Source organism: Strix uralensis, chromosome 5 (genome assembly GCF_047716275.1).
Source record: "Strix uralensis isolate ZFMK-TIS-50842 chromosome 5, bStrUra1, whole genome shotgun sequence".
Lineage (NCBI taxonomy): Eukaryota > Metazoa > Chordata > Aves > Strigiformes > Strigidae > Strix > Strix uralensis.
This window is the reverse complement of record NC_133976.1, coordinates 84,156,715-84,445,072: the sequence shown is the minus strand read 5'-3', so window position 1 is coordinate 84,445,072 and position 288,358 is coordinate 84,156,715. Positions and strand designations below refer to the sequence as shown.

The following is a 288,358-nucleotide window of genomic DNA, read 5'->3' as shown; positions in this document are numbered from 1 at the left end:
CCCACCTCAGCAAGAAATCAACACCTGAATGGAGCAGGGCAGGCATTCATTCCTGCACCAGAGATGGGATAAAGGTGAAGGTATCCAAGACCCCGTTGAGAGTCTTGCAGAGACTATGAGGCACAACCCCAAACAGTACAGAGAGCGATCTGACAACGCCCCAGTGCAGTGGGGTAACAGCGGTTGGATGTGAGTACCCTGCAAAGATGATGGGCCTTGGGAGGTCACGTTGGTTTGGGGAGAATCACTAATGAGGGAGGAGGAGGTGCAGGGAAAGGGGATCCTTGAAGTGGTGAGAGACAAAGAGAAGAGGTAAAAAAGGAGCAGGGTGAGTGGAGTCATCAGGATGGCAAACGGCATCTTTGGGGTGTTAAGAGACTTATCTGGGTGCTGGCTTGGTAGTTAATTGGGCATCCGGAGCACCTGCCCAAACCAGAAAGAAGATAACTTTATCCTTGTTCTGTTCTGAGAAAGCATAGTACAACGTATTCTAGAGTTATTATGAGTCATTATTTGCACTTCATTAGTCACTGCTGGCTGTAGCCTGTAAGATCCTAGGCTACACAAGACCTTATAGGGTTTGTTTCCCTCACCTTCTGTCCCTTGACAGAAGCCAAACATCTAGGTCTAATATCCACCGACATAGCTGTGACAAGCTAACCTGTAAACAACTTTTTGGTCTTTGTTTCTTTATTCTCTCAGATGCTTTGAGGACTGCAACTCACCTGTCCCAGGAGATGTGACAATTTCAGAACAGACAGAAGACTCTCACTGTGACAAACGCACTGCGAGCACAGAACAAGGATGTGGTCCCTACCTCAGCCAGTTTACAATCTATGCCTCCAGTGCAATGTAGCAAGGTTTTTTTTCTAAGGTAAAAAAACCCCACCCTTTTTATAGGGTCATTCTGCTTTTATGTTTTCCTTGCAGTGTTATTCTTGTGCCATTCTTAATTAAATGCAAAGAAAACTAAAAATATCACACAGCGTGAATCATAAAAAAGGCCCTTTTTGTGTGTTTAGGACAAAAGCTTACTTCATGAGAAATGTGTGCCCTTGCTCATGTGAAACAATTCTGCTTCAGTCTGCCCTTCCAACAATAGCACCGTAGCTCCAGACAAACAATACTTCCTCACCCTGTGTGGATGGTCATATTTTTCTGCAAGCTCACATCCATCTTTACAACCCATCATAGGGGGAAGGTTTCACTTCCCATGACTGAGGGGAAGGAGGGACATGGGGAATCCTCTCCCGGTATAAAATGGGAGGTGATTTCAGGAACATGTTCTCATTTTTCTAGTAATAAATTTGTGACCCATTATAGGATTCATGTTAAGTTTAGGGTCTTGGAAAACCACCATGGGTGGCCTAGCTGTGTTTTGGTCTTGTGCTACCATGGGCCAGAAGAGAATCTGCATTTTCAAGACCTAACAAGGTCACTGATATTAAGGATCAGAAACTAGGTGAGAGTTGGATTTCAATAAGGGTTTGGTCCCGCAGAAGATATTTGGGACCAGGGCTGTGATCTCCAGGTAAACCCTGCCAAGTTGCATTATCCTGGGCCAACACAGTGCAGGTGTTTTGGAGAACCACAGCACTAATCTTGTTGCAATTTCTGGAGTAGAGTGAGGGTTCATTGATGTACGGTTAGGATTGGATGTTGAGGATGGCAGGATTGGGTGGGACATAAAGGGCCAACCTTGGCCTTGCTTTTGCAGGGTAGGGGAGGAAGAGGGATCAGGCAAAGCCCAGAGGAGAGGGGTTTCTCCTGCTGCTGTCAGGAATGGGAGAAATAACTGTTGCGCTACAGGAGAGGGTACCCCAGGCAGTAGGATTTGCTTCCCGTGCCCAACAACTCCTCTCAGTCAGGGCAAAGACTGGGGACTGTTTCTTTGGGCTAAAGCTGATCTCCACCATCCACTGATCCGGAGCAAGCAGCCGGTCTGCAGCCCCACACATTTCCCTGCTGATGTGAGCCAGTTTGACCCGCGTGCCTTGAGCTGAACGAGGGGCTCTCGTTTCCCTCTGTAGCTAAAATAACAGAGATTTTATTTTAAAAAGCTGAAACTGTACTAAAACAGTAGATTTTTCTTGAACACTCTCACAGAAAGCCTTAGTAGTAATGCAGTGCAACTGCTTGCCCGAGCCTAACAAAAAATATCTGAGGGAGGAAAAGGTAATTTGATATTTAAACCTGCTGGTGTGATGCTGTACAGACTTCACCCACGTACAGGAGCATGTATAACAGTATGGTATTTGTGTTAATGTTATCTCACCTGGATGCAGCCAGGAGACCAGGTTTTGTCCGGAAAGCTTCCCAACAGAGGGCACTACTTTATTATATATAAAGGCTGGGAGATCGTCACCCCAAGGACTCCTCTCATGCAAAGACACGGAATGTGGAGGAAGGCAAATTTCAGCTTCGTTTGTCCTCCTCTGCAGAAACTATGAAAAATTATTGCGTTTATCTCATTAAAAGTTATGCTATTATGCGTAATTATACCCACCAAAAAAACCCAAACAAAACTCCCAAACCCAACATGCAGGTCTCAGGGAGAATTCTGAATTTCTGAACTTTTAAGTGCTTGATTTCACAGCCATTCAAGAGTCTCTTAGCACAAGCCAGGGACTTTTGTGTGCAATCTGTTAATTAACAGAGAATCATCTTTATTGGTGCATGGGACAGATTAATTTGTTTGTGGGCTGGATTTTGTGTGTAGCCAACAAGAGGAAGGAAAGTGAAGGGCTGGTCTGAGTCACTGCTACTGACCTCAGATGGACGTTATCGTGTGAGGATCTCAGCTAGGAAGAAGCAGCTTACCTAGCACAGTGGTTTCTGAGTGAGGAGGGACAGGCAGGATGGGGTCGGGGCAGAGGCAGTGCTGCTGTTTTGAGCAGAGGGGAGGGCTTCTGAATTTCATCCTCCCACCTGTGCTGCACGTGCTAAGGTGCTGCAGCCGCCTGCATGGGTAAAAACCTGCACAAGTGCATGTGCAATGTATCCAGCCCCTACACAGCAAATTCCTCTTTTCCAGGTCGAACCAGAGGGCTATTTGGCAAGCTCCTCACAGGCAGCATGCTTCTCCTTTCATTTTTGCTCTCCATGCTGGACTTTTCTGGGGTCCTAACTATAGTTTGCTGTTTGAGCAGCTCTGGACTAGAACAAGATTGCCTGCAGTGCTGTGACTTTGTCCGTATTCCACCTTTGCCTTAAAGTAATTTATTTCTAGAGCTCACAGTTGAGCAGAAAGCCTGAAGAAATGGCCACAGGATAACTGGCCTACCTGAATCTGAAGAGAGCAGAAAGGAGGAATCAAGTTTCCTAGTTGTTCTGGTAGCAAATTGATTTCTTTATCGTCAGCGCCCTTTCTACAGAGGGCTCTGAGTGTCATACACCTAACAAGTTATTGCCGTGAACACCCATATATGTGAGAAAAATATGAGAGGAAGACTCTGCTTAAGTTCTTGCCTTGGCAAATGGAGTGGATGTATTTTAAGAGTCGCAGTAGCCTTCTCCCAGACTTCTCAAAGGATGCTGGGGGAAAAGAAAGAGAGAAAATAGCCATTGTCACTGATCCTTTCTGTTTGACTCCTAAGGAAGGAGGGGAAACATCCGTGTGTGAGATCCAGGTAAAGGGCAAGGCTGTTAGAGACCCCAATCCAGCATGTGTATGTAAAAGAGACGTGTGTGGAGCGGGCTGGGAAACAATTTACTGCACCAAGACATAGCATTAGGACTCTGATTCATGTTTGCACGAGGACTTAGCTGGGTCTAATTCAAGCATTTATCTGCTGCGCAGCTGCCCTCCCTGCCCCTCTGGTGCCACCCCACAGGAAGGACGGCCGGACACCACACTGGCAAATTCCCATTTGCCTGTTGGCTGATGCTGATCTCCACTGACTTCCTCCATCCCAAGAGGCCAAGTTCACAGGCCATCCACTCCACCAGTCTGCAGGGAGAATTTGATTCTTAAATGTCTGTAAGATCAAGAGTCCTGCAGAAGTAAAGAGAGGAAACGATAAAGTATCGACGCTGTGAGTTACAGCCACGTAGCCTCAGCTCTGGAAGGAGCCCCAGAAGAAAACGAGCAAAACTGTTATCAAATTAGTCTCCTGTTCAAGGGATAAAACACTCAAGAGGGGGCTCTTAAGAACTGGACCCCAGTCAGACAGCTGCAGAGGCACCGTGGCAGCCTCACTGCCTGGACCAGACACTGAAATATCCTCTGGAAGCTGCTGCTCCCCTGCACTGCAGCCCACAATGTTCTCAGCCGTTCTCGCAGATCTTTAATTTGTGAGGGCACCAAAGGATTTGGGGAAAAAAATAGTTTTTTGTATTCCTCCTGCAGTGTTCAGAACCACAAACGCAGAAATCAAGAGTGCTGCAGGAAAGAGAGAGCTGCCTCCTAAAGCCTCCCTGGGAGCTCTCTCTGTGAGAGGCACCTGCCAGGAATAAGCGATACCCGGAGTATCCTTTGCACGTAGCATCTCAGTGGGGAGAAAGCATAAGCTCAAAGATTTCCTTAAAATTGTAACTGAGCTAGAAATTGCCTCTGTCAATTGGCGTAAAAGAACAGCTGTTTGGAAATGTTTGCATAACCAGCTTTCTTTAAGATTTTTCAAAATTTGTGGTATTTCTGGATAGTTAAGACCAATATTGCATATTAGGGGAGGTTCAGACTGGACATTAGGAAAAAATTTTCCACAGAAAGAGTGGTCAGACAGTGGAATAGGCTGCCCAGGGAGGGGGTGGAGTCACCATCCCTGGGTGTGTTTAAGGGTTGTTTGGATGAGCTGTTGGGGGATGTGGTGTAGGGGAGAACTTTGTAGAGTCGGGCTGAGGGTTGGACTCGATGATCCCAAGGGTCTTTTCCAACCTGAATGATTCTATGATTCTATTCTGGATTACCTCAGATTAACACTTTTGATGATGGAGTAGAGGCAAAGCCCATTAAAAGCTTTCCTTTCTCCTTGTCTGACGGCTCATTCACCAATACAATTTTTTTTTTCTCTATAATGTGTTTTTGTCCTTTAGGAGGCATCTCAATAATATGTAGCACCATTTTTTAACTTGTTTTTGTTTTCAGTGTTTTATTTCTAGTTACCTTTTGTAGATTCTCTTCAGGCAGCCTATGGACCTCCTGATATGTCTGGACAACAGGCCAGAAATTACTACAATAGCCTTACTCAGTGAAAGACACCTATACCTAGACATTCAGCACAAAGTACCAGGGAATGCCTTCACTGCTGTTCTCGGTCATAAACCATCTTTTCCCTGCACTAGTTCAAGCTTTACATTTTGGGAAAAAAAGTATATCTCAAGCTCATGTTATTGAGCTGCAGGGACACTTCCATATAGATCTCCATATATTAATTGGGTGGGAATAAGGCTAGAAAAGCCATATATATTCAACAGAAAGGAGTGTGATGTCATATTGCATCAGGTATATCAAATCTAATTTTTGCAATTTTGGCTGAGGAAAATCTTCCTAAAAATGTAAAAGTTTACTACTATTTCACCAAAATTTCAGTCACTGACTTGACAGATACTATTGGTGAGCTGGAAACAGGTTGCTTTGACCACAGTATGTATCGTTAAAGGTTGGCTAACTGCATCAGAGAATATACCCCATTTAGTTATAGCTCCTTTTTTCCCCCAATGTTTATTCAAAGGAGCTTCATTGCTTGTGCAAGAAGTCCATATTTTATTAATCTTGAATAAGAATAAGAAAAGGATGTTTAACTGAATTGGACTAGGCTTTAAGCTATTCCTTTCTGTCTTTTAAAACAGTATATAAGGAAATAGATGTGAACTTTTGGGTTGTATTTTGCTGTAGCTAATCACATGAAATCCTGTGTAGGAGATACGCTGTGGGGATTTTTTTTCTTCTTCTTTCTTTCTTCATTCTTTGGTTTGTACCTAATGCTATGAGCTGTTCACCGTAGTTTGTCTTGCCTTCTGCTCAGCTGACAATATTTGCACCCTCAGGAAAAAAAAAACCAAACATCTGAGACTATTTTGCCTGCTTTTGCTCTTGGAGACTGGCCATTCCTAGCTCCAATTCAAGCAAATTCAGGAAAGGTCAAGGAAACCAGCGTTGGCACGTGTGAAGCTCACACCTTTCTGAAGCCCTGGCACGAGCAGTCATTTTCCTTGACACCAGTCTGGATTGCAGTGAAAGCTGCAGCTGTGATTGTGCTGGGAAAGCCCATCAGCCTCCGCCAGGCTCACGTACACAAAGTAAGAACCACCTTCTTGACTATTTAAACAGGCAGTAGCTTATAATCACGTGAATTGTTGGGCAATGTCAGAGCTAAATGGATGTATGCAAATAAAAATATGCTTTTGCCACGTTATGCAGCTGACAGGCAGGGACTCTGCAGACAAACCCTCTAAGAGCAGCTTTTGTCTCTGTCACTGTGAAGTCTTGTCCATTTGTTTAAATTTTCCTGGCAGCACCTGTAGGAAAGTGGGGTTTCGCAAGCAATCCATTTAGGAGAATGGCCCAATTTACACATCAGGCAAGACCGCTGCTATTATTTTGGAAGAAATTTGTACAACGTGCTAAATGGGCCATTCATTCTTAATCCATCCTGCCAATGTAGACCTTCATAGTAACTAGTACATAGTTCATCACGACATAAAACTACCACTCCACGGCACATATGTAGGTATCCATTTGGACAAAGAGCCCTTACTGCTTTTTGTATTTAAAAAAAATGCATGAGGTCAGATAAGGATTATAAAGATAATTTAAGTGGATTATTTTTCTCCTGGTTTTAGTCTGTAAGAGCAGTGTTGTGTCTAGGCCGCTTGTTGGCTGCAGGCTAGTTGGGATTCCCAGGAGAGAAAGCACGTGGGAATGAAATGGGGGAAGCCTGTTTCAGTCTGTGACTGCTCTTCTCAGGATGTACATGCTCTTTGACAATACAGGTCATTGTCTCAGGACTTTTGTTATTAACTCAGATTGTGTCAGCAACACAGTTTTATAACTAGTTTCACATAGGAAAGCATCCCTAGCTATATCACGTGAAGGACTTTCCCAGTTCTGCATTTTCCTAATCCTTTCTGTCATGGCCACATATGCTGGAACAGATTTCAGGAGATTCCAGAAATCAGTCTCTGTGAAGTCCATAGGCTCTCAAAGGCCTGGGATAAGTGACAGCTCCCAAACAGTAGGAGTTCACCATCATAACTGCATCCACAACTGTCACTGAAGCAGATTCTCAGACTAAGACAGGCCCAAGCTCACTTCCACAAATGAAGAACTACTATAAATAAAGAAACAAAAGCTAAAAATACTGCTCCTTCGCAGCTGTGGGGAAATCAGAGCATGAGATACACCTTAATCTGAACTGGGGAGGCCCAAACTAGTGTTTGCATGCTGAAACAGCTTAATATTCCACTGCATCCTTTCTGCCCCACCAGACTGAACCCAAAGGGATGGTTATAGCAATATATAACCCCGTCAATAATAAGGCTGTATTCAAGATGAAAACAAAAAACGTGAGTGAACTGTGCAGATCTGACATTTTTTCTTTTACTCCAGCATCTGCTGTAGCTCAGCAAGGCACCAGCACCTACAAATCCAACGAGAGGACAAGGCCTGTGGCACCAAAGCTGCGCTGAGGTCTGGGAGGCTCTGCCCTGCTCTCCGTGTGCCTGTGGAAATGCCGTGCTGGCTGCTGGGACTCCGCTAACTGCCGAGAGTAAGCTGTAAAAAAGGGGCAGGGAAGAAGGTGACTGACTTTCAGAAGGACCGTTACCACTGGATGTTCACAGCAAGCTTTCAAGGAAATGAAGGAAACAGCCAGGACCTGACTCACTGGCGATGGATGTTTTACTTGCTGCTTGTATAAGCTTACTTTGGTTCAGCTTCCAAGCTCAGTTTTCCATTTCTTTCCATTCTTACAAGGGCTTTTCTTGCCATATACACAGACTTGCATCTACTTGGAGGAAGGTATAGCCACTAAACACACCCAGGGAATTTATTTGGTATTCCAAGGAACGAGGGCTCAAGCAGATGATTTTAGTTAATTTTTAAAGACCCCCCCCCCAGCACTTCTGACATGTCAGCAGTTTAACTAAGAGTTACTAAAACTGCCAGGTTCTATTCTATCCTGCTGTCTGCCTGGCTTTTTACATTTACAGCCGTGTGCTTTGCATATAGAAGTTAAACCCAGAATAATGTCTGCTCTGGAGCGGCGGGGATGGGACAACACAGGACTTTAGCAGGAGGATGTCTGAGAGGGACGTTAGTGTCCGAACTGCCTCAGCCCGCTGAGGTCACGGCGTGCTCAGATAGTACAGGGCACTGCGGGAGCAGGAGCACATCAGGGTACAGGACCCTGCTCTCAGTGCTGCTGGGCCTCTTTGGAGAATCAGTGTTTGCTTGGAGGGAAAGGGACACGCCAGGTACTCGGTGCAGCCCAGCGTTTGGTGGGCTGAGACAGGAGGTGATGCAGCCCAGGCCACCTGGGACACCTCTGTGCTGCTCTGTCCTGCTTCCCACTAACGCTGGCTCTCGACTTGCTGGGAGAGGACCCCTAAATGAGGTGGAGGGATTATTCCCCCTATGGGACAGCACCTCTCTTGCTCACACTGTGCAGCGCTCCAGATGTGTGGATATTCCAAGCATAACAAAATCCTTTCTTTCACTGTGCGGGTGGTTACGCTGGCCCAGGCTGCCCAGAGAGATTGTCAAGTCTCCATCCACGGAGATATTAAAAACCTGACTGGACACGGTCCTGTGCAGCCTGCGCCAGCTGACCCCGCTCTGAGCCAGGCCTGGGCTACATGATCTCCAGAGGTGCCGGCCAACCTCAGCGATTCTGTAGCACACCTATTCTTCAGTGACCTTTCCTCCATGTCACTGGCAGAAGAAGTACCTGAATAGCACTGCAGTAATTTTGCATGGGTCCACACAGAAGTCAGGAGCCCTGTTCCCACCAAGTTAGGGAAGGAGAGCTTGGCCCACAGAAGGATATAGATATTGTGCTGCCGAGAGCTGCATGTTATCACTTTTAAGGCACTTCTTCAGCCTATGTAATACATGAAGTCAGGCACTCAAACTCCCTGTGCAACGGGCAGGGAAAGCAAGGTACCTCAGGATATGATTCACAAAAGCAAATAGAAAACTGCTACTGCAGCTGCTTGACATGCCGAAGAGAGGGGTAAAGGTTAAGCCCTTCTCAAGACAATGGGTTATCCATTTCTGGATGACAGAGGTGCCATTTTCCAGTCAAGATGCCCAACTCCAGCCCACTGCCAGCTGCTAGGAACTTCTTATAAAATGCAGTAGGAAAAGGCATCACCTATTTATGTAATGTCCCAGAGGTTTGAGCACCAACCCAAAAGAGACATGATCCAGAGCTGGTTTCCCAGTCTCTTGGCTTGTGGGAATTTGAAGCATCCCTTTCCTCTCTGTTGACTGTAAACGCAGTGATGTGGAATAGGAATCTCAACTGCAGAAGCTGATCCGCTACGGTGAAATAATTCATCCACACAAATGAATTAAAGCATTAATTGAATCAGAAAGCAGTAGCAAGCATGAGTACAATTTTGTCACTGGCTGGGTAGAGCTTTCAGCATCCCACTTCTGGGGGGAGTTTTCCTGCCTGGGAGACCCCGCACGGGTCACACAGGGAAGGGAGTGTTGAGTATTGCCTGGCTGTGGGGCACAGGATTTCTTCGGTGGTCGGGACAAGCTTCCCCTTCTCTTTTGCTGAACTCATTTGGAGCACGTCCTGGAAGACAGACACCGGCAAGCCTCATGAAATGATTAGAGAAAAAAAAAAAAAGACTCAGCAAAGAGATGGCACTGGATATCAATTTGAGGCGACAGAAAATATAATAAAGGTAATGCCTTCCTCAGTCACCTGTCTAGCATAATTGTTTGGTCACCTTGCATTCTTTGTGAGCAAAGATCTATACTGCAGTAAAGTGCATTCTCACATAAATCCTGTACTTCTTGAAGCAAATCCAGGCATCTATGCCACAAATACTAAAATTGGGGCAGTGGAGAACCAAGCAACCTACTCTGTTTATTTTGCCTTTGAATAAAAACCCCAAAATTTCTGAATTTGCCACTTCATACCCTTCATTTGCCCCTATGATCACAATAATCAGCTGTGTCAGGGTTTGCCTTTGCCCTGCTACTCCCAGACATGTTGTCTTGTATCTAGACATCCTCCCCTTTTCTTCTTTCCCTTTACATATGCCTCTTCTCTGCAAAGCTCTGTCCCACCCTCCTACGTGGGGGAAGTCTCCCTACAGACTGTATTCCCCTACCACTACAGTCAAGCTGGCAGACAGGGACAGAATTTCCTTTATTGGGAACAGATATGCTGCGCCCTTTCAGCCCACAGCCGAGCACAGCAACCAGAGAAAGCTTCGATGCAGGTAGGGCTCCTCAGGATCTTCACCTGTGTGCCTAGGAGAGGCAGGATGCCTGAAAATGGTACCTGTGGCTTCAGATTTTTAGTACAACCTACAGAGTTCTTCCACCCGCATCCCGCTCAACTTCTGAATCCAGGTGTTTAATTCATTTACATTTATTTGACCATCTCGGATGTAATTTTGGGATCTCTGAGGTCAGCTGCTGCAGAGGCAAAGACCCGGCATGCGTTGCGAGGATGAGTCTCCCTTAAACACCATTTTTCCTTGAACTCCTGCTTTTCCTTAAAACCCCGTTTTTCCTTAAACACCCCCCCACCCCCACCCCTTTTCCTTAAGATCCTGACTGCCTGTTGGGGAGAAGAAATAATACAAAGCAGGAGGGTTCACGCACGCAAAGTTAAGGAGTGACCTCGAGGAGCGGGAGAATGAGAGACTTAGGTAATGAAGTAAAATTTAAAACTAAGTAGATAAATAAATAAACAAGTAGCCCCTCTGTTTCTAATGAAGAAAAATTTAAAAACTAAATAAACAAATAGCCCCTCTGTTTCTAATAAAGAAAAATTTAAAAACTAACTAAATAGATAAATAAATAGCCCCTCTGTTTCTAATGAAAAAAAATTTAAAACTAAATAAATAATTAGTCCCTCTGTTTCTAATGAAGAAAAATTTAAAGTAAATAAATAAACAAATAGCCCCTGTGTTTCTAATGAAGAAAAATATAAAACTAAATAAATAGCTGGTTTCTAATGGAGAAAAAATTAAAACTAACTAAATAAATCGATAAATAGATAATTAGCTGGTTTCTAATAAAAAAAAATTAAAACTAAACAAATAGATAAATAAACAAATAGCCCCTGTGTTTCTAAAGAAGAAAAATTTAAAACTAACTAAATAAACAAATAAATAGCCCCTCTGTTTTTAATGAAGAAAAATTTTAAAATAAACAAACAAATAAAAAGCTCCTCTGTTTCTTGAGCCGGTCTGGGTCCCTGGGATCAGCGGGTCAGGTGTACCCGCTCTGTTTTTACTGCGGAGGCAACGCAACCGAGCGCTAAACGCCTCGTTCTTCCCGTGCAACCCGGGGGAGACGCAGTTATTGCCCCCGTTAACAATTAAAGAAAAAAAAAAAAAAGGCAAAATAGCAAAATACCTTCCGCTCGAACGGAATGTTGGGGGGGTGGAGGGCTGTGCCTGGCCGGAGACGGGGGGACTGGGTCCCGCGTTGTCCCTTCGGCGGCGGCTGCGGCCGGGCCGTTCCGTGCCGGGCCGTGCTGTGCCGAGCCGGGCCGTTCCGTGCCGTCCCCGCGGCGGCCGGGCTCTCCCCGCACGCCAATCAGGGCGTCCCGCCTGCCTTCCTGTAGGTGTGCCCGGCTCACCTGGGAGCCTCGGCACTCATGACATACCTGCGGCCCCGCGGGCGGCGGGGAGACGGCGGCCGGCTGCCCAGGGCGGGGGGCCGCGGCGCGGGAGGAGGAGGAGGAGGAGGAGGAGGCGGCAGCGGCGCCGGGGAGGGAAGGGGCAGCGCTGGCCCCGGCCCTGCGATGCGAGGCCGGCGCAGGTAAGGGCGGCCCGGCGGGGGCGGCGCGGCCCGGCCCGGCGGGAGCGGCGTTGCCGTCTTCCCGGGAGAGGCGGGCCTCGCGCCGGATCCCTGCGGAGCCCGGGCCGGAGGGGCGGCTGCCCGCCACCGCCACTCACCCCCCCACCCCGGGCGCCTTCTCCCCGGGGCCGAGGCGGCGCGGGAGGGCGGCCCACCATTTTAGGACCCGAGGGGGCGCGGGAGGAGGGATCTCCGGGGAAGGCCCGCCGGGCCCGCAGGTGTGGGTGGGAGCGCGGGGGGAGGAGGGGGGCGGCCGGCGGGACCCGCAACCCCGGGGAGCTGGTGCCGGTGAAGGGGCAACCTCTCCGCAGGCCCCGGGAGGTTGGGGCGCGCGGGCGGGTGTGTGTGTGTGTGTGTGTGTGTGCAGCCTTCGCAGCGGCCTGTGCGGGACGGCGAGGCTCCGCGCCCCGCCAGCACCCCCCCGGCTCCCCCCTCCCCACCACCGCCGGCTCCCCGCTCCTCCCCCGCTGCCGGCAGCAGGTAGGGCCCGCAGCACAGGCCCGGTCCCAGGCTCCGGTGCCAGCAGCCGGAGCCTGTTCCCGCAGAAATGGTGCCTCCCACGCAGGAGCCAGATCCCACGGTGGCGGCTGGGTTTGCTGCCCGTGGCCGGGGCCCGGGAGTCTCGGGGCCGCGCTTGAACTCTGGACACCTCGTTGTTTTCCTCCTTGCTCTGCTGGCGGCCGCCTCGTGACTTTTATGGCCTGTCACGGAGGGAAAGGCAGAAAGGCGAGGTACCTGCCTGCTGCTGCCTTCCCCTCTCCTTCCCGCAGCCGCTTCGCCAGCCCCAGACACTGCGGCCGCTCTGATGGCAACCCCAGCCCCCCAAACAACCTGCCGGGGGGCTTCTGAGCTCCCACAGCTCTGGCCTGACCCATCCTGCCCCCAGCACCCGTCTTATCCTTGCGCTCGATGCCTCGCTTATTGCCAGCGGTTGGGTAAGACCTGGATCGAACCTAGTGGGGAATACAGGGTCAGGGAAGGAGATCCGGGCTCAGCTCATCTGTGTTGGCTCGTTGCAGACTTTACTAAGGAGCCTCTGGATGCAGATGCCGTTGGCTTCTCCTTGAGCTGCGTGGCCGTTCCTCTCTGACCAAGCCGCATCTATAACGCGTTGTTGAAGTTTTGTGACCTGATTCTCTGGTGTTTTGGAGTTTCTCATAACCTAAATGGCTTGTTGGAGATGGCTCGGATAAGGGCAGAGTCCTTTTAAAGGGTTGCATGGGAGGGAGGTGGCTTGGTTTGGAGCAATAATGTATGGGTGACCCAGATTTCAGAACTGCAACTGAACTGGGCGAGGAGGAGACATCTGTAAATGAGGCTCAGAGTTGTACCAAATCCAGATTCTTCTCAATTCTCGGTTACTGTCAATACTTAGAAAGCTCAGCTGGCTTCCGTGTAGAACAACATCTTGCCAACTCATGATCGAGGGTAGCTTTTGTACCGTGCTGTCCGTGCAGCGGCCTGGTGATCTCAGTAAATCTGTGAGTGGGGTTTTATGGTGTCGTTGCTCGTGATAACAGGTGACTAGGCTTGAGCTTGGTGCTCTTGCTGAAGCCCCCTGTTCCTGCTCTCTGAAACAGTGGGACTCAAATGCTTCGTCTGGGAACCTCTTGTGCATCCTGGTAGATTTTGCTGGTAAGACTCTGTTCCCTGGGACTCTTATTTCATCCTGTTAACTTTAGATAGATGTTCTTTCTCCTGCTCTATTGAGTCTTCTCCTTTATTACAGTTCACTTGTTTCAAGTGCTTTCTACAAGTAAAGAGCCAAATTTTGCTATAGTGGTGGGGTTTTTTTAACATACTCTGGAGTCCAGTTTGAAGTGAGCTGTTTTATTTAATTAATTTGTATTCATGCAAATTATGTTCACTCTTCGTGGTTATTCCAGGCAAAATTTAAGAAACAACCTGCAAATGATTTCAAATTCATAATAGGAATCAATTTTTTTCCCCCGTGAATATTTGGTTCTAAGAATTATGCTTTCTGTCATCTGGTATCTTTCCAGTTTGATGTTGACTACATAGTTACAGTTTAGCTAAATTGTACATGGCTAGTTTATTTCAATAGTCATGCCTGGTAAGTTTTGTAATTCCTTTCAGCTTTGTAGCTCTCCACTGAACTCCTGTTGTATCTTTTAATGAAGTCCTTAGAAGTGTCTTCAGTGCAAGTGTAGTTGTGCTCTGTTGTTTCGGCACTTGGGCTGTGCAGAGAGAAATTGTTTCCCCCTTCTGTGAGGAGATCGTACAGTTGATGGTCCTGGTATCAGCCATTTGGGGACAGATGCCTTATTCTGACCCCTGGCAGGTATTTACATTCCCAGCTGGTTATCGCTGCATCAAATCCAAAATTCTATTAGAAAAGTACCCAGTCTTGATTTCAAGATATCAAGTGATAGACTGCACTGGTTCCCCAGGTAAATTATTCCAACGGTTGATTACACTCGCTAATTTCTTATCTCAATCTGTCCAGCCTGGTTCCTAACCACAAAGTCTTGTTACAAATTTTCATGCCAGATTACAGAGCCTGTTGCCGCCAGGATGACACATTCCAGCAAAAAGATGGCCTATTGTACCGCAAGTTTACAGCTGTTATCCGTATCTTGCTTCTGGGAAGAGGCAATCGTGGAGCTGTAGTCACAGGGTGACTGGTGTGATTTAGAGCAGCGGCTGAGTGTGCCTGGCTGTGGTGTCTGTGCGTAGACAGGGCTTTTGGAGAAATGTAATTGAATAACTTGTGTTGCTTGGAGTACGGCTTCGTGTAATGGTTAATCCAGCGTAACTACAGGCTGCTGCTGAAGGAACAATCTGGTTCTCATCCAGTCCTGACTGCAAGCTCCTGCTGCTTCCCTTGGATTGGATCTAGTGACCAAGTGGCCTCAAATCACTGCTCCAACTGAAAATAAACCCCTTTCCCTAAACAAAAAATACAACTTTTGATCTGGAAGTTGGATCACCCTGCTCTGTTGCCAGATAGTGCTAGGTCTGATGCAGAAGGGTTGCATGCTACCGGGGCACTGCTGTTGAAAGAAGCTATTGTGCTTACCTGTTGTCATTCCCTGCCGTGGTTCGTTGTGAGACCACACGCATGCCTATACCACCAGAAGAGAAATGACAGTGTGAGGATGGGAATAAGGAAGGCAGAGGGTAGGACTCCTTTTGGCAAGCCAAAGAGCTTGTGAAACTAAGGCTTGACATACAGGAATTGCCACAAGCACACCTCACTTTAAGTCTTAATGGAAGCTAATGTGTTTTTTCACCTTCCCTTTGCAGCAGACATGTGAGAATAGCTGCCCTGATTTGCTCGGTAGCCCAGGTTAACTCCGTTGCATGACTTGGGAGAACCGGGTTTAACCAAGACCGAGTTTAGTTCAGCTGCAGTTATGTCTTTGGTCAAGAAGTGTGTGTTGGAGTTAGACTTCATGTGGGAAAGAGCATTTAATGTACAAAGAAGAAAGTCTGTGCCTTGGCTGTGACATGCTGATACCTATGAAAGGTTCATCAGTGCAGAAGAGTTGCAAGCTAATGTATTTGTGCGTTCTAGATGTGAGGTTCTCAGTGGTTTTCGGTGCCTGAGCGAGGTGGGGTTCCCTTTTGGGAAAGCTTCGTTAATCTTGTCTCTTCCATTAACAAGTGACTCCAGCTTTCTTGCTCTTGTAGTGGGATTAGTTTGCTGGGACAAAATCCATTCCCCATCTATTGTTTTAAATGCCGTTCCTTTAGGTGCAACGCTGAACACCACAAGGGACATGGAACTGAGCCTGTGCTGGAGACTCATTTTGAGCTCACGCTTTGGGGGCTGGATTACAGCTAGATGAAGTCAAAGAATAATTTCCCATAACTTTAGTACAAGTTCGGTGCAAGGTCAGGGGGAGGGCTATTGCTTTTGATAGTGGGAAAAATTTAGAAGGGGGGAAGGTGATTGCTGTGACATGTGTACAAATGTATGTGTGTAAATAGACACACATATGTAAATGTATACAAAATAAAGGGCATTCTGATGCTAGAAGAGGTTGAGGAGGAGTGGCTACAGAAACTGGAATTGGGTAGTATACAAGAAGTGAACTGAGGAAGGTCATGAGCCTGCTGCTTGGAGAATATCGCGTGGAAGCAGAGCTGGCCATAAATTAGCTTCCTGGGAACATATTCTATTTGTTGTAAGTCACGTAGAAGAGTGTGACACTCAGACATCAGACTACCTCTTTGTAGTCTCAAATTGAACAACTGGCTGCACGCAGGTGTGCAGTGTGTGAGGTCCACTGCCCGTGGCCTTGCTGGTGCTCAGAGTGCATTCAGCACTGAAGTTCCTGGCGCTGGTTGTACACAAAACTTCCCAAATCCTTATGTGGGTCAGGCTGAGGTGCCCAGTGGGATCCACAAGCTTGATGGTGCCCTGCATGTGCCACCCGTGGGCAGAGCAGAGTCACAGGCTGGTGAGCAGACCCAGCCTTGCGCAGGGTGTGATTGGAGGAGGAACTGGAGGAGCAACGGATCCAACAGTAGAATTTATGGATCCAAAATAGAGGGGAGGGGATTGGCATCCTGGTCATGGCAGGGCACGATTCCTCCAGATGGCAGAAGCCCCGAGATAATTGGGGGACATGTGGCACAAGGCAGGAGTCTGGGTTACGCGCAGACCTGTAACCTGTGGGACGTGGTGATTGTTCACAGCTGCCACAAGGTGGCTGCAATGGCTACACTTCCATATTCACTTCATAGAGAAATAGATGTCCAGATCAGTGTTAAACTAACGCATACACCGCTGGTGGGAGGGGGGGTGGCAAGAAAAAGGTGCTCTTCCACAGTGTTGCTGGGCAGCCACAAAAAATAAGCATGTGTAAGCTTTATGGTATGTATGCTTTATACTCACAAAAATTTACAGGTGTAATGATCAAAAGTGCCTACATATATTCTTTGAATAGCATAAATCTTAACTGGGCCCTTATGTCTTTACTACAGATTCCTGTCCTGCGAGGAGGTGCTAGTGGAAACTTTGTAAGAGTCTACCAGTAAGAGTATAGCTCTGCTGGTATACTTCACTTCAAAGGAGAAGGATGCCATAGCTGTACCAGTGCTGAGCGAAACTCTGATGCTGTAGCTGTGTCTTTAGTGGCTCTAGTCTCTAGGCAAAATCGTTGTGGCATGGATTAAGCCTGAGCTTCTGTTTAAATGCAGAAATTTTGCTGTAGGCATTCCATAGTGCAGGCATCCGAGGGTAACTCTAGACCTATGAAATGTAATCTAGCTGCAACATTTGAGTCGACCTCCTTTCTAAAATAATCTGAGATCACTGTCTGTTTTTACAGGTGAGGACTGTCAGGTTGCATAGCAGTGAAGTTGAGAAGGTGCAGTGTGTATCTCTTTCCCCTCTGTTGCTGGATTTATAGGAGAAGAGATGTTCCGAGTGTGCTGCCAGCCCTTCAGGACAGGGATGGTGTCTCACTGCACAATATTTAGAATGGTGAGGATTCGGTCTTGATTGCTGGTGTTGCAGTTGGCTCAAATAACTCTTCCCGTTGTTTGTTGCTTCTCTGCATCTCTCTTTTTCTATAACTCACTGTGCATGGAGATATTTCAGGCTTGAGTCTGAGTACAATATAGCTGATGGATCTTAGGGGTGGCTTTAGAATGATACACTTCTCTCTTCCCGTCTCTGTCCATCCCCAGAAAGGTGTTTTCTCCTGGAAAGGTGTGTTTCAAGTATAGGCAAGAAGAGGCTCAGGATGGATGGTGTGGGTAGTACTGAGAAGGCTGCACTACAGCACACAACCTTGTCAAGACTATACTCTAACAAACCTCGAGGTGCAGAGAGAGGATGCTGTGGCAGACAGGCAAAGAGAAGTGGGAGTACCTCTGTTTTTATAACGAATTATGGGTCATAGTGTGCCTTCCTAAATGCACAAGCGATTGAGAGAAGGGGGGGTTCACCCCTCACGTTGCCCGATAACTTCTTGACACCATCTAGTGCTGCATTGAAGGATGGAAAATACATTAATGCATAGTCACTCTCTTCTTCATCCCTTGGAACCACCGGGAAGAGGGGACGACCTCCTAGTGCATGTGGCAGTGATTGAAAAGGAAGCTGTAAGGTGTTCCTGTAAGCACAGGGTCAACGCTGCTCATTTCGGTCAGAGTCCTGTGCCATCTGGGAAGGCAGTCTTCTCTGGACATTGCCTGTGCAGTCCACCTTATATTCCTGCCCCTACCCAACGAGTAAAATGAGCTGTTTCATTTCAGAGAGGTGAAGAGAAAGGAAGATGAGCAATTTGGATGTGTGCTAGAGCAATGAAATGTGCCTTATCCTGGAAGAGCGAGCTAGTTAGGTCATTGTAGCGTGTGTTCTGACCAGTTTCAACAGAGGGTCAGGGCCGTAAAAAGCAGCCTAAAATGGTGACTGTGTGTATAGAAGAATCACGCCAGCTGAGTTGCCCAGTGGGTGTTATCAGACGCACCAGAGCCATTTTTCCTTCATTTTGTACACAGCATCATTTTTACCTATTCAGCTGCTGAGTGTGTAATGATAGTGATATCAAAGGCATGAAAATAGGTATCTTGAGTGTAAAAGGGGAAAAATGGATTGACTCTGATAGTCATAGAAAAATTACTTTAAAAAAAGAACAAGAAAAGATGAGATGTGCTGCATTGCATGTGCGATGAAAACTGGCATGAACAGAAATCTCAAGTTCAGCAAGGTAATATGAAGAAAATCTACCCTGAAATGTATTATGTTTTACTAGAATGTTGCCTTTGAAAAGTTAATTTAAAAGATGGCATTGTAGAAGGTTTGGTTGTGACAAAGGAAAAGAGTGAACAAAGCCCATTTAAAGGAAAAAAAAAAGTACTAACAGTTGCAGGAGCCGCATACAGAAGTGTTGAGGTAAGCATGTGCAAAACCACCGACTTGGTTCTAAAGAATGGCTTGAGAGATACAGTTTGTGCTTGGAGGTAGCAAGAAATATTTGGTGCTGTAGGTCCTAAGCTCATAAAATTGATGGAATTTCAGAAAGGGTCTCACCTGAATGTGGACACAGTGAGAAATAGGCAACTGTGAATATCTGACATGTGTGAGGTTATGGGGCAGGGGCTTTCATTGACTGGGCAGTGAGATCCCTACAGTGCAAGAAGTATGATACCAAAGTAACTGAGCTGAAACAACTGATTACAGACACTGCTTTGTGTGAAATACATGTCTTTTATTTGTACTAACCAAATCTGCAGCACAAAAGGAAAATAGTAACCTGGTTTGTATCTCAAAGAGCTTGGAGGCAAAAGACACGGAAGGAAGGAACAGAATGGGCAGTCAGTATATTTTTGTTGGTGAAGGGATTGCTTAAATAAGACTTTGCTTATGGTTGTAATCAGATACAGAGTTTATAACAGGGCTTTGCATATTCAGTGCACTGTGCAGCCACTCCCTGACTAATCCTCAGAGTATGTCTGTGAGGTAGGAGGGGTTAGCATTACCTCAGCTGCACAGATGACCCTCAGACGGGCAGAAACTGCTGGAAACTGCCAGAATTAGGTGATTCTGCTGGATGATGTCGGAATGATGGCACAGTTCTTGGTTGCCTTGAAAAAAACCAGTTATAATCTAAGCCTTCTGTAGATCCTTCTTTTAATGAATGACTGCAGCAGGGAATTGAAGGAAGGAGAGCTCCTAGCATCCTAACATGCCTGTTCCCATTTCAGCCTGTATTATGTTACTGATAACAGTTATCCTTTGTGGACCCACTAGCTTGAAATGTCTGGGTGACCGCAACTGTGTTTAACTGCTCATAAGCTGTAGCTGTTAGTAGAGGCAAGACTTGAAACAGCAGTCCTGTGAGTGCATCTTCATCACCTTCTGTTAGGGTAAATAGTAGCAGAGCAGGAATAGCCAAAAGTTCAGAGTGCTGGGTGTTTCCCATGTGTGCGACAACGGCGGTATTGCTGATACCTCCTGCTGTGGGTATAGCTGTAATTGCACCTTCGTTAATGGGATTGCTTCTTGGGAGCTGGTCTACTGTGATCTGTGTCATACCTCCTGTGTAAAGAGCTGCCAAGGGTGACAGAGTAGATTTGTCACGTCAAGGCGTGTGTCGCTGTTCTTCACTTCAACAGCCTCGTGGCAGGGAGTCATCGCCAGGTACAACTGTCAGCACTGCGGGATCTGCCACCGAGGCAGTTGCCCATAAAACGCCGTTGCTCGTAAAACGGTGCCTGGACTCTGGTGGTTAAAGCCTCCAACTTTGCTGCCCATCCTAGGCAAGGACCACTGCCTCAGCCTTTCGCTCAGCCTGCTGCAAGGGCAGGGCCTTGCTTGTCTTGTCCTCGGCTCTCCGCCTCACTTGCAGTTTTTCTGTCCTGTTGAGCTGGGGACTTATAAAAGTCACTCTGTGCCCCTGCCTGTCCGCTAACATGCTGGCCAGCTGGCTGCCACACATGGAAGAGGCGAGGTGCTGGGTTCAGTAATAGTCAGCAAACGTTTATGCTGAAAGCTGGATTCCTTAAGTGCATCAATCTGGCAGAAGTAAGACTGAAAACCCATCTTCCATACAGGAGGGTGTTTGGGAAGGAGAATCTAAGAAGGAGAGCTCTGACTCTTCCTTTCCTCCTGGGCATGGTCCACTGACAACCCCACCCCCTTTCCTGGTACCCTCCCAATCCTCCCCCCTTCGAGCACCTCTTTTGTTCTTAGCTTCCCTGAACTACAGCGATCATACCAGATTGTACTCTTTGCTGTTGCCTGTAGTGATTTTCTTTAAGCGCAGCGAAGCATTTTGCCGTGTGCCAAGTCCGATAAACCTGTTTAGGTGAGTTTGATGGGCAGTGTCAGAAATTACAGCTGAGAGCCACCTATGAGGCTGAACTGCAGGAACTCTGCTGTATCTCATTGAACTTGGGAGAGATGGGATGTTTATGTGTTTATTTATGCCCCACTGATCAAAGCGTGTTGCAGGTAATGGGAAAGACGGCGAGCCGAGTCTTAGATTTCATTTAACTGGTGCCTGTAGCTTCCCAGGGGAAGTTTCTCATTCATGCTAAAGTATGCACAACTTCAATTAAAATATAGCGTGCACGCTTGCGTAGGTCGGTGGATGCAAGTGTACTGAGGACTTTGCATTCCTGAGCCAGAGCTGGCATTATTTTGTGATCATGTCATAAAAGAGGTAAAGGAAATTGTATCGGGTCTGTATTACACTATTAGTCACGGTGACTGTTAGGAGTTAAACTGCCTCATGTTCTAATTTCTCTCTAGCACACCAAAGTCATGCGCTTGGGGTGAATTTAAGGCACACAGACCTTATTTTACTCCTCTGCATCGCCATCTAATAGAGTGGGACTTGGGAGGGAAAAGAGAGAGGTAGTTTTACATGCCCCAGGGTTGAGGAAAAGAAAGCCGTAGGCCAGTCAGGAGTCGGAGTCGATGTCTTCAAAGACTGCCAAAGGGCAGTCTCAGGATTTTAATTGCTCAGCTAATACCTGAAGAGCCATGGAGCCATCAAGGAGTACTATTTTAGGAAATCTTGAAGGGTGGTGGTGGGAAGCAGACTCTGCCCCCTCATTCATATGCAGAAAAATGAAAATGGAGGGAGGAAGGATTAAAATATCTGTAATTATTCCTTATTGAAACTCATTTAATTATTAAAATGGGAAAAATATTGTAATTAGTACATCACAGAAATGCTAGTGATATTTTGAAGCTGTTATGAAATCTATGCTTTAAATTAATACAGACTTGGAGCTGTACTGCACAGGAAAGTATGTGGGCATAATTTTTGCCCATTGACCAATAAGGGGATATATGGCTGAAACAGAGAATGTCAATATTGTTGATCTGGCTGTGCTATTTCTTAATTTTTGTGTAAGGTTTTACCTGTAGGGCTCTCCTTTTTTTTTTTTTTTAAATTTTTATAATATGCTGTGTTAATTACGGTATTAGGAACTAATGCTAAATCTTAACTACAACATGTGTGAGCTGTAATTACTCTATAAACTTTGAAATAAGATAGTGGTAATTGGTGAAGCTGGTTATAAAAAGCATTTCATAAGATTGATGTATATCAGTTACACCATTTAAAACCCTGATTTATACAACTTTTCACTGCTCGTTCTGAAAGACAAGGTCACAAAAATGCCTTCCCCTCCCCTTCCGTTTGGAATACTTCCATGCTAGACTTTGCAGAGGGTTTGAGGAGGTTTCCAGGCTTTCCCTAGCATCTCCTTCATGTTGCTACTTGTTTTTAGAGTTGCTCACAGTGGGCTGGCTCCTTCAAGTTCATCTGGCTGCCATGAAATGTCCTCTTAGACCCAGTCCTTCGCTGAGGGGAGAAAGCTGCGTTTGGGTTCACGGGAATGGTAGAGTCAGTGACAATAATGAGAGAAGGAAACATTAAACCATAAAATAATGGCTTCTTTGGAAATGGTTGTAAATCCAATTAGAATATCCCACTTCCCATGGTGCCTGCTTCTAATGTGGAAGGGTAACAAACTTTACTAGCAGAGGGCCTGTCCCAAAAATGTAAAATTTCTCTGCTGCTTCTGTTCTTTGTGGGCTGGTGAGGATGCATCTGTTTCTGCGTTGGAAACACTTGGCAGTCCCACGTGGCAAGACACCTACGCCAGAGTGTCAGGGACTTGCTTGTAGATCCTGGGTGTGGTTTCACCATAACTTAGGTCTAAGTCCAGGTTTCTGCTTTCCCGCTCACCAGCCCATTGCCCAGCCTCTTGTTCCTGCCCATTCCTTGCAGTTGCTGCTACGGCTTTTACAGCTGCACGTACAGCTACTGCAGAGAGCTGTCATATTTACCTTTATTTTTTTTTTGTTTTGTTTTTCCTCCTGGGTCACACCTTTATGGCTGCTCACACCACTCTGCTTCTGGGTTGGTTTTTTGGCTCAAAAACTCCCTGGGCTGGCTCATGTATGGTCACGTGCGTACCAGCACGTGGGAGCAGATGGCAGCAACCTGTATACGTGTTGCCTTAATCTGTTCTGGATTTCAGGGCATCACGTCAAGTCTTAATCAAAATTTATTAGGACCTGTTTCCGGGTGCTGTTGGCTTGTACAGTCAGCAGTGGCAGAAGGAATTGAAGGAGCTCTGCACCTTTTTAGGACTGGACCATAAACAGACGAACTTTGCAGAATATCTGCGAATACATAAATTGGGCCTGATGAACTTGATTATTCATCTTTGTTAACCCAGTTATACCGCGGCATATTTCTCTGCCAGTCTTTCAGTTTCTGGTAGCTCGTGTAGCTCACTGGATCAGGTCTAAATACTCTGCAACCAAGTTCAATGTCATCAGTCCCAACTGCTGAAAAACAGTAACCGGGTGGAGGGGAGAGGGGGAGTTGCCCTCTTGTTAGTCATAAGTTTAAATTTAACAATTTGCCTTAAAAAATTAAGATAAACCTAGGCAGCCAGATCTAATTTTTGAGCCGTACTTTGTTTTTCAGGCCTTTTCCACACCCATTAAAGGCCAGACATGCATTTTTCTTAATTGTAAGCCAAAATTCTCACATAACCACATGATTCTAGGAAGTGGGACTATATGAAAAACAGAAAATATTTGATGCACACAATAAACCTATGCCAGTTGGCCATGCAGGCGTTACACCGTGAGTAACAACAAGTTTTCCATGTGTTTGCATTAGTACCTTCCTATTCAGCACCCACACAATTCCTGTGGCTTTGGGTGTGTGAAGCTATTTTTCCACGGGGAGAGGGAAGGGGTCCTCACTGGTGCTTTCCCACATTTACATTTCTTATAACATTTTATTTATATCTAATACTTTTTGCTCCCAATAGCAAACATGTCTCATTGTGCTTGTTAACTTCTTCAATCTAAGTACACCAATTAAAATTCCAAGAAAGTATGGTTTGTTCCCTGAAAAGCTGGGTTAGGGAAGGGTTGTACCAAAATCTGTTTTCCCCACACACATCCCTACATCCCTTTTGGATGGACTTTTTTTCCTTCAGCTGCAGTTTTCAGTCCAAAGCTGCATCACTGTTACGGTATCGCCAAGTATTTTTTATTACGATGCAAGTCTCGTAACTTTTTTTTTTTCCCCACATTTTTTTATAAATCTCATTACTGGAGTCATCAGGTAACTAAAAGTGCTGTGGGGAGCTGAAAACATGCATTCAAAAAACACAAAATGAGGACTAACATGTTCAAGGTTTTTATTTTTCCTGTTGTTGTTGCTATCTCATGGTATGTTGATTCCAACAATTTTTTATTGTTACCTGCAGCTGATAGTACTGACAATATTGAAGCCAGATATGTGGTACAGGTTTCTGCTGTAGGTACAGCTGTTAGGGCTGATGAAGTTGTGCTGGTAGAAGTCATTAGCATGGTGTGACATACAAATGCAGTTTTGTTGGTATTTTGGGAATTGCTTTGGTTGCACAGGATATGCTTTACCTACTGATACAAAAGCAGCATTTTGACAGTATATTTACGGCTGGGTATATTTTGCTGTACAAGCTTATCAGTCATCCCATACTGCTAAAATCTTCCAACTTTGCCTCATCTGTCCTGTAGGGCTCTGACAATTGTCAGTAATGGCAGCAAGAAATCTTACAGTTTTCAAGGTGGAACTTGATCTGGCTGTGAAAGAGGTTATATTACATGTTTGATGAGAACATCAGACAGGATAACTTCAGAGGCCCCTTCTGCAGGGGAGGACAGTTTGTCCCAGTTCAGTGTGCTGAATGTTGTTCATCCTTATCTGTCCATAGCTTAACTGTGCTCAGGACTGGTACAGGTAACGTGACAACAACTGTGCTCAGCAATGGTTCCACTGTGCAGACTGGGCAAGGCCAAGCTTTCAAGTGTGTTTCCAAGCCCTTTGATGTTTTAATGGCATTTGCATCTGTCAAAATGGTTTGGTGCAAACATTAGCATTCTTTAATCTGAGACTTAAAAACAGCAGCGTGGGATTCTGGCTCATGCTGCTGTAGCATTGTAAGAGACTACAAAATTTCTGCTGTTAACTGGAGAATCTCTCCCATCTAGGTCCTGAATCACTCTGTTCAAAGAGAAAGTGGGAACTCCTCTGGTTTATAGCAAAACTGCTGTCTAGGAATGTGTATAGCGTGCTGCTAGCAGCATGAAAAATCATAGCGTACATCTCGGAAGTCCTTGCCTCCTTTTGTACCCTAGATGTTTCTGTCAGTCATTTCTCCATCCCCAGTTTGGAGAGAGACCTGTATGGAGGAACTTGCAGTGACTCTGTGTGTTGCTTTCCCTGTGGGAATTCTTCCTCTGTCTGCTCAGTAGTGTCAATAATCTTTCTACTAAGCTACAGCAGTGAGAACCATACACCATTCCTTTTGTTCCTGTACTAGAAGACTGCAGAATGTCAAAGGCTTACCCATTGCTTTTAGGAATATAAAACTTAAGCTCTGCTTAAAGTGAACCGAGTTTTTTTGACATAGAGGTGACCCCGTTTTATCTTAAGACTGAATTGTTTTTATTGCATCGCTGGGAAGTGCAATGTACAATCCAAGCCACGGTCTTCACTCCTTGTTTGGCCAACACTCAGTAGCAATTTCCAAGGTGAAATTTTGTTCTACCTGAAACAATGTTTCTTTGGCACTTTTCTTTTTCTTAGCATTAAGTATTATAATCTACTTAAATGGAAACAAATGTAGGAAAGCTATCTTTTTTTTTCTCAATTAGTGAATCATTAGATAATTAATAGGCTCAGTATATCTTGAGTGTGCCTACCATGAGCGAAAGCTAGTGAGATGCTCCTGGAAGTGTTAAAACTCAGGCAGACTGTCTGCACTGGTGTGACCAGGAGGTCTCATTCACTTCTCCGAAGCTTCAGTAGCAGCTCAGATGCATTTTCCAGGAGATTAGGTATTATTGACAGCTTTAGTATTTTCTCCCCTGCCTGGAACACTTGAGGTGGCTCCTAGTTCCCAGAATACTTACAGCACATAGACCGTTTAGCACAGCAGTAGACTGAATGTTATTTTGGCACCTATCTTTTTAGATTGCTTTTCTTATTTTATATATTCTTTCCTTCAGTAAGTTACATCTGCTCTTCATACCCTTAAAGCTGACTCCACGTAATATTGTTTCCCTCCTTCATTCTTATCTCTAGTGCCCTGTGTAATCTCCTCTTGAGCTCAAGAGTTTTGACCCCACTCCTTCACCTCTCTCCATGGGCTGTACAGTGATAGAGCAGCCCGGGGTGGTGGGTGAAGATTGGTAACTGTTTCTTTGCAGAGAAATACATACAGTGGGCATCCCTCATGTGGAGGAGGCATCCAGCTGAGAAAGCAGGCCTAAGCATGGCATGAGTAGCTATATGAAAATAAAAATTGAGACTTGCGGTAGCACAGGGTTTGTGGTTGCACCGACCCCTTTCCTGAGTGTCTCACTGAACTGAAAGACGTGGCCTCCCGGGAGAGATGTTAACTGGTGGCAGTTCTGCATGGTGAGCTCTGGATTTTGTATGAAGAAAGGCTGGCTCTGAGCTAGCCCCTACTGACCCAACTCCTTTTAAAGTGGATCTGAACTGTGGGATGGACTAAGCTGAGCTGAAATAGCAAGAAAGGACTCGGGGTGTCCTTGTTGCTCTTTGGGTGGGTGTTACAGCCTACATGGAGCTCTTTCCTGCTTGAGCTGTGGTGCTTACAGCTGGCTTTGGCATTTCTACACCAGCTGTGGCCACACCAGCGTGGATATGCCCAAGCCATGGACTGCTTGGGAAAGCCTTTGTTTTAATAACAAAATCAGTAGCCTTGTCCACGCTGCCCAAAGACTGTTGTGAACGGCTTTCTCCTCTCGCAGCCAGAAGCTCTCGCTGCTGCTTCGGTGAAGAGGAGGAGAGCAGGGGAGAGGAGCCCCTGGCGCACCCAGTGGGCTGTGAAGAGACTCTGGCTGTGGGTGCAGCTCCGGCGGGGCAGCCAGGCCCAGCCCATCGTTGCAGGGCAGGGCTTTCTCTGCTGGGAGCATGTTTGCAGCAGCCCGGGCGTGTGGGCCGCCCCGGCGCCCGCGGCAGGGGAGTGGGATGGGGAGCACGGCCTGCTCTGCCGTGGGGGCCAGGGCCAGCTGGGAGGCACCCGGCACCACGCAGGGAGGGTGAAGGTGGCAGGCTGAAAGCTGGGTCTCTCCCTGATTTTGAAGGAGGAGGATCTCAGGGCTCCACTTAATTCTGTGTGGCCTTGTTTCCTGGCTAGCTGAAAGGCTTGTCTGTGCTTGATAGCACTTATTATTTCTCCTTTCTTGTTTGTTGGAGGAGGGGGGGAGGGAAGGTGAGGTACTTTCTATTTAAAACCAGAAGTGTTTGTCATCTCCATCCAGGTGAATTAACCCACACTGGAAGGAAGTATGACATGCCCATTGCCTTTTGTAATCTGGGAAAGCTGTGGATGGGTGCGTGCATCATCGCAGGAATTGCTTTGGCCACTAGTGCTTTCACCGCTGTCCTGTTTTGCTTCTCTGGCCACCCTCTGCACCCTTCCCCTCTCAAATTTTGCACTCCCTACTGCAGTATGACCAAGCATTGCCCCTTTGTTCTCATGCTGGCATGTGGCCAGCTGCACCCTCTCACGGTTCCAACTTGCAGAGTCTGTGCACCCAGAGTCACCTACGAGTTGGGTGCACATGAGCTGAAGTCCTGGGTTTCCAGGCCCTCTTGGGAGAAGAGCATGGTTAGCTTTATCTCAATGGGGGACATCAGATTGCCTTGTTTGACAAATAGAGCATACGAGGGAGTGATGGCAAGCTCAACATCTGATCCAGAGAAATGTGAGAGATCAGTAAGCCCTAGCAGTGGGAACGGTGAAGTTTCTGGGAGAGTTTGTGTAGCCTGCTAGAAGCTGGCAGTTGCCAGATAGGCTCCTGTGTGCTTGTCTGTCATGTTATTGGCCCTACTGCAAATGCTAATTGAAAGTTTGGTTTGGCTAGCCCAGCTCCTGGGGGTCTCCTGGGCTTTCCCTTGGTGGAGGACCAAGCTGACCTGCAGTGGGAGCATAACATGTCAGTTCTCCACCTGCAATCTCTTCCAGTAACTACTGGGCTCTTGTACGTAGCTCCTCTGTATGTGAAGGCTACAGGTGCAGTCAGTCTTATTTTATTATTTCCTCTCCCATCTCCATGAAATCCTTATTGCAGAGACATCTGCGTCTTTCACTACAGTGCACCAGACTTCAAGCAGGAGCTTAACTGTTTCCCTGACTAGATGATTAAGTCCTCCCCCACTGTCTCTGCAGAAAGTTTGCCTGTCCCTTCTCCTGCCTCACTTCCCAAAGCTTCTCTCTTGCTCTCCCTGAGGTGTGCAAAACACCTGGCAGTAATATGATGAGACAAATCTCACTTGGCAGCTTCCAGTGTTGATCTGGTGTGCACCTCCCTCTACCCTGTCTCCCAGTATCATCATGGAACTGCTCCAAATGCAGCTTCAAACTTGTCCCTTCACCTGTCCAAATCCCTTGCAACAGAGCCAGGGAAGTGGAAGCTGGGTCTCTGAGCTTAATAAGAGGAAATTCAGTGTTGCGTACATCTGTAATAGCACAGGGAGCAAGAGTTCTTCCTCCTCTTGCAGAGTGTGGGCTTGAGTTTGAGTATCTTGCTACACAAACCTTTATAGGCCATCCTGTCTTTAGTAGTAGTCAACCTTCCTTAGCCATCTGCTTGTGTCCAAGACCACCCGTCTCCCTGAACAGTCTTTCTGCTCCTGGGGAGCCTGTTTTTGAAAAGAAGTCTGCATTAGGTGAGAAAAGTAGTACTTTTCTAGTCATGTAGCAGGGGAGACTCAAGTTAGGTAGCCGGAAGGGCTAAGAGCAGCGTAGCACAAGAGTGATGCGATGTGATTGTGGAACTTTTGTTAAAGGATGGGTAGACATACCTGTCGGGGACAATGAGAGTAAAGTTGATCCTGCCTTGGATCAACTTGTGGCTGCTTATGAGTTTATGACCCTGCTACGTTCTGTGCGCCGCCAAACTCTCTCGTTCCTGTGCTGGAGCTTCTTCCTGACAGTCCTTCCCATGTGCAGCAGTTTCAAAGACAGTTTAGCAGCAGGGAAGTAGTTTCCTATTAGCTGACAGCACTAAGATGTGGCAGTAATCCTGTGGGAACTTTCTGAATGGACATATCTCTTTGAAACATACCGTTTGTTGAAATTGTAGCTAATTACAACTACTCGCTATGTGGCGGGGGAAACTCCAAACTGCTGAATAATCCCAGTTTTGGCCTGGTTTTGTAAGAAAGACTATCTTTTCAATATAAATAAAAATTAAAGATCACATGAGAAAAAATATGCAGGAACAAAGTGAACTGATGAGTTAACTCAATTAGTTAACTCAATTTTTTTCTCCCATTTTTTAAAAAGCTATAAGATGATAGCAGTCCCCGTGACTAAGGTGTATATAATGCTTCAGTTCAAACTCCAGAGCATGGGCTCATTGCTTTCAGAGCAGGTGTCCAGTTTCACTTGACTTAAGGGAAAATATAAGCTAAACCAGCTTTCAGGTCAGGCATGCCCTGGCCGTGGAGTTAACTGGGACAATTAGTCCAGATGTAATCATGCCCTTATTGCTTTTACTTTCTGTGTGGGATCAGAAAAATATTACTTGTGATTATAGAGGCACTCTAGTACAAGGAACACACCATTGATCTCAAAGATTTCTCCTTCCATGGAGAGGCTTTCCTTTTACTGTTTGTGAGTCCCCCAAGTTGAAATTGTCACACACACACACCCCTGACAGCAGTTGAAACTCTGGAAAAAACACTGTTCTTAAAATTGTGGGGAAATTAGGAATGGCAGAGAAAGAAAAAGTATATCAATTTGGTTGTCTGTTACGAGCGAGAAAAGGAATTTTTTTTTTTTTTTTGTATGAGCTTTGCAAATGCTCTAGAGCCAGGCTTTGGGGTTTTCTTGCCCCTAAACAGCTAGCGGGCTTTTACCTGAAGAAGTGGGGAATGGTTTCTCTGACCAAAAGATTCAGGACTATGCATTCGTGTCTGGAAACTTTGACATCTGTAAGACAGGATGAAGGAGGAGAACGCTGAAGGATTGTTCAGGGGAAAGTCTGACTGTGGCTGCACATTGCAGCAGATCCTTCAGGGCTAAAGTACAAGCTCTGGTATGACTGCAAGGGTACCCAGTGTATGTGAAGCAGCCTGAAGCAGCAATTTATAAGCCATTTCTGATAAACAGGGGATAGAGAATAGAGAAGACAGGCAGGAACACTAGAGAAAGTGTCCCAAAGGCAGAAGAAAAGGGAGGGGAGCCACTAGGGTTTGTCTCTTTTAAGGTAGGGATAGTGGGTCATGGGATAGGTAGAAGCCAGAAAGATAAAAGGAGTGAATCAGATTCTACCATCCTTTTCACAGACATTTCCCAAATGTACATTCCCTAGTGCTTTGTCATGTCTGAACTTCAAATGCAATAATGGATGGGAAATTCCACTATATCCTTTGGGAAACTGTCCAACAATCCTGAGATTACTTCCCCCCCCCCCCCCCCCTCCCTCCCTAAAAGAGTAGACTAAATGATGATATAGTTTCTTTCTGTAATCTGTAGATATGTCCACACAGAGGTACTTCTCTCAACCCGTGTGGTTTACAGCCTTCAAATATCTTGTGTTTTGTGTCATGTCCTAGTTATCTGTCAATCCAGTTCTTACATTCCTATGTCTTGCTAATCAATTCCTGTGATCAGTTGCAGGAGGGCCCTCTGTTGCACATACACAGAGCCATCAGCTCCAAAGTACAGGCCTTTCCCTGTTGAAATCAAGGAGGTCTTTGAGACTCAGCTAGCCACTAGAAGAGGTCATGAGTATTCGTCCACCATGCCAAAATTAATGGCGGTTTTAATGATTTTCTTGTTCTCTGAATCCCCTTTTGGGTTTGAGATCGCTAGGCATGGCCAACACTTTTCAGAAGTTGCACTGCAGCTGTTACAGCGAGATCAGCATCTCTGCTCTTTGACCAAAGTCACTTTCTGGATTTGCCTGTAAAACTAAGACACTGGCAGTTTTGTTTTGGCATTACTCTCATACTGCAAGCTTACATTGGGTGTTTGCCTACTCTCAGTCTTTGTATTTGTTTCCCAACTCTTATCACCCGCTAAGTATGTATTTTTGGGTTTTTTTCTCAGCTGCATTAGTACCTGTTTTTAAGAGTCTCTTGAGCCAATTAGATCCACTGTATCATTCTGTAGTAGTAACAGAAAAATGCATTTTTCTTTAGCAGGATGTGTCACTGATGGAGTCTGAAGAAACCAGTGAGGGAGGTAGCACTTCCCCAGAAGCCAGCAGCACCACTGAGGAACCTTGGGATTCTACAGCAGTTGAAAGAGAGCACCATGCCCCTCACACATCAGCCAAAATGAGCACTGGCCTACCTGACTCTGCAAAGGGAGCAGAGCTCAGCACTCCCAAGGACTGTCTGTCTGCTCCAGGGAAAGCAGCAGAGATGCTGGGCAGACCCTCTAACCCTGTGCAAAAAGTGCCAGCAGGACTGGAACAAGAGCAAGGTGATGCAGAACCTCAAAAGAAACTCTCAGAATTGGAAGGAGAAATGCTTTTAGAGGAGGGTGATCTGGATTGTTCTCTGAAACTTAGGCAAGTAGAGCTGGTTGACCTGGAAAGCAACCAGGACTCTTCCTCTCCCAGCACAGTCCAGGATGGGCCAGCCCCTGGCAGTGCCATCCTTCAGGCTGTGGACATCAGCACTGAATTTCTTCAGTGCCAGGCAGAACTGGCTCTTCATGGCTCGGACCCTCAGGCCCAGCACCCAAAATCTCCTTTGCTTGATGCTGTTCTCTCTCAGAGAGAGACACTTAAGTGCTTCTTGGTGTGTAAAACTGTTTCAGAGGGACATTATAAGGCTGAACCGTTTCTGGATAAGATCTCCACGGATTCTTTGCAGGAGGTTGATGCTGGTGCAGAGCAGAAGCAAAGCAGCAAAAAAGTGGCACCAGCAACTGATAGGCAGGCTGCTTCAGAGGAAGCAGTAGAGGACGTGGCTAAACCTTACACTTCTGAAGATGCTAAGGAAAGCATAAGAGCACTCCAAGGTTTGGAAGAGAATACAGAGTCTTCCTCTTCCCATCAATTGTCTTCCACCTTAACAGATGACAGCCAAATGATTTCACTACAAGCAGAAGGAAACATCTCAGCTGGTGAAACAACGAATAGTGGCGTGGTCAAAGACCAGGGAATAGCAATGGTTCTTAAAGAAAACTCATCCACTTCCAAAAGCCTTCATTTTGAAAGTGATCACAGAGAAACAGAGAGCAGACCTGCCTCTCCAGCAGATAGTGCCTTCCAAGTAAAGGACTCTGCTAAAAAAATGGAGGAAGTGAATACTTCACAGCATAAGGAACCTGCACAGGAGGAGGCAGTGTCTGAACTTCAGCAGGAAGAAGAGAAGAAAGAGTGCAAAGAGCAGAATCTGCCAGAAGAAGGAAAATCTTTGGAGCCCAAAGATCAGAGAAACAAGGAACGAAATGAGCAGGAACAACTGCAGAGGGAAGAGCTCAAACTGGAGGCTCTATCATCAGCTTTCAGGTCAGAGGTATCTTCTGTTCCCAGGCATAATGTGGACTTGTGTGGTCTGGAGAATGTTTTTTTGGCTGAGCAAACAGGATCAGCATTTCCTCCCGGGGAACCTGTCTCTGCGGATCATCACGCTGATGAGGATGTACTGCTGAAAGCTCATGTCACAGAAGCACATTCTGGATGTCAGCCTCACGCTGTCAGCCCTCTGTTCTCAAATAACCTGAACCCAGTGGGTGAAGCTCCGGTGGCACCTCCACACACGTGCCATATCTCTGACCAGGCAGAAGACCTGGAAGACTCCGGCCGCTTTTCTATCGGTGGTCAGGATATTGGAGAAGCTGACTGGGATGACAGGACAAGACTGGGCAGGGAGGATGTGCACAGTGATGGGCATGGAAAGGCTGTCCAGAGGTTTGATAAAAGGGATACACCACTCTGTGGAGGAGTGGCAGCACCTTCTAGCGCCGAAGACCCAGGGGCTTCTGTTCCAGCACACCCTTCTTCTAGTACCAAGAACTTGGAGCGACTTGATCCCATAGATCCTCATCCTGAGCTTCAGGAATTCATCCCAGCTTTACCCTCAGAGCTTACCTCTGTGGCTTCAACGTCTGTCCCACAGCAAGAGGGTGCTAGTGGAACAGCCTCTGTGACCCCTGAGGACTGTCCTGGCCCCAGCCTGAACAAACTGCTAGACTCTGTAGAGGAGCCAGCCAGCCAAGCTGCTCCTGTACAAGTGCAGGACCCAACATCAGGGGAAACTGCTACTGTAAGTACTGATCCAGGGGAGGCCAACACTTCCTGTGAGCTCCTTACTTCTGAGGAAGGCTTTCATGAAGACCTTAGCAGCTCGTCTTCTTTCTCTGTACTGTATAAGAGCTGTCTTCCTCTAGAGGAGAGTCTTCCTGAGGATAGGAGGACTGTGGCTATCATTGCCGGGCTTCTGGAACCACCCCAAACCCCAGGCAGGACTTCCACTCCCCTGAACCACCCAGAGACAATTCAGCAACCCCCCCCTGAAAAAAGTGCCATTAGCCAAGGAAAAGAAACAGGAGCAAATGTGGATCACGAAGCACAACAAATGCCTTTACTTGATCAGTCTGACTGCAGTTTAAACCAAAAAGAGCCTGGATCCAGAATCTCCAGTGTCCTGAGCACCCTAACTTGGCCCTCTGAAGAAGATACGGTCCTTGCTGTGAACCAGCAAGAAGAACCTCTGTCCCCTGTGTCCCCCTCAAGCCTACCTCTGGTGTCTGAGCCTGATGCCAAACAGCTTCCTCATCCTCCTGCCCGTGTCCAACGTGTCCAAAGCCCCAGTCAAGCTCAGGCCCCTACACTTAATGCAAATCACCTTGCTCAACCTCGATCCCTTGAAAGTCATCAGCCACTGGCCCCTGTACCCCACTCTAGGCCACATCTCAACTGTGGTATGGATGATAATAGGTTGCTAGCCATTCACCCTACTATAAGCCATCCTCTCCGGACTGCCACCTCCGTGTCTGATTCTAACACTGTGGCCTCTGCTTCTGATGGAGAAGATGTAGCAGAGAAAGATGACCTTGTTGCAGTAACTAGAGAGTGGGATCTCGGTGACTCAGGTACCCATGATACAGAGACTTCTGATGACTCAGGGGTCAGTTTGTTGGCCAAAAGCTTTTCTGCTGTTGGAAATGAGGCATTAGCTGGCTGCTCTGACACCAGCCCTGAAACAGCAGACCAGCACATGGATATACAGTGTGGAAAATCCTCACCTGACCACCCTTCTTGGCCCTCGCTGGAAGGCCTGATAACATCCACAGACTCCAAGAGCAGAGACTCTGCACAGCCACTTCCAATGTTAGCATTCACCAATCCAATCCACTTCCTCCAGCTCAGCCCTCCGTCACCACCGACCACCAGAAAGACCTGCCAAGAGAAGGAGGTCTCAGGGCAGCTGCGATGGGAACAACAGGCAGGTATCTTTGCTGTGGACACAAAGATCATCCAAGCTCCGTTGGCAATCACGGAGAAAACAGAAGGTGAGAGGAGGGTCAAGCAAAGACTGGAAGGAGAACACAACTTGGTAGTTCAACCAAAGGAGGAAATGCCCAAACATTTACCCTTGGAAAAATCATCAAGTTGGCCAGACAAAAAAACGATCAGGGTTGTTGCACAGGAGCCAGCAGCCAATCAAGAAAACCCAATTAAACGCCGAGTGAAAAGCAAGGACTGGCACCGTCAGGGCCTGAAGAGGACGTCGGTACCACCAGACATCTTGCAGGGTGAGTCCTCTCCTCCATTCCCCCCGCAAACTTATTGCAGATACCAAAACCATAGGATTAAATTAAATAGGCCATGTGGTAGAGAGGCATGAGAGCTGAGAGCTTGGCATTGCTCATGTGCCTTTCTGGTCATACTCCTGACTCCAGCCCTGTAGGCCCTTTGCTGTCCTGCCCCAAGCTCCCCCCACCCAGCTCTCCCCTAGATCCTCTCTGCTGCCCTGTAACTGGTGCATCCTGCTTGTTCTCTTGAGTAGGGCTGCACGCTGGGGCTCAGTCCCCTCTTTTCACACTAACACCTGCAGCAGAGAGTTTATCTCGCTTCACGGATCCCTCACCCCTCCACTTCTCATCCTTCTTGTCACTTCTCCATGTTTAATCATCTGTCACCTTTACTCAGTAACAAGGGCTCTTTTGGCCTGCCTGCAGGAACGAGTTTCGTGGTAAGGCTTAGTTCAGAACTTCTGCTCATCATCTCTGCTGCCATCACATGGCCGTTGCCTTTTGCTGCACTTGTAGCAGCCCATTTCCAAGCAGTCAGGAAGACACATGCACACACCCTCAGTAGCCCTTATCTGTTACCGCATGTTTGAGTTCCTTGTTTATTTGCTACCTCCCTTTATTTTGCAACTGACACCTTTAGGTTCCAGTTTGACCTTCTGAAAGAGATGATCTTCCTGAGAGCGTAGGATTTGAGATCACAGATAAGAACGCAGATTTGTCAAACCCAAGGTCCCAACTTGCATAGAAGCCAAATCACTGATGTCACGAATGGAAAACATGCATCTTCTGTAACGCAGCTCATTCAGACAGTGCTTATTGTCAAGATGCGTGTCTGTTCTTTATTATATCTTCTGTGATCTTTAGACATACTTGCTTCTTCTCAGCTCTTACTTACTTTTATTTTCCAAGCTCCACAACATGCTGGATTTTTGGCACAGAGGAAAAGGAGGGAAGCGTTGGAGGGATGTAAAAGGTTTGGCAGCACTTGAATCAAGATTTGTTCATGTGTTTGACCTGTAAATTCTTCGTTCCAAATTTTAAAACATTCAAGGCAACGGTACTGTCTTTCCTCTGACATATACTTGCAGCTCAGTCTTTGGGCCTTCTTCTTCCTCCTGCTTCCAATGAATTTTATATAGAATTTCTTCCCACCTTATTTAATTAAATCCCTCACAAAACAAAAGAAAAATCCACACTTTCCCCATTTTACGTAAACAGAAGGTGACTCAAGCAGCAGTTTGTGAATGCCCACATGGTACATAAATGTGAGAACTGGATTCCAGCATCCATTCTCAGGCTACATCCCTTCCAAGACTCTTCACAGGAGTGACTTTTTTAGATGTCCAGCGTTTCTGCCCCGGAAGTCACTGAGAGTTTTTTGTGGGGCTCAACATCCACGAAAGAAAGTTTAGAACTTTGGGTCTGTTGATCTTCTGATGCCTGGCCCAAGTTGCTGAAAGGGGAGAGGCGACACCAAACAGGGCCCATCAGCACTGTGTTTGCTTGGGCAACTGGAGAGGGAAGCTCTTAGAGTTACTGTCACTGCTGAAAGTGTCAGCCTTTATTCTTTGTATGAAAAGAAAATGTGTCTAAGTAACAGATGTAAAGTGTAAGTAGTGTCAAGGATTATTAAAACCAGAATGTTTCTGACCCAGAAATAAAGGTCAGGAGGGCACCTGTACTCCAACCCAAGACCACCACCTAGGTGGGGTATAGGTAAGTGGTATCTGTGTATCATTTGGATTGTAGCTTGACTCTAAAAACAGACTTATGTGTTTACTTTCTAATTGTCTTATATGCAGAAATTCCTTCTGTTCCTTCAGACGAAGAAGCTCACAAGGCACACAGGGAACCACCAGTCAGTTCAGAAACAGTTATATTGCGGTGAGTCTCTCAAAGGCCCCTTAGAATTTGCCCCCACCCCTGTGTAGCACAGACACCTGATGCTCTCCATTGCTCCTGAGGGACCAAAGATGATGATAAGGAGTAGAAAACTATAATAAAATTACTTAGGCCTGTGTTTCAGTCTATGCCCTCTGGGAGAGGACCCCACTGCAACAGAAGTATTTCTGTCTGTTTAGGACAGTGCTTCCATTAAGCCAAACTTTAAGTAAAGCAGGTGGAGGTTGAGCTTGTTGGAAAGAGAGGTCCTTGCTGTGACAGATCTGTCACTAAGATTTGGATAAGCCATCTCTGGCGCTGTGTTCTTCATTCACTCTTTGTTTCCAAATCCTTGTTCCCTGACAGAGAGAAGAAACCCGCAGACGCGATGGAGAACTTCAAACGCCGACACTCCAAACTGATCAACTCCTGTAAGTACCTTCTGCCCGGAGTGCTGGGGCAGACCCCTCTTCTCCATCATCTCTCACCCTTGGAGTAAGCATGAAGGAGAGGGGCTCCTGCCACATGGTAGCGAGGAGGGAGCGTTAGAGCGTGGTGTTGAAAGCAGAGTCCTGCAGTACACTTGGGCAGCTGGGGAGCTTTGCTTACAGCAGGTGCGTGAGGTGTAATGTGCTCAGTTATCCTAAAATGAGACAGCAACAGTGTTTTCTCCAGACTGAAGCAGAGGGTGAGAAGCTGCTATAGAAGGTATAAATGTATATGCCTCTCTTCACAGCAAGACTGCTGTATCAGGAGTACAGCGATGTGGTTCTGAACAAGGCCATTCAAAGCCAGAAGAGAGTGGATTCTTTCGCAGAGGATATAGAGTCGAGTTTCCCAAGCTCCCCGAGGCTACGGAGGAAAGTGCTGTCTCCCCAGGACTCGTATTTGCAACGCCTGTCAGTCTCATCGAACGCGTCCCTCTGGCAGGACATCCCCATGATACGGGGCAGCAGGATGCTGCTCAATATGTCCCGCGATGAGCAGAAGCTGCAAGAGGTAACGGACGGATGTAACAGGGTAGCTGGGTGGTCTGTAGTCAAGAAAGAGTCCCAGGAAGGGTGGTTAGAGTGGAGAGCAAAATTTCTGATGTGGGAGTGCAGGTGGTTGAATGCAGAGGTCACCTCTACCCACGTAAGCAGTGTGGGGGTGTGGTACCAGTGCTTGCGAAGAAGTACAGTGTTGAAGTTCAGAACTGAAAAGAAAAGGAAGGACAGACTGGCCCATATCAGTAACTTCTTGAAAAGAGACATGGGGAAATTGGAACGAGATAAAACAAGGAATTTTGAGCATGTTCAATGCAAAAGAGAGTATTAAAGTAGAAGACTTCCAGCATTCTCCCACACATAAGCTTATGAGAGATGCTAATAAAACCACAGTGAATTGTAGTTTCTGTGGTAGAGTGTGAGTTTACCAAATTGACCTGTGTGAGCTGCAGGAAGACGTTGGGTTCAGCAAAATGGTACATAGAGAAAGTAGGTAAGGAAAATGAGAAGTGGATGGGAGGACCCAGAGAAAGAGGCGAAAACAACAGCATGGGAAACATGATGGAGAAAAACGTGGGTGATGCAGATGCTGGAGAATTTATGGGAGCATGTAAAACAGGGAACCTAGTGAAAGTGGGGTGAGAGGGAATAAAAAGTAAAATGAGAGCAGGTAGCTATTTTTCTTTTAAGTCATACCACAAGTCTGTCTTCTAAAGAAAGAAAGACTATATATAATGGCATGCTTGCCCTTCATTCCTAAAGCCTCTCTTCTATAATTATGTGCTGCTTCATGTACTGGGAGGTTTTCTTGCTTTGCCTCCGTCTCCTCTCCGTAAGATTTCTCACAGACTTGCATAGCTACTGATGCTGTGCTCCCTTATTTCATCTCTTAAGGCCAAGTTTGAGTTGATAATGTCTGAGGCTTCGTACCTGCGCAGTTTAAACGTGGCAGTGGATCACTTCCAGCGATCAGCGGAGCTCCAGGCGATGCTCACCAATCAAGAGCGTCAGTGGCTTTTCTCCCGCCTGCACGACGTACGTGATGTCAGCGCCAGGTGAGATACGGCCCTTTGCTCCCAGGACTAACACACCCTCTGTGGAGCACAGACACAGCCCGTCGTTTCCATCAATAACATCTCTCGCTCCTCTTCTGCCTGTTGGCTGACCTTCAAGGTAGATACGCACACGTAGCCCATTGTGATTGCGGGCCAACACTGCCCTGAAAGGAGTATTCGCCTTTTTAGGTGACAGGACAATGTAAATCTTGGTGTTAAGTCCCAGATGTAATGGTGCAGTTGTGCACAGAGCTCATTGCAGGAGATCAGAATGATCAAAATGCTACTGTAGCCGTGTGCTATTAGCTTCAACTACAACTAAACTTGACTAACTAGACCTCAGCCCAAACCAAATACAGCTCCTGCCAAATACAAGACAAAAGAAGCAGCTGCACGAGCCCTGACCAAAAAAAAAAAAAAAAAAAGAAAAAAGAGGGGGTGGGGGGGAAGGAAAAGTAAGTTACAGCCATCACTTGACAGAACCTAATGTGAATCAATTGAGCATAAGTCATAAAATGTAGACATGACCCCACATGCAAGGAATCTTGTGTGTTGTAGGATTCTGTTCTGCTTTTCTCCTGCAAGGCTTGGCTACATATATTGCTAAGCTAGTAAGGTTTGCTGCTACCTTTTCTATTTCTACTAGTGGGATTATTCTCGTGATGTCTTAATTTTCAGTTGCTTCCTGACCATGCCTTTAGAAGTATGACCTCTCAAGAACCAGATGTCTTTTGCCTCTGCTTCTTCCTTGCTGATATCTAGCCCTAAATTGTCATTGTACAGGCATTATGCTCTCTCTAGAAATAAAGAGCTGTCTCGCGTTTATATGTGGGCTGTCAGGATTTTAGAGGACTGAGGCCATTCCTGCTTTACTAAATGACACTGGTATTTCCCTCTCCTTTTATGGCACCGCAACCATGTGCTGCAGTTTCCTCTTTGACTTGGAGGAAAAATTTGAGGAGGACATGTTCACCTTCCATGTGTGCGATGTGGCTCTGAAACACGCCCCCGAGTTCCGCAGGGTGTATCTACCATATGTAACAAACCAGACATACCAGGAGCAAACCTTCCAGCGGTTACTGTAAGTTTTCTCATTTGTTGCACCCTTCTCCTCCCTTACTTCCTTGCTGCACCTCGAGTATTCACTCTTTCAAACAATGGGGAATGCTACAGGTACAGGCTGTTGGCCAGTGCTCTCACTACATCCCCAGAAGAACAGCCTGGAACCACCTTCTTCAATTCAGTGGCATTTGGGACAGCAGGACAGAGCTGCTGCAGGCTCCTCTCTCATAGCATTGGAAAGGGAAAGAATAATTAATACCTGATTTTACTGCAGGCTATTCTCTCTGTCTACCCTCTACTGAAGAGAGCAAAAATGACTGTCCTGGATAATGGTTTTCAGTCTGTGGTTTCAGAATACTAAGAAATGGAAAGTGATAATTTCAAAGGAAACTTCCATCCTCAACCATTCTGTGATCAAGAAAAATATGGCTGCTGTCAGTAAGCTTAAACTGGCTATCCAGGAGTCTTTAAAATGGATTGAAAATCCTGGGGCCAACACCATCGGTCTCTCTTGCTTTGGATGGTGGAGTGGAACATCTCTTGCCCTCTTCTTCCATACCCTGTGGCACAACCAAGCATTAAGCAGGCATGGGCCCAGTCCTGAGCAAGGTTTCCTTGCCACTTCTGTGGTGCTTCCCTTTGTAACAGCCCAATTCCAGTGAAGCTACAGTGATTCCAGGAGAAGATGCTGTTCCCAACAGGCTATTCAGGTGCTGTCTCTCGGTGCTGCTGCCTGGGAGAGATCTAGTCTTGCAACTGATTTCCTTCAGGGAAGGCTCAGTTCCACGCAGAAAGGACCTCCAGGATGTTGTCTAGGGCAATATCTACTGGGGCAACAACCTTCTTCCCCATCTCTTCAAGGATATGGGATTGGCTATTCTGGTGGCCAGTGCCACTTGCGTACCATTAGCCTTTTATCTGCTACTGCCAAACATGGAAAACTGGATGGCAGTGGCTGTGTGAGAGAGACATTGCGGGGGAAGGCAGCTCCTCTCAGGATTAGCAAAAGAGGGGAGGCAGCTGTTTCCAGACCCTGAACACAGCCCCTGAATCTGGACTGTTCAGTGTAAGGAAAGAATACAAACCACCACTGTCCCAGTAAAAGGTGCCTACTGATAGAGGGGAATTGAAATATAGATGTTACTTCTGGCTTTTATTCCAGAGGGCTGTGGCAGAAGGAGGAAAGATATAATAACAGTTGTACTGCTGTCCTATAGCTGTTAGAAACCCATACTTGCTCTTCATCAGCAGAGTGGTGCAGTTTCTTGACATCTCTTGCCCTAGGGACAAAACCTGACTGTTGGGAGTACTCCAACACTCACTGAAATCTGAGACTAGGAAGACTATTTATTTGCTCTGATGCCTGGATGGCTTCTTTCTTTACTGCTCCCACAGAAATGGAAATGCAGGGTTCCAGCAAGTCCTGGAGAGACTGGAAAGTGATCCAGTATGCCAGCGCCTCTCACTTAAATCCTTCCTCATCCTCCCTTTCCAGCGCATCACTCGACTCAAACTCCTCCTACAGGTAACTGTTGATTCTCTGCTTTCCTACAGTTTCTCTCAAGCTGATCCTTCTTCGAGTCTGAAAGTCATATAAATCTGTCCTGGCTGGAAGAACTGCACAGAGCCCTTCGTGTTGCATTTGTGCTAAGTTTGGCAAGATGCTTTAAAGCCACTCTGTTGCATATATTGTGAATATGCCTTTGCAAAAACAAACCCGTTTGTCATCGTACAGATGTCTGCTGTGCGTTAGTCCAGCACCATGAGTTGGATTTGATAGCCTGTGTGAGGCAATGCAGTTTGTATACCGGTTAGGACTTTGTTGCAACACTGCTTCAATTGTACTCCAATAAATAATTCAGGGAGCCTTCTCAGAAGACATTGATTTACATTTTATTGAATATTTTGGCTTCCTGCTCGGAAAACAAAGCAAGGGTTCCTTGGCTGACCTCTGGAAGGCAGCCTGGCTCTGCTTTTTGCCCACAACACTGACTAATAGGAGCCTTCCGGACAGGGAACCAGCAGGTCCCTAATGAATTAATTTTGAGCTCTTTCTATGAAATTCTTCTTTTTGATTATTTGAGCCTTTTTTTTAACAGGAGAAAAGGAGTATGAGGCAAAGAACAATTCTGTGCATAAGGCCATTTGTGCTTGGATTAACGGTTGCTTCCTATGCCACGTGACAGTTAATACGATTTAGATTTTCCGGGATGCCAGCTTACCAGTGACATTCTGTATCTCAAATTTCTGGCCTTGTTACCTCCATATCTCATCACCTACCCCTGCTTTAGTTTCCCTTGAGGCTGGCATCTTGGTGTCTCCTTGTTTCTCCTGCCCTTCCCAGATACATATGTCCAGCTTTCCCTGTTTGCATTATGAAAAACATCTTTTCTCACACAGAATATCCTGAAGAGAACTCGGCCTGGCTCTGAGGAGGAAGTGCAAGCAACACAGGCCTACGATGCTCTTGAAAAGGTAAGGCCATCAACCCATTCTGCAGCCCTGCAGAAAGGGATCTGGGGCTTTTGGTTGATGGTACCCTCAACAGGAGTCAGCAAAGTGCCCTGGCAGCCAAAAGGGCCAAGTGCATCCTGGGGTGCATTAAGCACAGTTTAGCTAACTGGTTGATAAAAGTAATTGTCCCACTATACTCAGCATTGGTGTGGCCTCACCTCAAGTACTGTGTGCAGGTTTGGTCTCCACAGTAAGAGAAGGATGTGAAAATATTCGAATGCGTCCAAAGGAGGGCAACAAAGGTGGTGAAAGGACCAGAGGGCAAGACTTACGAGGAGTGGCTGAGAATACTGGGTTGGCTCAGCTTAGAGGAGACTGAGGGGTGACCTCATTGCTGTCTACAACTTCCTTATGAGGTGGAGCAGAGAGGGAGGTGCTGATCTCTCCTCTCTGGATGCAAGGGAATGGCTTAAAGCTGTGTCAGGGGAAGTTCAGATTGGATATTAGGAAAAAGCTCTTCACTGAGAGGGTGGTCAAGCACTGGAACAAACTCCTCAGGAATGTGGTCATGGCTCCAAGCCTGATGGTGTTCAAGAAGCGTTTGGACAACACTCTTGGATGTATGGTTTAACTTCTAGTTTGCCCTGTGTGGAGTCAGGAGTTGGACTCGATGAGCCTCACGGGTCCCTTCCGACTCAGGATATTCTGTGGTTCTCCACAGCCATGTTGCATCACACAGCTGCAGGGCACTGGCACAGCCCAGTGCTTTCCACTGATCCTCACCCTTGTCGAGGGCCTTTGTCACTGATCCTCACGAGTAAAAAATCAGTGTGTTCGTGCAACTCTCCTGCATGTGCAGTGGTAGCTGTGAGCAGAAAACACTAAAGCAGGAGCCAGCTGGGATGCGACTGAACCTGCACCAATCACATTGAGCTACTTTTTTCAGGACTCACTCTTTGTAGTGTCCTAAACACCATTCCCCCTTTGTGTTCCTTACCCTTGCTTCTAATTAGTGATCAACTCCCACCCTAGCCCCACAAGAAAATCTTGCTTTAAAAAAAAAAGAAAGGCATGGCAAGACAGTACTGTGTTGCATCCCTTCCTCTATCCTGCTTATTACAGAGAAAAGATTTAAAGTTTTCTGGGACAGCTTGTTATCTAAAATTTGTACAGCAGCGTCAGGTAGACTTGTTCCTAGCTAGCTCCTGTTCTGTCTAGTGATGATTTGACCTTCTTGGAGTGTCACTCCCTTCCTTACAATCTCTCCCCTATTCTCCACCACAAACCTAAAGACCAGTTCAACATGATGCCTACTTCCTTAAAGCTCTTAGGTCTGCACCTGAATGCTGCACAGCAACCAGAGCTCTGCAGTCTGAGGTGGGTGGGCAGGATGTCATACACTGAAATCCTTAGACTCCAGCTCTGTTCAAGCCAGGGTTATCTCCATAACACTGTTATGCAGCTGCCCTGTACCGCCTCAGGCGGCTGCATAGGCACCTTACAGGCTGAAGTACCTCTGTTTTGTTGCGCCCTGTCCTCACACGTGCTGGCAACAAGCTCTGAGTTGTGGAAAATTTGGGCTGATTTTTATCTAATCAGCCTCCTGTGTTTATGGTGGAGCTTCTAGTAAGAGCTGCTTCCAAATGACCAGCAATTCAACCTTTGTCACCTGAGAGATATCTCTGGTATCCCCCCCAGTATCCCAAAGTTAAAAAAAAATACTTATCACAGAGACTTCAACTAAAGAATACCTTCCTTAAGAAAGAATAATGATCATTATAGGTATGGAGAAGTTTAGTACACTCACCTGGAAAAATACTTTTGCAGGAGGGTGCCTAAGGAATTGTCACACTGACTCTTGAGGGGCTCCTGAGAGTAACACTGATCCCACCAGGCAGTTCTGCTCCCACCTCATTGATCATCTGTTTTCCTCTGCAGCTCATCAAGGATTGCAATGAAAATGTCCAGCGCATGAAGAGCACTGAAGAGCTGATCTACCTCAGCCAGAAGATTGAATTTGAGTGCAAGGTGAGTTCGTCCATTCTCTGGGCCTTGCTCTAGCCTAACATATTGTCTCTCTTTCCTCACAGAGTCACTTGCGCTACTTTTTGTTCTCCTCTCCAATATACACAAGAACCTTTGAACCAGAACACAGGTCAGCTCCTCATCACTGCTTTCCTTGCCCAATTGTTTGTGTCAGCCTTCAGCTGAAGGTGCCTACCATGACTTAATCCTGTCCAGCCGAAGAGATGAAAGCACACTTCCTCTAGAGAAAGGCAAAAATGCAAATCCGAAACTCATGGGTACAGATTTCCTTGTACATACTTGACGTAAATGTTCATTTCTGTCTTGCAGATATTCCCACTCATCTCACAGTCGAGGCGACTTGTGAAGTGTGGGGAGTTGACAGCACTGGACTTCAGCACCCTGAGTCCAAAATGGAAAGTCACCACCCGTCCCATCTACCTACATCTTTTCAATGACTGTCTGCTCCTGTCTCGGCCGAAGGAGTGAGTGCTTCAACACAATTCTTGCTGCCCCTTCTAAAATACCTGTCTCTTTCTGGGTCTGTGCTTTGGTGAAAGAGTCCTTTCCCTCTGCCTGCCAGCAAGTGGCAGCATTTGTCAAGTCACTCTCCTAACCCAACATTATGTGAGTATCATGCAAGTATGTGGAATCTGATAGTCCCAACTTAATTACAACGTATGATAATATAACAAGATATCTTCTGCTCCCTAGTGCAACACTTCTATCCTGCCTTTCCATGTCTATAATGTGAAACACTTTAATAACAACCATTTATTCTAGTTCTGCTTGGTAAATAATTTCTTCCTAAAGGATAGTGTGAAGATTAGTGAATGTGCAAATCACTGGTTTGTCAAGAAGCTAAGAGGTTTTTTTTTGGGGGGGGGGGGGGGGTTTAAGCTGTAAGCTATCAAATAAAATTCTGACAGGACATAGCTTAGTATTTCTACCCTTTTCATTAAGTCCACTCTCTCTTCTCTGGCCTTCTGAGACTTCTAGCAACAACAAAGCTTAAGGTGCCTGGAGCAGATGAAGACTCATTAAAAGCTTTTTGCTTTCCTGACATCAGAAAACAACACGGACTCACTTTGTAACCCTCATCACCTTAAAACTCACAACTTGTTTTGTTCCTCCTCTTTACCTGCAGGGGTGGACGTTTTGTTGTGTTTGATCATGCTGCTTTCTCGGATGTGCGTGGGGAGAAGTGCGAGATGAAACTACATGGAACAAACAAAAATGTTTTCCGTCTCTTTCTACTTCAGAATTACCAGGGAAAGAGAGTGGAGTTTTTGTTCCGTACAGAGACACAGTAAGAGCTCAAGGTTACCCTCAGTATATCCTGTTACCATAGCCAGACACCTCCCAGGAGCCTGATGGTTGTCCCTCAGCTACCTAAATGCTGAAATATCAAATGCAGCTGCTGAGCAGAGGACTTGAAACACATCCTCTTGCCATAACAAGCCCCTAATGAACCACCTTGCTGCTCTCTCATCATAGCTGCTTGTATGATACTACCGTGTTATGTCATACCATCAGCCTCCAAAAACGGGAGGTTTTGCCCTTTCCCATCCCCTTCTCCACTTCCACTTTCTCTGCTTCCCCTAAGTACCCCCTCCCAAACCCCTCCTGTTGTGGTTCAAACCCAGCCAGTGGCCAAACACCATGCAGCTGCTCACTCACCCTCCCCCAGCCCAGGGAAGGGGGGAGAGAGTTGGAGGGATAAGGGTAAGGAGACTCATAGGTTGAGATAAAAACAATTTAATAATTGAAATAAAATAAAATAATAATAATAGTAATAATAGAAGATACAAACAGGTAATGCACAGTGTGATTGCTCACCACCCACTGACCGATACCCAGCCCGTTCCCGGGTAGTGATCCCAGAGAAGAGAGAATCCTGAAACCACAATCCCAGAAGTGATAGTGAACTTCCTGGTCGACCCTCATCTATATACTGAGCATGATGTTATATGATGTGGAATATTGTTTTGGCTCTGCTCCCTCCCAGCTTCTTGTGTACCTGCACACTAGCAGGACATGGGAAGTTGAAGAGTCCTTGATTCCTTAGCAACAACTAAAACGAGTACATTATCAACATTCTTCTCATATCAAATCCCATACTGAATCAAAACACAGCACTATTCTAGCTACTAAGAAGGAAGAAAAAAAATTATCTCTATCCTGGCCGAAACCAGGACACCCTCCTGTGATCAAACCTGCATGCGCATGCCCCCATTCCCGTCATCAGACTGCTATCCCTCATAGTGAATCCTGACACCTCTCTGGTGATGTTTTCCAGCAGCGAGAAGCTGAGGTGGATCTCTGCTTTGGCTCCTCCACGAGGAGAGCTGGACCTCCTGGAATGCCCTGGTGAGACTGCTCTGCTGCTACAGCGATGGGGGTGGGCTGGCTCAGAGGAGTTGGAGTCACTGTGAGGTGGAACATCCTAGAATGATTCCAAGGCAGAATACTGGCCTTTTTGTAAATAAAGATACTCATGGGCTTTCAGTGCCAGGTTCTGCCAGTTACTTTACCTATTTTTACTCCTCGTATTAGGTAGAAGACCTGTAGTCTCCCTTCTAGTTCTCTGCTCTTTAGTGTTTGGGCAGTTCCTTATCCCCTGTCTCCTCAGGGGCCGGTGCACACAGGTTTACTGTTGCTTTTTTAGTATATCATTGTGATCTTTCCTCCCCTTTAGATGCACCACAGGTTCAATGCATAAAGACTTACAAGGCTCGGGAAAACGATGAGCTGGCTTTGGAGAAAGCAGATATCATCATGGTTATGCAGTACAGCAACGATGGTGAGCAGAACGAACAATGGCTATCTTAAATTATGGGTAGGGAGTTACTCTAGTAGTGTAAAGCTTTAACAACGCCGTCAGGCTTCAGCAGGAGCCTCTCATCCCTGATTGTTGGGTTGAGAGGATGAGGAGACTCTTCATCTTTGTTAAGACACTTTATTTGGAAGCTGAAAGGGGATCTTTTTTCTCTGATCTTAGGGCCTTGTTGGAGGGGGCTTTTCGGGAAGAATGAAAAAATGTTTGACTATTTGGCCTCATGCTGTGCTTTTCCCCGCACTGCAGGATGGATTGAAGGAGTCAAACTTTCAGACCGGGAGAGAGGCTGGTTCCCCTCAGAACACGTGGAACTCATCTCCAGCAAACATGCACGGCAGAAGAACCTGAAGGAGGAACAACGTGTGAAGAACGCCAAGCAGCAGGTCTTCTGCAAGAAATAAGACTCTTACTTTGTTTGGACCTGTACAGTCTCCCTGCCACGGGGAAACCATCTTTTTTCTATAGTGCCTCAGAAGAAAACGCCTCTGCAAAGAGCATAATACAGCACTTTGACAGAACCAGGTGCTTTTTGCCAAAGAAAGCGGGAATTCAATCAGGAAAAATCATTCATTTCCTCTGTGTCACCAGGACTACAGCAGCAGTAGGAGGAAAAAACAGTTGCATGTATTGCTTGCTTTGTGGTAGTAGGGAGGGACTTTAATCGGTCAGAGGTCTGGGATCTGGACTTCTGAAAATGTATTCCTGGTTTTGCCACTGACAAGTTGCAGGACGTTGGGCAAGTCACTTCAGAATTCTGCCTCAGTTTTCCCATCTGTGAAATGGGGGTAAGCTTACCTACCTCACTGGATATTGTGAGGCTAAATTCACTAGTATTAGCATACTAAGAGCTTTGAGTTCCTGAGAAGGAAGGTGCTAAGTGCAAAGCACAGTAGAGTTGAGGAGAGTTTTCCATTTGAATATCCTCTTGATGGTATTGATCTCCATAGTGTAATTTCCATTTAGAACAATTTATCTATTTGATCGTGCAAGTCTACTGGTTTTTAGATAGGCAAATATTTCATTGTACCTAAATCTAACTCAGTCTCTGCATACTCTTAAGGGTCCTTGACAGCATTCGAAAATCCACTGGAGTTAAGCAAAGTTTTCAGAAGCCACTGTGATGATTTCTCCCACCTTAAGAGGTATCAAGCTGAAGAATCTGTTTCACAAAGGTCACCTCTTTTCTGAACAAGTGTCCCAATAAGCCATCTTGCCTCCCACTCAAAGTAGAACAGTGACTTTGAGAAAGATTTTTATTACGTGTTGGTACATGCCCTGTACAAAATAACCATGACTAGGCATATGCAATGAAGTGGCACTTTCCTGCTGCTCTTAATCTGATAGCTGATGTGGTATTGCATGCACCATTTTGCACACTTATAGAAAACACTGAGATATTTAGCCACTGTAGATAAAGTCAAAATATGTACCAGGGACTTTGTTCTTTTTTAGAACTCTCTGGTTTCAAGTCCAGTTTACATGCAGTCCTGCTTTTGTGCAGAACCTGTCTATTTGAGGATATGCCTTCAACTGTAAAATACTGTTTCTGTGTTAAAGTGTTTGCGTTCAGTTCAGTCAATGCAAGATCAAGTATAAGAATCAATACACCAAAGAAAGCAATGTGTAGCCTTCTTGCATTTAATATATTTGAAGAATTAGTTATCTTCATTTCTCCAGCTTTCTGTCTCTGTAACGTTCTGCCTTTAATTCCCATTTATGTTGTACCTAGTATAGCTTATTACAGCCTATTTATATCAATAATTTTAGCTGGATTAAAAAAAAAAAAAAGTTGCTTTTAGTCCTAATAAACTCATGCACTTCTCCAGTTAAACAACTTTCTGCTTTCCTTGTTACTTAGGTTTTCGTCTCAGATGTAAGTAGCTTAATATTTACTGAATATATATTCGGTATCTTCATTATTTTCCATATAACTCTCCTTTCTGAGTGAATATTACTTAAGAGGCAGTGAAGAAGTCTTGCTTTACCAGCCCTACCTTAAGATTCTTCAGGGCGTTATCACCAGCTCTGAAGGGACAGCTGCTGCAGGTTCCATAGTGGTGTTAGTCATCAGTATCTCAAGGTGAGCTAAAGGGATGACCACAGAAGATGGGAGTCCAGTCCCCTATACCAGTAAGACAGGATCCAATTATTAGATTGTCTTTTAATCTGTGCTCCAGACTACAATCTGCCTACACCTTTTTTCCCCTAGAAGAACTGAAGCTGGTCCCTAGCTAAGAACAAAAGCAAAGCCCTACCTCAAACTAAAATAAGTGGCATAAGAAGAGATATAATCCTCAACAAGACCCATGAATGTTCAGAGATCCAAAATACCTGCTTGTCCCAGGCTGTCATGAATTTATGCAATACATAAGTCATCAGGATCACCAGTCTCTCAACCGGGATACAGAGCACTGCCATGGGATCAGTTCAGTACGTGCCCGTGTCAGGTTGTCTTACGCAGGTGCTCTGAGGCATCCCCTATCCAGATCAGCTTCATCCTTGCTACTCGTGTCACGAGGAGGCAGGCCATTCTGAATCAGAAGTCATGTTAAACATATTAAAAGTCAAGAATTCTTTACTCTTTTAACTTCTGCCCTCAAAAACATGCAGGCGTGTTGTTCATTAGAGTCTCCCAAGGTGGTTTCCATGTTAAATTCTGTACGTTCTTGTTAAAATTCTTGTTAAGATAGGAAACTTCCAGGGGCTGACAGGACTCCTACACTGTTTAACTAGTGGAATCAAAGGTTAACTTCTCCCTGTCACAGGTCCAGCCTTTATTTCCTGTTGTCAGGTTTTTGTATGTTAAGAAACATTTTAAAGGTCAGGTTCTAAGAATAAGTGCTTATACCCTGGGTTTACTTCAATTTCTTACATTTCAGATAGGCCTCACTATTCATTAGCCCCAGCACCATCCTGCCACCAAAATCCATAAACACATCTGCACTGATTACTTCATGGTTTTTGAAACTGATTAACATCATCTTGGTTTGTACAAACTTAATCAAACTAGTACCATATCATTTACTTCAGCACATTCAAGAGGCAGAAATCAAATTGACAGAACATCCACTGCATCCTATTACAGTCTTAATTATGAGTCAGGATCTTGCCCTACATTATCTAATGTGGATAACCTGACTTTCCAGAAAATCAGTATTAAACAAATAGAAATGCAGAGTTTGTCAGCCAAGTCCCTCTACTTTTCTAGTATGATCCCCAAAGAAGGTCCACAGAATAGGAACACTGTATGTGAGATGCCAGTGTATCTTAAAAGCCAGCTGTAAATTGAAGCGTGAAGAAACCATCATCTTCCACAGAAACCTGTAGAGACTGATACACAGTGTATCTGGACAAAAGAAATACAGTATTTCTACAAGTTATTAAGTAATTCTATGAGTTACACTATTTTGTTTTTTGGTAAGAACAGCAGTGAAATACAAGAATGAACTACATTTTAAAAGTTTTCTTGAGAATCTGAGAAATTCATGGTTTATGTCTGAAAATCAAATATTATGACTGCTGTCATTTCTTCATATAAAAAAGCATATATAAAAATATATATGTGGCTCTATAAAAAAGGTCAGAGTCCTGGCAACCTATGTTGGTCCCTCCTAAAGGAAAATAAATGAAAGAATTCTCCACAGTTCTTATTCCCTTTCACAATACTAGAAAAGTCTGACATTAGGACCAGAGTTCAGTAAATAAACACAACCTTGCTCAGAGAGAGGAACCTCTAAAGTACACAGTGATTTTTATCTAATATTGAAGAGGTCCCATCCCCTCTAAGATCGGAGTTGTGTTTTGTCAGCTGAATGCTGCTAACAAATTAAATGCCATTTTAGCCGCAATAGCATTCCAGCCAGCATGTCTTGCATTTGGTGGCTGAACCAGGTGCACTGTTAGACTAATTACAGTCTCCAAAATGTTGGCACACAAGTTTCAGGTTACATTCATTTAACATAATGAAACTGCTCTCAGGTGAAAGCCTCTGCAGAAGCAGGACATTGGATGCTGGAGCAAATCTTGAAACAAAGACAGGGCATATGGGGAAATGCAATGAGTTACTGAGCCAAAAAAACAAGATGAGGATGAAGGATGTTCTGTCTTGGTGCAGCAGACCGCAATTAAGCCAATGACATTCTTCAAGCAAGCACTGTCTTTGCTGTTTGCAGACACGCAAGTCGCTTTTACAGCTGGTGGTGCTTCACTTGGAGGTCAGAGAAGCTGTAGACAGGGGACACGAGAGCAGAGGGCTTGGTTTCTGGAACCATCATGACTGAAGTTGCAGCACAGGTCTCTCCATCAACTGTACGGGAGAAGAAGGAAGTCAGAAAAGCCAGGCTTGGTTCGCTCCTGCCCTTCCTCTTGCATAGAGACCTGCAATCACACAAAGCTGGTTTAAATGTTACCTGAGCAGATGACAACACTTGTAGTAGTGTGCCATCACTAACTGCCTGGTACCACTCTGTTAGGAGCCTTGTTTATTCTAAGCATTGTTAAGTATAGAAAGGACACAAAATTATAGCACCTGAAAGTCACGAAGTACCATTTATTTCTTGGAAACAGTAGTTTATGGAGAACCAGAAGCACTGCTAAACAACTGCAGCCAGAGCACGTTAAAAAAAAAAAAAAATGAATCTGTCTTCCTGCCAGCCCACAAGGAAAGATAATGAGGCTCCTCTCACGCATATTACACCATCCAGTTCTGTAACATCTGGGTTTCCAAGGTGTGCTATCAGCGACATCGCAGCCCGCTCCTGACGGGAGAGCTGCCGAAGCAGAGTCTTCCAGGTGCGCCAAGAACCCCTCTGAACCCTGCGTGAGGGGACCCGGCTTCTCCCCGCTCGGAGACCGGCTCCCTGGCTCCCCACAGCCGCGCTGCGAGGGACGACAGCCGCCTCCGGCCCGCGGGAGATGGCTCCCCGCCTGCCCGGGCGGCCGAGGTAGGTTGGTCAGGTAACCTCTGCCCGGGGAGGGGGGGGTGTCTCATGGCGGCCCAGGTGGCCTTGATGAGCCGGGCCGGGGCTGGCGGCCGCAGCCCGCACGGCGCCCGCCGCCGAGGCGGGGCATTAACCGGGCCGGGCCGGACGTGCCGCCGCTGAGCCGGCATGGACGGGGCGGGCACGGAGGAGCGGGAGCCCAAAGGGCTGGGTAAGGGCTGCGCCGGGGCGCCGGCTCTCATTAATGACCGGGGGGGAGGCACCCGGCAATGAGCCTAATGAGCAGCCCCGGTGGAGGATAACGACTCTGTCGCCTCCTCCAGGCTGTTATCCGCGCGGGCTGTGGCGGCGAGGGGAGGCAGGGGCTAATGGCCACCGGCCCTCGCTGCCTCGGGCAGGTGGGCCCGCGCTACCCTGGTCCTGAGGGGGAAGCCGCCATTTTGCCCGGAGCGCCTTAGGGGACTTGGGGCAAGGGGCTGGTGCTCGGCCCGGTGCCCTCATCTCACCTGGCTTGTGAAAGCGCCCAGCAAGCTGGCGTGAGGGTTAGGGGCAGGTGGTTTTCACTTTGTATCACACTGAGGGGTTCCCGCTGCCCCTGGGTTTCTAGGCTGCTGGCACTGACCACCTTCACCCACTGTCTGGTTTCCTATTCCTTCTCTGAGCTTGCCTGGGTGGACATGCGAAGCTGATGTTTCTCCCTGTACATGCGTTCAGGTTGCTTTGTACCAAACGCTCGAAGCAACCTTCAAAATCTTGCTGTTGCTGTGCAAGTGGTTGCCTTGTTCCCAGAAATGTCTAAGGAGGCAGTTGTGAGAAGAAAAGGAGGACTTTGCCTCTTGCTTGTGCACCTTCAGCAGCTCAGGTGTTCCAGACTCTATATGTATGATGTTCCTAGTCAGTTAAAATCCCTTCTGTTTAAGGTTATGTTTATCTAAAACTGGGACAAAGTGATGATCAATCTGGTCTCTTGTCATATGAACAATGGGAAGAAAGGACTGGGTTGTCAACTCCCTAATTGTTACTATGAAGGCCTGTCTTTCTCTCCAAACTTTATTTTCATTTCATGTCTTCTCTTTGTCAGTCCCAAGTTGTTGTCAGGCCTCTGCTATATGTTTTAAAAATAGACACCACCATCTAGGTTTTTCTTGGAGAAATATTCCTGTAGATGCTATAAACCCCAGGTGTCAATGTCTTTCTCTGCTGGAGGTACAAGGTATATGTATGCACTAGACTTTGAAATGTATTTTGTGACGTAAGCACATAACTGGTGTTTGCATGAAAGTAAGAATAAGTAAAAAGCCTTCTCAAATCAGAGTACTAAACTGAAAATCCTATTCTTGATTTGAGGCAGAGGGTGAGTGACAGAGGGGATGACACGTGAAAATATTAGCTTTTTCTCATGAGTGAGATGAGCTCAGAGGCATTGAGGAGAATGGTGGAAAAAGGAATTACATAGAACATAGCGAGCTTCTGCCTTGCTCAGTTCTTGACCCTCCCCATCAGGATATTTCATGTCATTTAACAGCAGTGGAAACTGTTGCAGCTTAACAAGATCAAGTTATTATAGTTACAGTTTCCTGCTTCTGTCTCTTTCCCCTGCAACAATTAGTTCTCTTAATCCTGTAAAAAGGCAAATTAGAAGGTCTTGGAAGCAGCCTGGTGTCCCCTTGTACCTCCATGAAGATTCTCCTATCTGACTGGTGGTGTAGAGTTCCTTCTTGATTAACAATTGTTTAAAAAACATTGAGGCAGAAAGCAAGTCCTTTATTTTGGCATTGCATTAACATATATCAAACGTAGGACAGAGTGAAATGAAATTATTTTAGATCTTTTTCCCCCTGAATTAACCACATTTCTCTGTAGGCTCATATAACTGAAATGCTGCCAACAGTATGCTCAAACTTTCCTCTTTCCAGACAGAGGCAGACACATGGTTTGGGTTTTATTATTCTACATTCTATCCTTAAGAAATACTCTTTTCTTCTTTTTGTTTTTTAAGTAGCAAAAAAATCACAGATTTGCACATTCTGAGACAATCAGTGGGTTTTCCTGGTTTGGAAATGTATATCTCAGCTGGGAAAATATAATGCTTCTTTATTATTCTGTTGCCTATTTTAATTATTTCTCTTGCTGTGTTCTTTCTGACCTGTCTTCTACTATTCAGTCTCTTAGTGTAATGCAGTTTGTGCTTTTTGTTAAACTTGGTCAGACCTCTTCACCTATTTTTGTCCTCAGCCAGCTACTTCATTACCTATCTTGTCTTTTATTCATACTTGTGGCTGAAGCTGCATAAAACTGCATTATTAGAAGGCAGTTATTAGAAGTTTGTACAATTCTTTTTTTTTTTTTTTTTTTTTTTTTTTGCTTGGTCAGCTTGAGTATGATAGAAACTTCTATAAATCAAAAAGTGATGTCATTTGTCAGATAATCACTGCTGACACAGTAGACCAGAATTTTGCTTGTGTTTGTCTTTTGCTCATTTTAATAAGGTGACACGTAGTGTCTTGATTTTTGTTTTAACTGATTTTTGTTCTGTTTCTTATTCCAAAGACTTTTGTTTTCCCCAGTGCTGCTTTCCCACTACTGTGTTTGTAATATGCAACCTTCCCTTTATTCTCTATCTGGATTTAATTCTTCCTGTAGTTTAGAGTTGATTGTTTTTGCAGGCTTCTTCACTCTCAAAATGAGACTTTTCTCATCTCAGATGTTTGAACATCCCCATATTGACTGTATTGCATTCTCTGCTGTTGCTTTCCTAGCAGCACCCTGTTCTGATGACAGTCTTTATTTTGAACTCTACTTCTTTCCACTCTGGGTTTCATTCTGTAGTGTTTTCCTTCTCCCACAACTGAAACTTCCTATCCAGGCACACCCTTTTTCCCCATGCCATCCAGGCATATCTGGCTTAGGCAGTGTGCATGTGAGGCGGGGGGGTGTTTTTCATTTTTCCCTTGTAGAGTGCAAGGACAAGAAGGAGGACGTGTTGCGGAATACCACGCACTTTGTGGTAGATGTTGAAGCCATTGGTGGGCACGGTACAGGGAGCAGTGTGCTATCTGCATTCCAAAGCACAGCTATAAAGGAAAATGTTGAAGATGCCTTGGGAACAGAAGACAGGATCAGCCGTGTAGAGAAGGAGGAGGAAGATGGAAGATACTGCACCCTGCAGGCAACGGGGTCGACTTCCCGAGACTCGGCAGCCCTTGATGGCCAGTTCGACCTTGCCTCAGTGTGCGGGCAGCTGTCAGATTTCCTCAGTGACATGAAGGCTCTGACCCCCCTTTCTGTGGTTGAATTTGCACGGGAGCCCGCGGGTCAGTCAGGGTCACATGAACAGTGTGAAGGTTATTACTCTGATGGGATTGAAAAGGAGGCAAAGAAGAAAAAAAGTACTGACAGAAGTGGGATGTGCGCTGAGAAAGCATCTAGTGGAATCCCTGGAGATCTCTGCAGGCAGGATGTGTGTGGCCCAGCTACTCGCCGATCATCCAAATGCGCCTCAACCAGCGCTGCCGCTCAGCAATCCTACAGAGTGTCTTCAGTCCTGGAATCTGGGAGTAGCCATGATGGGACCAAGGGGAAAAAAGAGTTTCTTGAGAATCCAGAAATTCTACAACCAGCCAGGAAGAAGTCGCGCACCTTCTATAGTGCAGGTAGATAATGGGGGACCCACTGGCAGACAGTGGCACTTGTAGTGCCAGTGGTGCTGATGTTTCCTTTACCATCCTGAAGGCACAGCATGGAGGTGCTGAACTGCTCTAACTGGCATTGCAATGCATTCTACACTATTAGATGTGTGAAAACTTCTTCAAATAAAGGTTGCCAAGTGCCTTGTATTTGAAGTATCGCTAGTGGTGTTGTTTGTTTTACTGTGGAAGGAGATTTTTATTTGTTTTTGTGGTTTACTTTTAAAAATAAAAATCTTTTATATTGTTCGTGTATTTCTAAGTATAGTAAAAAATGCTTTATTTTTCCCCTGTCTTGTTTCTTTTGGGTTATTTCGGTTTTGTTTTCTTGTCACATACCCTCCACCTCTTTCTCTTTGAACAATGCATGGTTTCTAGAGCAGTTAGAAGAGTTGGAGAAGATGTTCCAAGAAGACCGCTACCCAGACAGTGAGAAGAGGAAGGAGATCGCTGCTGTGATTGGTGTAACGCCGCAACGTATCATGGTAATGCCTGTGTGGGCAGCGGTGCTGACCGTGGGTTCTGTGCAGAAAAATGACAGGGAGAGGGTCCGGGCAGGGAGGGAGGAGCTTGAGTAGGAAGGAAAAAGGAGCTCGTGAGTAATGGGATAGAGCCTGCCCCTGGCACTGGTGACAAGAGAGCCCAGGGGGATGGACTCTGCACAACCAGCTACCCCACCCACGAGGGCAGTGGAGTCTGTGGTTGTGTGCTCCATCTCTTCCCATTTCCTAAGATGAGATGCTTAATGGGTAGGTGAAAGAGGCTAAGGAGATTGGAGTTAATCTCTTTATCTTGAAGATCGTGGGCAACAAACCAAACTGGTGTTTGGGGGTATCTTTCTGCTGTTATGATCTTTTTCTGGTTGTAATGAATCTTGAAGATTCTCAGGAACGAAGGCTTCTCGAGGTTCCTTTTTCTGGAAGAAAGGTTTCTGGCGTCACCTGGTGACGTGTGGAGACAGCCATTGCTGATTTGTTGCCTGTGTCCCCATGCGTAGATGGTTTCCTCTCTGAATATATCCTTTCTTTCCGTTTATCAGGTCTGGTTTCAGAATCGCAGGGCAAAGTGGCGAAAATCGGAGAAGATGAGTGTGAAAGGCAACAAAAAATATCCAACATCATCAGCTCTGTCAGTCCCCTTTGGGTCAGATGGTTATGGGTGAGGGACTTTGTCTTCTCATTTCTCCACGATACCTCATGCATTAAATCTTTCCCTTTGCCATTTCCCCTTTACATTTAAGCTATGGAGAGCTGACTGTTGAGTTGGACCTCGGTAGCCTGTCCTCTGTATTCTCCAGCCTGATGGATTTCTGGGCAAATTGTAGTGGGCCCACTTAAGAGCTCTTTTGATTAACCTGTAGCACTGTTTTAAATGAAATTGTTGAAATCCCTGTTGCTGAAGTTGTGTAGAGAGCAGGGGATGAGACAGAAAAGGTCTGTGGAATCACCCCTTCACTTTTAGTTTCTGTGAATGCATTGGCCAGGCACTTGGGAATTCTTTTATCTGAGTCCTCCCACCATCGCTTTCCATTTCCATGGATTTTCACTTGGTGATGGAAATGCTGCTTGTGTAGATCAGTTTTACAGAGTCACGGGCTTCTTTGAAGAAATACGAGCTAGCACCTTTCACAGGTGAGCAGGGGATGTTTCTTGGGGGGTGGAAGAAGGGAGTATGTGAGAGGATATGTGGCCTTTCAAGAGGGAGGGAGGGAAGAAGTCTCCACAGGGAGGTATTTATGGCAATTTGGAGAGAGGGTCTTCCCATGAAGAAAACAGAATGAAAAAAGAAAAATTTAAGTGAAAGATTAGAGACCACCTGCCTGATTTCTGCTCTAGTCACCTGGGGCCACTTCCCCATGTCCTGTTGATACAGCATCCCTTGCACTGTTCCTGCTTGCACTCACAAGTCAGCCAGCGCTTTCCCTTTCCACCCGCTAGTGATCTAGGGTTTTCCCATCGTAGGATAGTTAAAAGAGTGAGTATATTTTGCCGTAATGTCTCATGTTTTCCTCCGGTCTGTACTCATACCCTTTGTGTATACCTCCAGGGCACCTCTTCTGCCCATGCCTCCACTGCCTGACATTGCTCACGACCCGTCTGCCATGCTGAGAGTAGACACTACAGCTGGGAACTACTCCAGCCTGCTCAGTGGACATCCTGCACCGCTTGCCTCCTCCTCAGGTGAGACCCCCATCAGCACAAGTATTTTGCATAGCTGCAGCATTAGCTGGGGATGCTGGTAGGTTCCCAAACAATTCAGGGAATGTGATGTGAGAGCCCTATGCCATCAGTGCGAAAATTGACACCAGGTTTAACAGCTCTCTGCTAGCTGAGTATCTACCAGCTATGTACCAGCACGGTGATGCCTCTGTGCTAGTGCCAGAGACAAATTTGCAGTCCTTATTCACGTCCTGGTACAAGCCAGCAATATGACTTCATAAGGATATGTGATTGGGACATTCTTCTGTTATAGGTGTTTGACACTGCTCCTCTGAATGACGATGAAAATATTATTCTGGCTATTAAATACACACATCCCATATTCTGTTTTAGACTGTAACATTCTGGCTACAACCTGTAGTCCAGTGAGCTGTATGAGGCAGGTGCACTGTATAGCTCGGGGTGGTAGAGCCTTCCTCAGGTACTCCATGCCTTTCAGTCTCCAAAGGAGGTTCCTTTACTTCTCCAGCCAGTGCAATTTTCCATTTCGTGCAAGACCTTGAGGGAGTGAGACTAGTTGAGTTCTTAAGCATGCTGCTTAATTGCCGTTGCAGTGTTGTTGAAAGTCAGTGGGGTGTGCTCTTGGACCAGTGTTCTACCTGAGATGCACTTAGACTTTAAAGATTAATGGCAACCAAAAAGAGAGGATTTGTTCAACTGTGTATTCACGTGTGGAGTATCAGAGCATTCCCTAGAGTCAGGAATGTTCCCCGAAGCACTTCCTACATATGTTTACTTTTCCGAGTTGGCACAACTTGAAAATATTTCCAAAATGTTGAGGATTTCACCGCTTCCTTAAGGATGGATATCCCAAGCAATAGATGTGCTGACATGTGGTACTACTGTGCCTATTTTCCTGCTTCCCAGTGTAATTAATTCTTCTGAATTTTGTGCCATCATTTCTGCCCCATCATTGTATTCCAAATATATACAGGGTTATCAGTATCAAGGGCAGTTCTGTGCAAGTCATTTTCTAATAATGACCCAAAGCCTTTAACATATTTTTAATAGTGCTGACACCTTAAAAATATTTTGGCACTGTAGAAAGCAACTATGAGATTGTATCAATAAGTTTAGAATACTAATAAATAGATTTGTATACTTAAAGTACTTAATTGAGATACTTTCTTGATACTGTAATTAAGCACTTCTGTCATTCAGATTTGCCTGTCATAGTCTCAAGGCAAGGACTACGGTATCAATTCTATGAGCTGTTTAACCAATATGGCTGTAATTTAGTTCCAGTTTTTCCACTTCTTCTTGCAGCAGAGTAAATATGGTGAAAGTGTTTGAATGATTCTCTGCTTCCCAGAATGATGAAGTGGTGCAGTCTGTTGAGTCCTGTATTTAATTAAATAAAGACCAAGATTTTGCAAAATAATTCATTTAAAGGAACCAAAGCAAACATCCTCATATTTCTACACTTGTATTCAGAACTCTCCTGGTTTGTAAAGTACATCTGCAGACATGTTATTTAGTCAAGAGAGAGTATGGCTGTTAGAGAAATAGTTTCATTCAGGGATGTGATCTTTGTCATCTGTCTGTATTGAGCAATTTATTTCTGGGTAATCTGCACACTGGGATGCAATCTTTCTGATAGGAAAGAAATGTCCTGTCTGAATTCTTTGTGCAATGTGTAGGGAAGAAAAAGGGCAAATGAATTTCCCCGCGAGTGGACTGGGTATGTGAGAAAATGAGCGATAAAGATAGCTTGGTTTTTACTCCTTGAATCCTTTGAACTTGCTGCTGACCATTGCCTTTACTGTGTATGCATCTAGCTTTTATGAAACACATGCTTCCTCTGCTTGTCTGAAACCCCCATATCTTCAGTGTTAAGGACGTGTGAAGATGAGAATGTACTCCATTCTCTAGATCTGTGGGAGGGAACAAGCTTCCCCTTGTTCTCTTTAAGTCATGCTGGGCAAGAAGTAATGAAATCTATTTGTGTCATCTAAGACTGGTAAATACTTTCCAGATACAGATCTGTTGGGGGGAAAAAAGTACCTTTTCTAAATCACTTTTCAGAAAAGAGACGTGTTTTGCTAATGCACACAAGCTGTGAGATTTGGTGATTGATTTTTTAACCTGGTTTCCTGAGGGAAGGGAGGAATGTGGTCTGGGTAATGAGCCACACATTCTCTTTGTTTATGAAACCCATCCTGCCACCCAAATTTGTTTAATCAAATTTGACGTAAGGTGGAAGTCTTAAAAATTACGTTCCTACAAGTCATGGGAGAATTGGTGCCTGGGCAGAGTAGAGACCTAAGTCAGTACTCCCTCTGAGGGAAAAGACTTACTAGGTGTAGAGAGTCCTCACAGAAGACAGCTCTGCATGGCACAGTCTCACAAAAAGCTCCAGTCATAATTTTGCCTTACTAGATGTGGGATTACACAGCCATGGGGAATGCAACTTGCTTTTTTTGTTATCTAGCGTTGCATAGGCAGACTTGCCTCTCTAAGAATGAAAGCAGAAAATGAAACGGGGAAAAAAATGAAAGACAATGTGACTTTTAAATTCATTCATCCTCCTTGTTCAGAAAAAAAGCTTCAATAAATAGGGCCATCCAGGATCCACCTGTTTTCTTTTATTAGAATATCTCAGAAAATGAAGGAGATAAAACTTGGATAGGATAAAATCCAAAGTAACAGAAGCAAAATAAGAGGGAACAAAAGAATAAAAAGGTCATCAATTTACAAGGCAAAACTAATTGCTTAGTAAAAGGAGCCCTTGTGGAAACAGCTCATGGCAGGTTTCAGCAAAACAATCTGTGACCTGTGCACAGTGGTGCAGCTGCACCCAGAGCCTGTGGCCTCGTTGAGCAGCTACTCAGGTGCTTTCCTTGGTAGCAACGTGTTTGACCACTTTCAGCAGGACAAGTGAATGACTTAAAGTGCATGAGAACTGTACGATCTGTTACCTGACACCTTTAGAGAGTGTTCAGTGCCACCTTTTCCATTGCTTTTCCTTGCTCTAGCCAGTAGTTCTGACTGTCGGTTTGTTTGGGGGATTTTTATGTCCTACTCTTTTGTACGGTTCTCCAAACAAGCTGATTAAAAATTCCAGCAAGTTATGTTTGAGATGTTCTCTACCTTGCTGGCAGTTATGGCTTCTGATTTTGATATTAGCTACACAACTTGCCATAAGAGACTTCTGTGCTTCAGAAATTCAATCTTGAGCTTGCTTTGATCTTAGAATTATTTTTTTTTTTTTACTACTTTTCCTAGACAGGTAGCTTGCTTTAAATTAATGGAGGTTTTTTTTACATTTGCAGTTATTTGAAGTTTTTCTTTTTTTGTCTCACTTACAGACATATATATATATCTGTGATTCATTGACTTAAAACACTGGCTTACGTTTTCTTTAGCGTTGATCCTTTAGAAAGAAGTTACTTTCTATGCACCTGGCTTGCAGGAGGAGATTCTTCAGCCCCACTGGTGCTTCTGTAGGAAATAATTTTGTTTCATGTGGCTATTTTGCTGAGGACACCTGTCAGAAGCCCAGCCTATGCTGGTGTATCTTATGCAAATAGCAAGATGATTATTCAGTGGCAGAGGTGGGATTGAAATGGAAGTCCTGGGACCAATTGGTTGAAGTTAGGTGTGATCTGTCAAAGAGCGGTAAATGAATGACAAGCTCTAATGACTTCACTTACGGGATTCTGGCTTTTGAACAAATTACTTTAAAGCTGATGATGTGTAGCTGACACGGCAAGCAAGAGTCACACCTTTTAAACAAGTGGTAGGTTCTGGGCTACTGAAAATCCAGAAGAGGATCAGACTGACGCACTTCTCAAAGCAATGCAGTTAGAGACTGAAGTTGGTTTACTGATCTTCAGTCCATTAAATGAAGAATGCCGCTGCTCCTAAGCTTGGTTAATATTTTGTCTGCTTTCAAGATGTCATTTACAAGAGAAATGTATTTCTCATAATTTCAAGAAGAGGATGTATCTATGAAAGCTTTGTGATGACCCTTAATGTTCCAGTAAATGCTGCAATTACATAGGCATGTTTCATTAAAAGAAACTGGCTTGGATAGTGTATGATGTAGAGACTCATAATAATAGAGCCTTTTGCTGCACTCTTGATTTGATGCTTGAGAAAGCAGCCCTAGCAAGTAGACCATCTGAGGTTAGACTGGTTGTTCAGCATGTAAACAACATCAGCTGCGTCGTGCCCAACACTGGGCTTGTTCAACAGTTGCAATCACTGTCCCCGGCCTCCCAAACAGTCTGCGAGCAGATGCACAGTTAACTGCCAGAATCATCGCAGGCGTCTCATGCCAAGGCCTTTTGGAGTCAACACAACGAGTGCTTGACTAAGAAAGTCATGTGTGGCTGATGACAAGAGGAAGGGCTGCAATGGAGATAGGTGTCACTTGGGTAACAAATCTTGTGCACGTGACCTGGTCTGTTAACAGCAGTGAAAGCAGCTTCCTAGAACATAGTCTCACAGTTGAAACCGTACCCTCTTGTAAGCTGATGGGCACCTCTCTAGAATAGGCCTCAGCCTCCTTCAAGACTGGTGAAAGACGGAAGTCACAGTCATCCCGACAGAAATATGCACATCCATTCTTGTTAATTTAAGACTGTCCCATTCATTGGAAGCTATTTGCATTAAAGAATGGGTCTCTTAACTCTGATAGGATGTTGAGGAAGCAGCTACAGTGGGGGGAAGACAGTTGTCTAGCTGAAGACACAGAATAGCCATTCTTAAGTCAAGACAAGTGTAGTGCCAGGACTGGTTCAGAGATCTGAAGCTGCAAATTACTAAATTGCTCTCCAGAAATTCCCAAGGTTGTCTCATGGACTGAAAACCCAGAAATAATGGGTGTAATAAACAAAATTCCTATTGTTTCATTCCCGTGTTCACTAGAAAGCCTTCTGAGGTTATCTATCTCTCTACGTCAATGTCAGGAAGCGCAACAGAATTGTAAAATGTAAGTATTGTTTCAAATCAGTGATCAGAATTCATCATCGAACAAGATGCTGGAATGTCTCTAAATATAGTGTCAGATCTAGCAGATATTACTTCTTTGGGAATTGTTTGTTCTTACTGCATTTGTGACTTTATTCAGAAGATACAAATTCAGTGACTTTCGTTGAAAGGATAGAGAAGTAGAAGAAACTTTAGAAAAGGCTGAACCAGCTCTTTGGAGGCTGAGTATGCTGTCTTCATGATCTCATTGCCCGTGGGTCCTATTGCCCTGATCCAGAAAGATTATCTGCACTAAATGTTGCAAATATTTCAAAAAACAGAACTGAATTCTTAGTAGGTGTGAAAGTGGGTTTAGAAGTGATTTCCTGGGCTATGTTTTTAACACTGCTTGTATTCATCCTGGGCAAGACTAAGACCATCTGTAGACTAGCTAATCCTGCTGTCATTATTAAACTGAAGCTTTATCTGGATATAGACTGTTTTTCAGGTAAGTTGTGCCCCACGGGGCTGCTGTTGCATAATGTTTGTGTGAACTGCTACATTCTGGGGCAGAATGGTTAGGAGAACCAGTGCAAATGAAGGTTTAAAAAAAAACCCAAAACCCAGAAGAGATCTTCGGCTTCATTTCTGGCTAAGCCATTTTGACTTGTGAGGAAACTAAATGTTGTCCTGACTAATGCTTTGTTGTGTGGGACTAGATCTGTGCTGTGTCAAAAACCAGGAATGTGACTGCTGCATCATACATGCTGCCTGACATAGAGAAATAATGTGTTCAAATAGGAAAAATAAACCACTGAGAATTGCCTGGACACGTGAATGCTTTAGAGATGCCATCCTAGATCTTGCTATAGTTTTCTAAATGAGCCCAAAATCAGGGCTATTCAACTTTTCATTGAAATGTCATGACTCCCTCTCTCCATAGTTTCCACATTGGAAAAAAAAATTGATGTGGGAAGAAGATGCAGTAAAGGTAGATGCAATTGCACAGCACACTGGGGAGTCTGAGAAATGGTGCTGCAAGGCGTTGAAGTGAAATCTCCTTATCAGCTCTCTGGGCACGCGTTCAGAAATTCTCTAAAGGTTGCTCATGCTTGCTGTGGCAGCTTTATGTTTAGGTTTTTAAGCTTAAGGCCTTTGGTTCACACCTGGTGGAGTACATTTGGTGTTACTCTGTATGCCTGCAAGGGTGAAGTACAGCCGTAAAGTGTCCATGCTACTAGCTTTCCCTGAATGCTTTACAATGTGTGGGAGTAGAACGACTTTACCTGAACAGTCAGTGGTATTTTCTCATATCTGCCTCATCCTTGTGCTGGTTCAGCCTAGCTAGACTCGAAAAATCATTTCAGGTTGTGTCTTGCATACCTGATAGTTACACTTCTCAAGAGAGAAATAATTTGCTATTTGGCTTAATAGAAGAGAATCTTGTTCTCTTGCACCACGTGCAAACTTCTTGAACTTCTGTGTGTACTTGTTACTCTGGATCATCAACGTACGTGATTCTGACCTTTTCGTTTCCTATATTGTCCTCTTTCCACAGAGGCTGCTCTGTAGGAAACTGTTCCTTTCTCTTTTTCCAGCAATGACTGAGGAGACGGGTCATCAAACAAGATTCTAGCAACCAAAAGGTGTTGGTTTCCTTTTGCATCTCCCAGCTTCTTTTTCCCAAGACCCTTCAGCTGACATTTCTTTTTTAATTTTTTTTTTCATGACTCGTCAGAGGCCTAACCATGAGTGAAAATTTGGTTAAAAAATGGCCTAGAAATCTGATCTCTAAAGGCACATTTTTGTTTCTTTCAAAGCACAGTTTAATTTTTCAAAAGGGTAATCTGTGCAGCACACTCTTCCCGGAGGACAGTAGAGATGGAAGATGGCTGGGGGATTGTTCCTGGCTTTTTTCCAGGAAGTACTTTGCTTCATTTGGCTACCTTCTTGAGAGCTGAATAAATCCAGTATGCAGAGACTGAAATCATGAAGGTAATTTTATTTAACCAATAAACATCATCCTCTGTTCCAGAGAGCTTGCTATACTCCCTTTTGCTTCCCAGCAGCAGTGCTGGTACTTGTTTACTTTTATACCCATCAGTTAACCTCCGCTCTTTCACTGACATCTTGCTTTCCTGTTGTGCCACTCTTGTCATTCCCTCTGCTTCCCCCTTCTTATTTTCAGTATGACAGCACAGTGTGACAGTCTCTCTTTTTATTCACAGTCTCTTCAGTGGCAGGAATGGTGGCATCTTGTGAAGCAGTTCCGACAAAGGCGTTACCACCGCTCAGCTTCAGTTCCAGCAGGATGGAGCCCTTCCCTAGTCTCCCCAGCCCTCCACCCATCCGCAGGGCCAGCCTACCTCTCGGTCTGTCCTTCAACCCCCAGGCTCACATCGTTCCCTTGGTGCTGGACACTCCCGACAGTGAATGCAGCTTGTCCAGACAGGAAAATGGCTCCAGGGAAGCCTTCACTTACAGTATCCAGAATCAAGGGTAGGAATCGATGAGATTGTCTTTGAGGGAGATGAAAAAACTGAACCCTGGGAGAAACCTTGGGAGGGTGAAGGGGGGACACAGGGCAAGGAAATGGGTGGGAACATAAGTGAAAAAAGTTAGACAGGAGAGTGAGAATGTCCTTTAAATAGAGTGTGAAAAGGTGTATAATGTGCGTAGTAAGACTGGGCACCTGCTATCAGAAAAGTGATACCTTTAATCAGAGCGCTTTCAGAATTGCATGCCTGTCAAGCGACAGTGGGGTTCAGTGAAAAGGAATCCTTGAGAGAGGGATGTTTTAAGCATCGGGGTGTGCTTTGGAGAGCAGGAAGAACTAAAGGAACGGTAATCGCCACTAACGAGCATCGTTAAGGAATCCTGCTGTGAAAGCACTTGGCTCAAGTGGTTTCTGTTACCCTTGTCCAGTGCCTGGCGTTTGGGAGGAAGGTTTGGAGTCAGATCAGGGTTGAAGGAGCTGTCAAGGGGAAGATGTAACAGTTGTTTACTGTACAGGTTGCTGTAGCTGTGACCCTACTTTGATCTCTGAATCTCCCCTCGCTCTGCAGCTTGAGTTCACCAGTTTCCTGCAATTACCCTGAGCAGCTGGAGGCAGCAGGCAACCTAGAGACCATGTACTGTCAGTACAGCAGCCAGGGTGGAATCTACCAGCTGCCCCACTATCCCCAGCAGCACGAGCTCTCCCAGTTCCACCATCTGCCAGGCCACCTGGCCAGCAACGTCCTCTCCAGTGTCCGACTCACTCCCACGACGCCCCCCGAGTCCCAGCCCACTTTCCTCGCCGCCCCTGGTAACAGCGGAGTCGTGACCTACGAGGCGGCAGCAGCAGCAGCCACACAAGACCGTGCACAAAACCACATGGGGGGACAGCTCTTGTTACAACAGCCAAGTGGAAACTCGGGTAAATCTCTGAAAGCTTTTGGCACCCCAGACCTCTGAAGTAACTAAACAATACCCTGAAACATTCAGGATGATCAGCGGTTTTACCGAGGACTGTGACAGAAAGAAGGAACGTGCAGATACTTGCACAAATATATATATGCTGCCCATCTCTTTTTTAATTTCCTTGTTTTGGTTTGTTTGTTTTTTTTTTAAAGTGCTGAGCAACCCATTAATTTGAATCAAAAGTGACTATGTAGGCTGCATGTCGGAGTGTTACCACGTGAATATGTCAGGTGGTGCAATGGTTTTGTCTGAAATGGAGAGATAACTTTTTTTTTTTTTTTTTTTTAGGAGTGTAGTGTTGTGCAAACTAACATGCCTTTGGTGCGTGTGCAAAGTGAAAAAACTGCCCCAGCAGATGGAATAGTTGGAGACAGGAAGGAAAACAGGCTTGGAACTGCTGGGCTTCTGCAGAAACCACTTTGAAACAATGTTACATATCTTGGAGTAGCACAAAAAAAGAGAATTAGGGACAGGGGCCAACAGAAGTATAGCTTCTTTCTTTTTCTTCCTCTGACATGCATTTGCAACACCACTTTGATTAAAGCACTTCAGCATAATTTTCTAAAAAGTAACTAGGTAGAAATGACATTGTCAGCCTCCTTGTTTTGTGTCAGGGATTTGTATTTTGAAGTTGTTAAAGCCCAAGTACAACCAAAAGATAAACTATTGCAGTTTATTTGCTCAGACTGCCGGGTTTTTAATTTAAGTTAAATTAAATTAAAGAGTCTTCAGATCACAGATGCTGCTCCTGTTTTTGTACCGTTTTTGTGGACCTTGTCAGAGAGAGAAGCCTGACTCACAGGCTGAGGGGTGCAAGCTGGCTCATGTTCACACTGTTCATGGCTAACATTCTCCAAAACAGGTTGGCAGCACGCTCGGCCTGGCTCTCCTCTCTGGTTGCAAGGCACAATTATTATTTTCTGTGTTTTGTCAGTCTGAAGTGCCAGAAGTAATGAGAGGGCTGTGTCCCAGCGCACCAAATTAATGTTTTTATAACGTGATGCCAGAAGTGTGTGTTGCATGCCTTGGGGTATGTCGTGCGAGCGTAAAGGGATGTGTAAAGGTACAAGCCTTGTTAGGAATGATAAAGTTGGAGGATTGTTGAAGGAACAGAGGTAGAGTTGATGTTGTTTTATTCCATACTTCTGCCTGGAGCACAATCAGCAGCGCATGGCTCTTCTGTTCAAGGAGGGGATCCTGTGACTGTTCTAGTGTAGATGACCAGGGCCTGGGGTTCCAGCAGTGCAGTGGGGAGGGAACCAGCCTGTCAGTGTAGGCACACCCATAATTCCTCCTTCAGCATGTAAGCAAGTGAGCAGTTTAGCTGAATGATAGATATTAATTAAAAAACATTCCTACTTCCTGGGTTGCTGCTTTTATAAATGAAAGTGAAGATTAAGCAGCCAGCTTATGGTTTGCAGAAATAACTTGGAAAATAGGAATGGAGGAAAAAAAATTGGCAGTGTGTGTCTCTGATATCAATACACTCAGGATATGTGCTGAAGTGGCATCATGGTTTTTAGGTTATAACAATGCTATGAACTTCCTAAGTTTTTCCTCCTAATAACAATGTTTTGGATAAATAAACTGCAATGTAAACAACAGAGTTAACCTTCGTATATGTGCGATGTCTGCTCTGCTGAAGTAACCAGGTGTAACTGTAATACTGTATTTGCACTGAGCGTGCTCTCTTAAGCACAACGTACACATTTTTACACATACATGGCTTTAATCCTCCTTTCCTTATTTTCATGATTTTGTCCTTTCTTTGTTGCTTTTTCCTCAGCAGGCATCCCTGCCTATCAGGCTGTCCCCTGGAATGATTTCTACGTGCAGGGAGCTCCATTCTCGAATCAGCTGCTCTCACAAATGCCATTTTCTAGCACAGCAGGAGGACAGTACTTCACAGAGCAGATTTCCTACACTCAGCCGCCTTGCCTGCCCTCCTCTCCATGTTTTCTTCAAGTGCCCAATGGAACAACACTGGGATCCATGCCACATACTGGAAAACAAAAGGGAGTGACCCCACCAGACCAGAGTTCATACCAGAACCTCCAAACAGAGCCAGAGTTGACATCGTTTGCTGAAAGAGAGGAAGTAGAGGGCACCAGCAAGAAAGGAGAGACTATTGTTGGTAACTGAAAGGCCAGCTGATTTTTTTTTTTTTTTTTTTTTTTTTTTTGGAGAAGGGAGGGATAAGGAAAGAGTTCCAAGACAGCAGTAGCTCCTCTGAATGCAGGATCAAAACTGTGGCACGAATGGAACATTTTTTTTTCCCTGTGTTGCTGTCCAAGACTGGTCTCATTATCCTATATCTAGTTCTCAGATTCATATATTTTTAGAAACGGGGACTTACAGGTCAGTAAAATAGATGGCAAGGTTCTGTCCTCTGTCAGACATTGTCTGTTGTGAGCTGAATGGCTACCCAGGACCGATTATTTCTAAGATTTTCAGAGACATAGACACCTCTCTTCAAGGCAGAATTTCTTGAACAAGAAGAGGGGAAGGGGAAAGGGAAGGGAGAGCTTTCTGTTTGGATTTCCATTTTCAGACTTTTATTTTGGAAAAAAATTACCTTACTCTAGATTTGTTGAAAGGTGTCATATGCCTTCAATATTGGGGGAGGGGGGGAGTGTATGTCTCATTTTGAAATATAAAACAGTTGAAAAAATTCAAGGTATTCTGTGTCATGTGAGATCACATTTTTTTTATGAATCTGTTTTTTCTTCAGATATTCAAGAAGAAAATAATGACTGATGCTGCACTCTGAGGAAAAAACCTAAAGGAAGAGGAAACATTGCCATTTTAAACTCTGCAAAATAAGAAGAGACAGAGACAAGAATAATAATATTTGCAACAGAAGCACTCTTTTGGTGTGGGGTTTTTTGGGGGGTTGTATTTTTGTTTCTTTTTGCCATGATTATTTTCCTGCTGAGGGAAGAAGCAGGGAAATTTCAATCAATGAAAGCTTCTGGTCTGTGTTTTTTTCAAAACTCCTGACATTCTTCTTCTTAATGAATTCTAATCTTGAGGAGCACAGACAGGAAAGAGCTGATACAGGCACCAGAGTCCCCTGGGTAGGTGGAAATTCCAGATGGTGCAGGAGTCAGAAGGTGTGGCTGGCATCCTGGAATACGTGGGAAGAGAGCCCAGGAAGAATAAGACATTTGCAAAATGGGGAGGAACTCCAGAAACTTCACCTAATTTCAGGGACTCCAGACAGTGAAAGAAGTGTCGTCAGAAGTCCACCATTGGTTTGGTGTTTGCTAGCCTTGAAATACTTTTTTAAAAAATTATTTTCAACATAAAACTGTAACAATAAATGGCAGCAAAACTGTAACTATAAATGCTGGTAATGTAACCTGATCCCTATCAATTATTAATTGTTTAGCATCCCGTTTGAATTGTAGATAGGTTTGAATGTGTGAGGGTTGCGTTAAAATTTTTTTTACAAATTATTTGATAGCTTAAGTCTTTGGTGGGTACCACTTTCTTGAGTTACTTGGTCGTCACCTTCTGGGACTGACCCAAGAGTTTATTGCTGAGGTGGCACAGGTGCTTCAAAAGGGGTTAAGCTCTCTGCTGTCTTTTTCAGTTAACAGGAACTGTGGATGGCTTACAGGGGTACGCCTTGCATTCAGGGCTGCATCCTGTTCGGATGTGTTGCAGTTTAATCTGATGGGATGTTTCATAACTGTGGCTTTTTCCCTCGCATTCCTCAAATCTTACGGTGGGAATATCAGGCTGCAGCGTTAGCAGGAGTAGTTTAGTAGAGCAAGCGATCTTGGCTTGATAGTCTCAGCTTCTGCTTTACCTGGGACTGTCAGCCTGGGAAACAGATCACATATGTCTCTGAAATCAGTCATCAGCGGCAGTAGGGAGGACTCAGGCGAGGAGATCGTTCACTCTGGTGCATAAACAAATGGATGGAGTCCCTAGTGATGGGACTGTGGTTCCCAAGTGAGCTTTAACCACCTGGATGTGTGGGATACATAACGCGAGGGGCTAAAATGTACGTCAGGCTCTGGCCGTGTCCTTGCGACAAAGACCTTTGTGTTATAGGAAACTGGAGGTGCATTTCTTTTGATGCTTTCTATGTTTAACCCTGAGACTTTCCACTGCCTTTTGGACACAGGCAAGGACTGAATAATTTTTGTATTAACAGTGATCTGGGTGCCCCTCTTATATCTTGTGAAAGCGTTACCAGATCTTTTGTTTCAATTTCACCGTAGTCTATTCATAAAGAGCGTCTGGCAGGAGTTGAATGCTGCTGCTCCACTCTTTTTTTTTCTTTCTCCTGTGTCTTGTAAAACACTGTTTTATGTCAGTGCTGCTGACCAAAGACTGCTGAAGACTAAGCAGTACAGTCAGGGACAGATGTATATCTCAAATCTACTGATTTGTGTACACATTCTGGAATTTTCATTTCCTAGAGCAAAAGTTTTTATTCTTGTCTGTAACAAGCTGAGAATTGGTTGGGAATGTGCCTTAGTTCACACGTGTTTCACTCATCCGCAGCTGAACAGCCTAAACCAATATTTCCAAGAGGTGTGAATAGGAGTTTTCATTGCAATTACAAGTGCGGTCTGAGAGCTGTTAGTGGTGACGACAGCAGAATTCTTCAGAGCTAGGGCTGGCTGTGAATCTTGCCTGGGTCTAAAACCAGCCCCTCCAGAGGATGAAGAGGACAAAACCAACAACAAAACACCAGCTTGTCCACCCCTACCTGCCCGTTCTGTTACAGTAAAGAAAAGAAATAATATAGGGTGCTTTTTGAGAAACTTTTTATTTTCAGAAACACACCTTTTGGGTGTTGTCTGGTGGCAGAGTCCTGCAGTGAGCTTGCGTATTCTGCCCGTGACATTTCCCATAAAAATGTCATTTGGACTTTCAGGAACACTAACTGCTATGTGATAGAATCTCAAAAAATTGGGGGATTAAATGAGCACCGTCAAATTTTTTTAAAATGTAAAATCTTTCGCGTTCAAGCTTTTGGATAAAATGTATGTTTCTCTGGGAATGGTTTGATTCATTTCCATTCTTCTACCTCAAACTTGCCAGGTTCAATGGGGCTTGAAGTTTTGAACTGAGATTTCTTTCATATCGCTGCTACCAGCTGGAGGAAAGGGTGGGTACCTGCGGGTACACAGATGGCCAGATTCATCCCTTCTGTGGTTCCGCTGACTTTGTTGGAGCTAAACCAAGGTTAAGCTGCTCTGCAGGTACCCAAAACCTTTCTTTTTTGGCCTGTTGCTGCCAGTGTCAGAAGCAGTGACAGCCCTTGACCATGTGCCAGGTCGCCACCACAGTGAGGAGCCTTGCACAGCTGTGTGAACCTGCAATACACACTGCTCTCATACCTTGGAATCGCATCACTCCTTCGGCTCCTTGTGCTGTTCTCCCTGCTGCGACTTACTTCTAGTGGAATTAGGCACGTGTTGCACAGACACCTTGGGTTTAGGCCCCTGTGTGCTTTTATTAGGTATTTCCTTTGCACGTTAAGTCTCAAAAAGCCTCACTTCATTAGAGAGGCACGATCAAAATTCAAAATGCCATGGCTTTCTGACTGTGGCATCTCCTCGTTCGAAGTGAAGAATTGTTTTGCCTCTGCATCATAATTTTAACTGGAAGTACTACACCAAGTAGTCAGAATTTCAAAGCGAGTCAGCCTTGGCACAAACAGATATAGCTGTGTGCGTTAACAAGTATTACTGTGTGGTTTTTTTCTAATTAATGAAGAGATTTTTATGAGTGGGAAGCCAAATTGTGGATGTGTGTATTTGTACTGGGCTAATTCAGTGTCATTGGTGTAAGACTGGAAACGAGAGCGAGCGCGTTTCCACAGAAAGTGTCTGTAAGGTTTTGTCCGGTTACCCAAAGTGTTGCTGTTCAGCTGAACAGTTCACACACGCTCACATACATGTATCTATCCTCTATATTGCATATTTTAGCATAATTAAATCATTAACTTTCTGCTACTTCTAAATAGCTGATGTATAAACGGGTAAATTTGATATGTAACCTTTTCCTATGTGCCTTAGCCAGCGAATAGACATTATTTTCTACAAACAAGTCCTGTTTTATGTGGTGAGAGCACATAAACCTCACGGCCTAACTTCTCTTTTAGTCAAAAAAGGAAATCTTTTCTTACAAGCTTCTTCATTTCTGTAAAGCAGGATACATTTGAACGTGTCGACATTTATTCAGTTTAGCAGTTGAAATTCCCAAGGAATTTTTTGCATTGTTTATTATAAAGATTGCTACAAATCACAGGAGAAAATAATCTATTGCTGAATGGCAAATGTCGATTTTTCTTCACGTAGCTGTGCTAAGCACAAGAACAATGCATTAAAAAAAAAAAAAAAGACAAACCCAAAGCCAAATCCATTATCTGATAGTGCTGTGCATCTTCATAGCTAAATGCTGACAAGCATGGAAACACCTGGGATACCTCATTTAGCTTAATGACAATCATACCTTCAGAACTGATAATAAATCTGCCAGATGAGACCACACAGCATCAGATGCACAGCGTAAGTCATCAAAACCAACACTGAGGGACTCCGGGACACGTTGTTTAGTCTTCTTGTGTGTCCCACGTGCCCACGGCTGTGTGATCCCGTCAGACGAGTGTTGGTAAATCTTGAACGTGAAGCCAACAGCTTCATGGAGACCAGGGTCGTGACAGCAGCCTGCCAAGGGTTGTGCTGCAGAAATGAACTGTGGAAAAGTGTTTGATTTTACAACAAGGCAGTGTAAATAGCCAGGAGCTTAAAGGTTCCAGTTACATACAGTCATATAAGCATCCTCTTGGGATACTCCTTGTGCCCTCTCTGCTCGTTGTATATTTTTACAGCACCTAGAACAAGGGGGTGAAGCTCCTCCCTTGGTTTCTTTTCAGGAATTTTGAGCAAAGTGTGATTAAGAGGGAAAGCTGCAGCCTGTTCTACCTGCAAAGAGTAGGGTCCACCTCGGGGCAGAGGGGGGCCCAGCTCCTCCAGCACTCCCTGCTGCAACAGAGGGGCTGAGGCACAAGCCTCTGTGCAGTTTTTGGGGAGGGGAACTTGTCTCCCTTTCTTCGTCTGTGGGAAGGTGGTTCCATCTTGGCCTTTTTCCCTTACCTTTCATAGGGAAATCAGTTGGCTGCATCTCCTCAACCCAGCTGCTTGGGGAAGCTGGGTGGGGGGTTTTTTTGCTCTTTTTTTTTTTTTTTTTTTGAGGTGTATTCCCATGTGAAGTACCACCTGCCTGCCTGCCTGGGGGCTTGGGCAAAGGCTCATCACCTTCCGTTTGTGCCCAGGCTCTTCCTTGCGCCACACGTGATCTGTGGTGATCGGGGAGGAGGTGGGGGGAGAGCGTCTTGTATTAGAAATAGTGTGACCAGCAGAAGTAGGGAGGTGATAGTCCCCCTGTGCTCTGCACTGGTGAGGCCACACCTGGAGTATTGTGTCCAGTTTTGGGCACCTCAATACGAGAGAGATCTCGAGGTGCTGGAGCGAGTGCAGAGGAGGGCAACGAGGCTGGGGAAGGGCCTGGAGAATAAATCCTGTGAGGAGAGATTGAAGGAGCTGGGACTGTTTAGTGTGAGGAGGAGAAGGCTGAGGGGAGACCTCATCACTCTCTACAGCTCCCTGAAAGGACATTGTAGAGAGGTTGGTGCTGGTCTCTTCTCACAGGTGATTAGTGACAGAACAAGAGGGAATGGCTTTAAACTGCAACAGGGGAGGTTCACACTGGACATCAGGGAAAAATTTTTCCCAGAAAGAGTGGTCAGAGAGTGGAATAGGCTGCCCAGGGAGGGGGTGGAGTCACCATCCCTGGGTGTGTTTAAGGGTCGTTTGGGTGAGATGTTGGGGGATCTGGTGTAGGGGAGAACTTTGTAGAGTCGGGCTGATGGTTGGACTCGATGATCCCGAGGGGCTTTTCCAACCTGAATGATTCTGTGATTCTGTCTTGAGCTCCTGTAATCTCTGAGGAGTGCAGAAACACTGATGGGAGAAGGTCAGAGAAAAAACTGAGCACCAAGGAGAGAAAATAATAAGAAAGAGGGGGAGGAGAAACAGATGTGAAAAGACCTGTTGTGGACTGCGTTCAGGGCGGTGATGGGAACCCTGAGCTCATGAACAGCTCCGGTTCATTATAAATGTGTTTGTGTCCGTGCAACATCCCTGCTGCCGGTGCCGCTGCTGCCTGGCATCTCCTCCTGCCGTGCCCCTGTGGCTTTCGTTCCAGGAGTGACCTGTGGGCTCCGGGCTACCCGGCAGTCCTGCAGCCGTCTGTGCTGGCAGGAGGGCCAGTGGGGGACAGGAGGCTGCTGGCCACCTTTTTTAATCTCTCCTTTTTGGATTTTCACACTGGGTTCAGCATGCTGAGGTGTTACATACCCGTCCTCTGAGCTCACCTTCGCATTTCGCTGAGGAGCGCTTTGCTCTGAAGCCGCAGAGCCCTTCTTGTAAGCCAACAGGCTTCTGGGGACCTGCTTAATTTGAGCCTCTGTTGGGGAAGAAGGAGCTGGAATCAAGGTTATTTGGAGACCCTTATTGAGAGGGTGTCCCCACCCCGAGCCCAGGCTCTGTGCTCCAGTGTGGGGGTGCTGGGCTGGCTGGAGCACGGCCCCGGGGACCTCGCCAGGCTGTCAGGAGGAGCTGCACCCCAACGCCCACCAGCTTCACCTGCCAGGGCTCGTGTCCTCTCATCACTAGAGCACAAATGCTCCGTGAAAGCCAACAGCTCGCTCAGCCACTGCCGTGGCTTTGGGGGCTGCGCGAACGGGAGCTGGCGTGCGGGGAGGCTGCTGCTACCCGCCATCCCACACACGCTGTCAGCCTGTTTTGCCGGCTGGGTTGTTTACACTCTGTTTGCAGCAACAAAAGCTGAAAATATTTCCCGTAATTTCTGTTTTCTGTTTTCTGTAGAAGAGTCATGGTTTATTTTTACAACAACCTTCCATTTGGAAAAGCACCTCCCTGTTTGCGTACTGGTCCTGCTGTGGCAGAGGAATAGATGCCCTCCCAGTCTGCGCAGCGCAGGCGAGATGGGACTCTGGAGAACACTGCCCGACGCATCTGGAGGCAGCTCTCTGCTGATTCACTTAGTTAATGGCTCAGGAAGAAAAGCCCTTTGTGTACTGATGACTGAATAGCAGCCAATGTATCATAAAAGCAAAAATCATTGCCCTTTTATTTCCTTCTTTTTTTTTTTTTTTTTTTTTTTCTTTTTCCCAAACTAGGCTCCCCACCCTGCCAGAGCTGCTTTACTGAGTCATTCAACTGATTTAAAATACTGTTTTAAACTCTGTCGACACAAAGAGAGGCAATAAAAAGGGAATCCCCATCTCCCTGCCTCCCTATAGGGGAGGCTTGCCCTGCAGTGCCGGGCTGCTCCACGGGAGACCCTCTGCATGGGGGAAAGATTGAGTAATACTTGCAGGAATATGCATCTCTACTGCGGCTACGAATGAATAAGGGTGAAAAAGAGAGGGTGAAGTGGGAAGAGCAGAGGTGGGTGGCAGGAGGGGAGCCGGTGCTGCCTGGTCCAACACGTAGCAGGACATTGTGTGGGCAGGGGGAAAGGCTGGTGGGACCCCCGGGGTTGTGTTAGGGATGTCAGCACCCGCTGTGCAAGCCCAGCTGTGTCCCAGCACAGGACTTGTCCGGTAAAGGTGGCTACAAATCAGGAGCGCAGTGAGAAATGGGCTTAATTCCCCTGTGACTTAAATCACTGTGAAATGAAATAGTTTCTGCGCCAAGCCTGAGCCAGACTGGCTGGGTGGATGGGGCATGCAGCCTGGAGGTGTAGGTGTGGACTCCGTGGGAGATGCAGCAACGTCGTTCCTCTGCTAGAGGGTACTTGGCTATTTTAGAGGGTCCCCAGCAGCACTGCTGGCGCTTCGAGAGGAAGGTCCAAAAACCAAGAGGAGGGAGATGTCTCCCTCCAGCCCAGAGGAAGATGGCCAAGTCCTACGGGGATTTAAAGCATCTTTTTGCTGACTTTGGCGGTGGCCTGTTCAGCAGGCTTGGCTTTAGTGAAAGCTGTTTTTAGGAGCATTTGCTCTGGAGCCTGAGCAGGTTCCAGTCTGGTAGGCAAGACTCCTCCTGTAGGCAAAGCTCTTGGTTAATAAGTGTGCTGGACACGGTCTAGACCAACGCCCTCCCTCCGTCCTGCCCGGGCTGAGGGACTGGAAGCACATTAAAAAATTAAAAAAAAAAAAAGGAGGAGGAGGAGGAGAGGGAACTCCCTGTTCTACTCTGAAAAGTGATTGTATAAATGTGATGCTGCCAAATAAAATACTGAAATAGGAATTGTTTCTGTTTAAATTACTGGATCTGCAAAACCCAACCTAGCCAGGGGAAAAGGAGCGAGGCGCTCTGAGCCCACACATCATCAGCTAAATTAAGTTCCTGGTTCAGCCATACCTTTTGCCCTCAAAGGTATTTGCACAAAATTACCCACAACATAGTTTCACTAACATAAAAAGGAGCTGCTATCTGGAAAGGGTGCAGAGGCACGCGTGGAATTCTCTAGGACTTTTTTACTGGCAATTGCATACAAAATGGAAAATATCCTGTTTGAAACAGAGCTGGCAGGCAGGAAACAAAACCCAACTTAGAGACTTTACACAGAGCATAGCTGATGTGCAGCAGTAACAGGGCCTTGCGCAGTCACTTTTTAGGGGGTAGATCAGCACTTTAAAGAGCATAAACGCAGAAAAATGCAAAAAAAATGCAGAAAAATATTTCAGTTAATAGAGCTGAGCATTCAAAAATTAGGAAATACTGCTATGAAGGTGCAACTTTTATTCAACCTCTTTTGTGCCTATGCATACATGATCTTGTAATTAAAGACTATTTTTAGCTCAGAACCTCTGTCTCAGCCAGTAAGTAGGTAGGTAGTAATTTGGATTTTTTTTTTTTTTTAATTCTTTTCAGCCAGTGTGTGACTGAGGCCATATTTACTTCATGGTCTTTTAATTCCTCACTGAGTAGTTAATAATTTTCATGTGGCGTTTTGATGATGTTCATCAGTATTGTTTGTCAGTATTCCACAAACATGGAAGTATTCACACAATACCCTGCAGGAATAGTAGGAATTCTTCTATATCCTTGCTTTACAGCTTGGGAGCACAAAAATGTTTAAGCTCAGAAATAGGTAGTGGTAATGGACTGAGACAATAGAGGCATCATTCTTCGGGAGGTGTGATGTTTTGTAGCCCACGGCTCTTACAGACTTCAGCTGGTGCCATGTGGGCCCAGCACCTCAGCAAAACTAGAAATACTTTACCTACTAAACTCAAAAAATGAGAAATACAGAAAGAACCCAACTGTGCGATGTGCCCCGCATCACTTTGGGCCTGAAGCAGGACAACATCCGTGTATCTTCACCACAAGAGCATTCTTTCTCTTCCTTAAGCTCCTCGATTTGTTCATTAGAGCCTCCAATCTCCTGCCAAAAGGGAAGCACAGATCTTGCAGATCTATATCGCAGTGTATGTGCACATGTATTAGAGGTTTGCTCCATGCTCTTCACACTAGCATCACCTGAGATCGCAGTCTTAATTACATTTATTCTCTGCTCTTGGTTGTTCTTTCTTTTAGTTGTGCTTTGTTGGTTTTTTTTTTTTTTTGAATAAATGGCAAAAGCATCAGTTCATGGTGCCGGGGTCATACTGCCATACAATGATCATCAGAAGGTTGGAGTCTTCGATTTCATCATTTGAGCTTAAGAGCCAGCTGATAGACCCTTCCATAGTGCCAACATCTCAGGCTAGAAGAGTCCTTTGTATCTTTTAGTCTGATCTCCTCTATACCTGGGCCATTACTTTTTCTCCCAGATATTACTTGTTCCTGTCATTCCCTACAACTTGTTCTTGCTCATCTTTATCCTTATACCTATGCTCTGCATCTGCCTTCCCCACTCTGTTGCTAGCGCTGACCCTTTCCTCCATCCCTAGTTATTCTCCCTTCCCTGACTTTCCAGCCCCTCTCTGCAGCTTCGTTTCCCCTGATGCAAGTCTCACCGTGTTTTCTGCACTGCCCTCACCCTGCTCCAGGTCACAGTACAGGGAACCTGGGGGAAGCGTTCCATGCTGCTTCCAGCAAACACGAGGAATGGCTTATTGCTTTATTTTAAAATGGTTCCAGAAAGGGGAGTTGGGGTGGAAGGAGACTGTGGAGCCCTCAGCCCCTACTTGTCCACTTAGGGTGACAGTGGCTGGGCCCTCCCCCCCCAGGATTTTGGAGAAATGCCTCCAAAAAGAAGTGCCTCCAAAGTGCCTGGTAGCTTTGAGGATTGGCACAAAGAAAGAAGTCACTGGTTACCCTGGGATTTTTCATTTTTCCATTGAAACAAACCAAGGAAAATCAAAAAGGTCCTGAAGGGAGGAGCATAACCCTCCTTGTACCATTCTGGAGGTTCCGAGGCCTGGCTGTGCTAAGCATTTCCTTATAAAAGAGGTCATTGTGTAAAATGCACAGATGCTCTTGGAACTGCTACCTGTCTTCTCCCAGCCCCAAGAAGTGCCGCAACCCCTGGGCTGCAAAGTCACGCGCCTTGCCGAGCATCGAGCTGTCCTGAATATTGCAACACCGGGACAGCAATGAAGGTGTGGGCATGAGAAAACCTGCTCTGATAGCTGCAGCACAGCAAGACGTTTCTGCATCATCTGGCACGTTTTGCTGTTGTGTCCTGCGCAGTTTCTACAGGAACTTGGCAACACATCCAAGACAGCGGGTTTTTACAACGCGGCCCTGTGAAGTCCGCCCTGGAGTATTTAGTGTGAAGCTGAGAGAATTAATATGAACCAGTTAACCAGGAGGTCTGACTAGAGATAAAACTTCAAGGCTGCCTACCAGGGCACCCAAAACCAGATCAATAGGTTTTATGCAGCAGAAACATCTCCTGAAATGAATAGCTGGGCACTTGGGATACCAGTAAGGATCCGTCTTCTCTTGATGGCCCTGTAGCTCCAAAAGACCCCAGGGTCAGGGCAATGCCTGGGCACTGGGTGATTCCCAGCCAGGAGAGGCTGGGAGCACTGGGGAAGGTTAAGGCGGGTTAACCACCGACCAGGATTCCCTTTAATGTTTTCTTCACTTGCAACCTTATGTTCCCACGCTCCCCGTAAGGACAAGTTTTGCTAGATACATTCTGTTTGTGTTTCATTGGAAAGCCTCGGGGTGGCAGGGGAAAAGACCAGGCGAATCTGAATGAAACCAGCAAATTTGCAGGGTGTTGTCCCGCCAGAGGCAGCAAACTGGAGCAGAGGGCTATCTGCAGGTGTGTCTGAAAGCCTGGTACCCCAGGACACGTTTCAGTAGCCTGGGTGTTTCGTGGCAGCCTTCAGTTGGGCTGCGCCAGGTCTGATGCTTTCAGGTTTTAGCTCATCGTGGTTTCCCTCCAGAAGAGGATGTGTCCCCCTTGCACGAAGCTGATGGCAGAGGTGTGCTGTGAGCCTGGGTGAACCAGAGCCTCAAGAAGCCTGGGCTCCTCCCCCCAGTGTGCAACTGGTAGCACACGGAGAAGTAATTTGGGCACTCATCTGGGGAGATGGGTGGGGAAGATGGTGGGTTGCATTCCCTGGGCAGAGAAGGGGCTCCTGAGGGAGTCTGTTGTATAAAAGGACGCCTGCTGTATCCCTGAGAAAATTTGCCTCCAGAGTATTTACACGGCATCCCATCCTACAGGTGCACCATAGATGTCCGTAAGCATCTAGGAAAGCCCTTCCCACACAGGAGAGACCTTCCCAGGGAGGCAGGTGAGGCCATCTCCTCCTGGGGACAGCCCGAGGCAAGAGCTACCCAACTCAGCTCTGACCAGGCTGAGAAAATTTGGTTTGCATTATGGCACAGCTTTGTTCCCAGGAAAAGCCTGATGACTATCTACGGATTTTAGGTGCATGTGGGACTAAGCGTAGGCGAAGCTTTTGAGCTTTGCATTGTTAGTCCCAGGGACACGCTTAAGTGCTCAATTACTTCGGTGGCTTCGCCTCTAGGTCTAGCAGGACTATACAGCTGATGGTGTCTCCCAGAAACTTACACTTCGGTGCTCTTTTCCTTTCTAAAAAGCCCTAGGCATAGCTCTAACAAAAAGCAGAAACGATCCACAACTCTCAGGCGCTGCCTCCAAAACAGAAGCTGTACTTCAGTTAAATGGTTTCTAGACTTCTTTTTTTTAAAAAAAACATTGGCAAAACAACATTTTTTCCTCTCAGCTCATTGTTGGCAATAACCGAACCCTGTTTGCTGATATTTCAGTACATACACAAAACCCATTCAACTTGAGGCAGGCAGCATAGAAAGTTTTAGCCCAGACACTTGAACTCTGGCAACGATAAGGTGCTGATAACAGGGTCTGATCACAAAAAGCACGGAGGAATAACTAGTACCCGCTGCAGGGCTAATTTTACAGATAAATGTGACACGCTTTGTAAACCAAAATGCTTATAGAAGGGAAAACTGAACTTTTTCAATAGAAATCTTCCCCAGGAGTAAGATGGGCGCTTTGCCAGCAAGCCAGAGGGAGGAGAGCTCCTCTCAAGGGGTAACGAGATGCCCTCAGCACTAAGCAAGGGGCTTGCTGTTCTGGGAAGGGATGCAGTTGCTTGTGTCCACATAACTGGAAAAGCAGAGGAAGCAGCTCACGAGATATGCCAGCAGGCTCAGGAAGGGGAATTGATAGCAGCAAAAATCAGCTTTTACTAATTGCAGTGCCAAGTCAAGGATGGAGCCAAGCTAGCCCTCCCAAAGAGGAGAAGCTTACTCTTTCTAGTGGACCTTGGCATGTGGGATTAGCAGTCCTTGACGGGAACAACTTGCCAAGTGGCATGTTTACTGGTTGCTCAGCTTTCTGCCCCATTTCCACCTTCAGTTTTGCTTGGTTTTTCCACAATGAAGTCCTTGAGCATGGACATGTTATCTTCACAAACCCATAAAGTACCAAAGAAACTGCTTACTATTTTTTGTCAGCATAGTTCTTCTAACCTTGGCTACTAATGGGCCAGAGTGTCCCAAAGGAGAGCCAAAGGGCATGGACTTCCCAGAAAGCAGCAGAACAAAAGCCATGGTTATGATGACTTTTTTCGGGCAACTGCCCTACGTGGAAGACAAGTCTTGAAGATTTTCACAGGATGGTGATGAGGCATTTTCCCTACATTTAGTTTACTTGCTTCTGTCCGAAATGGACCTTCGGGTAGCCCACAACTGGGACAAGTTTTCAGGTGTGCAAAAAGAGACATTCATTTTAAAGGAGGCCAAAAATAATTGGAGCACTGCAGGTGTCTGCACAGAACTGTCCTGTTTAACATCCTTATCAATAATCTCAAGGAGGTGAGGGAGTGCAGGCTCCTCAGGTTTGCAGGTCAATACACTTGAGAGCAGGGTTGTCATCCAGAGAGCCAGACAGGCTGGAGGAATGGGCCAACAGAGACCTATGAAATTCAACACAGATTATTGCAAAGCCCTGCATCTGGGATGAAATAACCCCATGGCAACAGTACAGGTTGGGGACTGCCAGGCTAGGGAGCAGCTCTGCTGAAAAGACCCTTGGGGTAGAGTTGGGGTGGGGGCTGTGTAGACAGCAAGCTGAATATGAGCTGGGAGTGTACCCCAGCAATGATGAAGGCCAACAGCATCCTGGGCTGCATTAACGGATCTGGAGCACAAGACTTACGAGGAGCGGCTGAGGGAACTGGGGGGGTTTAGTCTGGAGAAGAGGAGGCTGAGGGGAGACCTCATTGCCATCTACAACTCCCTGAAAGGAGGGTGCAGAGAGGGGGGGGATGAATCTCTTTAATGAAGTAACAAGTGATAGGACAAGAGGGAATGGCCTTAAGCTGCACCAGGGAAGAGCTAGACTGAATATTAGGAAGTATTTCTTTCCAGAAGGTGTTGTTGGGCGTTGGAATGGGCTGCCCAGGGCAGGGGGGGAGTCCCCATCCCTGGAGGGGTTGAAGAGTTGGGTTGACCCAGCGCTGAGGGATCTGGTGGAGTTGAGAACGGTCAGTGTGAGGTTCATGGTTGGACTTGAGGATCTTCAAGGGCTTTTCCAACCGAGATGATTCTGTGATTAGGAGCATAACCAGTTATCAGAATCAAGGAAAGTGATTACTTCCAGCTTTTCAGCATTCACTAGACGGTATCCAAATCATTGTGTCCAGTTTTTGTCCCCCTCCAACATCAGAAAGGCATTGACAAACTGGGTTGAGCTTGGTGGAGGACAACCAAGATGGTGAGCAGGCTGGATGGAGCATGTGCCCTGTGAGAAGATGCTGGAGTTACAGGGCTTTTTTGACATGAAGAAGAGAAGATTTTGGTGGGGGGATAATGGCAGCCTTCAGGTATCTGTGACAATATGACCAAAAAGACAGAGCTAGGCCCCTCACTGTGGTGCGTGGTGAGACAGGCATAGGTTGAAACACAAGAAGTCCAAACTCATAAGGAAAAACTTTCTTGCCAGGACATCAGCCAAGCAGTGGCCAGGTGCCCTAAGAGACTACGCAGTTTCCATCCTTGGAGGTTTTTAAGATCAGGTTAGGTGAAGCCCTGAGTAACCCGGCCTGACCTGATGGCTCACCCTGCTTTGAACAGGAGGTTGGATCTCCTGAGGTCCCTTTCAAACTGAACTGTTCTGTGACCCTACGATCCTAATTCTCTTTAAGCTTTACTGTCCCCATGCCCTGGAGATTTTTACAGCCTCCGGTTTAAAAATTAAAGCATGCAGTGTGTCATCCTTTCTGCTTCTACAAGGAAAGGCCTCACTCATTCACCTCACATACTTGCCATTAAAGTGTGATTTGCACGATCTTGAGGGTGGGCCTTGACTCAGTCTTCCCTCTTCCATCTATTTACACCATATTTTCCACCCTAGTTTCGTTTCAAGAGCATTTTTGGTGTGCACACCACACAAAAACCTTCAGTTTGGTGCAGAGGACAAAGGCTGCATCCACAGACTGTGTGAGAGAGGGGAAAAAGTCCCTGTCTGTGCCACGTGTAAAAGCTGATTGCTTACATGGCTTCTAGGAAAACTTTAAAAAGAAGGAAAAAAAGACATGAAACGACAATGAAAATAATTTTGCTTGGTGATAATGGTTGAGGGTCTACAAATCACAATGCTCCCATGCTACATAGCAGCCACCCTGAAAGAGCAGAGGTTCCTGGGGGGCTGTCTCTTGCTACTCTGAAGTGGGATGAGAAGCTGCCCCCAGAACTCATGCTGCAAATAAAATTGTTTCTCATTAAAAACAGATACAATGATGGCTGCGGTAAGAGCGTGACTGGACACAGAAGGGCAGATGGGGTTTTCATCTTGGCTGGTGAAACATGAGATAGGTCCCTGCTCACCCTTTCGATATGAAATTTTTTGCAAATTCACTGTACTAATAAAGCCAGTCAAGGAAAGGCACAGGGCAGTGGCTAACATGGACTTTGGCCCTTCTCTCCTCTCCCTCCTACGCCTGGCAAAGGCAGCCACAGCGCTGTGGAGCAAACAACCTGCCCCACAGCACAGCAGGGCTGCGTGGCTTTAGGGGACCAGGCTCTATGCAAAACCAGAGACAGACCCCACTGGCAGCCCTGAACAATAAAGATTTTTCTGCCTTCACTCTCACGCAGAATAAGGTCACAGAGAACTGAACTGGAGTGGCTAGTCCCATACAAGAAGAGGCAAAACAGTAACTTTATTGAACGCCCACTGCCACTTTTAACATGTCTGCATTTACACTGTGCCCTGAATAGCCTGCGAGCAGACCAAGTCACGAATCATGACTTGCTGAACACTGGCCCCGTTGAGTTCCTGATGGTGGGATGTAACCTGAAATACCGAGATATCCACCACCCTCCTGGGAACTCGCTCTGCCCTGCGTCTCCGCTGTGAGGATAACCATGCACTGGTGTACCAAGGCAAGGAGAGGGACCAAGAAATTCCAGCAACAAAGAAGCGTCAAGGATATTTAAAGGTATTCTTTTAATTACAGACTTCAAGCTGAGGTGAGACTGTAGGTTTGGAAAGGGCTGCCGAGCACTCCCCCATCTTTCCACAAGCGGAGGCGGTGCCAGCATAAGCCGAAGGTGCAGTTTGCATCAGATTGCACCAGCATAAAGCTGAAAAACCTGTCCTGCGGTGCAACGTCCCCGACTCTCCTCCACTCTACTACTTCCTCATACACAGGCACGGAGCAGCATCTTGAGACGCAAACTCCTTTTATCCAGCAGGACCTGCCACGTTCGAGCTTCAAAGGGAGCGATTTCACTGGTGGGACGTAGCAGCAGAAGCGCAGTAGTCCAGTGTGTGGCAAGTTCAGGACTAAACACCAGCGTTAAGAACAAGGCATAAAAGGTCACTTCTCAGCCACAGTCTGAATATCTATTGAACACGAAATAGGCAGCTAGAGAAGAGAAGCATTCAACATGCCATGAATGGCTGCCTTGTAGATTCATTTTGTAGGAGCCACGCATGTGGAAGCCTGTGTCCAGCAGTGGAAAAATCTCACTAACCTATTTTTATCACTGCCAGCAAAGTCTGGCAACTGTCTACATGTTCTAGGTTCATTTAAAAGTGACTTTTGATAGGGTTCAAGGTCCTCACTGCTGGCAGTTCAAATTAGGTCGTTTCCTCAGAGCTGCCAACAGGCAGAAACTGAAGGGGTGGCTATTTTATAATCGTCATAATTACATGGTGGCCTTAGGCATAAACCACCCCCTAAACATAGAAACCCAACACAACCCAGCTTGGGCAGTGCTTGAGCAGCAACTCTCACCCAGGGAGAGCAGCCCCCCAGCCCTCCTGGGGCTGACGGGGTGTCCCTCAAGGGCAGCTGTGGCTGCACAGACTTTACTCCACAGCAAAGCACCCAGCTCCTGGCACAGCTTCCTGGGCTACACCACACACCCACGGCCTCCCAGGGTGCTCAGACCTTCGCCTGCCTTTGCCTTATCAGCCTTCCACCAGCAGCAGGCTGGCAGTGAAAAAGGAAGAAAATAGGACAAAAAAAGTTGCTGTGGTAAGTCAAGAGAGACACTGCCCTGCTTGTATTTCTGCCTGCAGCTGTGACATCACTCTGCAAAGGCTTGCAAGTGCCTGCCTTCAGAGCTTCTAAGAAAACAGGGCAGGGCTCAGCTTCCCCCATGGAAACTGCATCTGACTCACATTTAACACTGGGATTTTACTCCCAAACACTTTATTTTTTTTTCTCCTCCACCCTCAGAGCAATTACTGAGCCAATCTACCGCAAAGTTTGCTTGGACTTACAAATTCAGCTGAAAAACAATAGTGGAGACGTACAAGCAATTCTTAAGAACTGTTTGCAAACGCTTAATACTCTTTTCTGCTGAGGGGTGGAGAGGGTGAAGTATAGTCCTGACTGGGATAGCCTGTCAGAGTAAATCCAGGCTTTTCGGTCTACTGGAGCAATTCTTTTAGGAGCCCTTTTTGAAGTCACCCTGCAGGTAACCGCGTTCTCCCCTTCTGCAAATACATCTTCTCTACGCCCTGAGTAAGCCTATTAATTGCTGAAATGTAGTCAGAATGTGGCATGATGGATTTAAAATTTTAAGTGTCTGAGAGGATAGGATTTATTCCCCTCCCCGAAGTGTGTTAGGCTCACACCTCTCTTTCCACTGTTGCCAGCTTCTTCCCACATCCCACTCCCTTCCCACATTTCACAGACCTGCTGGCATTTTCCCTTGTACTCAATTACGGTGCTGATGTGCTAGGGCTCCTGTAAAATGACAACACGCTGTACCAGAGACTTTCCCAGCTCTACGGTTAAGGAGAAAGCTATTTTCCAGCAATAAACCCTGTCCTCAGAGAAAACCAGGGTCTCCCTGCTATGGTACACCATTTTCTGACACTGCTGACTGTGCATCTAGCCTGAGACTCTCTCCGTTCCTGAGGCAGGCTACCTCTCATTTTCTGCAGTCTAAAAATCTTGCTTCTGGCATAATTACCTTGTAGAGAGCCAAATCTAGCACTCCTTAGGAGTTTACATAAAAGTGCTTGCTCCTTAGTCAAACATTTATTTTCTTAAGCTTGCAACAGCAGATAATGCCATTTCCTGGTGCAAATTCCCATATTCTGCATGTGCTCTTATTGTTTTTCCCTACTGTCCTTGGCTAGCTTACAACATATAAACAGCCATATCCTTTAGCAGCTTGGCTTTATCTTCCCTTGTTTTCCTGACAGCAGCCTCAGAGCAATACGGTGCAGAGTCCACCAACATTTCCCCATCTACAGAAGTCAAAACCCAGCAGCAACCTATGCTCTGCCCCCTCACCACCCATTTCATCAGCTCAAACAATCTTTGCTTACCATTATCCATCTAACAGCGTTTCAAGGGTGTTTTGTGTTAGTGCCTACCATAGGATGTATTCCCATTACCAGTTATCATCTCTTCTACTATCCCAATCCAAGCAAGTATCCAGACTGCTCTCCCACAGCTCTTTGCTATCCACGAGCAATTCCCATAGATGCACAATGCAGAGTGTCATATTTGGCCACAACACAGCTACATTAGACAAATTTAAGTGCAGAGGATTAGCAGCACCTGGGTTTAATGAAGAAACCTGATTGTGTTTGGAAATAAAGCTACTTAAGCCCCTTTTCTTTCTGGAGTGGTTTCTCACATTCCAGGCAGGCTTTAAGGTCTTAACACAGTTACACCTTTCTGTTTACTGATGGGGAAGCTGGGATAGCAGAGAAAAGACAAAGAAGGATTTTACTTTTGTACGTTTTCCTTCATCCTATTTCTCCCAAAAGACATTACATCCCACCTCTAGGATAATTTTTTCCTACTCCTATTTTTTTCTAAGCATCAGTACTTGCACCTCTGCTGCCCCACCAAACCAGGACAGATCTCTTCCTAACAGGGATCCTTGCTGAGTCCTGACTCACTTCACTCTCCCTCCCCCTTCACAAGCATTACACCACCATTAGTCACTCCTGCCACAGCACATGCATGGAAAAAAAAAAATCTCACTGACATTGTCCTAAACACAATGTTTCCCTTCAGTATTGCAATTTCCCCATTCCTGCTTCCCAGAAAAATCTATTATCCCTTTTGTACACCTGAGCTTCTACATATTACTTCACAAATCATATTCGGCTCCAGCTTCCTTGTGACAATTCTGACCACATTTGAAGAGGGGAACTCACTCCCTGCTTGGACAGTCAGGGCTACACACACCAACTTCTAGTGCTGCCATTGCTTGGAACCAAATTCTTCAGGAAATTCAGTCACAAGTGCTACTTGAAAAGTAAAACTTCTCATCATATAACTCATCAATATTCATTACTGAGAAGTACTCATTCCAGACGAGCTTGCAGACTGCAACCAGGTTTTGCATCTGTAGTTCATGTTCTTGCTAAAAGGAAAGTAATATTGAAGTAATAAACAGTAGTTCTCTGACAAAAACAAATTTGCCCTTCTATTGATTACTCAGAAAACACCAACCTACACACCCAGAACATTCAAGAAGGGCCAAAGATTGGGCTGTAGGACTTAAAAAAATATGGGGGAAGGGAGGAGGCAGCAGAGGCATGAAGTGTTGCAGTAAACACCGTGGTTACAGCAGCAGCGTTGCAAGGTAAAAACTAACTCACAGGAAGGCCCCATCCAGCTTCTGTAGAAGATGGCAACGGTGGAAAGTACAAACTTAAGTCTTCTGGATATTCAGTTGACCTGGATGCCAGTTTTGAGAGCTTCCTCCATAGCTGTCACCCAAACTCATCTCCTGAGCTGAGGTGCTGAGCCTACAGCTTAGTCCTCAGTGCCCAAGTTACAACCCACAGCCTTCTCTCAGATGTTGACAAACCCTGCTAGTGCTGGACTACAGCCACGCTGGATGTTGGTAACCTGAACACATGCACCAACACGGACCAACAAAACCAAGGGCTGTTGTCAGCAGTAAACTTTCACTATGGTTGGCTAATTCAACCCAGTTCTTTCAGGTGCCAGGTTCTGTCTCATGCCCAGACAAAACGCTGACAAAAACGCTACATCTGTCCAGCAAGAGCTCAGGGAGGGGTAGGTCTCAAATTCCCATACGAGATTAAATTTTTCCCTCCAGGCTCTCTTGTATATCCAGGGAGGAAAGTTAGATCAACTCCTTTCTGGAGTCATTCCAATCTCTGTAAAACACACAAAAGCATGATAACCATTTGATTTTTTTTTTCAAATCCAGACTTTTTTTTTTTTAAAAAGGCCCCATTAACAGAATAGCACAAGGTGTTACAGAGAGATGTATGCTTTGTATAACTCCTTAGAGAAGTGACCATGGGTAACACAAAGGTGGGCAATACATTCGTGCATTAGTCCAGAGATACAGGCAGAGCCTGTCCCTCAACAGTTCTGATATTTGTCATAATAAATACCAATCTCCTTTCAAGAGAAAGGTGGGAACAAGTACTACTAAGAGACATTTGTAGTACTTAGAGGACAAAGACCAGAAGCTCCTAGGAACACAGCTGAGATACTACAGCAGGGGAACATCAGATACAGGTACAGCACATCAATTTGCTGGTAAGGATCCAAGTCCAGAGGTAGGTCCCACCAGAAGGTATTTTAGAGGAAAAAAAAACCCACTCAAAAAGCCATTTAGAGTAGTACAGGACAAATTGGTAATTCTTCAGGCTAAGGGTTCCACGCTAATCTTTCTGCTCTTTCCCATAAGCATTTTTAAACTGAAACAGGATAGCCACAACTCTAGCCGCTGCTGCAAGCAGCAACTGCAGAGCTCTACAGTAGTTTCACATGCTACTTGTTTTATTTTTTTTTCTCTCCCCTACTTGGAAACCTGAGATTTGGCACACATGCTGTAAGCCCTTGAGATTGTACTTCACTGGCTGTGGAGAAACAAAGCACAAAGCCAGCCACCGAGAAAAGTCCTGAGCATACACAATGGGAATCTGCTTTGTCAAGGAGCTGAGGCTGTGTCAGATGCCAGGGGATGGTTATGTCAGCAGACAGGCTGATATAAGAAAGCCCAGCTGGCTCCAGAGCAGAGCCCAGCCTGTTTGCATCAAAGTACCACTGCCCACCTACCACCAGTATGACAGTCATCCTCGGCCACCCTGGATGAAGATGACAGTAAAAGTGTTACAGCAGTAACATTTTAGAAATATAATTAAGAACTGCTTTTGTTCACACTGACATACTGACAGCTGTCTTCCTTCCTTGGGATTCCCTTCAAACATGGCATTGGCAGAGGAGTTATTTCCTGCTTTATACAAAGCCCTAGTGATTTAACACTTCACATGTTCTGCAAGTTCAACTCCACGCTACGCAACAAACAGTATGATTAATGAGCATAGTAAAATCTCCTCTCCCCCACAAACATACAATACATCTTACTCTTTATTAAGTATCAAATTGTCTCCAACATAAATTACATCCAAATTACGTAAGTTTCAAGAAAGTCAGATATTTTATGTACAATATTTGTCTCGAGTCAGATATACCTTTATAATTTTAACCTATAACAAAAAGCAAACCTACATCAGTACCAAATAAAGCATTAAAAAGGTAACAAATATATAACTTTTTAGAAATGCTTTCAGAACGCTAAGGTTAATGACAAAGATTTTTATAGTGCAGCAGTCTTGGGTTTTTAGCTCTTAGACCATTTCTCTGTTTTTGCGGATAGCACAGCAGAGAACCATACTGAATATCATGCCGAAAATCTGTAAAGAAAGCAAGTGCATTAGAAACTGGGGGACCAAAGCACATTCTTCTATCAACACAGGGACAAGCATAGCTGCTCTGCCCAGCCCAGAGGCCATATTAACACTTTACTCTGCAGGTCATGTCCCTGCCCCTCCCTTCCCCCACACCCCCCCACCCCCCCACCAAAGTTTCATGAATCTCCTTCACCCTCAATACTTCAAAACAGATCAGCTATAAACCCCTGCCATATCTCCTAAGAAATTGTTGATCATCCCAGCACATTTGCAGCCATGTCATCCTTTCCTTCAGAGAAGTTAAAAAAAGTGCAAGTGTTCTTACTAGCACTGTTCAGTTCTTCAGCAGAGTCTTTAACTGTTATAAAGGAAACAAAAGCAAGGATCCCCAAGAGATATTAAGTGGGCAGGCAACACGACCAATACATGTTGTCCCTATATATACATGCACTGCCAATACAACTTCACCACTGCTAAAGCTACAAGGAGGCAGATCCTAGTCCAAAGCAGAAGCAGGGAGGTCCAAGGCACCACCCTCTGCACTGCCTTGGGGCCCCACAGCACACACCCTGCTCCTGCCAGTAGTCGTCATTAGTGGAATGGGCTTCTAGAGTGCCATGCCAGGCACTGTTCAGACTGCTGCTGTAAAGTGTCCTTTGGCCATAAAACTACCCTCTAAATAATCTGGAAACTCACCATTATTACAGCAATGCCAAGGCCAACTGCTCCAATCACATTCAGTTTTGAATTGAAGACATCATCAATGGCAGCTGGGCATGACTGAAAAGAAACAGATGTTCATTAGTGTTTCATACATATCAAAGGTTTGTTTCTGCTTCCTTGTTTGAGATCAAGTCTGCTGATTGATGCTATACCTTTGACCAAGTTTACTTGCACTGGAGATGAAGACTCATCTTCTGAAAGCTGCTTTGAACTGGCCCTTATTTTCACATCTTTAAAGAGAGCCAGGGACATTCCAACACAAAAGTTGGTGGAGAAGTTTAAATCTACTCTTCAAGTATCTAAATCTCTTAACTGCACCTTGGCTACAGCCAGATTCCCTTCTCAACACCTGCAGTTGATCAGGTAGATCAGGACCAACAGCAGTCATACCAGCCTTGGCTTGTTACCAATGGCTGTCAGCATTTAAACTGCTGTATTGCTCAGCCCTTCTCAAAACAGATTTGAAGCCACTCTTGATATTCCCAATCGCTATTGTAATTTTGCAGACACCTTATGAACACATGGTGCCTGGGAATAGCAGGATTGCTTGAGCTGCACACATACATGGTAGGCTACAGGCAGAAGCATAGAGGTACCAGTTTGAAGCTCCCAGGACAATGAATTACCATTGCAGCTAAAGAAAAATCTAAATACAGTCCTTTCCCCAAAGACACATGGTAGACACTAAAAAGATTTATACCTCTGTAAAAGTTCTTGAAGAGCCTGGTAGAGGTCAAAGTCTCATCCTAGCTCCTGTCCTACTTATTCCAGCAGCAGACTACAGTGAGCTGCTGAAAACTACTTTTTCCTTATCCAGTCCAGAAAGACTGAATCAAGGATTAAAGGGATATACAGGCATGAATTAATCACTAAAATCAGAATACTAATACAGCACTGCTTCTTAGAGGCACACAGATCAGCCACACCATTATATCCTTTTAATCTTGCAGTCTATCTACTGTTTTTCTAGAGTTAGGACTAGGCCATAAACACATCACAAGACTAAGTCAACACATGAACTTAGAACACTTAGAATAAAAACAAACAATAAAACCTACATACTGTCTCAGCTACTCCCCTATAACTCATAGCAGATTGTACGGAGAGGACTAAAGATACAGTCTAAATAAAAACTGAAGTGTCTCATATGGTCAGATATTTAGAGGCACAAAATCATCTGTAGTGAAAGGAAGAGCACAGGTAATGTGAAAAACAAAATTCAAGTCATTAATTGAATACCTGCACCTTAAAAATGTTATTTTCTATGGGAAGATTCATACAGGCTGTCTTGGAGCATGAAGCAAGAACACAAGACAGTTATAAGAAAAAGAGGCAAAGGGGTAGTTAAGAACTATACAAGATGCCTCTCCTGTACCTGTGGCATACAGGTACCTCTGCAGCAGTATTTCAGCAGGGGAATCTGATTCAGAGAACTGGCTTCACAGTGACACACTCACCTGAACAGGCCACCAGGCATCACCCCCCTCTTCTTTTCCTCACTAAAATTTCAGACATACTCCCACCCCACGCTCTGCTCCTCCCTCACCAAGAGGTGAGGCAACAGCTCCCGTGCAGCACCAAGAAGGTGCTCTGGGGATTGGAGCAGCCAGGAGAACAGAACACTTTTTTTTAGGTGAAGTTTAGGCCTTACGCTGTCCATCACGCCAGCAAGTCTAGTGACACACAGCCCGCACATTTCCTGCTGACCCCGCCTGTTCTTTCCACAGTAACACTACGTTGATTTTCCACAACCAGACTGATTATAGAGATAGGTTGCTAAGGAAGCGTGACGTGGGAATTTCCCATGGACTGGAAGGGTTTATTCAGAAACATGTTTCTCGTTCTATGCATTGGGCAGAGCTGTCAGTGAATTCAGTCACGCTTTACCATTACAGTGAGCGACTCGAGCAGGGCCTTCTTTGGACAGGTGTCCATGAACTGCTGCTCAAGGAATCCTGTAAGACCACAGCAGTCTAGCTACAAGAGAAAACAGGAAAAAGAAAAGCAGGTTAAATAATCCTTATTTTTGCTCTGTATTTGGTAAAAAGAAGAAAGATTACATCAGGCTTTATTACAGACATTACGCAAATTTGCTTAGAAGTCCTGCCAATGCAACTGCTATAAACCTAATTTTTAAAAAGCCTTTATTGCATTAAAGGACAAGATTCTGAAAGGAAGAGCTAGATCTCATTAAGTATACACACATGAATTTGGGTGACAGCTTGTACTCCTTAGAGACAAGGATGAACTCCTCAGACATGCAGGTATGCATACCATGGTGCCTCTAGATCAATAACAGATCTAGAGTGTCCCAGCTTGCTTCTGAGTTTTAGGAAAACAAGAACTAGTTCTATGCATTTCAGAGGTTCAGACAGACAAAAAGGCATACTGAATACACTGATACTATACAAAAAGATCTTCTCTGCCATTTGTTACTAATACTCCTTCGGTTTCTTCTAGTTAGTAAGATACTACACTCATACAGGGGACTGGATGACGTGGAGAACAGTGTGAACAAGCTGTTCTAGTTAAGTATAACCATGTACTTACAGCTAACTGAAATGCTTTCAGGGTCTCTCTGGCAGGTGCTTGAGATCTCTTTTCATAGGTTTCCTTGTAGAAGTCCTTTAACTCTTCAATAACCTACAGGACAGCAAAGAGTTGTATTGTATTACTGTCTTATTATTGATTATGGAAAACTTGAGTCAGTCATTAAAAACTCTGCAACTTACAATACCCATCCTTCTGACATGTAGAAATAGAGGGTGGACAGCATTTCTCATGCTGAACAGGTGAGCCTAACTGGTACACTCACCTTAAAAGACACACCTAAACAGATAAGATTGTTTCCCTTCCAAAGCTCTGAGCTTCTAGGTGGAGTGAGAGAACCAAGTCTTTGCCCACTGGTTACACAAAAATACTCCCTATTCCCTTCTGTACCCCAGAAGTTGCTACATTTCCCTGTTGTATAATACAAGCAGAAAAGCAACCCTGGTCACAAAGCACCTTATTTTGAAACAAGACAGAATCTTGACTGCTTGTGAGGGGACAGCTCAGATAAGTCATGTTTTAGATGCGGAAACATTCAGCCCACAGCTGACCCAGCTCCTATCTAGAAGTGGTAAAGCTTCACTGATGGTCTGCTTTGCTTCACGGCTCAGCCAGGTACTGCCTGGAGTGCATCTCTAGCATGCAACAGCATCTTGGATTCTGGCTTCTCTGCTACAGTCTAATTTTTAAATATTAGTTTACTTTCTTGTATTTTGCCAGAATGCATCATCTTCCTCTCCCCCAAACTCCCCGGGTAATCAGGATTTGACTAGTATAGATTTCAGCAGACTGCTAGCTTTCTGTTGGCACAGTCATAGAATAACAGAATGGTTTGGGTCAGAAGGTTTGGACCTTTAAAGATCATCTAGTCCAGGCCTCCTGCCATAGGCAGGGACACCTTCCACTAGACCAGGTTGCTCAAAGCCCCGTCCAACCTGGCCTTGAACACTGCCAATGATGGGGCACCCACAACTTCTCCAGGCAACCTGTTCCAGCATCCCACCACTCTGGCAACTTTTAAAAGCAACCTACCTTTTCTTTATTTGCAAATCCCCAGATTGCAGCAGCAATTTCAAGGGCAAAAATCACAAAAAGGAAGAGGAAGAACTAAAAAAGAAAGACCACATCATTATTAAGACCACAGCACCACAAAACAGCTTCACACATATATACTGCAAGCTTGTCCAGTCCCCAGAGTCCAGCCTTGCTGGTACTGTCACTCAACCAGGTTCCAGCTGGAGGTCTGAAACACTGGTAAGACTAGGAAAGAGGACACATTGCACTGGGTCAGCACTTCTCAGGAGCATCGGAAAGCCCAGCAGTGTTTTCCAAGCAAAAGTCCTCCTTTTTGATCAGTGTTAATTAAAACCAATCATCTGTTAACTCAGTCTTTGAAGTGGCCCAGGTCACTCAGACACATCACAACAGCTGACACCAATTCTTTTCTCTGGTTTGTCACCCCTATTGCTTTAGGAGTCATTACTTAATACCTAGCTTGCCACCAGCTCCCAGAACACTAATATGGTCACTTCTTTGTTGTGTATCCCACAAAATAGAAATACAAGTGTCATCTCTGTGTCTGACTACCAGGTCCAAAACACCACTACTATTTAAAAGCACTTTAACAAAAGATGATCAGAATTAAAGGGCTAGAGGTATCATTTTGCAAGAAATATGAAATTAACTTCTTCCATGACACAGAAAGGGAATTGTTCTTTCACCAGCCTATAGTAGTAGTCTTTCATTAACTAAGTCTTCTGGTTATTTCAATAAGTAGTTCCACAAGTGTACAGATGTGCACGAACCCAGCAAGTTCTGCTGACCCCTCCAGTCTGAAAACAATGAGGTTGCTCTCCAATAATTGGCCGGCAGAGCAGTTATCAAGTAGCAGAACTCACCCTGTGATTATGAACAGTAGAGGCTTGTTCTTTCAAGGATCAAATACCACAGTTCTAGTCTCAAAAATTTAAGACTGCACAGCCTTCAGAGTTCAGGACAAACTGTTTAATAAATAGCATTACTCTTATCAAGAGTTTAGTTCTGGATTCACACATACTCCTGGTCTTGATACTTCAATGTCTGAATATGTCACCAACTCCTGAAGTCATCCTGTATTCAAATGCAACATGGACATTTGGATTTAGGGCCAGAAAGGGAAGTTACATAACATATCAGCATTATGTAGGTGACCATGAGTTTAAACATTGCGGAGCCAAAATAATCAGCATCTGCTGCCCTTTAACCGCACAGTAATATTTTTCCTTCCTTTCTCATCATGCTGCTAAAAATTTAAACGCTACTCTGAACACTTACCAAGCCAAGCATACATTGAGATTCCTGCAATGCTCCGCAGCATCCTAAGAAACCAACCAGCATCATAAGTGCACCAGCTCCAATAAGGATGTAAACTCCTAGGGAGGAGAAAAACAGAGACACGTGTACAGACTAGTTGAGACCTCAGCAGAGAGGTATAAAATTAGTTGCTCCACAAAGAGCATCTGTAGCTTTTGTCAAGGTTTCAGTTTCTTTACTGAGGTGTTCCAAGCAAAAGAAGGGCCACGCTTAATTTTCAAAGCAAACACATCTCAAAACTCGTGGGGAAATTGTGGATAAATTACAAGTTCAACTTCTAACAATTAATGTGTACCACTACTGCAGTTTCACAAGTTTTAGAAAATTGGCAAGATAAAGCCACTTAGGACAAACTGTAAGACACATTCTAAAACTGGCTCAGAGCCAGAGTTATCAACTTATCAGATGAAGAGTGTGTTGCAGTTAGAGACATCTGGAACTAGTGATTTACCAACATCTGAGAATTCCTGAAGTGTGCTACCTCTAGGAGAAGGGATATTAAAAAGCATCATGATCACCTGTCATAAGGCTTTAAATGCTTTCCTATCTTGCTTTTCCATCAGGAAACACTGAATTATTCCACTATGGAAATTCCACATGGTGGTACAAGTCTACACTTTAGCTGCCTGACAGTCTCTCTAGCTACAAGAAACTCAGAAGTATCTGCTTTTGCAGAAAATGCTTCAAACCCTATCAAGTGGCTGAGCCTGCAGACCATTCTGCCCAGAAATTAGGTAGCGAGTGTGTTGGAGCAGAGAGGGCAAATATTCCTGGGCTAAAAGACTCCATTTAGGCCCAATCCTTTCCTCCTAAACTTGGAAACTGCCAGTTTAAGCACTGCAGCTGCTAGCTGGTGAGAGCAGCAAGATGTAGCCAGCAAAACAACTCCCAAAGGATGGCGAGGAAGTACTGGGGTGGTGAAACATGAGACAAAGAATCAGCACAAAGCACGTAGAATTAGTATGACGTTTCTATCAATATAGACAAAAACACAGTTCTGGCCTTCAGAGACCCAATCAGTACTATTTAAAGCAAGCCATACGTAAGCATTTGTAAATGATATTTTCTAGATGCAAGCTGATAAGATTAGCTGCCAAAATAAAATATGCTTAATCAAGTAGAAGTGATTAAGCCTGACATTTCTTATCAGCAGGAAATTCCGGCACCCTTTTTTTTTACCCCAGCTTAAACTTTTCCCATTTTGAAATAAGAATCCATCAGAACATCTTATTTCAGTTTATTTTCAGTAGTGTAGGAAGCTTTTGAGGTAATTTGCTTTGTTACTAGGTGCAAATTGACAGATTCTTTCAATTTCCTATTAGAAACTGCAGTCAGTAACTACTCCCAGAAAAATATGTTAAAACAGTAATTTCTACTGAACTTTAAAAACTCAGCTTAACCTACAGAGGTTTCAAGTAGGTTTCACTGGCTGCATTCAGCCAGTAGCTTAAGTATCACATCATAAAACTTTTATGTTTTAGGAGGTGAAATAAGTGTTTTAGACTATCCAAAGTAAGACTTGTTAAATATTCAGCTCAACAGCAAAGTGTAGATTTCTGTTCACTTTCCAAGGTTCAGTTAAAAGCACCTGGAAATCTTCCTGGCAGCTGCAAGAACCCCCTAGTTTGCTACTACACCAGCATATCAAGGGTAAAACACAAGTTTTCTCACAGATAAGCTGTCTGCACTCCTGTGGCCTCTTTGCGAAGTCACACATAATTCCCAACTATGGTCTCTAACAAGCCTAACTCACCATCCCTAACAGTACCCCCTGTAGGCACAGGCTATTCTGGTGAGGCTACAAGGTGACTGGTACCTCCCAGTCAGCCTTGAATGGTCTTTAGAGACCCTTTAGAGACCAGCTGGGGTGCTGTGACAGGTTGGGTAGCTCACCACAGGAGCCAGTTTTCTTGGCAAGAGAAAGACCAACCTAACTACACCATGGATGGATAACAAGTGATGGTGTACAGGACACAGCAAATCCAGGTGCTACAGGGAAATATGTATAAGGATTGTCCAAATCAAAAGCGACATGTAGGTAAGAAAGGTACATATTTGAATTTGCTTTCTTCCCAGTTGTTAGAGGTCTTCAAACGCAGCTACTTGAATTTAAAAATGGTTTAAGCACTGACAGGTGACAACAACCAAAGCAGCATGTGTTCCTCTGCCCAAGCCTAAAAGTGACTGTAGAGATCAAAATGTTACAATTAGGATAAAATCCTATTCAGTTAGGAACTCCTGCAACATTAGAATAACAAACTGAAAACATGTGTGTTTGTCCCCTAATTGGTAATCTTGCAAAACAGACTATATCAAGGAATAACTTCCACCTGGCCTAACTAAAGCTACACTGATCTCAGCTGTCTGTAACAGTTGCTCACATAGTCCAAGATGTTTGTGCTGTTCAATTATGTTTAGTATAAATTAGCATACACAGGGCTGTAAGAGTTAAACAATAACATGTATGCTCCTTCTGAGAGATGAGGTGATAAGAGTTGTGGTTTTGGGGAGCTTAGGTTGGTCACTTCTTAGGAAAAAAATTAGTTATTGATGTCATCTGAGTACTCATTTAGCTTAGAGTGAAACTTCCCTGACTCATTGTGAGAAGCATCAGGAAGAGACATTCTCCATGTCTATGAGGAGTCCCCGGGATTACAAAACACTTACCAACAGCATGCAAAGAGGAACTGCAGAGAAACAGATGAGGTGATACACAAAGAGCCAAGAAACCACCGGTGTGACACTGCTGCTGCCTGCACAAGAGCTCACAACAGGGGCTGGCCCCCTCCACCAGCCAGGGGAAGCTGCTCTCTGCCCCACCGAGGCTGTTTAGGCTGTTTTGTCTTTAGCCTTTGAGGAAGACTAAGTTTTTCTAAGCAGTCTGGAAATCTGGGCACAAAAGCGTGATCTATCACCCCGAGACATTTCCTAGCTCACCTGTGTAAAATGTCGTGTTGTTAGATTCCAGTTCAAAGATGCTTTTGGTCTGCGAGTCAAACCGAAGCCATAGTCCAATTGCAAGAACTGCTGTCCCTGCAAGCTGTAAGAACAAGTAAGCCTTGTTAAATAACAGCAATTATAAATAAATACTATAAAGATTATAACACCGATTCACCCTTGCATTAGTAGCATCAGAAGTAAACACAGGATACAGCTCTTATTTAAAGAACGGGTGATAAAGAACCAGCATAAAAGGATGGGAATATCAAAACAAGAACAAACCTAGTTCCCGACATGAAGCATCTTGTTGATAGACGTGTTTACATATTAAACTACAATGCCACACAAGAACAATGCCATTCTTGTTCTTTACTTAAAATACTCAAGGTTTACCAAAGTGCCAAGTTTCAGTATTTCCACTGCCCCCTCCACCCTTTGTTTTATTCTGGGTGACTGCAATGACATTGCATGGCTTAGTGAGCTTAAATTGTCACACTGAAGGACAAGGGTATCACAAGAAAAAGCACTTTGTAAGGCCAACTAAAAATTTTAGCTTATTAAACAGGCTGGTAAGAGTTCAGTGTACCGCAGTATAGAGTTTAGAAAGAGAGCTCTTGCAAAACAGGATAAAACCAATCCAATAAGTTACTGCACTGACAGGAAGAAGAAAATACAGGCTGCTGAAATAGCAACATTGCTGTGTGCTGACTTGGAACAATGCAATCAAATTTTGGATAATATTTAGTTTTATTTTATTATCTCTGCCTGTGAGCCTCCAGGTTCCTCTTAATATTGGTGCCTGTGTTTGTGGCAATTTGCTGTGTGTATAAATTAGTTTCTGGATGAAACATCTGGCAGAAGGCATCAGAGAAGTGTTGCAAGAAAGAGGGAACTGCACCCTGGTAAGGCAAAGGCTAACAGTTTGCTTTGAACAGACTGAATCCTCCCTGCTAAAAAGAAGAAAAACCTGGGGTCATCTTGCACGCAGAAAAGAAAAAGAAACCAGGACAAACTAGAAAGCTAGAGTGTGCGCTTCTCAGCTTTTCCTTCTCTCCTTTGAAGGCCATTTAACTATCAAAAAAACCTCTACAGAAGTGAGATGAGGACAGAAATACCACACATTGCAGCAGACATTAAAAATTTAAACTTAAGAGTGAGCAATGAGCTTAGAAAGTCTGGGGTGAAGCATGCATGAAAAGAAAACCCAAAGCCTTATCTCTGATAAGAAATTCCTTCTAGAAGGGAACAACATTCTTGATTCACCTCCAAGAAACTGGAAAGTTAATTAATGTCAGTTTTCAGTGAGAATACGGCAGGCACTCCCACAGAAAGCACCCGTGGGTATACTCCTTCCACACCAAGCCCAATGGCCCCAGCCCCACACTCTTCCCATGGGGAGCCCGAGAGCCCCTTCCCCTGCTATGGGAGTTTGTTCGAAGGCAGGCACAGCTTTGCTGCCCATGGCTGTCTTCCCTAACCTCCTAGGATAGTTCCTCCAAAAAAAAAAAATCAATAGGGAGAGCTTTGAAGACTCACACAGGAGAAAGAGGATGGCGCTAAGCAAGGACTTAAGGGAAAGTATATCCCTTGTAGCTTCTCAGCAGAGAGCATCCCAAAGGGCTGAGGTATCAGTGAAGAAAAACGAGAGGCCAGCCATGCCAGAAAAACCAGCATTTCTTGCATGGCAGACACCTGACTCCCAAGCCTGCCTCAAAGACGAGCTGCAGGGTTTTAGCTGGGAAAAAGATGAAGTGATACACAACACAGAAGGAGCCAAACCCCAAACGAGGTTTCCAGACCTATGCAAAAGGCACTCCGTCGGTGTCAGGGGTGTGTAGGCGCAGGCTTACTCACAAAGCATGCAGCAAGAACAGTGCCTGCACATACCTGCCGCTTTCCTTGTTAGGGCTATGCTGACAAAATAATTTTAAGTGATGCCTAAGAACCTTGGTAGTACACAGTATGTCACAACAGCGTTGTTACTTCCAATTTATTGTGGCACAGCAGCACCCCGGGGGAAGGGAGAGGTGCAAGAGTGGGAATGGCAGAGAGAAGGGCTGCTGCTCTGCCTGTGCTCACTTCTACAGCATCACTTGAAAAAAGCATCTCACTTCAGTTCAAAAGCCAGGAGGGCTTAGTGATGAAAAAGTCTCACACACCGCTTCTAGCCTACAGTTAAGTCACCCAGTATTTAATAATTCTCTGCCCAAGACTCACTTTCCCAGGTCAAACAGTCTTCAGCTTTCATAGGCACCCAGATCTGCAGCATTAGAAGAAACCTAGAGCTTTGGCTTGTTTTGCTAGGAACTCACAAATTGCAAAGCCAGGAGGAGTCTGAGCACACCCACCTATGTCTGTGGTTTGACAGGCCTCAGCATTCGAGTACAGAGCTCAGGGACAGCACTGCAACTGGAGCAGGGCACAACAAAGGAGTCTACAACTAAAACCCAGAGCTGATCCCCCAGCAGATCTTTAAGGCCAGAGTATTTAAACTGTGAAGAAACTAAGCCATACTACGACCATGTAGATAATGTTACAAGTCCAAGCAAAGCAGAAGGCTCAGTTAATGATCTCTTCAGAAACAAACTGGTTGGTTAACATCAGGGAGAGCTGACATACCTAACATGGCTCCTTTCAAAAAACCCAAACTTAACCCTTCCCCCCCCCGCCTAGAGTTAAGTGGTATGTTTTCTCCTCAGGAAAGCAGTCATTCTGTGAAAGTTATGATCACAAGAAGGCAAGAGACTTATTATGGGATCACAGAACAGTGATAATACTTAATGCCAGTGAACTGCCTCAAAACACTAAAAAACACCAGTAGGATTAAATAAAGTGGTAATTCTCTCCATGGTAGACTAAGAAAAATAATGCAGCTCCTTCTTGCAAGAAAGTGAATTTTTGTTTCGGTTTCTTAAGGAAAGCAGACTTGTGTTCTCAGTTTGTGCTCTTCCTAACCACAATGACCACGGAACTAAAAAAAGGCAGTTTTAAAGCACAAGGCAAGAAAGTAACTTGAAGCTTCAAATTTCCATCAAAACAACAAGAGATGAGGGCACCAACACCAGCCTCAGGAAGAGGCAAGCACAGCCCCATGGGTACCCGCTGCACTTGGCAGCATCTCAGGCCAATCTGGCACACCAGAGCCTGGTACACTGCCACCTCTCTGCTCACCGATGCTCTGCCAGCAGGTTTTGGCAGCCGTGTTGGGGTGATTTTAGTAGATGTGTTTTCCCTCCCTGGGAAAGGGGTGCAAGCCCCCCCTACCTGGGCTGCACAGAAGCAGATGCCCTGAAGAGCTGGGTGTTGGGTTTTTTCATCCAAGTGTTTTCCCAATCTAACAGAGCTATTTTGTCATAAGAGTTGAGTAATACAGGATATTTCTAAGTGGATCTACCCTGTGCTGAAAAAGAAATTTAACAGAAAAAAGAACAAAACTGTTTTCCTGAAGCTAGTCACTTTGTGCAAAAGCCTACAAAACTAAGAAAAGAGCAGGTTTATGTGCTTGTGAAACATGTAAGTAGTATATTTCTGTAGTAACGAGTACAGGAAAAGGAATTCAGAAGACAGGTTTCTTTACCAATCTGACCACAATGTGAAGTTAAAGGGGTACTACTCACTCACTGTATTGGAAAAGTTTGCGGCAGTGACTCTCCAGTAACAGCATGTCTGGCACAAGTATGGTACTGACATCCCTGCTCAAGCTAACGAGGCTTCCTTATGCTTCCCCTAACCACTGCTGAGCATCTTACAAGTCCCAGCTCATTTCTGTTTGACTTGGCTCTGTTCTATAGCTGCAACGGACATATGCTAAGCAAGAATTAAAATACCTGATCATTACTCCTCTAGTCCTATGGAGGCTCTTTTTTTTTGCATCACATGCAAACATATCCCCATTACCTCAAAGGCTCTTCTCCTGCATACATCTTTCTGCCTGTTGCAACAGGAAAAAAAAAAAGCTTTTTTTGGTCTGTCTTCGTTTCTTATATAGCCCCACACTTTCTCTAGTGAGCCTCCTGTGCAGGACTTCCCTCCTCCCACCCACCCAGTCCCACACTCTGACAAGTGCCTTCTCCAAAGCCAGCCCTTTCCATTGCTCTGGTCTCCCCCTTGCAAACCACCTGGCTTTGACTCTGAGCATATTTAAGGGTGTGTCCCAGTATTTATCTTTGACAGGCTGCTTTCTTTTAGCCTTCCATGTGACAAGAGATAACCCACACAGGATTGTTCCACTGAAGAGGACAGTCCTGATAAACTTGAGATAAGGAACCCCCCTTGTCTATCCTGGAAGCCATACAGAACACTCTGCCTTCCTCCCCTCACCTTACTTGGTTAACTTCAGCATGAACTTGGGAGTACTCTGTGCTGCCCATGCTATCAAGCCATTTCCACTGCATTTTATTTTTCCTTTAACACCTGAGGTTTCACAGACAGAGTCTCCTAGCAGAAAGTTTGCACAGGGAATCATTAGATTTAATGATACTGGTGTAAGCACCTAAAAGCTTGAGCTTTTCAAACTAGAAATTCCATTTTTTGTTAACATATCCCATGATACAGCAATGCATGACACTACTTTGGGAAGCTGGAAAGTTTATTTTATGTTTAACCACTATTTTGCAAGGACCATTTTGTTCAGTCCCTTCTGACCTCATCATCTTGAGAAAGGACAATCCCCAGGCAAGCACCCCACTTGCTGCAAACATCTTACAGCATCTTTCCACAGACAGAACTGCCTCTCAAGGTCCAAGTTACCACATCCTTAGAGCTAACAGATAATACTTGGGGGGGGGGATCCCCCTCAGCATCCACCAGGTTACTACCAGCCCTTCCTCCATTTCCGGAGCATGGAGGAAAGGATAGGGAAGAAATGTGACATTACAAGAACTCCTGATACATGGATGAAAGCATGTAAAAAAGCCTCTATGCAGGAAAGTATGGGTTCTACTATTTTAGCACATTCAGGCCAAGCTTCTAACCAACTTCTATCAAGTTCATGGGACCACCTCTAGCAGAAGGTAAGTCAGTATGTGGAAATATGGTAGAGTCAGTCAAAAATAAATACTATTTTCAGCATTGTCAGCTCAGTATTGCATCTAACAGATTACTGTTATTAATTTTTTTCTTGAGGTAAGGACCTACATCAGGCTCTACATGACTGTTCCTTACATAGGTTTTACCCAGGGTGTGTCAAGAATACAATGAAAAATCCACTATCTTCCCCTTCCTCATAAACAGGTAAAAACTTTTAGCTACAAATCTGACTCAGATCTTCCTCTGCATAAGACAGACAATTAACTTTTTCCTCACTGTGCAAGACACTGGATTAATGAAAGCAGGACCAGATATATAATGTTGCAAAGTACACAGGCAAAGAAATTGAGACTATTAGGAGCAGCAGTAGAACTGTCTGTTTCTGTCCTGTTACTTGCTGGTACTCTATAAATAAAACCCCATAAACAGTAAGTATACATGAGGCTCAACATCACTTTAAACGCTTAATTACAGGATTAGTGTTATCCACAACAGTACAGGTTTTCAAACTTCTGAAAAAAAGCTTTCCTAACAGATGTGCAAGGAGTGCTAGCAGTTATATAAGAAACTGCAGCTATTTCCAAACTCCTTTGAGAAAAAAAAAAGGGATCGGAAAGGAAGTATTTTCTTTCTGCTTAGGCTAGTTTCAAGAATGTTGTGGGCTAAGTTAATGTCACAGCATTTATTGCAATAAAATGGTGCTCCAGTACAGTAGGAGCAGCATACAGAATTCCTGAACCACCGCCAAGACTAGTGCCCATTTCATACAAGTTCCTATTCAGAAGCCAGTCTACTATATTTGCAATTTAAATCGCAAATAGGAGCTAGGACTGCTGGAACTCTAAGTACAAGTAGCTTCACATCAGGTTCCTCAAGGCAACACCCTCCAACTCCATTCCTGACTTCATAGCACTTACTGGAGTTAAAATACATTGAGCTGAGCCCAAGCAGCATTGATTCACATGCTGCTGTCAGCAACTAAATTAGTTAATTACAGAAAGCAAAAACAACTAATTTCTGTTCCTTTTGTACGTGTGTGCATATATACATACAACCACGCTGCCCATCCTACAAGTCCTCTTCTCCACTTGAGCATGGAAGACCCTTTGCAGAAGTCAGGGCACCAAATTGCGACCAGCTGTCCCTGGGGCAGCATGAGCAGATGATATTACAGCTCAGGACAAAGTCACTGGTATCTTTAAAGTTACAGAATGAAAAGAGCCCTCCAGGCCTAATCCTACTTTAGCAGGCACTCCCACAGACAAATGCATTTGTTTATATAACACAACACACCCTGAAGTGTGGAGAGCCAGGACAAGACAGTTGCCTTATAGTGTAAAGAAGCAAGAAAATTATTGCTAAGACTCAACATGAACTCTGACAGTATGCTACAGTACGTCTTTGCCTATAATACATTAAATTATAAATATTAGCAGCAGATGTCTTTGTATTCCACAAAATTCACAAGGGAAAAACCTGGCATTTAAGTTTAATGATGCGAGCCCTTGCTTTTGTTCAGCAGCAGAAAGCCTGCGGGTTAACATGCAGGCACATGCTCCACATGTGTGGCCATGCCAGGCGCTTGCCCGATGTGCACCGAGCTGCTAAGAGTGGCCAAGGGTTTTACTAGGAAAAGACTGTCACCAGGGCCAACAAGCCTGAGCAAACCCCACGAGTTAAGGGAGCTCAGCTAGAGGGGTAGTCACTCATTGCACAACCCAAGGTAAGCAAGCATGTGCTCACACTAAGACGGTTCAAAAGCAGCTTTGGTAAGACCACTCTACCACTCCGGTTTAAGGCACCTAACATGTTTCCATTGACTTCTTTCCAAGCTCATGCCAGCCTGGTGGAAAAGAATCTTTGTATTAGTTCTGTATTGGCCTCAACACTTCCCTCCCCTACCCCAAATCAAACCCCAAACTTCCAAAGACCTGAACAGCTTTCATTACAGACCAGGCCCAATCAAAGATGCCAGGGCCAGCAGCAGCGACGCCAAGACAGAAGAGCTGTATGCAAACCCAGCCCTAACAAGAGCAGCACAACAGCAGCAAGGAGCTTGGTGTCTGCAGCAATACTTGAATCTAAAGGAAATGCAGCCAGCCCTCATTCTCACACCTCCGAGAGGGACTGGACCACCCAATTTACTGATCTATTCAAGTACAGCAGTAAAAACCATTCCCTGCAAGTGCAATGGTTAACCGGACTTCAGAAGCATTTGTAGCAACCATCCATGAGTCTTTCCTTTATGTTTCCAAGCTTAAGAATCCCAATTCACTCACAGTTCCTGACAGCAGAAACCCTCCTCTTCCTTTCCCAAACATTATCAAGCTCCACCACGTTCCTCCCAAGGTAGGCAGAAGACCAGAGCAGCCCACAGCACTGCAGGACACCAGCACACAATGGATTTATGCAGTGGCACCATCTTTCCTCTTCTCTAGGTCCTTCATTTCTGAAGCTGGTTTTCTTCTGTTGTTGCTGAGCTTTTGCAATGCCATCGTAGACCCTTTTCTCCCAAGACTTCATTGCTCTGTGGCAGCAGCTGACCCTGAACCAACTAGTTGGTAACTCCAGGCTTCTTCCTGCTCCTGCCTCCCACACACGTTAGTCGATGCCACTCTGGCAGCGTCACACTCTGCTTTGTCACAGAGCCTGCTATGTCAGCATGCACCCATCTTCATCACTCCAAATAATGGACGCTACTCAAGCACCGAAGCATCACCTCACTTGCTTTTCCAGATTAGGTGGGACCATACTGACCACCACATGGCTTGCTCCTGCACGCCAGCTCTGCTGGTTCTCTCCACCTCATCTCAGCCCTGCCTCTGCTCAGTCAATGATTTCATCCCTGCCAGGATCTTACTCCAGGACTGATTATTTCCCCTAAGAGCTCTGGGATTTCCAGGAGACATTGAACAAGTGAACTAACACCAACTTGCCCTTGTTCTCTCCAAGATTCAGGCTTTAAAAGGCTTCAAGCTAACAGCTTCATGAAGTCGTACTTCTCCTTGCAGTAGCCATTCGCTTCTCCAGTGTCACATCTCCACATGTACACCAAATTTTTATTTTTAAAGAATCTTCTCCTTCTGCTTATTCCAGAGGCATCACGTGTGCCACTCTACACACCCCAGAAAAACAAACCAAAAAACCCAGCCTCAAATTCACCACATTCCAACCCTCTGGCATTGAGATGGATGGCGAGCAGGTGGTTTTCCCTGATCACAACATATTTATAGTTCTGAAGTAACTGCTGTGTGACCCTGGAAAGCTGTTAATCAGTATTTGTTACCGTTGTTTCACCACCTTTTCATTGAAAGGTCAGTTCAAGCCTGTGACAGATTCAGAGTCAAAGACTGGTTATAGCACAGAACTTCCCCAAGGTCTTCCTCAAGTGCCCCCAGTAAGATAAAAATGCCACAGAACACCACTCCCAACATGCCCTTACACCTGGACTTATTACCATCTGGAAGGATTCCCTGATCCTTATGTGTCTGAAGGAGGATACATTAGCTGGGTTTGCTTTGGCAAGTTATTCCTAAAGCTTTCCTCTGGCTAGCCTTACTATATTTTTTGTATTTGACCTGCTAGCATTTATAAACCTTTATCTCCTTCCTTTGGACACAGCTTCAACTTTTTGAAAATTTCCCAATTTTTGTTTTAATAGCCTCCTATACCAAGCTGTTTCACTCTTTCTGGTTCCTCTTGCCCTCACTCAAATCTCCGATGGAGGCAAGTATATGCCACCTAACATGCAGTCTACAAATACCTGCAGGTTTGCTGCAGACCATTTAAATTCCTCACCTGTCCTTTTGAGGCAACTTGTTTTAAAAAGGGGGTACTGTGTAAACTCAGACTCACAGCACCTTTTAGCTTCTCTTGCTCCAGGAGGTGCACTAAATCAACTACATTGTTGTCACCAGTCCCAAGTAGCACTTGGGCAACAGGCCCACACACCCATGGACTACTCTGAAGCAAGCAAAGGCTTGTTCCTCCTCCTGGGGGGGCTTCCCAAGGCCAAAAGACAGTCACTGACTGTGCCTTCAATTTTAGCATCAGAATTGCACTCAGGCACACCAGTTTTGCTCAATTTACTTCCTTAATAGACTTTTCAGGACTCTGATGTCATAAGAAACATTAAAGCCTTCTTTCTTATTAGGGTTGTTCCTGCCCTCTAGTACTGCCTGGCCCAAGACACCTTATTTTTCACACCGTTCATTGAGACCTAACAGTCTAAAATAGCCCAAGTTGTTGTTTGTTTCTCCATAGGGGACATGAGGTTTACTAATACCACACTTGAAACTCCTGTTGGACAGTTTTGTTAGGGCACAGATACATGCAGTGAGCCCTGAGAGCCAAGGGCTACTCCAGCTGCTCTACAAATACTTATCTCTGGCTAACCCAAGCTGCTTGCATTTACTGCCTCTTGTTGGGATACTCAGAGGAAGCAGCATTCATCTCCCCTAAATTCTTTTCTTCTTACACTTTTTCTTCATTTTCTCACATCCTAGCTGCTCACTGCCAACCCCCGAGAAGGCCACTCAGAGCTGCACTCGCGGCTCCTCCGGGCCGCAGCCCTGTGCAGGGCAGCTGTACCAGCCTGTGTATGATACAGCCCCGTCCCCACCACTACTCTTCCTCTCCTCCATCCTATTTAACAGGTCAAGCCTGCACCCGAGCTTACTGGGCATCCCAAGGTGCAAGTAAAGCTTCTGAGCTTTATTACCACGACACCCCCAAGCCACAGATGCCTCCTGAGCTCAACAAAAATATGGTCTCTATTCTCAGCCCTGGGCCCCAGAGCAAAGTGGCAATGCTCATGTTCAGAGCATCTTTAAGGCAATGCCTTTGCCACAACAAGCATTCTTGTGCTATAAAATAGTTTGTAGGAAGTCTGTAGCTTTAAAAAAAGCCCACAAACACCAAGCCATGAATATTTCATCCTGTTCCAACAAGAAGTTTAACACCTCACTGACCCAGAGGTTTCAGCCAGGGCTTTGTTAGGTTTTTTCCTTTCTACCAGCTATAAACCTTCAAATATCCCTCCCCTGCTCACCCTCCTGGCAAGTCTCAGGTGGCAATATCTGCTTTTCTGTGCCCTTATAAAGTTGCTCTGCACAGCTTCCGTCAATTGCAGCCCAGTTCCATTTTCTTACTTCGCTGAAACCCATTTTTAATTGGGAGATCACAAGTATTTTATCCGCAATACGTCTTCCAGTCATCCCACACACAACACCGACTCCAGAAGCAGTTTCCTTCCACAGCCCCGACTTCACTTCTCCACATCAGAGGGTGAAAAGGAGCCACACACGCAAGAGAAAATTCATTGGGTTTTGAGCCTCACACTTCACACCTATGCAGCATTCAGCACACAGGCAGTTGTGCTGGATTTTCTCCATAAGGCAAAAAGACACTAAATTCAGATGTCCATGGCCCAAATGCTTGAGAAGCAGCTGTAAGCCCTCAGATAAGCTGTGCTTTCCGACACCGCCTGGCAAACAAGAAATAATCATGCCAGAAAACTGCACCGGAGACACAATTTCTACTCCTGCTGGTGGTGCGCTCCTACAGATTAAAGTGTTTTAGGATTTTCTTTACAAGATGCTGCCTGGAAGGTGCGAGGCAGAAGCCACCAGCCGGGGCTCCCCACCGAGAGGAGTTCGCATAAACCACAACCACCAGCATTAACTGGCGAGGAAGGGGCTCGCCATCCCCCGGTACAGCCTTCGCACCGGAAAAACACCGAAAAAAGGGAGTTTCTGGGCAAAGTGTTGTATGAACTGCTGGGGGGTGGAGGGGGAGCTGCCTTCACACCTGGCAGCTGTTAACCTATGGGGCGATACGTTAACAGGGCAGGACACACGCTCTGCCTCACGCCAAACACGGTGCTACCGAAATAAAATAAATGAAAAAAGAAAATAAAGCATTGAGCCGGGTCTGTATGTTACTCGGACCCCTGCGGCCGAGCAGCACAGCGAGTACCGCAACAGGTAACTGCGTCCCTCCCGCCCGCCCCGGGCGAGGCGGCTGCAGGCTCCGCGAGGCGAGAGGCCCCCGCCCGCGGCCGCACTCCTCCCCCCCCCCGCGCCCTCCTCCTCCTCCTCCTCCAGGGCGGGGAAAAAAAGTAAGAAAACCAGCAAAACCAAACAACGAAAAACCAAACCACCGCTCCCGGCACTCTGCCCCTCCCCGCCGCGGGTCCCTCACCCAGAAGATGAAGTTGAAGCCGAAGAGCAGGTACTTGATGCACTTGGTGCCTCCTTTGACAGGCATGGTGGCGACGGACAGGCGGGTGCGCAGCAGCGGGGACGACGGCGGCGGGGACCCCTCCGCCCAGCGCCACTCCTTAAATCCGGCTGGACCCCGCTCTCGGCCCGGCTGCCCCGCCCCGGCGAGGCCACGCCCCCTGACCCGCCCCCAGCCTCGTACGACCAATAGCCGGCTGCCTCCACTGCCACGCCACGCCCCTCACCTGCTGTAGCCACGCCTCTTACACGCCCCCTGCCCCGCCTGACCAATAGACGGCTTCCGCCACGGTCACGCCCCGCCCCTCACCTGCTGTCGCCCCGCCCCCGCCCCGGGAGCGGCCTCCCCCCCCCCCCCTTCGCCTCAGCCGGTCCCTGCGCGGCGTGGGGCGGGGGGCAGCCCGTGGGGGTTCAGTGCTTCTCCGTGGGGGGATGCTGCGGCCGGGGTGGGGGGGAAAAACCATCTCAGTGCTGTGACGTGGAAACGTGGAAAAACCCGGGTGGGTGGCGGCCGCCTACGGGCCGAGGCCTCACCTGCTCCGGCATAAATTTGCTGTGAGCTGAAATGCATCAGTCTGGCCCCGACGGGTGTTGTCCCGGAGCGGGTAAACTCGCAGCGTGGTTTATCTGCTTTCATCTTTCAAATCCGTCCATACGAAGTTGAGAGGGTGCGATTTAGAAAAATCAGGTGGGGTAAGTTTCCACCCACCAACTGATCCACCGTAAGGCTGCGCGCCGTGCCCTTAGGTCACCCCAGCTGTGACACAAAACACGCTAAATTTCAGTCAAGAATTTCCTTTTGATTCCAAGGGGAAGTTCAGCGCTCAACTTCGGAGTCCGTTAGCTCGGGAATGAAAACTGAGGGCTTGAGCCTTAATTTAATACAGTGTGACTAGGAATTCAGCTGTTATTAAGAGTCCGAAAAACCCCAAGCAGAACAGAACAGAAAAGACTTGCTAAAACGCAAATAAAATCATGTCGGAGTTATTGTTGGCAAAATAAATGATAAGATAGAGCACATTCCAGAGCTAATAGGGTGGATGTTGAATCGGGTAGCTGTTTCCCAGAGCAGGTTGCAAAACATGAATATATTTCCATTAGAAAACAAGGCAGGGAAATAAAGAGCTCGGAGAAATTCAGAAGCGACTCTGAGTGCACAATTGTAGTCAAACCAAGAGGCCTCTGCACCACAGGTATTAATGGAAAAGGAGAGTTTGGGGAGGGTGCTGCGTTGCTGTTTGGGGATGGTGCAGGGCTGTGGCCAAGCATCCAAGTGGCCTCAGGGTCCGAGTGTCTGAAAGCAGAAAAGTGGGGAGCTGCAGCGTGTTCAGTGATGCCATTGGGAGTTTGCCGCTGCTCTGGGTTTGGGGTCTCTAAATGGGCTGGCAGTAGATGAGCTTGACTCCAGAGAGGAGGGCGAACGGCGCTTAACTCCAAGCAAACCCTACTTGAAGCATTTTGGTTTATTGGATATGTCAGTAAAGGGAACTGGAGGGATGGAGGCTGGTGACAACAATATAGCTCCAGCAAGGCTGAGATTAGTAAGTGCACGTGACTCAACTCTTGTGGTAACGGTAAACTGAGCAAGAGAAAGTCCTGTGTCTCCACTCTAGAGCTGGGACTGATTTTCAGTATGGCTTTTTTTTTTTTTTTTTTAACTCTGACATTAAGAATTTATGCCTGTTCGTTAATATCAGTAATATGGCTTTCCTTAACTTGCCAAAGTTAAGGATAAAAGAAAAACTTTGGATAACCTCCTCCTGCCCTTGTATTATTAAGCTTTTTATGCTTACACTGTGTTAAAGCAACTCCCATTAAAATTCTGGGCCGTAGCCTTTTGATCAGAGGCAAGAAATGGACCTGTTGGATCAAAACCTCCAGTGAGTTTGTACTTACTTAACACTAAACTCTCCCCATTCATCCGGTGAATTAATTTATGAAGAAGTGAAACCCATTTGTGCATTTTTAGTATTTTCAAGAACATGGAGTGAAAATACTTAGAATTTGTGCTTATGTGGCTTTTTTTTCATTCCATACAAAAGGTCCAGAGAGAACATTCGTGTTTCAGTCTTCGAGAGTCTGATGATCTGGTAGATGCATCTCTCTGAACATACCTGAACTTCTCTGACTATTGGAACAAGATAGTAATCAACTGAATTTCTGCATAATAGTAATCACTAATGGAAATTTATGACCCTTGTAGAAGTACTTCAGAATGATTTATTATTTTAAAACCTTGTATTTACATGGGATAATAGGCCAAAATATTTTGCATGAAATATTTATTATCTGCACTTAAAACTGTACTGGATGGTTGAAGTGTTATTTTGTCCTACTGCAACAGAGAAGAGCAAACTTGGGATATTGCTGATAAGAAGAAATCTGAATTTACCAGAAGCCTCTTAAAATTACTTTCCTAATCGTCTAAACACGGCACTGACTTAGTTTTCATATACAGATAAGCTGAATCATTTTCTCCTGTTTGAATGAGAAACTAAATGTCTTGTTTGTGCCAATAGTGAAAAGGAGAAGTGTTTGCTTCTCATTTTCCTGAGGTTTTTCCCTCAGACTGCCCTATCCAAAGGACCTTGATCCTTTGATTCATAAAGCAAGGCAAAGGACAGAGGGAGTTTCTCCCCTAACTGTATTAAAGGGTGTTGGGAACCGCTGGTAAGTGCTGCAGAAGTACTGAGGTTCGCAGCCTCCTTGACCTGTTTTCCCCACATCTCTACCTTTACAAATATGCGGAAGGACTAGTGTCAACTAGCTGGATGCCTTTAGCCTTCTTTGCATAAGCAACTTCAAGTCTTTTAAAATGTTTCTTTCAGTTCTCTTGAACAGCCAGGCATAAACGATTTGAACCGCAGAGAGATAAAGTCCAAAGCTTTCTCCAGTGAAGGATAGGGATTAGCAGAGTTTCTTGAGAAGTGTGGATTAGAGGGGAAAAATAATAACAATTTCCTTCTTTGTAGAGAGACAACATCTCTGGCCGTACAAGCCAGTCACAAAAGAAAAAAAAAACCCAAAAGGTTGTTTTGCTTTGGTTTTTAGCTTCAGTGAATTTTTTTGGCTGGGCTGGATGCAGCCACCCAGTGAGGGGAAGGGCTGTACAACCACATCGCTTCTCTGCTGTCAGGGAGTTGAGAGTTTAGGATGACCCAGATGACACTGGTGTAGGTCTGTGGCTTCCTATTTCTTTTTATCCATCCCTGAGTTCATCCGTGCAGTTTCAGGTTAAGTGCCTTACTTCTTCTGGTCCAACCTTCTCAAGCAAATCTTCCAGGCACTTATTTTTTTTTAAATGCAGCAATAATTTGGTGTGATACAGGGGAGACAGCCGTAATGGGTAAATGGTTCCTGCTGGCTTTCACATCTTGGTGCTGCGAGGGAGAAGCTGGTCTTGGAGCTGGAGAGTCAAGATTTTCATTCCATTGCAAAAATGACTCATAGGATCAGTCATGCTGATAACACTATGTCAAAGGCACTGGCCTTTTTCCACTGCTGGAGGAAAAGTGTTTGGTGTTTGGTATCCATAACAGTAAATTCTGGAAGACCTCATGCTGTGAGTAAATCTCTGCATCATGGAAGTTTGTCTGCTTTTTGCCACCAGAGAAAGGCTTTGAAGAATCCACAAAGCTCCTTGGGATTTCACTAGAAATTAGGTCTTCCTCTATAACTGGAAGTATAGCTGGAAGTAAAGACCTGAAGCCAGACCTCTTCAGTTCTATGGTTTTAATTCACTTTTTTAACCCAGACTTGAAGAAGATTAAAAAAGATTTAGGCACATCCTTGCAAATATTTGGCATAAGACCTTTGTGTACGATACATTAGTACTGATAATGTCAGGACAGCAACTGGAAGATCTCAGTGTGAACTTAGGAACCCTTACAAGATTTTTTTCATAATCAGTTTCATAATAATTTTCCAACTCCAAGAAAAAATGCATGGGATAAAAAGCAAAAATATTTTGTTCTCAGTTGTTTAAACTTTTAGCCAAAGTATAAGCATCAGTTCCAAATAATTCAGACTCTCTCTTACTCCTACCAATGATGAAAGTAGGTCATTTCAGGAAGGAAGGAAGTGGAAAATGTCATAGTTTTACTTAGGGAAAAGAAAACACACCTGCTTTTTTAATTGTCATGAAATACAAAAAATAGTCTTGATGCCCCTTAATTTTTCATAGAAGCAATTTGACACCATTGAATATGTAGCTTACAGTTTAACTCCTTCTCAAGGGAAATTACTGTTTCAGACCCTCATGCTGCAGATAGTAGTACTTGTATCTGACTTCCAAAATGCGAGCAGTCTCGTGTCTGTAGGATGGGAGCCCAGAGCTTTAATAAACAGGAGCCTGTTGGTAGTGACAAATGCTGTGACTATGAAGGGTTGCAAAACGCCTTTTTGGAAATCATGACTGTAAACACATATGCAGCCCTAAGTGTGATTCATCTAACTACTATTTTGGTGTCTGTATGTGTCAGACCTCTTGGTATAGGTGAGGTTATTTTAAGACCAGAGGGCAGAAGTGGGGCCACAGGCTGTGGCTGCTATCGAGGTGCATGCAGTTTGGTGGCTTCTTGAGCACAGGAACCCACAATGTGCCACATCTCCTTTGCTGTAATGTAGCACTGTAGCATGTGGGGTGACCTGGGGCAAACATTTCTAGATGTCAGCTTAAAAATCAGGCCACTGAGGGTCATCTAGGACTTTTGTGGAACGAACTGGAAAAAAAATCCCGGTTTTTCAAGCACGTGAGAGAGAAATACAGGTAAGCATCAGAAAAGGGTGAAATGGCTCAAGGTCTGTGTCTCATAGACAAGTAAACAAAGGCCACAGTGTGTTTTCTCATTATTCTGATGGGCAGATGCCAATGTCCACCAAAGGTGTCTGACTCTAAACCGTGTCCCTTGACTGCAAGTCTGACAAGGCGCAATCTAGAATAAACTAAATTGTTGCTCTAAAGAGAAACGCTTTCCCCGCTTTGAGTGACTGGCATAAACTGGTGATATCTACTCTCTTGCAATTTTTATTCTGTACTTCACACTAAGCTGTCCCTGGTTTTCATTTGTGTGTCCAGTGGAAGGAATAACTCATATACAAGCAGCTTTTAAAACATCTGGGATTTCTTCCAAGTGCTGCTGCCCCGGGGCTGCTCTCTAGCCCTTTTACGCTGCTGGATTGACAAGCAACTACTTGCATATGTTTAATAGTCTTTCAGTTAAAATGTGAACATTACTCTATATATCGGATACTAGTGTGTATTTCAAACAGACTATTGACAGAATGGATCAGAAAGTCTTTACTCAGTGCTGTGCAGCGGCCCCAATGGCATGACTACTCAAACTAGTGCTTTACCACGAGCTAACTGTTGTCTGTATTTAATCATCTGGAGGCTTTTTTCTGCTCCCCCTGCACCCCAGCGCCCACTTCAAAATAAAGTGAATAGAATTGGCTAGAACGTTTCAGTTGGAAGGGACCTACAATGATCATCTAGTCCAACTGCCTGACCACTTCAGGGCTGACCAAAAGTTAAAGCATGGTATTAAGGGCATGGTCCAAATGCCTCTTAAACATGATTACTAGCTATGGTCCCAATTCTGAAAATATTTCTGGTCTTTATTCTGTTTCTATGAGGAGCTGGTAATCTTTCATGGGTCTCTTTGTGGTAGTCAACATGTTCACTGTGTGTGCTTGGCTTGAGCTGCCCCTGTTAGCTACATCTATTTGTTTGATCAAGTTGAGAGGAGAAAGTTCAAGGGATGTGGATTGAGGCAGCGGTGGTGCCATGGGGCAGGTGTTTGGTTCACATTTTGTCACATAGGGCTCCCAACACTGTTGTTGGGTCTGTTGGTCCCCACGCTCCCTCTGTGTCTTCCTTTCTCTCCATTCTTCCTTTCTGCCTCTTTCCTAGGTGTTGGCATCCCGCACCCTGTGGTGCAAATTCACCTGGGTTTCCACCCCGCCCACTCCATGGGAAGGCTGCCGGGATGCTCTGAGGTAGATGCCAGAGGTAGGTTTCCAAGTGTTTTCCCCAAATTTCCCTGGCAGTCCCAGTGTCCCTCTCACTCATGATCCAACTCCTGGAGAGCCACCCAGCACAGGTTAGGGAGATACTTGGGCTTTTCTTCTTGGTGCTGCTAGGTGGCTGATTGGGAAATTGTCAAGATGTTATTTTTAATCTGAGATTCATGGTTACATTAAAAATTTTACAATTTAAATTTCTGATGGAAAGGAGTCTGAACACTCTGGCAGAGTCTCAGTTAACAGTGTTTATAAATCTTTTTGTATGTATAAGCATAGATATTTTTCATACACAACTCAGAACATTAGAGTTATGTGACTGAGCTTTAAAATCCTGGGGTTTTAACTTACATTCAATTTAAGAAAGAAGGAAAAGTAATGTTTAAAATGGAGAAAGGGAGGATATTTCCCCCTGATTTTTCAATTATGGAGAAGTGTTCCAGGAGATTCTTCCCACTGTCTTCTCAGAAAGAAAAGAAGCTTTCTTTATGCAAGTGACAAGAGCAAAAAATTATATCAAAAACCAACAAAAGAATACATGAAAATAGTAAAAAATATCAGGTGCCTTTTATTTTTAGCGGTAGAGGTTTAGTATTAGGAACCGTTACGATACACCAAAGGCTCCATAAGCCCCATTCTCACTGAAAATTAGCATGACTTAATTTCCTAGTTGCTGTGACATGATCAAACGATCAAGAACAGGATTTCTTAAATATTTCTGGTTACAGATTCTTAGTATCATCATGACGTTTGTGGTCATTTCCTGCTGATCACACTGCAGATTGCTTCATAGCTTGGAAAGCCTGTGAAAAATCACTTCCCCTTTCCATCAGCATCTCTTTTTTTTACTTCATAAAATCTTTCTTGCAGACCCAGAACAACATTGAACGCCCCCAGGTGGGAACTGCTGCTTTATACCACAGTGTATAGGTCATCCCAGCCGGTGTCACAGGAGGCCTATTATTATAATTCCTAGGAAAACTCTTGACAGGAATTTAATTGCCAATGTAGTGCTGGGTTGCAGCTTATCTTTTTACATAAGGAAGTCATCTAACCAAGTCACCTACTTTACGTTGTGTTGCACCTGAAAATCAACCGACAAGGACCTGAAATGTACTTCTAGTGGACACATCTTTTAAAGTGCAGATAAGCATTTGTCACTGAAATTACCAGGAGGTCCTCAGGCTTTGCAAAATAATGCCAATGTTTTGCAATATTGACTTTTTATTTATTTTTTTTTTTTTTTATGTTGTGAAAGCATTGTGGGCAGGCATACAGCTAGCATATGCAACACGTTATGTAATTTATTTTGCTACAGCTGCTACTGAAAAGCGTGACAGGGATACCCTCACAGTCCTCAGCAGTTCAAAGCCTTTGACCACTCTCAACTGCTGTTGTCAAACGTGAATCAGCTGGGAAGCTGTTGTAGGAGACTTGTGCAGGTGATAGATGTGTTCTGGGGAGCTGAAATTTATCTGCTTTGATTATTTTGGTGCCTGTTCTTACTTGGACATTTATTTATTTTAGTGATGAAAACAGAGAAGCATGAAGACCTGCTTGAGGCAAACCAATCTGTATCTTCAGGAGAAGAGTAAGAAATAAGGCTGCTACAATCTGCCTGTGTGTTTCAAGCATTGTAAAATGGAAACAAGTCCCTCCTTGCTTGAAAAAAAAATAGTAGAGTTTAAGAAATAGCATGGGAAAGCATTGTCTACTGGGGCCTACTCTTTAGAACAGGTAAAAGAGAGGCAAAAGCCAAGGTGGGGATATTCTGGATGTTGTGATTCAGTTTAGAAGAGGGAGGTCACACCAAATTTGAGCTGATTGCTTAGTCTTCTTTCAGCGAGTGCCCAAACAGGGCTGTATTTACATTAAATCCAGAAGCAAAGGAAGATTTTCAGTATGAACAGGTTGCTGAACGTGCTTTCTCTTTTCCATATGACACCACTGGGGGCTAGGGAACATCCTCTCATCAAACACAAGATGTGGGGAAAATAAAGGAGCGCTGTTTTTCGTATCTTACAACTGTTCTCCCACATTTCTTCCTATGAATCACACTGCCTTGAAATGATGGGCACACATTTCTCCAACTGCTCCTCAAATTATCATTAATTAAATGATTAATTAAACCCTCCTGAAGAAATCTGGGCCAGAACATGCCCTGTGGTGTCACCCAGGAAGGCTTGTTTCCATAGGAAGGCTGGGTTTTCAAAGAGTAAGGGATGTTTTTAAAGCCATAGCATTGTATTTCTTCTCATCTCAACTTCTGCTTCTGTTACGTTAAGCTGACAATCTTTGTTTAAAGGCATCTGACAATCTTTGTTTAAAGGCACAGCCGTTACTCTACTTATGTTGACATAACTTGCGAAACTTTCTCACAGTGGAGCGAAACCGTAGGTCTTATGATTGTGTGATCGGCCCGTAGGTGAACTTAACTGTGCTGGCCACTAACAGCTGTAGCTCCTCTTAGCCAGTGACACAATCTCCTTTGATGAACCTCAGATGAAAATGGTGGATGAAAACAAGGATCAAGATAGAGCATAACTGAAAATCATCTCTCCTCTACCTATCAAGTCATGAAATAAGGATTGAAAGCCTCCTTAGAAATGGGGCTCGGTATGTGCATTTTTGGATATTCTGCATACTTCTCAAGGGGGCAGAGTTAGATTTGCTAAATTTTAAGTCTTGTTTATGTAGTATTTTCTGAAATAAATCTCCACATGAGGAGTTGAAGAGATGATAAATAAGCATCATCATATTATTTGATTCTTTTTCACTGACATAATTAAAATCCTTTGGTTTTGATTTAAGACATTACCTTATTCAGCTCACTACTAAATTTGAAAATATATTTGTACTGTGCATAGCCATAATATCAGATACTACTACTCAAAAGATGTGTTAGATCTATAGCTTTGGTTCACCCTATTGAGATAATAAGTAATACCAATTTTTCTCCTGTGTCAGCAACTCATCACCTTAGGTCAGGATAACAGGTGACTTCAGTTTTGCAGTTGATGAAGCAGCCTTGTGGCTTTCAGGATTTAAAACACTGTTGGTGTTCTTCAGGGTGAATCTTGTGGTATGAAGGAACAAATGACTTCATCTCCAAATCACTGCAAAGGAGCCTGGTTCTTAGAGTAAACAATAAGCATTTATAAAAAAAAAGTTTTGTAATTTTTTTCTAGGAGTTTTGAGTGCTCTAAAGCTGGTAAGTGTATAAGGCAGATCTGATTCTGGAGAAGTCTGGTTAGAAGGGAATTGATTTTGACTCTAAAGCGAAGAGGAAAAGTGTTAATAATCAGCATAATTGAACTAGGGGGGGAATTATGAGCTCTTCAGAAACCTTTTGAGATACCTAAAGGTATGCTTTCTTAGGATGAGGCTAAGTATTCTTATTTTTCCAGAAGATTATAGCTGATTAATAAAGCTTGCGAAGACTCCTGGAGGAAGGAGGGGTAGTCTTTGCCAGCTACATGGAAGATAGGGGATTGAAGTAAAGCAGACCCTAACCTGGATAATATATAGCTGGAAACAAATAGAAGTAATAGACTTCTAGAGCATCTCAGGGAAATGAGGAGTAGAGCTTTTAACTTTAACAACCAATCTTTAAATGCCAGTAGGCAGAGACAGACTGTGAGCTGTGTTTCAAAACTGGCAAGTGACTCTATTCTACCGATGGCCCCAAAACTTCAAGAAATGATAAGCAATAAATCACCTTCCTAACAGAATACTATAATCTTGCTACTATGTGTGCTTTGTATGGTTCCTTGCTAGCTGCACTGATATTAGAGTTTGATTTATAGTAAGTCAACTTGTTCTTAAAAATTGCTGATAATCTGTCATGTATCTGAACCTGAACACAACTCTACATGAAATAAATGTCAGTTCTGCTTGTCTAGGTATGCTCTCTAATGTGGTATAAAACCTGCCATGTCTAGTTAATATTAAGTGTGGATAGAGATCTTGCATAAATGCTGCAGATTTGCATATTATTATTTTTTTTTCCTTCCATTACTTGCATACAAGCTTGTTGCCATGAAGCTAACCCATGTTTGGTATGACTCATTATGGAAACTTGAGGAAATGTTTGGCTGAAATTGCTAACCAGTTAGCTATATATAAAACAAGAAAGGGTTGATTTTGTTCAGTCTCAGAGTCTAGTATTGATTTAAGCTCTAATTCTCAGATGTTCTCAGTGTCCTCACCTCCCAGGGCTTTGTTCTCCTTAAAAATAAGGCTCTTCTATGAATGTTCAGCAGTAAGGTGTGTAGATATCCGTATCTAAGTCTCTAAACTTGGAATTAAGTGCTTAACTTAAATTGCTAAGTTTGAAGATTTTGCCAAGTATCTTTATTCCAAAGGAATTCACAGAAAATAATCAGAAAGGGGTGTTTGATTTTCTTTAAAATTACTTGCAATAGTCATAAAAGATGCTAGACAGACAGGAATGGAGATTGATTTCTGATCTATCAAGTGTGGCATGAGCAGTAGCAGTGGAATTACAATGGCTCAGCCTTGACCTGAAGAGACTACCACTATGTTTCACCTGCAGAATGACACCCTCTTATCCTGCATGGATGGCCTGATGCTGTGCTAGACCCTGCTCTGTAGGTGTCTGAGACTGGCTCTGTGTGCTGCCTTGCTTCCTTGCAAGGGCTGGGGGAGCTTGCAAAGGTTGACCCCCGCTCCCTTCCAGCTGAATAATTTCCTTAGAAAATCCTTTTCTTGCTCACACGCTTGACTTAACCACCTATAGCATCCTTCACACTATCTCCTGTGCAGAGATGAGAGAGAGAATGGGCCAGCCCAGCTAGCAGGTGGCTAGCAGGTATATCTTGAGATTAAAACCAAAACCTGTGTTCACCCTGAGCCATTAATGGCTTGAAGTTGCAGTTTAGGGCATAGCAAGTATCACTCAGCCTGTAAGAGTCAGCAGTGTGGTAACTGTCCACCTGACTGTTGATCCATTTGATTTTTTTTTTTTTAAATCTATTTTTTTAACCTAGTTCTTGCATACTTGCTTACCTCAAATTGTTTTGCTTCCTCTAGACTCAGCTTCTCTTGCTCATCCCTGACCTGAGCACTGTAGTTTCCTGATCATTTTGCTCTCACTTCTTTATGGAAAGGATGAGAGGCATGGCTTTTTTCTGTGTGGCCTCAGCACCCGCCCTGCTCTAACTTCTCATCAGGGCTGCTGGCTTGTCCCTTTTATCTCTGTAAACCTCTGTTCTCCCTGCTTTGCAGTCCTCTTCGCTAAAACACAAATTTGGTATTTCCACAGCAGGGCTTGAATTGCTTCTTTAACTTTCTGGGTGGAGGAGGGAAGTCTTTTGAAAAGAATACGGGAGCACTTTGTGCAGAGGGCTGGGCTCATAATTCAGCATTATCCTGGAGCACACTAGGATAGTCAACAAGTATGCGATACTGAAAATTTGCCAGATACCAGAGCTCTGGGGGACTGGAATATATTCTTCAGAAGGCTGTGAGAGCTGAGTACACAACTACTCTTTTCTGACCACAGAGGTAACGAACGTGTGAAAGCTGGGTCTTCTACTGCTCAGCTGTCACTTGGTAGCAAAGCTTTTAGGAAAGTCCCACATCCTATTTGAGTACCTGGATTAGAAATGCATATTTCAAAATTCTCATTTGAAGTCATTCATTTTGGTGTATACATAGGAATGGACACTTGCAAATACGTGGTGTTCAAGTGCTTGATTCTACCTAGGCTTTCCAGAACATGGGCTCAAGCCTGGGATTAGACGTTACAAAAACTAAGCAAAAAAACCCCAAACCAATTATTTGGTATTTGTGATGGATATTATTACAGGTTTGTTTGCCATTTAATATGTTCTGGTCATTTAAAGGTCTGTGGCCACGCAACTGAGAGGGGGAAACTCTTTGCCTTGCTTTGGCTGATGAGACCTGGGTTGGTCAGGGGGAGGGAGTGGGGGGGACTGTGCTTCCCAAAGAGCTGCTGAGCCTGGCGGGGATGTTTAAGGTGTAATGAGTCTTCATATTTTTTAGGTGTCCATCTTGAGATACCAGGTCAGGAAATTCAGACTATTTCAGTCCTCAGACCTTTATATATATATATAATTTCACGAAATACCTTCTATGTGGACTCCCCCAGTTTCTCCAAGGAACCTGTGGAACTGAGATTTCTGGCATTGTTGAGATTACATATTTTGTTGTCCAACTTCAGGAAGCAAATTTTGTAGATAATTTTATCATGTATTTAATAGATATGTATAGTTTCTATACATATGTATAGTTTCTATAGTTCGTGTTTTTTTTTCTAAATTGGATTGTCAAAAGGTGGGAAAGTTTCTGTGTACTCACTTCCATAGATCCAGTATCTGCTTTGGGATGAAGGGGAGGAGAGGAATGTCATTCTCTCTGCAGATGATTTACTTTTTGTGTCTGGGAATAAAGCCAATATTTCTTTTCCCCTATTATATTTCATTTCTATGGTTGAATCCAGAAGTGACAGCCTTCCCATTAGTGTGATTTGCAGTTGGTTTGTTTTCATTTCAAGGGCTCCTCATCACATACAGCAGCAGCTCAGTAGTTACTTTCCCACTGGATGCAAATCCAGGTGTGTTCTTGTAATTTTGAGTCTCCACACTTAAAAGTGCCTAGAAAACATTTCCCAGAGACAAACAGTTTGAATTGTTTTTTCACAGTTAGGATAATGTAACTTTCCTTCTCTTGTGACAGTGATACTAGTAGCAGTGTTGAATCAGTACTGGAAATAAATGTAAAAGTTTGAAGACATTTTTATTTTAGTACACCAGCATCTGATCTGGGATTATAGCAAATACTTCAGAGCAACCCCACCCTGACGCATCCTGAGGTGGAAAAGTTAGTATTGTATACTGGGTAGAGGCTTTGCCCAAAATTGGTATTAATAAACCTTAGATTTAGTCTGGCCCTTTCTGTACTTGGTCTCATGATGTTTCAGGGGGTTGGGCCTGCCAGAAAGGATGTTTTCCTTGTAACTGAAGACCTGCCAAAATACTTACACAGCAAGACTGTTCTATGACAGCAGAAGTTGCAGAAGAGTAATACACGTGCTGAGGAGTAGGAAAGCTGGGGAGGCGGGGAGAAAAGTCATGGCATCTGACAGATGAAAGCCCTCAGAAGATAATTCCCCACTGAAACACAGCATGCTTGCTTTTTGGAAGACATACACCCCCTTGTTCCTCCTCGCCAGCCTCCTCCTGTTATTCCCTCTGCTGGTGGACACAGCTGGACCCAGCTCACCGGGCGGCTTGGGGCTGGAGTCACCACGGTGCCGACTGTCCTGCCTCCTGCTCCATCCTCCTCTCTTATTGTGGTAGAAATAGTCTGTTCTGAAGGCCAGAAATAATTGCTAGGCAGCCTGTGTAACAACAGCAATAGAAGTCTAGATTTATTCCTGCCTCGCATTGAGCAGGATGGATTTAAGGTATCCACCTCCTCGCAAAACATTCTTTAACTCAGCATTTCTCACTTCTCAGCAGTTTGCATTTATACTGCCTTATCTCATTAGTCCCTGGTTTCTGGAGATTTCTTTAACCACAGTTAGCACTGAGAACAAGTTGTTGTTGCACTTTGTTACCTTTCAGTGAACAATTATTTTTAAATACACATATTTTGTATGGATGTGTGTGTTTTTTAAAGCAATTTTTTAGGATGCACATTTAACCCTGGCTGAAGATTTTGGAGTCTCTGGCTTCCTGGTAGTGACTGTGTGGGCCATGCAGTGCGTTGGCTGCGTGCTCACTCTTTCCCCATCTCTTAATCTCCTGCTTTCCCTCTTTTGATCTAGTGCAATACCATTTCTGTTATTTTCCACACAAGGCATCGTATGAGGAGCGGCTGAGGGAACTGGGGTTGTTTAGTCTGGAGAAGAGGAGGCTGAGGGGAGACTTCATCGCCCTCTACAACTCCCTGAAAGGAGGTTGCAGAGAACTGGGGATGAGTCTCTTTAACCAAGTAACAAGTGATAGGATAAGAGGTAATGGCCTCAAGTTGCGCCAGGGATGGTTTAGACTGGATATTAGGAAGTATTTCTTTCCAGAACGGGTTGTTAGGTGTTGGAATGGGCTGCCCAGGGAGGTGGTGGAGTCCCCATCCCTGGAGGTGTTTAAGAGTAGGGTCGACATGGCGCTGAGGGATATGGTGTAGTTGGGAACTGTCAGTGCTAGGTTAACGGTTGGACTAGATGATCTTCAAGGTCCTTTCCAACCAAGATGATTCTGTGATTCGGTAGGATGTGCAGATTAGTTAAAATGGTCAGAGGGAGCACAAATTGGGGGACTGGTGCACGAGGTTGTGAAGGACTTCCAGAAAATAGGGTTGAGTACCATCATGTTCTCACTGTTGTGCAGTAGCTAACAAACACTGGCATCAGTTGGGGCCAAAATATGCAAAATGACCTTTGTAAATAAGAAGTGTGGGTTGGGTAGATCCATATCTGAGGGGCTTTGGACTTAGACTGTGTGCTTAAAAGGCACAGTAAAATGTTAAGACAGTGTAAGTCAGCATGAATCTCTGGTGCTTAAAATCTTCTCTAGCCTTAGCTGAAATTATCTCAACCTTCATTACAGAAGGGCGTGAAGCTGTCTTCCATGCCGTTGCCCTGTATTTTCAGTGTACAAAGCTTTGTCTAGACTAGGATTTATGTCAGTTGTGTGATTAGCTCCTTGATGGCTGTAAACTCTAGCCTAGATATGAATGTGTCTTTCATCACTTGCAAAGGCTTTACCTTCCCTCCATTCCATGGGATTAAACTCGATAAGTTCAGTGCATGTGGTAGAGCTCAGTTTTGACTTTCTTTTTTCTTTTTTTTTTTTCTTTTTTCTGGTGTAGTGCTGATGCTATTTGTAATGCAAATGGTGGACCCAGTCCCCACTGTGCTAAGTGCTGTACAAACTCAGAATAGCAACAAGGTGCCAGCTCCAAATAGTTTACCGTGTACATAGAAGATGAGACAAAAGTTACCTGTAGACAAGAGGAGCACAAAATCGTGAACCATTATTGGTCAGCATCCTCGGCCATGCCCTTGGCAGTTCCTGTAGCCAAACCACCGTCAAGGTCCTGTTCTGCTCTTTATGGGCACCCTGATAAGGTGGTGGTCTATAGCAGATCAGCCTACCATCACACTTTTTAATCTTAATCAGGACAAATGATGTCAGTAGTATACACATTATTTTATGTCACTGAACTGCTCAGCTCCTGTGCTGTTCAGCAATGACCAGATAAAACCAGACTGCAAACTGGTTTTGAGCATTATTCTGCCCAGAACATCCTTGTCCAATTTCTCTTTTTGCATGGCCGAGGGACATTTCTGGGTAAGTTCACAAGCCTTCCTTTGTCTCCACTGAGAGTCCTTCAAACAGCCTCCTTGTTCTCCTGGTGTGTTACCCATTAAGCAAATTAATTGATGAGGAGGGGCACTGTGGTACTGTTTGACAGGAGCTGTGGTTCTTGGGTTTTCAGTACAGCTGGTCAGAGGCTTTCTAGCATTGTCACTGGAAAATGCAAGTTCATCAGAAGATATGTTGTGCCTGTGGCACCTTTGGTTTACGCATCAATCCATTGCCTTGCCCGATTCCCTTGTTTTTCAGCACGCTACTTGCTTAGACTGTTGTGGAATGGGGGGATCTAAGGCATCTAGGAAGCCTCCCAATCTGGGATGAAAACTTTCTGGAAATTAAGAATTTTCTAAATTGCAAAACCGCTGTTTCCCAGTTAGCTCAGTTATCACAAGATTGTGGAGTTTTACAGGCCTAACAGGGATTTCCAGGCTTTGAGCTTCTGCGCTGTCATTTCAATCAGGAGGCAGGACAGGATCTTTGCAAATCCCATGTCAGGTTTTCCAGATAGAATATTAAAAAAATATGTCTATACATATATAAATAGTTTTGGGAATAGTAGGAGTAGCAAAGTTAAATATCTACAGAGCTGTACCCTCTGTCCCCGTGTCTTGTTCCCACTGTAATAACCACAGTTCCTCTTCCTCCCTCTCCCCTCTCTGACCTCCACGTTTTGCCCTTCCTGCTGTCACCTAAGCCACCCCACAGAGCAGGGATTTCCCGCTCCCTCCTCTGTTTACAAACTACCATCAGGGACAAAGCATTGACTGGTTTGTAGTTGCAGCGATGCTGATAACTACTGAGTGGGTGCTCCAGCTTTTCCTTTGCTGGGGACAATATTCCCCCCTTCTCTGCCATGTGAGGTTGCTGATACTCATTAAACATGTAAGAACATGATTTAGTTAAAACTGGCCAAAGAATTATATGTATATTAAAATATGTACATAAATAAAATTTAAACCAGGCTGAAAACCAGACTTAGAGTACATCCCTTTAGGAAACTTTGAATTTTAGTTTCCAGTGCTGTTAATCCCCAGCCATCAACTAGGAGCCAAAAGATTTGGATGACCCTGGTCCCATGGGCAGGAGCTCAGCATGAACTTCAGTTCAGTGCCTGAGAACCACTGCTGTCCATCGTTTAATGGTAATGCAGAGCTTCATACGCACCAACGTGGCAAACAAGTTGGTTTCTGTTGCTTAAAAAATATGGCAGCCGGATATTTTTAATGTTAAGTCTCTGGAGGGACTAAATCTGAGTTTTAGCGCATGTTTGTAATTTTGTAGTTACTGATGCTAGGCTGATTCTCACTAATTCTAGTTGTTGGAAATACAGGGTTTGGTGCTTTTCAGCTTGTCTTTGCAGAACACTTCCTTTGGTTTGACTTCTCTAAACAGGCCTTTTTGCTCTAACGCGAGTTACAAATTTTAGACTGTGAAGCTACAAATAGCTAAAAGTAGTGTTAAAATATTTAAAGCTTAATTTACTTGTAAAGCTAGTAAATTCCCAAACCATGCTAAGGTCTTTTTCCAGTATAACTACCTTGTCAAGCATTCTTTCTGTGGTCTTCCTACTGATGCTTTGAGTTTGGATAGAGTTTTTTGTCCTGTGTTTGTGCAGTGCTTAACGTAATGGGACGTTGGTCTGTGAGTGGTCTCGTAGGTACTCCTAGGAGATCTATAATGGAAGTCTTTTTCTTTCTTCCTTATAAATAAAACACTTGCTGTGGCATGTGTTTCCACTTCTAGTTGTATGTAATCGGTTCAATGCTTTTGAGTCTGGAAGAAAGTCAGTATGTGCTTATAGGAACTAAGTTGCATGCTGTCTTTTAATAAATGAGATGTGGCTGTGCCTCCGATTTAAAATTTAGATAATTTAAAAGTTGGGTTTTGTTTCCCCAAAGAAATGCCTATACTATAATACATCTTTATAATAGATAAAAAATGTTTTCAATTTTCTTAGCTTACAGAGAAGTTATTCCATTTTTGCCACTATCCTGTATAGAATAAGTGATGGTTCTACGTGCTAAGGAAACGATTTATTTGACTTACACTGTTAATTAAAGTAATGGATGTTTACTGCTTATAAATGAGGAAAAAAGCTCCCTGGAATCAGTTTTGGCACTTCTGCCATCACTGTAATTGCTATAAAATTATCTTTATGCAATTAGTAGTGGCACCTGTTATAACAATACCTACTGTGCATCTCTGCCTTCCTGTCCTCTCGAGAGTCTGAGAGTCTGTCATGGTGACATGACCTGGGATGTATTTCTCAAATCAGGGGAAGGAGGAGAGAAAAAAATAGTAATACATGAAACCATGATTGTATGTAAAAGAATTCATGTTAATTAAATAGTCTGTATTAAAGTAAAATGGCCAAAGGTGAGTTAAGTTTTGGAAACCTTTGGCATTCATTTTTTGATTGAAATTTGAGGGAAGATGATTTCATGCTCTGTGTTGAAAGGTGAAATGGGAAAGCGTGAGAAAGACATTGCAAGCACCATGGTAGCTAATCTGAACACCACGACTGAAAGGTGGGTGTACTTTTCTCTCAGCCTACAAGGTTCAAATTAGTTTACTTTTGCTGATTTCATATATGCTATAAAATCTGCCCTAACCTTCCTGAGATCTCTATATATCCGTGCTTGAATCTCACCTTCCAGAAAGCAGGTCAGACTGCTGGGATCAGTAGCTCAGTTTTGTATGTGCATTGGGACCTGAGTATTTCCAGCACTGTTTCTATGTGTATCTTCAAAACCAGCAAGGAGGATGCTGAGCCTGTGCTGTGAATAGGGAGAAACCAAGTACAAGAAGGATGTGCACAAAAGTGAATAGAAAATAAACAAAAACCACAGATATATCCATGCTTGCATAAATCCTCAGGCGCTATTCCTTCTAAATACCATGCATTTTTCTGCTAAGCAAGGGAAGGAAAAAAGAATATATTCTGATTACTTTTGTTTGATACAGAAAGTAAGCACAATTTTTAACTGTTTCACGTTTTCGGAACAATTTATTACCAGTATTATGTCAAGCAATCAAACGTAGATAAGCAAGGTACAGTCTTTTTGTTGTTCTAAAGATAAAATCTTTGGAAATGGGCTCGCAAAATAGTAAGCCGAAGGTAGCTCTCAACTTTGAGACTGTTCAAAAACTAAACTTTTATGAGAATGCAATTTTTGCACAGTTTTTGTCCCGCTCCAAATGGAAAAACATTGGACTTCTTGACCCATGGCTTTTTGTTAAATCAGAGTGCTGAAGTTGAACTTGGAGAGTATTTTAAATTTTATAATGCAATTTATATAAAATTCCATAAGTTTTGGAACAGTCCAGTGGGAGACATACGACCCCTGATACCCTACCCTCCAATCCTTGCATCTGCATTGTCAACTTGCATGATGATATTTTGGAATCTTATAGTATTTGGAGGGTTCTATCTTTAGAGTGCCAAACACAGGGATTAGGAGTTCTTGTGAATATCTCAGCTTTGTTCTTCATCTTGAAGTAAATCTTTACCCTTCATCTTTCTGAAGAAAATCTTGTAAATGCTAATCGTGGGTGTTAGGAGGAAAAAAATCAAAAGGCATATGGGAATGAGCCAATTATTATTGTAGAATTTCATAGTTCTTGTATTACTCTTGTGATTTTAGGATAAATACTGTATCCCTATATGTGAGGAAAAAACAGGAGCTAGAGGCAAATTTCACAATCTGAGCTTTTGTGTCTGTCCGTCCCCCCCCCGCCATCCCTCGTGCTTATATTGGGTGACTGCAGGAAAAAAAGGGTGGTGGTGGGGAATGCACATAAGACATAGATTTGTTGATTGCATAATGGTGCCAATTGTTCCCAGGGAGCAGTGAATGTTTCTGCGACTTAATTGTCCTCCACAATGAGTAACATGCTCTGTCTTGTACTAGGGTAAATCAGCATTTCAGAAAGAGAAACACGTGACTTTGTTTTAACGATCTGCTTATTATTAGAGCTGTTTCTTGCTTGGCATTAGAAAAATGAGCTAAATAAAAGTCACTTCCATGCACAATCTTTCAAAAGTGATTAAGAAAATGGAATAAACATTTAAGATAAAATCCTGGCTCCCCTTGGCACAGTGTAATGAACCTCCATGGGCCAAGACTGCAATCTTGGGGACTACTCTTCCTAGTGGAGACCTTCAGAAACTACCTCTTCCTCAATGGGAACTGGGATCTCTATGTAATTTGGTTTAATTCATAGCACTCTTCCCAGTCTTTTACAACTGTTCTGTCTGTGTGCAGAAGTTTTTTGACACTAGAAAGGGTATAGTAGCATTTAGTCAGAGAATTTTCCTTTTTGTAGCCTATATTCAAAATAGGATTAAGTCAATGAGCCTGAAAGCATGTATAAATATTTTATTAAATGAAGGCCAATATGAATATAGTGATTGTATCTCTGGTAGAGATACGAAAGTTAAAGTCTCAGCAAAGTTGAAGTAGATGGAAAAATATTTTAGTGGCTTAGATGCCCCTTGCTGATTGGTATTTCTGGTCACCTGTACTTTGACAGCACTAATATAACCTTTTTTTTGTGTCAAAATAACTTGTTCTGAATATGAAGAGTTTTCATCAGGAAATTATAATGTGATTATTTTTTTTTTTTTTTTTATTACTTACAAGGGCAGCCAACATCTAGCATTCTCTTGCTAAATGTCATTGTAAATTCAAGTTAGATATTTTAAACCAAGAAGGCCAAATAACTTTAAAGTATAAGTGTGGAAGGATCTGGATAGAACAGTAGTTGCATTATGCTACTTGAGCTTTTTATGAATTTTGGTGGTTTTATGAAAACAGATCATGTCTAACAAACCTTATAAATCTTTAGTGAGATCACAACTTTGGCAAATAGTATTAATGCAACATACTTAGGCACCTTTAAGATTTACCATAGCATCATTTGGGTGACTAGAAAGCCTGGAATGATGCAAAAAAAAAAAAAAGACCCCAAATCCCAACAACTAAGTGCTCATCAAATTGATTATGTGGCCAAATGATAAGCATCCTTCTGAGAAGGTTTGTTTCTGGCTGAGTTCTGATAGCATAAGGCAGAGATGGTGAGCTGATAGAAGATGCTGGGGAGGGAGGGATATGGACCACAAAGGCAATGTTGTATTTATAGGGATAGCAGCAGTGTTAGATATTTAAACCTGGCTCTAGTTTTGGTCTCTGGAGAGAGTTAGAGATGAGCCATGAAAACCATTTAAAATGGGCAGAAATGTGCTTTAGGGAGACAATCTGGGAGCTCAGTTGATTTAACTTAGTAAGTGGATGGTGGAGAACTGGCTTGAAGTCACTGTCTGGGCAGGTCTGTGGAGAAAACGTGGTGATAAATGTTTAAGTTTTCCTATAATCCACTGTCTGAAGACTGCATCTGGGCTAGCTGAAACCCAAGTTACAGCGTGTATTTTTAACGTGGTGTGACATTAATTGTTGAAACAGTTTGCTAACGGTTGTATCAGGTTGAAATGTTAAATGAACCCTGATGGTATTCTAGTTCAAAAAATAATTAATTTAGGACAATCCTACAGGGGTCAGCCTTGAACACAAAAGCTCCACCTGGCTCCTGATGCTGTCTCAGCTGGGCAGTGGAAAGATGTTTAACAGTTGCGACCTTGGATGGAAACTTGTGTGTTTGCGGGAGCGTTTCAGGAAACCTGTCATTAGTAACTCCATCATTAGTAAACCTCCTAGGACCTTAGACCAGCCCTGTGGGTGGAGCAGAAGACGTCAGTTAATTTATCCTTGCTTACACACTTGTGATGCAAATACAGAAAGTATTGTTTCTGCCTTATTACAGAAGGGGAGAGGGATGAAGTTGCCTCTCAAACTGTAAAGCAGCAGCACAGTGTCTCTGTTTGCTCCCTTCTGTAAAGGCAAGGCCTCACTCTGCAAAAATAACCACTTAACGCTATTTAAATCTCATCTGACAAACTATGGCTCTTGTTTCTATTGTCATAACTGCTGAAATAAGTGGATTTATACTGGCAGACAATTGGTTTTTAGGAACAAAAGCAGGGACACTTACGAGATAGGTGATTCAAAATCAAGACAGTTGTAAGAACTAACAAATCAAGGTATTAGTTGTAAGAAAATGCACACTGTAAGAAAGATCGCTTTCCTTCTGCTTTTTTTTATTTTTCTGCAACTGTCTACCCACCCTAAGAGGGTATTTCCCACCTTTTGGCTGTTCCTGTTTACTTCTTTCTCAGTACGTTAATGTTTTCCTGTCAGAACAGATGTAATTGGTGGGTGTATGCAAGTGGGTGCATATATTGGTGTATATTTGTACATGCACGCATTCACAGTGCTTAATCACTTTGCGGTTAATAGATTTTGATTGTCCCCCTTCCTGCCTGAATGGAGAGCACAGTGGTGGGGCTGTTTTGTCTGATATCCACTCAAAGCTACATTTCTGTTGTTTGTCTCCTCCTGCCTTTGCTCCAGGATCATCAATCAAGGGTGATGTTATTTATTTATTTATTTTAAACTGTCAGTCTTAGAAGGTCACTAAACCTCAGGTATTCCAGGTAAAAGACCAACTGAGGACGTTTTCCATATAAATGAGGTTTGGAGATCTTGGTGCGTATCTGAAGATGACTTTGGGTAATTTAGTAATGAACTACTCTACTGTATACATGGTGTTACAAGGTGAATTTGTTACTGCAACTGTTTTACAGGCCTGCAGCCCAGAAGACTTAGCTAGTCATATTTTTCATGGTTTCATTTAAAGGCATTTTAGCAGCCAGGCATTTGGACAAATTTAATCCCAGCGGGAGGGATTAACTGCTTTTAAAACGTGGGTTTTGAAAACTGGCATGACATCATGTGGAATTCAGCCTCTCATTTTCTCTTATTATCTTAATGGAAAAATTCCCTTGCATTGTATGTATTTTTTTCTTTTCTTCGGCAGCCTAATGGTGATACTGTGGTGGTTGACTGTCTGATGTCAGCGCTGATGTTAAGGTATGCCAAGGGTGGTGAAGTGTTTTCTCTGTCTGGAATAGGCTAGATGTATAGAAAGCATCTCACTGGGTAATTGTGGACTTGGTAAAGTGAATAGCATGTATGCATTGAGTGCCTCGTTTAGAAAATCTTATGTCTGTAAATATACTGTGTAAATCAATAAGGCTAGAGTTTTGACTAGTTGGGAAAAAAAAAAAAGGATATGAAAACTACAATTCCAGGGGAGGGGGAAAATTGTTAAATTGGCCTTGGCTGACTCGCTGTATGCAGGTAACTTCAACGCAGGGGTGGAGGCTTAAGACGTTAACAAGCAAAAGAGAAAGAGCAGTGAGCAACTGCTTCCAGATTCTTACAGGGGGAGACTGAAGATGAGCAATTCCCTCCAAGGCTGTGATGTTCTGTCGTGGGAGCATCCCCTTCCTGGGAATTCTGAGACTTGTGTTAGTGTCTAGAAGGTACAGTCAGGCCTATGTCCTCAGGGTGATACCTAACTTACATAAGGGATAAATTGTCCATAGGCCTGGAGAAAAATAATGTCTCCCCTTCCCTTTCATTCAGTTTCTGGTTCTTCTTTGTAATGCAATGCAAATTTATGATGCTTTTGGCTCTTCAGTGAGCACAGACTAGAGTCTGTACAGTACCAGTTGGCACCAGCTGAAGATATCGTCCTTCAGCTACAGTATTCTTACTTCCTAGAGACATCATAGGGTCATTGTACAGGAGGGGGGGTATTTTGCTTTGACGCTGTGCTGTGAATCACTGAGTTTACAGGATGCACCTTGGCTCGTTAAGCCCCCGTGTCAGGCTGCTACGTGGCAGGTTTGTAGTCTGGAGATCTGGCAGCTACACTGAAGAGCTTTATACAGGGTAGCACCGAAGGGCCTTACTTCCCTTGCTACAGCCCGGGGTCTTTAGGCTCAGGTGACTCAAAGGCTAACCCCGAGGAAGGCTGCAAAATTGGAAATTTCATGAACTTGCCACCAGGGAAGGACTTCAGCTGGTAGTAAGAAGGATTACCTTTAGTAATGCCCTTCTCTGATGGGTTGCATAGTTAGGAGGGAGAGTGCCCAGTATTTATTTTGCCTTGTGTACTTTCCAGCATGCGGAAGGATGTCCAGAGGCTGAGGAGTTACAAATACAAAATGTGGGTGGTTGGTGCCTCCTGTCCTTTCTGAAGAGTGTCTCTCTTTAAGCCATCTATCATTAATTGTGCCGGGAGAAGGAACTGAACATTGATGACCCCAAAAATGCACTGAAGCCCCTGCAATTCTTACAGGACTAGAGATAATGGCACTGCTTAGTTTTCCAAATAGGCTTTCTGGTCATTTCAAAGAAACGTGTTCTGCTACTTGCTGAAATTTATTTCACACTGCTCTGTGCAACAAATACAGTCCTGTTTGGGCAGCTGCCATGGGGACAGATTGTGGCTCTGGCTTTATTGTTGCGATACAGCTTAGCCATCCATCTCGTCTTGCTGGGGAGTTCCTCAGCACAGCAAAGAAGCAACGGAGGGGAGATGTGCAGCTCCAAGGGCACGCAGGCACTGCTGCTGCCCTGCTCAGGGACACAGGGCAGCCCTCTGGGCATCCCTGATGAGCATCCCTTACTTCTGGTACTGTCCTGCGCTAGTGCATGGCCAGTTTGCTGTTTCAGCCGCTCCAGCTGTCTGCATGTCCTCCTTTCTCTTGAATATCTGTAACTGGCTTATTTTCCCTACCCTTACTTATGCCCTTAAAATATGTCAATGAATAATTGTGCAGTATAAATCTCATTCAAGGCTTTTTTGCATGGGGAAGGTCAATACTCCATTTCAGTACTAGCATACTTTGTTCATCTACCTTGGCTTTTTCCTTGAAGGAGTACAGTAGCCTGCATGTTCCAAGGGGAAGAGTTGAAATACAGGGTTATGTGGGCTTTGCCAGCTGATATTCTCATGTGTGGGGTTTGTTTTGTTTGTTTTGTTTGGGTTATTTGTGGCCTTTTTTTTTTCTTTTTTCTTTTTCCTCTCGGGCACGGGGAAGGTAGGAGGGGATGCAGAAGTAACTTTGGTAAGCCTGTGCCCTGTGTTATTTCTGGCCTGCTGCTCTGGGCTTTCAGAAGCTGTCATGGGATACTCTTATTTTCAGAACTATTTGCAATAATTCTTATTTTAGCTTATTCATTATTGCTTATGCTGATTTTCACTGTTGGGTCACTAATGAAAAAGTTAATATGAATCTCAGTTGTGAAAAACCACTGAGACACCTTCCCACAGACTGGGATAAAGCAAACTATCTTGGTTTTTTTGATCAAAAAGTAGGATTCTGGTGGCTAACAGCTGTTGCTTAGGAAAAGAGTTGTAAGAAACAAAGTAACATTAAAGGATGGGATTTCTGCTTCCGACACTCAACAGGGTAAAGACTTCCTAAGCCACAAGGTCTATCTGATTCATCATTTTATCCCTATGATTTGATCCATCCCTGTGGTGGACCAGCCCTTCACTAATTTGTTTGACTCCTTTTCGACATAGTGACCTGTGCTGAGGCCTTCCAGTTATGTGCTTTAAAGACAACTCCCTGAGAATTTCCCTGAGACTTTCATTGACTGCTCCCCACCTTTACACTGGAGAAATGATGAATCCTTACTTCTTCTTTACCTTCCCTGTGCCATTTTTTGATGCTCCTCATGCTTTCCTTCTCTGATTTTGTAAGATTGGAAATTTCCTCCCTTTGCAGAGAAGTTGCTTCCTACCTCTAATCATAATTTTATCTTTTCTTTTTCTAACCTTAAGAATTTCACTGTTTTTGAGATGGACTGTCCAGGAGCACAGACATTTAAGATTAAATTGTACTTTGTATTTATGATTGCACAACAATGTGTTGTTTTTTTTTCTTACCTATTTCCTGTAATTCTTTCACTTTTTTGACTATTTCTGAGCAATGAAGCAGCATGGCTTCCTTCCCCATGAGTCTCTGCTTAAGGACTTTCTGCTGATTCACAAGGTATGTCTTCCAACATTTCCTCCATTTCAAAGTACACTGTCCTTCATTTGATATTTTTTTTTTTGTGTGTGTGTGTGGCATCTGAGGATGTGGCATTTGGGATTTCAGTTTACTCAGGATGCTAAGAACACTTTTTAGACCTCAGAAAATCAATCAGTGCCTTTGCCTACAGAAATTAAGTGATGCTTACAGAAACAAACTTTGTCCAGAATGGAGTACTTGAACTCAACATGCAGGGTCAGAATCTTCAGATTATTTGGCACTATTAAGATCTATGTTGACATCCTAGATTGGCTTGTTTCCCTCTTAAAAAACAATTTTAAAGAAAATTTTGTTAGTGAACCTCATTGGTATATTTTCCTTAAGATGATATATTGGTATATTTTCCTTTCAGCAAATGCTTGCATCTTTCAGATAGTCTTAAGGTGACATCCTGTATTGCATCCATAACCTAATCTAATTTGCCAGTTCCTAAGCACAGAATCAAAATTCAGTATTGCTAGGCTTTAGTTTTCTAGTTTAGCTCCATCAAGATATTTTGGCTGGTTTTTGTTGTTCAGGCCCTTTATGTTTCATCACTACTTCTACACTCAGCATTTCAGATTTCATAATAGAGTCACTTTGCGTACGTGTTTGTCTGTGTAGCAGGCTCTGATGAACATGGCACGCTAACGCCTCAGGACATATTATCATATAACTGTTAGGAATCATTGGACTTGTTGCATGTGACCTAGTATTTGAACAAAGCAATAAAAAGTGGTATTATGGATAATTTTTCTCAGAAGTCCTTCCTATTCTGTTCCAGGAACTGTCTATAGGGGCCTTTCCAGCAACAGTGCATAGTCCTTTATATATTTCCTCCTGTGTCTCAGGTGTATTATTTGAAAAATTACATGTCAGATCTACCCAAGCATCACTAAGCTTTGTATTTGAACAATGTACAATATCAGCCAATAAATGTGCTCTTTAATTACAATTTCCTTTTTTTTTTTTTTTGAGAAAAACGAGCCAGAAGGGAAAAAGGAAGTTTGTTCTTTGGGTGTCTTTCTCAATTAATTTTCTTTGTTATGTCCCTCAAGGTCCCTAAGACACTTAAGAGGTGTCATGATGTCTGACTTATCTGAATCATCTATTAAATATTAGCACTGTGAGTCACAAGGTGTCCCCCAGCATAGACCAAGGCTCTAGACGAGTGCCTGTGGACTTCAGAGGCTCAGTCCAAGTTCAGTGAGCTGCCCACCTGCAGCCTGCTCCTCTCCAAAGCCCCTTTTGATGGACTCAGACTTTTGTGTGGTTTGCTCTCTCCTTCACTGATGCCCTTGTCATTGTCAGGCTGTGAAGGCAGCGGCACAAAAGCTCATAAAGGAAGACCTCAGCCATCCATCATGGTTACAGACTAAACAATCCTGCACAGTTGAAGAACTGGCCCCTTTTTATAATAATGATAAAGAAATCACTACGGAACAAACCCAGCAATGTTTCTATTTTTAAGGACTATTTTAAGGGACTCCCACTTTATCTTCTGTACGTGCTAAATAAAAAAGTGTGAATCAAAGCTGCCTGTTAGATTTAGATTTGCAAGAGGAAGTTACCAAATGAAGTGACTTATATGGGGCACTGAAAGGATTAAAACTGAGAAAAAGACAAAAGACCGTGGTGATAGGAGATCTTATACCCCGTATCATGAATAATACTGGGGTTCCTGTAATGAAAGCTTTTGAGGACATCTCTCTGTGATCTCTAATGCCCAGACTCTCTGAAGTACAAAGGACCTGCTTAGAGTTGGCAGCTTGGTGGAAGAGTAGACAATGATTCCCAGCCAACGCTGCTCTTCTGTCTTCATACGAAACCAGAAGCAGAAGTGAGACTAAGAGAAAAACAAGAGGCATCTTGCCTGTTGTCCTTACTGTTGCCTCATTTCTGCGTGCTGTTCAGCTGTACCATCAGCCTTGAAGGCAGTTTAATGTGAAAGGTTTTTAGCCCTTCTCTATAGTCATGTCAGGTTTAGACTGGGTAAAACCCTGGCCTGCAGATTTCAGCATTGTCAGAACCTCCATACTTACTGGTCCCTCTATCTAGACGTTCCCAGCTTTTGCTGTTGCACCCTCTAATGCAAAAATGCCAAAGAAACTGTTTTCAAAGCTTTGAATTGCATATTTTTTCCCACAGATGTTACTCCTTTGCAAATGCAGAGGAACACTTTGAGCAGAAGCTGGGGGGATATGTTATTGTTGTTTATTGGTCCTTTATTGCAGAAGGAGGGGTTGCTAGGACTGACCCACACTGGAGAGATGTCTGTGGAGCACAGCAAAGTTCGTGACTGTAGTGGACCTGAGTTTCTGCACATGTGGGGCATTTTCTTGTACGTTCCCCCGGATCTTCCCAGCTGCTGTCAGGTGTAGGCCTTGCGTTGTCATGAACGTGAGCGGGGCAAACCTTACTGCTGCTGGAGAAAAGGCAGGAGCATCTGGTTGAGAAGACCTTGACAGAAAGCATTCATTTTAAAATCTTGTTCTCTGTCTTTCGACAGAGACAGAAGAAATAATTTGCTCTGTGCTTCTTTCTTTCTGTCACTGGGTAGCTGTAGTACAGCTCTACAACATTTTAACATGCAGATGTCACGAAGAGTTCACACAAGACAAAGTAAGTATGGCTAACAATTTATTATTTGTGTTATCTGTAACTCCTCAACCTAAGCAGACTCATCACCTAAATTGTCTCAAAAGTAAGCCATTGCCATGCTGCAAGTATCAACCTAGTTGTCTGTAGAAATCATAAGTGAAGTTGCCTGCAGGAAGAAATGATGATATTATGTGGGCTTTTAAAATGTTTTTTGTTCTTGTTTTCTAAGAACTGTATGCAGAGAACTTCATTCTCAGAATTCCGTGTGTACAAGACAGACACACCTGCTGGGGACTCTTGGGAGGCATTTTTTTATTGTTTTGCATTGTTTTTCTTGGTTTAAAGTAAGGACCTGATTCTATGAACAAGTGGCAAAATAAGATTTATGGGGAAACGTGTTGCCTTCTAACCCCTTTGTCATTACTCGTAGCTATTGAAAATACGAAGCATGGGACACTGAAAGTGAAGTAAGATGTCATCTGCTCTGCATTTTTTGTTCAGTGCTGTACATATGCCCATAAAGCTTGTGCCCATCTCAGTAAACAAGTATGTGCATGACTAACGTGTTACTACGTGTCGTTCCAGAGGGTACCTCTATAAGTGTTTGCAAATTCAAGGACCAAATGTGTTGATCTAGTAAAATGTGACAAAATTCAAATGTGTTTGTACCTGGAGAACAATAACAGGTCAGTACTAGCTCTGAATTTTTTTCTGCTTTCTCCTTTAAAGCAGTTTTCAGGAAAAAAATACTACATGGCTCTGTGGTCTTTGAGGTATGGAGCATCCTACTATTTCTTTTTAACAATAGTCTTTCAAATAAATATGCTGCCTATTGGCTCTGCCAGTGAGATTTGTCACACATACACATGCAAAATATATTTCAAAGACTTATCTGTCATGTAAGTTTTAAAAACTATTTCCCCTCATTGTAACTTTCTGGCAATTAAGGCTACTGATTTACACGATAGCAATTTTATCTATTGTCTTGAGAATCAGACGGATGTGACGTTTGGTCTTTATCTTTCCTTTTAAATGAACAAGAGTTCCTGGCTTGTACAAAAACAAGAAATTTCAGACCAAAACCATTCCAGTCCTGTCTTCGGAAGGGACACGGGAACAATGGTGTTGTAGGCTATAGGTAACGACTTGAGGAGCTTCTTCACGTGCAAGAGGAATCTCGCACAGAAGAAGGTATGTTCATTTCTAATTAAGCCAGTGATAAAAATATGGAGTGTTATATACTGGCAGATCTTACTTGATTGTGTTCTGATTTGTTAGTGGCACCTGCTCTATTAGAATTGGGGGAAACTTCAAATCTGCAGCTTAGAACAAACTGGGAGGTGGAAGGGGGCTGAAGAAAAGGGTTTTATACCCCTTTTTTCTTTGCCTGCTTTGTAAAACTGAAGGGTTAACAAAGAAAAGCAATATCTGATTTGGTCACAGTAACTCAGTGCATGCACTAAAAATACACTAGCAAGCGTGTAATCTGAGAATAATGCCTATTGTTTTCTTTACCATTACTTTGTAGTCACATTCCCATGCAGTTGCCACTTCTTAGCTATCTTGCAGCAGTAACAGCCTTATGTCAGACTGACGTTTGAAGCATTATATTAGACTGAATTTTATAATAGATCTTTCTTTTCCCATCTTTTGTAAATAAGGCAAACTCAATGTTTGTTTATGTGGCTGTGAATTGGACCTACATAACTGACATCAATAAAAAATGTAAACTGAAATCAGAATTTGTCCTTGCAAAATGTATTCTAGTCTTTAATTGGAGGGTTCTTTTAGGGAAAGGTGTGTCTGGTCTCCTGGCATTAATATGTTAAGTATGGTATATTTAAGCCTCTCTAGCTGCTTATATGATCATTAAATTAACTCACTTAAATGAACTCCCTACAGCTTTCATCCATTAACTGCTAATGTCTTGCCACAGAACACATCTGTAGTTTACCATCTGCATGACACTCATATCCTATTATTATTTTTAAAGGTGTGACGGTTCAGGAGGTAGTTTATAGACATATGGAGAACAAAGGCAGAGGTTTTGGTTGTAGAAACCAAGAGACAATGCTAAAACTGCTTTTGGTGAATGGAAATTTTCACCCCGAGTCTCTAAGCTCTGCACAATTTCCTCCCCTTACTTCTTGCCCCTTGTCTCGAGCATCTTATCACCCTGAAATCAGTGAATTTATAAGCATGTGGTTTTAATGGTCTGCCAGCCAGACCTGTTGGCTGGTGCAAAACCTATATATTCTTTCCCTTCGTGGATGTTTGGGCAGGATGCAAATCTTGTGCAGCAGAGGTGACTTCTACTGGCGCCAAGTTGGCCGATCCAGTCTGGTGTTCTTCTTCGTGTCAGGTTGTCTGATAAATAATGCTGCATATTGAAAGGCTTTGTGTGTGCTATGTATTAACTCAGGTAAATTGGAATATGTGTATATGTTGGGTTGCATTTCCTGTGGAGGTAGCCCACATTTCCCTGTAATTAGAAGTGAAAATGGGAACAAAGAATAGTTACTCTCCTAGATACCCACCCATGCTTCTTTAAATAAGTAAACTGATTTAGTGTGACAGTCTGCATGCGTTACAGCTTTCTGAAATGTTGTAGAACCTCAAAAATAACTTTATAAAGAAAGGATAGAAAATGTTGTGTTGTTGCGAAACAGGCTAAACACCCCAAACTAAGAATGTTCTAATCTCTCCCTTTTTGATTTTTGACAGATGCTTCTCTTGGCAGTGCTGCTAACAAGCCTACTGCTGCCCACTGTAACATCAGGTACAAAAACATTTATTTTCTTATGTCTAGGGATTATAATATGTTTTCACTGTTTCTTCTGTGAGATTTTTTTTTTTTCCACCCGCTTTTAGCCCATCTAGTTCTGCACTCCTGGCTCAGGCAATACTCTCATCATGCTAGAGACATCAATAAAGTTACTCCTTTTGGCTCTTTACCTTGCAACAAGTACTGTGAGTCACAAAGACTCCCTGAAATCAGTGATGTTTGGCTGAACAAACTACGGGGCTTTGCTACTGCCCTACTGATTTTAATGGGTTTGCAGGCAGGCACAAATGAATGAACACATGGCGTCCCTCAAAGGATTAGGACTGAAATTACCCATGCGAGGTTTGGGCCAGCAGAAATAAAGTGAAAAAATCCGTTTCACTAATGTGTATAATACAAAAATCTGTGCTCGGTCCTATGGACTGTCAAGCCAGGCATGCGGTCTGCCTAGAAGCTAGAGCTAAAGGTTCAGGACACGCAATGATCAATGGTGACAATTTCCAGCAGATAAACTCCTGAACTAAAAAATGATTGGTTTACATTGCAAGTTATGTTGTGTTCTGATATCCAGGATCATCAGGTTCTTTGCTTCAGGAATCATCAGTTTCCCGTTGCAGCCTTTTTGGGAATGATCACATCAAAACTTTTGATGATTCTTTCTACAATTTTGCTGGGGACTGCAGTTACCTCCTTGCTGGGGACTGTCACAAGCGCTCCTTCACACTCTTAGGTGAGTCTGAGCAAGACACCACGAAGTTACAAATGCAAAATATTGTAGGGATGTGGCATTGCACTGGAAAAGACAAATAATTGCCCTTTGTCAGATAGGATGGACCACTGCATAAAAGGATTTTGGTTTTCTTTCTGTTTTTTTGAGTGTTTTTGGTTTTTTTTTCTGTTCTTTTTGTTTGTTTGTTTGAAGTAGGATTACTTCTGAGGAAATTCTGTCACTTTGGCTTCTGTTATCCCTTGGTAACACAACTCACACATAACTAAGCTGCTGAGGAATGGAGATTTTCTTACTGGCTCTTCTAAAGGGTGAACATGAGACCTTTTTTAATTTTGAATTTGTTAGGGGAATGTGGCTGTTAAAGCTGAGTACAGGAATAAGAACTACATGACCCCGTAGAACTAATTTTACCTGTATGCTAAATCACCCCAGTAAGAAAAATCTCATCCTGCAGGACAAAAGGCTTTTGAATTAGCATGAGCCTCTGCAGCATTATTCTTGGGGATGGGCAAGAGATGATATGAATATCACAATTGTATATCACTTTCATACCAAACTTTTGGTAAATAGTCTTATATTCACTAATAACTGTTCTGTATTAGTCATAGTTTAAGATGACTTTTTACTGACTACAATAAATTGGAGTAAACTAATCCCATCACTCTGAAAAGGAACCATGTACCAATTTAAATAATTTTCTTCAATTTGAACAACTTGGTACAAATTTTTTGTACACAGAAGAACCCACCAGCATATGTGAAGTATGAACTGGTTGCTGTATTTTATGATCAATTAAATCTTAACACCCCCCTCATGAGCGGACACTTTATGTTTATATTGGACACATAAGTGTGGCATAGTGTATTTTTGATTCCTATCTTAGTACACGTGTGTGGGTTTGTTTTGGGTACGTGGCTGTGAAGGGCAGTCTGCATTGCTGAGTAAAGTCTATGTCTGGGCGGACTTGCCTACCTCAGAAGAGGAGGTCCAGTATGGGTAGCACATTGTGCAAGCAACTGCTGTAAAGTCAAAGCTAGATAAGGACAAGAGCAGAGAAAGGACCATGTCTGAAAACACCCCCCACCTCCTCCCTCCCTTCTCTCTTGGAGCCTAAGAAAGCTGTCTCCATCTCTGTGCTGCTCCTTTTGAAAAATTCAGAGTGAGTTGCCCCCCACAGTTGGATAGTCAATATTGGCATCCACCACTTAAAGACCAGTTGAGATGGTTAGAGGGCTTATCAAGAATGAAGATATCCAGGCTCAGTTCTTCCACCAATTCAATGGATTCAACCCCCTTCTCTTAGCACAGAGCTATGGGTGGTTCTTGGGAGTAAACTAGGAAGGGAAAGAGCAAGGCAGATATTGGGCACGTCTCCTGTGGAAACTTCTCCAATGTGCATGCTACCATGGAGAATGGTAGATGGAGAATTCACGGGCTAGAGACAATAATGTGGAGAGCGTGAGTCCACAGCCAGTGCCAGGTTATGCTGATGCCAGCACTCATCCTGGGACTATCCGTCCATGTCACATTAAAGAGTTATGGGATGAAGCAGATGGATGGCTCTTGATAATGTTAGATGATACCCTCCCAACCCTGCTATATGGTCTTACAAGTTGTCCTCCTGAGTCCTAGAACTAACAATATTTCCTTATGTCTCATCTCTTCAGGTGACTACCAGGATGGGAAGAAAACTGGTTTCTCTGTGTATCTCGGAGAATATTTCAATCTTCGCTTCTCTTTAGATGGAGTTGTGATGCAGGACGACAAAAGGTACCTGTGGGAACAAACATTCGGCGGAAAGAACCTGATGGTTTTTGTGTGTCATATTCTGAGAAATTCCCGTTTTTCTTCACAGGGTTTCCATACCTTTTGCCTCCAATGGCATATTTATAGAGAAGGAGGCAGGTTATTATAAAATATCCAGTGATGAGCATGGCTTTGTGGTGAAGATTGATATCAGTGGGAATATTCAGATACTCCTTCAAGAAAAGCACTATAATAAGACCTGTGGGTTGTGTGGCAACTTTAATAAATTTGCTGAAGATGACTTCAGAACTCAGGAAGGTAAGACTACAACAAACTGATAGTATTCTAACGTATGCTCTGCACGCTTTTCCTGATGGGTGATTCAACAAAGATTTTGCTGATGCAGCAAAATGTTTCTACAAAACCTGTCAGGTGCCTCATCTTGATGCGCCAAAAAACTCTGTGACTAAGTCCTTTCCCCCCTTTCCCCCCTTTCCCCCCTTTCCCCCCTTTCCCCCCTTTCCCCCCTTTCCCCCCTTTCCCCCCTTTCCCCCCTTTCCCCCCTTTCCCCCCTTTCCCCCCTTTCCCCCCTTTCCCCCCTTTCCCCCCTTTCCCCCCTTTCCCCCCTTTCCCCCCTTTCCCCCCTTTCCCCCCTTTCCCCCCTTATTTCATACTTTTAGAAACCTTGACTCTTGAAATACAAAGATAAACCTACAGGCTAAATAATGTACAATATAGTGTATGGGGAGACCAACTAGGAGAAGGCCCAGCAAAAAAGATGTGAGGAATACTTGTTGATTCAACATCTAATTTTTCATGAGTTGGACAAGTGGGAGTAAGAATAGGTACTGTTGCAATAGCAGACTATTATATCCTGGGGTTTGTTCCTGGCAGGTTTGTACTTGGATTTGGCATGGAATGGTGTTCTATAAAGTGGTTACCTTTTAATGGCATTTCCCTGTCTATATGGGCTGTTGGATTGGAGGTGCACCTTATATATATCACAACGGTTCCTAATAAGGGGGAGACACAAGACTGCTTTTGCTGCTCTATACACCTTTATGCAAAGTCTGCCAGTGTGGGTGAAGACCAAGAGTTTTGGGGAAGCCCTGAATATGGCTTTGCAGGACCGAGCTTGATTTGTGGTATTTCAGAGTGTCTTTTAATTCTTAGCACTTACCTGAAGAGGAAAGGTTTAGAGTAAAGTTAGTTAATACATTAATATGTTAAATTCATAACATAAAGTATGTATTAAAAATAAATGATACAGAAAATAGAAAGGGAGACAAAGCAACTTGAAGAGCCTGGCAGTGCTCCAGAGATGTGTCTTATTGAGACTTGGGATACATAAGCATAGCTTCAATGTACAGAAAAAACCTGATTTCATAGTATGTTGAAATGATTCTTCGGTTCTTCAGCAATGTAAATAATACGAAACAAACTCAGCTAACAGAATTGCTTGGCAGGGCTTGGATACCTTGATGTCTGAATGTGTTGAGATCTGAAGTTTGCATCTTTTTCTTGAGACAATAAATAGGAGTGAGGTTACTATAAAAAGCAGGAGCAGAAAAGACGACTGTATTGCCTTGGACTGTTCGAATGTAGAAGACTTCCCTTCTGCTGCTTGTGTTTAAATATGTTTCATGCTGTATTTGTTTAACATGCTGGAGACTGTATCCGCCCTCTTGCAAAAAGCAGTGTTTTCACAACCACAGATTTCCGAATGTAATGACGTATGTGACAGGGTCACTGCTTGGAAGAGCTGAAATATAATAGAGAAGGTGACAGAGAACATGCGTAGCTCTTGTGGTATGAGGAAGGCCCTGACTTCTGTAAACTGCATGGACATACAGATCTGTGATTTTATCCTGAAGAACAGAATCATATCTCAGCAATTCTGCCATTTTGCTCTGATACAATAGACCTTTCATTTAAACTAATTTAGAAGGAATTAGAATTAATTATGTTTGAATTGAATTTGTCATGTTGGTGAGGGATGTCACTACACCCACATGTTTGTCTCCTTGGCAGCTTTGCTGGTGGGGCAGTTCATATGAGTCTGTCTTACCTTGCTCCAAGTAAAACCAGCTCTTGATTCAGACCTTTTTTTTTTTTTTTTTTTTTTACTGTTGAAGCTAACTTCCAGGTGAGGGGCAACACAAGCAGCTGGGAGAGGTAACATTCTTTAAACAAAGGATCTAGGCAGCCTATTGGTGGCCTATGAAGCAGTTTACCCTTTTCTTTCCCCTGCAGTTTTTATTTGCTCTCCTTTTAGCCTGATTAGATCTCATAAAGGTCAACCCAACCCAGGATGTGAGCTTGGTGTAATGATTTAGCAACCTGAGGGCATTGAAGGGTTACCTTAAGGTTGCTGGCAGACTGAATTCTCCTGTTGCTGTGTCCATTGCTTTCTGTTAAAATCTGGGCATATTTTGATTTATCCAATTAGGCTCTCAGTTCTAATCCATTAGAGATATTTCTGGGCTGGATTTGTGCTGATAATAAATACAGTAAGATCTTTGAGCTTCAGAATAATAGGCAAGGGAAGCACAGTGAGCAAAGGACAAAGACAACGATCTGATCTTGGCAAGATTACAGGCTCTAATTTGCAAACCCCTGGGGAGCACTATGCAGATCTGAATGTCAGAGGTAAAGGAGGAGAGATGATACTAGAGGTTATGCATCAGGTACTGTGCTATAGCCAATGAGCTTGTCAGATAGCTGAGATCTGTTAAACCTTCCTCCAGGTTTTTTAAAGGCTGGGCAGGCACCTCAAGGTGTACTAGTGTTTGATTTACACTGAAAAGGTAACCTGTCTGGTTGCTAACAGTCCTTGTCTGGTAGGAGGGGCGCCTGTAAGAACCACTGTGATGGAAAGAGGTCTGAAATGTTTTCTTCTGTTTCTTACAGGCTGTAGCTCACACTGTTTAAAAGCTAATGCTTTTGTATCATCTTTATATCTGCCTGTGTAGGAGGAGACCCATGTGACTTGATGGCCCATTTCTAGGGTGTCTTTGTGGCACTAGAGGACCAGATCCCAAATTAGTGCAGAAGTCAGAGTTGTCATAGGTAGAATCTAGCCCATAAGCTCTGTCTTTCATGTAGCATCACATGTTTTTCATGGTTTCAAAAAAAGGCAATGTTTATGTTGAAAACAAATGAAAATATGATTTTTCTGTATTTTGGAAAAAAATAATATTGTGGTTTAATAACACAGAGGATTAGTTTGGTTTGCTCCTAAAAAAGTGGATTATGATATAGAACTTCATTAATTATATTTGAATTGTTCTGGGGTGGTGGTGAAATAAGAGGTGGAGCACCTGCTGTATTGGTGGACGTTACCACTTAGAGCAATTAAATAAAGGAGGCATGAAGGAAAGGGTGTTTAAACTTAGTGAACAGTGTGTGATATTTTTTTTTTTTCTTGATATATTTGTGCTCGTGTTCTATAATCCATCCACGTGTTATTGTCATGGCACTCTTATGACTCCTCACTGTTTTGGTGTGGAAACTTGAGAGGATGACACACCGCTTCTGTATACGCTTCTGCTGCTCAGTTATTGAGGTTCTGAAGGTCTAAGTGATGCGACTCAAGCTATGATATGCTAACAAATTAACATTGGTAGGACCCAGCTTTGAAGGTAGTGGCCTTAGTCAGTAGCTCTTGAACTTCACAAAAAAAAAAAAGAAAGTCTCCCCAGCAGGTTTCAGAGCTGCAGACACACTCTGTCATTCAGACAGAGGATGGGGTGCTGAGTCACTCTCAGTGATGTAGCTGGTTACTAAACTAGCTCATCCTGCAGAGAAGTGTTCATGTCCTGTCGAGACAAACAAAATTGCTTATATTGTACAGGGTTGCTTGTTTATTGGACATGTCAGTAAAAACAAGCCAGCTGCCCCTTGAGAGTTCATTCTCACATTTCAAGCAGATCTAAAATATAAAAAGAAAGTTCTTGGAACCTTTCCAGGGTGGTTTTTTTTTGTTTTGGTGGTTTTGTTTTGGTTTTGTTTGTTTGTTTTTCCTTTAGATCCTAATGAAGGAGTTAATTTCTGCTCTGCTTATTTGTGCCAGCTAGGCTCTGGTCCTTTATAGCCATCCTGTGAATGCTTCCAAGACTTGGTAATTGAACAGGCTCTGCTTTCTGACATCATCATGCACTTCTAACTGGTTGCCAGTCCTCGCTCATATTAGAAACGTGAAGTTGAGTCCTTTCTAGATGCTCAGATATCTATTTGGCAGCATTCAGCTTGTGGCATTCGAGTGTCTCATGGTCATTGTCACGAGCATTTTGCAATGGGGGATCCAAAGCACAGGCCAGAAGAGGTAACTTCGATAATACTACAGAGGAAAACTGACACAACACGGGCAACTTTACACTGAAATCTCCTCAGGGCATGCACGCACGAGCAAGTTGCCAAAACCCCATAGCCTTGTAGCATGCTAGTGGTCGAGGGCATGGTCTTACTTTGCAGAAAGTGTAAGGTCATTTCTCCCCAATGAGAGAGGCTGAAGCATAAGTCCATGGAGCTTATTTGTGTGCCTGATACTCTTAATGTTGAGCTGTCTCACAGTGATATTGCTGTGATAGGCGCTTGGATGTCTAGGTCATCGTTAAAGTTCGTTTGTGCAAAAAGAGCTCATTTGAGTGCAACACAGGGGTATTAATCCATCATTTTGTTATTTGTGCATGTTGCACGCTCTTAGCATTTTGGAAGAAAAAAACCAATCCAAATTAATCCATTGTCCCATTAATGCTTTTCTTAGCACTTGCAGGAAGTGTGTTTCTGGAAATCTGTCTCCAAATTATGAAGATATTAATGATAAAACAATACCCATGGCTAATTTTGGATAAAGGGTTGATATTCTGATCCTGTCCTAGCTGTCAGCAACATATCCCAGCCTTTTAAGCTGCTGAAATACAGAATATATGATGCCACTGGAGAGTGAATATAGGTTAAATGACTAGAAGCAGACAGTATATGCAAGGAAAAATCTCATGTTTCAAGTAATGTTTTTGTTCCAGAAGTAGTATAAACGCATATGACTGAATATGCAACTTCCTTGTGTGTGGTACCTGTTACCAGAAGCTTTTAAAGCATGTTCCAAACTCACAGTGATGGTAGTGCAGATAGGATGCGTTTTTTTCTTTTTGTTTTTGTTTTTATTTTTTTTCTTCCTAAAGAAATAAACAGAAGTTTTGGTCATTCTAAAATCCAAATTTCTTGGATTCTTTTAAAGGATATCAGTGATCTGATTTTAGGCAATTTTAAAGCTTTGTTTGGCTTAAGTAAACAATCTCATTTTCTTTCTTGCATTTTAATTTGAAAGGAAAGGGCATAGATTCACAAGGGAATTTAGCTGTCATTTACAAACAGTACAGATGAAGACTTGCCTTGTACCTGTCTTCATTATATGGCGCTCACCTGAGATACCAGAAACCTGCATTTGTAACCCACTCTGCTTTATTCAGAGTTTGGAATCAAAGTTAGACATTTTTGTTGTGAGCTTTTTTTTTTTTTTGGTGCTTTGTGAGACATTTTTGTTGTGGGCTGTGGAGTTCTGGAGATGGCTTTTTCCCTCTTTTGTGTTTAATATTATTAATTTGGTATTCATTGATCCAGAGAGGGGAGGAAAGACTTTATAGCCTATGACATCAATATTTTGTGTCGTTAATTTGGTCCAAAGTATGGATCAATTTTTGGTCAACCTCGCCAGTAGTTTTGCTTGTCTGGAACCATGTACTAAACCATGTAAAACTGTTTAAAATAAACCCCTAACAAAGAAGAAACCCCTATTGCTTGTTAAATAACCAACAGTGAAAGTCTGCACACCTCCACTCACAGTATGGTAGTGCCTTGAACAAATTCTTACATATATTTTACAGATGAGTTAACAGACCCTGGGAGAGTTGACCTGATGGGCCTGTGGCTATACAGAAAATCTGCAAGAGGCCCAGGGAGGGAGGTCAGGGCTCCTGCCTCCCACTCGCGTGCCTTGAGTGCTGGGTGGTTATTGCAAACGCTTCGTCTTGCCTGACCATCGGTCTCAAAGTAAACATGAAGCATACCGGTTTCGGATTTCAAAAGGAACTGGTGACTTTTGAGACCCAGATAAGTAGTGAACACTGAGTTTTCTGTCAAGAATGAACATCATCTATCTGAAAATCAGATAAGTGAAAGAAAAAAAAAACCCAAACAACAAATGAGGGGGGATGAGAAGTCTTGCCCCAAACATGTCAGTGTGGCGTGTGGTTTTGGTTTGTTTGTTTCTTTTTTGTTTTAATCTCCAAAGAGACAGAGATGAGAGGGCAGCAGTTTGAGCACTAAAGTCATAGTCCAACAGGACGGCCCTGGAGTTCCTACCTGCTGTTCAGGTGGTTGGTTCATGGCGCTTTCCTGTAGGACCTCAGCAGGGTCATCAAAGTGCTGGGATGTTTCTGGGGTATAGGGACAAGGTGAGATTTGGGTTGTGCTTTAACAGGTATGTCCTGAACCCATCCTGCATCCTAAAAGGACACTGCACGCTAACTAGCTGCCAGGGAGTCTTGGCTGTTGAGCAGCCAGTTTGCATACCAGTATCACTCTGTACTATGGTCTCCATCAGGCACTGGTTCTTCAAGCACTTGTGTTCAAATTCTCTGATTTCATTACATTTTGTGACAGCATCTATTTTCAACATGCTTCCTGCAAGACTTAGACAAAACAAGTGCCTTAGCAAAAATCCCACCTGGGCCGTATGGAGGGTTTCTGGGTGTAGGGCTCTGATGAGCCCTGGCTAGGAGTTGTTTCTCCAGAATTTTGGCTTCTTAGAGAAAGAAGAAAAAACAAACGTGGAAGGAACAGAAAGAAAACAAAACTCTGCTGTGTAGGAGAGGAGGGCGGTCGCACCGTGTGGTGGGTGTGCAGTGCCAGAGCAGGCAGCTGAGCTGGACGGCTGCTCTGTTAATAGTATCACCTGCACACTTAAACCTCAGGTTTTTTCAGGCTGTTCTTGTCGTGTTGTCTGTTCCACCACCTTTCCTTTCCTATTCCCTTGAGTCCTTCAGCTGAAGAAAATAGAGGTGTCGGATGAAAGGCAACGGTGGTGGCTGTTCTTCCCTCCACCCGGAGCAGTCAGACGTGCCAGGGACAATTCTGCCTCCCTGCTTTTCTTTCCGAAGCCTCATCAAGTAGATGAAATATTTGAGAATCACCACACTAATCGACAGGGCATCTAGTGCAGAGAGTAGGTTGAGGGTTGAAGATTCTTCTCCAAAGTTGCTCTCTGCAGAAATAACTTATCCCCATAACCCCAGTTTGTTAAGTAGCTCAGTGGCCCCAGAGTCACTTCATAGTTTCAGGTTAGAGCTCTTCTGACGGTCAGTGAAACCTTCACATCCAGCTGCTTTTCACCTTTACAGGTGAATTGCATCTTACTCTGTGTGTGTAAAGCTGCTCATTCAACAAAAATGCAAGTACTCTGCAAATACAGGTTCTATTGAATCTGTATTTTTGGAAGCAATAACTAGTTATATTGAATGAAATACTGTGCAACTTTAGTGACTGTGTTGTTTAGCATTGAGGACAAAGCTTCTGGGGAAAAGCAGGCTGGCAATTGTGCATGCAAAGCTTTGCAGCACTCTCATTTTAAAGTCATAGTGCCTCTCCAGCCCTTTACCTGTTGCCATAGGTCACTTAAGGCTACACTGGACACATCACAGGAAAAATACACTTTCAACTGATGTCTCAATTCATTATTATCCTAGATTTTTACTGTTCTATGTTGAGGAGGCTTACCTGGGGCAGGACCTTGAGCTATGGAGCAAACCCAAATCGATCAAGTATTGCCTGTTCCAAACAGCTTGTAGCTTAGTTTAAGGGCTCCACTTTGCAAGGAGGAAGAACTGCTCTGGCAAGTTGTTGGCAAATTGCTCTTGCCTGTGGAATGGTCTGCTGATATACAAACAGGTGCTGACAACAAGAGGGTTTGAAGAGCTGGTTCCAAAAGAACCCCTAAACAACACTACAAAAGTTTTGAAATTATTTAAAAAAAATATATTTGGAAGTATTAATCATAGAAGACAGCAGAAGTGTTAAAATAATATAATACAAATGTGTAAAAGAACTACGTAAGAGGTGTAGGTTTACAAGCACCAGAGAAGAAAAAAATCTAATGGAGAGGGAGAAATGAAAAAACCAGGTGACCAGCATTTCAGGGCCAACAGTTGTCCCAGCCTTCAAATCTTAACTTGTGGGTAAATGAGGATCTGGTGGTACGAAGCTCAACATGGACGTGCATTCAGAGCCAGAGAAACACTGCTTCAGAGCAGAGCCCATCTCCTGTTGTATAACTGTTAGTGTAAAGCTGCATTAGTGCAAATAAAAGGGGACGTATTTAGTTTGGCGCCTTGCTTCTCATCAGACTAGAGATTTCATCGTTACTCTAATCTTTACCATCTGTGGTAAGTTAAAGGGTTGCGTTCTTGTTGCTGTTTTTCTTTTCCTGTGTTCTGCAGTGGGCCTAACATATGCTACATTTATAAGTCCCTAATTTCTAGTTTACAAAAAAGTCTACTAAAGGCTACTGGCTTTATTACATCCACTTTAGCATTCTCAGTGTAGTTTTCATGACTATCCTTTAGTTTAGGAACAGTTTTAGTGTTCAGTGTGTTCCATGTGTTTATACTTAATGTACAGCAGGTAGCTCAGTGAAATTTTTATTATAGATACACATATATATATAATAAAATAGTATACAGGTATATTTGGGAAGCATTTCTTTTGTTTTCCAAATACAGTCAGGGTCATATTTCAACATATTCTCTGCACAAGGTTTTGGGAACGCATTAACAGTGGCAGCTGATGTTCTCACATGCAACACAGTAAGGTCTTATAAAGTAAAGTTACAGACCTGAGAGTCATGAGATTAACTATTTCATAGCAGGTACCCACAGAAGGAAGCAGAGGTAGTCCTCGAATCAGCTGGGCCATGGGAGGCAAAAGGGGGAGGAGGGAACATTTTCTTTCTGGGAGGATCCCCCTTCTCAGAAGGATGGAGCAAGAGAAGCAGAGACAGGCTTGCACCTCCCAGAAAGTGGCAGCCATACAGATTAATTCCAGTTTTGCTTTTATGCAAAGTGGGCACAAATCTTGCCAAGCCTGGGCCAGGAGCTGCTCGTAATAGGACAGAGGAGCATGTTTCAGGACAGCTTACACAGTAAGATCATGGACCCAAGCAATTATGGTGTATGTTAATTTTCTTTACACACAAGATTTAGTTTCGGATAGGAGGGGAAAACGAAGGCTAGCTGGGCTCAGGAATGCTAATATTTTCTTTGATTAGGGAGAGCAGCTTCATTTTGTTTGCCTCTCTAATATGTCTTGTGTTTTACTGACCGCTTTTAAATAGTAGGAAAATATGTAGGTGTGCTTAGACTTCTGCAGTTTATAGCTGACCAGCAAATAAGTCCTACCGTGTCCATGCAGGTGTGAGAAGTGCTGGGAGCTGCCTTCTGCTAGTCTGTCCTCAAGCTCAGAGAGGTTTTCTGCAGGAGTCAGTCCAGATCACTAAAAGTGGCTTTTCTACAGTCAATCTATTTGGAATAGAAATTCATTTGCTACGACAGTTTTTATTTTTAACAACAGCTTTCAGCAAACTATCACATTGATAGGAGCCAGTAATGATCACTTGTTGCTCAAAACCCTAAACAGCCATGTGCTTCACCTCTTCTTCATTCACAGGGACCCTTGTGGGAAACAGTTACGATTTTGCAAACTCCTGGGCTTTGCACAGTGAAAACAAGCGGTGCAAGAGAGTGCAGATTCCAAGCAACACCTGCAACATTTCATCTGATATCGCGAAGAAGGTTGGTGCCGCAAGATACTGTTCTGGTTTCGGTCCTCCTCTACCTGAAGGTAGCTTGCCTGCCCTTTGGCAGAAGAACACAAATGTTTCCTTGAATCTCTGTCTGTCCCTACTGTGGTCCTCCCTCAGCAAGCCTTTAGGGTGTGAGGTGCAGGAAATACCCATTTTGGGTTTCTGAGGTGAAGTGTGGTCTGAGATAGCGATACTGGGCACTGATCTTGCTGCTGCACTGGAACTAAGTGCATGGCTCCTCATCCAGCCCGGCAGGAGTGAACCACGGGGCTGGCAGTGGCCGTTTCTAGGTCCCTGCTGTGGTGTAGAAGGTGGAAGCAACAGCGACACATCCTCAGCACATGCCTGCACTGTCTGTGGATGCTCCTGGCCCCTCTGTGAGGCAGCGTGGGGCTGGACACAGGATGCAGCTGTGTACTTGTGGTTCCTGAGCTGATAACTATGTGCCCTCCCTGAAGGCTCTGGCTGGTGCTAGCAGGAGGATTTCTGCCCTGGGCTGCCTGGTGCTATAGAAAAGAGACCTCGGAGGCTGTGTGTTATGACCGATGTCCTATTTACATGCAGTGCTGAGAGAGGAACAGTTTACTCACTAGTTAGTGAATGCAATTTTTCTCTCCTACTACACCCTGCCTGTTGCTATTCTTTCTAAAACTGTAGTACATACGTACCGCCCCTTCCTTTCCCCCCCCCAAACCCAACACACAAATGTCAAACAGATAAACAAAGAAACCAACAGCTCATTTGAGCCTGAAGTGTGAGCTGCTGCCAAAGTAACTTTGGTGTTACTTGGGAAAGGTGTGTTTAGGCAGTGCCTGTAGAATGAGGTAGTTAATTCCCTCTCTGATTCTGCCAGCAGGGAAGCATCAGTGCTGAAGCCTCTGGGCACCACCACCACAAATAGTATTTGTGAATGTGTTGAAGTTCATATACCTGAGAGTCACCAGAGCAGGGAGATGTTTTAGCCAGGCTATTTTTGACTGAGGAGATGCTCTCTGTAGGTGTTACAAAGGCTCTGTGCCACCAGGCTATTTCCCTTGCCAGGAGGAGGAGGAGGTTCCTTCAGCTATGCGTATAAATAGTGGCTCTGATTTGTTGAAGAAACACAGAACTGCTTGTCTCAGCCAACTCTGTGACCCCTTTGCTGCATCAACCTTTTTTCTTCTCCTCTTTTATAAGTATAAACATGTTCTTTGTTTCCCTTAGACACAGGGTGGACGCCTGCAGATGGTCACCAGCTCAGGGAGGAAAGTAGCTTTGAATATATACTGACTGCATGTGGTGTTACAGGTTATGACTGTCATGGTAAATTGAACCTTCATCCACCGAGGGTTTGCATCTGATCTCATGTCCTCTGCTGTAAATCAGAACGATCTGGTGGGTGCCAGGTTTAGATTTACACCAGAGTAACTTAGGCCAAAATTTAGCTGTCAGTTTCTTGTTATACAAGTCCTGTAAACCGATACTCGTTAAACTAGGCTCAAATACTTTCTCAAGAGTAGTAGCACTTCCTGGAACATATCTGCTCTACAGCTACTTTGAGTTCTGGTTTCCTAGTTACCTGGAAAAAGCTAACTAAGACTTGGACAAGCTTGCAAAGTTCTGACTACTTATAATTCCACTAAGCTTTTGAATGGGGATATTAGAGATGTTCTGAAATTCAGTGAGGTATGCTCGTGCTTCTTGGCACCATAGCTTCAGCCTCGCAGCCTGCAAACTTGGCTGAGAAAATACAGCAGTGATTTCAGGTTGGAAATCTCCAACCTATGTTTCTTGCTTGAGCTGAGCTGGTGTGCACGGGGCGTTTCTGTCAGGGTTGGGACTGGTTGAACACCTGACTTAAGTAATGGTGCATGGTGCCAAGGGTGTGACCAAAGCGTGAGGGGTTTCAACCTGGCTGAGGTGTCTTTTGAGGGACAGGACTGTGTTTTAAACCTGGTTACAGCTCTAGAGCAGGGCTAGTTCTTGTGACTGGTTGTGGCTGATGGAATTTTATCTACTCAGGCAAGTTTACTGTTTAGAAAATGTCAACATTGCAACTGAGGCCAGGGAGTGGCATGCAGGGTAAAATCCTGTCTGATGGGTAGACCGCAACTAATGGAGTTTTGTACAGATCACGTTAAATATTGATGCTCCGTTGGATAAAGTTTGCTCTCCTGCAAACTGGATGAAATTATCTTCTCTCGTGTGAGTTCATGAGCTCACAGCATTTAACATTGGCTTAATTTATTCACTGTGCAAGAATAAACACAGCGCTATTAATAGAAGTGCAGCCAAACGAGCGCCTGCTGAAGAATGTAGGGCTTTTTAATAGCAGGCTTTGTTTGCTTGCTTCGGCTTCAGGAATGTAAATCTCCTCCATCTCCCAGCCTCCCTCCCTGCCAGGCAGTCAGCTGCTAGGTGAGGAAAACAGCAGCTTTGGTTCAGTGCGCTCCTTCCGTCCCCGTCCCCCCACCTCAGGGTAGATCTGTGGTTTTCTTTGCCCTCCTGATGCCCCCACGACAGCATCCTTGGAGAGATGGCTTCTGATTTCTTTGCAAGATGCAGTGAAGCCAGAAAGCCCTGTTGATCTTTTATCTTCAAATCATAGAAAATGCGGGCAATTTCATGTTCTTTAATAAGAGCGAGCTCTTGTCTTGATTAATGGCTCCGTGTATCAGCTGAAGGTCTTGACCCAGCTCACACTCTTACCCTACTGTTGCTCTGGGACTCTTCCTGCCCTCCCCCTCCAAAACACATACACGCTTACACGTGTGTGACTACAGCTCTGCCTGCAGATACGGTTTCTTCTCGGATACACGGATGCCCCTCCTAGGGCTGGAGGCATCTTAGCAGCTGCACGGTGGAGCTGCCTGTTTGCTACCCTGTCTTGTGACCCAGAGAGCGCACCAAAGCGGGTAGTGTTGGAGGGAGGGAGCTACTGCCTCCATACCATGCCCTACCCTCTCCGTCTGCTGTTTAGTTACCAAAAAGAAAGATCTTTTCTGTGTTGTCAGACCCATTTTTTCACCACTTGGATGTGATGATTTAGGCTACCTGTTCAATGAAGTACTGCAATCTAATATCCTCTCAGATGACTAACAGCATGGGTAACATCGATCTTGAAGTATAAAATGGAGTGACACGGATAACTGTGGTGATGAGGCAGCCTTGAAAACAAAAGTGTATGTTTTAGAGCATTGCGATTGATTTATGTGTTCTTAGATGTTACCTTTATTTTCTAGATTTCACCTCTAACAGAAATGGAGGCATGGAGGCCACAGTTCACTGTATTCTTTCTTATTTTTTCTTTCTTATTAGGAAACTATACCTATATCATGTTACATGTGAAAAAGACTGAAATTAGAATTCAACTAATTTCTGCTTTTGCTGAAATTCAGCTTTTGCTGCGATTAGTAAGAAATAGTCCCATTCATATCCCTTGAAGTACTTCCATATGCAATAAATAAATAGCATTTATCCCCACATCTGAAAGCAAGCAGGAGAAGTTTTCAACTTTTGGACCGTAATTTGTAACGGTAGAGGTCACAAGCAGGTCCAGCAAAGACATGGACATACAATACTATAATACATTTTAGGGGTGAAAATGAGGCCCACTATATCTAAAATCTCATTTTTCTGCTCCTGAAATACACAGGTCACCTGAACCAGCATTCAAGTGAAGCGACTTCTGTCAGTTGTTATTACGTTTGCTCAAACATACAGCCGGCATTTGGCTTTGGATGCTTTTTACTTGGAAAGATGGGAGCATAAATCATTCTCCCTTTGAGTGAACCCAAAGAAGATGGTATTTGGAAAAACTATACCTAATTATGATACTAAAATATACCCTTTCTGAATGATCTGGAGAAACACTTCTGTGTATCTATATACCATAGGGTTTAAAATCAAGGGAATTAGAAGGTGTCTCTGCTTTTTCTGTTACTTTTTAGGTTATATCTCTTTAATGGCAGTTGTTAAGCAATAGACAAATGCAGTTCATGCAGCTGCAGAAGGCAACGCCACAGAAATTGGAAGAATGTACAAAATTCCACCTACAACTCTGTGTGGTGGGACTGGGGCATAAAGAAGGTCAGCGAGTTTGCGATCGCTAAGGGTTGCCAGTGCCAGGACACCGCCAACCCGTTTAAAGAAAAACTTAAAATAGAACTCATGCAGAAGTCGAGGGAGAAGTTTCAAGACCTTCACCTGTATTTCAAATACTGCAGTCAGTTTTACTAGTTTTAATCTTACAGCCTCCTATACTCTAAGGACTATTTCAGCCTGAGGCCTCGCTTCCTGGTCTGTTGGTTTTAGATGTTTCTTTGTGTGGAGCCGCTTCCAGCACTGTTGGCCCATGAGCAGGAATGCTACAGCAGTGGGTGAGGCTGCCAATATCTGGTGCTCGCCATGTATGTGCATTGTCCCCTAAACTAAAGAACAAGGGCATCTCTTAGTTCAGCCTGACCATTGAGTTTTAAAGAAAGGAGAAAATAAAAATAATTTTCAGAATGGTTTAAGTTGGAAGGGACCGTTGGAGGCCATCTAGTCCCACCCCTTGCTTACAACAGGGCCATCTTAGGTCAGGTTGCTCAGGTCCTTGTCCACTCACATTTTGAATATTTCCAAGGATGGTGGTTCCACAGCCTCTCTGAGTGCCTGTTCCAGTCTTTGACCATCCTTATGGTGACATTTTTTTCAAAAATCTATTTGTATTTACCCATATTTCAGCTTATGGCCATTAGTTCATCACAATAGTTGAGATAATGTCTAAAAGATGGAAAATTTCAACTATGATTTCTTGTATAAAGTCACTGGAAAATCTGAAGCAATTTGAATGGCAAGAAAACCTTTACATAGAGAAAATGAACTGTTTGTTGCTTTCTGACATATATCACTTGGTTTCTTGATAATCAGGTAGAGCTCAGTCATTAGGTATGTTGTTATTGAACAAGACCAAAGAACACTATAGAAAAAAAAAAGAGGGTTTAATTTTTGTGTGTGTGTGCGTGGACCCCCTTTATTTTTCACATCTAACATTTACTGGTATGTAATAAACATGGTGATAAAAGGTTGTTTGTACTAGTTTTGCTGTTTAGTGGAATATACAGAGTCTGAGTTCTATTGCACCCTAACAGTTGTATTACCTTTTTAACAAGGTTATTACCTTGCTAGGAAAACTTACAAACACAGCCCCTAGATGGGCTTATTGCATATATTGGTTTTCTCTTGCATTTGATAGTATCTGGATCAAGGCTTTGATCTGGGAGTTGCTGCACTGCTCATCCTCTGAAAGGCTCTAAGCTCACTTTCAGTTGTATCAGTTTCATCTTGAAGCGCTGCTTTAAAAGCTTTTTTTGGCTGCTTCTTTTGTTGTTACTTCCACCCTTAGGGCATTTTTTCAGCTTTCTTATACCTCTGTGTAGTCTTAGAGCAGCACCAACCACCATTTAAGCAGTTCCTGCTCCCTTCCTTCTAGTTTTCTTTTCCAGCTGGTTCATCATGGTGGCTGCTATGGGGCATCAGAATTATTCCAGGCTGGAGCTGATTTTTCTGGAGAACAATAATGTTCAGGTGTCTAATGGTGCTCAGTTAGCATTGCTGTTCCCTGAGGCCTTTCTCGGAAAGCTCAAAACCTCTTTTTGTATGTGGCTGCTGACTGAGCACTTTGCTAAACTCTGAATGTATTCCTAATGGGACAGACATTTCTGGTTGATTTGTTTTCATAAGCAAGAAGTTATTTTTCAATTTGGACATGTAGTAGCTTTAGCTGATCACCTGGACAAAACACCCTTTAGCAAAAAAAGTCTTTTCTACTCAGCAGTTTTCCTATAGAGGTGTACCATCTGCCATTCAGAGAAGACATCTAGATGTCTGCTGAACTCCATGGGTGGTTTTGTTCCCTGTTTTTCATCTCCCAAAAAACAAAAACAAGACTTTGTCTTTTTTCTCTATTTTTATTTATTTTTTAGCACAGCAACTTGTATGTGCTGTCATCTCAGGTACCTGTTCAGGTATTCACTTCATTACTGTGAACTACTCTGAAGAACATGCTTGTCCACCCTATGTATAACACCTGAAATATACAGCATGGTTTCTTCTACTTACCTGTCAGTGGTTTATATAAGCAGATGTAAGTTATGCTTCAACAGTGAGAGGGTTGTGTCAGAAGATTGTTTTTCCACTTATCTAAACTCAGTGTCATCCTTTCAGAAGATTGCATTGAGGACCTCAGACTTATTGAGCTGTGACACCATGCATACATAAGAGAAAGTCTATTTGGGAGCCTCCCTTGGAGAACTTAGCCTTAAACCAAGTTTTCCTCAGGTTGTGTTTCATGTACAACTAAGTTTCATCTTAGCTTGCTGCTGTCTGAGAGGTTTTGGTACCCTCCCCCCAACTCACTGTGCGGTCCTCTCCTTACACTAGCTGTCACCGTACTGATTTAACTCACAAGAAGAACAGAACAAATAGCTTTTCTTCCCAGGGTTATTTTTCTGCCATTTATCCAAGTTAAATTGACCTGTCGTGCACTGGACAAGCCAGGAGGAGTGACAGGAACATGTGGCCAGAAGTGGGAAACAAATTTGATTCCTCAAATTCCAGTCAGACTCGATCTTTCACTCTGAAACTTACTCTGTTCCCTCACTATCCAAAAGAGAGTCTGGTCATTCTTCTTCCTAAGTACCTCCATCGTAAGTTCCTCTTCCTTGCTGTGCGTGTCTTCCTGGTACTCCAGACACCATCTGGGTCTTCACTAGATAGGAAGCAGTTCTTTGCTTCCCTCCATTTGCCGACTGATTGACTGACAGGTTTCAGCATGAAACATCCCTTATGTGACACTATTTTATAATAATATTAATGTACCTCTGTGTATGTATGGATGTGGTGAATAAATGGATGGAGCTCACTACTAGCTCTTGACTGTGATGTTATTTAACTACATGATGGTGTTAAATAATAACCGTGATGTTATTTAACAACACTGGTGACAGCGTGTTTGGGAAGAGTGGGGTTTTCTTCTTCCTGAGACTATAGTAACTCATTTTGTTACGTTTTCTCTCTTTCTTTCTACCTTTGCTGCTCGCTTGTCATGCAGGGCATCATGGAAACCTGCCAGCTGCTAAGAACATCTCTGATCTTCTCTCGCTGCCACCATCGAGTTGATCCAGAGCCATACATCGATCTCTGTGAAAGAGACTTCTGTGCCTGTACCCAGCACATGGACTGTCACTGCTCAGCGTTCCTTGATTATGCAAGAAGCTGCGCTCATGAAGGAGTGATTTTGGACGGGTGGACTGAAGAGAGCTCATGCAGTAAGTTGACAAGATTATTCCTAAACTGCTTATCCCAAATGAGATCATGCCTCTTTTGCAGATTTATGTGCTGCAGCTAAAAGCAACTGGTGCTTTTTTAGGATGTTGATTCAGGTTGATTCAGGCATGGCAGGTTAAAATCTGAAGTGCCTGTTACTTCCATTTATCTCAAGTGCCTTTGCTTGCTCCCCCTTTCAGCTCTCCATCACCCACCTTTTTCTAGAAGTTGTTATCCCTAAGACAGGGTTGTTTAAACCATATATGAAGAAGATCCTGAGCTGTTACAGGTCCCACCATGGTATACAAAGTCAGTGGAGATTCATTTGATACACAAAGGTATAGACTAGGATGTTTAGGAGCTATTTCATATATGGTCCACATGTGTCACGACCTCCAGCCTGCAAGTCGGCATCCTCATGAAAGGCTCTCCTTAACGCTTTCTCACAAAAACAATTGTTTCATCCTTTATTTGCTGGAACCAATTACATTAAAATTGAGATGTTGCCTTTTTTAAGCCAAATTTTGTCTAGGTTAGTGATCCTGATTGCATCTTGAAACGCTACCTTTATTAGCCCAGTTTTGCCAAGGTCAGAGGCCCTGATTGTATCTCTGCTAAGATTTTGCAACAAAGAAGTGCACAGGTTGACTGAGACGGATTGTGTTTATGGAGGAAAGGTCATGTTTGCACCCACTGTTGATATATAGATATACCTCCACTGGAGAACCCCAGTTAATTACATAAGCACATGAATTATAAAAATTAAAAAAATCAATCCTCTAATATCATGTTCTCAATGATTTTCCTCATGTTTTTACATTACACAGGAAGAACAGTTTTCTCAGGATGTTTATGCAAATTGATTTCATGGGGTAACTGACTGATTTGTATTGACAACACTTTCTTCTCTGGTAAAGATGTTCTGTTGGCCACCACTAAAGAAAATGGTGCCTTCAGATTATGGTTAGGGCAGGAAGATAATGCCAACCACTTGCTCAAGGGATTGTACACCAGAGGAGAGTCTTATTTCTAGCAGCAATTTGTTACTTTTCCACTGGGACATAAAAGAGATCTGATGAAAACTTGTTTCCTTGATCAGGTGCAAGGCAGAGAACCCATTTTTGCTAGGCCTGTCTGTAACTCTAGCTAAAGCCACAAGTGAAATGAACTCCTCTCTGTTCCCAGGAGTTTCAGAGCTCATTTGTAACCCTTGACTTCACAAACCACTTTTTTTCTGAGTCAGGGAAAAGAGAGGTGGCCTGCTGCCACATCAGGAGCTTAATTTTCCATCACTCTTCACCTGTGCTATGGTGCTTTCTCAGGAGATGATGATGATAGTTGCATTGGAGGCATGAAATGCTCTGCTGTGTTGGAAGGGCTCTAGTGCTGGGCACACTGCTAGTGCCCAGGATCTGGAGCCACAGAGGACAAGACAGCTCCTTTGTTATCCTCCCACCTCCTTCAACAGAGGATTTGCTGGGAAAGGGCAGGCTCTAATCTTTTCTTCCTACTCCATGCCCACACAGTCTTGCGGGGTATGTCTATACATCAAAATTAAGGAATAGCTATAGTGTGTGCTTGCATAATGGCCTAGCCTAGATAATGACAGCAGTGAAGATACCATAGCATGGGTGTTATCCTGTGCTGGCAGTTCTTTGGAAGAAAGAGGATGGAATTTCAGAGTCTTAACCGTCTTCCAGTTCTCTCTGGAAACATGAAACAGTATAATTTCACAAATGAGTGGAGTAACTGCATAGTTTAAAGGTACAGAACATGCTTGTCTATCCAAATAACTTAGATATTATTGCAAGACTTCTCCCCAAGCTTGATTGTTCTTAATGCACTTGGTTTTAGTTATTAAGACTCAACATCTTAGAAAAGCAATTGTCTTTAACCTCTTACTACACAACCTGACAGATCATGATATTGCAGCAAAGTGAAAATCAAGCGTTTCTTAAATGTTCTGTTTCTGAAAAAGAAATCATTGATTGGAGAGGATATGACCTTTTTGGTGTCTGTGTGGTTCAGCCTTTGATAATTAAGGGATTTATTTATTTAGGAGTTATTGAGGAATTTGCATTTCTAATTTCTTTTAATTGTTTCAGGGCCAAGATGTCCAGTTGGCATGGAGTATAAGGAATGTGTATCCCCTTGTGCAGAAACCTGCCAGAGCCTGAATATCAATGAAGTGTGTCATGGACAATGTGTTGATGGCTGCAGCTGCCCTGGTAATTTATTTACTGGGTTATTTACAGAGAAATATTTGGCAGTGATGCTACCTATTTTATTAAAAGAAGGAAAGCTGTGTCTTCCCTTAAATTTTCCTGAAATCAGAAACACTTCTCTTCTCTGGGACCATGCCCTAGAATAAACCATTTTCTATGATGCCTGTATGCTCACTCCATGAAAGGGCCATTTTTCAGACCCAGCTAAAAAGTAAGCAATTCTGTGAAAACCAGCACCATCTAATACTCTAGGATTGCCTTTCTTTCTTGGTGAGGGCCTGCTTACCATTGACGTATCTAGATTTCTTCTGAATTGCTTTTGGTTCAGAGCATCCAGTTAAAGAAAGAACAGAGAATATACTGAAGGAGTTTCTTACAGAAAAAGACTATGTGTAGACCTCGCACTATAATTCCAAAGGTCTTCATGATTTTACATGAACGATTTCACTTATTGTTGAATCATTTGTAGAGGAGATTTGATTGGCTTAAAGGGGGCAGCCCAACCACCACAGTCTTCCTCCTCTGTCTATTGTACTTAAGACAACTGCAGGAGGAGAGATTTATTCCTGGCTGCAAAGCTCCATAGGCTCCCATTTCTAGATGGTTTTTGTGGGTTTTATATTTGTTTGTTTTTAAATCTCTGTGTTTCACCCTTCAAATCTGGACTTTGTGTGAATGCACAGAGGTATTTACTGACCCCCTGTACAAGATACCAAGTGTGATGGAGGTTTACTGAGAACATAATTTCTAAAACAAGACAGTGATGATAATGTCAGCCTTGTTTGAGGAGCTGTTATGGCACTCAGAGCTTAGTAGTTTCCCATTTAGCTGCCAGTCTCTTACTGGAAGTCCAGAGCTATCACTCTGTGGCAGGACCTGGGAAGGTGCACATGGAGGGTGACAGGTGATGTAACTAGACACAGGAGCTTATTTTGTTGTGAAGGATCTAGCTATTATATTTGTGCAGTCCTGGGGGTGTTGGGAAAAGCTGAAGGAGATGAATCCACTGGCTACACAAGGACTCTCGGTATATTCCTTCATTGGTGGCTGCACTGGTCAGTTCCGCACAGGAAAGTTCTAAGGGGATAGGAGCTGAAGAGCAGAGAAACAGGAGCTCAACAGAAAGGGTACTGCATGAGGAACAAGTAGATGGGTAGAAGGAACTGCATGAAAAGGAATAACAACAGTAAAAGTTTTGAACAGCTGGTTATTTGGTGCACAGTCAACAGGGAAGAACTTTGAGTTTCATAGAGAACACAGAGGATCTGACAGATGAATAGAGGAATTTGGGATTTAGGATGAGGATTATACCTTTGCTTAGCTTCCCTCCAGTGCTCCAAGAGTAAAAAGGAACTGTTCAACAAATGTGTCTTTTTTGTGTTAAATGTACCACAGTTATTTTAATTGCCGTAAATGGAATTACTATTGCCAGGAAAAAAGGCAGACGTTCTGATTTCTTGTGCTCTCTGGAGAGCCACTCCACTCTTAAATGCTCAGATATTGTTCTGAATATCTCTCACTGGAAGGATTTTCTCAACAACAACGATCTTTCCTGGCAGCTCTATGGGAAGAATGGGAGAAAGGGGACTTACCTGTGTCTCACTGTCAGTGGTGACTGCTGCCAGGGAAAAGGGCCAAAATTTCTGCAGGCGATTGGAAGGAGTCCCTGAAAGAGGAGGGAGAGGGGTTTTCAGCAAACAAAATGTTTTGCTACAGCAGCTCTTTTAAAAATGGAGGAATATCAACTATCTCTCGGCATGGGTATCTAAGAGAAAGAAAGTTGTCCTTTTTTCTATTGCTAGCTTGTAGTGCAACCTTGGACAACTCTTCTGTGCTTCCGCTTATCTTTGTAAGATAAAATACTCTCTATATAAAATAGGTAATTATAGTTGTGTAATATGGAAGCCTAGCACTTGGATCCAAGTTGAGCGGTTGGCCCTTTCACTTTTTGCTTCTGCAGAAGTTGAGAAGAGAAACCACAGCTCTACACGATAAAGTTTCTTTCTCTCAGACCCTTTCTGATAGACTTCTATGGTATCTAACTTTGTTTCTTCATTCCCTACTTTGTCTCCTCTTCTGTCCTTTTACAACAAATTTTAAAAAACCCTGTCTGGATACCCTTTACTGCAGTCAATGAAGTGCATATATTTTTCCAACAGTTATGTTTCTAGACCTGTTCTGATCAATCTTGACCGTGCTCCCCGTGTTTGACTCATGTATTTTCCAATATGTGTGTTTTGGTCTTGGGGACTTGCTAAACAAAGAGCTTTTCTGGGAGCACCAGAAATGCTCTGTTCAGCACATCTGAGGGAGAGGCAGCACTAGAAGGAAAGTAGACAACACCTTCCGTGAGGCTTTTTGGCAAGGCTCATTCTTTTTTATTGCTGTCTGTGACTAACTATGGGTAATAATGCATATGAAATCTTGCCAAAATATATGAAGAACTAGAAAATCTAATCACATTCATGTTTGTGTCCCTGTGTGTCTATGGCATGTGTATCTGCTGCTACCTGGTCTATCCAGAGGGGAAGCTCCTTGATGGTGAACATTGCATTGAAAGCTCTGACTGCTCCTGCATCCATTCTGGAAAACACTATCCTCCTGGCTTCACCATCTCCCAGGACTGCAACTCATGGTAAACTCTGGCTGCTGTTGCTCTAGATGAGTACTGCATGCTGGTTAGTGACTGTTAGTGATCTTTCTAGAAACCTCTCTCTCTCTCCTTTTTAAACAAATTCCTTTCATTGGCAAAGGACCTGCTCTCTTATTGGAAATGCTAGCCCCTTCCAAGAAGTGAGCTGTTCACAAAGACAAAATCAGCTTCACTTTTAAAGGGATATTTGGTCTGATAGAACAATGTGAGGGTCACACTCCTTCAAACAGTAGAGAACTACCTGTTTCCTGTGGATAAGAATGACCGGCAGGTTCCCATGTCTGGTTAGTATCAGTGGTGGTGTCTTTGTTTTGACTTCCTACATTTATTTAACCTCTAAACCCCATTTTTTTCCAAGAGAAGTTAGCTCAGACGTGTCCTTGGAACCTCTTACAAAGCTAATGAATCTTCTCAGCTGCATGGCTCACAATTTTTCTTTCACTCATGAATGCCAACCTGAAGGGGAAGGCTAGCTGCCTAAAGAAAGGAAGGAGAATGAGTAATGTGTCCCTGATCTGGTTTTGTGTAAGTGTGAACATATTTGTGGAAGGAATTCAGGCAACTCTGTGCCCAGATGTTTCTAGTTAGAGTACAGAACAAAGACACAGTGAAGGCCACCATATGCAGAAGAAAGACGGTCTATGCATTATCACTGATAATCAGAAATTTTCTGATTTTTGAAAGCTATTAAACACAGAGCTTTGGTGCAGGAAACAGAAGTTCTTGAGTTTTGCAACCACTCCAGCTCATATTACCAGCAGTTGCTGTTGAATGACGGTAAAAAAGGGTGGATATATTAAGAAACAAGGTTATGGGAAATGGAAAGGATGCTGCGGACTGGTCTAACTTCCCTGAAACAGGAGCCCATGTTTCAATTATTTGGGAAAAAGTTGCAACAGAAGATCTGAATTCATGTACTCTTGCCTAACTTGTCATGATATGTTTTGTAGCATTTGTCGACGCGGCACCTGGATCTGCAGCAATGGGGAATGCCCAGGTATGTTGGCTCTAATCTTTTCAGGTTTTGACAAGTAAGCCTTGCCTACATACCTCCCACTTACATCCCACTTATATTTTATTCTGCACAAAAAGTGAATCTGTCTTTGTTCTTACTTGCTGGCTCCAGTGCAATCCAGATGGGATCATACTTCTAAGTTCTTCTCATGAGACAAGCCAGACGTTATGCTATACAGTTTATGTGTAGTAATGAAAAATCCTGTTTAGTGAGAAGAATGGTTCCTCTTTTGATTACTTAGAATATCAAGATATAAGAGTCCATATGTTCAGAGGATTTGCTTTCTGGTAGAGGAACCAGGTACTGTTCCCTATTTGATTGTCTGAACCAGCATACTTTTGTTGATGGGCCTTTACAGTACTGTGAGTAGATTGGATTGCTCTTAAGACCCCATGGGTTTGGGCCCTAACAGTCATGTTACAGGTGAAGGAGCTACAGCCCCAGGGAGAGGTGGCTGCCCTGCCTTCCATGGGTGGTGGCAGACTGGAGAGACAGCTCTGCAGGTGTTCTTGCGCCTCATCCTCATACTCTGCCTCTCAAATTCACCAGTACTGGTGGCTGCTGTCACAGTAATTTTCCTGTGTGGGTCATGTGACTTTTCATCGGCCAGCAAAGTGCTACCTTCCTTATTTCCTCCTGCTAGTTCTGTGGCCCATTCCCTGTCTCCACTATGTTCAGCCATGGAAAGGCCTGCTTGACCTGAAACAGCATTTAACTCTGCTTGCATTGTGTGTAGAAGTTTGCAGGGAGACAGTACAGATCTTATCTTGTTTGTTCTGCTTGCTTTTGGGAACTGAGAGTGGACGGGATGGAAAGGAGACTGGGATTATGACAGGACAGGAAAAGAGAGCAGGTTTTTCAGGTTTGGTGGTTTTGTTTTGCCTTTTTGAGATGAGACTGTGCAATCCTCACAAATCGGGAGAATTAAAACAGTCTTAAAATGGCTATCAGAAAGTCTGTCTCTATTAGCCTGACCTATTAGTTGCTCCATTTGCTCCTGCTTTAGACTGAAAGAGCAAGTGTTCAAAATAGAAATGACATTTTTAGTGAACTATGCTAATCAGGACTGTGAGAAGCCCCTTGCTTGAGGTGTTCACTAGAAATATCTCCAAGTGCAGGGAATCTCATTGTCTAAAACACAGAATCAAGGACAGCCCCAGCTGATTTGTTATGTCTTTTAGCTAATGGGCAGCAACATGTCTACAAACAAGAAATAGGTGTTTTTCTAACTTCATTTTTTTTAACCTAGGTTATAGCTCTTAATGTCCTTTCTTTCTGGGCTGCTATGAATATTATGCAGACCAAATTTTGATCCTCAACTCCAGCCATGTTTTCTTCATAGTGATCATAGATATGAAGATAAGCCTGGTACTGAGGCTTGAAAACAGATGTTCATATACAGCTTTGCAAGAGGGAATTGCTGCCTTTTACTGAGTTGGGAAGCTGTGTTGAACGAGCAGAAGTTGAAAAGAAAGCCAACTTATTTTTGTACCTTCCGCCAATGTATCCAAGTTACTTCTCATAGAATAATAGAATCATTTAGGTTGGAAAAGACCTTTAGGATCATCAAGTCCAACTGTAAACCTAACGCTACCAAGCCAGTCACTAAACCATGTCCCTAACCACCACTTCAAGTCTTTCAAATACCTCCAGGGATGGTGACTCAACTACTTCCCTGGGCAGCCTGCTCCAGTGCTTGATAACCCTTTCAGTGAAGAAGTTTTTCCTAATATGCAATCTAAACTTTCTGTGGTGCAACTTGAGGCCATTTGCACTTGTCCTATCACTTGTTACTTGGGAAAAGAGACTGACACCCACCTTGCTGCAGCCTCCTGTCAGGTAGCTTTAGAGAGCGATGAGATCTCTCCTTACCCTCTTTTTCTCCAGACTAAACAATCCCAGTTCCCTCAGTCACTCCTCATAAGACTTGTGCTCTGGACCCTTCACCACCTTCACTGCCCTTCTTTGGATGTGCTCCAGCACCTCGATGTCATTCTTGTAGTGAGGGGCCCAAAACTGAACACAGAATTCAAGTTGCAGCCTCACCAGTGCCAAGTACAGGGGGACAATCAGTTCCCTAGTCCTGCTGACCACACTATTTCTGATACAAGCCAGGATGCTTCTTGGCCGCCTGGGCACACTGCTGGCTCACATTCAGCCGGCTGTTGACCAACACCCCTAGGTTCTTTCCCACCAGGCAGCTTTCCAGTCACTCTTCCCCAGGCCTGTAGCGTTATATGGGGTTGTTGTGACCCAAGTGCAGGACCTGGCACTGAGCCTTGTTGAACCTCATACAATTGGCCTCAGCCCATCGCTCCAGCATGTCCAGATCCCTCTGTAGAGCCCTTCTACCCTCGAGCAGATCAACACTCCCGCCCAACTGGGTGTCATCTGTAAACTTACTGAGGGGGCACTCGATCCCCTCATCCAGATCATTGATAAAGATATGAAACAGAACTGGGCCCAATACTGAGCCCTGAGGAGCACCACTTGTGACCAGTCACCAACTGGGTTTAAATCTATTCCCCACAACTGTCTGGGCTTGGCCATCCATCCATTTTTTTACCCAGTGAAGAGTATGCCCATCTAAGCCATGAGCAGCCAGTTTCTCCAGGAGAATGCTATGGGAAACAGTGTCAAAGTCTTTACTAAAGTCTAGGTAGACAATGTCCACAGCCTTTCCCTCATCCACTAAGCGAGTCACCTTGTCATAGAATGAGATCGAGTCAACCAGGACCTGCCTTTCATAAATGCATGCTCACTGAGTCTGATCACCTGGTTGTCCTGTACATGCTGTGTGATGGCACTCAGGATGATCTGCTCCATGATCTTCCTGGGCATTGAGGTCCAATTGATAGGCATGTAGTTTCCCAGAACCTCCTGCTGGCCCTTCCTGTAGATGGGTGTCACATTTGCTAAGTTCTAGTCAGCTGGGACCTCCCCAGTTAGCTGGGACTGCAGATAAGTGATTAGAAGTGGCTTGGTGAGCACTTCTCACAGCTCCCTCAGTACCCTTGGGTGGATCCCATCTGGTCCCATAGACTTGTGTATGTCTAAGTGGTGTAGCAGGCCGCTAAGCGCTTCCCCTTGGATAATGGGAGCTTCATTCTGCTCCCCATCCCTGTCTTCCAACTCAGGGGACTGGCTACCCTGAGAACAATTGGTCTTACCATTAAAGACTGAGGCAAAGAAGGTGTTAAGTGCCTTAGCCTTTTCCTCATCCTTTGTCACTATGTTTCCCCTCATATCCAATAAAGGATGGAGATTCTCCTTCGCCCTCCTTTTCTTGTTAATGTATTTATAGAAACATTTTTTTATTGTCTTTTATGGCAGTAGCCGGATTAATTTCTAGTTGGGTTTTGGCCCTTCTAATTTTCCCCCTGCATAACCTCATGATATCCTTGTAGTCCTCCTGAGTTGCCTGCCCCTTCTTCCAAGGGTCATAAACTCTCCTTTTTTTCCTGAGTTCCATCCAAAGCTCTCTGTTCCGCCAGGCTGGTCTTCTTCCCCGCTGTCTTTTGGCACATGGGGACAGCCTGCTCCTGTGCCTTTTCAGCTAAGCTTGTGCAAGACTGAAGGTTGTATAAGTGCAGCTGTTGTACATGTACCTGCTAACATCTACAAACTGCACTGGGACAACAAAGCCTCCCATAGTAGCAGTCCTTGATAAGAACAGTAGCCAGGTTTATATTGTTACCTGTCCTGTTTTGTCTCTATTTGAAGAATCACAGAATCATTCAGGTTGGAAAAGACCCAAGGGATCATCGAGTCCAACCATCAGCCCTACTCTACAAGGTTCTCCCCTACAGTATATCCCTCAACATCTCATCCAAACGACCCTTTAACACATCCAGGGATGGTGACTCCACCCCCTCCCTGGGCAGCCTATTCCACTGTCTAACCACTCTTTCTGTGAAAAATTTTGAAATATTGCAGCATATTTTTGTTGTTGGTTGGTTATTTTTACAATTATTTCTAAAACCAGAAGGATTATGTACTTAAACTCACATAAGCTCAAGGTAGTTCCATTATTTTTTTACCAAGCTGTTTGTCAGGAAAGGTTTCTTTTATATTGTGGGAATGAATTGCCTAGCTGTAAGTTTGGTGATAAAGCTGGGTACCCAGCTGAAGGTAGCACTTCAGAAGGCAGTGCTGTGTCAGCCAACTAACAATAGCTGGCTAGCACTAGCAAGAAGCTCTCAAGCTGATATCATAATTAAATTAATTATGAAGGCAGTAGGTTTCAGAACATCTCATGGGATGCATTACACCAAATGGAGTAGATAGAGGGACCCATAAGAAGAGACTTTGTTGCAGGGGAGAAATTTCCCTTCCAGGAGCAATGCCAAAGGGCTGGGATTTGTCTTGGGTGGCAGTCCCTAGTTCCCCATGCTGCAAACCTGTCCTCTTGGTTCCTAATTGCAGAGAACACCCTGGAAATCAAACTGCATATGGTGGATTATGCCTAGTTTTCTTTAAATCTGTTCTCCACATCTGATAGCCAGTTAATTGACTCTGAAGTTGAATATAACAACACTTATTTTACCTTTGTCCAAGTTTAATTGAGCAGAAAGTAGGATTTCTGGGGTGAGCTAGAAAATACCAAGCCACCTTACTGTCCAGGGGATGACAAACATTCAGTGGGTGCTGGACTTTTCTTAGGGCAAATCAGAGTTGTGTAAGGCTGAGAATCCTCAGGATCTGTGAGGTTGTGCTTTAGCACAGGCTGGTTTAAGATGGTTAACACTGAATAATATGTTGAAGAGGGAAATTTCCACTTGATGTTCATTAGGCAGAACTTATGTGGGATTCAAAGGCAATGAAGAGAGAATAACTCATGGGGTTCACCTGCCAGCTTGTAACACTTAACCTTTCGCCATCCTTTGTCAGTGGATTTCCAGTGTAGGCCCAGCACCTGAATTTTGCTCTGGACAAGGAGGTCTCTGCTGACCTTGTTTGCTGTGGGACTGTCTCTGAGTCTTCTCATATGAAAGAATTTCTTTGCAAGCTCTGTAGAGTCAGAGCCTCCCTTGTGTTTGCAGAGAATCTGGCATAAAAGGATACTAAATCCCAGTTGTGGCATCTGAATACTGCCTTCCTGGAAATGAAAACCCACAACTTACCAAAATATTTTAAGATATTGATATGTTTAAATAGCCTCTCTTTGTAGTAGAAGGGTGGGCAAGCCAGACTTTCACATTGTTCTGTAAGGACTTTGGATGTAGCTATTGTAACTATAGAATTATTTTTAACTTTATGCTAGTTAATTAAGATAATGGTTTAAAGTCCAGCATAAATTCTACCCTTGGAAGAGCTCCAACAGACATTATCTTCTAGGTCTTTGTTCTGATAATGTCTTTTCACTTTAATGTTAGAATAACATTGGTATTCAAGGCTGCCCAACAAAGGGATTGACACTTTTTGGGGGCTGTGTTCAAGGAGGTCATTGTGAAGAAGGCTTTCAGACACTGTTGCCTTCATAAAACCATACTGTAATGCTCTAAAAACACCAGTAGAGAGACAAAGAGGGGGCTCACAATCTGCCAAGACACAACTGTGGCACACAGACTGAGAACGAGGCACCTCTGCAGAAGAAGAGCTGAGCAGCAGTGAGAGTCCAACAAATCTGGTTGCAAATTTTGATTTTTCAACTCTGTAAAAACACCTGCATTCTGCAACCAGCTCCACTGGGCTAAGTAAAAAGGGCTTTAAAGTATCTTACGCTGCAAGCTCCTGCATCGGGGTAAAGAGGCGACATGTCCTAGTGTATGAAGTATGTGACTAATACTGGCTAATCCTGAGTGTCTTTCCCAGCTCTCCCAGTCTTAGGCACTAGTACTTCCACTTTCTGTGCCTTGGTTTCCCCGTGGTATGAAGAGGGAAACTTAATTCCTACATAAAAGAGAGCATGGGTTGCTGTTTAAAATGGTTAGTGCTGCTAGCACCCATTGCTTAGGTACTAGGTATGACCTGGCCTGCGGGGAGCTCAAGTGACTATGCTGAATTTCCAGGGCTACTGAGGTGTATACTACAGAAGAATCAAATCTGCTTCAAGGCAGAGAGCTGAACCGTTTGCTGACGTCCTCATGACCCTCCACTTGAAACCTTATATAGGCTTTCCCTAAGGCATGAATTTCAGCTCTTGAGTGCGATTTATACCATATTTCCCAGATTTTGTTAGTGCCTCTGTTACTACTGGTAATGACTTACAGGAATAAACAGTGAGATAAGCATCTCGCCCGTGCTTTCTGGTCTGCAGAGAACTTGTACCTTGTGCAACCTGCTCCCCTGGGCTGCTCTTCCCCCTCAGTGGCATAGAGGTGACGGGCAGGATTTTGCTCGCAACTGGCATGGGGGTGATTAATGGCTCTCTGCATTTTTCAGGAGAATGCTCTGTCACCGGCCAGTCCCATTTCAAAAGCTTTGACAACAAGTATTTCACCTTCAGCGGGATTTGTCAGTACTTATTTGCCAAGGACTGCGTGGAAAATTCCTTTTCTGTGATCATCGAGACCGTGCAGGTAACAGCAGCCTTGGCTGGCGCCTGTGGGCCTCTGCACATGCTCTTGAGAGAGCGGGAAGGGCTGTGGGAGTACGATATGAATTGCAGATGCACAGGCCAACAGAAGTAATTTTCCTATGAAATAATTAGTTTAAACAACAGATGCAGTCTTTCTCCTTAGTTAATAAGTGTTTTGCTTCTCCTTGCTGCTGTTCCCAGGAGCCTACCTGGAGATTGAGATTCGTAATGAGATTTGGAGAACGAGCCCTTGCTGCCTCTTTGCCAGCTGAGCAAACAAATGCAGACGGGGTGCACCTCTCACAAAGCACCCTGAAGGACGGTGCCTTGCTAATGCCTGGGGAAAAGACATTTCCTCAGACACTGAGTAGGGTGCGCTGGCAGAGTAGTACCTTGGGTTGCTTTCCATTAAAGTCATATTGGCTGGTGATTTCTGTTGCTCACTAGCTGGTCATCAGCTCCAGACTTCCTTCGCTGTCTCTGCTGATGGATGTGAGAGAGGCAGCTGGAGAGATGCAGGAAAGGGAGCCAGGCCAGTGCGGGAGGGAAGGAGACCCTGGAGGGAGTGTCACGGGGAGGTTAACCCGGTCGTGAAATTAATCGACCAGTTGCGCATGGGAATAGGTGAACTAACCCGCAGACTGAAAAGGGTACTGATTCAAGCAGAGAGGAAGAAAAGGGACAGGGACAGAGGAACAGGGAGAGGTACGATGGAGTCAGGAGATTGACAGGAGTGAAGGGGAGTATCCTCCTGCCTTGCAGGACACGAGCAACAGAGAAGTCACAGGCGTTGGAGAAACGGGGTGTGACGGTTGGTTGTATGCACCATCAACGTCTGTAACCTGCGTTAGAAAGCTCTGATAATGCAGCTCGGAGGTCATTTGTGCTTGGGAACTTGCAGAACGGGTTTCCACTGAAACTTCCCTTGCGAAACCAGGGAGGAGACCAAGGGGGCCTGCAATCCCTGTTCGTCATCTGCATAACCTGCAGCCAGGGAAAATAAATAGCACAAGAGTCTAGGGCAGTGTGAACCACACGTCAGCTGTTTCCCAGGCCAATGGGCCGTGCGGGGCAGCGTGTCCTTCCTGCCCCTGCCGCAGCTGGTGGGGATGGACGCTGGTCGTTGGCATGGGCCGCTCCCGGGGGTCTGGTGTAATGCCTGCCGATTGCTTTCCAGGCTCTGAGACAGATGAGGAGCTGTGGTTAGCTCCCTGGTGTGTGATTAGAGGGATAATGGAAGAAAGGCTGCCAGCCTGGTGTTTGCGGGATGCAGAAACTAGGTCCATAAAACCATCGAGACACTTAACACCTCCCGAATTAGATGCCGAAATGCTTTCTGGGAGCCTGGGACTAAGTTGCCAGTAAAGTGAAAGCTTGAGGTTTGAGGCAAATTTTCCCTTCTCTGCAGTGTGCAGATGATCCTGATGCCGTGTGCACGCGCTCAGCTTCTGTCCGAATCCAGGATATGGACAACAGCCTCATTAAAATGAAGCACGGAGGAGGAATTTCACTGAATGGGCAAGACATACAGATCCCTTTGCTACAAGGTGTGTTCTCATGGGCCAGCCACTGAAGGGGTCCTCCTTACTAGTGTTTTCTGGCCTGCCTTAGCTCAGTTCAATCAAAAAGTATTCTCAATATCAAATTTGCACTTGCAGCCTTTTCTAGAAGCTGTCATTTCAGCTTCTCTCCATGCAGCTGACACATCTTGGCTCAGCTCCTCTAAAGTTAAGCTGGCCTGGATTTGTGAGATGTGATCCTGAAAATCACTGTTGCTCTATGCTTTTTATAATTATTTTTTACCCAGAAGCTTGAAATCCCTCTGGTTATCTTGCAAAATGTCACAGTTAATGCCTGAGGTTTTGCAGAATGCACAGATATCCTCTTCTAGGGCTTCCGAGTGTCTGAAAGCAGAGCCTATGGACAAGTTCATGCAGATGTAAACTGCTGAGCAGGCACCAAGCTTGGGAAGTGGGCACTGCTGGCACCCCTTGCTTTGGCAGACCTGCATGCCCCCTGCTCTGTAGCAGCCACTCTGGCCTGTTCAGCACGACACAGCAGTCCCAGGCAGTGGAACACCCTACATCCTGGCTTGACTGACTGACACTTTGTGGTTGTCTTAAGGTGCCCTCCATATCCAGCGCACAGTGAGGACTTCAGTTCGCCTTACCTATGGGGAAGATTTGCAGATTGACTGGGATGGTCATGGTGAACTCCTAGTGAAGGTATTCTTGCTTTCCATCTGTTTTATTTCTGCCTTTTTGCCCCCTCTCTCATCCCACCCAAACGTGTACAAAGATTTTCTTGTCTGAAGTGAGAAATTGCTTTGTGTTGCATGTTAGAAATTCCATTCTCTTTGACTACCCCCGGAGAGATATACAGGTCCTTTTGTATTCCAGAAACAAATGTTTTCATCCTACAGCAGCTTGGTATTTTTTTTTCTCTCTTTTTTTGTGCAGTGACAGCCATTATTAACCATGAATAGTTTTGTGTTTTGTTCAGCAGATACCCTCCAAACTGGATTTTTACTTTCATTTGCTTTGACTGTTTGGTCTAAAGCAATGGATTTGTATGACTTAAAATAAGGGAAGAACATGGCTCCAGGGACACAGTTACTCATAATTTCCAGGAAAAATCAATTATCTCATAGAAGATATGTTGCATGCTCCTTCTACTGTGAGGAATGTTTAAAGTCACCCTTAATTAACAATTAGGGTTTGTCTGTGTTGCAGACAGCAGCAGAGTGTAGCAATACCCAGACGAGGTTTAAAAGGAATGAGCTGTAAGGAAAGAAGTCTAGCTGCAACAACAGAATGCTTTACATAAATCACTTTTTGTGTCTGTGTTATAAGCTGCAGAATGTTTTGCAGTGCAGAAAACCCTCTGAGGGAAGAGGCGAAGATTATTTACTGTGGAATAGTCTCCTGATAGCTGATAAACCATCACAGCTTCACCAGCTAAGCCATCTGTAGCCCTCTTTGCTCATACAAGAGGCTGTTTTCTTTCGATTGATAGGTCTCAGGGACTTCAAGTGTTGTCACTGAAGGTGTATTCACTCCCTCAGGAGCATGACTCTGCCTGTAGTGTTGCTTCCTGGTGTCATGACCTGCAGGCTACAGGTGCTAAGTCAGGGTGATGTGCTCCTGAATGATGCTGGGTGACTGTGGACCCATGTGCTCCTGCCATATTTGCATGGATGGGTGCTTAAGCACAGCCCTGAACTTGAGCCCCGCTTGTAATAGGGGATCTGCAGCTGGGCCCTGTGTGGTTTTGCTCAGTGAGAAGAGTTTTGCCAAGAAACCCAGTCTTCCTGGTGTTTTCTGCTGAGCAGTGAGCGCTGCCTCTCTGAACCATGGCGTTGTTTTTGCACTCTCCTCGCCTGCCTCAAAATCTGGCTTAAATGTCATGTCTGGCACTGTGTAAACGTCCATGAAAGCTAGTTCAGAAGTGAGTACCAGAGTTGAAAAGACAACAGAGAAGAAAGGTTGAGAATAACTTTAGACAGCATCCGTGGTTGTTTTGTTGTGTTTCAATCTATTCTGTATCTCCATGCTCCAAGGGTCCTAGAAGTTGTTTAGGGGCTGAGGATAATTCAGTTCAGTCCCTTGGCACATCTCAGAAGTTTTGGCTTTCCTCGGTATTCAAAGTATTTTTCTGCCAGATCAGAGACCCATATAGAGTGACAAATTCTTTCTTACAGTTAAAACAAATCTAATTTTCTGCTCTAGATCCTCTACCCATAAAAGCAGTGGAAGTTTCTCCAATTGTCTGCATTTATTCAGTTCCGCTCCGAGCTCTTTCTCTCACTGGGTATCTAAAGCATCTTTTTAATTGCTTTTGGAGAGTTAATTTATGCTGGATTTGTAGACTGACCCGTTGCCAAGTATTTCTGACAATTGGGGGAAGTGATACACTTCCATTACCTTGGCCAGACTTCTGGTAAAAATTCTTTCTGTTTCTCAAGAAGGCTCCCCTTTCTCTGACCACTTGATATTTGTGATTCGAGCTTCCACTCAAAAACACATCAGAATTTGGATTTGTATGAGTCATTGTCTGTCTGCAACGTACGTGGAAAAATTAGCTTCCTTGGCCATTGGAGTAATAAGGATATGTATCCTCTAATAATTCATGGCTGTTCCTTTCAATGTTCTATATTTACTCTCTGACCACTGTGTTCAAAGGGAGGGTAGTTTTAGGTTATATTTTGGAGAATGTTTTTAGTTATACAGAAAACCAGTTTTCTTCAAAAAAGTGTTTTTCTAGCTTTCTTGGTTCTCTTTCACTGGTTACTCCTGCCAATCTCTATTAAATGCATACAGAGTGCTACTGTAGCATTAAAGCACCAAGTCAGCTCCCGAGGACAGCTGGTAGTACTTCTGATGTACCAGATCTTTACTTCTAATAGAAAAGGAAAGTTCCTACTAGAATAAAAGATATTGGCGCCTTTGTGTGACAGATGTTGCTTAGGAGATTTCCCCCTGTTTACCTGTAGAGTTTAGGGTCCCATTTCAGCTGTCCCTTGATTTACAGCAAGAATAAGGCGGGGTGAAAAGTACATCTGCGATGTGGGTTGTTTGCAATTCTGCTTTCAGTGCATCATACGTTTCTGTAGCTCTAATGGGAGGTAACATAGCTTTAGGAGTAGTAATCTCTTCCTTATTTTATTAATGATCCTTAATGTTGAGGGAAATAACTCCTCCAACGTTGCCTCTGTTTTGTGACAAAACAATCTGTTTAAATTTTCTTCATCTTCAAATTTTCTTTTAAAATGTGAAATGGTTTCAGGTGCAGTATCTCTTCCCAAATTACCACTGCTGATATATTCATCTCACTATATTAAAAAAATGCAACCCCCACTGTTGCCCGGCTCATTTATATGAATGAAGAAGAAAAATAGGGGGAGACTAAACTAGAGTGCTGCTCAAGGCACGAAAGTAAGCCATTTTTACCTTAGTCACCTTCAGTTACCATCTGAAATTATCACTGGACTGTGCAAAAATTGTCCTGCTGCTACTAATAGTGGTATTTTTATTAGAAGTTTAAAAACATAGTACAATGAAATTGTGTCTATAGTATTTTAATGTGTATTTGAGCATTTCCTTGGTTATTAAATTGTGTATGGTTCATTCTTTAAAAAATCTTGCTATACAGTGGTGACTTATTCTGAAGAATGACCAGGCTAATGCTGTGTTCCTTAGGTGTCTCCAGTCTATTCTGAAAGGATGTGCGGGCTGTGTGGAAATTACAATGGTAACCAAGGGGATGATTTTCTTACACCGTCTGGCATGGTGGAAGCTCTTCTGGAAGATTTTGGAAACTCCTGGAAGCTCCACGCAGACTGTCAAGACTTGTTAAAACAAGACAGTGACCCCTGCAATCTCAATCCTCGTTTAGGTACTGGACTCCATCCAAAATTAACACATATAGTAAACTGTGATCTTCCATTTTACATAACAATAAAAAAATAAAAATAAATAAAAGAAAAATAAAGAAAAAGAGAAGAAGCTGGTGTTGCTTACATTACCAGTGAGGTGGCTGTAATCTGATTAAAAAAAACAAATAAACAACCAAAAAAGCTCAGAGACAGATACTGATTGATGCAGGCTTCCTAAGGAAAATGTTAAGCTTTGTGAAAATTGAAAACAAAAATCAGTAATGTGGGATCATGCTGCTGTTCAGTCTGGACCACAGTCAGACCATCACAGCCACAGCACAAACTTGTGCCACTGAAACTACTCTTCCAAGTGATAACTATACTATGTTTATCCTCTAGGTGGACAGAACACCTGTCATCTTCACCCCTCTGTCCTTACACCTTAACCACTTTTCCTGATCCTTTGTCTCCCTTCTTATACTGCATCCCAACAGACAGCTTTCCTCTTTCCCTCCATACTGCTTGGCTGTCCTGTTTGGACACAGGGAGAAATTCTCAGAGTGATTTTCTTGTCCCAGGTGTTACAGCAACCCCTGTTTTCTGGGAGAAGCAAGCACCCAGAAAATCTTATGGATGTAGATCAGAGCAGGCACTGGTGATTCATGAGTGTAATGCAGCCTAGAAGGTTTAATTCTGAAAATATAAAAAAAAACAGCAGAAGCCCTGCAAAAGGAAGTACAGCACCAGAAATAGTGGTAACAGAATATAAAAGCATTGCTTTTCCTTGATTTGTTTTACTAGTGAAACATTATTCTTTTAGTGGAGCTCATGACCTATGAGCTATGATGCTATCTGTGCCGACTTGATCTTATTTTATTCTCCTGTGTGTTTTTTTCTTTGTTTTTTTTTTTTTTTTCTTTTTCTTTTTCTTTCAGAAGAAAAAGAAACTGCTTACTGTGGCTCTTGTAGCTTTTCTTGAAAGCCACTGATTGATTCAGTGCAAGCATATCATTTTTCTCTTTTTAGCCAAGTACGCTGAGGACTCCTGCTCAGTTCTGATGACTTCTGCATTTGAACCCTGTCACCACGAAGTCAGTCCCACTCCCTATGTGAAGAACTGCCGCTTTGACGTTTGCTCCTGCTCCAACGACAAGGATTGTCTGTGCTCTGCTATTGCTAATTACGCGGCAGCCTGTGCTAGGAAGAACATCCTGGTCCAGTGGAGACAACCTGACTTCTGCTGTAAGTGAAAGGCTCCTAAAACCTGTTTAGTTTCCTTGTCTCGAAGGAACTTCTTGGTGATGTCAGATGAGAAATCTAGAATGAGATGATTTCTACAAGGTGCCAAATATTTCTTATGGCAAATGATGAGTGAGTATATTTTTCCTCCACTCTAGAAGGGTGCAAAAACTGTTCACAGAGACTGCTTAACACTGGGGGAGAGAAGCAGTTGTCTGACATACATACCTCAGCAGAGCTTTTGGCTGGATTTCCATTTTCAGCTGTATTTAAGTTTCAGCTACTCACGTGGAAACTTTCTGAATATCTCAGGGTAGGAATCTCCAAGTGATATGTAGCAGTGTATGAATTACTCTTTTTTTGTACCTCCTTCTTTCAAGGCCCAAGCTTCCCAGCTCCTGATCTCATCAGTGACTGCTGACTTTAGCTGAAGTTGAGGGTATGGAGGAAGCACAAAGGCAGGTACTCAGTCAAGTGGTATCACAGAACAGAGTCATACAAGTATAGACAAATTCATATCAGAAGGGACCTCTGGCAATCTCTGGTACCGCCCCTGCTCATAGCAGGACTAATTTACAGTAGATTGCCTGGGGTCTTGTCTGGACAACTTTTGAATACCTCCAAGGATGAAGATCCCACAACGTCTCTGGCATCTCTCTCTTAGCAGTTGGATTATCACCCTATTCGTGCAGAGGTCTGAGATGTATGTCAGATCTCATTTCATGTTCACCCACTAGCTCAAGGGTGTATATCATTTTTCTAACCACATGTGAGCTCCTTTCCTTCTCCTTGTAAATTCTAGTATGATGTGTCAGCTGGTTCAAGATGAGATCCTGAACCTTGATCAACAGGCTGTGGGTGGCACCACTGAGCTAGGCAAAAAAGAGCTTTGTCTGTGACATTTTGTGTAGACATTTAACTCCTATGAGAGTCAGCAAGAGTTGAGTTTTGAATTCCCTTGAGGATATTTTGCAGGATGCCACCTGTAATAAACGGCAACCCTGGTTCAAAAGCTTACAGTGTAAAAGATGAAGATGTTGCAAGAGGATAGAATGAAAATTCAGACTGCAGGTTTTGGTTTACAGAGGTGGGGTAACAGAAGGAATAGGATGTTTTTACATAGATCAGTTCAGTACAAGATTAACAGCCAAACTGCTAAGAAGCTGGAGCAGAAACAGCCAACATCTTTTATTTCTTTTCTTTCTCTGTTACGTCAATGTGGTAGGAAAAAAATCCATTGCAATGGAATTTTGATGGAACATCTCCATAAATATTTGTGAAATGGATGTTTTTCCATTTTCCTGAGCAACTTTGCTATTAAGGAAAGAAGACAATTGAAAATTTTTGGGAAAAGCATGTGTGCTTGGCAGCCTTCCAGATCTGTTCTGCTACTTCTTCCCAAGCAGGGGGTGGGAAAAACATTTATAAACTGACTGTGTGGAAACTGAAAGAGAGATAGAAAGAGAGATCATTGGCCTTCCACCTAGTAGGGTCTGTACTTGTAAGGTCAGTGACTACAGCTTCTCCAGGCTGGAGAGTATTTACTGCATATGAGAACAAAACCAATTTATGTTAAACTGCTGTATGGTTTCATAATATTTTACCTAATTTATGTAAATGTTCAGATAGTAGAACAGTAATGTAATAAAAATCCTTTTAAAAATGTGCAGGTCTGAAGGCTGAAAGAAAGAGCAGCGATAATGCACCATCGTTCTTTCTGTAATTGAAAAAGTCAATTTTCACAATTAATCTTTAATAGTGCAGAGCTGCTTCCTCCTTTCTGTGCATTACAGAGCGCTTTATGCTCTCATAAAGTGACGATTTCCCTGATTGCAGATCCATCAGCCCCCATTAAATAATCCTGATGCCCTAGACATCTCCTGTCACATGAAGGAGAACAATCCCTCTTTTAATGGGCTTGAGATGTGAATGTGCAGGTTGCGTAATTTGTGTTGATGGCCCAGTGCACTGAACACGTGCTCCGCTCCTGCCTTGGTCAACAGAGATTCAGTTTCTTGGGAAATGACTTGACAGAACCGGTTTGCTTGATTTGAAGTGGATAAGCAGCAGGGAGGTAAGTCATTAGCGTAGCACAGCATTTCTGCTGCGTATCAAGCTAGTAAGTGCATTCATCTCCCACGTCTTTGAAATTATTTCAGTTGCAGTTTGATTGTTTAGGAGCTAACTTGTACCCTTGCAGCCCACCATGAATAAACAACAGAGCCAATCCCTTCGTGCTGCATGGAAGGAGCAGATAGACTGTACTGTGAAGGGCTGTCTGTCCTGCACATGCGTGTAAAAAACTGCTTGGATGACTGGGCCCAAACAGTGGTGATGGGTGGAGTTAAATCCAGTTGGTGGCCGGTCACAAGTGGTGTTCTCCAAGGGCTCAGTATTGGGTTCAGTTCTATTTCATATCTTTATCAGTGATTTGGATGAGGGAATCAATTGCACCCTCAGTAAGTTTACAGATGACACCCAGTTGGGTGGGAGTGTTGACCTGCTTGAGGGTAGAAGAGCTCTACAGAGGGATCTGGACAGGCTGGAGTGATGGGCCAAGGCCAATTGTATGAGGTTCAACAAGGCTCAGTGCTGGGTTCTGCACTTGGGTCACAACAACCCCAAGCAATGCTGCAATCTTGGGGAAGAGTGACTGGAAAGCTGCCTGGTGGGAAAGGACCTGGGGGTGTTGGTCGACAGCTGGCTGAATATGAGCCAGCAGTGTGCCCAGGTGGCCAGTAGCATCCTGGCTTGTATCAGAAATAGTGTGGTCAGCAGGACTAGGGAACTGATTGTCCCTCCGCACTCGGCACTGGTGAGGCTGCACCTCAAATACTGTGTTCAGTTTTGGGCCCCTCAGTACGAGAATGACATCGAGGTGCTGGAGCACGTCCAAAGAAGGACAATGAAGGTGGTGAAGGGTCTAGAGAACAAGACCTATGAAGAGTGGCTGAGGGAACTGGGATTGTTTAGTCTGGAGAAAAGGAGGCTGAGGGGAGACCTTATCACTCTCTACAACTACCTGAGGTTGTAGCGATGTGGGTGTTGGTCTGTTCTGCCAAATAACAAGTGATAGGACAAGAGGAAACAGCCTCAAGTTGCACCAGGGGAGGCTTAGATTGGATATTAGGAAAAATTTCTTCATCAAAACGGTTTTCAAGCATTGGAACAGGCTGCCCAGGGAAGTGGTTGAGTCACCATCCCTGGAGGTATTTGAAAGATGTGGAGATGTGGTGCTTAGGGACATGGTTGAATCGTGGACTTGGTAGTGTTAGGTTTACAGTTGGACTTGGTGATCTTAAGGGCCTTTTCCAACCTAAATGATTCTATGATTGTCTTGTATGTGTGTATGTATATATATATATATATATATAATTTTGCAGCAAAGGGCAATCAGTCAACAGCTCCCTAGATCTTTCTTCAGGTTTTAGGACCTGTTGATGAGCCTACTATTTTCCTTAATGTGAAGGTGCTGGGGTAGTTTATTGTCTTTGCATGGCTTCTGTGAGTGGATTTGTATGGGATAAATCCAGGAGTGCTGGAGTGGTCAGTAGGGAATTAAGGGCAGCTGGTGCTGGTGGAGTAGCTGTGTTAAATTTAATTCTGACAGGGTGCATCTTCACCCAGAGCTCCTGACCTCGGTGAGATTGTGTTTTCACTTTGTACTACCTGAGAAACCGAGCAGGTTTTATGTCTCTTTCACTCTGGATTGAAAACTCACCCACAAGAAGTTGGATGAAATGTCTGATGGATACACATTTTTCCAGTGCTTTCCCACTACTTCCTATCTTATCCTTGGGACAGGCTGAGCTTCAGAGCACAACTGTTTCAGTTTTATAACAGGTATCCATAGACAGTAGATGCACCTTGCCTTTTCCTCTCATTTTCCTGGTAATAATGGGATGGGGTTTTTTTAGTGGCAGTGTATTAGAAAGTGTACAAACAGTCCCTTCCTAGGTCAGTTGTCTTGCCTTTTTGCTGTTAAAAACAGATGTTGCTGGGAGGTGATGGGTAGGATAAATGGAAAAATGGGGGGTGTTTCTAAAATCTTAGGAAGTGCATGGACAGATAAGATGAGTTTCAAAGATTTAGCCAAGAAAGGGATCCACTACAAAGTTGTCCCTGTGGATAGGGAGTGTTACCACTGACTAGAAAGTAGGGCAGGATGCTGGGGTCAGTTATCCTGTCCTTATTGAATCTTGAAACTAGTAAACTGGTGTAGCTGCCTGAAATCTGCCAAACCAGTTCCCTGTTTCTAGAGGTTCCTGTGTAGCAAATCATGGTTTTGGCTGAGGCTTCGTGGTTGTCCTGTTTGCATATGCCTTTAGTGGTGAAAGTTACTCTTAAAATGGTTCTCAGCCCTGGGCTGTGCCTGTTCAGTATTTTACTGCAAGATTTACTGCAAAGATTGTGTTTATGTAAATTAGAAGCACTGTTCTGTGAATAGCTGCCAAAGACTCTTATAACTGTGAGTGAATCTATCATCTACTTGTTTCAGAGTTAGGAGATATTTACTGTGACTACTGTGTTGACGAGCACCCATAAATTTCTTAGGCTGTGTTTTGAAATGTACGTTAAATAGTTTCGGCACAAGTCCCAGACTTGGGAGAACTTTGCTCTGAAGAAGGCTTCAAGTCACCTTAGATGCCTCTGGTCTGGATCCTCAAGTTAGGGGCTTACGTTCCTCTGTATGGCACTTCAGGTGCCTCAACAGAAGTTGGGGAGATGTTGGTGCAACCATGCCTCTCTTCAGTAAGTAGAAGTAATTCCTCATTTCATAAGAATTTTGTGAAGGTAAGCATTAGACGTTGATTAGTATGTAGGCCTTGCTTTGTTAGCCTCAGTGTTAGTTCAGCCCTACTAGCAGCTGGGTGAGGCTGTAGCCTTGCTATAGTTTTTCTTTTCCTACCATTGCTGCTACAGTTCCCAGGGGTGTGTGCTCACAGAAGAGAGGGTAGGGATTATCAAATCATTCTGCAGGGATGACAAGAGGAAGAGCTTTCTCTGTAAGCCCTTGATCTCGGTTTTAACACAGTACAAATATGCCAACTTTTATTTGCAGCTGCTTCTCTCGCTCTGCTGAACATCCTACCTTATCACCTTAGGACTCTGGCCATTTGCTTTGGAAGGCTGCTACAAACGACAGGTTTTGTAAATCCTGGTTATCAGGAGGCCTCTTAAAAGCCCTTGATTAACACTAGTTTTCCAGTCTTCTGAAATGTGTTGTCATAGCTGCCATCTAGTGCCGATGCTGATGTATGCAGAGGAGATTGCCTCAAAATCAGCACTGTAGAACTAAGTAAAAGTTTTATAAACAAAGAAGCCAAAATGTCTCCGAAGACCATAATTAGGTCTCTATAAAAATGAATTAATCATAAAAAATGATGGAACTGGGGTTGTTTAGAGAAGAGGAGGCTGAGGGGAGACCTCATCACCCTCTACAACTCCCTGAGAGGAGGGTGCAGAGAGGGGGGATGAGTCTCTTGAACCAAGGAACAAGTGCCAGGACAAGAGGGAATGGCCTCAAGCTGCGCCAGGGCAGGGTCAGACTGGCTCTTAGGAAGGATTTCTTTCCAAAGGGGTTGTTGGGTGTTGGAATGGGCTGCCCAGGGCAGTGGTGGAGTCCCCATCCCTGGAGGGGTTGAAGAGTCGGGTTGACCCAGCGCTGAGGGATCTGGTGGAGTTGAGAATGGTCAGTGTGAGGTTAATGGTTGGACTGGAGGATCTTCAAGGTCTTTTCCAACCGAGATGATTGTGTGAAAAATCGTTGGTACCCAAGGTTTGGCTCCACCATCACTACTTCATTATTTGCACCTGTTTCCACAGAAATGACTGAGAGCTGCTGGGATGCGAGGCTTTAAACTACTGCAGCACCTGCTTATCATGGCAGAAACATAAGTTTCTACTTATTTTGACCAAATTGTGCCTAACCAAGTTGCCAAGGAAGAGAAGTGTGAATGTGTACGTGACACCTGTAATGCTCCTAACTTGTAGATCCAAGTAATAACGGAGGTTGGACAGAGCCCGTGTTTTTCATTCTGGATGAAATGTTGTTGATGGATTTCCATTGCAGGGGTTGCAATCCAGTCCTGACATTTATTGGGAGCTGCACATAATAAGGTTTTGCTTTTGTATATATAAGCAGTGCCCTAGGCCTCACTGGTGCTGCAGAGTTAAGGAGAGACAGAATAATACAGGCCTCCATCGATGTGTAAATTAAGTAAATACATTTTAATCCCCAGTTTCCCAGTCTGGTTTAGGCAGCTTTTCCTTTAGTTGGCTTTGGATGAAATTCCAGTCTCCCTGATGTGTACATCATTCAACAGCAATGACCTGTCCTAAAGACCAAGTGTACCAGCAGTGTGGGATGCCGTGCAACCAGACCTGCAGATCTCTGTCCTACCCGGATGAGGACTGTGATGATCTCTGCATGGAAGGATGCTACTGTCCACCCGGGCACTACCTGGATGAACACGAGCAGTGCGTGCCAAAGTCCCGCTGCCCTTGTTACTATGATGGTGAGATCTTCCAGCCAGAGGATGTCTTTTCTGATCATTACACCATGTGGTAAGTGCAATGTTCATAACTCATCCCTACACGCTGTGACTCAAATTTACGGATAGTCCGAGTGGTTAACTGCTTCAGTTCCTATACCTCCACTGAAATTAGTTTAAAAGAGGGCAAGATTTTGCCTCCAACAAACCAAACGGTGAGTTTTACTGTTACATCTCTATCCATATAATTTCAAATGCCACCTTAGAAAACAATACTAAGCCTTGTTCCATGAAGAGTTCCTGCCAGTTTGAAATGGACTTTAATTGCTGACAATAGGTACTTTGAAGGCTTTAAAATTGTCACTTTAATGTACTGAGATACGTTTCTTAAATGTTAAAGCCTAATTACCTCTGTCAAAGATACAAATATTAAAAAGCGCTTCTAATTGTTAAATTGAGTAGCGGTACATTGAGAGTAGGAATGTAATTGCTGGGTGGCTCCTGGCAAGCCCAGTTTTGGGAACAGTGTCTTCTCCTTTTCTCTTCTAACACAAAAGTCATAAGTTGCAGGCACTAATTGGCCCCTTACATCTCTCCACAGCAGACCTGACTATTAACTTGCCCAGTTTTATGCCTGTGCAGACGCACTGGATTCAGTGGGACAGGGCTAGCGTCAGCTGGGTTACCATGATAGTATAGCACTGCAACTATTTTAAGGAAGGTTTGTCTTTAAGCTTGGTAAGCAACAGATCAGCCCCGATGAGAGGTGTGATTTTGGTGCACTGTCAAGTTGCCCGTGGTCCTGTCTGAAAACAACAGTGTGAGTGAAAGCTAAATGTCACTTTGTTAAATATAAGCTCTATTTGTTTTTCTCAGCTATTGTGAAAATGGTTTCATGCACTGCAGTACAAACAGAGTTCCTGGTGCCTTCCTGCCAGATGTTTTCGCTGATGAGAGGCCATCTGCCAGAAGTTAGTATGCCTTAAAAAATTTATATTTTTTTTTTTTCCCTCTTCAGTCTCTTGGTAATCTAGAGTAGAGTACCAGAGGTTGTAGTGGCTGGTGATGTGTCTTTTTCTGATTTTTTTTTTTTTTTTTTGTTACAGGATAGAAACAAAATGTTTACATGGGAGAGTGCAGGGCTCATGGTGTCCCACCTTTCAAAATTATAGTTAGTCACTGCAGTCTCTCTTTAGTTGAAGAGGTTAAGGGGTGCCTTGACGGTCATTTGAGGCCTCCAATTGCTATTTGAAGGTCACATGACACGAGTAACTAGCCAGCTTTATACCTCCTGCTTGTGACTAGCAGGTTGCAAGCTCTACTTTCTGGTGCAGATGAAGCTTTTTGTGGCTTGAAGGTTAGAGTGCTGCCAGGCACTGAGTGGGCCCTCCAGCCACGAGACATCTTACCAAAAAACCTCCTGGAGACTAACAACTGCCATGTAGAGATAGGCATTAGAAAATAGGGCATCAGTGGCCTGGGATTTTTTGAGGTTTCCCACTGATATATGAATGGAGCTTATAGGATTGTGATGGGAGAGGGATGTCTTGGTAGGTCACCAGTAACAGTGTCACTGATTGGCCCCCAGTGTCCTTCAGGTGAAGCCTTCTAGGTGTATAACTCACCAAACTCTTGCTGTACTGTTATTAAGACATAATTTTCCTGATACTAGTGCGTTAAGACTTACAAAACCTCAGAGAGGCGTATTTCTAACATTGCTTGAAATAATAACCTGGAGTTTCTTGGGAAATCCTGATCTGTCAGAACCTAAGTTCTCAAAGAGTTTGAAAACTTTGTGTTTAAGCTAAGGGCATTGTTATCAACAGTCACTCATGTAGTTATACTCTGTGTTGGAAGTGAGTCTAACCACAATAATACATGGTGCTGTTGCTTCTCAGAGCATCGATTTTGTGCTGACATGGCTAGTGTACACTGCTACAGGTTGAAATATGTTTCATGCTGAAGTGTGCTCGTAGCCCTAGTGCAATCTAGAATTGAACACTTGTGCGGCTCCTTTTGCATCCATATTAGAATACATGCTTTTAGGACAGCCTAACTGAGGTCACTTCATGAGAAGTGGGGACTGTTACCTTTACGATGTCATGCATGGTGGTGTGGTGGCATTGCTCTATTCTATATCCTAAATTAGTTTTCTAATAAAAATGTTGACCCATCCTTTAGAAAAATACTGTGCTAACAAGACTTGAGTTCTAATTGCAATTTTTGTAAATTGATTTTTTTTTTTTAAAGTAAAAAGGAGCTTGACATGCAGATCCCCCATGGAAAAACTTGTCTGTCCTGCAAACAACCCAAGAGCTGAAGGGTTGGAGTGTGCCAAGACTTGCCAGAATTATGACTTGGAGTGCATCAGCCATGGCTGCATATCTGGATGCCTCTGTCCAAAAGGGATGGTAAGCAGGCTCCTCTTTGTTTTCTTGCCTTCATTTTTTCCTACCGGCAGTCTTCTTGTGACTTGGAAACATGCGGTTGTGAAGTATTGACTCTGCTAAATTGTGACTGGTTTAAAATACATGTATTTTACATTACATTACACAGTAGTGTATCTGCATGGAAGATGAAGTTCAGCTTGTAAAAATAATTGAGAATCAAAAAGCCAAAATGCACTTTTTTAAAGACCAATTTATACCTTTCTTCAACTCTTCTCCCAAACTCCTCCTCGGTCTTATTGAACTTCCCCAGTCAGAGAGACAGAAGTACACAGGCACCCATACCCTAGATACCCGCCCCACTTCCACCCAAACCCTCCTGCTGATACGTTGCCTCTTTGTCAAGTCTCCATCTCTTCTGCTGCCTTCCTGTGTGTTGTACTAAACTGAGAGTTCCGCGTGAGAAGGAACGTGGGACACAAAACTTGCTAAGATGATGCCAGAGGGTGTCCTGGAGTTGCAGGTGGTGGGCTGAGCATGCTTTTTTCACTGGTAAAATGCTTTCTGAAGTCTAGGGTTATGTTCCCCTGCAACCCTCAAATTTAATTATTAATCTAGTCATTTTTAAATAGAGCAAATAGTAAATAGTTGTTTGCTAAGCCAGTGACTGTGAACTCAATGTCAATTTAGAGCCCTGATAAAAAGCAGATAAAGTAGAATAGACAGCAGCTTGCTGCTGCTGTTCTCTGAGCAGTAGAAAAAAGCATGTGTTCAGTGCTGTGCAACACTGGGCAGGTGAAGAGTTCTGCACAGGATCTTAGTGGGGGCTTGGGGTATAGTCCTAGGCATCATGTGAATAAGATGGAGGTGGAGCACATGCTACACTCTTTATGAAGTTAAATAAATGACACTTTTGAGATCTCTGTCCAGGAAAACTGCTGGGATTAAGAAGTTTGTGATGTTTAGTGCATGAAGTGCAGATGAACATACCAAGTACATGTTGGAAAAAGAGTTGAGGTTGTGTCTTTATTTTGTTTGAGGGCTAAAATACAGCTGTGAGATTTTATTTGATACCCATGGTACTTAGAGACGTGCTGGTACAGTTTTCTGACTCAGGCATATGGTAAAGCAAGATGTTTTCAAATGCTGCAACCCAGGAAGTCTAGAAATGCAAAAGATTATTTAAAAAAAAAAAAAAATCTTTTATAGCTGTTCAAGGTTCAGGCTCAGACTGATATGCACTGGACATTGATTGTTAGCAAATGAAGGTGTGGGTTATTACTTCTAGGGCTGAGATGCATGTTTATGTTTAGGCTTTAGCTCTAATGAATTTACTGCAACCACCAGTTTAAATTCCATTTTAAAAGCAATTAACTTTATTTGGAACCATGTATTTTTATAAAGGCATGCTGTTTTTAATTCTGTATGAATACAGGTGTTTTCTCCCCCCAGATTCCTTCCACTGTCTTACTAGAAACAATAACCCCCCTTGAATTCTCATAATACAGTAATTTCTGGAATTAATATTAAAGTATCTTTTGAACATTGCTACCATATTTTGCTGATAAACACACATTATGTAAGTAGATGCTACTCCAGAATAAAATGCCAGTTGTAGGCAAAAGCTCAAACTTGTGAGGTGCTTTATAGGTACAAAGTGAAAAATACAGAACAGAATTTGAAGGCATCCGTATCAACACTGAGCAAATTTTCACCACAATTTTAAAAACAAGTGTTGCTTCTTTTCACATTTCAGTTTTTACTTTCACATGTCTTTCCTTTTAGAGAAGAACATTCCTAAATAGTAGTGTGGTAAGAAAACTTTAAAAAGTTTGTGTATGTGTAAAGTTCCAAGTGCTCCAGTGTGAATAGGTCTTTCTCTGTACGTAACAATCAGAAAGGGGCTTGAGATTTGTTTCAGTTCCAGAATATCGTATTAGTAGACTTTGGAGCTAATAATGGAAAACAAATTATGAAAACTACTCAACAGGAAAAAAAAAAGGGGACGGGGGATGGGATGGGACAGCCCCCCCTAACAAAACCAAACCCAAAACCCTCCCCTAAATCAACTTCCTAGTAATTAACCTTCAGATTTAGTATAGAGTTTTGTATTCTTTTCAGTAGGTTGGACTTATCATTCAGACAACTGTTTCATAAAATTCTTGCCAGGAGAAACAGTCTTTGGCATTTTGGAACTGGAAATTCCACTTGACTCTGCAGCGATGTGAAACATGCCCCTGAATTCAACAAGGTGGTTTGTCAGGTTTTGGATAGAAGAATCGGGCCCAGTATTTTTTTTTTTTTTTTTTTTTTTAAACTAGTAAAATATGTTCTTTGTCCGCTAGATGACAGTATGGTTCAATCTTCCAGTAAACACAGTCTATATATTTTCTTGTTCTCATTGGCTTCCCATTTGGTAGGGAATAAAAATTGAGAGATTCGAGTTTCTCAAAGCCACGATGGGAGAAGCCAGTATATAGATGATGTTGTGGAAGCATGGCCATGCAAAGGCAGGACCAAGCTCGGTGCTTTCATTATGTGGGTGTCCTTTGCCACACATTGGCCTCCTGGCATTGTGGTTCCACACGACCTGCCAGCTTGACATCAAAGAGCAGTTTCCTCCTCATCACCAATAGGTACTTAACCAGGGTGGTTTGGGGGAGGCTTTTCCCTTATTTTTGCATTTTTGCAATGTGGTCCCAGTATCAGCTGCCGAAAATGGAAGGATTTGGGGTGATGACCAGGTTCTCCTCTCCATCCTGCCTCTCTCTACCTTAAAGACTCTGAGCACACTGTGTGAAAACGCTGCAAAGTCATGAAGTTTGTGTTTTCCAGACTTGTACCAACAGAGCTGAGCAATAAAGGGACGGGAAAATGGTATAAGTATTTATTTTACCCATCAGTCTCCCTTGTTGGTGTTCTGTAATCCTGCTTAATTTACAAGCACTCATGGAGGTGAGCTACTGTTTGTAGGAATGTCTGTGGGAAGTAACAGATTACTGAACATTTATGGGAATAAATTTTTGCACATACCATTCTGGAAGAAATTGTGCCATTTTACTGAAGATTTTTTCTTTTGCGGTGCAGTAGTGTATAAAAATTATGAATGGTCCTGGATAACTTATTAACAAAAAAATTAATCTTCTCGCTTGGCTCTAAAATGGTTCATACGATCAGGAAAAACAGTCAATGGGACGTAGTTTACGCAGAAAACTCTCCAGTACAATTTGCAAGTATATATAACACTTAATATGTAATTAAGTGCAATGTTATCCCTACATATATGAAGAGATGTTTATATATCAGTTAGCTGAGTTATCAGTCTTAAACAGAGGAAATCATAGTCTAAAATCTGTATGCACAAATTGCCGCCCAATTTTGAATTACATATCTGAAAAATAATAAAAAACAACATTCAAAGATGGTTCATGACCATGAAGCCGCAGTTGCCTAGATTTGAACGGGAAAATTTGCTGGGGTGAGAATTTGCCAATCAATCAATTGATTATTTCCCTGGTCAGAAAATGCAAATGAAAACTAATTTCTTGCAACTGAAAAATAAGTTTTCCAGTTCACCTTGACTTAATATTTTATATTGTTTTGATTTCTTGAAAATAAAAATGTTCAATATGTCATGAAAAGTAATTCTTCTTTTTCTGTCTTTGATCATCTGGAGGGTGGGAAATTCTCCATACTTGTCACCCTTTTGCAGAGCAGAAAAAATAAATCATAACATATGTGCAGAAGTGTGGGGAAAAATATGCTTTCTCAGATTAGTTTACAGCACTCCAGGTTTTTCCCATTGGAAAATATTAATGAATATACAAATGGAGTGTTAACCACCTTTCTGGGGAAAAAGAGGAGCAGAACAATCAGAAAGAACAAAATCCAGACACTTCAAAACTAGAAAATGAATTTATTTCAATTTTCAACAACTGAAGTAAATTAAGGTTTAAAATTGAAATGAAACATTTTATTGTATTCTGGCTGATGAAATAAAACTATTTCTAAAACTATGATATGTTAGCAGAAAAAGGAAAAAAACCTCTTTAATCAGTATAGTTTGAAATATTTTTTTCTTCCAATCTGTTTTCAACAGAAACTTAATAGAGTGCTATTTTGATTTTCCTGCTAGCTCTGTTGTATATTCTTCAGTGTAGGCTTATCCTGTAGAACAACACGACAGAGTCTTCACGAGGAGGTGGGTACCAGCTTTCTGGTATGTGCATCTGCCCAAGGGTAATGCTTCATAAAACAAACAGAAGAAGCATACAGCTGACATAAGAAAGAAAAGCGAAGTGTAAACCAGCACGTGTTGAGTGGTGTGTCCTAACATGTTTTTGACTTGTCTTTGCACAGAAATGGTGACAGGCTGTTTTAGTTCAAACATATCAGCTATCGGGTTCTAATTTGACCCACTTCCTTTACTTAATCCCATACTCCTTTATACCTTTGACTGACTTTCTGCTGAAGTCCTCAGGTGTATCAGGAGGAACAGTGAAAATCTGAGCTTCCCTTGGCAGTGAGATACTCATCAAAATTGTATTGATCAAGAGAGATTAAAATTCAGCCTTATCAAGGCAGAGTTTAGGGGAGAACAATTTTAAAGGTTCTGAAATCTGTGATATTGTCCTTCCTTTTGCAAGATTTGTGAAGGCTTAGAAATTAATAAGACAGAGCAAGGAAACGAAGGACGTTTCTGTCAGATCCCCAAGTAGAGGGGGGATCATCAGCTAGTTAACCACTTATAATCCCATGGATGCACTCTCAGGAGCATCATCATAAGGGTGTGAGATGCTGCAAACAGTATCTGTTCTCATTACAAACCTGTGTCTTTCCTTGTGGTTGCCTTCACAACACTCATGCCTCCCATCACCTCAGGCACTCAAGACTGTTAGATCTCCTGTATTAAATGCTGTCTATCGATGGATTGAGAGACTTCCGTGGAAAGTCCAGCTATTGGTGAATAATGCCACTGGCCTTGTAGTACCACATGGTACTGTGCTCATCGGGCTGCCAGATATACCAGCTTTTGGATGTGGTGTCAATATGACCAGTAGGTTGTGTGTTACTATTAACAAAATCATAATCCATTGAGTTTTGCAGCACAAATAATTAGTCTTCTGGTCAAAGTCCACTTTGGATATTTATGCCCAGCTTTCTAAATCCTACTCACCCACTCTGCAGTGTTCAAACAAGGTAGTCTTCCCTCTTTGCCAGTGAATTAACAGTTGCTGAACTGTAGCTTCATGGTGGGTGTATGTCTGTGGTGGAAACACCTAATACCAGTCTATTAAGCTTTTAGAGTTGGGGATAGGCTGTAACTAGCTTCATGTCAATGTGTGAGGGAGCAAGTAGAAGAGGTCCTAATCCTCCCTTTGCTAACCACACGTCTAATCCCAAATTTTGTATCCAGAGACTAGCCCTCAAGTCTTTTGTGAACTGTGTTGCTGAACAGTGTGGAAAATTCAGAAATGTAGCCATGAGTGTGAAGTCATATATTGTTTTTTTCCTGAATGCCACCAGGAAGGAAGGAAGGAATTAAACACCCCAAAGACCATAAACATATGGTCTTCTCTGGCCTGTTTTCTCCCTGTCCTTTGTGGAGATTAAGTCTGAGGAAGAGCCCCAGGTCTATCATCTAGAAAAGCATTTCTTTGTTTCCATCTTGCTTCTATTGGTGTGAGTTTATTTGGCATAATATAGCTCTCTATAAGCCACAGAGCATGTGGAGCTGCATATGAATGAAAGGTCTCAGGGCTGTGAAATCCGTTTTATTAGTAGTTCCCTGTGGCAGTTCTAGGTCCCCATAGGAAAAGGCAGAGCTGTTCTACTTTATTAACCTGGCGTTCAGACTACATTGATCTCATTGGCCTGTATTTAATGGTAAAAAAGAAACTATTTTAATGATTTTACAGAAAGAGTTGAAAGTGGGAAGGTGATATTTTGTGACTTTTGAATGAGAGGGAGGGGAAGCATTCTCCATTTCAGCATTCCATGAAGCAAGAGCCAAACCTACCCCTGGCTTTGCCGAACCACGACCAAGTGAAAAACAGCTTAGCCAGCCTTGGTTTTGCTTGATTTTCTAAAACTGTCTGTCTTCAAAATGGAAAGGGAATAATCACAGAAAAAACAGAGAAAAGGAATGGAAAAAATCTGAATAGTCTAAAGGCATTAGTTGGTTCTTTGTTTGCTTTATTTTTGTTTAAGTGGCACAAATTGTTTGTTGTTATACATAGTGAAACTAAGATCAGTAGGGTAAAACTGAAAAAGAAAAAAATGTAGATGGAACATAATGACCTATTTCCCAGCAACAGAGCCTGTGAGAGTGAAATAATGACTTAAGTGGACTGGTATTTATCCTGCCTTCTAGGAAATAAATAGGGATTTGAAAGAAAATGAGTGACTACTCCAATTTTCAGAGGCGAGTTGACAGGGGGGTGGCTTTGTTGGGGTGCTGTTGTCTGTGACGATAGAACCTGCATTTGCACATGGGTTTTTCTGGCACTGCAGCTCCTTGTCTCTTCCTCAGTGTTCATATTTCAGATTTTAGCCCAGCTGAGCCCTGCGTTTGGCTGCTTTTCTTTTAGGCCATCCTTCAGTTTGTTGTGTGAGAAGCTCTCACCTGCTCGTCATATACAAGTAGCCTATTTTACCTTCTCCACATCCTGGTTTTGGTCAGATTGGACATTTTCATCACAACATTCTTCTATAATCTAATCTATTCTCCCAGCAGTTCAATCTGGTGTTCAGCTGCTGAAGCAACACTGTGATTTATGTACCTATAGATCTATATATGTTAATGGGAAAAAATATTATCAATGCTGTACCTTTCTTACCTTAAATAGTCTTGAACCTTTCCATCTATCCTTTTCTTTATTCTTTATGCACATGTTCTTGTGCCTACTCCTCTGTGTACTGGCACATACCGACAGGCCCACATGCTGACAAACTGTGTGTTTTGCTTAGGTGCGACATGAAAACAAGTGTGTTGCTCCTGAGAGATGCCCGTGTTTTCACAACGGAAGAGAATATGCCAAGGGAGACACAGTGACTAGTGACTGCAACACCTGGTGAGCTACTGGAACTGCATTTTTCTGGTTTTCTCTAGGACACCTAACATGTTTCTTTTAAAACAAAATATTGTTTTCTTAACAGATCTATTTTATATAAAAGTCAGGGTTTGCAGTGTAGTAATACTCATATTGCACAGACCAGCATATTGCCTTCATGTGTTGTGTAAAGACCAGTGCAACTACCTGAAAGGACATTGTAGAGAGGTTGGTGCTGGTCTCTTCTCACAGGTGATTAGTGACAGAACAAGAGGGAACGGCTTTAAACTGCAACAGGGGAGGTTCAGACTGGACATTAGGGAAGAATTTTTCCCAGAAAGAGTGGTCAGAGAGTGGAATAGGCTGCCCAGGGAGGGGGTGGAGTCACCATCCCTGGGTGTGTTTAAGGGTCGTTTGGATGAGATGTTGGGGGATGTGGTGTAGGGGAGAACTTTGTAGAGTCGGGCTGATGGTTGGACTCGATGATCCCAAGGGTCTTTTCCAACCTGAATGATTCTGTGATTCTGTCAAACTGTACCTGGTACCTTGCAAAAAAGTAGTCTATGTATTTGTGCAGGTCCTCTGCAGCCACTAGCTGGAGAGCTAGCTGCTTGATTTTGCAATGCAAGATAACAATATAGGAGTTCATTTGGGGTGGGAGGAATGGAGCCTGTACTTTGTTGCTACGCTCTGCTGTTATCCTTCCCTTTTTTTTGCTGTCTGGGGCCCTTCAAATCAGTCCTTTTCAGCCAGAAGCATGCATCAGCAGAAGGGGTGTGATATGCCAACTATAATATGACAGGAGCTCTTCAGGAAATATGTTAAAGAATCAGGCAGAAACGTAGTTGACCTCCTACATCTCAAATGAGTGCCTAGTCCATTGATTTATTTAAAAAAAAAAAAATAGAGAGAAAAAGAAGAGGGAGTTGGTGATATCTACTTAGAAGAAAAGAGTAAATGCTCCATGCTGTTCACCCACATCCCTATCCATCCTGTTTGGTTCTTGAAAAAAAATTTGTAGGTTCAAAAGCAAGTGCTGGGCTGTGAGATTTGCATGGAGGGAAACTCTCAGCACAGCTTTGGGTAAGGAATAGGGTGTTTACCTGCTGGATAATTCTTGGCTTCTGTCTGCACAGCATGCTTGATGCATTGGAGGTGCTTTGCTCTCCGTGTGTGCTTGCGGAGGGAATGGTGGCTCTTTTCTGCAGAGCTCCAAGAGTCCAAGGTGTAGGACACCCAGCCACCAGCAGCATGGAAACTGTGTTCTCTTTGAACTTAGACTTTGGAATCTCCTGTATGTTTTACCTGACATGTCCCTGCCCATCTCTGTGGCACCCCAGGAGCAGTGTTTCTGTTATCCTCAGCATGACTGGGTGGGGTTGGATCAGAGAATCAGCACCATTAAAGAGTCATTGGTTTGGCTTTTGTTTTGTGCATTGATCTCTGAGCAACAGTGATTTCAAGTGCTGAATTTTTAAACTAGTGGGACTGCTCCTGACTAGTGTAAATTTGACTTGGATATAAAGTTTTATGGTTTTATATGGAAATGTTGACTTTCCAGTGTTTTGTTTCATTTTTTTCCTTTGTAGCTACATAGTACGTTGTGAATCATATACTGTAATTAGACCTGAGGAAAAGCAGTTTTGAAGGGAGGAAGATGGAGGAAAAGTTGATATTTTTATATAGATGCATATACTATAACCTGCTTACATTACATCTAGGCAAAGGTGACTCAGCTGAAAAACAGACACAATGAAAATTTTGTTGAAACAAGAACAGTAAGGTGTAAAACTAGGCATCCTTGTGAAAGTTGCAAGATTCTTCACAATAACCTTTTTTTTTTTTTTAGTTTCAGTCATTTTTATTTGCGGTCATTCTTATAATTTTCAATCATTTTTATTTTCAGTCATTCTTATAATCTTCAATCTTAAAATAATCATAAACGTGTTGCTTCATTCTTGTAACTGCCCTTTTGTTTCTGGCAGTGCCATTGTAAGTGACAATTCCTCTAATACATAGAATTTTCTTTAGTATCAGGGTCAAAAAAAATGTTAGAAATCATGCCTTTTCTCATTGATAAAAAGTTCTTCCTCTCATTTTAGATATTTTTCTTTAATGTGAAAGTAAAATTGGAAATAAGATCTCTTCAAAAATATCACTAGGGCTTTTTTGAACTATGTGAATTTAAAAAGTTTCACGATAGTTCTCCTCAAATATCAAGTCAAATGTCATTTAGAAAGTGATATAGGAAATTACTATTGCTTTGAGAATTAATAAGAATTGAGAGTCTGCATTTTGGAGGTCAGATCTTCCTTTTCTTTTGTTTTTGCTTTTTGTACTGCTGTTGCAGGAGTTCTCATTCTCACTTGTTCTTAGCCAGATGTGAACACCTGCAAACGCAATATATGAGCCAGAGGTGTCAGATTTGGCGTTTACATTCGACTTGACATATGGGAGACCCTAATTCATGAACAACGGAATGTCTCCAAGTCTAAGCCAGTGGCAAAACTTTTGTTATGCTATGTATTGGGAATTCATTGTAGAGCTCAGTGAAAATTTTGGAATAACATTTATGAAGCAGTACACAGCAGAAATTTGCTAATCTGAGTTTTGCTACACCACACACTTTATAATCTGTCCGTGCACATATATACAAAATCTTGGTCTTGCTCTACCTATTAGCAGAGATTTAATAGCAGAGGGTGCAATAGGTTCCACGTTACTGAAATTTCATTCTTTGAAGAAAATGTATTGCACAATATTTATTATGCTGTGAAGTGTTATCAAGATTAAACAATGCTTATGCTTGGGTTAAGGCATTATTAGAGAACTCATTTCAGTAGCCAGTTTTTCTATGTTTAGCAATTTGATCTTGGGAAAGTACTTCAGGTTTTTTTTTTACCTCTGAGTTCTTACATCTGTAAAGCAGGGATAGAATTCCCCTTTCCCTGTCCTTATCGAGCTTGATTAGAAAGTTCCTGGGGTAATGATGGTGTCCATCTGCATTCATAAAGCATTGAGTGATGAAAGTTTCTCCAACCTCAAGCAAAATATTGCTTATTAGTTTATTAAATTATTATGATTAGATTATTAGATATGGGGTCAGATGCTATTCTAACTCCCCAAAATTAATAGCAAACAAAGGAGTGAGCAGATTGTACTTCACTGACTTTGTTTTTTATTTTGTTTACTTAGTCTCTTGCTAGTTAGCAAATCAATTTATTTCACTGTTCAAAAGCCTGTGGATGCCAAAGGAAAGATCCCCTTTCATAGCTGCAGCTTCTGCAGCGAGGCTTGTGGTTCTCCAGGATACCTCTGGAAAAGGGCAAGAAGACAGGGTGGATGTTCTGAATTCTCCTCTTTATTTCTCAATTTCTCTCTTTCCCTCATTTTAACATGAGCATATTTACCTCCTTGAGCCTTATTTATCAGGGTACCATGTAAGATTTAGATTATTATGTATTACAGCAATGAAAGGATACAAATGTTCTTGGAAACTCTCAGAAATTTAGTAATGATTGGTGTTGAATGTGGCTGGTTTGGTGTCATCATGAAGACTAGGAGCCCTACTGTTTTTCCTTCTGTCTGTTACACTGGTATAATTACACTGAAACCTGTTGAGTTACAGCAAGATAAGAGAATTGGATTTCTTTGCGTTTTGAATATCCACTTGGAAGATGGTTACCATATTTTTTTTTTTTGTTTCATTCTACTTTGTTTTTTTAAAACAAACCCAAAGCCGAAACAACAAAGAACAACAAAAGGCAAAAAGAGTGCAAAAGGAGTGAAAAAAGAGAACGCTGTCCCTTTCATAAATGGCATCCCTGGTTTTGTGTAATAATGACAGTGCAGTACAGCTGCTACAACAGCGTGGGTATAATGATATCAAGACCTTAACCCTATGTCTGATTGCTCTTCAGATTTCATCTCCCCCTGAAAAAAGAAGGCACCATCTCGTTTTGCTCTGCATGTCAGAATGTCCTTTTTTTTTTTTTTTCTTGCATATTCTGTCTTTGTGAGGAAGTCTAGGAGGTGATCTCAACACCACTTGCAAGCTATGCAGGCAGGGAACGACTGGTGTATCTCCTTTCATGATCAGGAGTCTTGTCATATCTCCTGTCACGTAAGCTGAGATTTAGCTTATGCCTATTTGTACGTCTCAAAATTTGAATTCTCCTGTAGGGCAGGCGTTCTGGTTCGATCACCACAGGAGACCTCAGGGGACAGTATCACACCCTAGGACATTGCTCAGAGAGTGTATGTAGATGTGTACCTATGTACACAAAAAGAAATACTTCTATCCATATGTGTGTTCTTGTCAGACTCTGAGGTAATGTCTCCAATTGCTAGGTCACATAAACTACCATGAAGAATGAATTTAATTTAAAAACAGAGAGATCTCTTTGGAGAAGGGTGGTATTATACAGAAGTATATAATCTGAACAAAACCCACTGGGCAGACTGAATTACGGTCCTGGTTACTTGGTTGCAGAAGTTGATCGCTAGAGTAAGTGCATGTCCTTTGGCATCAGTTGGATAATAAATTTACTACTATTTTGGCTTTTAATGAGGGGAAAAACGGATAGTACTGCAAATAAAAACAGGGTTGCTGATATTATACTTCATATTTATCCTGTAATGGTCCTTAGAGGGTGATCAATATGTATTTCTAAATGGCTACTCAGAGTACAGCGACATATCCAAAATAAAATACTAATAGTAGTATGAAATATTCTAGCAGGCTCTGTCCAGGCCTCTTTTTGTAATAGGGAAGTTCAAAAAGCACATACTCCTACATGCAGCTTGGAAGAAAAAGGGAAACACATTCCTTATTCACTGAAGTTGTTAATGCACTGTTTGGCTTTATGCACCCATTGCTAACATATGCTACTTTATGTTAATGAGAGTGAGTGTCATCTGGTGCACAGTAGTGTAACGTAGTTATGGAAGTCTATCTAGAGAAGGATTTCATCAACCCAGGCATGGAGACCCCTAAGAGTACCTTCTCAAGGCCAAACACCGCGGATCTGCTGGGGACATACCTGAGGATGGACAGCAGCACAGACAACGGCAGAGGTTCCTCACAGCTGATGGCTGGGTTAAGACACACAGAGGAACAATGCTCCTGTTTGCTCTGCAGTTGGTTACTCCCTGACCCAGGCCCGGGAAAAGGGCAAAATAATAGCTTATCACCCCTTGTGTGTCTTTTGGAGAGTCTTCAAATCATGAGTTCCTGGAGGCAGAAATTTTGCTCTTTTGCTTTGCCTAAAGCACCTTGCATTCTCTTGCTTATTATATACATTAGAAATAATGGTAACTGTCACTGACTCCTTTTCTGTGTTACAGTGTGTGCCATGGTCGAAAGTGGGAATGCACCAAAAATATGTGTGATGGCACCTGCACTGTTATTGGTACAGCTCATTATTTGACATTTGATGGATTGAAATACAAGTTTCCAGGAAATTGTCAATATGTATTAGTTCAGGTAAGACCATGTCAAATGCCAAAGAAGCTGTCTGATAATATATAAGGTGTTTTACACCAGAAGAGAAGTCCAATGTTTGGATAAATCACAGTAAAGTATTCTTAATTACTAAGCCAGATGTATGGTAGAGGACAGCAAAATTTATTAATGATTTCAAAGATACCTTGAGAACTTTGAAGCTTGCAATGTGTTCTATAGAAATGAGTTAGGTTTTCATGTGTCTAGCTGGCAGTCATAAATCCAGTGATAGCAGCGTGGTACAGAGAGGAGCTGTCTGAATCTCATCTCTAACAAGGAATTGTAGATACCCATAAATCCATCTTTCCTCATTCCCCACTAGCCTCTTTATCCTGTAGTGATGGCTTACTGTCTGACTGAGTGACACAAGGAGTGATGGGTGAACCTGCCTTTAATGCATCCAGGGCACAGACTCTGCTCATTCACTTTGGCAAAAGTCACTCTCCTATTCCATGTACCAAGCTGTTTGGAGTACACTGAAAATATCCATTTTCTTCGCAGCAAAGGGAAGAGGTGGATAAAGACATAGCACACTAACATCAACTTGTGATTTGTGGGAGCAGCCAGAATTGTAGAGTTGAATAAGATTAATGCTCATCTACAGATGCAAATCACTGTGTATTTAAAAATGTGCATGCAAAAGAAGGATTTATCTGAAAATTCGATCTAACATTAAATGGATCCACTGCTAATTAATAACAACAGTATTCTGCAGTTATGAAGGGACAGGTTTCTTGGGTGTGCTCCTATTTTCCCCACAGACCGTTTCTGTGAGGCACATTCCTCCTTGCAGTTCTCCTTGGGCAGGAAAGTGTGATCAACCTGTCTCTGGCTAGGTCTTTGAACTATGCTCCCACCTGGATTACCTGCCAGCTGGATTACCTTAGAAGAATGATAGCTCTGACACTAGTGAGAGCTCTGTGTAAAGGTCTTAAGGGTGGTGATAGAATAAAGTACTACAGAACTGTTTAAAATGAAAATGAGATCTGTTTTCCTCAGATGACAAACACAGACAGCTATAGACAGGGTCTTTTTCTTTTATTGGAAATAAAACAAACCCAAAAAATTAAAAGGCCTGAGAGTCATGAGTCATCATGTAAATGTACTACTAATTCTATGCATCTCAGAAATATTTATCTTAAAAGAAAGTCAATACATTAAACTACGTAATTGCTCCCCAACAAATAGGTTGACATTATTGTAATTATTATTCACGTACAGGTGGGAAAACGTGAGCATCAAACATTTTGCTCAAGACTGTGCAACAAGTTTCCTTCTAACCCTTCTTTCTAACCTAACCTTCTAGGTTTATATTTTTATTTTACCATTAAAGCTGCGGAGTCTTGTTTTCACCATTAAATCAATTAATATCTATGTATTAAGAGGTATACTGTGCCAATTGTACATCTTCAAAATATCACAGATGCTGTAATAGCATGGATTCTCCCTGCCCAAAAATACCCTGCAAAATACGCACACGTGTGTGTCGCTGGCAGAGCGTGTGTCATTCTTTAAGGGTGTGGACCACATGAATATCAAAGGCTGGGCACAAAATAGATTAATATGGAAACAGTTGGCATGCCAACATACTGGCCACAGATTACAGAGGGTATTATTTGAGACTTCCTTTTTCTCCATAGGTCTCTGTGTGTTTTTTAAATGTTCCACATTAATGACTCATTCATTTATTTTCATCTGATAGGATTTCTGCAAGGATAACTCTGGAACATTCCGGATACTCATTTCAAATGAAGGCTGTGGCTTCACTGGAGAAAAGTGCACCAAAAGGGTTATCATTCTCTATGAAAGTGGGGAAATAGAGTTGTTTAATGGAAATGTACGTACACTTCTATTCTCTTTCTTTCCCTTTTTTGGAGAAAAGAATTTCAGGTTGTTTAGTAAGATGAGGCATGAATGATCTCATGCTCAGTGGTTCTTGATAAAATTAACAGATTAGCAGGATTATAATTATCCATTTTGCTTCCAGAAGTATAATGACATTTTGGTATTTCTGCTTGATGCCAACAAATCTATGTCAGACAAGAATGCTCTTCAATGCAAGCTCATATGAGGAATGCCCTTCCTGAACGTGGGAGGTCTAAGTCTATTTTAAGCTACATTATGTGCAAGGAAGAACTAAGAAGTTACTGTCCCATGACTAGTAAAGCTTCAGACCTAATTTAGCCATCTGAAGGACTGAGCACACAGAAAAAAAGGAAGTTGTAGCTCACACAAGTTGACACTGCAGAAGCAAATATGAACCATCTTTTCCCCTGTTAAACTGTCAGATGGAAAAATCCAGGTGACTGAATGCTTCCTTTTCCCCCCTCTTTCCTACCAATGAGCACTGAAGAATTGACCAAAAATCACTTCCACCCCCCATATCCCCCCACTGCAGGAAACAAGCTTTCCAAAGGACAAAGTTCATTTCTTTGCCTTGAGCACTGCAACAATTAAGACCTTCTGTGTGTTCAAACATTACAGAGCTACGGTGCTTTATAGTGTTTCAATTGCTCACTTTTCAGAAGTACTGTGCTCTGAACTGGTATCTGGACCAGAGGTTTGCAAAAATGTTCCCAGTGAAAAGTGCCTTGTTTGGGTCAACAGACAAAGCTGTACAGGGTTTTGCATAGCCTGCAAATTGCCTGCGAATTGCTGTGTGCCACTGATACTTAACAGGAACTTGTAAAACATGACCTTTATAAATTGTGTTTTTTCAGTGCATCTTGACAGCATATGAACCATGCAGGCTTTTGGTTGCTGGAGGAATGAGCATAGGACATATTGGTTGCCCAACCATTTTTTTCTACTGCTAAAGAATCCCCTACATGGGTGAGGGTGAATAGTAGCGCAGGATAATACTTTAGAGCCAAGTTTTGTCTGAAAGCTTCTGTAGGTGACAGATTTTCAGAAAAACTGTGATTCCTTTGGACACCTCAAGAAAGGCTAGAAAAGAGAGGAGGTCACTAGGCACCCAGCAACTACAGCAACAGGTGTTTGGTTCCTGAGAGAGTATGTCCTTGCAAGAGCTAGGTCTGTACCTCAAGGCTGTCCACACAACCTTGACTGAATTTTTATCTGGCTTTCTAGAGAGTTTAAGGCTCAGTGTAATAATATCTAGAGCACGTTTTCTTAGGAATAACAGCAACCAAAGGAGAGATTGGGGAAAATCAACTGATATGAAGATTTAGGCAAATTCTCAACCAGTGATTACTTCCTACACTCTTTTTCCACAAGAGTCCTTAGAAGCAAGCAGGAGAATCTAGTCTATTTTTGCCATTAAAATGTTTCCAAGCAGCATTGTTTTACGATGATATTGTTTTGAGAGCAGTTTCTAGTTTTAAGTAAAGGGAGGCTTAATTGAGGTATCTGCATGTTACAGTTCTGGCTCACATTAAAAACAAATTACCATGAAACAATTTTTGCTTTTCTGAAACGAATAAATCTGCCAGTTTTCAGGGTCAAAAGTTTATGACTTCATGGTTGGGCAAAAAGCCTCCATAAACTTACAAATTCTGGTCAACCTCCCAGCTCAGCTTTGTCTTCCTCTGTTTTTTGCCTGAGTTTGGAAAAACAGAGACTACTATATTTAGAAGTGACGTGACCAAGTGTGACTCGACTGTATAGTAATACATTAGGCATAGGAGAAGATGAAAAAGCTTCCTTTTAACATATTCTTCCCTAAAGACTGTTTAGGAGATCCTTGGAAGTTGTAAACTGTCTTCTCTGGCGATAAAGGTTTCTGATAATAGCCCAGAGATGAACAGAATTGAATTATGGTGCTGAGCTTTTACTGAATTGAGCAAGAAAGAATAGTAGGATGAGGAAATATTTTGCCCTCAAACTGAGGAGTGTGTGAATGGTTTGTGGGCACCTCTTTCTCCCTTGCTTTAATCACTATTTGTACTGATTGAAAGTTTTAATCTGCCTCTTCCACAAGTAAGCAGTTTTCAGTTAATGCATTAATGGTGCTTAAAGTAACAGCCATGCCAGACCTTTCTCTCCAAATGTGGTTAATAATCCTATTAGAGTTCCCATTGAAAGGGGATTATGGTGTGAAAGAAAGCATTTTAAATTAATCTCTTAAATTCTGAGTAGCTAGAGGCAGTGAATTTGCAGCCAGATGGAAAGAGGCACAGGGGGGAAGTGAAAGTGATGGAAAAATGAAGAGACACCGAAATGAATCTCTGAGGATTCTTCCTGTTGGTGTAGCTGATTGGGAAGAAAATCCTTCCTGACTTCAGAATCAGACTCTGGTCTTTCAGAGGCCACTGATGAATGTGGTTCTCCCAGTTCACATTACTCTTAAACCTAGCCAGCCCTTTTGTCGCTACCTGCCTCAGGAGCACAGAATTGTTAGTTTCTTAAAAATGTGAAATAAACCAAAATGTAATTACTCAGTGAACCATTAACTGAACACTAAACTGATCCTTAATTTGGTATACCCTGTCCTCTTTATCAGCCCTCCTTCTGTTTAGTCATTGCTTTGTGTGTCAGCATTTGTGGTGAGTGTATGTTATACCTCGGGAGCACAAGGGACATTGCCACATTCAAAATTATGGAAATGTGATGTGATTGAAGTACTGTACTTGTATCCTAATTTGCTGTTCAGAAGTGTTGTTTCTAAGGCAATAATTTATCTACAGAAACTTTTCAGTGTAGAGACTATCCTGTAATCTGTTCCTTCCCCATACCTTGCTTACAGTTCTGCAAGTGCTCTGGAGCATCTGCATAGTGTATGGGACCTATCTGTTTTCTGGAGAACAGTGTTTGAAAATAGCTGTCAACCTATGAGCGTGTATCCCGCTGGGAAAGTGACCTACGTGAAATAGTAATTAGAGACATGACTGATAGCACAATGTGCTTTTCTTGTTCAGGTAAACATCAAGGTACCTCCTAAAGATGACAGTGATTTAGAAGTCATGAGGTCTGGCCGTTATTACATCATTTTACTGGGCAAAAGCATCAGTGTGACCTGGGATCTGGCCATGGGAGTCTCAGTTATCTTAAAAGGCAATTTCAAAGTAAGTGTTTTTTGCTTTACTACTTATTCTCACTAAAGAATGCACTTACCCTGTCTCTGGAGAATAGCAATTTTTTTATGCAGACATGCTGATACATTTCCACGGAGTATTAGGCACTTGACTGAAAACAAAGGGATTTTTTTATAATACCATAAGGGTTGCTTATTTTCCTGATAGTTCAAATGCAAGGGGTAAATTCTGGATCATTGGAGACGAGCTATGACAGAAAAGATGAATGCTGTGGTGCCTCAGAATAACTATGCCTTGGGTGATTTCTTCTGTATTCATGAGCAGCAGTATAAGGAGCCAGGTGTACTAGTGATTGCGATAGGACAGTCAACTCCAGAAATACAATGGGATTGGAGGGATGTACTCCAAATAGAGCCAACAGGCACCACTGATCAGAGTTGCTGTCTTCCTTCCTGGAGTCCTTGGAGACAGTATTGTCCTACTTTCGGCTAGGTAGAATGGGAATATGAGCTAAATGTTCTCTGTGAGAGACTATGTCTATTTTAGTGAACTTGGCAAGACCGGGGATAATTCAGCTTTTAAACCCTGTGCCATTAAAGAACTAGGCTAAAAGAACTTCTTAACAAAACCCTAAGCCAGTCTACAGATGTAAGATTTATGTATTTTGTGTTTCTTTCCCTGCAAGGATCGAGTGTGTGGTCTGTGTGGAAATTTTGATGGAATCCAAAACAATGATTTGACCAGCAGCAATGAACATCTTGAAGTAGATCCAGCTGACTTTGGGAATTCTTGGAAAGTTAATCCATACTGTGCTGATGTTGAAAAGGTGATTGTGAATGAACTGTGAAAACTAATTAATACAGGTTACAGTATCACTCAAGAGGGGGCAAAGAGGTTTGGAAGGATAAAAATAAATAGAAATTAACTCGTTCCCCCATATTTTTGCCAAATAATATTATTTCTTGAAATCTGATAAAAGATCAATTAATTTATTTAAGGTCTCTGTGCTGCCTGGCTTCAGATGAATGTTAAAATAGCCAATCTGTATGGTAAAGGCTGTTCATAGAGTTTGCCAGCCCAGATTCTTGAAATCCAGGTATAACTGGAAATCTCATTTTAGAGCTTAATCTAAAAAAACCAGCTGTAATTTTCAGACAGGGAGTTCAGATAAAAATTTTATACTTCCCTATCCAAACTTCTATATACCAAATCTTAGTCTGTCTACTTATGAACAGCTGAACATGCAGGTTAATTTCTTTCCATATAATTCTCAATCTTTTTTAAAGAGAATTCAGTTATTATTTTCAGACTGGGGAGACTTGAACAGAAAAAACAAGATACAGGAGGGGATGTAAGACATTATTGCTATCTATCACTGCTTCTGAATTTTGAGGAGATTACCTGCTATATGAAAGTGTTATCTATGACCTGGTGCCAGAGATTAGGTGATATCGTGGGGTACTAATTATGCTACACATGAGATATACTTTCTTGTTTCTAAATACAGAGTTTTGAAAGAATGAAATTGAATAATAAATTTGTCTTGAGCTGACAAATAATTGTGGCCAAAAGTATTTCCAAATCAAAAAGTGTGAGGAAACAACTTGAAGACAATTTGTTTTGACATCTGTAAAATGAAGCATTTCATTCAGATGATGCTTTTAGGGCTGAAAATTTTCTCTTGAAAATTCCTCCAAATTTTCAGAGAGAAAGGGGAAGAGAGGCCTTTTTTAGATCTTTCCTTAAAAGATTTACATTATCAGAAAATAAAATGAAGCATTTTTGATCACATGAAATCTTTTGGGCTAGTTTGCTAATTATGTGCGAGTGTGACATAACCACAGCATTATCTTGCTGAATGTCACTGTTTTTGATATGGCTTGATTGGAGCACAGAAGTCGCAATAATGAGGGAGACTGCAGGGTAAAATTGAGAAGGAGCAGCTTCTCATTTCAGTGTAATAGGCACAGAACAGAACCTGCAGACTGTCTCCATGGTAAATGCCATGTCAATACTAGTGGTCCTTGTTCTTAGATAAATTAAGCGGGACAAGGGGAGACTACTGAGCCATTCTTTTTCAGCAGTGGCCTTGGGTATTGTCTGCTGAAGACTGATCATATTTGTGAGTCTCATGGGCCTTCTGTAGAGCCGTGAATGATTGTTTTTCAGGATGAATGTTTGGTACAGTAGGACTTTCTGTCATCAGAACGTCTATGTTAAAACTGCAGCGTACAAGTAAGAACTGGAGAAAATGTAGGTGGTGACCTGCTCTACTCTGCTTTCTGCCATGGCAGGATCTGTGCCTGTCCTACAATGGGTTGAAACTTTACTCAAAGAAACAATTTCCTTTGTCATGAAAAATGTCTAGTGCTAGCGAGTCTCTTACTTCAATTTGAAGTGTCCTGAGGTCCTGAAGGCAAGGCTAATGAAATGTGTGCTTGTCTCTTACATTAAGCCCAACCAGGAACAGACCTTGATGTCTCCGCTGTGTAATGGAAACATAGTGAAGCAGATGATGGTAGAAACATCATGCAGCATTTTGTCTGGGGATCTCTTTGAAGAATGCAAGAAACTTGTGAGTATTGTGTCACGTATTTCACATTCTTCAATTCTGCATGATCTGTGCTGACACTGATTGCAGCTGAAGGCAAAAGTATGGTTATGCTGGCAACACACAGGACTTGGAGGAGGCTGACTAATTGGCATTCTCATCTCTGGCCCTGTCCTATAGCTGATCCTTCATGGGAAAATGCAGGCTGGCGGCTAGTAGTAAGCTGTAGAATAACTTCTGCTTGAGGGAAATTTTAATCTAAAGCCCCGAGACTGGCACGTGAAGTCAAGCACAAGGGTTGAGATTTGAGGGGAGGGGTAGCTGAGCTAATATAATGCCGTTCAGACTGCGGTCTACCCAGGCTGCTGCACAAGAGGGTTATGGGGCCCAAAACCATGTAAATTTAATCCATATGTGGAATATTAAGGGACAATGAACTGTAGCATCTATAGCAGCCTTGAGAATGTGGCCCAATTTGAGTCCTTGCTGACATCAGTAGAAAGATCTGCACTAATTTATGTGGCACCTCAACTCTTGGCAAATGGAGCAGCCAAACCATCCAAAGATTAAATATGTCTACAAGAAGGAGATGAAGGGAATCACTGAGTGTACTGTACCCCATATTTCTCTTTTGTAGGTGAATCCTGAGCCCTACATAGATATTTGCATGTATGACACCTGTGCTTGTGAATCTATTGGGGACTGTGCTTGCTTCTGTGATGCTATAGCAGCCTATGCACATGTCTGTGCACAAAAAGGTGTTGCTGTTCACTGGAGATCACCAGCTCTGTGCCGTAAGTACAGGGTAGATGAGGAATAATTGGGTGAAAAGGTTCAAGCTTTTAATCAAACTGTTGGCTCAGATAGATTGTTCTCATCCAGCTCTGTTCACACTGATGTCCAGAAAAGTTCACTTTGATGGGACTGGGTTAGCAGCTCACAGTGATGTTTCCACTCCCTTTTCTATTTATGTACAGAGCCATATCTGGAAAAACCATGCCCTCAATTAAGGGATATAATAATCTGTGGTACCACAAAATCTAGAGAAAGAAATGGTTTCTGTAATTCTATATATTAATTAAAGCTTAAAGTTTGTGTTTTGCAATTTTTTTTATCAAAACAAAATATCTCTGTTTAATTATGTGAAAAAAAATCCAAGTGTGAAGAAGTGGCCTGCTTTGGTTGTAGTAAAAAATAAAAATAAATTATTTAAAGATGGAAATATTTCTTTTTCTGTGTGTGTGTGGTCCACTTTATACCAAGTTTGGTGTCATAGTTCTGAAAGATATGATGGATACGCTCTGGTTTGACTTTTTCACCTTTGATTCTTCCACTGCATAGCACAAAGCTGCGAGGACCTGAATAAACAAGAATTAGATTATCAGTGTGAATGGCGATATAATAGCTGTGGACCTGCTTGTCCTATAACATGCCAGCACCCACAGGCTTTGGAGTGCCCTCTGCACTGTGTGGAAGGATGCCATGTACACTGTCCTGCAGGTAAGTCCATCTTTGGTTTTAAGCAGTTACTTATCTTTTTCTGCTATGCTCCTGGTACTTGTAGGTATTGCTGTAGAGTTGGGTTTTTTGTTTGTTTTGTTGGTTGGTTTTTTTAACACCCTAAGTGTTCCCATTGCATGGAAAGAGGTTTTACAATGCAGAAATATTCACAGATTTTTAAGGCATGGAGATTACAAAAGACTTAGATGTAGCAGTTAATTCATTAACAGGCTTGCTGATGTGTTTTCACCACAATTTCTTACTGCATAAGGAGGGAGGTGGTTAGACATCCTGGTTTGAGTTTGCGAAATGAGCACTGTGTGTGGAGGGGATGAAATGGTGCCTAGAAGAGGAGAATGAAACACTGACAGCAAGAACGAGAGAGAATGCAAACAGGGTGATAAGAAAGGAAGATAGGAGGATTAGAGTCTGTGTAGCAACAGAGATTGTTGACTATGTGGTTAAAGTAGGGTATGAATTTGTGCTGGACACTCACAAAATGCTCTCTTCAGAGCAACTACTGCAGTGGGGAAACCCATTGCCTTGACCTGCTTAGTACCTTCAGGGCTCTGATGCTCCTGAGAGTGCCCAGCAGGCATTCCCCTGTGAGCCTGAGCTCTCAGCTTAACTGTTCCCAGCAGCTATCTCATAGAAAAGGGAAAGGAAAAAGTATGGGAAATATGGGGTGGGGAGAGGAAAGACGGACAGAAAGGGAAGGAATGAAAGACAAACAAGATCCAAAAGTAGAGTGAAAACTCAGATGAATAAATAACTCCTAAAGAGAGAGTGAAAAGACATGAAGGCAAAGAAAGAAGGTATTTTAAGACCCAAAATAGCTATTCTGGGCCCTGGTATCTCTGATCAGAGTGAGGTAGGGGATATTGGGAGAAATAAATAATATACATGTAAAAAGGAAAATGCCATTTTCTCCTGTCATCTTCAATGTTTTGTTTTAAAGATATATCCACCTTCTGTATGGTATTGGCTGTTGCAGGTTATACACTGGGTTAAATGCTTCCAATATCTAAATAAAAGTGGTTATGAAGGATGGAAATACTTCTCTGTGTCAAGCTGGCAGTGGTCATAACACAAGCACAGTATTCAGAATGTTTGAGCTCAACTCGGAAGCCTTGTTATGGTTTTTTTTGTAGCAGGGTAAATGGAATGATTAGTTTTGCAATTCATGAAAATTGGCATCTTTATACTACTTTGCTATTTTGAAACAGGGAAAATACTTGATGAACTGTCCCTGGACTGTGTCAGTCCAGAAGACTGTCCCGTGTGTGCAGTTGGAGATGTCAAGATCCTGCATGGAAGGAGAATAGTTTTGAACAGAGATGATCCACAGCACTGTCAATCTTGGTATGATGGGTTTATGCAGTGAAGTAGTGTGCCTGTTGGGTTGGATGAAGGGAGTGAGATGAAGCACATCCACGTGAATAAGTTTTTGGATGTAACTTTAAACACACCGCTGAAGATGAAGCTTGGAAACCATCTTTTATGTCAATATCCCTTCACATAAAAACTGAAGCTGAAGTTTTTCAGTGACAGTAGGGATTATAGGATGTCAGCTGAATTTAAGCAAGTGAAATTCATAAATTCCTTTCAAAAAAGGCCTTTTCCCATGTGTAGGTGGCCCTACTGGCTTCAGATATTCCACTTCTTTTTGTGTAAGGTGTGATTCAACATCAATAAAGCCATCAGACTCTTTTCTTCTGCCAGTACTAAAAAATCCTGTGTATAGTGTAAGACCTGAATGTGCGCTCAGTCTAGAACTCGATGAGATTATTAGCAGTTGGAATTGTGTACTACTGTTGGAAAACCAATTTCCCCAAGATTTTAATATGATATCCCATGGCCCGATCCTGCAAGCATACATTTTCAAATATGATGAAATTAATGCAGGGTGCACAGTGCTGTGCACCATGCAGGATGAGGGTCTTCAGCCGCGCTGTGGCAGAGACCGATTTTAATTCTGTATGCTGCCCAGTGGCATATTATGCCATGGCCTGTAGTATCTGAAAGTTTGGTATTCAGATGTCTAGACCTCTGCTGGATACTTTCACTAGTCACTTATAATGCTGTGAATACAAGAGAGTTTTCAGTCTTGTAATTTGACCATATTTAATAGAAACTGAGTTGTAAAACTGCAGCAGCTATTAGCCCAGACTAGCACCTTAGCTCCAAATGCCCTGAACCTCACAGAAGCTCTGAATAGGTATGAACTTTGAATTCCTGTCCTCTTGCCAGGGCTAGTGTATGTCTGTGCTATAAACCCGGGGCATGAGACTGTTAGGCTAATCAATTAAGTATTTTTAATTTTTTTTAACAGTATACACGAAGAGCCTTGAATTCCATCAAGAGGTCAAAAAAGAGTCTTCATAAATGAGTCTCCGTTCCCTGTTTTTTTGTAATGCTTAATAATAATTTATCTTAAATGTTGATACGCTGGCTGCTGCTCACAAAAGATTTCAGAACATTAGGAAAACTGACCTCACTAGGGAAACATCCTTTTGCATAGCTGTCACCTAATTTAGATGCCTACACCATCTGTACAAACAATAGAAAATATTGCACAAAAATGAATTTTATAGCAAATATCCAAAGGAAATTGGAAACTAGGAGAGGCTCGTTCATATTAGGATTAAAATAATAAATCTTCTGTTGCTATACGTTAATGCCAAAAGTAGCTGTGCATTCTTCAATTAGGAAGACACTAAAAGCAGTTTGAAAAGAATATAATGCTGGGAGAACTTAAATGAAGGTGCCACGTGTAAAGTGAAGTCTTTTGCTGGAAAATGGCACCTTCTTCCAGTGCTGACTTGTTTAGTTTGTACATCCTGGGTTTTCTCTGGCAGTGAAAACAAGCATTTTTTTGGTCCTTGCTCTTTCATAAACTTTTCCTATTCTGTTTCTTGGACTGTCCTGTAAGACAAGGAAAATACACTGGCTGAGTCTGTACCACTCTCTGTGTGAGTACAGTCGTGTTCTTTGCACCGATAAGTGAAGGAAGGAGAATGACATGACCAGGAATTAGAAGGGCAGAAGTGTTAAAGCCTTGCTAAAGATAGAAAGAGATGAATTATAAACAAATTCCTAAAAGGTAGAGGGTGACAGAGGTGAAAATTCTCATGGTGGTATGGAAGGATGAATAGTGGAAAAGGCAGAGATGGGGAAAAAAAAGAAAAATGGGAGCTGAGATGGAAAGGGGAAGAGAAAAATGTACTAATGGAGGTGAGTAGAAATGTTAAGGCAAGACAAATAGAGCTAAAAGGAGATAACAGCTATAAATGAAATACATCATTTGATATGAGAAAAGGGACTGAAACAGGGAACACAGTAAATAAGAGGAAGATAAGAAAGGAGACATGAAAAAATGGAGGACGAACATGTGCCAAAGCTGTATTCCAAACAAAATGAAGTCAGGAATAAGAAAAGGAAAGTAATACACTTTAGAGGTAGAAAAAAAGCTGTTTGTTATTTTCATGAAGGTTAAAACCTAGGTAAACCTAGCCTCATCGCAGAGTCTCTTAAGTCATATCAGAGCTAAAAGCATCTTTCCTATTCTACTTTGTGTTAGCTGCCTCCAGTTTGCCTCATGTTTGTCTTCCTTGTGAAGCAAAACAGATCTGCCAGTTCAGTCCAGCAGTGGCTTGTAGGTAGCTGTATTGCTCAAGCTCAGTGGATTTCTAGACACTTTCCAGACAAAGATTTTACACATTCTGCCAAACGCTGTTATATGGATAATTTTCTCTGACAAACACATCACAGTTTGTCATATGTTTCCTGGATCTAAAGAAACGTGTATGAACATACAGGATTTAGCTGTACAATACCTTGTGGGGAGATGGGGTGGGGGAAAAAAAATCACTCACGTCGTGTTTTGGATTTGTTGTGCTTTTGAGATATTTAACTGTTTCTGTTTGGGCATTCTTTTATTAGATGCAGGTGATGTGTTATTATAAGCACTGGTATTTTACAGTTACTTTGGTGATTTTTGTAGTCTGTGTGAAGGGAAGAACTTAACCTGCGTAGCCTGTGAACCAGTGGACAACACCATAACACCAACACCTGATACAGAGGAGGACATTGAACTACCACCCAGTGAATACTCATGCAGCAAGATGATGGACTTGGCCTTCCTCGTGGATGGCTCCAATAAACTGTCAGAGGAGGACTTTGAACAGCTGAAGACTTTCATAATTGGCATGATGAAGAAACTCCACATCTCCCAAAAGAAAATCCGAGTGTCAATTCTAGTGTATAGGGCTGGCCCCACAATCTATCTTGGCCTTAAAGATATGAAAACACAGTCCCAGATGAGAAAAATTGTCCAAAGCATAAAATACACAGGTGATGAAGTAGCGTCTGCCGCTGAAGTCCTTAAATACACTGTGTTTCATGTGTTTGGAAAAGCAGAAAGGACCAATGCTGCCAGAATTGCAGTGCTATTTATAGCAAGCAAGTCTCCAGGAAAACTCCGCAGCATCCTCACAGCTTTGAAGAATAAAAAAATCACAGTAACACCTGTGGGGATTGGACCGTATGTTAATGTGGAGCAGATCAGGTTCATTGAAAAGCAGTCACCAGATAATAGAGCCTTCCTAATGAACAATGTGTTAGAGCTAATGGATAATAGGGATCTCCTCATTGATCATCTGTGTGATCTTGGACCTGAAGAAAGCTCTCAGTTACAAACTACATCCACTCCAACAATATCCAGTGTCCTATTTCCCCCTTGGGGACTCACAGCACCACCCCCCTTTTCAGAAAACCCCACTCGCAGAAGTCTGGACATTGCTTTTATTGTGGAAGCATCTGACAATGTAGGGGAGGAAAATTTCAATATTGTCAAGAAGTTCCTTGAGAAGGTGATCACACGGATGAATGTGGGCCAGGAAGATATTCATGTTACGGTCATGCAGTATTCAGAGACTGTCACTCTGGAGTATTCCTTTAGGGAAATACAGTCAAAGCAAAGTATTATTGAGAAGGTGAGGAGCATACCCTACCAAGGAGGCAAGGCTACCAACACTGGAAATGCCCTTGATTATATTTCTAAACACACATTTACGGAAGTGAATGGGGGCAGGCAAGATGTTCCTCACTTGGTGTATATGGTGTCATCCAGTCCTTCCACTGATGTCATCACACGACCTCCCAGGAGCATAAATGTTATTCCCATAGGCATAACCCCCAATGCAAATATCCAGGAGCTCAGAAAGATCAGTCAGCCTAATAACCCAATTATCTTGCATAGTTATAACACACTTATTGAAGAAGCACCCGAATTAGTGCTGCAATCGTGCTGCTCTCATAAACGTTGGACAGAAATTTCAGGTAAAGCTGGATGTATTTTCTGGGTAATTTCTTCTTTTCTCTGTCCTGTCTCCTTCATTTCCCTCTCACGTCACTGAAATTTGAAGCGTTCCCATACCTTCATTCGGTATCGTGTTGTCTAAATGCCAAGGAAGGACCATTTATCTTCACTGAAGGCTGAGGATGCTGCCCCAGTTCAGCAGTACTTAGCACAGACCTGCAGCCAGCCTTCTGTAGGCTTAGAAGTCCTTGGCTCCATTTCTCAGTAAAGTACAGTAGCTTTCAGCTAGGTTGGAGGGTGACAGAAGAGAAAAAGTTATTCTCATCTGTCTGCCTCAAGCGAGTTAAAAGTATACTTCCTCTATTCTGAGACGTCATTGTTTTTGTAGGGTTTTTTTTGTTGGTGTTTTTTTTTTTTTTAGGGTGGTGGTGGTGTATTTGGTGTTTTTGTTTATTTGGTTTGTGTTTGTTTGTTGTTGAAGTTTTGTTGTTGTTGGTTTGGTTTGTGTAGGGTTTTCTTTGTTTGCTGTTGTTTTTGTTTTAGTCTCCTGAGAGTAAAATACCATTGGTAGAAAAACAGAAATTGAAATACCCATGTATCCCACTGAATATAAATCTCAAGGTTTCCATTAAAGGAACATCACTTATTTTTTCAACTGATCATTATCCTGCTTTGTTTTCCCAAAATGCCCTTTCTGCTCCTATCAATAGATTAACAGATGCTACTTCTGGTTATCATGTATAAATAACCTTTTTTTTTTTTTTTCTTCCCCCTTGCTTCTCAGAGTTGTGCAACAAACCAATGGATGTCATGTTTCTTCTGGATGGAAGTTCCAATATTGGGGCATCAGAGTTTGAGGAAATGAAAAACTTTGTGCGGGCGTTTATTGAAAGTGTTGAGATCAGTACGTATCTGTCTTTCAAACACATAAAGACGTTTTGTATTCTTTTGCTTTTACAGGACAAAATGGCTTCTCAGTATAGGCTTTTGTTAATTTTTATGTTTAAATGACTCATTCCAATCCCTCTAAAAAATTTCAGTTTATATTGGGAAATCAGGTTAATAAAGCTTTTGCTTCAGATGCAGTTCAGTTTCCTCCCAAACCAAGCTGTTCTGGTTCAGGTGAATAGGGGTTTGACATCCAATTCAGGGAATTGTGTGACGAGGAGTAGCTCTGATGAGCACTTCCCCTTATTGCTGTACTAGACATAAGAAGTGTGTGTGTCAAACAGGCAAAGACGTCCCTGTCACAGCATGGAGATTTAACTGAACTGTTATTCTGTGGCAGAAAAACAAAATACATGTTTGTTTTTGGTTCAGTTCTGTGTTAGGTTCAACAGACTTGAAAACAATAGTTCCAGTTCAGTTCTGGTTCAAATAAGAATGGATAATTCAGAGGGCCTTTGGTTCATGTTTGGTCAGACTGCAAGGTTTAGGTTATTGGAACAGGCTTTTCTGGTTCTGACCAGCCCTTTTTGGCTAACCTAGGGTGCTGGAACTGACCTTTTACGCTTTATTTCCTGACCTATGTTGGATGACAGACACTTTTTGGGAGTGCTAGACTCACTGAGCTTTCAGAGTATGTACTGATGGAAAGCACACCTCTGGTTAGGCCATTCAGCACAGAAATTCTCAGTGCAGCCACCCTGGCAGAATGCCATATATCCTGCACATACATGAAGGGACCATGTGGCGCATGTAAGTTAGGACACTGTGTGCCCTTGCACCAAGTCCATCCATATGGCAGGGGCTGCACAGGGTCCTGTGTGTTCCCAGTAGCACTTGTTCTAACACACCTGGATTTTTTTGATCAGAATTGTACTTTTTCAATTCAGCATTAAACCATTTCCATGGAGCAACTGCTGTTGCTGTTGGTGTTTCCCACTGGGTGTTGACATGTTTGTGTTGTATCTGTGCTTCCAAAAGAAGTGATTACTAGCACCTGTACTAATTAGAGAGGTCCTGGAGGGAAAGCGTAGCTTTTCTGTATGTCTAGAATAACTCAGATTTTTTAGAGATTGTACCTGGAAGACACTGTTTCTGATAACTGTGTACATGCACGATATGGAGAAACAAGCCAAGTGAAATTAAACAATAAACCAAGAGACAATTTATTTTAGCCTAGCTGTTTTCCTTATCTTTGAAGCATGTAATAGCAAATGTTACATCATCAACAGGACAATAATAATGTAGCTATGAAATGATTCCTTACTACGGCCTTGATTTTAAAATCTCTAAGACGACCATGGGAAACTTGTAAAGTGTCATGAGTAAACTATTCAGATCATTATAGGGCTGCAACATTTGAATATGTGAAATCCCAATTATTATTAACTTCATTCATAAATGTTTTACAAAGGTTTGATAAAGAATAATATGCTATATACATAAGTATATTCAGTATACAGTAGAAGTCCGAAGACCAGTCGATCATTATAACCAATGTATTGCCCAGTTCAGTTCTGCAAGTCTGATATTTATTAGCTATCTATATCGACCCTCTGTTAAGAGTTTTATTTGTACTTCTTACATAATGTATAAGGAGATCCAGGATGTCAGAGAATAGCAGAACTTGGAATTTCTCTTAATTCCCCTGCAAGTCATGCTCCCTAGGTGCGCTGTGTCCCATGCTGCAGCCTGATGTATGACAGAGGGAAATGTTCATGAAATGTAGTCATCTAGGAAGCTTGGCCCATCAGACAAATGGGACATCCAACTACCACTCCTGCAAAACAATGTGCACATAAAAAAAAAAAAAAAGCCATGTTTAGACAATTTTAAAATGGAAAGGGAATATTTGGAGATCAATGAAGTGAAATTCAGCCATCATGGTCAAATTGATCTGAGGTAAAATGCTGCATGCTGATTCCTGACAGAAAAGCAACTGTTTCTAGTAGTACTTGCATATTTTTTCACCTGGGAATAGTTCAGTTTTGATCTTTTGATTGAAAATGTGGCTTTCACACGCTGATGAAAAATCACTGCCTAGTTGTGCTTAATGTAAAACGCACCCATAACGTATCCTTTAGTTTTATTTTAAGACATTTGTGCACTGCTTAAAATGTTTGTTTTCTGCTTTCGCCTTCAGGCAATACTTCACTTCATGTGTCAGTTCTCCAGTATGCCAGGGAAAATAATCTAGAAATTTCATGGACCATGCCTCAAGAGACTGAAAAGCTTGTAGAGATGGTGCACTCAATTCAACAAAGGGAGCAAGGTCCTACCAGACTAGGTGAGTGATTATATGGATGTTGATGTTTAAACAAGATGGGGAAAAAACCCCAGAAATGCTAAATAAAGCCTGGCCCCAGTCACCGATTTATGTCAGTGCTATTGTGATAGTGTTCTGCAGTAGGAATCTCAGGTTTTTTGAGTTCACTTTTATCTTTACTATATGTACATTTCCTGGTAAAGATTCAATTTCCTCTCTTAAAATGTGTCCATAGATTAGTCAAATTAGGGTTTATCCTAATGTCTTTTTGAAAGAAAAAGACTGGTTTCTTTTTAGCCTTGAAGTAATTTTCAGGATTTACATTCATATTCTTCCAAGCAAGCAAAACATAATTAAGAAGTAAAGACTTTGATCATTAACATTTCAGCATCAATTAGTTGATTAGATATTTAACAGCAGAACTACTTATGCTGACTTCAGTAGCTGCCCTCACTAGATGTTTGTTACTCTGTGCTGAGCCAGTGTAACTGATCTGGTTGAAAAATAACTACTGTTATATTCTGGGTGGTTTGGTTCTCTCATCCAAGTCGCTGTGATGATCCCACAAGGACTTGGGCTGGCACAAGGCTGGGGATGGTGCCAGGGAGCAAGGATTGCCTAAGGGGGCACCTTAGCTGAAGAGTTACACGTGAAACATCATCTTCTGTTCCAGACAACTGCATCCTGAAAAGCATGTCCACTTCAATTTTCATGTGCTAAAACATAACACAGATTTCCCACTGGGTCTGTGGAAAATTAGTACACACACATGTATCAGTTGTAGGGTTCAGCAAAAAATGATTCTCCTACAGTGTATCTGATCTTTCACCAGATACCCTGAGAATTTTGTTGTTCTGGACTGGAAATACATTTGCTCTGGCAGCCACCTAGCATTAGGGTCCTATAAGAGTTGAGGAGTACGCACATTTTTAGGGTCTTTGGCCTACTTCAGACTGTAAAGAGTTATTGGTACAGAAAAGTGAGAAATAAAACCTGACTTCCATAGTTCGCAGGAGGATTAGCCATGATTGCTTTCTCAGCCTGGAGAAATAAAAATACCAGATGGCTGATGAGACTTCTATAGGCTCGTTGTGGGATAAATTGTTACGTACAAATAGATAAGTTTCGTGAAGCCTTCCATGTAATGTGTATAGTAAGCCACACTCAACTACAGGATAAACAGAGAAAACATGGCCTTTGGGAAATGAAATGGGAGAGGCAGCCACATGACATACTCGTTAGTGATTTGTTTATGTCTCATTGGAAAATGCTCAGAGACCGTGATGAGGGATGTGGTATAATGAACCAAAATGGAATAGAGTAGAAGTAGTTCCTCCCAAATGAAGTAATGAAAATAAGTCACTGTGGTCCTGTCCTGCACCTTGTAATGTGTGTGAATTCAGCTGACTGTGTAGGAGACCCAGCATCCATGGGAAACGCATGGTCATTCATGTCATTCTGTCAGTGCTCGAGCCTCTGGAAACACAGAGGCTTCTGAAAAAGTGTAGATGGCTCAGTCTGCATGATGCAGTTCCCTAGGTAGCTTTGGGAATTTTTTCTAGCCTATGGAGGGCTTGATCAGGATTTACCTATCAAAAATATCGTTACCATCAGACTGGCGCTGTTTCTTCTCATTTGTGCTGTCTTCCCTGTGGTAGAAACACAATCCTCTGTTATCCTTATTCAGTCTTTGCTGATACAAATCACCCTATTTCAGCCAAAAAAGCTGAATATGCAGAGATCAACAGTAGGCTTTCTTACCACAGAAAGGGTTCCCTTTTCTGTTTCATTTTAACCATAAGGAAACTCCAGGAGAAAGATACATTTTATTAGTAAATAATGAAAAGCTACAGAGTATTTGAGGGCAAAGGGAGAACAAAAAAGAGCAGCATATACCACAAACCTTTCCCATGCTTATGCAATAAGATAACATCAGGCAAGTTTTGGCTCAAGTAACCTACTGAGAAGAAGCTCTGGGGATATTCAGACATCATGAAATTGTGTACAACTTCACATAAGAAATAACTGGAAAAAAGAAAACTAACTGCTGACTATGTAAACCTTCATTCAGCTAAAAGACTGAATGCAAGAGAACTGAGAATCACATAAACATGCCTCTGTTTAGCATTCGGGGTATTTGGGAGAGTCATTGAGCAATCCCTATAGTAAATACCGCTTAACACTTTATAAAAACATGATTTTGCTTGCTTATACATTTACTAAAAGTAGCTCATTTATGCTGATGTTTTCCATGCCCACTGTCTGCCTCAGAGTCAAAATTTGGAGGAAGTATGATCCAGAAGGCTCAACTGTATTAAAAGCATTGTTAGGGGAAAAAAATGTGGGGCTCCACCCCCTAATGAAAGAAATCTTAAATATTTTCACTGAAAATGTCTATAGTTACTAACATATTTGAATAGCAGCATTCAACTTTACCTGTCATGATTAAGAAGGCATAAATGTTTCTTTTCTAACCATCCCCTTGTGGTTTAGTAAACAAAAGCCCACCATAGCACTTTTTTTTCATTCAGATCTCCGAGTGATGTGATCTATGCAGAATTTTCAAAATCTTGCCCCACCATCATCCACCCAAGCCCATGGTTTTGCCAGCAGCTGCCCTGATCTAAGGGTTCTCATCCACTGAAAGACAGAGATCTTCTTCACTTGCTCCCCCATTGCTGTTTCTGAATTGGTGGTGTCAGCTCCTTTCTGAGGCCAGCCTTGGTTACCTACTAGGCTCTTCCCTGAGCTATTTTAATTCACTGTCCTGGCAGGTTTTTTTGTTTTGCTTGCATGGTTTTTTAGTTCATTTCTTATAAGGTCTGTGAGTTGAATGTGGTCCTGGTGGAGCCCAGCATCATCAGAACCCCTTAGTGGGAAGAGAAATGCAGGATTTGTGACCCGCAGAGCCAAGACAGCAGAGGATAGGATGTGGGGCCTCATAGCCTGCTCCTTCCAGTGGTGATGGGCTGCTGGACTGACAGATCTGTGCTGTTCATGAAGAGTTCAGCCATTCTGTTAATTGTCACATGTTAATGCCAGAATACCAATGTGCTAAGAATTGACTGTTTAAAGCATCGATCTGTGGGATCGATTTGCAATAGCTAATTTGTTTCAAAACTAAAATAATCTGCTATCTCCCATTAAAAAACTCAATTCAATGTCAATTCAGGACCCTAAATTAAGATATAAAGACCAGCTTCAGGATTATCATCACAGAGGGTTGTTCCTGATTAGACAAGTCCTTGGTTAAAGAGGTGCAATCTGGACTATCCACAGTCCAGATAGTGCTGGCGTTTTCTATACCTCTTCAGGTGCTGAGGAACCATTTCTTTTTTGCTTCTTTCCCAGGCAGCTTTCAGTACTTGTGGGTGATTAAGACTTCTTGTAGTACTTTTTCTTTTTTGGTTGAGATGTTGCAGAAGTGTTAGTGAAACCACTGAGGCCACTTAAGGCACTGATTCACAAGTTCCCGGCAGGAACCTCCGCCTAACTGGAATCCCCTGTCTGTCACAACTCCACAGACCCTCACGGGGGCTTTAGATTTTATTCCTCATTTCAGACAAAATTAAAGAAAATAATTGCAAAGGTTGCTTTTTAGGAAGTTTCTGCTTTCCCTGAGGCACCCACCAAACCATTAAATGTCTGTACATTTGTTTATTTTCCTCCAGATTGGCTTACTCTGAGATGAATCTTGTTTTTTATTTCTTGGATATATTTCAAATATTTCTAGGGCACCTTGTGCTCTTTCAGTTCATTCCATGATGTTCATAATTGCTCCCAATCTAATATCTGTGATTCAGATTAGCATGCCTTTTTACACATTTCTCCTTCCTTTATCCAAATCAATGAAATTATTCAATAAGGCAGAATCTAGTGCAATTCCCTGTAGACTCCCAGTAAACAGTTCCAACCCTACTCAACAGATTGTCTTTTGTCCTTAAAGCTTGTTTATGTCCATCTAATCAGCTTTCAGTCCTTTCAGGAACCTCTACATGAACCATTCTGAATTATTACTTCAGAATACGAGTCTAGTCTGGCTTGAATGTGCATCAGGTGACTTAAAAAAATTAAAAAATTATTCAGCTAATTAGCCCTTATTGAATAGTTCTGTTCAAGGCAACCAGAAAAAGGTTATTACAAAGACTTTTCTGACTGAAGTTCAGCATCAAATGTTCATAGGCTTAGCTGAGAGGAGAAGTCTATGCAGTGATGTCATCCCTTCTCCATTTTTCTCTCTGTCTTTGTAAGACACCTTCTGTTGTGTTTGCTTTAATGATTATTTGAAACGTGACTTTTGTTTTGTACTCTATAGTGTAGTCAGGAGTGTATCAGCACTGAAAGATGGGTAGAAGATGCTGTGCTGTGGTGGGAGCCTTTGGAATGGCTGACCCGCCCTTTTTAAAGTAGCCCATATAGATCAATGTTTTTTTGTTTTTTCTTTTTATTTATTTGTACTTTTTCCCTGGACATGTCCAATAACTAACAATCATGCCCTGCTGACTGAGCTGAAAGGCTGCTGGGGGCTCAGTGCTTCTGCAAGCTAGACCTTTTTGTTCCGTTATCCAGATAAATGTTTAGATGGTCAAATTTGGGAAGGGGGTGTGTGTGTGCATGTGTGAAATTAATTGTGGCAGTTATGCCCATCAGGACCAGCATAAGTGTAACGTGTTAGGAGGCAGTAGGAGAAGAGAGGGCAGGAGGTCAGGGACAGATGACCAGACATCCATTCTCCATCACATCCACTGCCTTTGAGAAGAGATTTTTTTTTTTTACTGTGTGTCATGCTGCTCTCAGCTCACTTATTCTCCTGTATGCGATGAAGGCTTTTGGCTTTAAGACTTCCATCTTGATTTCTCATGGGTTGTAGGTCTAATGCCTAAAATACATGTGAGTATAGAAGTCATTCTGCTTCCAAAGCCCATTTGTTGCCTTTCTTTTTTTTTTTCGATAGCACATTGTGTATGTGAGAAACAGAAAACATTTGGAACAATAGTACATGAGACGATCATAATTTACTCCTATGTTCAGTATGTGGGAACATGTTGGCTGCTATTCTGGGCTTAGGGTCACATGTACACACAGAAAACCCTTAAAAACGTATAACCCTTAAAGTCCATAGCAAACCTCTCATTCACTTCGCTGGGACTTATATGATACCCTTTGTCAATACTAACAAATGATGTTTTGGCCACTGCCAGATTTTCTTTAAAGACACACAAATTGTTTTGTTATTTTATGGAGCAGGACTTAGGGTATTTTCTATTAGCATTTTGATTTTTCTCTAGGGTCCATCACTGAAATAAATAGCTGATGGTGTGGTCCCATACAGCTTAACAGATTCAAGAGTTAGCTACTGCAGGAGCGCCGGGCCCCCCGACACCTCAGCGCTGCACACTTGCACTGCCTTCCTTCTGCACGAAGGGATGTGCACTGGGCCTTCAGCAAGCTGAAGGAAGGGCCAAAATGGCTGAAAACAATGCATTTGTTTAGAAAAGTTGTTTTTCAGGCTTGGTGATTCGCCCGAGGCAACCGGCTGGGTGGGCAGGTGGGCAGCATGGATGGCTCCAGGGGACTGGGAGGCCATGCCCAGCTGGTGCTGCTGGAGGAACTGACACTTCCTTCTGCCAGCAGCTTGTGACAGCACTAAGGCAGCCTGAGATGCATTTGCAATGTGTGTAGATGGGTCAGAGCAAGCTGGAGATGAGCCAGCGGCAGCAGTGGCCCAGATGTCAGCTGCTGGAGGGGTGTACGAGATGCAAGGTGGTCTCATAAAGGCTGAGGCCTGTGTGGCTCAGACCTGATCATTTTAAAACTAGTTTAATTATGTCCAAGATGCTGTGCAGTCTCTTTCCAGTCTTAATAGAGCCTTGGCTTGGTGATATTTATTTCAGTGTAAACATTTTAAATTTCCTTTATTGGTATGAAAATGGCAGATTGCTGTTATGTTGCAGTCTAGTAGTAAGAATATGTTCAAGGTGGTTGGTTTATTAGCAGTCAGTATTTTTTATTATGGCCTCTGGGGAGTTTGGTATTTCCCTTCTTGGTGGGATGTAGAGACGAACAGCTCAGAAGTGACAGCTTCCAGCTTGGGATGGTGACTTTCTGAATCCCTCTGTCAGGGCAAAACTTTTCATTTGATCATATCTTCAGACACCTGGCTCTTTTCTCTAGGGCTGGCTTTCAAAATAAGAGGTGAAATCCAAAGACTTTTGAGTAACTAAAACAAATTTTCCATCCATTAAATTGAGTAATTGTTTTTTGGGGACTTCGAAATAGTCCCTGGTTCTATTACAGTGGAACTTGATTTCTTTATTAGAAATTATAAAAATAATGGATTTTCCAGTTTACAGATATGTATGGAAGTTTCTGAAAATTTTCAGAATTAATGAGAGAAAGAAAAATGGAGCTGGAGCAGCTGGTGACCACCCCAACTAGACAAAAGTCAAAGGGTCAGTAAAAAAAGGCAGACACAGAAATTCCAAGTACTTTTCACGAATGAAAAATCATTTGTGATTCTTACTTTGCAAAAGTTTAACCTAAAATATTTGAAGGTTAAAACCTCAAATACATTTTTAAAGTAATTATTTATAGGACAAAAGGGAAATGAGTCAATTTTCTGGCACACTGACCCTCCTGGAGCAATCTCAGGGATTGGAATATAGTCATATTAATTTTCTGCATTTTGCTTTATCCCTTAGTTATTTATAGCTAACAAGCCATTCTGCATCTAACATCTACCTCTACAGACATACAGAGTAACTACTGGACAACAAAACCATTTGTAGCAATGATTATGAGATGGCTGTATAGTACATGAGTTAATACCTGGGTTTACTTAATTTTTCTGGTCAGGAATAGTAGTTTGTGAAATGGAATCACCATCACCCAACTAATAATGATGTTTTAAAATATGTTTTGTTGCAAGTAGAAAAACATTCAAAATTTTGAGGTTTTACTGAGCAGAAACTCTAAAGTGTTTTTTCATTTTGTATGTAAAATGTAATTCAGAATTACAGTGGGAATGAAAATCAAGTTACAGGAATGAAATGAATCTACACAGTTGGAATAAGTAAATAAAAGATAATCATTGCATAGCAAGAAACTGAAGAGAAACATCCCATTTTGTTCTTAAATACTTTTGAAAGCTTTCTGTTGATTTCTCTCTCTCTTTTTTTTTTTTTTTTTTTTTTTCCTTCTGGTCATACTTGACATTTCCAAAAAACATTTTGCTTTAAACAAACATACATCTTTCTACTTGAAAATTAGCACTTGGGAAAATATGTGACCCTCTCTAGACAGGAGATTGTTAGTAGAGGTAATGGCACATGAGAGATGGAAGCTTATAGGAGGAGAGATTGATGTGTATCCTATTCCTGTGGGGTAGGTCTGACAGGGCCTGGCAGCAGTTCCTAGTGGGTCTCAGCTCTTCTATTTTAGTTGTGGGCACCTGTGTGGAGAGATGAAGATGAGGCTAAGGCTCTGGGGAGGAAATAATGGTAATAGGCTAATGGGGAAGAAGAGTTGGTTGTATAAGGTGGGAAGGGACTGTAAGGTCCGTGCAACCATGTTTGAGGAGGGAATATCACCTCCAAACCAGTACTGTGGCAAAGGAAACATTTGGGCTTTTTCCAGATACCTACTGTAGGCTAGATTCTTCCAAGGGGTAAATTTTTCCTGAAACCCTAAGTCTTGTAGAGTACCCAATTGCTGTTGCCACGTTGTCAATAGTCAATGAGCTGAGTGAACTTCCTAGCGGTTGTCCATGCTTGCAGCAGCTTGGGAGTAGGATCTTTGCTTCTTCTGGTGAAAAGGGGTGGGTGACATGATGAAAGAAGACACGAAGTACAGAGTGTTCATGTGTGCTAAGGTGTTCTGGGGCTGTGCTGGTGAATTATCTGTGATCTGACTTCCAGTGTTTTACAAATGTGTTTATTATTTAAAATCGTTCGGTGAATTCTTCAGGCAAACATATTTCTGCTCCACAGTTATTGCAGATTACTGAGAGGAACTAGTCTTTCAAGTATTTATTATTCACCATTCACTGTTTGCCCTGAATGTGACATCAGTCACATGGTACCATTTCTACTTCCTGACCTGATAACTTCCAAGCCCAAAGGAGCTTTTAAGAAAGCTGCATATCATGATTACCAGTGTAAATATTTGTGCAAATACATATCTAAATACAAGTACTAGCAAAGTGCTCTCTTGCTGAGGTCATGATTTCAAACAAAAATTTTTCTGAGTGTTCACAGATGTTAAATGAAAGGGCAGCAGCTACCCATTTAAGCCAGTTTGTGATTTGCTAGCTAAAGTAGAATTTCTTCTTGCGTTTTGTGGGGTTTGGTGAGTTTTGTTTGTTGGTTTTGTTTTTTGCTTTGTTTTTAATATGGATCTCCCACTTATATTACGGGTTAGTCTGAGTCTAGATTTCAGAGAGGTTGCTGGTAGTAAGGAGGCAAGATACGCTTTTCACACCCGTAGAAAAAGTTGACCAAATTAGGGAAGGACTAGATCATTCTCTGGGAGCTGAGCAACTTGTGTGTACAGTTCAGGGTGGTGTGAAGTTGTAGATCAGATAGCCACTGGATGTCACTGTTGTTCTGTAATTGGAAATAAGTCGCGTTTTTCTACAATATCTTCTTTCCTTTCGTGTAACCCAATGGTAATACTTCCAGAAAAGGTAATTACTAAAGCGAGGAGCATAACTTCATCCTCGTGGCTAAGGAAAGGTAGTAAAATTCCCATTACTTCAGAGATTGGGGAGCTAAAGATGGTCTTCTAGTGTTGGGATGTATTAATAGTACTGGTATGTTCTTAATAGCTGAGATCTTTCATGTAGCAGCAATAAAGCAAACATTAAAAGTCCTTTAAGAATAAGTATTTTCCAGTACTGTGTAACCTACTAATACAAAGTAAGATTTAGTTTTATAGCCTCCTATGAGTTTTCTATCATATATCTCATTTATCTCTTCATTTCTTCTTAGGAAAAGCCATTGATTTTGTAGTTCAGAATGCAATGTCGGAATCCTATGGAGGGAGACCCAGCGCATCAAAGGTTGCGATAGTCATCACGTCGGGGAGATCAGAAGACACTGTGGAGGCTGCTGCACTTTCTGCAAGAATGAACAGTAAATCTCATTTTGCTGTCACTATTTTCAAGCGGAGTTGTTGCTTTTTTAAGTAATGCAGTAGAACAAAGGATGAGAAATTAAGGCCCTGGTATGTTCATATGAGTTCAGGACTTACTGTGCATAATGTTCTGGTAAGAAACAGGCCTGAGCAAAATGTGCCTGTTGAAGATGCCTTTGAATTACTGGTAAATTCAGGACCAATCCACAATTTAAGCTGGACAGCTTCCGTAGGCCTCACAAACTAATGGCATTTCATTTTCCAAGGTTCTGTGGATAGACAAGGATGACAGAAATGGGATCTAATATTGTAAATTCAATACTGTTGCAGCGGATCGTGAAAGGTTCACTGTAATAATAAAAAACAGGGACAGGATTTGATCAGATTCTGTGCTGACCTATACAGGAATATTCTTTTGCTATCAATATGTGCTGCATGATGTTTTTTCAAGTTTTCTGGCTGTAGTCTCTGTACCCCGGCTTCCTCAGGTGTTCAGCTGAGGAACATTGACTTCCTTTGTAGGTTGTTTTGGGAGCTATTGAATAAGGCACAGTCTAAATAACAACTATCATTTTTTTTTAAATTTAAATGGCTGGAAAATTATCCAGTTGCCATGTAATTGAAGAAAGAAAACAACATATTGAGATTTTTTTTATATTTGGAAAAAAGTGAAGGTGATGATGTTAAATCTGCAGTGAGGTTTTGTTGACCATGCATGATCTTATTATGCTTGGGACTAATAGAGCTCATCTTAGCTAACACTGTGATTAGAGCATCACTCTTTCTGCCCTTAATTGCCTTTAGCCTATGTGGAGGGAGTGATGCAAGTAATACATGTTGGAAATGAAAAAAATACCTCCTTCTCCTGTGCATTGCCTATTTAAAACCTTTCTTCCTAGGGGTATCCCTGTTTCCAATTGGAGTTGGAAACAGGTATGATGAAGAGCAACTAAGAACTTTGGCTGGACCATCAGCTGTTAACAGAATCATGAAGCTTCAGAATTTTGAAGACTTATCCACTATGATCACATTGAATAGTGAATTTATCAAAAAAGTGTGCATGGGTAAGTCCGATATAGTTATAGCCTCATAACTGGAGCAAAAATCCAAAACCTGAAATGCCAAAACCACAATGATTCTTGATTTGAGAGGTCAGTCCAATGTTTCTTTTTTAGTGTTACCTAGACCACCACCATCACAGGTGTAAAACAAAATCTGAGCCCTTTCAGCATGTAGCCAACCACCATTCTAATCAACCAAATTTCAGGAAGATTTTAAAAACTGCTTAGGCCTGAACTTTCAAGCTACCATCTTATTAATAATCAGTGCTGGTCATTAACTGAAGGCCACCAGGAAAGCTCAAGCTGTCATGAATGAATGAGGGCATGGATCAGGAATGTTACAAGTTACTTGTAAGTAAAGATTTCAAATTACATATTTTTCTGCACAGACCTAAGCATTGTTGCATATATGTCCACAAACAATTCAGGCAAAGTGTAAGAAAGAAACAAAAGAATAAGAAAGAATTAACTTTTTCCAGAAAGCAAATACTAGGAAAAAAGTGTAAAATATTTTAAACAAGCATTCATTTCTTTGTAGATAACAATGCCCCCCATTTAGGAAACTTGCTTCAACTCTGGCCAGTATTTGACTTCTTTTGCCTCCTTGGTCTCTGTGTATATAGGTATTTATTACTCATATTTTTGTAGTTTTTTGTATTACAATAGCATCTACGTGTCCTCTCCACAAACCACTGTCTCATCATGTTAGTCATTGCACAGGTTTTTACCAGCATTACTAGGGCTTAGTTACGTCTCCATTAAAATAAGTGGACTTTTTTGCAGAGCCAAGTACCACTAAGAATGAGGAAGTTGCAGAGTGTGCACAGTCCAGCTTAGAGATATCCGATCAGTCTCCACTGGGATCACTTCTGGCATTTTAAAATCTCTCCAGAGCATCAAACAGCTGCCATTTTCTAGATTTAAACAGCTGCCATTTTCTTTCTTTTCTTTTAAAATAAGCTTTTAAAGATGCATTTCCTCTCCTCACACTGTAAAATATGTGATGTTCTTGCCCTAAATTACATTGATCCAAGATATAGGATGGGGAACAGGAATTTGAAACCAGTCACTATTTTCTTATTGCAATCTGTGCTATAACCTGTTGGTACTAGAAGTGAAAGCTTTGTATTTTTATTAAAGCTTTTCCAACAGCACAAAGCGTATGCTCAAAAACTTGGATGATAGGTATCTTTGTTTAGATGCCTGGATCTGAAAAATTTAACTCTCCCTTTAGCTGATGGTAAAGCCTTTGCTACAGGGTAGGAAACAATCTTCTTATCTTTTGTTTTGTGTGTTTTTTAAGATTTTAGTTTTATTTAAGTTTCTTACAATCTGTAAAGTACAATTTTTCCCTCCAGACTCATACAGTTGGATTTCTTGTACGGAGGGAGTCTTACTTTATGTATGGAAGTATACCAAAAATAATACTATTAAAGAGGTTTAAAAGATTTCCTAAATGCTTTCAAAATACATTACTTGTCCTGGAAAAGACAGAGCATATAGCATATATATGCTAGCATAGTAAAGTATTATATGGTTTGCTAGTCAGTGTTTTAATTTCCTAGACACGTGCTTATCACATTGTCATGCCATAGTACTTATATGAAATTACTTTTCATATATCTTTAGGTGTGTTATAAGAGCACGTAAACATAGAAACTGCAATTCAGTGGGTGCCTTGTGATTATATAAAAACCTGTCCATCATAGTAATGCTTGAATGTAAGGAAACTGAATTTGAGTATTCTTATTGCAGCTATTTTCATACTTAAGCTAGTTGCTGACAGATCTTATCTTGGTGTTACTCACTGGATTTATCTTTCTGCATTTAATAAATGTGTGTGTGCGTGAGTGTGTATATTCTCATTACCTGATAATTACCAGAAATATTCTCAATTGATCAGAAGATTCAGAAGTAAGGCTGGGCCCTGCCTCAGAGTTAAAGCTATGATCTTTTAAGTACCATCTGGGCAGAGCTGTACGTCAGTACAAGGAGTGCTGTAGAATTGCAGCCTACCTATTGCTCACAGGGTGTTTTGGGACCAACATCACTGCACAAGACAGGTAATACTAGTAGTAACAAAGCTTGTACACTCTGAACAGATGCCTGCAGTCTTCAGGTAGGGATTCTCACATTTTAACACAAAAAAATCTTCTTGCGGCCTAGGTTATGTTTTTAAGTGAGCAATTTGTATTTTGGTGACCAGCACTTAATGGTTGGCTAAGGGAGTGAGATGGCTAAAAGATGTCTGTTTCTCTTTCAGACCCTGTCAGAGAATGTATAGATGAGGATGGAAACAAAAAGAAAGTAAGTGTATTGCCTGGGTCATCCACCTGGCTTTCAAGTTACAAAGTACATGCAGGACCATCAATACCTTCATAGAGAATCTGAAACAAAAAGTGTTGGAAAATATTAAGAATTATTTCGGAGGAGGAAAATGTTGGCTTTTGAACTGATGGGATAACTTTGCACACAAAGGAGACTTTCTCTAACTACGCCTGATCTTGCAGTGTGTTGAACGCTATTGAAAGTAGTGCAGAGCCAAAACTTTTGACAGTGTGTGTCTTCCTTGACAAGCAAAAATGTATTTCCATCTCCTGGTGAAAGGAATTCTGGGAAAGCTAAGCATGGCCAAAAGAAAGGCGCATGTATAGGTGGAGGCAACGTCATTGTCCAGACCCTTTCTTTCTGCTAAAAATACAAGTACCTTGTCCCTGTGAAAATTTTATAGGAAGATAATTATTGAGTAATAGCCATCACTCTAGGGAAAACCATCTCTTAAGTAATGAAATCAAAGCTCTTAACGTTCATTTGCAGAAAAGCTTTTATTAATCCTGAGAAAATGGTCAGAAATGTTAGTAAACCTGTCTGATCTCTCAAAAGTGATCCACTCTAAGAAAGGAATGATGTAGCTGTTATAAGTGGTTCAGTTCCTTCATCTCAGGTGAAATGCCAGGGTTTTTGAGTGTATATGATACTTCATGCATTTAAAAATATTAGCATAAGCTTGTTACATGTTTTCTAGTAAGGGTTCAGTTACAAGTTCTACCCTAGGATTTATCTTGAATTTCCAGTACATTAAATATTCCTTTGATTTTTCCCTTGTGAAGACATGATTGTAAGGAAGGATGTGGCTAATAAAGAAATGCTTATGAATTGTGTAGCCACAGGAAATATATTTATATCAAAGCTGCCTTACGTGATTGGCCTCAGTCAGCTGGCCAGAACACAGAAAGGCTTTAGCTAGATCAGACACTAAGTATAACCTGGTGGCTTTGAAGCTGACAACCTAATTAAGAAAAAAACCAACAACTAAAATCTAAACTTAAACATCTTTCTTAATTAAAACAAAAAAAAAATCGGATTCTTGTTGTTTATTCATTTGAATTGCATGTATCCAGGCCTCTGGGCTCCTAGAAGCAGATACAGGTACATGTAGATAAGTGCTGGGAAGGCTAAACTTGAGTTTCAGACATGTCAGGTTCCATTTTTTTGGTGATAAACTTAAAGCACAATTTCTCTTCTGGCTAAAATGCTTTTGGAGGAAAAGAGGCCAGGCTCCAGTCCACATAAAAATGAACCACACTTTCAAATGGTAGCCTTTAGGTGGATTTTGTGTTACCTCTTCTGTCAGCTAGAAAAAATGGGTTTTAGAAGACACTACCAACATGGTAGCCATTGCCTTTTGGAGCAGGCTGTTGAGTATCCTGTGGTGCCTGCAGGACCCTGTGGAAGTGTTCTGCCTCTGGTGTTCAGCACCCATGTGCTGAGCTCCCCTGCTGCCTCACATCCACAGGAATGAAGAATCAAGGCTCTTTTCTAATTCAGAAAACACAGGTTCTTACACTGGATTCATAATATTTCAGGTGTTGATCGGAGAGTTACTGGAGGAGGCTCAGTTACCCAAGTGGCATGTCAGTCATGCACCTGGAGATTGTGAGAACAGATCTTTTGCAGTTTGCAAGAAAATCAGAGTTCTCAGGATCACAAATCTGAGCCTAAATCCTATCAGTTTCATAAATGATATGATTTGTTACATTTTCTTTGTTACTACTTCTACCCTGGAAATGATTGTCGGAGGAAGATTCATGGCTAAGGTCACTGTTAGTAGCAGAAGGACAAAAGATCAAATGTGCTAGGTCAGGCCAAAAATCCATGCAATCCCCTGTATTATGTGGCCAAAAACAGAAGTCAGGGAAGAACGTAAGTAAGTATATATGAAAATTCCCTGAACTGTCCTAGGCTTGAACAATTTATGACTCGGGGACACCCTGAGCTGCGGGTGGCACCTTTTTGTGTTTGATAGTGCTCAATAGTTTTCTCTTCCATTAATTTGTTCAGTCGTTCTTTGAATCCATGTAAATTTTTAGTACTCATCCAGTGACAAGGAGTTCCAATAGTGCTAAATACAGGCTGTGTCAAGTACCACTGTTTTAATATTTGAACTTGCCAGCTGACAGAATATGTGAATGATTACGATAGATTAAGTGGTTTTTTTGATGTAGTTCATTTTCATCAATAGTCTTGTTTTGATGCTTTTAAGCATACATAAAGGTGATAATAGAAGTGTAGGTGCTTGTCTTATAATGGTAGCACTTCATCATGAAGAGATCTGTATAGCTCTTCTGCATTTCTCCTTTATGTATGGTGGTAAAAAACACATTCCTGAACTAGCAGTTTCCGTAACATGACTTTTCTAGGCTTGTTCAGCACTTGGTTTAGAGAAGAGCAAACAAACAAACCAACCCCTGACCAAATTAAAAGGTGCCAGCTGATGAAGCCGGTCAAGGAATGTGGCTTTCCCTCCTGCAGATGCACAGTAAGAGAAAGTGTGTGCAAGTCCAGGTCCGTAGGTTCAGAGCTCCCTCAGAGAGGAAGTCTGAGGCTTCCTCCGGTGTGCTGGCAGGCTGATCGGTTTCAGCAGACTTATCCTTCACGATTTAGAAACTTCTGCTTTTGCTTTCCTTTCTGTCCTATTTTTACTCCTACAATTTCATATCAATTGGGATTTAGGCTTTCTTTGTCTTCAGAGTCCCTGCATTTTCCTCTGCCCCAGGATTCCTGGCTTTTTTGGATCCTTCAACTGATATTTTTGTTGTAATGTGCTGTGCTTTGCTTTTCTTGTTCAGCTCTTAGATGTTTTCCAATAGATGTCCTGTTAAGGAGTGAAGTGAAAACAATTAAATATGTGTGGAAGCCAGAGGGTTCTTTGCCAGACTTGCACAGCTGTATATGTACCCTTCCAGGTGCTCCACTTTCAGTGAGTTGTAGGCGAGACAACTCTAATTAAAAAACATTCCATTTCTTCCTATCTAAGTATTTTTTCCATACTTAAAGCTCCTCATGTTATTTTTTCACAGCTTCCTCTAGGCTCACAAGCCTGAAATGTATTAAGCCTCTTTCAGGACAAGTTGCCTTCTCAAAGTCCTGAAACATACAAGCAGGTCCAGTAAATTAACTCATATTTAATATGTACATTTTTCTGGCTGCAAACCTGACAGTTCTCTTTTAGACTTGATGGTATCACATAGCTCAGAGATACAGAGCCCTACTTTCACATCACTATTCCTGGTTTGCACATTAGTGCCAAGAATAGTCTGTGAGTTATGTTGTGGTTACCTAGGTATTTTATCACTTTGCTCTTCTCTTTCATGGGAATGATGGGTAAGTTGAAAAGAAGAGGATGGGAGATGACCTTGCCCAATAACAATCATCCTTTCTTCCCCACATGCTGCTGCTTGTGAATATCAAGAAATGTTATGCAGTTCGTAGAACCACTGTCTCACTTGTTTACTAGTGCTTCTGGACTCACCTCTGTAGAGATAGATCTGGAAAGGGCTGTTTCCCACATTTGGCGATATTCTTGGGAATGCAGACCTTGGGGATAAACACTGTTTTGAAATTCATTGAGCCTATTTATGGACTTCAGAGCTCTGCGGGACTGGGGCCAGAGAGCTCAGCTTTTTGCATATATGAATCTTGAGATATTCCAGATTGTGACCACATCTATTCCTCTGTCATTTAGTAGTATGCTGTCCTGGTGCCTTAAAATTTAGACTGTCCTTTAGAAGATGAGTATATTTTACATTTTATTTTTAATTTTACAAAGCAACTATGTATGTCTAATAACATTAATCTGGTAAAGGAACAGTTTCCCTTCGGGAAGGGAGTAACCTTTTTAAAGTTTTGGAGTTGTGGATAAAATAACTAGAGTATTCCACGCCTTTCTAGCTTGGAACAAATATTGTTAATTCCTGCTGTGCCATGACCATCTGTGCTCAGAGCTCTTTCTAAAATAATTTTATGGCTTATGAAAACTGAAGTCTTTGACATTTAAAGAAAAGCTAAGGGAAATTCTTTGTTGACTATGCTATCCATGCATACTGTAGGATGGCTAAGCTAACAATAGATGGAGTACCAGATACTTCATTCTGCTGTAACAAAACATCTCCTGTTCTAGACTATTATCTTTTGCTTGGAATTTCAGAGTCTATTTCTTACAGTGTTGCTAATTTAAACTTTCTTATCCTCATGAAGTCCTTAATGCACTGCATTCTATTGTTTAATTATCCAAGGCTAATTTGAGTAGCACTGCTGTCAGTGTCACTTTACTTGCTAGCGGTAGGATTGTGGCAGCAGTCAAGTTTTGCATTTTCTTCCCCTCTGCCCATGTTCTTTTCAATTGTTAAATATCCATGTCTCCCCATCTAGCCTGGTGATAAATGGACATTACCGGACCAGTGCCACACTGTGACATGCTTTCCAGGAGATTACACAGTTCTGGAGAGTCACCAAATTAACTGTGAGAGGATGCCAAAACCAGTATGTCACAGTAATCTTCCTGCTGTTAAGATTGAAGAAACTTGTGGCTGCCGATGGATGTGTCCATGTGAGTATCTATCTTTGCATGTATGCCTCTGCCTCCCCATCACTTGAAATGTTTATCAGATGTATAATGCTGAATGGAGCTTCTCAGTCATTGTGCACATCAAAGATGACTGAGGTGGGAGGAACTGATGCTGTACACTGGTTAAACAAACAGCTGGGAGTGTGAGAGTCTCACTGAGGCCTGGAATGTGTGATGCTATTTGCAAGTTCAGGGCCACTGCGGGCTTATTTTTTACATTAGCATAGCTGCAGTGTTTCATCAGAGAATCTCACACTCTATTTCCAAAGCTGTGTGAAGTGAGGAGGATGCATGGAAGAAAACAAATTTATCTTGGCAAGCTGTAAGCAAGTTATGTATTCGTGGTCCACCTCTAGGCTTGAGGGTTTGACCTGACCTCAGTCAAGCACATGTATTAAAGAAACAAAAAATGTTCCCTGCCTCCATAAAAATCTCACACTGAGTATCTGAGCAGAAGTGGTGAATACTGTGTTATTAGTGCTTTGGCTGAGATGACAGGGGCAGAAATTAAATGCCTCCACTCGCATTTACAGGGTGGAGGGATTCAGCCATTTATTAAAAAGAGAGATGCTTTAGAAAAATCCCATGTATGTGAAAGGAAGACGTGAGGAAGGAAGAATGATGATTTCAAGCAGAAAAACAAGCTGAAGCCTCCGGGTTGCCCCGGTGCTCAGACAGATGCTCTGACAACAGTGAAGCAGTGGCAGGCCAGGCTGAAGGAGGCAGCGATGCCTGGCTGCATGCAGTGTGGCACAGGACGTTGCTCCGCAGCCGTCGCAGGGAAGAACGTTTCATGGCAGAATGAGGGGTAGGCTCAGCTGCTGGGTCTTCTGGTACACCTCAGCCTGAGTTTGGGGACGGAGTCTTACTTCCTCTCCATGGGAAATGCACAATAGTCATATATTTGATTTCCATAAAAATTAGTCAAAATGTTTATTTTGAATTAAATGTCAAAAAGATCAGCTCCAGTAACCCTTAAAGGTTGTAACTATACAAAATAATGCATTTCTACAGTCCAATCGTGCATGCTATTACAGCTAAAATTTGCAGAAATCTCCAAAACAGGAATATGTAGATGTTACAGCATTTAAATCCTGTTCAGAGCCTGAATCTCTTTGGCTTTGAGCATTAGAGGACTGTACTCCCCAACATAATTCGAAAATTTGGCTTCCATCTAAAGTCATATGATGACTTTTTAAAAGTAAATCAGAATCATAGAATCACAGGATGGTTTGGGTTGGAAGGGACCCTAAAGCTCATCTAGTTCCAACCCCCCTGCCATGGGCAGGGACACCTTCCACTAGACCAGGTTGACCAAAGCCCCGTCCAACCTGGCCTTGAACACTGCCAGGGAGGGGGCAGCCACAGCTTCTCTGGGCAACCTGTGCCAGTGTCTCACCACCCTCACAGGGAAGAATTTCTTCCTTATATCTAATCTAAATCTACCCTCTGTCAGTTTAAAACCGTTACCCCTCGTCCTATCCCTACACTCCTGATCAAGAGCCCCCCCCCCAGCTCTCCTATAGACCCTTTAAGTACTGGAAGGCCGCTATAAGGTCTCCCTGGAGCCTTCTCTTCTCCAGGATGAACAACCCCGACTCTCTCAGCCTGTCCTCACAGGGGAGGTGCTCCAGCCCCCTGATCACCTTCATGGCCTCCTCTGGACCCACTTGAGCAGGTCTATGTCCTGTTCTATAGAACCCTGTTCCATAAAACCCTATATATACCTTATCTTTATAATGTATAATCTCAATTTAAAATGTCCTCTGCTGAACTAGCTGTTTGAAGAAAAAATTCTTCACGGCACTCCTTGAAATACCTGAGCTGGTTAGACATTCAAAATTTTAACACCCCAAGCTTTAGCATTTCTTACTAGCACATTAGATTATCCAAGCCCTTTAAAGCTAACATTTCTGTTTTGATGTAAGTATTTCAAAAAGGTAGAAGGATTTTAGTTGAATAATCATAAATATTTTATAATGTTTAAAAGATACTCTTAATGATATCTACCTATAAGAAGTGCATCTGTAATAATTTTCTCTATCCTAACTACATTGAGAACGACATGAAGGCATTGCTTTGGGCATTCAAAACATGTCTTCATAAAAAATTACTGAAAGGATGAAATGAAAACTACCATTTGTACCGTTAGCTGATTATCATGAAAAGACCTATAGTTAACTTGGGATTGCTGCTGTTTTACAAGAGCTAACAATTGTTTAACCCTTTATGAATTTAATGAGCCATGATATCCCTTTTTTTTTTTTTCCCCCCAAGATGTTACAGCTTGTGAGGGACAACTATTAAATTTTCATATGTTATAGAAGGAGGGGATAAAAAAATCCCCAATCCCACACAGTTGATCAAAACCCTGTGGGTAAAGTACCTTTGTTTCAACAACTACACAGCAAAACCAGTGTGATGCTGATTCCTAAGCCATATGTGCTGAAATCAGAGCTGAAACTCTCAGCAGTTGATAAACTTTAGAGATGGGCATAGCAAAGTAGGTGCTTAGTAGGAGGTCAGTGTGCTTCAGCATCTCTTTGTTGTTAAGGATGGAGGCTGGTTAGGCAATCTGTGCTGCAGGAGCATGACAGTGCATGCTTGACTCTCACGATTCAGCGAAGTAATATTCAGTTATTTAGAGAGCTAAAGCACACTTTGAAGCAATTGTTTGATAGTGCAGATGATATGACAAATGCCTTTGCAAAGAGGAAGCACTCAAAAACCTGTTCGTCTTATGTCATAAAACTGAGTTCAGAAAATAGATCAGGAGTTTCACCCTAAAGGCACTTGCTTGCTGAACTAGTTACAAATTTTATGGTAAAATTATTTGCAACGTGTGATTCATGGCTGTTGGGTGGTTTTGGACTACAATTAAATGGATTGCATTAATACATTTTGTGCTGCAGAACACCTGTGAGAAATTTAAAAGAATTCCCATTATCCTTAGAATTTTTTCAAATGTCCATGAATAAAAAAAGATTGATAAACATTGTTTTTTCGCTAACTTGTTTCATTGTTGTTTATACGTGGACTTTGTAAACAAGTACAGTAAAATATCTGAAAATGCTCCAGTGCTCCAAAAGGATATATCTCTTGACAATTTGGTGCCTGACAGTACACAAGATAGTCTTGCTTTCTGGTTTTGTTTTTTTTTTCTTTTTTGAAACACAAGTTGCTCTTTGTTGGGAAGTTGCTTAATTTCCTGGGAAATTCAGTTTGAAGGTCAATGAATGGGAAACAAATTATTCTCAAATCTCAGTCAGAACCCAAGTAGCTGAATTATTAACAATGAGAATTTTCTTCCTCCACGTTTAGCTGACATTGCTTTCATTGTCCTTATTATCTTTAAGAAAAGATTGCAAATGCATGAGTCAGAAGCATCCTTTTGCTCAGGTTTTATGTTGGTACTTGTGAGATTATAATCCTCTTTGTTTTCCAGTCTGTGAAGACAAGAAAGTGTTTATAACCTAGTGAGCAAGACACTGGGCTGTCAGTTAACCATTGGTTTATCCTATGCATATTATTTCTCTGCCCTTTTCCTGTTCCCCTTATGACAAAAAAAATGTCCCCTGGTATCGACTTGTGACATGTATTTGATAAGAATGAAGTAGTGTTGTTTTGTTCCAAATGTAATATTGTACAGAATAAAATGCAGTACCATAATAAAAATGCAATGCAAAAATTTAAAAACAAGTATGTTACAGTCTTTCTACAAATATGGAAGGGATTTTCCCCGCTTTTATTTTTCATAAAAAATGTATTAATAAATCACATTCAACGTGAATAATTTCATGCAAAGGGATTTTCTATGAGTTTATCCAAATCTTTTGTAATACTAATTGCTACAGACAAAGATACTTCAAAAAAACCACGTGATGAAGTATTTATCAAAGTTTCTTATCGATGATGTTCTGCAGCATTTGCAATTCATTACCTTCCTAGCTTTCTCAATTAATTGGTTCCACATGCCCGTAATGACTGTGAAGAAATAGTCTAATTTGAACAAACGCAAATGCCTACATTGCTTTTTTTTCTCCCATTGATTTTCAGGCGTCTGCATAGGAAGTTCATCTCGACATGTTGTCACTTTTGATGGGCTGAATTTTAAGCTGACCGGCAATTGCTCCTACACCTTGTTTAAAGACGTGCAACATGATGTTGAAGTCCTTCTCCATGAAGGACCATGCAGAGCAACACCAAAGATGAACTGCATGGACTCCATTGAAGTGAAACACCGTGGTGTATCTGTTCAGCTCTTCAGTGACATGGCAGTAAGCTCAACGCAATGAAGTGTGATCTGTGCATTGTCTGCTCATGCTATAGAATTCAGGCTATGAGGACAATTTTTTTCCCTTTATCCAGTTTCTGTTCCCCTTGCAGCCTATTCTTAGGCTTCTGAGCGTAAGCCTTGTTTCAATTTCATGATAAAATCTATGTTCACGTAATGAGCCAGACATGTTTCTCCTCTTATTCTTCCCATTGTGCTGGTATGACAATGTCAAAAACATGGGATTTGGCAACGTCTCCCTGATGCTTCTGCCAGAAAGGCAGGGATTATAGACAGGACATAATGCACTCTGATTCTTCTCTTTTGGCACAGGTCCTTTACACAATGTTATCATTTGGTGCATGGAAGAGCAGTCTATTCTTCACGAATCTATGCGTGACTGGCTAGCTGAAGAGCTAGGGAGTTGCTTCGTAGCTTGTGTGCAGATGGACCTCAGCATTAGAAGAAGGGCCAGCTTAGTATGCATTACATCTATTTTATAGGCAAAGTATTCAAATTCAGTATGACGCATTTTTCAGTCTCTGGCTTCTTCAAACATAAATAAGTTGGCTAGCCTGCAAAGGTGATCTCTTCTGACTGGTGTAGGAAAATAGGATGGACCGAAACACCTGCACCCAGTTCTGCATGGTGATGGACAGCCTTGACTTTCACTGAGGTTTATCGATAATCAGGGTCTGTAGGCAGCATTTTAACTTCATGGTGTTAGATTGCTCATCTGTAAATACGTGATGCTGAAGGAATGCACTCATATGGGAAAATGTTGAAAGGGTTGTTCATATAATACACAGAATGAAGGTCGATTAGTTCTGTAAGTTTTTAGACTCAACAGCAAGTTTCAGCTTGCACCATTGATTCTTATGTCCAGCCTCACCTGGATCTTCAAGTACTTGTGTCAAACGTCAAAATGTGACTCAACTGTAAAATTGGATTGATTTTAACTGCTTGCTAGAACTGACGTGATGATCTTGCCTTTTTGAAAACAGGTGGCTGTTAACGGTGAAAGGGTTCATATCCCCTATTCTAGCAGTTTGTTTGAAGTCACTGTCTATGGAGCAATAATGCACGAAATCAAGTTCTCCCATCTTGGACATAATCTCACATTTACTCCAAGAAACAATGAATTTATTCTTAAACTTAATTCAAAGAGCTTTTCTTCAGGAACACAAGGGCTTTGTGGTAAGTTTGAAAGCTAGTAATTTTAATAGCTTCCTACTTGAGCTTGAACTGCTATTTATGTTATTGTAATTTGTGTGGCCCTGAACCTGTAAACTCTCTAGCTGAACTGATCCCTCATTGCTGGCACATTGCTAATCTATGTAGGTTTTTCTACTATGACCATCAATGTAACAGCTAATTGAATTCCAGTAACACCTTAGAAAGAACAGGCTAGACATCTCATGTTTTACTTACTTCACATTATCTTTTCAAGGAGATTTTATGTGAGAGGCATGACCTGTGCTTGCAGTGAAGGTGGAAGGTTTGTGAGGGGTACTACTACCTGGGAGAATTAATTCTATGGTGTCCTCAATGGTATAATCTATTGTATAGTTTATACCTCTGTGGCATAACCTATGCCTCCTGTAATAAGGAAACAGGAAACAAGATCTGGGGTTTTTATGCCTCTATTGATAATAGCTATAAGGGATATTGTTCATTCTTCTTCCCGTTGGCATTCACTGAGCAGCCCCAACCAGCTCTGTCTGTCCTGTGCCTGTTTTCTCTAGGTTTATTTCATTGCTGACTGTACTCAGACCTTTTATTTTCCTTTTACTCACCCTCCTAGGGGTGTGTGACCAGAACCACATCAATGACTTCACATTACGTGATGGCTCTGTCACTCCTGACAGCAACGTGTTTATCCAAGACTGGACAGTGGAAGAGCCGGGGAAGATCTGTGAAATCCGGAGAGAAGACAGATGCCTTGAGCACGCAACGAGCCACTGCCGCCTTCTGCTCTCTGATCAGTTTGCAAAGTGCCACAGGATAATCTCCCCCAACACGTTCTACGAGGCGTGCACAGAGACCAGCTGCTATGAGGATGAAGCCTGTGAGATGATAACTTCCTATGCTCACATCTGCAGGGAAAACGGGATCTGCATAGACTGGAGAACACCCGATTTTTGTCGTAAGGCGTTTATGCTCCATTAAAACTGATATAGAAACTCTCTTACTTGGTGATGGTAGTGACAACGACCATCTTGTCAGTGTGATATTATCTTTTGAATGCCATGTAATGGGGCAGAAGCTCCAGATCAGGTTTCCCATACAAGTGGTATTACAGATCTGATAACTGGTTTGTCAGCCACTAAGTTGCTTATTATGGAAAAAGTGTTTCTAACTAGTAAAATGCAAGGTAGCTATGCAAGGGTGGAGGGATAACCTATAAAACAAAAATACTGTGAAAGCTGTGCACAGGTAAGCACAGCACCTGACTCTGCAGCCTCTGAACCATCGTGGAGCCAGGTTTGGACTGAGAGTCTGCTCTGATTCTGCCAGGCAGTTTTAGCTGCAAATATCATTGCTTTGGTACAGATACTTGAGGATCTGTACAAGGTGGACAGGGAAACTCATAATTTGGACTAGTGGAACTGCTTCCCATCCTGCCACTGTCATAACTGCACATAATGGCATAAAATAAGACTTTTCTCTGTAATAGTTCCACAAATTCCCCATGTTTCAACCAAAGCCTAAACCTTTCAGACTGTGATGGAAGAGATAGTGTGATTTTAAGTTTCTACTGCAGTGAAAAATGGGGAAATGGCCACTCTCCGTGGTGTCTTTTCTTGCCAGAACATGCCAGCTACACTAACCAAACCAGGTGTAATTTGCTTTGCAAATCCAGTTCTCCTTCTGGCTGTGTTTTGCTTGTGTTTTGAAGGTGAAGAGTTTGTGTTGTGAGAAAGCAGTGTAGCAGGGTGTGAGTCTTGCAAACTGCCCAGAGCCCAGTAGAAACAGGGCAAGCATGCCAATGCTAAATTCAGATGGTTGTCACCTGGTATACCTACTCCCCTAAATTTTTATAGAAGTTCTGCCCTATCTTCCTGTTTTTTTCTTTTGTTTTCTTTTTTTTTTTTTTTAATCCTGACAGCCCTATTACAAGGCATACCTTGAGGTGGCTTATTCTACACCTTCTCCTGTTAGCCTCTCTGCAGTGATGGTTACAGACATTCATATCTTCACTCACAGTGTTTCTGGTTTAGTCAGAAACACATCTGAGATGTGTATGTATGTGGGCATTTTCTTTCCCAGCTAGGCCCCTCATGTAGTGTCTTGATATCCCAGTTATTTTTTGCATCTGCTGCTTCTCCAGTTTAGTCAGTTCTTGTTGTCTTGTTTTCTTTTCCTCTTGCTGCCCAGATAATTTTCATTTCAGAAGTGGAGGACCAGCATCCTAAAGGCATGATACCACAAAAACTCAGTACATGTTTTTGTTTTGTTCATGTTTTAAACCCAGAGGGAATGATGGGATAGGAGGTCAAGAACGTGAATGCGAACTTGGCCTGAACCTCCAGTTAGTGTCTTAAATAACTTTCCAGGATAGATTATTGAAGAACCTGTTACTGTTGCAGACTGAATCTTGTAAGATACAACATAGTCCATTTGGAGTAGTCGTAGAAAACAGAGGGAGAATATTGCCAGCCATTTTCCAAATTCAGTCCTTCAGTCACACTTTTGCAAATTGTAATGTCCAAGGCTGAATGTCCGTGGAGTACCTTAATAACTCTGCAGTTTTCAAATTCCCATCTTGTTACACAGCGTGTACAAGGATAGACAAAGGGTTGCCCATTTTAACTCTAGTTGCATAAAACAGTCGTTAGTGTCCTAGTCCTAACAATAACATCATCTTCCTTCAAGCAGGTGCATGTGTGCAACTGCCAACAATAAAATTGCCAATTGCAGGGACGTCATACAAGTTACATTAATGACTAAGTAGACAGTGCAGCTTTAATAACAATGGCGTGGTTCTGGAATACCTTGCTTCCCTCTTCCCAATGCAGTGAACCCCTGTCATTTTTGTAAACTTTGTTTTGGCATATTGTCATGCCATATTGGGACATTTCAAGCAGTAAAAGTGATTCCTGACTGCTCTGCCTGGATGGGTGAGTGTACTCACTGGAATATCTGATAAAGACAGGGTTTGTTCTCTATCCTGTGCTTGTTCAGTTCCTCTGCCTGAGATTTCCTTGGTCCTTTTTGGGGGGATGGATGTGTTGAGGGGTATCTGATAGACTCCAGCTTTGTGTCAATGGATGGAAGGAAACTTTACTCCAGGGTAAGAATGCACAGTGAAAAATAGATTATTTTTTTTTTTAATTCCCCCACCCTGTCACCAAACCCCACACTTAGTAGACTTAAGTTGCAGCAGCCTGTAGCTTCCACTGATAGCCTTATAATCCTGAGGCATAGAATATGCCCCTCTTGAGCAGGCTCACCCTCACAGTGAATGCCTGCCGAATAGGGTTTCCACTTCAATGACAGTACGGGCTTTAACTTAATGGGAAGATCATAGGAATTTCTAACAAATCACTGCATTACTAATATCGACATATGTTGGGATTCAGCTTTGTGTGGAAAGGAAGCTTTATTCACCTGGAAATAAGATTGTTTATATAGTGATTAATGAATGGACTGAGATATATTAATTCTGCAGTTACAAAAAAAATTACAGCTGATGTGGAGGTGACCAAATCAGCTTTGATCTGTGTAGCCCAAGTAACAGTAGCAGTCTGTAAATTTTGCTCAGAAAGAAGAAATACTCAGAAGATAAACAACAGCAGCAGCAATTGTTAATCTTCATATGCTGATGCTTCCATGAGCGCTTCTCAGCAGCTCTTTAAGCTCATTTATGTGCAGTGTGGACATGCTCTCTAGGTACTTGCTAATACCAGCTTGCAGATGAATTATATTTAGATAGGTAGTTGCATGGTGTATGAAACAAACCTCTACTTGGTACTGCTCAGTAAAGCTGGGGTTCTTTGAGGAGGATGCCGGTGGCACTCAGAAGCTGCAGGGATTCCTGGAAAAGTAATTTGTTTGAAAACAAGATTTTTCATGAGTCATTCTAGTTGTTGGAGGGTTTTATGTTTTGTCTTTCACCGGGTTGTTTTGCAGGCCCAGGTTAGAAAACGAATGTGTAACAGGCTGTGCCTGCTCAACTGAGGGGCAGTGACATCTGGCAGAGAAGCAAGAATGAGGGTCAGGAGGAGGAGAGAGAAGCAACGGGATACAAGAAACCTTTAAAGCACCTCTGCTACTGAAGGATTTGTGTAGTGGAGCTACACTGAGATTATTCACTGCTGTTTGTTCACTGTGTGAGCAGGGCATGCTTCTGGTGAGGACCATAACAGCTGAAGGATTTAAACCATGACTTGGAAATCAACAGTATGGGGGTGGCTTTGTGACTGCCTACAGCTGATCTGGGACAGTTTTTCTCTTCCTTTTCCACCTCCAGCCGTGCATTCTCACTCCTTTTGCTGTGCTGGCAGTAGTCCTCTCATGCTGCGTGGTGAACTGTGAAAACTAGCTGTAGAAGGGAAAAAAGTGCCAGCAGGAAAGAACAACTGAGGTGAAGAGATTAAGGGAGGGACAGGACTGCCCCTTTTGATCGCAGCACTGATCTAAGTTGGTTTAACGTGGCCTTGAAACCACTCCCAAGAACATTGGAAAAACCCTTCTAAACATATTCCTTTGGATAAAGAGGACCCTTAAGGGAGGTTTAGGAAAACTGCCTGAGCAATGCAGGGAGGTTGACTGGCAGCTCATGAGCTATTGGCCCTGGTGAAGTATTCACTCCAGCTTCATTGTCACTGGGGTTTTAGCTGTCCTTTTGGCTGCACATGACAGTACAGTGAGGCAAAAGGCAAGCCAGCAGTATGTGACCTCAGGAGCTAGCTAAATTGTGCTAAATTATGCTACTAAGAAGAAAGGAGTGCTAAATTATGCTACTAAGAAGAAAGGAGTGGCATTGCCACCTGAAAAGACGTGTGCATTTCTCCAGGTATCACAGGCTTGAAAAACATCCATCCCCTAGATATCCATTTAGTACTTACAAGCAGGGATGCTCTGTCTTGTCTTAGGTGTTTGACCCACAAAGTCAGAGTGAATCCCAGTGCAAACTCTCACTAGATCTTTCATTCTGAATTTGGTAAGTGGTTTATTTTATTTTGATGGACTTGCACCTTCTGTAGATCCTCACAGAGGTTATTTTCTCCCAACCAGTATCTACTAGGAATAGCTACTGTAATTTAAAGGAAAAATAAGGGAAGAAGTGTCAGTACTTAAATGGGCTTTGAAATCATTTACAGGAAACTGTTTTGTTTTTTTTTTTTCCCCCCAGCTTCTCTTCCCTGTTTGAAAGAAAAGGTCATGTCTTAATGGAGCCAACAAACAGAATACAATATTAATACATGATCATAGTAACATCATACAGGCTAATATTTGAAGTAGATTTCTTTTGAAACTGCTTTGGCAGAATTACTCTTATATTACTTGCTTTTCAGCCTTATTTCCCCCTTTTGCTAGTATCCACAGTCTTTTCCTTTTCATTCAGAAACAACAGGCATTTGAGGCGAGCACTGAAATAGCCAGTCAGGAGGGTGGCTTGTTGAAATACTTGGTTTTGAGGCTGACTGTGGGGAGTCCTTCATGCCTCCTCACATTCCATACCTCTGGCAGAAGTTTCCATACAAAAAGCAGAGTTACCTGTAAGTCATGTATAGACCTGGCCAAATCTCTGGAGCATAAGGGCAGTAATGTGTCTGAGGTGGCTTTCCACAATCATCTGGTTGTCATTGTGCCAGTAGGATGAAAGGATGGTTAGGATGATTTTACAGGTGTTGGAGTTTATCCCATCACTTGACACTGCTTATGCACATCTTATTCCCATATCCACAAGGACAGAGATGACTTCAAAACAAGGGCATTCATGTGAGCTCATTTATATTTCTTTTGTAAAACATAAGAACCTCATTTCTTCCTTCCTTGAAAAAACATTGCCATTTTACACAGGCTCACAGGCTTTTTTAGCATCTCTTAAGTCTGGGGCATGGTTCTTCGTTGCATTTTTCACACACTTGGCTCCTTAACGCCAGCCAAAGAGGAGGGAGGAGAAGGGGCTATGTTACATTAAGTACATTTAGAAGCTTTAGCATTGGTACTCATTCTGCTTAAGAGCTGTCCAGGTTCTATGCTGATGTGCATCAGCATTAAACTCTAAAATAAATTAATCTAATTTTGTACAGAGAAGGTTTACTAGATTTGCTTTAGGACTAGCAGTAGGTAAGCAAGATGAATGCCAATGTGCTGAGTATATTTACTAACAAAAAAGTAAATTCCACACTACCTTAACAGGTTCTGTGGATGTATTTTTACACATTCATTAGAGCTGACATGAGACCATCACAGGCAGTAAACCCTGGCGCTTACTCCAGGCACCTTGTTTACAGAACTGTTTCTGGAAATGAGTTTTTCTGGAAAACACAGTATAGTCTAGGTAGCTGCTAGTACAGGTTTATAAGCAGGTGATTTCTCCTATTTTACTTGGATAGACCTTTCTGTGTTTTCAGAATCCAGATGAAGCATTTTATGGTGGAATTGGACTCCCCATCAAGTTTCTGTGGCTTTTCAAGTTCCTTTGCATCTGCTGAACTATGGTGGTTATCCACACACACACAACCATAGACTCCAACACACCAGAAATAATTGAATTTAGCATGGCTCGAAACAGAAAAGGGTTAATGTTAAAGACATTTCTTTTCTGTTTCCTTTGGCTGCTAAGAAGGGTGTGTGTAGACAGTTCAGCTGCTGAATGCTTATTTAGTTGGGAGCTCAGGTCTTCATTGAGTAATTTTCCTTCAGTGTTTTTTCCCCCGTCAGGGGACGGAAAAAAACTTTTATAAACCTCACAGCAGTCACAAACTGGGAAATAAGAAACATTTTTCCTAATTGAGGCTGTACAGAAAAATAAAGTAGACTTAAGGGAGTACACAGTATAGAAGCTGTGTCCATAAGTTTCTTAAATAGCTGTAGCCTTAGTTTTGTGTTTACTTTTGGAGACAATACGCTCAGTATTGTGAACTCATCAGTAAAAATTTTATGTGTTGGCTTAGGGGGCAATGCAACTTTCCTTGTTTCAGTTAATTCTGTTAAGAAGTCAATTCAGTTAATAAGGTGCAGAAATCCAGCAGGTTCAGTTTTGAAGTACCAAAATATTCTGTTTATTAGCTTCTTTAGTTGCTTGGGAACACTGCTGCCTATCAAATTGTCAAAAAAATCTTTGTGGAATACTTTAGTCTGTCATGGGTATCTCCTAACCGTGCACTGTTACCAGTGCTTCTCTAATACACATAAAGGTGGTTCTAAAGTTTTATGTCTCTTGCCCAGTGTTGAAAACCAAGTTAGGCAAGACGTTCAGCTCATGTAAGCCATTGTGTCATTATTAGGGTAAATCATACTTTGTTGATTCATGTGGCCTGAAAATGCACCTTGATGATTTCTGCATGGACTGTAACTTAATCAAATGCCTTCAATCACTTTCCACTGTAGATTTTGCTAGTTTTAAAAAATGTATTTTCAAATAATTTAGTGGCTGCAGAGGACCAAATATGTTCATCAGATGACGGATTTCAAAAACCTGGACAGAATTCTGAAGAAAGCGTGAGTGGAAACATTTATCTGCATTTCAGATCTCTTTAAAGAGTTTTTTTCTGTCTTCCTCAGCAATGAAATGTCCCACATATTTGACATATGATCACTGCCACAAAGCCTGCATAAAGCACTGTGAGAATAGTACCAAACTCAGTGTCTGCAAGGATTATCCCACAGAAGGCTGCTTCTGTCCAGACGGACAGGTGATTTTTAATGACAGCTGTGTTGATGAAGAAGTCTGCACACAATGCATCAGTGAAGATGGCACACACCATCAGGTAACAACTATATGCTTAGCAGCTTACCTTTGTGAGTGATTGGGGTTTGTACCTTTGCAAGTAAATCTGTCTTATAAGTCTGACTATTTTCCCCTTTGGATACTTTATTTTCTAGCTCAGTTCCTAATAACCGGCCGGCTGTCAGCCCCATGTAGCTCCCCTAGTGTGAAATTGGCTGGGACGGATATAAAATTCACAGCTGGGACTGTACGGACCCGGAAATGCATGACAAATTTGTGTGGAGGGAGGGCTAGAGGGAAGAGAGGAGGGAAGGCGCAAGTCAACATTTACCAAGATAAACACCTCCATTCAGCGGGCTTTTACCAGTAATGACAGTGTAGTCATAAATCTGGAACCCTTACTTAAAATGTATTGTATTGTCTTTGCAAAGCTTACTGAAAGATTTTTCAGTGGTTAGTGGGGAGCAGTGAGACCAAGCCGACCCTATGTCAAGTCATATTAGCCTACATCCTCTTTTTTTGATGAGAATTATGCCTTTGACGGAATTCATCATTTTAAATTTACTGAAAATCCACTTGCCTCAGCTAAATCAGACATCTCTGTGGCAGAATGGGATTGGGAAGAGCTACGGTTACTGGGCGCCAGACTGCAGTGAAAGAGACTGTTGATTTCCCTTTTGGCACCACGCAGCGGGTGCGCAAGCTCCTCCCTGCATCCCCTGGTCCAAGTAACAGGGGTTGTTCCTCTTCACCCCCAGCTCCTCAACTCCTGGAGTTTTCACCTAAGTCAGCCAGTCCTCTTAAATCTGCAGTTTTGTTATGGAACTTTAAGAAGAAGGGGCTTTAATTTCAGTATTTTATGGGCTTCAGATTCTTAATGAGATTTTTGGATGGCCTTATACTCATCAAATTAAAGACATAATTGTTTTTGTAACATAGATCTTCTGTAAGTAACAGAAGTCTGTGTGTGTGTGGATAGTCTCTTCTTTAAGTAAAAAAGGTAGATTTAAAAAAGTAAATGAATGTACGTACTCTGAATAACTTAATTTTACACATGCAAATTGAGACTCGCATTTCATACAGCAAGAAATGTGTTATAAGGAGTTACAGTTAAACTGAAAGGAAGAAAAGGCTGTTTGTGGCTGAAACATCTCTTTTAAATACTGTTTGCATTGATTAACATAACGACAAAAGCATTTTTTCCACCCCTCGCACAGGACAGGCCCACGCGAGTCCGAGGATCCCGCTTTGCCAGGGCTTGTGCCTTAGTGCTGACCACTGGTACTGTCAAAGCACAGTGCACTGGAAAAGTACTTGCTAAATATGATTTTGAGGGTTTCCTACTGCTGGGCAAGGGGCTGGTACAGGCGTTAAGCCTATGGTGTACCCTCAGGTGTACATACCCTATGGATTTTGGCGGCGAGAGGGGAAATATGTTCCTTCATTCCACAACTGCATTATCCAAATGATGTTTTTCAAAACAAAAGGTTAGAGTTTTCTCAAGGTTTGAGCACATGGACCTTCTACTATCTTTTATTTTAAGCTTACAGCATCTCCATACATATGGCCATGGTTTTTTCCTTGTGTTCTGTTTTGCATTTTTGTTTTAAATACACTATCTCTCAATTTGTAGTGCTTATAGAGTTGATAAAATGGAAAAAAACCACCACCAGTAATTTTTGTGGTAAAAGGAATAGAAAAAAATCTTGTTATATCTCTCTCAGGAAAAAATATCTTGCAATGTATATAATCACTGCCCTAAACACAGATCAATTGTGCCCAACTCTCTGTGACCCTGACAACTCCAGTTATTGTATTATCTTTCTATATGAAATGGTTATTACAAATGCAGATTAAAGTCTAGGATCTGTGTGCCTTAAATTCCTGAATCCTCAGGCTTTGCAGTGTATTTTTTATTTAAATAAGTGTTCCAAGGCCTCATGGAGAAAAACTCAGCACACATCTTGGGAATAATGTCTGCAGTGATATTTGCTTGTTTCTGCTAAAGTTCTGAAATTCATGAGTTGTTGCATGCCCCTTAATGGGGTTTTAACTCTGAAAACCTCTCACCCGTACCCCGATGGCAAGGCTTAGATGCAGCTGCTGTGTGGATGGGGAGGTGGAGGGCAGGGGAGGATCAGCTCACACAGACGTTTTGCGTCTCCACCGTTGCAGGATTAGCTGTGTGAGCAATACAACAGGCAGTGCAAGTGGTGGTGGGTTATGATTTCCTTAACCCTCTTCTTTCCCTCTGGTGTTCATTCCTCTGCTCCTTTCTGCCCTGGATTGTGCTCAGGCTTACAGGATTGTCAGTACCAACGCTCATATAGAGCTCTACTAACACCATGCTGTGTCTTCTCATTTTTTCTGGTATTAAACTCCTTCTTACACTAAAGAAAACCTGTGTGAAAATCAAGGCTGCTGAAAATGTTAGAGCAAACGTGATTCTCTTTCTCTGTGTTTTGAAATGTCCGCCTGCATTTCACATCACCACCTGCATATGTAGGCATTTTCTATCAGCTGCCTTCTCAGCACTTTTTAACCCTGAGGCCATTGCACGCTCTGGCAGAGGGCTCCGAGTTGTTTTTCCAAGCCCTGAGATAATGTTCTTTACTAGCAATACGTCTGTGCAAGCTTTCTTTGACTAAAATAGATTTCCTATGGATTAACTGACCCTATGTGACTTGGTTCCTAAGCTTTGTTAAACCTCTGGTTGGCCTGTTCTAGCATGCCTGGTGTCTTATCCTTGCCATGCTGTCAACCTTTGAAAGTAATCTGTCTTTTCAGACTCCTGTGATGGCTTAAAATACATAGATATCGCTGGGTACAGGTGGCAGTATGCTTAGATATTTCCTTCCTTTCTTCTTCTTACCAAAAGTTGCAGTAGACTGTTATTTTTAAACAGCACTCCAGGGTTTTCTGGATGACACCTTTTCCCTTTGTGGCATCTTAACCTACTCTACATGTTCTCACCCAGAACCCGGATCGATTGTGCAAATTAACATTATTGTCCCACAGTGCATCTTTTCACTCTTACCTCCCTGTTCACATGGGTGTTAAATGTTGATAGCTATTTTTAGTTAACTACATCTTTAACATCAGTGATTCCCCTCTCTCTCATGAGAAGGAGAAGTTGTTGAATAATGATACACTTTACTGGCAGTTTCTGAACATGCTTATTACCTCCAGGTAATCACCACTGTGGTGGTTTAAGATTTGGGGTTGCTATAGTGCTTTTCCAGTCTTCAGTCCACTGGGAAATCAAGTGATGACACCCCACATATTCTTAATAAAAAATATGCAGTTTATTTCTCTGTGTTTAAGAACTACTAATTTGGGAAAGCAGCCACTTCTATATATTTCCCATAATACCGTTGTTTCCCTTATTACCACTGAACATCTAATCATGGTATGTAGTTGAACGAGTCCACTGTTACTCACAATAGCCTGAAATTGCGTTTATAACATCTGAGCATTTTTCATGCTTAAAACAATAGTAATTCCTCATCCCATTCATGCATTCTTTACATCTTTTGCTAAATTGGTAACTACAGTCATTTCAGAATTATGCATCTCCTTAGGTTTTTACTGTTAACAGAGCAACCAATCAATCCTGCATAGTCTCCTGTTTTTCCAAATCGCACGCTCCCATCACTAACACACCAGTGACCAAGATATTTGATTTCTTTCTAACAATCTGGGGTTTTTTTTGTGTTTTTGTTTTTTTCATGCAGTACATGGAAACATGGATTCCCACCAACGAGCCTTGCAAGATCTGCGTGTGTCTTGATAACAAGAAAGTAAACTGCACGGTCCAACCTTGCCCTACTGCCAAATGTAAATTGTTTTAGCTCCAAGTATGATTAGACTTGAATTGATGTCTCTGCTAGCTAGTTTTCTAGTACTTATCCAAACTTGTTTTATGGATGTTTTCTTCTTACTCCAGCTGTTCAGTGTGGTCCTTGTGAAGTCCCTCGTCTGCGCAGGGACCCCAGCCAGTGCTGCCCTGAGTATGAGTGCGGTAGGTTCTCATAAACTGTTGGAATCTTCTTGGTCCCTATTTTTACCAGATGCTTCAAAGGTATACAATCCCTTTTTTTTTTTATTTAATGCAATGCTACATTTTTGAAACCACTGGATGACTGTACAATCATCTGTGTGGAAAAATAAACAACTCCTGAGGATGTGAGTCTCCATTCACTTCCAATTTGACTTTGTCTCTCTTTCTGTCAGAAATGAAGAAGGGAATGGAGCAATTTGGTTTTGTCTAAATGACAGTAGAATGGTCTTTTCTGAAGTATCTATTTTTGCATGGTCTGTAATTGCACATTAAATATAATATTAGAACCTTAATCCTCATAACCCAAGCTTGAACTGTTCCCTAAGCTATTCTGAAAACAAACGCTGACTTGCTGAACTCTAACTTACTTCACATTTTAGAATAGCAATTGAGTGTAGGGAAAAAAAGTTTAACGGGGACATGCATGCATGTGTGTGTGTTGAGGACTAACTAGTCAAGCCTGGTCTTAAACACTCTCAATTTCTCTTCATAGTCTGTGATCTGGTTTCCTGTGATTTGCCTCCTGTCCCTGTCTGTGAGTTTGGCCTGCAGCTTGCTCTGACCAACCCTGGAGAATGCAGACCGAATTACACATGTGGTAAGATATTTTTTTTTAGCAGGGAGTGACACCAGAACATTGCATTTCAGCAACGCTGACAACTTCCTTTAGACATTATTTTTTCCCTCTGAAAGGTTTAATTTTGGAGCCTAATGGACATGTAATGATTTCACAGACTTGGAAGAAGGGTATTGTTGTCACTTTCTGAGTACACTTTTGAATTAAGGAAAAGAGAAACACTTTTGGACGTGTGTACTCTGACCCTTATGCTTATTTTATAAATCTTTTGATTGTATATGACACAAGACTTTTTGGCAGGGTAAGAACTTTTCCCGAACCTGCAGCTCAATCCTTGACCTGGGTCTTTTATATCTGCATTACTTCTTAGTCTTTGAATAGATTTGTGACAGTTTGCAGTAGCAATTAGTGTCTTGCTGCCAGAGAACTGTCTTGTCTACTCTCAGCACTCTGCAATGCCCTGTCCTTGATGTGATTTTTTCTGCTAGCGTGTAACAGAGAAGCGTGCAGCTTAATTCAACGACCTTCCTGCCCACCGCATCGAGAGCTGACTGTTAAGAAAACCGAGTGCTGTGATAAATATGAGTGTACCTGCAGCTGTACAAACTCAACAGAGAGCTGCCCTCTGGGATATCTATCCAGATCTCTCACCAATGACTGCGGCTGCGTATCTACCACCTGCGTTCCAGGCAGGGTAAGAGGAATGAAGTGCCATTTCCATGGATGAGAGTGTCTTTATACGTGGAGTGATAGCACCAAAATAAGCGGGTAGCTAGGTGTTAACAAACCCCCAGTGAGACTACTGGATCGCGATGCCAGGGCATTTTTACTTTAAATGTGTCTGAGAGAAAGACACTGTTGCATCAGACTCTTGCTTGTTTTATTACAGACATTTATTCTGACATAACCAACCCATTTTTTGTGCCTTTGAGATAATCAGATTTTATATTTTTATATATATATAAAGCAAAAACATTTGAAACTTCAGGATCATTCAAGCATTAGGAATTTCAGATGAATTTTTAAATTTTTAATTTGTTTCTGGATAGCAGAGATACATGCTTTTGGGTCAGTAGAGTTACTATATATTCTTTCAATCCTATACTAACTTTATTGAAATATTTGGGACACCTTAGACCTAAGTGTGCCCCTTGATTACCTTTGCCTCTGCCTGAGGTGGCATTGTAGCTTATATGAAATATATTGCCACTTTAAATTTTTGCCAAATTAATACCTGACTCTGTCAAAGCTTCACCAGCACATATTTTTCCTTATTTTGCCAACCTTTTATTAAGTTCTTATATTATCTTAACCTTCAAGATGAGGCTGCTTAGAGGAGAGGTTGCAGGGCGATGTAACCTTTTCATTTAAGCAACCTTACCTAACAACTTAACATAGGGTTACACTGTCTTTCAGCTCAGGAGATCTAGCCTTTATTTTCTGTTGCTAAGTAGTTCATGACCTTGCATAAGTCATTTTATGTCTCTGTGACGTACTTGCCATATCTATAAAAATAAATAATGTTCATCTCTTTAATAACATGCTGTAAAACTTTCTATTAGTAAGTGCAATATAAGAGGTAGAACTACTTCTGTGGTAGCTGTGATGGCCTAAGGTTACAAGAGGATGAATGCTTGTAGCTCAAAGTCGGGTCTTTTCAGATCAGCTGATTTAGCTGGAAGAAGTTTTGTGTGCACGGCTCCTTCTACAGGATTCACTGTTTATTATCTCTAAATATTCAGTCCCATTATACTTCCAGGGAAACTGAGTCAGACCCTGGGCAATTCCACCAGATAAGATTCTCCAATTTATTCTTTATGAAACAGCATCTTTGGTTGCACTTATTTTCCTTTCATCAATAGAGTGGCCACAATTTTAAGACCTGTAGCATTTCTACTGGGTTTAAAATATTCCATAAAATTGATGGTAGATTTCACATCTTAAAAAGCAGCCTTTTGGAGCCAGCAGTGTGCCCTTACAGCAGCGGTGAGCTCTTTCAGGTATTAATTGTTGCATTCAATAGGTCTGTGTGCACAACAACATCGTCTACTCCGTTGGGACAACCTGGGAAGATGGTTGCAGAGAATGCTCTTGCACTAGTATGAGGGATGATATTACAGGACTTCAGATGATGGAGTGTCATGACAAAGCATGTAACACGTTCTGCTCTCGGGTGAGTAACATTTAAACCAATGCATTAGCCAGCAGAGCCCTGATGGGGATCTGAACTGATTACTTTTAAACCTGTGTGTTTAGAGAAACCAGAGAAAAATAGAAAATAAGTGTTGTAGCAACGAATTATCTTGGGAACAGAGTCTAAGAGGGCTTGAACATTACTTACTTTATTTTAGGGTTATTGTTTTAGGATCATATCCTGCTGCTAAGGAAATCAGTGACAAGTTTATTTTATATTTTATATTTCAATAAAAGGAGAACTGCATCCTGAAGTGTCTCCCATTTGCACTTGCACATTACCACTTGCACTTTACCACTTCCACAATAAGTAGTCATGATGTCTGAAGTTCAATTTCAAATGACTTTGTTATAGCTGAAGTTCACTTTCTGAAGAGAACATTTCAGATGTGTCTATTGCACAGCTCTGCCCATTATATCAGTAATAACACTACATGCTGTGGCCTTTATTATGCTCAGACATCTGCTACATGCTATAAAATTATGTAGTCTACTTTTGGAAGCCCACAAAGGAAGTATAAGGTGCTTTGTTATATTGACATAGCTGGTCGACAGGAGGAGACAGATACTTGGTACAAAAAGGTGGTAGAAGAATTCTAGAAGGGTCAAAGGTTAAAAGTCAGCAGCACTTGCCAGTGTCATAGATCAGACGACTTTGACCAAAACATGATTTGTGCAAGCAAATGGTCAAAATGGTTTTTATTCTTCCTTTAAACTACCCAATTTACATCCCTAACATTCATCACCTTAACATAATGTGGAGAATAAGGAAGTAAAAAAAATCACTGTAAAATTAAATGTGATGCCCTAGAGTTTCATGTATGCTCTGGTATCTAGAACCTTGCATCCATAATCCCAGAGCGTTCCCATGTCTTTGCTTCATGAGGTTAACATGGACGGGTCAGTCAGTGAGGACAGTGGAAATGCACAGCTTGGGTCTGCAGAAGAAGGCAGAACAGGTTGTTGAGCCCAGCCAAGTGCTGACAACCTCCACCCCTTACCAACTGCTGCGTGACCAGAGAAGTTGTGTGGCAAATGTCAGATCCTACCTTTCTGTAAAGCCTTCAGCATATACATGGATTAATAAAGATTGTTCTTGATAGTATTGGTTGTTTCCATTCAGGAAAAGACATATCTGACTTGAAGCAGCTCCTCCTTAGTCCATGGTCTGGTGTGTTCACAATCTGCAAGTTCAGTAAACTGTGCGGGGTCCGTGTGGAGCAACTACATGTGTCTGGGATTCAGAATATTCTCTGCAGGTCTTTTGCTGACCCAGGGTTTTCCCCATGGCTTTGTTCTTCCCTGAACCGTGAAGTGAAACCCAGAAGAAGCTAATTTGGGTTTTTTCCTCAGTGCAGAACAAAGATGAGCTGGTTAATGCTTTTCAGACCTCCAAGTTGCTTTTTAAATGTTTATATTGGGCTATATATTACGTTAGCCCACACAAAATTCAAACAGTTGACCAAACAGTAAGTGTTTCCAAATGTGTGTTGAAACGTTGGTGCTTTCAGTAGCTGATTAAAGTCTGCGTGTTGGCTTGTGACTCAAGACACTGCCGTGGTGTCATTACAGGTAACCAGCTGGAATTTGTCAGTGGAAAATGCAGAGGAGGGCACACTACAGCAATAACTGCAGAACCCTTTATCTAAGAGGGACAGGTGCTGCTTCTGTGTTTGATACACTGTGCTGACTGGGATGCTACTGTGATGTTCGGGGGTTTCTAGTGCTGCATGTGAGACAAGATTCACTTGATTTTTTTTCTGCTCCAGGAGTAGGTTTTTCTCTTCTTGCTGGAAATACAGTGAATCTCTAAAAAAATATGTCATGCACATTCCCTTCCTCTGCCCAGTCTCCAAATCCTTGCAGACTGTTTCCTACTGCTCTTTCTAAACCTTTTAAGCATTTTAAGATCTGCTTTTTTTTTTTTTTTTTTTGAATGGGCCCCATTTTTCCAGTTGCATTCAGAGCAGAGGCTAAGACATATATCAGCACATGATATCTCTTCTTTCTCCTGACTTTTTTTCAGTTACATTTGGAAGAAAGCTCTTCATTAGCAAACCTTGTATATGCAGTTATGAGAAGTTAGAGATGTTCTTTTTGCTTTTGGAAAGACATCATTAATATCGGTCTGGGAGTCAAAGACTGACCTTGGGCATAGAGCATGTATGTGCAGCACCTCACAGCTGAGTTAACGTTCTTGTAGAAACCCTCCAATGTCTGACTTGTTTTAAATTCTCACTTGAATTTACACTAATATGTATTTTAAAACAGTTAATCATGCATTGAAATGTGACTGTGAACATTTCAGTTAAGCAAACCAATATCTGAAAGGCAATTCTCTTCTCTGAATTCTATTAACCTAATTGTGCCTTGGTTTTCAAAGAATTTCAAATGTCTTAATACCACTATATTTCAATATCATTTAACTTACAGCCCCTGTATCAGAACAAGGCTGGACAGCATATATGTATGTGCACTTGAGAAGATGTGAACAAAATGTAAATATTCTTTGAATAATATTTTCCTCAGCTGTGTCTTAAATTCCCTAGGACCAGAATGAAAACATTGTAAAAAAACCCCAAACCAAACTAGTGCTCTTTCTGCAAAATGTAGGGTTTGGTGAGAAAGCTTGAGGATGCCCAATGCAGTGAAAACCACGAGAGCAGATGTGAGAGCTTTTCAGCTGTTGCAAGAGGATGAATCCCTTTGATTTCCATCTGTAGAAGGGACTTGTTTCTAGTATGCCCGTTATTATGAAACATTACATCCAAAGTATCTGGCTATGTTTTGGCTCATAGCCATAACATTATCAATAATTTTTTATTCTAACAAGGTGTCATTAATGCAGAGCTACAGTTTCTTGACAAATCACCCTTAAGCATTGCAGTGTCAAAAAGCTTTTTTTAAAACAAACAGCAAGCCTTGGTGGAAGCCATGCCAGTTCCTTTTGGGAATCTGCCAGTTCTTTTGCTCCTTTAATGATTATCAAAGGTGTACTACCAAAACTGTAGCTGTTTGAGAACCTGAATAGCTCAGATTTTCTTTTTTTCCGTTGCTTATTCCTGATTCAGTGGATATACATATCAAGGACAGCGGAAGCTCTGTAATCCAGTTTGAATTGGCCTTAAATTCTCAGTTCAGATTAGATGGCATTGAAAGCTGTATTGACATTGAACACATTTTAATCATGAATCATTACTAAGATGATGTTCAAACTCTCTGCCGCTCATGGCTACTAATTCCATTGCCAGGTCTTAGAGCTGTACAGTATCATTGTTGACTGTGTCATCTGACTTCTGCGAAAACAGCTTAAAACTTTTTATCTAGCTACACAAAAAGAGAAAAAAAACCATAACACTTGTGCTAGCTCCTTCACCCTGATGGACGATCAGTGCTGCTGTTCTCCCGAGCATGACAAAATCAAACTCAAATCCTATCTGTAGTTTTAGAGTGTAAAGAAATGCTATGTGGAAAAAGAGTGGATGTTTCATTTAAATGAACCAATCCCACAGTTCTCTGAGGAGGTTAACAGCAAATACAGACTTCGCGCTTGCAAACCAAATGTGGGTTTTACTTCATTATATGTTATAGTCGCCTCAATTTTTCTGTCCTCTTCTATCTTTCTCACCAAAGTTTTGAGAAAGCAAGCAGATAATTGCTGCAATTATTGCATGTGCCACAAGGAGGAGTGGTGTCTCCCTCCTGGAGCTTCAGAAATTATTTATCTGAGAGTACATCAGACTACATCCCTTCAGAGAATCATGGTGATAAAATGAATAGCAGCTTTCAAAACACCTTAAAATCACTAGTATACTAATGTGAAGGGAGCACTTGCTTAATTTCTGTCAACGTTCTTGGACTTAGGTACTTTGTAAATGATATAAAAGAGTGTGGTTTAAAGTATTGGATAATTTAAAAGTTTTAAATGATTATGAGAAGAATGAAGCATAATTTTCTGGGATAAGTGTTTAAGACAAAGCCATTTGGCTAAGTGTGTGTAAATTAATTAGGTTAGATTTTCCAGCCTCTTGATTAATGAAATTAAAATAAATAACATTTGCACCCTACGTGCAAAGGCATAGTGAATGATGGTTGCAGTAGATGCTGACTACCAAAGCTATGGGTTTAATCTCCATTATTTCAAACGGATATTTTCCTTTGAATTAGCGTGTAACGCAAGGTAGTAGATAGCTTAATAGTGTACATCAAAGAGGTGAAAGGAACTAAAGTAAAAGGAAGACTGTTGTTTGAATATTAGATGTGCAGCATCTCATTTAAAAACTCTGAAAGTCTTGTTGGGAGGTGATTTCAAACATCCTGCTTGCATTTTAAAGCATAACTTATTATGGAAATTAGGAAAGGATATCTTAATATTCTAGAGACTTGCAAACAGAGAATTAACTTCTCACCTGGGGTAAAAGAGTGCAGCTCCAGAGAAATCTCTAGAATTGTGCTGATTCATTGCCACTGAAGATTTTGCCTTCAGCATTTCAAGTTGATTTATATCCATGCTACTGGGTTTTTCTTGGTCTACTGTTGCCATTCTCACTCTCTTTGGTTCTTCCAACCCTCTCTAGCTACTCAATATCTAAAAGGCAAATACTGGAGCCTTCTTAAAAATTCTACACTGAGGAATAATCTCTGTTCTTTCTTTCCTGCCTTGTTGCCAAAAGCAGCTTACAAGAGTTTTCTGGCCAAAACCTTAGCACCTGTGAAAAGATGAACTGAGTATCTTGAGCAACACTAGAAGAAAAGAGGGAATGCACAAATATGCCAAGCCACAGACTCTGCGGATCCCTCCCGTAGCCTTGAGTAGGCGATGTATTCTGCACTGGTGAGGCCACACCTGGAGTATTGTGTCCAGTTTTGGGCACCTCAATACGAGAGAGATCTCAAGGTGCTGGAGCGAGTGCAGAGGAGGGCAACGAGGCTGGGGAAGGGCCTGGAGAATAAATCCTGTGAGGAGAGATTGAAGGAGCTGGGACTATTTAGTGTGAGGAGGAGAAGGCTGAGGGGAGACCTCATCACTCTCTACAGCTCCCTGAAAGGACATTGTAGAGAGGTTGGTGCTGGTCTCTTCTCACAGGTAATTAGTGACAGAACAAGAGGGAACGGCTTTAAACTGCAACAGGGGAGGTTCACACTGGACATTAGGGAAAAATTTTTCCCAGAAAGAGTGGTCAGAGAGTGGAAAAGGCTGCCCAGGGAGGGGGTGGAGTCACCATCCCTGGGTGTGTTTAAGGGTCGTTTAGATGAGCTGTTGAGGGATGTGGTGTAGGGGAGAACTTTGTGGAGCAGGGCTGATGGTTGGACTCGATGATCCCAAGGGTCTTTTCCAACCTGAACGATTCTGTGATTCTGAAACCAAAATGTGTGTTCTATGAATGTTACAGAATTATTCTGCATTCCTCTTTTGTTTGTTGCAAGCCAAGCTCCAGTTCAAAAAAGCACAAAATTCCCCCCATCCCCCAACATAGCATATCTTATTCCGTATGCTTTCACCCTCCGCGGGGGAGATCAGCTTTATCGCTGTGTTTGATAAAACAGCCTGATCTGGCAGCATAACTGCACACTTGTCAGGTTCTCCATCGCAGCTGCTGGTTATCGCTCCCGTGCACCTGTCTGAATGCGAGGGGTGCCTCGTGTTGCCTCATCCCTCACCCTCTGGGGCAGGGTGATTTTTTGGTTTTTTTTTTTTTTTTAGTCCTGTAGACTGTGATTTGCCTCTCAGTGTGACAGACGGTCAGACACCTACCGAGGGCTTCTTCTGAATTTTAATTGCTTGTTTGAAGTTTGAACTCTGTGTTAAAAAAAAGGCAGGAGGCAGAATAAAGCAGCAGATCCAGTCCAGAAAAAGCAGGGGACGAGCAAAATCCTGACTGTAAGTGGATCCTTGAACAAACCATGGGAAACACTGGCATCCCTATGTGCTAGTGTCTATACACCTACAAAAGAAAAATAATGAAGGAAGAGATGGATATTGCTTACTCTGCCTCGTTCAGTCCAACAACCTTCAACAGCACAGTATCTGAGACTTGTCAGATGTTCATGTTCAAAGGCTGTGCAGCTCAGGAATAATTCTGGTAGCGTGCACTCTGTACATAAGTCATCTAACTGGAAAAAAACCCAAACAATCCCACAATAAAAAAAACACCTCAAAATGCACAATACATTTTTGTTTTCTTAGATGTAACCTTAAACATTGATACCTTTAGAATTAAACATAAGGTAAACCTTTCTTTATTCCCATGGACCTAAATTCCCCATGGTGTGAGGTACATAAAGTGAAGTTTTCTGATGGTGAAATATTTCTCATGCTGTGGAGGATCTGTCACAACGGGGATTCACTGTCCACCTACTCCTTAAGTACAGATGGATGCTCTGCTTTCTGAGGAGCTTGTAGATTGAGACTTTGAAGAAGACTTTGTCTTCTGAGAGGTTCGTAGTCTGTGGTGGTTCAGGGGCTGTGTTAGGAGAAGTTCAGCAGGTGCTGAGGTTGGCAGCTGTGATCTCCCGTGTTTCTCCCCCTTAGGAGTCAGAGCCCCCAGACTTTGAACACCTCGAGCACCAAAAGGGCCACTCAGGCAGGTCGAACTGTCCAAAACCAACATCTTTTTAAGTGCTTTAGTGGTGCAAATCACCTCTGGAGTTTGCTGCATGACACCTTTTTGTTTGTACTTTAGAGGGCTTTGTTCAAACCAACTTAGTGATATTTGTGTCCTGCAGCTGGATTTTGCTTTTTTCTGGGCACAGATAGCTCATGGATTTTAATTGTCTGAGTTTGCCACACAAATAAAAAGTTTTATCCAATACTTCAGATGCCTCAGACATGTTTTTAGCAGATAAAAGTCATATAAAATTAAATGCTCAACAGCACAACTTTTTCCACCAAGCTAGGTCAAACTCTGGTATTACATTTTATGACATTATACAAAATGCACTTCCATATGAAAGACTGCTGATTATTGAGGTTTGCTAATGTGCTTCATCTTGCAAATCAAGGACAGTTCATGGAGGGAGGGAACAGTTGGGAATACTTCAGCAATTCAGTTCAAAGGGGTTGACCAAAATAAAACGATGCTTATTTTCATTGACATTTTTCACATGAACAGCATTTTCTTTGGCTGAACATCTTTTCTTCAACTCTGTACTGAAATCAGTGTTATGTTTTTTCTCCTTGGAGACTGCCTAGCTGTTAAATGTAGAATATATTATTTCTAATTAGATTAAAGCTCCTTGTTTTCTTTCACTTACATACTTCAATGTTTGAATATTTGTCTAGTTGCTACAGGAGATGAAAAGATGAAATGATCAGTCAAAACTGGTCCCTGGACTACATGTCTGACCAACCCCTTCATTCTGCTTCAGCACAGGGCAGTCAGATGTCTGAATGTGCTCAGACTGAATCCTAACCTTGAATTCTCAGGAGTGGGAAGGGAAGTTGTGAGCGCTGATAATGTCCAAGATGCCACTAAAACAATTTTTACTTTAATTTTCTTTTGTAAAATAGTATTTTTTTATATATATGTAAAAAAATTTTTAAATACCAAATAAAAATTCTCATAATTATGTAAGATTTGTATGTAAAAAACAGAAGTCATTTAATGTAGTGAGTTTTTTAAAACTGGGTTCTTAACATTCACATATAGTTTTCTTTCAAAATCTACTGAATAGCATAGCAATTCCGACAATCACCCTTAGAAGTGGACTTACTTGTTCCTTTTGCACTCCTCTGTAGGTCCATGTTATTGGGAAGACTTGCTCTTTACAATTTGCTAACACATAAAAGAAACTGCTCACATACAATAAACTAACATTTGGAAATGACTGCTGGTTAATGATGTTGAAATGGCTCAGGGTCCTCTGAAAGCATTTTCCTTTTACCTCTTCCCTATCCATTTCTGCCTGTTTATGTCACTGTTCTTTTCTGTCTTGCGGCAAATCTTTGTGCTATTACATATTTGAGTAAATCCTAGCAAAAGGAAGAAGTTTCTGGGTGATTTTAGATTTCTTTCTTTCCTTTTTTCTTATGTTAGGCACCATCAACATTTTCTGTGCTCCACGAAGGGGTGCTCCATACCACACTAGAGAAGCTGATATCCTTGGAAGGCTCGTTAGTTAATTAGCATGACCTGAGCAAAGATAGTACCTAGAGTTAGTTCATGTAGCTGAAGTGAATATGTCTTCAAAATATATATTAAGTAGGAACTAAAGAGATAAGGATTTCTGCTCCTAATGTATGCATTTTAAGATATTTTTTCTGACAGATAATGTTAACCATTTAACAGGATGCTGAGCTGGGTGAACCACTTGTTTGTTTTTGTAATAGCAGCATGTGGCCTTACAGTTCTGTTTTCAAGCTCCCTTTTCCCTAAATAGTTGTTAACATTAAGCATTTTTCCAAGTGTTTTCTTTCAGGATTAATCTTCTCATTTGTCTCCTATTCCTGGATCAGTCAGTCCTCTTCTTTTCTCCTACAGGGTTACAAGTATATCATACAAGAAGGGGAGTGTTGTGGGAGATGCCAGAAGACTGCCTGTGAGGAGCAGCTATTCTGGTCCCGAGGTGATGCAGATACACGTTTGCATGAGGTGAGATGGTGGTTGTGTGGACACTTCCTCTTCTAGCAGAAGTGCCGTGAAATTATTTTGTGTTCCGTGAAAGGAGGTGAAGAAGATATGAAATATTTCTTCTATACATTAGCAGCGCTTACAAACAATGTTTTTAGGGGCATCTGACTTACTTGGTTCTAACAAGCAAACCCTCCCCACCCTTTTTGGCCTCTAAGGGAGCAGTATTTTTGTGTAAAATTAGTAATTTCATAAATGATAGCTCAAAAGAATGTTAATGGGACGTGATTCTTCACTGTTTGTAGGCTGTTTAAATTATGCCAATTAATTTGTATTACTCTATGGATAGCAGGCAGATGAGGTAGTGGGTTCCTTGAATTTCGCAATCCCATTCAAATAGGATATCCTATTTGGTACACACTGAAATATCGGGAAGTAAATGAGGATAGAAACGTGAATTATTCTCTGGTTGCTAAAGATGATTGCTGCATGTCAGATCAAACAGCAGTGGTCCAGGCCACACTCGTTTTCTGCTCAAAATAACAGTTTGTTTTCAGACTGTGCCTCTGACATGACCTGGACTGGAAGCCCAGAGAATCACAAGGGTTCTGTGATCCCCTCAGGTTAAATTAAAGTGACGTGACACCAAACGACTGGTTAAAATGTTTTACTTGCAGTAGAAAACAATTTAAACTTGGTAAAGGATAATAAGCAATGTGATGTCTTATAAATCTATAAGAAAGGAGAGGAAAGACAAAGGAAAGAGAGAAAGAGAGTCAAAGAAATGCAAATCACCACCCCTGGATTCAGTGCTGTCTCAGGTCTGGTAATCTTGGGTGGTGGGTGCACACACAGCAAAGTTTTCTGTCGCTTTTTAAGTTCATTTTATCAGCTAATTAGCATACTAGACAAGGAGGGGAAGGTATTCCAGAAACTCGTTTCCATGAGAGACGAGGAAAAAGGTGTAGCAGGGGTTCTGCACATGCATTGAGGGGGAATGGGGTGCACCATCCCTTGTCCAGTTGAGTTGGTGGTCATGCTCACCCTGCCCACCTTTGGTTTTTGCTCTGTTCCCACAGAGTTTTGCTGAATTTATGCTTCTTGAGCAGTCCTCTGGCTCCTGGGGCAGTAATGATCACCTCTTATCAGTTCTTGTCACCTCTTCAATGGTGAAGGCACCAAGTCATTAGTAAGGCCTGCGCTCTGTGGCTTACACAACAGAGCCAGTGATTAGCAGTACTTGTGCTTGATGGCAAACATTTGGTTTCACTCAGTCCGGTTTCCCCCATTTGAGGCTTATCTAAGGAGTTTGTCAATACAACTCCATACACTTCTGCTTCCTTGGGTGACATTCCTTAGACTAATCAACAAAGGCCACAGCTTGTCCTTGAGGTTTTCTGTGTCAATGAGTGTTTGAAGCATTCCTTCCTTCAGTTCCTTACAACCTCTTCCTTAGGATTCAAAGACCCCAACGGGGAGTGAGTGTGTGCAACAACCATTTAAAATGCACTGAAGATACCCTACCAGTCTGGAAACCTCCATGGATATTTGTTTCTTTTCTTGGCTACATTTTTAATACAGTTTGTTCTGTCCCTGACCCAAACACCCCTGGCAAGCCTTTGCCTGCCCCAGTAGCATGAAGTTGCTTAATCTTATGTAGAGCTCTGGATTCAACAAAGGCAAGAAGTGAAAGTTAAGTATGGTTAAAATAATAGCCCTTCTCCCCATCTCTTCTTCCCTAAGTATTGTTCTTTATAATGTGTCTGCATTTTCATCTACAGCTCATGTTCACATATTTAATATTAACTTTTTAATTGCTTCTTGTACAGCAGACTGCTGCTGTCTTTTAAAAAAATGTTAATGCATCATTTTGCAGCCTGCCTCTTCCCTGATTTTACCAAAAGCGTTTCTAAATGTGGATCAATATTCTTCTCTGCTTCATAAAACAAGCCTTCAGAAGGCCTATTTTAATGTCCCACTGTGTCTTACTGATTTCTGTTTTCCTAATGGAGCAATAGATCCTCATACTCTGCTGTCTTTTTCTTGCTCTGTCCTCTTTCAACTCTTTTGTCATTAACAAAGAACTAAATATTTAACACATGAGAGAAGTATTCCCTAACTTTCTGAGCAAAGCTGTTTGAATTTACTGGAGCTGGGGATCTGATTTTCACTTTCACTGTTCTTGAAGTGTATTCAAAGAGTGTTAACGATGGAGGCATATATCTTCAAAGCAGTCATCAGCTCCTCCCAGGGCTGAACTGTGACAGCATCTTCTTTCTGGCCTGTGGTGATGTCTCTTCCCATAATAGCACTTGAAATTCCCACCTTGTCTGACCCATGGGCGTTTATAATCATTAAGACTGTCAGCAGGATCCGGTCTCTTCTACATTCTCAAGTATTTTCAGGTCTAGAGCCTATTGCCAAAGCCTCCCTCAGGCTGATCTGGAGCAGGTTCCAGCAGAAAGAGGATCAGCTTGGCTACAGCGCAATGCAATGCAGCCAGCTACTGGGTAACAAAGGTAGATTGAAATTTAGTTAAGAGTGCTTTTTCTTCTTCACCACGTTATTTCACCTGCCCCTTTATTTTTCACCTTGAGGATGCTGCTGTAACTCCTATAGTCTACAAACAAACCAAACAGTAGGCTGTTCTATAAACTGGCTGTCGTGGTAAGGATTTGTGAGCTGTTGAGTGACAGACTGTTCCTGAGGCAGTGAACGTGCTTTTTGCAAACCAGCATGTTGGCTATTGTGGTCTTCCCTCTATCCAGTGACACAAATACTGCTGCCTACCTTTAATCCTTTTACAATTTCCCATCAGGTCGGCACAGAGTGGCGATCCCCCTTCAACCACTGCATTATCAATGAGTGTGTCCAGGTAAACAATGAGGTTTTTGTGCAGCAAAAGAATCTTTCTTGCTCTCAAATGGATGTGCCTGACTGTCCAGAGGGAACTGAGCTACGTTGCAACCAAATAATAGACTGCTGTCCTTCCTGCAGATGTGGTAAGGTTTTGTGTATGACAAATGGAATTAAAAGAGAATGTGTCTCATGTTGATCTCCTGTTTCTCAACAGCAATTTCAAAAGTGCATGTTATGCAAGTATAGTACTACTTTTAAGCTCTCCTGTATAATTTAGACATTGAGTACAATAGCACCTGCTGCTATTACTTTCTCTTTCCAACTGATGTTCCCTGTCTCCTCTTGAACTACTTACTGTTGAAGCTATTTTGCATTGCTTCACACAGCCATATCAGGCTATGTTTCTACAGTTCTAGCCTGCATTTTTAAGCATTTAAAAGAGGGCTTGAGAGACTTTTGGCATAGGAAGGTTCAACACTCTCCCCAGTGCCTGCTATGAACAAGGAGTTTGCATGCAGCCATCCTGTCTTCTGCATGTCTCTGAGCATTGTGGCTGTGGCTATTTCCTAGCATAGACTTGGGTCAAAAGTGCAAATCAGAAGATTTGGTTAATTGGCCTCCATCTGGGAAGACTCCCAGTCATGTTTAATTGACAAGTATATACGCAACCACAGGGTGAGCAGTGGGAGGAGGAGGGGAAATGTGCACTTTAACTTGCAGAAAACCTGAGTGCACCTTCTGAGAGTGTGAGGCTTGAACCGGAGGGGAACAATTATATTGTGCCACATACTTGTTAAAAAACAGCTCAGCAAGAGATATTCGGAGATGGAATTCAGGATAACTGACAAATTGCTACCTTTCAAGGTATAATGTAAGATGGCTCGATATGCCTCTTTACAGTGAAACTGGATCTAAATGTCCTCAGCTGGAACTCTAATAAGTCAAAAATCATACTTGTGGTTTATCAAATCTTGGTAATGTCATGATAATGGTAATGCTAAATGGAATATTATCTTCTTTTTCAGTACCCCTGAATGGTTGTCCTTTGAATGGCACTGTTATTGGGGTAAGACACGATTCCTTTTATTTGCTGTGATTTAGATATATGAATGAGCTTTTGAAGAACACAAACTTGCCAGAATACACTTAAGCAGACAGGACAGCTTTGTTCAGACAGAATCTCTGCAAGCAAGACCTTGGGGTAAAAGCAGTGGCAAGGGGCTCAGCATATGTATATCCAGTTCATGAACCTGCCACGGTCTTCCTATATGACAATGAGTATCTCTGCAAAATGGGGACAGTAATGCTTCCTTATCTTGAAAGAATGCTTGAGAAAATTGTTTAGGAACTGTGGTTATCTGTGTTGTGTAACGACTTGCAGGCTACCAAACACACAGGAAACTCTCTGTGAGGGATAATCTCAAAAATGATCCTTGCCCACTTCGGGGAAGGAAAAACTTCCCGTATTCTACCTAGAGGATAAGGCAGATTAAAAAAGGATGGAGACTGTTGCTCCACCTGTGTGGAAGGAGGGGTATCCCTCCTTGGCTATTAGCAGGGACAGGAAAGCTGAGCTTCCTCACTGTTTGACCTCTGTCCCCTTTCAAGATCCCTGCTGATATGCCCTCAGAGGAAATTTTTTCTCAACTACATATTTAATGGATAGATTAAGACATATTTAACCCAGCCCATGACAGTGGGAATGATGGGAGTTAAGCATCTGATCTCATTTATGCCGAATTTATCTTTGGAGAGCTCTGTCAATTGTCTATTGTTTCCCTAAATCCGTATTCTGGCAGCACCTCTGGTGTCAAGGAGCTCTAAATATTCTCATCATTCCCCAGGGAAACAGGTCCTCTTTAGTCATTTAACCTAACTTTTAACCTACGTATTCCTGCATTATCAATGTATGTCTTTATTTTTCATTTATTTAAAAGGTAAGTTTACCTAAATCTCTTTGGACATTTGAGGTATGACAGAGAACCTTTCTCCATCTATTTCTTCTGGATTTGATTTTTTTCATAGTCAATAGGCACAAGTTTATCAGTTTGTTAGAGCTAAAGCCCTGTCATCAAGCATCCATCATTCTGTGTGGGGATTACTTCCCTGTAGAATTAAATCCAAGGAATAACTCTGCCTTTCTTGTCAAAACACTGGGAGAAGGGTTTTAAAGTGGTAAAATTTGAAATAATCTGCTTTCTCCTTGATTTCTCTATTTGTCTCCTCAGTAGTATGTTGTCAAAACTAGTTGTGGCATTTTATAAAGATCATAGTTGTAGAGAATGTCATGCAGTATAGTAATTGCTAGCTCTTGCCACCTTCTCTTATACAGGATATGAACGTGTGTGTGTATATATATATAAAAAAAAATATATATTCCGTGTTACAAAAAGAGGATGTCTTTCCAGTTGCATGCTGTTCTTTCATGAACAACTGATTTTTTTCTTTTCCAACAAAATGTTCACCTGATCTGTCAAGTAAAGTCTTTGTTCTATTTTCAAGTGTTTTAAAATATTTTAAAACACTGTAAAGCAAAGCATAAGCAAATTTGGAAACAAAATGTCGTGTTGAAGGCAAAATCAGAATTATCTGTGTTTTGAAGACTTAAAAATAAACTATTTCATCTCTACATTATTGAAAAAAAATCCTATCTTAATAAAAGTTTCCCAATTTGGAATGAATTTCTAAAGTGTTTCAGCTGACACAGAACTACCTTTTGACTCATTCTTATTTGCTCTCTGGGTATATTGAAAAGCTGTGTTTAAAATGTTTTTCTTTTTTTTTTTTTTTTCTTTTAATATAGCTTTTAAAATGTGTTATTGTTCTTCCTGACAATTGGTCATTTTATCAAACACTGCCTGTACAAGATTTTGAGGGTGTAGGTAGACCCCAGCTGTTACATTACTTCTGTGCTCTTGCTGTCACAAATGTCAGGCATTACTGAAGTTAGCATTCAACAACGCAGTTACCAAAATATTTTCTCAGGATGGAGAGTGTGAAATTCGAGTTGAGATATAATCTCAGATGATTTCTAAACAAAGTGGCCATTTTGATTTAAAAAAAAAAAATAAAATTAGAGCATATATATTAGAACTTGTGTTAAATTCATGAACTTGAATTAAACTAGCTTCATTTAATGACTTACTGTAAGCTAATTAGCTATATGTCTGAAAGTTTTTGGGCAGCTGGTGTTACTACAGCTTTATCTTACACTATTCTCTACTTCAATGACTGTTCCAGAGTTCTGGTCAGGAAGGAAGATGTGGTGTCCACAGAAGTTTATACTTCCTGGATTTCAAAACCTTTATTCTGGGTCCTTTAAGAATAGGTTTCAAGTTTCATTTTATATCAAGGGAAAACTTTGCTCCATTAACTCATTCACTGAATAGTTCCAAGTTTTCAGTCTTTTACTGCAGTTCTGTTAACTGACTGTGTCCTTAATCCCTTTACATTTTTGTCTTGTATCTGGTTACCAATATTATATTCCAGTAATTTGGTGTATTGCATTCACTCTGCTGTTCTTAACAATGCTGTGGGCTTTAACTGCAGACTTCCAAGCAGGTGGCTGTATTTACCAAAAGGATTATCTATATCACTCATCTGTTTTCCCAGGCTTTTACTGAGTAGCATTTTTGAAGGAGATCTGAGTAGATTTGGGCTTTATGCAGGTTATTTTAGTTGCACTGACTAACACTGACTTAGCAGATGTTGACATTTCATTCTAAGTTAGCCAAGAAAACATGATAGGTGTATTATATAAAGGGAAAAAGATGTGTCGATCCATTATTTCACTCATTTCTGTCATGCTAAGCTATATTTGTTCACAGAAAGCCATTGTTAAAGCCGTTTGCATGCTGATCCCTAAATACATTAAATAAATATCATAGAACTAAGGTGTGATGCAAACCTTGGATCAAGGTTAGACCTTCCCCCAAAAGTTCAAGGTGCTTGTGTGTGAGGATTTTGTTTCAACATGTCTCTTGTAAGCCCTACATTCCTGCCCGTAACAGTGATTTTATGATAAACTCAACTTTATCTATCCTTTTTTTATTTAATTGGAATGTTAGAACTACTAGAAGATCCAATGAGTATATCAATTGTAATATCAGTTGTGGCTTTACAGACTCTTCTGAGGCATTCTCTGATAAGCATTTATTTTTAGAGGGCCTGAATTAAGTACGATTATGACAGTAAACAGAACAAACCCAAACGTATTTCAAATCAGGTCAACATGATGAATACAACTTCCAGATTTGCAAAGCTTTTATGTGTACGTGCACGTGTGTGTGGAGCTACTGGTAGAGCAATACTAGTGTCGGTGTATTGAATGCCCTTGTGAGGCCGTGTAGGCTGTTCTAGAACCATCATGCTGGTGTCTGAATGCTTTCCAATGTTGAGAGTAAACAAGAACTCTGGAGTTTCATATGACATTTGCTATCCGTTTCTCTCCCATAGGAATATGTTATGAGTGTGTCCTCATGCCAGCATCCATTGAGGACTTTTAACCCTCCAGATTAATGACCTGATATTCACTACAAAATGTTAAACCAAGAAAGCTGAAGATTCCTGTGTGGAGGTCTCAAGCTGAGTTGTTAAAAGACAGGGATCTCCCCCTTGGTGTACCACTTCCATCATGTTGTATGTGGAGGATCTTTCTTCTAGACCTCCACAGAACAAGAAAAAAGTCATTGGTATTGCTGGTGCTTTATAGAAAACCGCTGAGGCCTGAGGACCTCTGTTGTGCTGGGGTGCAGAGTAAGAATGTAATTAAAATTCTTTAATCAGAACATTTATCCTTCAGCGTCTGTATCGGAGTATTGGCTCTGAACTAGACATGAACGCATTACCTTTACACTGCTACTCTGGCCAGCTTCTTAGTTTTGCTCCATTTGCTCCATGAGTGTTTACTAGTGTGGAACAAGAAAAAAAAGGAATTTGAGGATATGCATAGTATGTAGCATGGGAAATTTCTGTTCCAAATGAAGTCAACAGCGACATTCCATTGACTTTTAAAGCACAACTCAAAGCTTTTATAATCTAGTGGTATTCAGTCTCTGTTTACCTTATTTATTAGGTTTTAGAAGTTCTTTCTGAAAAATCTTGAATAGACTCCTCCCATTTTGTCCCTTCAACCACAGTGGTTTGTTATTTTGGGGTTGAAATGAAAGACTGTGCACTTGGGAGGCAGAAAGTCTTTGTATTTAGAATTCCTTTCAGTGCTAGGAATCCAATTACTAACTCCACATCCTTTTGTTTCCCATTTAATAGTTTGGCATTTTTGCTCTACATTTTAAATGGTTTTGCTTGCTTTAAAAATATGATGTGATCCAGCAAACAAGGTTCTGGGGAAGAGCTCAGGGAATTGGAATTGTGTGCCAGCTCAGCCACCGATTTTCTTGTAACTGTGGAAAAGTCCAGTTCTTCACTCAGTAATTCTGTTTCTGTTTGACTTTCTCCTTTCTCAGTTTTAAGCTTTTAGGCCTCTAGAGATTCTAAGCAGTATTATTACAACGACAGTAACAATTTCTGCCCATGGTCTGTGGGCTGCAATGGCTCAAGAATAGAAACCTGTTGGCAAAGCAATTCACTTACGCTTGGGAAAAATGAACTGGTGGCAACCACCTAACACGTAGTCAGGGTAGCTTGTGGCAAAATCTTCCACTTCCAAGGATCTGTTTTGTGCTTGCTAGCTTTGTAAGCAATAAAGTAAGAAATGCCAATGCTATTTCATGGACTAAGGAATTCTAAAGGGTTTACATGAAAAATAGCTCATGCTATGCTGCTTGTTGTGGAATTACAGATGCAAAAATTTGCGTCTCTGGAAAGTGGGGGCATTGTTTCTCTGTTTTCTCTTGGAAAGATTTGCAATGCAAGACTTAATGGAAGAGATTTAACCTAGTTAAAATTGCTCATTTATCTGAGTTTTGTTGAAGAGACAGTCACTGACTTACCAACTGGTTCTAATGTTTCAGCCATGGAGACGCCTGATGGTGGATCAATGCACAACGTGTCACTGCTCCCTCGAGCTATCATCTCGGAGATACACTCTGACATGTACAAAATTAACCTGTGAACCGTGCCCGATAGTAAGTGCAAGTGGTCTGGATGTTCTGGTTAAGAATGTGTCTGATGAGAAAGTCGTGTTCTTCATTGTATACACCAGTTTATGTTCTGTACAACTCTGGGACCTGTTGCCTTAAAGTTTTCCTGAGAAGTCATGACCCTGTGTTCTTCTTGCCCTGAATTCTATGAAACATACCAAATGTGGTCTCAATACACAGTGTAGAAAAGGTAACTTTTCATAGTACTCAGGTCCACAGGCACATTTTATTGTGTATTTTACAGTACTTACCTGTAGGGTAAAATAAGGTTTGGCAAATCGTTTGCAACAGGAACTGCTGTGTCTCCTTTCCTACAGTCCCAGTCCTATCTGTCCCTCCAGGGACTGGCAGCTTCAGGGCTTTCCTATGACTATTCCAAATTGTCTAATAGCTGGAGTCAATAATATTTCTGTCTGGTTCCCAGCCATGCCTTAGGTGATTTGAAGTGATTGTCCCCATCAGTTCCACTGGCCTTTTTGAAATCTTTGCTGCTGCTTTGCTGCCATCATCTGCAAGGAATGAGCTTGGCTGGGAAAGCCAGAGGCAAATAGCTCCCATTTTTTATTCCACTGAGTAACAGTGTGACTGGAGTGCCTGACTACTGCTCAGTCATGTAGTTTTCTCTCCTAGCGCCAATACCTCAGGTAGAAGACCTAAGCAAGTTGCAGAGCTAAATTTCACAAAAAAAGCTGAAATGCCCCTTCTTCTGCCTTTCCCTGGATAATGGATGGAGCCCAATGGACTCAACCAAACCCAGGGCCTGGGCAAGCAGTGCCTGTTGCACCAAAAACCCCACATCTCTAACATGATCACATGGGATTCCCAGCTGATATCCAGGAGAGGCATACATTTCTAGGGTCCCTGAAAAAGAGAGGGGCAGAGGTTTGGATGAGTCTTCCACCCCTAAGTGGAACTGGAAATGACAATGTAGTAAGTCAAGTTTCTGTGGTTTAATCTGTACTGATAAACTAACCAGAGCAAGACTGCAGGCTCAAATTATATTCTGCAACCACTTACATTGAAGAATTATCAGCAGTGTCCCAGCTGGCCTATTCTCACTACCAAGCTTTTAAATAATGCCCAGACACAGGTCAGTGGTTAGGACAACCCAAAACCAGCCTGTTCTGTGGGGAAAATGCAATTTAGACACACATACATGTCCCACTTTTCTGCAGGGCCAGAAAACTGGCCTTGACCCCCTTTATTTGCTGCTATGGATGTAGCCTATGACAAAAGGGAAAATGTGGAATACTTTGGTTCTGGACCCTAATATCACCCCTCCTGTAAGGTATGATTATAGACACAGGCTTTTGAAAGGAAAATAAATGGCCAAGCTCAGTGCTGAGCATCCTCCTCACTTCCACAAAATGCAACCTGGCAGATCAATGAAAAAAACCCAGATACACTAGAATGATCTGTGGCCAGAAACATGTGTGCATATGTATGTTCCCACACAAAAATATACAAACATCAATTCTTGCTTTTCAATGAAAGAAGCCAGCTGTAGAAGTTAAAGGTAGAGGAATCAATAAAATACATGGTAAAAAAATTGGGGAACATTCCTCTCCTGCTTCTTTCACCACCCACACAATTCCCAAACAGCTCCTTTCCCCCACCTGACCCAAAAGTACAGACTAAACAAAAAACCCTGAAGAAAGGGCAATTTCCAGTTGGGCTTATTAAGCGCTATGAACTTGTGTTTAGGAGATGTGCAGCTACCCAAGGGAGGCTGTAGGTCTAGGTGTATGTATCCCTTTGTAGCCATTGTATTAAATCTGTGGAGCTTAGGGGGAAAAAAATATCAAATAAGATACAGAATGTCTTCATCCCCCTAAGGCCAGTGGGATTCACACACATATTTGGGATCTTTCCTGTCTCAGAGTCACTGATTTCATGGTATACCCAGATTAAAAGCAATTCCTTCATAATGGATAAAACCATGGGTTAAGAGTATATACTCTCTCAGGAGCACCTGCTTTCTACTGGATGCTGAAGCTGTGAAAGTAAATGCGCTGGTAATTGAAGTGCAGCCAACTGCAGCATGTTCTGCTCATCAGGGTCATTGTTTTGGTCATTTTATGACCTACTTTAGGTGCTTACATTTTTGCCAGTAGAGCAAGTTCACCTAAATAACAATGAACTATGTTTTCTTCCAATGATTTAATAGTAACCCCCCACCCCTCCTAAATTCTTTTTCTATAAAAAACATATGGATAACATGCATGCCTTCACTCAACCAGAAAGTGTTTGTTGTCTTAAAAATGTTCAGCTCATCATAAGCAGCTGTTGGTTATGTGTAGCAGCTGGAGACATTACTGTGGGACACTTCATGTGTTAACTCAGTCCCTTTCTGGTTTTGCCTTTTTTTTTTTTTTCTTCTTTCTTTCCATTATCCACTCTATACCTTTCTTCCTCTCCATCTAGTGCTGCTCATTCTCCCATGCTCCTTTCCCTGCCACTATTTTTTTTTCTTCCAGTGCCATTTGTGGGGCTGCATTATTCCTCTTTTCTTTCTTTCTCTCCTTTTTCGTTTTATTATATCATACCCTCTCTGATGCTCTTTTTACATTAGTATTTTATCAGGCCAATTTTCTTTTTCTCTGCATAGTCCAAATTTTCTACCTTAGCTTTATTCTTCCCTTTCCCTGCCCACTACTTACTGGTTATCTTGCCCTTTTCTCCTAGTTTAAGCACTTCAAACTACTTTTCCAAGTTGCACTGTGTAGTATTCATGAGCTTTACAGAGAAGCTCCTGCACACCACAAATGCAAACTGTCTGTCACTCAAAACATCATTTTAATAAGTTTCTTACCCTCTCCTACTGTCAGATGTTGTTTAGTGGACCTGACCTTGCAACTGTTACAGTCAAAGAATATTGAATTCAGTGGGCACAGCAGGCTTTCTGATTGGAAATAATCTTCTCTCCCTATTGTATAATAAATCAGTACAAGGATTAATGCCAGCCTTTACAAAATAAAAAAACAAAAGTATGCAACTAATTAGATTAAGCTAGTCTAGTCCTACTGTTTAAAAAAGCATTTTGCTGGCTATCACTTTGTCTACTGATTTTTTATTTTTTCTTTTAAAAAAACCCTCTACAAATAAGTGTAGGAAGCATTCTTAAAACAAAATAAACCCAGAAAAATGTCCTTTACATTCTAGAATTACAGAAGACAGGAAATCCCTGGTTCTTGCTGTGGGAAATGTGTGCCAACTTCATGTGGTGTCAAGCTGAGAGATGGAAGGCTTAAATACCTTCAGGTAAGCTTTAAGCACTCTTTCATTTGTTTATGAGTAAATGTAAATGTTGCACGGGCTTCTGGTGAACCCAAGGAAAGTGTGGGTTTTTTCCTCCTTTTTGATTAGGCAGCATGGTATTACTAGTGCCTTTTCTTTTATATCTCAGAATGGTTTTTCAAGGAAGTTCATTGTTTTTTGTTGTTATTTGTAAATGAAAAAAGAGAGACTTCATACCACAGTGCGAAATTCTAGAGGGACATTCTAGATGCACCTAGAAGCATAAGTATTATCAGGGAACTGTAAATGGAATATGAGCTCAAACAAATACTTAGAGGAAATTAAAAAACCTCATTTTAAATGAGAAATGGATAATTTAAGTTGAAAATGTGGATTTTGAAAAATTTCTTCAGTATGATAGGTTCTTAAACAGGAGTGGGTATTTTTCTGGTTAAAACACTTTCTTTTATTCCATTCCTGAGCTAAGTTTTAGATGGGGAGAGTATGGGAAGAGCAATGAAGCTGGTGAAGGGTCTAGAGCACAAGTCTTATGAGGAGTGGCTGAGGGAACTGGGGTTGTTTAGCCTGGAGAAAAGGAGGGTAAGGGGAGACCTTATCACTTTCTAAAACTGCCTGAGAGGAGGTTGTAGTGAGGCAGGTATCTCTTCTCTCCAGTAACAAGCCATTGGACAAGAGGAAATGGCCTCAAGTTGTGCCAGAGGAGGTTTACATCAGATATTAGGAAAAAATTCCTTACTAAAAGGGTTATCAAACACTGGAACAGGCTGCCCAGGGAAGTGGTTGAGTCATCATCCCTGGAGGTATTTAAAAGACGTGTAGATGTGGTGCTTAGGGAGATGGTTTAGTGGTGGGCTTGGCAGTGTTCGGTTTACAGTTGGACTTGATGATCTTAAAGGTCTTTTCCAACATAAATGAACCTTTGATTCTATGTGGGGGACGGTGGGGTGGTTTTATGTATTTATTTATTTTTTTAAAGAAGCTCCCAACTCAGCCAGCAGTTAAATATTCATATACATGTCTCTTTAAAAGACAATTCATAGGCCAAACTCCCAAGTTTCTCACCTAGACAAATTTCTCTTTTAAGTTAATGAAAATTTCTTCCCTGTTAAGAGCTGTGTCAGGTTTTGACAGTCTTGACTGAGTTCTAATCAATACGGTTATGGAAGTAAATAGAAGATGATCTTGTTGATAAACAATTCTGTTTAGTAAAGATTTTCATGTTTTGTAAACTTCACCATCGTAGTACATTAATTGAAATATTCGTAAAGGAACAGTCAGGTTGTATAGTATCCTGAAAACTTACTGTCCCATGTTTTTTCTCTTAAATCTTTATAGCCAAATGAATCACTTCAGGATGGCTGTGATAGTCACTCCTGTAAAGTAAATGAGAAAGGAGAATTTATCTGGGAAAGGAGAATCACTGGCTGTCCTCCATTTGATTCCAGAAGATGTTTGGCTGAAGGAGTAAGTAGTGAAATGGGTCCTGTTTTCAGGTTTCCTAATAGACTCTGTCATGTTTATGGTTCTGTATATAGGTACCTTATGTGTATTAGGGTGGGAAACCCCAACCCTCTCCCAGCACCTTGGCTAAACTGAATTTGAACTTTCTTTGAAATTCAGAGAAATGTAAGTTTTCTTTATTTTAAAATATATGCTGGTTTTATGTGGGACTATACTGCTGGGGAGATGCTGAGCTTGCAGAAATTCTGTTCCATACAAAGCAGCAGACATAAGAAAATGGCTGTTCTAACAGTGTTTTCAGTTTGGTATCCAGAGCAAAACTGTGTGGGCAATTACACAAACCGAGAACACAGTCAGATCAGCCCCTTTTATTCTACAAATATGCATAGGAAATGCTAAGACATTTTATCTCTGTATGAGGTTAGGGAAAGGAATTTTCACAATGCAGTAAGAATAGCTTCCACATTTGGAGTTGTTTGGTGTAATGGTATAATGAAACCTCCACTCAGCATGTCCACCCATCCTTCCTGAGATTTGAGGTTAGCCACACACTGAGGAACAGAGTGCAGGTTGGGGTGTCACACACGGGGTCCTGCTTTTGCTCATCTGCTATCACACAGGTGTTTATATCCACCTGTCCCCATTTTCTTAGGCACAACAGGAAGCTGGAAACCTTTAACAAGGCTTGTGCCCAAGCCCCTCTCTACATACACATCAAGCAAATGGAGGATTTGAGATGTATGATGCAGGAAGAAGAAAGCTTCTACGGTGCATTTCTCACTTTGTGAAATCACTATAGCACACACAGTTTTGCTATACAAACAAAGAATCAGAAAAATGCTGGATTATGTTACAGGCTTGGGGTTGTTATCCTATTCTAAAGGTCTTCTTTGAAAATCAATGAAGAATAGTTTATTTTTCAACCAGAACTTCCCAAACTGCATTTATTTTCCTGCCATCCAAAAAATATGAACTATTTCAGGTATAAAATTAGTGGTTTTCATCTAGTTACAGATGGAAAGTTTAGGTTTTTTTAATTAAAAAAGCCTCCAAAATTTTGCATGTAAGTTCAGGTGTTTGGTGCAATGATGGCATCACCCTGCAGTATAAATATTTCTCCATTTTGCCTTTCACTATGGGTTGTCAGTAATTTTCCACTGTACATATATTTCTGAGAATTATTTTCTACGTGGTAGTAACGAAACAAGAAAAATTAAATTTTTTGTCTGTTAAAACTTATTTAGCAGATGTGATATTTTACGATGATTTGCTTATACATTTTCAGCTGTTGTGGAATAGGCATGCTTTCATCTATATTGCTAAAAAAATCATGAGGGACTATTTAACTTCCTTTCTTAAACAGACATAAGACTAGAACGCTAGTGGTTTTATCACTCTGGTTCCCAGAAATTTATTTGTATTCAATGTCTTTACTTTAGAAAGCTCCTAATATAAAGTGAAAGCAGTATTTTCAGGTGTTGAACTTGCCGATATAATCGATTATTTCAAGTCAGCTGTCAACAGATAAAATCACAAGTTAAAAACCTTAAAAGGGATAAAGAGGTGATTACTAATGTAGATTTATATTTTTGTAGAATATAGAAATACCATTTTTGTTGTCTAATACCCTGTTTTAAACATCCCATTGTACTCTTCCAGCAGAACAAATATATATTACTTGTGCCAAAATAAAATTTTTCTTTTTTGATCGTTTTAGGGCAGAATTGCAAAAATTGGCAATACCTGCTGTGACACATGTAAGTAAATAAGCCAAAAATCTTGCATGGAAATTGCAGAGAGTGTAAGCTACTGGGTAAGGAGGTACATTTTGTGTAAGATGCAGTTTAATGAAACAGAGCTAAGCAATGTGGTTAAAATAAACCATCGAACAAGTCTACCCTCTAATTGGGATACTGCTGTCATGTTTTGTTTGTCCAAGAGAACATGTGTTTTGACAGTATTCACAAGTGCTTAGAAAGAAATAGATACTCTCCACATTTTATGCAGATGTTAATTATGAATGTTTTATTTTATTGTTCATCTAAAGATAACAGGAACAGTATTGCAGACACAGGTTGACAAGTCACATAACCTGATACTGAATATGTGAGGCAACCACTTCATGAATAATCAATCAACCTAAAATGAGTTTGCCAAAATACCCTGGTGGCAGTAATGTAATTTTGATTGGTTTTTGATAATGTAATAACCAAAAAATGGTAGGGAAAATGTTTGTCAATGGTGCATTCCCTGCCTGCATCTTAAATTCATCAGTTTAGGAGTCAGTCCTGCAACTCTTAATTTCATGCATCATTGTGTAGATAAACCAAATGTCAGTCAGGCTGTGAGCGTAGCAGGGGTTTGTTTACATGAGGAAAGATTGCAGGATTGGGTTCTCATTTCTAAAATGAATCTCTGATGCTTTTGTGAACAGACAACCTCTCAGTTTTCTCCTTTGTAAGTAAAAAATTAATAATACTGTGGCTCATTTTTTTTTTAAAAAAAGTAACAAAAGATTGATATTCTCATTTAGGGTCAGACTATCAACATCTTGCCTGTGTTCCATTATATGTTTAGGTTTTTTTTCTCTATGCATGTGCCAATAAATAAAAGATGGCCAGCACAGCAGCCCATCACCACACTGGTACAGTGACTGCTGTAATAATACCCCTGATGAAGGACGTTAACTCCGTGAGGGTTTGCAGCCATTGCCTGTCTGTATAATCACTGAGTTCCGGCTTGAGAAATAGAAGTCAGAAAGCTATTGAGATCGACTGTCATCAAATGGCTCAAACAGGCAATTTAGTTTAGAGAGCATTAATCTACCAGGCTTCAAGTAAAGAATACTGAAAATTATTTATTAACAAAACCAGATTTTAAGATTCAAAAGACAGGGTGGCGGGCAGGCTCTGCTAATTGAGAATGCCTACCGCTGTAACTGAGGAGAGGAGAAACCCAGTTCCAAATGGGTCAAAACATATATTTATTTAATAGTTATCGTCATTTAAAAGTGATAGTCTTGCAGCAACAAACAGATCTAAGGGAAATATCACATGCCTAAAACCACCCGTATTGTATGAGCCTTCAAATACTTATTTTCCCATTGATGTTTGCATGGATATAGATCAAAACTGAAAAGTCCTGTATTACAGGGCAGGCCTATTCCTGGTCACTTCTCTATTCGGGGCCCTTCAGAAGAAAAAAGCCAACATACTGCATCCAGCCAACTAAGCATGGGTTATCAGTTAAAGGATGGTGATTAACACATACCTTTGAATCAAACAGATACTTCTAGATACCAAACTCTCTTTCTCTCTCCTCTGTATTTATATCTTTCCACCAGGGCACTCAGTAGCAACATGCAGTCTGTTAACATACTCTACAGGGAACGCCAAGGCTTGGCAAAGCTACTGTAAAACCAGAGTAATTTAAATATTCTTAAAAGTCAGATAAGAGAATAATCAGTTTCTCATGGACGCAGAGACTTAGATATAGGTTACACTGCCTTCCCAGGTCTTGAGAGAGTTTGTCTTTCAGACACCTCAGTACCACAAAGAACTTGTTCTCTCAAGTTCAAAGCACAGTTCAGGATGATGCCTTTAGTTCAGAAGAGTCCTGTGTGGCTTTGAGCAAAGGTTGTTTAAGAAGCCAGTTTCCCTTTCTATGTTATGCCTTGGCAATTGGAGTTCATTAGTATGTCTGAGGGCATTGTTCCAAGTTTTAAGTATGTAGGAGCACATAAGTGAACAGGTTCATCTTCTCATTAGATTTTTGTGGTACTAACAAAGGACTTCATTATTTGCAAAGGATATTCCTTATTTTCCCACTTAACAAAGAACTTCTTACCTCTTTTCCTTGTTGATCTCAATTGCATATGTTTTGTTAAGTTACAAGCACTTGCCTTTGCAAAGGAGGCACAGTTTACAAAAAGTAAATGAGAGTATTAAAATAACTCAAGAACAAGGCGATAAGTCAGGATCAAAAAGGTGATGAAGCTGTGTTGAGTCTGATGACAATTATTTTGTTTGGTCTTCTCAGTTGTGCGGACACAATTGTGTATTCATTCCAGGTGGACAAGTTTTATCAAATGAAGTGATGAAATAATTGAAAGAGAACTGGCAGCTCCAGCCCTGGAGCCAGAAACACTCTTCAAGCTTTTTTTTTTTTTTAATGAAATGTAAAGCCTTAGCAAGGCACAGAGCCAATTTGGTACTAATGTTCCCATGCAAAAGGTATTGAAAGCTGTTTGCTGCTAGGAAGATGGATACATATCTCTTCAATTTATGTATTTACTTAGTTGTGCAGTTGGCCAGCTGAATTCCTTTTGCTCTCTGAAATGCTGTTGTGTAGTATGTAAAACATAGTCCAGTATTCTGACAGAAATTCCATTGGTTACCTAGAAATGAGTAAAAGTAGGAGCCTATCTTTACACAGAGGCATAGCACTATATTAATGGTACAAAGAACTGCTGTTTGCAGTGCATAAAATATCCACTTAAAAAAGAATTAGCTCCTTCACAAGTCTTTAGACAGGGACCAAAACAAACAAGAGCATTCAGAACAAAATATTCTGGATTAGTCTGTATTTGAGCATGTCAATGGCGAGGTTCCCTTCCAAAGTGGAGGAGCAGAGTCCCTGTCGACTACTGCAGTTAACAGTTCATAGCAAACCAACCTCACTTCACAAAGAGGGATCAGCACATTTCCTGAGCTTGCACCCTCCACACATAACAAATCCAGATCTACCGGCTCTTGTGTGGATTTCTCCTTAGATGGAAAAAAGCAGGGAGAAATTACCTAACACTTAGAGCAAAAAGTGTTGGGAAACAAGTATCAGAGTTTTTCATGACTTACTGAAGACAGTGGAAAAGTTCTCATTGACCCAAAGTTAGATTTTTGCAGAATTAATTTTTTAATTTTTTTTTTTTTTTTTTCCTAGTTTTTCTTTTTGCCATGGTAGTTTTCTGCAAAATGCACCACATGTGCAAGGACTGTTAGGAATTGTCAAATCTAGGAGCTTGATAGAGGCAAGGTTGCCACAACTCCATGGCCCCAGGTCCAGGCAACAGTGAGGCTGAGCATGTATCCCAGTAGGCACACACACAGACACATGTATACAACACGCACACACGCTCATTCTTTACATACACACAGAGGAACACAGTACCTGGCAAATACAAAAAGCATCCACATTCTCCTCCAGATCTCCTCTCTGGCTGATCAGGATGAAGGTCCTTAGTGGTCTTAGGCACTCGGTCTGTCCAGGAACTGGTCTTGCATCCCTGCTAACTTAGACTCATGGGCCCTATGACCTGTGGTCCAATTCCACTTATGCCTTCATGCACACACATCCACACAGAACAAAGTCCATCATCCAGCATAAGTAGTTAGAAAAAGAGTTTAATGAGAAGACAGGACAGACTGCAGTGATCAAACATAGGTCAAGGTGAGACAAAAGTATGGACCAGCAGCTGTTTAACATGAAACTAGCCCCCTTTATGCCTCTATCCATCCATTTTTCCATGCTTATTCCTCAAAGCTACTTTAATCTGTCTCTTCCCCCACTTTTGGTCCCTCTCCTAAAAATCCCATGAAAAGTAGGTCTTGTAGAATCCCAAAATGTTCTTCCCTAGCATTGCAAAAGGAGTCCCACATAGTCCTGAAGGCAGTGACCCACCTCAGTCTGTAAGGTGATCTGGAAAGCTGTTCCCACTGACTCATCTTGAAGGGCATCATCCCAAGACAATGGGATCTCTCTCCTGTGACAGCCCCGGGAACAGCCAGGTCAGGGTGCTCTGTTTCTCCAGTTAGGTTATTGGGGTTCCCATGTGTGTCATCTTTTTTCCTGTGAGCCTGCTTGCCCAGTGTACCATTGAACTATCTTTAAAAGGAGAGTTATCTAACCCAGAAGGCACATGTTAGGTGGCAAGATGGCTTTAAACCAAAGCAGTTACTTGAAAAGAAACATGAGGGAAACTGCTCTTCAGTGGAATTTTAGGGCTGCAGTGTGATATAGGCACACAGCTCTACGTTAATTACTCTAAGGAGACACACCTAATTCTCTTGCTAGGGATCTTACCAGTAATGACATCTCACTAACAGCAATTCCAATAATAAGGGGCAGTTAAAAAAAGCAATTGTCAGCACTGTCAAACACATTTTTTTTTTTATTTAACTTGGTAGGTGTGGAAGTGGAATGCCGACCAGTAAGTACCAGACTGCAGTATAAAAATATCAACGGATGTGTTGCTGAAAAGGAGGTGCCTATTTCTCATTGTGAGGTAAATAACAAAAGCAACTATCCCCCACCCCCCCCACCCCCCTGCCAAGACCTGTCCTTAGTATTAGTGAAGCTGATTTTCAGATCTGAGTCTACAGTTAAGCGCACATATCTGTCTTCAGGCTCCAAAGTTGATTTATGAAAGTGTAAATAGTTATTTAGATGCATGATACTTAAACAGACTTTTAAACTTGAGCACTATGATGTGACTCCTCTGTCAGTCTGCATACTAAGCTGTTGTGTTCTGCATGTCTTGTGCATTTCTTCCGTAATCAGATTAAAAATTTAATTTCCTGCACTTCACTGCTTACACCTTATAGAGCAACTTCCATTTGGAAGAGGAGCATGGCTTCCCTTCTGGATGTTCCCATCTCTCTGAGATTGGGAACCAAAGATGACATTCTATTCCCAGACTAGGTTGTGGCAGGACAACTGCTCAATCTGAGACAACCATGTTTCATGCAAGGATTGCATACAACCCTTGTACGCAATCCAAACTATGGCATACAAGGATGGCAGTCAAGAAGATGGCTTGTACCGAGCCCCTTGACTATTCCCTTTAGTTAAGGCAGTAGGCAAAATGAGTTTTTCTTTACCATGGCTACTGAGAAAAGAATCAGAACAGGAAGAAGTATTAAGAGCATACATGCCCAGACTTTTCAGATAGCTACTTGGTGAAGGCCCTTCATTAGCTGCAGAAGTCTTAATAAGAGTGGAAGCTTTAAGAACAACAACACAACTACCTACCTTTCATTAAAAAGAATAATTATTGACCTCTTGTCCTGTCCACAAAGTCATAATCATTTCTTTAGCCATAAAGTCATATGTACTGAAGTTTCCTCTGCAAAAGTACAGATTTTACTTTGTGAAACTGGCCGTATATTGAGTAAACTAAATACTTCTGCTATGACTGGTATTGAGTACAGTTTTTCCAAAGTCCTCCCTGATAATGTTATGAATTTTTTTTGTATTAATCTCAGAAATAAGAGCTCAGAGCCACAAAAAGAAATGGACTCTGACAGTTTCATGTGGGCCCATTTGTTTTTACATCATGAAAGCATATAGCTACAGGCATTGACAGCTCGGTCTAAATTAATAAAGCGGACAGACAAGTAGAACAAGGAAAAATAGCAACCAGCAGGACAACAACGGATGTGTGGCTTGCAACATTTGGGTTAAAGCACTTTCTGAATGCATGATCTCATATGGCTGAGACGATAACCATATGTGCTTAGAAGCCAACACAACAACCCTGGACATTACTTATGATATTTTAAATTATAGGCTTTTTGTGTGTGACCAGTTCCTTTACCTCTCCTTTGCTATGCTTATGCTGATGAGACCAGCACCCCACACTCTGGAATCAGATACCTGTTTCTGAGTTCATGGTTTACAGCAGAGCACTGAACTCCAGGCACACAGTCATCCATGGATGTTTTGAAGGGAAGAACTTGGTTTCTGATTGCACTGAGTCCTGGCACTGTTCAAACTTGGTATCTCTTTTTTCCATTTAGGGCAAGTGCAGAAGCAATACCAGATACTCTGTTCAGACAGGGAAATGGGAAGACCTGTGCAGCTGCTGTAGAGCCACTCAAACAACCATGGTCACGATGCCCCTCCAGTGTGCCAATGGGACGGTGGTGCAGTATTACATCCCTTCTGCCTCTCAGTGTGAATGCTATTCTCGGAAGTGTACAGAGTGAATATTTCCAAGAAGCCCAGTTGTTTAATCTTAAGTGTTATGATGAAGGAACTTTACATTGAAAGCCTCATTTTCTCTCTGTAGACCATTTTATCCAGTAGAATCCTGACTAACTAATTGTATCAACACAGCAAACAATAAAACTTACTAGCACAACAGAGCATTTTCTGATTGTTCTTGGGGTGGTTTATAGAAGAGATATTGCAGCTTGTATTGTTCCCCTTCATCTTCACCATGGAAAGTAATCCACATTATTGAAAAAAAAAACCCCAACAAAAAAAAGCAAACCCACAACACAGTAACGGAGACAGTTGCTTCTACTTAAAGAACATATCACAAAGCACTTAGCATTGTCTTCAGAGATATTACACTTGCATTCCTTACTTCAGACCTTAGTGACACACTGTGGACTTTTAGGTTTTGGGTCTTTTTTTTCCCCAGTCAGGGGGACAGTAATTATGGCATAAGACTTCATAGTAGGGTGATGTTCTTAGTACACAAGCAGTACTGGTTACGGCTCAGGCAACCAAATATCTTTCTGTAATGCATATACATGTTCGTCCTGAAGCTGAATGCAAAGAAATTGCATGCTGGGGACAGGCTCTGTAACTTCTGCAAGTCCTCAGTACCTGTGAACGGGGCTGAGGGACAGCTCTTACTTATTTACTTCAGCACTTGCACAGACCAACTTGAAGAGAAAGGTCCTCAGTGATCTCCCTTCTTTCCAGATACCAAACTTCATCTGTTGCATTAGCTACAAAAGCTATTCAAATGCAGAACTGTCAGTGGCAGGTTTAATTTGGTTACTGTTACCAGGGGTAAATTTAGCAGGATTTAAATTCCACTTGGTCTGATCAGGCCGTGAAAGACCAAAGATCTTCTAGAGGGTTGTTGATTCTGGTAGAATCTAGTGCCAGTCAAACAGTTCACTGGGAAGTACTAATTTCTCAAAAATATGGAAGAGGGAAAACTGTTCATCCATTTGCATTTTTGAAAGACAAAAAATATTTAAAGATCTCAGTGAATTAACTTTTTCTTTTAAAATAAAATATATTAATGAGATATAGGAGATATATTGGGGGGGGGGAAAAGGCAACCCCAGACCTTCCATATGTTTGTTATGGAATCACTAAGGCTTAGCAATAGGTTATGGGTGAAAAAAAATCCAGCTCTAGCAGAAGTGTTCTTGAAATAGTGAAAAGCATATATAAAAGTTCTGAAGGGGAAGGGTGCTCCTGAGAAGCCTAACAGAAAAGATCAGGAAATCAGGTAATCCTTGCGCAGTTTTTAGGTTGGCATCTGTGGAAATGGAAGGCATTTCAGAGGACATTTCCTTCCTGGGTCATGGTCCCCTGGGGAGGAAATTTTTGAGATGAAGAGCAATTGCTCCTCACATGAATGCCAATGTCACATGATTAAATGGGTCAAAACACTTCCCCATCTTCATGAATGGCTCTCTTTAGGAGCAAACAAAAACTCCCTCTGTGCTTTCAACTAAAAAGGCAAGTTGCATTCCTTTTTGAGAAGAACCAGGTAGATTCCTGCTTCTTCTCTTTTGCCATTTAGCCATGAATTCAACACATATTGAATTGTAGGCCCTTTTTTCCCTTATTATTCATGCAGGACATCCTCTGTTGCTGGACAGTGCTAGGAGAAATGCAGGCCTTCTATGCATCTCTGTTTCTTCTGCTATTAGACCACAATAACCCCAGGGAGAGAAACCAAGTTTTAGTTGGCACCAGCTCCACTTACTGCAGTAAATCTCTGTCACCAGTTTTTGTCCATCGTTGCACTAGTTCCTTGTTGTAGCTGGCTCCGGCTATTGAGCTCCCTGACAGTTGGATTTGGGTCACTCAGTTAATCATCTGCACAGCAGCTCATCTGAAGCTGCAAATAAGCAACTCCTGGAACAGCAGCCTGCAACATCAGAGAGGATGAGAGAAAAGGAGTGGATAAGGGGTAAAAGGCAATGTTTTCCTTCTTACCATTGCTGGACTGCCCCTTTGTTTCCATTGTTGACCTTATCCAGACTGACCTTTCTTAGCTCATGAAAGCTGACAGGATTGCAGCCTAAGGCTTCACGGCTGCAGACAGGTCTTCTAATCAGATAAGTGTATGAGTCAGGCACCAGCTTATCGGCATGGGTAGGACACACAGGGGCAACCACAGGGGCAGAGACGGAGCCACAGTTTTCTGGAACTTCTGAAAAGCAGACACACACCGCAAGTATTTTCCACCAGCAACAAAGTGGATAGACAGATCTGTCCAACAAAAAGGCAAGCATTCCTGCTTTCATCACTTCTACCTTAATTAACAAGAAAAAAAATCTTGTGGATCTAAGTATCTCTAGAGAGAAATGGATTAAAATAAAGATATTGGTTTTCAGACTAGAGCAATTAGTATTTTTTCCTAAGGAGGTCCAGATTATTTATTGGAAAACTGCTTGGTTATAGGATCAAACTCAAGCAGAGTTAGCTTGCTGTAATTGGATAAACAAAACTGCATTAAGACTTTACACCAGTTCAGGAATATATCCAAACTATGTGGCTTTCCTTCAACTTTCTTGGTTGCAATTTTGCTTTCAGGCATCCATGACAGTATATGGACTGAAGTGGGTGAGCAATACATCTGATGAGAACTTGCTGGTTTTTCTTACTGAATAGAGTGCTGTGGATTTCTGTATGGTCTATATGTAATTATTCAGGCCTGACTAGTACCTATATATTCCAAGAAAAGACAAGGACCTGTTGTGCTCAAGGCCAAAAGGACCTTCTTCCTTGAAAACCCTGTCATAGAAACAGACAAGTGGGAAAGAGCAAGAGGAA

At 42.5% G+C, this 288,358-nt stretch overlaps 5 protein-coding genes across 6 annotated transcripts; 3 read left to right on the top strand and 2 right to left on the bottom strand.

Moving 5' to 3' along the window:
- Window positions 1-9,509: 9,509 nt before the first annotated feature.
- On the bottom strand, window positions 9,510-15,413 carry LOC141944180 (uncharacterized). The gene is made up of 6 exons (XM_074870283.1): window positions 15,250-15,413; window positions 14,566-14,620; window positions 12,786-12,948; window positions 12,436-12,696; window positions 11,549-12,088; window positions 9,510-9,746 (listed from the first exon to the last, which is right to left on the bottom strand). The coding sequence occupies exons 1-6, from the start codon at window positions 15,411-15,413 to the stop codon at window positions 9,637-9,639; spliced, it is 1,293 nt and encodes a 430-aa protein (XP_074726384.1). The 3' UTR covers window positions 9,510-9,636.
- Window positions 11,902-48,889, top strand: ARHGEF5 (Rho guanine nucleotide exchange factor 5). Of its 2 annotated transcripts, none has more exons than XM_074872048.1 (15): window positions 11,902-11,956; window positions 31,186-34,753; window positions 36,556-36,637; window positions 37,001-37,065; window positions 37,371-37,633; window positions 38,515-38,675; window positions 39,604-39,756; window positions 41,133-41,262; window positions 42,138-42,212; window positions 44,130-44,219; window positions 44,547-44,701; window positions 45,364-45,525; window positions 46,516-46,586; window positions 46,915-47,019; window positions 47,302-48,889. In XM_074872048.1, exons 2-15 carry the CDS (start codon window positions 31,198-31,200, stop codon window positions 47,454-47,456), a joined length of 5,223 nt encoding a protein of 1,740 aa, XP_074728149.1. In that variant the 5' UTR covers window positions 11,902-11,956; window positions 31,186-31,197; the 3' UTR covers window positions 47,457-48,889. The 2 variants fall into 2 exon arrangements, with proteins under 2 accessions (XP_074728149.1, XP_074728148.1); XM_074872047.1 differs by having other exon boundaries at window positions 31,183-34,753.
- Window positions 48,890-55,111: 6,222 nt separating this feature from the next.
- Window positions 55,112-69,702, top strand: NOBOX (NOBOX oogenesis homeobox). Its single transcript, XM_074870282.1, has 8 exons — window positions 55,112-55,648; window positions 56,060-56,166; window positions 56,721-56,839; window positions 57,728-57,861; window positions 65,043-65,313; window positions 65,880-66,232; window positions 68,063-68,410; window positions 69,008-69,702. The coding sequence occupies exons 1-8, from the start codon at window positions 55,258-55,260 to the stop codon at window positions 69,031-69,033; spliced, it is 1,749 nt and encodes a 582-aa protein (XP_074726383.1). The 5' UTR covers window positions 55,112-55,257; the 3' UTR covers window positions 69,034-69,702.
- Window positions 69,703-89,601: 19,899 nt separating this feature from the next.
- Window positions 89,602-109,915, bottom strand: CD9 (CD9 molecule). The gene is made up of 8 exons (XM_074872046.1): window positions 109,738-109,915; window positions 98,506-98,608; window positions 95,530-95,627; window positions 94,249-94,323; window positions 93,217-93,309; window positions 92,554-92,643; window positions 90,640-90,723; window positions 89,602-89,946 (listed from the first exon to the last, which is right to left on the bottom strand). Exons 1-8 carry the CDS (start codon window positions 109,801-109,803, stop codon window positions 89,881-89,883), a joined length of 675 nt encoding a protein of 224 aa, XP_074728147.1. The 5' UTR covers window positions 109,804-109,915; the 3' UTR covers window positions 89,602-89,880.
- Window positions 109,916-138,791: 28,876 nt separating this feature from the next.
- VWF (von Willebrand factor) lies at window positions 138,792-285,691 on the top strand. The gene is made up of 52 exons (XM_074872045.1): window positions 138,792-138,941; window positions 140,475-140,529; window positions 141,107-141,265; window positions 142,933-143,035; window positions 143,121-143,329; window positions 152,732-152,856; window positions 159,943-160,159; window positions 162,263-162,385; window positions 164,906-165,017; window positions 165,986-166,032; window positions 172,435-172,571; window positions 173,979-174,117; window positions 174,695-174,795; window positions 177,769-177,964; window positions 178,971-179,186; window positions 185,510-185,750; window positions 186,554-186,648; window positions 187,928-188,088; window positions 195,034-195,137; window positions 200,463-200,601; window positions 202,322-202,456; window positions 205,497-205,643; window positions 206,299-206,439; window positions 208,069-208,188; window positions 208,802-208,958; window positions 209,506-209,664; window positions 210,891-211,026; window positions 213,668-215,004; window positions 215,769-215,888; window positions 218,073-218,216; window positions 227,183-227,326; window positions 228,227-228,391; window positions 230,652-230,695; window positions 235,100-235,277; window positions 239,352-239,572; window positions 240,573-240,765; window positions 241,373-241,714; window positions 248,308-248,513; window positions 252,208-252,310; window positions 252,420-252,494; window positions 253,027-253,131; window positions 253,599-253,804; window positions 255,134-255,283; window positions 263,784-263,894; window positions 266,692-266,875; window positions 267,758-267,798; window positions 272,705-272,818; window positions 275,996-276,094; window positions 277,427-277,555; window positions 279,270-279,309; window positions 283,735-283,832; window positions 285,346-285,691. The coding sequence occupies exons 2-52, from the start codon at window positions 140,475-140,477 to the stop codon at window positions 285,532-285,534; spliced, it is 8,412 nt and encodes a 2,803-aa protein (XP_074728146.1). The 5' UTR covers window positions 138,792-138,941; the 3' UTR covers window positions 285,535-285,691.
- Window positions 285,692-288,358: the final 2,667 nt, after the last annotated feature.

Coding starts and splice junctions, on each gene's coding strand:
- NOBOX (XM_074870282.1), top strand. CDS start 55,258: ATGAAGGCTCTGACCCCCCTTTCTGTGGTTGAATTTGCACGGGAGCCC. Junction 56,167..56,720: donor TAACGCCGCAACGTATCATG/GTAATGCCTGTG, acceptor TCCGTTTATCAG/GTCTGGTTTCAGAATCGCAG. Junction 56,840..57,727: donor TTTGGGTCAGATGGTTATGG/GTGAGGGACTTT, acceptor GTATACCTCCAG/GGCACCTCTTCTGCCCATGC.
- LOC141944180 (XM_074870283.1), bottom strand. CDS start 15,413: ATGAAGTCTAACTCCAACACACACTTCTTGACCAAAGACATAACTGCA. Junction 12,949..14,565: donor ATAACAGCTGTAAACTTGCG/GTACAATAGGCC, acceptor ATTCCCCACTAG/GTTCGATCCAGGTCTTACCC. Junction 12,089..12,435: donor GGAGCGGGGAGCCGGCGGTG/GTGGGGAGGGGG, acceptor TGGGGGGGTGAG/TGGCGGTGGCGGGCAGCCGC.
- CD9 (XM_074872046.1), bottom strand. CDS start 109,803: ATGCCTGTCAAAGGAGGCACCAAGTGCATCAAGTACCTGCTCTTCGGC. Junction 93,310..94,248: donor GATTTGCAAATAAAGAAAAG/GTAGGTTGCTTT, acceptor GCTGTCCTGTAG/GTTATTGAAGAGTTAAAGGA. Junction 92,644..93,216: donor TGAAAGCATTTCAGTTAGCT/GTAAGTACATGG, acceptor TTTCTCTTGTAG/CTAGACTGCTGTGGTCTTAC.
- ARHGEF5 (XM_074872048.1), top strand. CDS start 31,198: ATGGAGTCTGAAGAAACCAGTGAGGGAGGTAGCACTTCCCCAGAAGCC. Junction 36,638..37,000: donor TCAGAAACAGTTATATTGCG/GTGAGTCTCTCA, acceptor GTTCCCTGACAG/AGAGAAGAAACCCGCAGACG. Junction 44,220..44,546: donor AGATTGAATTTGAGTGCAAG/GTGAGTTCGTCC, acceptor TCTGTCTTGCAG/ATATTCCCACTCATCTCACA.
- VWF (XM_074872045.1), top strand. CDS start 140,475: ATGCTTCTCTTGGCAGTGCTGCTAACAAGCCTACTGCTGCCCACTGTA. Junction 215,005..215,768: donor ACGTTGGACAGAAATTTCAG/GTAAAGCTGGAT, acceptor CTTGCTTCTCAG/AGTTGTGCAACAAACCAATG. Junction 235,278..239,351: donor CTGCCGATGGATGTGTCCAT/GTGAGTATCTAT, acceptor ATTGATTTTCAG/GCGTCTGCATAGGAAGTTCA.